This window comes from Styela clava, chromosome 6 (assembly GCF_964204865.1).
Source record: "Styela clava chromosome 6, kaStyClav1.hap1.2, whole genome shotgun sequence".
Lineage (NCBI taxonomy): Eukaryota > Metazoa > Chordata > Ascidiacea > Stolidobranchia > Styelidae > Styela > Styela clava.
This window is the reverse complement of record NC_135255.1, coordinates 6,953,005-7,234,675: the sequence shown is the minus strand read 5'-3', so window position 1 is coordinate 7,234,675 and position 281,671 is coordinate 6,953,005. Positions and strand designations below refer to the sequence as shown.

The window sequence follows — 281,671 nt, the reverse complement described above, 5'->3', positions numbered from 1 at the left end:
CTCCCTCTACTTTCCTACAGTGAAGTTACCGCCCTATCTCACTCAACCTTTCTATCCTCGACCCACCGCCCTATCTCCCTCAACCGTCCTATCCTCGACACACTATCCTATTTCTCCCACACTTCCTATCCCCTTCAACCCCTTTATCCTCGTCCCATTGCCATATCTCCATCAACTTTTTTTTCCTCTATCCACTGCACTATCTGCCCCAAATGTCCCACCCTCGACCCACTTTCCGACCTCCATCAACTTACTTATCTTCGACCTACGACGTTATACCACTCAACCCCTAACCTGACGGCGCTACACTCACGACTAGATCGTCTAAATGAACTCCACCATATCGCAACCAACTTCCATGTGTTATACTGGTCGAGTATGCCAATGAGATGATTCAATCGTACGTCGACAAAGCATGATTGACAGCATTCGTGAATGTAGGCTGGAATCTCAATTGATAATCAATAACCATAATGAGTGGCTTAAAAATGTGCTACTAATTAAGCTACTGATGGCGTCAGATTTGAGGTGACTGTTTTTAAAATTTTGAAATGCCATTCGATATCGACATACCTGAGTTCATTTTCCGAAACTCATTCAATGTCGCTTGTATTCCCGTTCAAGGCAAAACGATGAGGAAATAATAAAGTATTTGCACGCTTAGTCATTTTCAACAAATGTTCTGCCATATTCTGTTGTCTATACAAATTTCTTTTATGTGACTGAGAATGCTGAAAAGTCAAAAACGGTCAAAAATATAAGTCGCTCAGTGAGTGTAATCCCTTCCAAACTATTTTAGAGCCATGAAATGTTTTGTCGTAGCTAGCGTTGCCAACTGCCCTTTAATTCAGCGTATAGTCCCAAAATTGAGCTTATCTTATCTGCAACTTAATAAAGTTGAAAAGGACGGAGTTAGTACGTAATCTTTGGCATCGCTTTTACTATAAAATGTTGAAGATAAATACTTTATACGGACCAGAACACTATTGCTTGTTTCGGATCAGCATCATATTTGTTACGAGACTCACGACATGGCCAATTATTGAGGCATAAAATGGCCTGTCAGAATATAGAAAACTGTTATTCCCAACAAAAAAACCATCAGTAGCCCAATTAGTAAAACATTTTTAAACTGCTAATTGAGGTTATTGTTTAATATTTGAGATTCCAGCCTACATATACGAATGCTGCCAATCATGTTTTGTCAACGTACAATTGAATCATCTCATTGGCATACACGACCAGTATAACCCATGGAAGTTGGTGGCAAGATAGTAAAGTTCAGTGTGGCGATCGGGTCGTGAATAAAGCGCCGTTAGGTCAGGTAACGAATAGTATGGCACCGTAGGTCAGAGATAGGTAAGTTGTGGCAGATAGGGCAGTGGGTCCGAGGATAGGTAGGTTGAGGGAGATAGGACAGTAGGTAGAAAAGAGAGAGGTTGAGGGAGATAAAGCGGTGGTTCGAGGATGTGAAAGTTGGGGAGATAGAGCAGTGGGCCGAGGATAGGGGAGGTCGGGCAGTGGGTCATGAAGATAGGGCAGTGGGTCGAGGACAGTTTTAAGTGTCTTTAACGGAGTACTTTTGGCACGCAAACGACAAAAGTTTGCCGACCTCTCGTTTAGACTTCAGAGCCAGTGAAGTTACCGCCCTATCTCACTCAACCTTTCTATCCTCGACCCACCGCCCTATCTCCCTCAACCGTCCTATCCTCGACACACTATCCTATTTCCCCCACACTTCCTATCCCCTTCAACCCCTTTATCCTCGTCCCATTGCCATATCTCCATCAATTTTTCTTTCCTCTATCCACTGCACTATCTGCCCCAAATGTCCCATCCTCGACCCACTTTCCGACCTCCATCAACTTACTTATCTTCGACCTACGACGCTATACCACTCGACCCCTAACCTGACGGCGCTACACTCACGACTAGATCGTCTAAATGAACTCCACCATATCGCAACCAACTTCCATGTGTTATACTGGTCGAGTATGCCAATGAGATGATTCAATCGTACGTCGACAAAACATGATTGACAGCATTCGTAAATGTAGGCTGGAATCTCAATTGGTAATCAATAACCATAATGAGTGGCTTAAAAATGTGCTACTAATTAAGCTACTGATAGCGTCAGGTTTGAGGTGACTGTTTTTAAAATTTTGAAATTCCATTCGATATCAACATACCTGAGTTCATTTTCCAAAACTCATTCAATGTCGCTTGTATTTCCGTTCAAGGCAAAACGATGAAGGAATAATAAAATATTTGCACGCTTAGTCATTTTCAACGAATGATCTGCCATATTCTGTTGTCTATACAAATTTCTTTTATGTGACTGAGAAGGCTGAAAAGTCAAAAACAGTCAAAAATATAAGTCGCTCAGTGAGTGTAATCCCTTCCAAACTATTTTAGAGCCATGAAATGTTTTGTCATAGCTAGCGTTGCCAACTGCCCTTTAATTCAGCGTATAGTCCCAAAATTGAGCTTATCTTATCTGCAACTTAATGAAGTTGAAAAGGACGGAGTTAGTACGTAATCTTTGGCATCGCTTTTACTATAAAATGTTGAAGATAAATACTTTATACGGACCAGAACACTATTGCTTATTTCGGATCAGCATCATATTTGTTACGAGACTCACGACATGGCCAAATATTGAGGGCATAAAATGTTCTGTTAGAATTTAGAAAACTGGTATTCCCAACAAAAACCATCAGTAGCCCAATTAGTAAAACATTTTTAAACTGCCAATTAAGGTTATTGTTTAATATTTGAGATTCCAGCCTACATATACGAATGCTGCTAATCATGTTTTGTCAACGTACAATTGAATCATCTCATTGGCATACACGACCAGTATAACCCATGGAAGTTGGTGGCAAGATAGTAAAGTTCAGTGTGGCGATCGGGTCGTGAATAAAGCGCCGTTAGGTCAGGTAACGAATAGTATGGCACCGTAGGTCAGAGATAGGTAAGTTGTGGCAGATAGGGCAGTGGGTCCGAGGATAGGTAGGTTGAGGGAGATAGGACAGTAGGTAGAAAAGAGAGAGGTTGAGGGAGATAAAGCGGTGGTTCGAGGATGTGAAGTTGGGGAGATAGAGCAGTGGGTCGAGAATAGGAACGTTGAGGAAGATCGGGAAGTGGGTCCGAGGATGGGTAGGTTGAGGGAGATAGTACAAGACAGTAGGTCGAAAAGAGAGAGTTGATGGAGATAGAGCGGTGGTTCGAGGATGTGAAAGTTGAGGGAGATCGGGCAGTGGGTCATGGAGATAGGGCAGTAATAGTTTGCCGGCCTCTGGTTTAGACTTCCCTCCACTTTCCTATTCTCGATCCTCTGCCCTGTCTCCCTCGACCAACTGCTGCATCTCCCTCAATCGTCCTATCCTCGACCCACTGTCCTATTTCCTATCCCCTTCGAGCTTTTTATCCTCGTCTCATTGCCATATCTTCATCAACTTTTTTTTCCCTCTATCCACTGCACTATCTGCCTCAAATGTCCCACCCTCGACCCACTTTCCGACCTCCATCAACTTACTTATCTTCGACCTACGACGCTATACCACTCAGCCCCTAACCTAACGGCGCTACACTCACGACTAGATCGTCTAAAAGAACCCCACAATCTCGCAACCAACTTCCATGTGTTATACTGGTCGAGTATGCCAATGAGATGATTCAATCGTACGTCGACAAAACATGATTGACGGCATTCGTAAATGTAGGCTGGAATCTCAATTGGTAATCAATAACCATAATGAGTGGCTTAAAAATGTGCTACTAATTAAGCTACTGATGGCGTCGGGTTTGAGGTGACTGTTTTTAAAATTTTGAAAGGCCATTCGATATCGACATACCTGAGTTCATTTTCCGAAACTCATTCAATGTCTCTTGTATTTCCGTTCAAGGCAAAACGATGAGCAAATAATAAAATATTTGCACGCTTACTCATTTTCAACGAATGCTCTGCCATATTCTGTTGTATATACAAATTTCTTTTACGTGACTGAGAATGCTGAAAAGTCAAAAACAGTCAAAAATAAAAGTCGCTCAGTGAGTGTAATCCCTTCCAAACTATTTTAGAGCCATGAAATGTTTTGTCGTAGCTAGCGTTGCCAACTGCCCTTTAATTCAGCGTATAGTCCCAAAATTGAGCTTATCTTATCTGCAACTTAAAGAAGTTGAAAAGGACGGAGTTAGTACGTAATCTTTGGCATCGCTTTTACTATAAAATGTTGAAGATAAATACTTTATACGGACCAGAACACTATTGCTTATTTCGGATCAGCATCATATTTGTTACGAGACTCACGACATGGCCAATTATTGAGGGCATAAAATGGCCTGTTAAAATTTAGAAAACTGTTATTCCAAACTAAAAACCATCAGTAGCCCAATTATTAAAACATTTTTAAACTGCCAATTGAGGTTATAGTTTAATATTTGAGATTCCAGCCTACATATACGAATGCTGTCAATCATGTTTTGTCGGCGTACGATTGAATCATCTCATTGGCATACACGACCAGTATAACCCATGGAAGTTGGTGGCAAGATAGTAAAGTTCAGTGTGGCGATCGGGTCGTGAATAAAGCGCCGTTAGGTCAGGTAACGAATAGTATGGCACCGTAGGCCAAAGATAGGTAAGTTGTGGCAGATAGGGCAGTGGGTCCGAGGATAGGTAGGTTGAGGGAGATAGGACAGTTGGTCGAAAAGAGAGAGGTTGAGGGAGATAAAGCCGTGGTTCGAGGATGTGAAAGTTGGGGGGATAGAGCAGTGGGTCGAGGATAGGAAGGTTGAAGGAGCTAGGGCAGTGGGTCAAGAATAGGAACGTTGAGGAAGGTGGGGCAGTGGGTCCGAGGATAGGTAGGTTGAGGGAGATAAGACAGTAGGTCGAAAAGAGAGAGGTTGATGGAGATAGAGCGGTGGTTCGAGGATGTGAAAGTCGAGGGAGGTCGGGCAGTGGGTCATGGAGATAGGGCAGTAATCGGCTTCTGGTTTAGACTCCCCTCCACTTTCTTATTCTCGATCCTCTGCCCTGTCTCCCTCGACCAACTGCTGCACCTCCCTCAACCGTCCTATCCTCGACCCACTGTCCTATTTCCTATCCCTTTCGACCTTTTTATCCTCGTCTCATTGCCATATCTCCCTCAACTTTTCTTTCCTCTATCCACTGCACTATCTGCGTCAAATTTCCCACCCTCGACCCACTTTCCGACCCCCATCAACCCACTTATCTTCGACCTACGACACTATACAACTCAGCCCCTAACCTAACGGCGCTACAATGACGGCTAGATCGTCAAAAAGAACTCCGTCATTTTGCAACCAACTTCCATGTGTTATACTGGTCGAGTATGCCAATGAGATGATTCAATCATACGTCGACAAAACATGATTGACGGCATTCGTAAATGTAGGCTGGAATCTCAATTGGTAATCAATAACCATAATGAGTGGCTTAAAAATGTGCTACTAATTCAGCTACTGATGGCGTCGGGTTTGAGGTGACTGTTTGTAAAATTTTGAAAGGCCATTCGATATCGACATACCTGAGTTCATTTTCCAAAACTCATTAAATGTCTCTTGTATTTCAATTCAAGGCGAAACGATGAGGAAATAATAAAATATTTGCACGCTTAGTCATTTTCAACGAATGCTCTGCCATATTCTCTTGTATATACAAATTTCTCTTACGTGACTGAGAAGGCTGAAAAGTCAAAAACAGTCAAAAATATAAGTCGCTCAGGAGTGTAATCCCTTTAAACTATTTTAGAGCCATGGAATGTTTTGTCATAGCTAGCGTTGCCAACTGCCCTTTAATTCAGCGTATAGTCCAAAAATTGAGCTTATCTTATCTGCAACTTAATTAAGTTGAAAAGGACGGAGTTAGTACGTAATCTTTGGCATCGCTTTTACTATAAAATGTTGAAGATAAATACTTTATACGGACCAGAACACTATTGCTTATTTCGGATCAGCATCATATTTGTTACGAGACTCACGACATGGCCAATTATTGAGGGCATAAAATGGACTGTTAGAATTTAGAAAACTGTTATTCCCAACAAAAAATCATCAGTAGCCCAATTAGTAAAACATTTTTAACCTGCCAATTAAAGTTATTGTTTAATATTTGAGATTCCAGCCTACTTATACGAATGCTGTCAATCATGTTTGGTCGACGTACGATTGAATCATCTCATTGGCATTCACGACCAGTATAACCCATGGAAGTTGGTCGCAAGATAGTAAAGTTCAGTGTGGCGATCGGGTAGTGAATAAAGCGCCGTTAGGTCAGGTAACGAATAGTATAGCACCGTAGGTCAGAGATAGGTAAGTTGTGGCAGATAGGGCAGTGGGTCCAAGGATAGGTAGGTTGAGGGAGATAGGACAGTAGGTCGAAAAGAGAGAGGTTGAGGGAGATAGAGCAGTGGGTCGAGGATAGGAAGGTTGAGGGAGGTCGGGCAGTTGGTCATGAAGATAGGGCAGTGGGTCGAGGACAGTTTTAAGTGTCTTTAACGGAGTACTTTTGGCACGCAAACGACAAAAGTTCGCCGACCTCAAGTTTAGACTTCAGAGCCAGTGAAGTTACCGCCCCATCTCACTCAACCTTCCTCTCCCTCAACCGTCCTATCCTCGACACACTGTCCTATTTCCCCCAAACTTCCTATTCCCTTCAACCCCTTTATCCTCGTCCCATTGCCATATCTCCATCAACTTTTCTTTCCTCTATCCACTGCACTATATGCCTCAAATGTCCCACCCTCGACCCACTTTACGACCTCCATCAACTTACTTATCTTCGACCTACGACGCTATACCACTCAGCCCCTAACCTAACGGCGCTACACTCACGACTAGATCGTCTGAAAGAACTCCACCATCTCGCAACCAACTTCCACGTGTTATACTGGTCGAGTATGCCAATGAGATGATTCAATCGTACGTCGACAAAACATGATTGACAGCATTCGTGAATGTAGGCTGGAATCTCAATTGGTAATCAATGACCATAATGAGTGGCTTAAAAATGTGCTACTAATTGAGCTACTGATGGCGTCAGGTTTGAGGTGACTGTTTTTAAAATTTTGAAATGCCATTCGATATCGACATACCTGAGTTCATTTTCCGAAACTCATTCAATGTCGCTTGTATTTCCGTTCAAGGCAAAACGATGAGGAAATAATAAAATATTTGCACGCTTAGTCATTTTCACCGAATGTTCTGCCATATTCTGTTGTATATACAAATTTCTTTTATGTGACTGAGAAGGCTGAAAAGTCAAAAACAGTCAAAAATATAAGTCGCTCAGTGAGTGTAATCCCTTCCAAACTATTTTAGAGCTATGAAATGTTTTGTCGTAGCTAGCGTTGCCAACTGCCCTTTAATTCAGCGCATAGTCCCAAAATTAAGCTTACCTTATCTGTAACTTAATGAAGTTGCAAAGGACGCAGTTAGTACGTAATCTTTGGCATCGCTTTTACTATAAAATGTTGAAGAAAATTACTTTATACGGATCAGCATCATATTGTCACAAGACTCACGACATGGCCAATTATTAAGGGCATAAAACGGCCTGTTAGAATTTAAAAAACTGTTATTCCCAACAAAAAATCATCAGTAGCCCAATTAGAAAAACATTTTTAAACTGCCAATTAAAGTTATTGTTTAATATTTAAGATTCCAGCCTACATATACGAATGCTGTAAATCATGTTTTGTCGGCGTACGATTGAATCATCTCATTGGCATACACGACCAGTATAACCCATGGAAGTTGGTGGCAAGATAGTAAAGTTCAATGTGGCGATCGGGTAGTGAATAAAGCGCCGTTAGGTCAGGTAACGAATAGTATAGCACCGTAGGTCAGAGATAGGTAAGTTGTGGCAGATAGGGCAGTGGGTCCAAGGATAGGTAGGTTGAGGGAGATAGTACAGTAGGTCGAAAAGAGAGAGGTTTAGGGAGATAGAGCAGTGGGTCGAGGATAGGAAGGTTGAGGGAGCTGGGGCAGTGGGTCGAGGATAGGAAAGTTGAGGGAGGTCGGGCAGTTGGTCATGAAAATAGGGCAGTGGGTTGAGGACAGTTTTAAGTGTCTTTAACGGAGTACTTTTGGCACGCAAACGACAAAAGTTTGCCGACCTCTCGTTTAGACTTCAGAGCCAGTGAAGTTACCGCCCCATCTCACTCAACCTTCCTATCCTCGACCCACCGCCCTATCTCCCTCAACCGTCCTATCCTCGACACACTGTCCTATTTCCCCCAAACTTCCTATTCCCTTCAACCCCTTTATCCTCGTCCCATTGACATATCTCCATCAACTTTTCTTTCCTCTATCCACTGAACTATCACTTTCCGACCTCCATCAACTTACTTATCTTCGACCTACGACGCTATACCACTCAGCCCCTAACCGAACGGCGCTACACTCACGACTAGATCGTCTAAAAGAACTCCACCATCTCGCAACCAACTTTCATGTGTTATACTTGTCGAGTATGCCAATGAGATGATTCAATCGTACGTCGACAAAACATGATTGACAGCATTCGTGAATGTAGGCTGGAATCTCAATTGGTAATCAATGACCATAATGAGTGGCTTAAAAATGTGCTACTAATTAAGCTACTGATGGCGTCAGGTTTGAGGTGACTGTTTTTAAAATTTTGAAATGCCATTCGATATCGACATACCTGAGTTCATTTTCCGAAACTCATTCAATGTCGCTTGTATTTCCGTTCAAGGCAAAACGATGAGGAAATAATAAAATATTTGCACGCTTAGTCATTTTGACCGAATGTTCTGCCATATTCTGTTGTATATACAAATTTCTTTTATGTGACTGAGAAGGCTGAAAAGTCAAAATCAGTCAAAAATATAAGTCGCTCAGTGAGTGTAATCCCTTCCAAACTATTTTAGAGCCATGAAATGTTTTGTCGTAGCTAGCGTTGCCAACTGCCCTTCAATTCAGCGTATAATCCCAAAATTGAGCTTATCTTATCTGCAACTTAATGAAGTTGAAAAGGACGGAGTTAGTACGTAATCTTTGGCATCGCTTTTACTATAAAATGTTGAAGATAAATACTTTATACGGACCAGAACACCATTGCTTATTTCGGATCAGCATCATATTTGTTACGAGACTCACGACATGGCCAATTATTGAGGGCATAAAATGGCCTGTTAAAATTTAGAAAACTGTTATTCCCAACTAAAAACCATCAGTAGCCCAATTAGTGAAACATTTTTAAACTGCCAATTAAGGTTATAGTTTAATATTTGAGATTCCAGCCTACATATACGAATGCTGTCAATCATGTTTTGTCGGCGTACGATTGAATCATCTCATTGGCATACACGACCCGTATAACCCATGGAAGTTGGTCGCAAGATAGTAAAGTTCAGTGTGGCGATCGGGTCGTGAATGCAGCGCCGTTAGGTCAGGTAACGAATAGTATAGCACCGTAGGTCAAAGATAGGTGATTTGTGGCAGATAGCGCGGTGGGTTCGAGGTTAGATAGGTTGAGAGAGATAGGACAGTAGGTTGAAATGGAGAGGTTGAGGGAGATAAGGCGGTGGTTCGAGGATGCAAAAGTTGGGGGGTGGGGGGAGGTATAGCAGTGGGTCGAGGGTAGAGAGATAGCGTAGTGGGTCGAGGATAGGAATGTTGAGGGAGCTAGGGCAGTGGGTCGAGGATAGAAAAGTTGAGGGAGGTTTGGGCAGTGGGTCGAGTATAGCTAAGTAGATGGAGATAGAGCGGTGGTTCAAGGAAGTGAAAGTTGAGGGATGTCGGGCAGTGGGTGGTCAATGAGATAGGGCAGTAATTTTGGCCCGCAAACGACGCGAGTTTGCCGGCCTCCGGTTTAGACTCCAGAGCCAGTGAAGAAGTTACTGCCCTTTTCCCCTCCACTTTCCTATTCTCGATCTTCTGCCCTGTCTCCCTCGTCCATCTGCTCCACCTTCCTATCCTCGACCCACCGCTCTATCTCCCTCAACCGTCCTATCCTCGACCCACTGTCTTATTTCCCATCCCCTTCGACCTTTTTATTGTCGTCTCATTGCCATATCTCCATCAACTTTTCTTTCCTCTATCCACTGCACTATCTGCCTCAAATTTCCCACCCTCGACCCACTTTCCGACCTCCATCAACTTACTTATCTTCGACCTACGACACTATACAACTCAGCCCCTAACCTAACGGCGCTACAATCACGACTAGATCGTCAAAAAGAACTCCATCTTGCAACCAACTTCCTTGTGTTATACTGGTTGAGTATGCCAATGGGATGATTCAATCGTACGTCGACAAAACATGATTGACGGCATTCGTAAATGTAGGCTGGAATCTCAATTGGTAATCAATAATCATAATGAGTGGCTTAAAAATGTGCTACTAATTAAGCTACTGATGGCGTCGGGTTTGAGATGACTGTTTTAAAAAATTTTGAAAGGCCATTCGATATCGACATACCTGAGTTCATTTTCCGAAACTCATTCAATGTCGCTTGTATTTCCGTTCAAGGCAAAACGATGAGGAAATAATAAAATATTTGCACGCTTAGTCATTTTCAACGAATGCTCTGCCATTTTCTGTTGTATATACAAATTTCTTTTACGTGACTGAGAAGTCTGAAAAGTCAAAAACAGTCAAAAATATAAGTCGCTCAGTGAGTGTAATCCCTTCCAAACTATTTTGGAGCCATGAAATGTTTTGTCGTAGCTAGCGTTGCCAACTGCCCTTTAATTCAGCGCATAGTCCCAAATTTAAGCTTACCTTATCTGTAACCTAATGAAGTTGCAAAGGACGCAGTTAGTACGTAATCTTTGGCATCGCTTTTACTATAAAATGTTGAAGAAAATTACTTTATACGGATCAGCATCATATTGTCACAAGACTCACGACATGGCCAATTATTAAGGGCATAAAACGGCCTGTTAGAATTTAGAAAACTGTTATTCCCAACAAAAAATCATCAGTAGCCCAATTAGTAAAACATTTTTAAACTGCCAATTAAAGTTATTGTTTAATATTTGAGATTCCAGCCTACATATACGAATGCTGTCAATCATGTTTTGTCGACGTACGATTGAATCATCTCATTGGTATACACGACCAGTATAACCCATGGAAGTTGGTCGCAAGATAGTAAAGTTCAGTGTGGCGATCGGGTCGTGAATAAAGCGCCGTTAGGTCAGGTACCGAATAGTATAGCCCCGTAGGTCAAAGTTAGGTAAGTTGTGGCAGATAGGGCAGTGGGTTCGAGGATAGGTAGGTTGGGGGAGATAGGACAGTAGGTTGAAATGAGAGAGGTTGAGGGTGATAAAGCGGTGGTTCGAGGATGCGAAAGCAGTGGGTCGAGAGTAGAGAGATAGCGTAGTGGGTCGAGGATAGAAAAGTTGAGGGAGGTCGGGCAGTGGGTCGAGTATAGGTAAGTAGATGGAGATAGGGCAGTGGGTCGAGGACAGTTTTAAGTGTCTTTAACGGAGTCCTGAGGCTCCGTACGGAGCACTTTGAGAACCCAAAGTCTACGTGGTAGGATTTAACAATGCAAACAACTAAGTAACAAATGTTTATCCGACTTTTGATCTCTTCAATTCTTCCTCTTTACACTCTACCATTGCAAAATTCTTGGTACTTATTTCAAGAATGGTTTTGCGAGTTTAGGACTTATATTTACCAAAACACAACTAAAATCTAACAAATAGCCACTTTCTATTGCGCTCTTCGAACTACATTTGCGTTGCCACGCGCATTTCGTTTTCCTAGTTTATGCTTAGGGACTTGGGTAATATTTTATTAGTTGAATTGGATTGGAATATTTGAAATCGTCTTCCACCCCGAACAAGGCCATGTAAAACCATCCACTGGTATCTAAAGATGTGTAACGTGTTTTCTTTTGGAAGAACCGCAACCTTTCAGTGCTGCATTGACTTTGATAAAATTAATATATCCTTGTGGAGATAGAATGTATGCGTATGCAAAACCGAGATGTGCACCTGTTATGCCAACATAGTTGAGTCAAACGTTTCGAATACTAGCACATCACACACATTTTCCTGCGTAAATCTTTAAGTAAATCTTTAATACGAAAAGATCAATAACATCTGCAATAAAAACAGCAGTACTCACTCAAATGACAGCTTGGGGATAGATACTCTTAGTATCTGCTCCATCGCGTGCCTCTTACAGTTTTACCGGTTTACATGAGTGCCAATTGGTATCTAACCTCAGCCAGAGACAAAAAGTTTCGGACTGCAGTTGGCGTGACGAAATGTTTTTAAATATATATTCTACAATAAGATTGTTTGATTGCATACTACTGAAAGTTCCGCCTTATATGTCTTTTCCCATTGCACTATTCCTTTACTGATATTCGATAATATGACCCTCATCTCACATAGTTCTTAAAATGTGTAGATGGGTATAATCTTTTCCACGCTTTTCAGATGGGATGCGCGAATATATATAAGAATTGCTAATATTGATTTGCAATGTGATGAAATCCCATCTTGGCATTTCTGCCTCTCGCAATTGCTGCGTATACTTATCGGGGAAGTTCTGTGGCGTGGTTATCAAATGAAAAAAAAAACATGGGAGTATTTTTCTACTACTCTACTACTATCAAGCCTTGGCATTTTGTGAAAACTTTTTTCCATGCAACCTTTTTTTAAAACATCCCCAACAACCACAATTAATTCTGTTATTAAACTTCCGAAACAAACACCTAAAATCTATCGTAAATACAGCATATTTGACAATGTTGTAGTGTGAGTTTTTTGGTCTCACATTTTTGATATTTGTAGTTAGAGCTCTTGGGGCTCTGTCAAACAAAATTACATACAAAATATTGATTGTAAATTGCAAAACATGATCATGTTGTTGGAATAACTTGGCATTTTACCACCCGTATATCATTCATTGTTGAGAATATTAATAAAATCATAAAATTTAAAAATCCGTTTTTGTCAAATTTTTGTTGTAGCTGAATTCCAGGGACAGCATGACAACAGGCAAGAGAAGCACGGTCGCCTCTTTTAGTTTATGGCAGGGTTTCTTAAAAGGGAACCCCGTCGTCCTTGGAGGCCACTGATCGGTTATCTGGGAGCACGAACAAACAGGTGGAAATGCGAATATATAATAACAATGTATTTTTATAGAAGAGAAGAAGCAAAAGTGTTGAGAGTCTTTGGTAGTTTGAAAAGCATTGGCATGGAACATAAGAATGAACTACATTTTTTTCCAGGGATATACTATATAATGTAGAAATTTTCTCATTCTTATTCTCGTGATATCATTATCTTTCACTGCGTCGTCGTGATCATCCCGCTGCATAACAATTCTCGCTAACAAATAATTGACTGTTCTTCACCGGGTGTATATCCACTTGAACCACTGGCGACTGCATTAGCAGGCTTGTATTGTTAATTGCAACAAAAACGGGTATTTTGAAATAGTACTCTTTATTTTACGCGTATATTTCGACAGTATTTCCATATACTGTATATAGGTCGCGACCCAGAGCTGGGCTCAACAAATACCTAAACGTTATTGATTTTATTTTCTAGAAAAATTTGGTGCTTGCGTAGTTTGTGCAACAAGATTGCGCACAACCTGAATATAGTATTGTAACAGGTTATGGTTCAGGTTGTGCATCATTATGATGCACATGTTTGTGCGATGGATCGGACTCTGCTTCCAGCGTCATCTAAGGTCAGCTCGGTTCATTGAAGTGGCTGTAATTGATTTCTGCTGATTCAAACCTTGCAAATAATGTCATGAAAACTAAGCCGATTTTATGTAAATGTTAATTTTTGTTTACCTTTTAAATAGACAAAAATACAGATAGAGAGAGCTGATAGAAATTAAAGAAAGTATATTATGCACGGTGTAATAACATCTAAAAACGATTGGTGACTCAAAGGTAAATGGGCTCAATAGAGTCCCTGGTGTATCATAGCTAGTAAAAGCAGGAAAAACGGTTTTAACGGATTTATTTGCCACAGGTCTCGTGTCTTAGCGTTCAGCTTTTGTTTGATAGAATTCCACTCATCTCTAGTTCCACAGAGAAACAAATTGGTCAGATTGAACAAGAGTGAAAAACACCGTTTTTCTCTGAAATATGCATTTTTATTCTAAAAAAGTATTTTTTATTTATTCCATTCTAAGTGAGCAATGTCCAAAGATGGGTACGAAGGTACAATGACTAACAATGACACAGTACCGGTAGCCTACGGTGTCTACAAATGCCGTTTCTAATTTGTGCCATTTTAGGGCATTTGTCTCACATATACCAAATGTCCCAATATTCTAACTGTTACCATATAGATTATAGAATATATATATATATCTTGGAGCAAATGATTACGGTATTCACATGAGGTGACAATCACACAATTGGGACACGAATTATTTTGACGCGTAACTCACCACAAAGTCCGTTATCTAATCATTCAACATTTTCAATTCCAAATAGCAAATCAAGTCTCAACGCCGAAGCAATCTACATCGGTGGTATTGATAAGAATATGTAATGAAGTTGCCTTGACTGAGGCTGCTGATATTGACCACCCAAATTTTTGACCAATGACCCTCAATGATTTCACTCTCGATGTCTTTGTTACAGTATATTATAATAGGTTAACGAAGTCACACTTTATTAATTAGAAAGATGATGCACTACGAATAAATTTTTGGACCAATAATATTCATAACCACGGCGTTCATTTATTTGTTCAAAGCGGATTTCTTATATATATTTCCTCTCGTTATTCGGGTACAAGAGGGAGAAAAGGGTCCGGTACTACTTTGACAATGATTTGAACCACACTTTGTGATATCTCTCACCAATTCATGCTACGAATTGTTTTTTTGCAATACATATAAAACTTTTGATATGTCAAGAGTATGTATTTCACACAAATATTTACTTAACTCAATTCAGGATATATATATGAACTTTGAAAGCTTTTATGCCTTTATCACAAATTTTAATAAACTCGTGATGAATTAGCTTTAGTTGAACAAATGAGCAAACATAAATATGCTTGAAGTAAAATTAGCATCAGAAATGCAACAGAATTTTCCACGGTGTAACTATAGGTTTTATATCCGTGCCAATCGCATACCGCCATAATAATGAAAAGATGCCGAATATCGTTTTACTGCATGGTTTCGTTTAATTTTATAAACATTTCTCTTTTCTGGTTATTTATTTCAAAGCATAACAAAACAGTCAAATAATATTCTTTCAGTAATGATTTTGAAACGTAGTATCATATAACAGGATGGAATGAAGAATGTCGTGATCGATATTCCTTACGGTAACTTTTCTGAAAATTTTGATTTCGGAAGGCGTTAATTTCAGAGTGATTTTTATTTTCTGAATTATATTCTGCCGTTTTCTTTTGCGAAAACCTAAAGCTTTACAACTGTGAGGTTCACCTAGAAAATGTGCAGATATATCACAGTACATGGAAGAGAATTGTAAACAAAGCTGTAGAAATCATGTAGTATCTCTGAAAACGTCATTTCCTATCACGTCTGATATCTATATGGAATGACTTACATCTGACGATATAATTCTGAAAATCTTGCTGGAAGAAGGTTGTATAAACTGCATTATGTTGACATGCAGCCTATTTCTAACAGCGTGCATTACTGTGGTTATAGATGTCCATAGCCATCCAACCTCGTTCATTTATGACAAATGTGGTTTGACACCAAGACACCAAAAGAGAATGTAGATTGGTCCCAGGCAAGTATTTATGAACGTATTTGATGTATGAAGTATACATGCTAAACTAATGGAATACTTCAATAAGTAATTATGAGAACACTTGCCCTTCGTAATGGGGTGCGGCAATTTTGGGAAACTCTTTAATACCCAATTGCAAATATGATCAAATTATATTTAACTTTTCTTGATGGATACCTTCTTCAGTCTGGTATCTGTCATCTAAATCTCCAGATGGAATGTTTTCGAGAGTAGTCAATTGGCAAGCTATAAAAAAATATCACAAATGACTTCCAAGTCATTTCGACCCGGCGTATTGGTATCTGAGATTGCACCACAATTTTCAGATTTGTTCAACGTTTCTTTACTACAAAAACTCTTTGCAATTCCGAGGATTTTTTTCGTTAAATATGTCATCCAAGAAAAGAACTTGGTCTGATGACTATTTGCAGTATGGCTTTACCTGCTCAACTGAACGTGACTCCAATGCGAGAATGGCGTGAGAATTGCCCCTTTTGAATTGAAGCCACGTATCTTTCAATTGGTTACCGAAAAACAGCAGCAGAAGTATCACTAATAAATCTAATGAATAATTGAAGTTTACTGTTTGTTGCAATTTATTCTGCTACAACCAATGGAGAAGCCAGTTTTTTTTTCGGTGGTTGATACTCTCTTGACAAAGCATTTCCTTCAAATTTAACTCGCAAAAACAACCTATAAGGCAACGAATTCATATTTTATCAATTGAAGACGGTCAAGTTGTCTATAAATTTGTACAAAATCGACTTACTTTCAATAAGTTTAGGTTGCGCTTTTGAGTTCAAATATTTGGGGTTCGACAGAAGCTTGCAGAATAGCGTAGGGGTTCGGCAGGCTCACAAAGTTAAAGAACCACTGACTTAAGCGGTCCTCGAAAATTCCTTCATCGTGGAAACTTTGTGGAAACGTTAGGCACTACGTTCTAAACAATTATATAGAATCAATTTCCCCAAATACATTTTTCGGAATACCCCGCCTTTGAAATAGAGTGAAAGAGAGATTGATAGAGAGATCCGATAGTAAATAAAGCAAGTATTCCAAACATTGTCTATCAAACAAACAGTGAAATAGGTGAATATTTTTTTTGTTATGTGTCTGAATATTTATTTGCTATATCGTTCTATAATATGATGAGTGGATATAATATGAGTCAAACAATCCAATTTTCGGCCGTGGCATTGAGAAAAATTTAGAGGCGATGTCACATTCAAATCAATCAAAGTATTTTCGACGCCAAGAAGATCTTCCGCTGTTGGATATGGTGTTGGTGTAAACACTCCGATTCATCCAATCCCTGAAAAATTTGAGACTATGTTGTAATTAACGTTGTAATATGAAAATAATTACTATAGTGAATATTGGTAAGAACTGATCAAAACTAAGTACACCAAGGTATCCGTTTTGGTATCAAATTTTACACAATTTGGATTTTATTTCATTTGATTAGATTATGACATCTGTTATTTTGTGCGTGTCTGATTGCTCTGGAAACACAATGCTACTATGTTTTTTTTGTCTCATTTAACGCATTTGATGTTTCTCGAAACGGGGACTTGAAATATAAGATTTCTACTCTATTTTAATTAAACGCAAAGTAAAACTAATTTGTTCCCTGTAATTGTTACACTTCAAAAATTACCTTCAAATTTATTACAATCAACAGCAAGAATATATGTTAAATAATCTGATGCAAATAAGATCTTTTTGTTGCTATTCGCATGAGATTCAACTGTAAGAATAAACACATAAGGTATACAAATATTTGTGTTACAAGTGGTCACAATAGAAAGTAATGTACAAGTATTGAATAAATCAGATCATAACATAGGATTTCCATTAGATTTCTCCTGTTTACTAATGGGTTACTTGGTATATTTTATACAACAGTATTGCATATCGCAATTTTGTTATGGCGATAGTTTGCAACAGTGCTTAGTTTGTTTTATTAAAAAGGCATAAGTTTCGGCATTTAGTCAAATATATGACTTTCTATTTTTTTAAAACTTTTCCTTAAAGATGCTAAGCTGGGGTATATTAGCGTTTGATATATAGTGAGAAACGAATCAAGAACACGCGAATATGCAAAAAAAATCGACGCAAATAATTAATTTCTGTAAAATCCCTTAAGAAATGCATTGCGCGCATCGGAAAATTTGGAAGCATATCGTCAAAACAAGAGAGGCTTCAAACGATCCCGCGAAAACGAGAGAGAAGCACACTCTATATTTATATATCTCTGTGAGAATAGCTCACAATGTACAGGAGGTTATCAAAATTCATTTGATTATGGATAGTTTGAAATAAGTTACGCCAGTTAATGTAATTAGTATCATGTATTTCCAACAATGCGAAAAATCATAGTGACGTCATATGGTTTTCTTAGTGAAATTAATTTTGGGGTCATAACAAAGATGTTCATGTAATATGATGTCATAAATTAATATAAAAATTTCCGTTGTACGGAAGATCTGTATGTTAATCACGCAAGTATACTAAATAATAAGTTGAATATAGAATACTAATAAACCGCATTACCTGTAAACTTGAAGTCAGAGTAGCTATTTCTATTTGTGCCAAGGGAGCAGGAACTTGACCCAAATTCTACCCTTTTTGTTTTTTTTGTATGAAATCGCTCATCTGGGACTTCAAAGAGAGGGGTGTAGGAGTATTATTAAAACCTATCTGGGCATTATTTAATATGTACAATAGAGATGATATGGCAATATTGTTATCAGCGCAATGCAGATCGTGGCTTTTTATGGAAGTATGTTTGAGCAGCATAAATCGCCCAGCTTTACAAAACTGCCAAAATTATCAAAACCAACTGGTAACGTGACAGTAATTACAAGTAGAAAAGCTCTTGTACAAGAAGACCAATCCATTTTTACAACTGTTGGTACGTCGCCCATCAAGACCGTCTGTCAAAATCGGTGACAGCAAAATTACTTTCGCTGACCATGAAGTTTAGAGTGACTGTTCTGTACCATTGTCAGACAAACAATTCCATTGTGAGAAGATATTACAAGTCATCGTTGTATTAAAATCTCGATTTGGGCACAGATAGCAAACGTCAGCTTCAATAACAGATGCGTCGTATGCCATGAAAATTACAAGATTGCAAAAAAATCTTAGCCCGCTGCTTCAAGCAAATACTTGCTTCACCTATGTTTGAATATTGTGACAAAGGCCCATGTCTAGGCAAAAAACAAACATGGGTGGAAATATGTTAGAAGTCATTCACGTTCATTATTATTCTGGTAATTGTAAATAAAACTGCAAGCTGGTTCCTATTCTGCACATTGCCATAAGTTCATAGGATAAATATTCCCGTAGTATGTGAACTGGGTTAGCGTTAATAAGCAATAACTTTATTCAGATTTTTCTTATTTTTGTTATATTTTGAAATCGAACTGCCTGTGTTGGCCAAGTAAATATACCCCTTACCGTAGGTTTCAGTCCTTGATGTAAAGTGGGCAACAAAATTAGTTACCTCCATATTTGTACACACACTTCTGGAGCGCCGTTTATGGGGCTTCAGCTGACATTTTAAAATCTTGTGCAAGCTTTGAATGACTGACATCGGGTTAAATAACTATCTTCAGCAGAGACCTAAATTAATTAATTAACATATCGACGTAACATGTTACAGACAAAGTTTCTTTGTTTTATTTTGTATATATTAGACCGTGTTTATTTTAAGAGATATCGGTCATTGAGCTTTGTTTTATGGTCGACCGCTCATAAATTACTCCCTTTTTAGAACAATTTCACCATCTGTCCGTGGGCAGGAATAGCCATGTCGGCGTAAACAAAACCCTTTATCAATCTTTTCTTTTTTTCATATTCTTGTTTATTTATTATTTCGAATCATTGCCAGTCGGCCGTTTACTATTTATTTATTGTTAGGAGTTTGCCGTTGAGTAGTGCTAATTTACTTGCCGCGATGAGCGAATATGTTTGCTTGATTTTAAGTTAAATGATGAGGTTTGATTTGTTTTGCATAATTTAATGTTGCTATTGTTTGCATATTTTAGGATAAAGTATGTTAATAACCTGCCTGTTGGGTTTGCCGTAAACTTTAGCAACCCTCAACATTACTATATATTTATTTGAACCTCTACATTACAAGAATTATTTACAGGTCTATATCTACGATACTGAAATCATTTGTTTTTATCACCACACAATTTCGTCGTTTTAATTCATCACATTTACATATTCAAAGTGGTTAGGTTGTTAATTATCGTGAAACCTGGCAGGGATACATCAAAGGAAGTTAATAGCCCGAAGTGTCACCGCCCAACACGATATAGGCTTCTTGTAGAGCCTCATCATTAATACTAAGTCGCTTATATTCTACATAACATATTGACACTCTCTGTTGTATTAGCTTAACATATATGTACAAAACTGCGTGACAAAACTAAGGATTGGCTGGTATAAATTGTCATGTTTTTGGTTAAAATAGCAAGATCTTGACCAAAGTGACCCTAGAAAGAAAATTCTTTATGCATGACGTTACAAAGTAAAACTGACTATGCTCACTCATGCATGAATGACATTCTAAAGTAAAACTGGCTACGCTCACTCATGCATGATGTTACAAAGTAAAACTGACTACGCTCACCCATGCATGACGTTACAACGTAAAACTAACTATGCTCACTCATGCATGAAGTTACAAAGTGAAACTGACTATGTGCTCACTTATGCATGAAGTTACAAAGTAAAACTGACTACGCTCACCCATGCATGACGTTAGAAAGTAACACGGACTATGCTCACTCATGCATGAATGACGTTCCAAACTAAAACTGACTACGCTCACTCATGCATGACGTTACAAAGTAAAGCTGACTTTGCTCACCCACGCAAGAAGCTACACAGTAAAACCGACTACGCTCACCCATGCATGTAGTTACAAAGTACAACTGACTACGCTCACCCATGCATGACGTTACAAAGTAAAACTGACTATGCTCACTCATGCATGAATGACGTTACAAAGTAAAACTGACTACGCTCACCCACGCATGAAGCTACAAAGTAAAACTGACTACGCTCACCCATGCATGGAGTTAAAAAGTACGACTGATTACGCTCACCCATGCATGGAGTTACAAAGTACAACTGACTACGCTCACACATGCTTGACTTTACAAAGTAAAACTAACTATGCTCATTCATGCATGAAGTTACAAAGTAAAACTGACTATGTGCTCACTCATGCATAAAGTTACAAAGTAAAACTGACTATGCTCACTCATGCATGAATGACGTTACAACGTAAAACTGACTACGCTCAATCTTGCATGATGTTAAAAAGTAAAACTGATTACGCTCACCAACGCATAAGGTTAAAAAAATCTGATTGTGCTCACTCATGAATGATGTTACAAGGTAAAGCTGACTACGCTCACCCACGCATGAAGCTACAAAGTAAAACTGACTACGCTCACCCACGCATGAAGTTCCAAAGTAAAACTAACTACTACGCTCACTCACGCATGAAGTTCCAAAGTAAAACTAACTACGCTCAATCACGCATGATGTTACAAGGTAAAGCTGACTACGCTCATCCACGCATGAAGCTACAAAGTAAAACCGACTACGCTCACCCATGCAGGAATTTACAAAGTACAACTGACTGCGCTCACGCATGCAAGAAGTTCCAATATAAAACTGACTACGCTTACTCACGCATGAAGTTCCAAAGTAAAACTAACTACGCTCACTCACGCATAAAGTTACAAAGTAAAACTGACTACGGTCACGCATGCATGACGTTACAAAGTAAAACTGACTATGCTCACTCTTGCATGAATGACGTTACAAAGTAAAACTGACTACGCTCAATCTTGCATGATGTTAAAAAGTAAAACTGATTACGCTCACCCACGCGTAAGGTTAAAAAAAACTGATTGTGCTCACTCATGCATGAATTTACAAAATACAACTGACTGCGCTCACCCATGCAAGAAGTTCCAAAGTAAAACTGACTACGCTCACTCACGCATGAAGTTTCAAAGTATAACTAACTACGCTCACTCACACATGAAGTTACAAAGTAAAACTGACTACGGTCACCCATGCATGAAATTCAAAGTAAAACTGACAGTGCTCACTCATGCAAGAAGTTCCAAAGTAAAACTGACTACTCTCACTCACGCATAAAGTTCCAAAGTAAAACTAACTACGATCAATTACGCATGAAGTTACAAAGTAAAACTGGCTACGGTCACCCATGCATGAAGTTCAAAGTACAATTGACTGTGCTCACTCATGCAAGAAGTTCCAAAGTAAAACTGACTAAATCACTCACGCATGAAGTTCCAAAGTAAAACTAACTACGCTCACTCACGCATGAAGTTACAAAGTAAAACTGACAACGGTCACCCATGCAAGAAGTTACAAAGTTCAACTGACTGTGCTCACTCATGCAAAAAGTTCCAAAGTAAAACTGACTACGCTCACTCACACATGAAGTTCCAAAGTAAAACTGACTACGCTCACCCATGCATTAATTTACAAAGTAAAACTGACTCGTTGACCCATGCATAAAATTACAAACAAAATGAAACCGACTATGCTCACTCATGCATGAAGTTACAAACTAAAACTGACTATGCTCACTCTTGCATGAAATTACAAATTAAAACCGACTATGCTCACCCATGCATGAAGTTGCAAAGTAAAATTGACTATGCGCACCCATTCATGAAGTTGCAAAACTGCCATTCGAAGTTGCAAAGTAAACTGACTATGCTCATCCATGCATGAAGTTGCGTAGTAAAACTGATCATGCTCACCACCCATGCATGAAGTTTCTTGGTGGCCTCTCACTGCATTTCTTTTGTTGATAGTCTTTAAGATATTTGTCTAGTATCTAATATCACTTATCACTTTAATTGTGGACTAGCTCTGCCATTTCGAAACGGTATAGAACGAGACATTCAAAATTTATCAAAGCAAATAAATTTTTTTATTATACAGATATATTTTCTTCATTTATTACATATATGCAAAATACTAGTAAAACATATTGCAAAGTAAGTGGAGTAGTCACATATTTACTTAAATAATCTAAATAGATTTGTCAGTAATATATATTCAATTGCATATAGTAACATTGCATTTTTTAATAAATAAAATAAAAAAGGATTTTCTAAAATGTCAAAATATAATACCGAGCTTCCATGTGGACCCAAGGGGTGTCGGTTTTCCCACTCGTTAGGACTTGTTGATGGGGTCCTATCGCGCTCCAGAAAAATCTGAAACGCCCTATGCCCATATTTAAATGCCAAACGGATACATGACTATACCAATAAAACCACAGTGAACAATCAAAACGTTGACTCCCACAAATAGTGGCTTGTCAAAATCATAAAAACCCACCCAGTCATTAATGCATTATATAATACCTCATAGTGATTGTCTTCACAGATCTTGTTCGGCTTCTTCTATTTCTCGGTGAGTAAACTTCTGAAAACAAAAACCATTTAATAAAAATATTCAATAGAATCGAAATTATTATTAAAATTCACGAACTTCTCACCATTAAAAATATCTAACCCTAATAAAATTCGTAAAAATATTTACATGTAATGTGTAGATTTTCCTTGTATCTGTCTTTTTTAATTTCTTCAATGCCTTCAAAGTTCTGTGCCTGAGAAGCTAGAATAACATTAAAAAAATCTAAGCCTAATAAAAACCCTATTATTCCTAATGGCGGGAATGGGCCTAAATCTATCTATACCGAATAAAATAATAAAAACAAAGAAGCCATGGCAAGATCTGTTAATACTTTTCTTCTTTTGTCGGTGTCACGATATCTTGGTTCCTGTTGAAAATACCTCAAAAAAAGAAGAAAAAATAAAGATTAAGACAAATAAGATAGGGAAATATGGATAGAGCATATTACTAAAAAAGCTTTAACATTAAATATTCAATATCAGCAATGAACATAATAATTCTTGCATTACTGTATCAGTATTATTATATTCAAAAAAGTATTATATCGAACTAAAATCAAAATGAACACTAGATAGGAGTAAGCCTGATTAATGAAACACTTGTAACATACTTACCGGAATTTCAGATTTGTCTCTGATTCCGTCTTTTTTCAATTTCTCCAGTGCCTTCAAAATTTTGAGCCTGAGAAGCTAAGATATTAATAACAATATCTAAGCCTAATAAAATTTGTAAAAATATTTACATGTAATTTGTAGATTTTCCTCGCATCCGTCTTTTTTTAATTTTCCCAGTCCCTTCATAATTCTGTGCCTGAGAAGCTAGAATAACATTAAAAGTATCTAAGCCTAATAAAAACCCTATTATTCCTAATGGCGGGAATGGGTCTAAATCTATCTATACCAAATAGAATATTAAAAACAAAAAGCCATGGCAACCCTGTTAATATTTTTCTTCTTTTGTCGGTGTCACGATATCCTGGTTCCTGTTGAAAATATCTTAAAAATAGAAGATAAATTAATGATTATGACAAACACAGATAGGAAAATATGGATACAGCATATTACGAAAAAAGCTTTATTAAATATTATTAAATATTCCATATCAGCAATAAACATAGTACTTCTTGCATTACTGTATCAGTATTAATATAATTGAAAAAGTATTATATCGAACTAAAATCAAAATGAACACTAGATAGAAGGAGTAAGCCTGACAAATGAAACACTTGCAACATACTTACCGGAATTTCAGATTTGTCTCTGATTCATTCTTTTTTCAATTTCTCCAGTGCCTTCAAAATTTTAAGCCTGAGAAGCTAAGATAATATTAAAAATATCTAAGCCTAATAAAATTTGTAAAAATATTTACATGTAATATGTAGATTTTCTTTGCATCCGTCTTTTTCTAATTTTCCCAGTCCCTTCATAGTTCTGTGCCTGAGAAGCTAGAATAAGATTAAAAGTATCTAAGCCTAATAAAAACCCTATTAGTCCTAATGGCGGGAATGGGTATAAATCTATCTATACCAAATAAAATATTAAAAACAAAAAAGCCATGGCAACCCTGTTAATACTTTTCTTCTTTTGTCGGTGTCTCGATATCCTGGTTCCTGTTGATAATATATTAAAAATAGAAGAGAAATTAATGATTAAGACAAATAAGATAGGCAAATATGGATAGAGCATATTACTAAAAAAGCTTTATTATTAAATATTCAATGTCAGCAATGAACATAATACTTCGTGCATTACTGTATCAGTATTAATATAACCAAAAAAATATTATATCGAACTAAAATTGAAATCAACGAGTAAGCCTGACTAATGAAACACTTGTAATATACTTACTGGTATTTCAGATTTGTCCTGATTTCGTCTTCTTTTAATTTCTTCAGTGTCTTCAAAATATTGTGCCTGTGGAGCTTAGATAACATTAACAATATCTAAGCCTAATAAAATTTGTAAATATATTTACATTCAATTTGTAGATTTTTCTTGTATCAGTTTTTTCCTATTTTCTTCATTGTTTCCTTGTATCAGTCTTTTCCTAATTTCCTTATTGCCTTCATAATTCTTTGCCTGAGAATCTAGAATACCATTAAAAATATCTAAGCCTAATAAAAACCCTATTATTCCTAATGGTGGGAATGGGTATAAATCTATCTATACCAAATAAAATATTAAAAACAAAAAAGCCATGGCAACCCTGTTAATACTTTTCTTCCTTTGTCGGTGTCTCGATATCCTGGTTCCTGTTGAAAATATCTTAAAAATAGAAGAGAAATTAATGATTAAGACAAATAAGATAGGGAAATATGGATAGGGCATATTATTAAAAAAGCTTTATTATTAAATATTCAATATCAGCAATGAACATAATACTTCGTGCATTACTATATCAGTATTAATATAACCAAAAAAATATTATATCGAACTAAAATTGAAATCAACGAGTAAGCCTGACTAATGAAACACTTGTAATATACTTACTGGAATTTCAGATTTGTCTCTGATTTCGTCTTCTTTTAATTTCTTCAGTGTCTTCAAAATATCGTGCCTGTGAAGCTTAGATAACATTAACAATATCTAAGCCTAATAAAATTTGTAAGTATATTTACATTCAATTTGTAGATTTTTCTTGTATCAGTTTTTTCCTATTTTCTTCATTGTTTCCTTGTATCAGTCTTTTCCTAATTTCCATATTGCCTTCATAATTCTTTGCCTGAGAATCTAGAATACCATTAAAAATATCTAAGCCTAATAAAAACCCTATTATTCCTAATGGCGGGAATGGGTATAAATCTATCTATACCAAATAAAATATTAAAAACAAAAAAGCCATGGCAACCCTGTTAATACTTTTCTTCTTTTGTCGGTGTCTCGATATCCTGGTTCCTGTTGAAAATATCTTAAAAATAGAAGAGAAATTAATGATTAAGACAAATAAGATAGGCAAATATGGATAGAGCATATTACTAAAAAAGCTTTATTATTAAATATTCAATGTCAGCAATGAACATAATACTTCGTGCATTACTGTATCAGTATTAATATAAACAAAAAAATTTTATATCGAACTAAAATTGAAATCAACGAGTAAGCCTGACTAATGAAACACTTGTAATATACTTACTGGAATTTCAGATTTGTCCTGATTTCGTCTTCTTTTAATTTCTTCAGTGTCTTCAAAATATTGTGCCTGTGGAGCTTAGACAACATTAACAATATCTAAGCCTAATAAAATTTGTAAATATATTTACATTCAATTTGTAGATTTTTCTTGTATCAGTTTTTTCCTATTTTCTTCATTGTTTCCTTGTATCAGTCTTTTCCTAATTTCCATATTGCCTTCATAATTCTTTGCCTGAGAATCTAGAATACCATTAAAAATATCTAAGCCTAATAAAAACCCTATTATTCCTCATGGTGGGAATGGGTATAAATCTATCTATACCAAATGAAATATTAAAAACAAAAAAGCCATGGAAACCCTGTTAATACTTTTCTTCTTTTGTCGGTGTCTCGATATCCTGGTTCCTGTTGAAAATATCTTAAAAATAGAAGAGAAATTAATGATTAAGACAAATAAGATAGGGAAATATGGATAGGGCATATTATTAAAAAAGCTTTATTATTAAATATTCAATATCAGCAATGAACATAATACTTCGTGCATTACTATATCAGTATTAATATAACCAAAAAAATATTATATCGAACTAAAATTGAAATCAACGAGTAAGCCTGACTAATGAAACACTTGTAATATACTTACTGGAATTTCAGATTTGTCTCTGATTTCGTCTTCTTTTAATTTCTTCAGTGTCTTCAAAATATTGTGCCTGTGAAGCTTAGATAACATTAACAATATCTAAGCCTAATAAAATTTGTAAGTATATTTACATTCAATTTGTAGATTTTTCTTGTATCAGTTTTTTCCTATTTTCTTCATTGTTTCCTTGTATCAGTCTTTTCCTAATTTCCATATTGCCTTCATAATTCTTTGCCTGAGAATCTAGAATACCATTAAAAATATCTAAGCCTAATAAAAACCCTATTATTCCTAATGGCGGGATTGGGTATAAATCCATCTATACCAAATAAAATATTAAAAACAAAAAAGCCATGGCAACCCTGTTAATACTTTTCTTCTTTTGTCGGTGTCTCGATATCCTGGTTCCTGTTGAAAATATCTTAAAAATAGAAGAGAAATTAATGATTAAGACAAATAAGATAGGCAAATATGGATAGAGCATATTACTAAAAAAGCTTTATTATTAAATATTCAATGTCAGCAATGAACATAATACTTCGTGCATTACTGTATCAGTATTAATATAACCAAAAAAATATTATATCGAACTAAAATTGAAATCAACGAGTAAGCCTGACTAATGAAACACTTGTAATATACTTACTGGAATTTCAGATTTGTCCTGATTTCGTCTTCTTTTAATTTCTTCAGTGTCTTCAAAATATTGTGCCTGTGGAGCTTAGACAACATTAACAATATCTAAGCCTAATAAAATTTGTAAATTTATTTACATTCAATTTGTAGATTTTTCTTGTATCAGTTTTTTCCTATTTTCTTCATTGTTTCCTTGTATCAGTCTTTTCCTAATTTCCATATTGCCTTCATAATTCTTTGCCTGAGAATCTAGAATACCATTAAAAATATCTAAGCCTAATAAAAACCCTATTATTCCTAATGGTGGGAATGGGTATAAATCTATCTATACCAAATAAAATATTAAAAACAAAAAAGCCATGGCAACCCTGTTAATACTTTTCTTCTTTTGTCGGTGTCTCGATATCCTGGTTCCTGTTGAAAATATCTTAAAAATAGAAGAGAAATTAATGATTAAGACAAATAAGATAGGGAAATATGGATAGGGCATATTATTAAAAAAGCTTTATTATTAAATATTCAATATCAGCAATGAACATAATACTTCGTGCATTACTATATCAGTATTAATATAACCAAAAAAATATTATATCGAACTAAAATTGAAATCAACGAGTAAGCCTGACTAATGAAACACTTGTAATATACTTACTGGAAGTTCAGATTTGTCTCTGATTTCGTCTTCTTTTAATTTCTTCAGTGTCTTCAAAATATTGTGCCTGTGAAGCTTAGATAACATTAACAATATCTAAGCCTAATAAAATTTGTAAGTATATTTACATTCAATTTGTAGATTTTTCTTGTATCAGTTTTTTCCTATTTTCTTCATTGTTTCCTTGTATCAGTCTTTTCCTAATTTCCATATTGCCTTCATAATTCTTTGCCTGAGAATCTAGAATACCATTAAAAATATCTAAGCCTAATAAAAACCCTATTATTCCTAATGGCGGGAATGGGTATAAATCTATCTATACCAAATAAAATATTAAAAACAAAAAAGCCATGGCAACCCTGTTAATACTTTTCTTCTTTTGTCGGTGTCTCGATATCCTGGTTCCTGTTGAAAATATCTTAAAAATAGAAGAGAAATTAATGATTAAGACAAATAAGATAGGGAAATATGGATAGGGCATATTACCAAAAAAGCTTTATTATTAAATATTCAATATCAGCAATGAACATAATACTTCGTGCATTACTATATCAGTATTAATATAACCAAAAAAATATTATATCGAACTAAAATTGAAATCAACGAGTAAGCCTGACTAATGAAACACTTGTAATATACTTACTGGAATTTCAGATTTGTCTCTGATTTCGTCTTCTTTCAATTTCTTCAGTGTCTTCAAAATATTGTGCCTGTGAAGCTTAGATAACATTAACAATATCTAAGCCTAATAAAATTTGTAAGTATATTTACATTCAATTTGTAGATTTTTCTTGTATCAGTTTTTTCCTATTTTCTTCATTGTTTCCTTGTATCAGTCTTTTCCTAATTTCCATATTGCCTTCATAATTCTTTGCCTGAGAATCTAGAATACCATTAAAAATATCTAAGCCTAATAAAAACCCTATTATTCCTAATGGCGGGAATGGGTATAAATCTATCTATACCAAATAAAATATTAAAAACAAAAAAGCCATGGCAACCCTGTTAATACTTTTCTTCTTTTGTCGGTGTCTCGATATCCTGGTTCCTGTTGAAAATATCTTAAAAATAGAAGAGAAATTAATGATTAAGACAAATAAGATAGGGAAATATGGATAGGGCATATTACTAAAAAAGCTTTATTATTAAATATTCAATATCAGCAATGAACATAATACTTCGTGCATTACTGTGTCAGTATTAATATAACCAAAAAAATATTATATCGAACTAAAATTGAAATCAACGAGTAAGCCTGACTAATGAAACACTTGTAATATACTTACTGGAATTTCAGATTTGTCTCTGATTTCGTCTTCTTTCAATTTCTTCAGTGTCTTCAAAATATTGTGCCTGTGAAGCTTAGATAACATTAACAATATCTAAGCCTAATAAAATTTGTAAGTATATTTACATTCAATTTGTAGATTTTTCTTGTATCAGTCTTTTCCTATTTTCTTCATTGTTTCCGTGTATCAGTCTTTTCCTAATTTCCCTATTGCCTTCATAATTCTTTGCCTGAGAATCTAGAATACCATTAAAAAAATCTAAGCCTAATAAAAACCCTATTATTCCTCATGGTGGGAATGGGTCTAAATCTATCTATACCAAATAAAATATTAAAAACAAAAAAGCCATGGCAACTCTGTTAATACTTTTCTTCTTTTGTCGGTGTCACGATATCCTGGTTCCTGTTGAAAATATCTTAAAAATAGAAGAGAAATTAATGATTATGACAAACACAGATAGGAAAATATGGATACAGCATATTACGAAAAAAGCTTTATTAAATAATATTAAATATTCAATATCAGCAATAAACATAGTACTTCGTGCTTTACTGTATCAGTATTAATATAATTTAAAAAAAGTATTATATCGAACTAAAATCAAAATGAACACTAGATGGAAGTAAGCCTGACTAATGAAACACTTGTAACATACTTACCGGAATTCCAGATTTGTCTCTGATTCCGTCTTTTTTCAATTTCTCCAGTGCCTTCAAAATTTTGAGCCTGAGAAGCTAAGATAATAATAACTGTATCTAAGCCTAACAAAATTTGTAAAAATATTTACATGTAATATGTAGATTTTCCTTGCATCCGTCTTTTTCTAATTTTCCCAGTCCCTTCATAGTTCTGTGCCTGAGAAGCTAGAATAAGATTAAAAGTATCTAAGCCTAATAAAAACCCTATTATTCCTAATGGCGGGAATGGGTATAAATCTATCTATACCAAATAAAATATTAAAAACAAAAAAGCCATGGCAACCCTGTTAATACTTTTCTTCTTTTGTCGGTGTCTCGATATCCTGGTTCCTGTTGAAAATATCTTAAAAATAGAAGAGAAATTAATGATTAAGACAAATAAGATAGGCAAATATGGATAGAGCATATTACTAAAAAAGCTTTATTATTAAATATTCAATGTCAGCAATGAACATAATACTTCGTGCATTACTGTATCAGTATTAATATAACCAAAAAAATATTATATCGAACTAAAATTGAAATCAACGAGTAAGCCTGACTAATGAAACACTTGTAATATACTTACTGGAATTTCAGATTTGTCCTGATTTCGTCTTCTTTTAATTTCTTCAGTGTCTTCAAAATATTGTGCCTGTGAAGCTTAGACAACATTAACAATATCTAAGCCTAATAAAATTTGTAAATATATTTACATTCAATTTGTAAATTTTTCTTGTATCAGTTTTTTCCTATTTTCTTCATTATTTCCTTATATCAGTCTTTTCCTAATTTCCATATTGCCTTCATAATTCTTTGCCTGAGAATCTAGAATACCATTAAAAATATCTAAGCCTAATAAAAACCCTATTATTCCTCATGGTGGGAATGGGTATAAATCTATCTATACCAAATGAAATATTAAAAACAAAAAAGCCATGGAAACCCTGTTAATACTTTTCTTCTTTTGTCGGTGTCTCGATATCCTGGTTCCTGTTGAAAATATCTTAAAAATAGAAGAGAAATTAATGATTAAGACAAATAAGATAGGGAAATATGGATAGGGCATATTATTAAAAAAGCTTTATTATTAAATATTCAATATCAGCAATGAACATAATACTTCGTGCATTACTATATCAGTATTAATATAACCAAAAAAATATTATATCGAACTAAAATTGAAATCAACGAGTAAGCCTGACTAATGAAACACTTGTAATATACTTACTGGAATTTCAGATTTGTCTCTGATTTCGTCTTCTTTTAATTTCTTCAGTGTCTTCAAAATATTGTGCCTGTGAAGCTTAGATAACATTAACAATATCTAAGCCTAATAAAATTTGTAAGTATATTTACATTCAATTTGTAGATTTTTCTTGTATCAGTTTTTTCCTATTTTCTTCATTGTTTCCTTGTATCAGTCTTTTCCTAATTTCCATATTGCCTTCATAATTCTTTGCCTGAGAATCTAGAATACCATTAAAAATATCTAAGCCTAATAAAAACCCTATTATTCCTAATGGCGGGATTGGGTATAAATCCATCTATACCAAATAAAATATTAAAAACAAAAAAGCCATGGCAACCCTGTTAATACTTTTCTTCTTTTGTCGGTGTCTCGATATCCTGGTTCCTGTTGAAAATATCTTAAAAATAGAAGAGAAATTAATGATTAAGACAAATAAGATAGGCAAATATGGATAGAGCATATTACTAAAAAAGCTTTATTATTAAATATTCAATGTCAGCAATGAACATAATACTTCGTGCATTACTGTATCAGTATTAATATAACCAAAAAAATATTATATCGAACTAAAATTGAAATCAACGAGTAAGCCTGACTAATGAAACACTTGTAATATACTTACTGGAATTTCAGATTTGTCCTGATTTCGTCTTCTTTTAATTTCTTCAGTGTCTTCAAAATATTGTGCCTGTGGAGCTTAGACAACATTAACAATATCTAAGCCTAATAAAATTTGTAAATTTATTTACATTCAATTTGTAGATTTTTCTTGTATCAGTTTTTTCCTATTTTCTTCATTGTTTCCTTGTATCAGTCTTTTCCTAATTTCCATATTGCTTTCATAATTCTTTGCCTGAGAATCTAGAATACCATTAAAAATATCTAAGCCTAATAAAAACCCTATTATTCCTAATGGTGGGAATGGGTATAAATCTATCTATACCAAATAAAATATTAAAAACAAAAAAGCCATGGCAACCCTGTTAATACTTTTCTTCTTTTGTCGGTGTCTCGATATCCTGGTTCCTGTTGAAAATATCTTAAAAATAGAAGAGAAATTAATGATTAAGACAAATAAGATAGGGAAATATGGATAGGGCATATTATTAAAAAAGCTTTATTATTAAATATTCAATATCAGCAATGAACATAATACTTCGTGCATTACTATATCAGTATTAATATAACCAAAAAAATATTATATCGAACTAAAATTGAAATCAACGAGTAAGCCTGACTAATGAAACACTTGTAATATACTTACTGGAATTTCAGATTTGTCTCTGATTTCGTCTTCTTTCAATTTCTTCAGTGTCTTCAAAATATTGTGCCTGTGAAGCTTAGATAACATTAACAATATCTAAGCCTAATAAAAGTTGTAAGTATATTTACATTCAATTTGTAGATTTTTCTTGTATCAGTTTTTTCCTATTTTCTTCATTGTTTCCTTGTATCAGTCTTTTCCTAATTTCCATATTGCCTTCATAATTCTTTGCCTGAGAATCTAGAATACCATTAAAAATATCTAAGCCTAATAAAAACCCTATTATTCCTAATGGCGGGAATGGGTATAAATCTATCTATACCAAATAAAATATTAAAAACAAAAAAGCCATGGCAACCCTGTTAATACTTTTCTTCTTTTGTCGGTGTCTCGATATCCTGGTTCCTGTTGAAAATATCTTAAAAATAGAAGAGAAATTAATGATTAAGACAAATAAGATAGGGAAATATGGATAGGGCATATTACTAAAAAAGCTTTATTATTAAATATTCAATATCAGCAATGAACATAATACTTCGTGCATTACTGTATCAGTATTAATATAACCAAAAAAATATTATATCGAACTAAAATTGAAATCAACGAGTAAGCCTGACTAATGAAACACTTGTAATATACTTACTGGAATTTCAGATTTGTCTCTGATTTCGTCTTCTTTCAATTTCTTCAGTGTCTTCAAAATATTGTGCCTGTGAAGCTTAGATAACATTAACAATATCTAAGCCTAATAAAATTTGTAAGTATATTTACATTCAATTTGTAGATTTTTCTTGTATCAGTCTTTTCCTATTTTCTTCATTGTTTCCGTGTATCAGTCTTTTCCTAATTTCCCTATTGCCTTCATAATTCTTTGCCTGAGAATCTAGAATACCATTAAAAAAATCTAAGCCTAATAAAAACCCTATTATTTCTAATGGCGGGAATGGGTCTAAATCTATCTATACCAAATAAAATATTAAAAACAAAAAAGCCATGGCAACTCTGTTAATACTTTTCTTCTTTTGTCGGTGTCACGATATCCTGGTTCCTGTTGAAAATATCTTAAAAATAGAAGAGAAATTAATGATTATGACAAACACAGATAGGAAAATATGGATACAGCATATTACGAAAAAAGCTTTATTAAATAATATTAAATATTCAATATCAGCAATAAACATAGTACTTCGTGCTTTACTGTATCAGTATTAATATAATTTAAAAAAAGTATTATATCGAACTAAAATCAAAATGAACACTAGATGGAAGTAAGCCTGACTAATGAAACACTTGTAACATACTTACCGGAATTCCAGATTTGTCTCTGATTCCGTCTTTTTTCAATTTCTCCAGTGCCTTCAAAATTTTGAGCCTGAGAAGCTAAGATAATAATAACTGTATCTAAGCCTAATAAAATTTGTAAAAATATTTACATGTAATATGTAGATTTTCCTTGCATCCGTCTTTTTCTAATTTTCCCAGTCCCTTCATAGTTCTGTGCCTGAGAAGCTAGAATAAGATTAAAAGTATCTAAGCCTAATAAAAACCCTATTATTCCTAATGGCGGGAATGGGTATAAATCTATCTATACCAAATAAAATATTAAAAACAAAAAAGCCATGGCAACCCTGTTAATACTTTTCTTCTTTTGTCGGTGTCTCGATATCCTGGTTCTTGTTGAAAATATCTTAAAAATAGAAGAGAAATTAATGATTAAGACAAATAAGATAGGCAAATATGGATAGAGAATATTACTAAAAAAAAGCTTTATTATTAAATATTCAATGTCAGCAATGAACATAATACTTCGTGCATTACTGTATCAGTATTAATATAACCAAAAAAATATTATATCGAACTAAAATTGAAATCAACGAGTAAGCCTGACTAATGAAACACTTGTAATATACTTACTGGAATTTCAGATTTGTCCTGATTTCGTCTTCTTTTAATTTCTTCAGTGTCTTCAAAATATTGTGCCTGTGAAGCTTAGACAACATTAACAATATCTAAGCCTAATAAAATTTGTAAATATATTTACATTCAATTTGTAGATTTTTCTTGTATCAGTTTTTTCCTATTTTCTTCATTGTTTCCTTGTATCAGTCTTTTCCTAATTTCCATATTGCCTTCATAATTCTTTGCCTGAGAATCTAGAATACCATTAAAAATATCTAAGCCTAATAAAAACCCTATTATTCCTAATGGCGGGAATGGGTATAAATCTATCTATACCAAATAAAATATTAAAAACAAAAAAGCCATGGCAACCCTGTTAATACTTTTCTTCTTTTGTCGGTGTCTCGATATCCTGGTTCCTGTTGAAAATATCTTAAAACTAGAAGAGAAATTAATGATTAAGACAAATAAGATAGGCAAATATGGATAGAGCATATTACTAAAAAAGCTTTATTATTAAATATTCAATGTCAGCAATGAACATAATACTTCGTGCATTACTGTATCAGTATTAATATAAACAAAAAAATATTATATCGAACTAAAATTGAAATCAACGAGTAAGCCTGACTAATGAAACACTTGTAATATACTTACTGGAATTTCAGATTTGTCCTGATTTCGTCTTCTTTTAATTTCTTCAGTGTCTTCAAAATATTGTGCCTGTGGAGCTTAGACAACATTAACAATATCTAAGCCTAATAAAATTTGTAAATATATTTACATTCAATTTGTAGATTTTTCTTGTATCAGTTTTTTCCTATTTTCTTCATTGTTTCCTTGTATCAGTCTTTTCCTAATTTCCATATTGCCTTCATAATTCTTTGCCTGAGAATCTAGAATACCATTAAAAATATCTAAGCCTAATATAAACCCTATTATTCCTAATGGTGGGAATGGGTATAAATCTATCTATACCAAATAAAATATTAAAAACAAAAAAGCCATGGCAACCCTGTTAATACTTTTCTTCTTTTGTCGGTGTCTCGATATCCTGGTTCCTGTTGAAAATATCTTAAAAATAGAAGAGAAATTAATGATTAAGACAAATAAGATAGGGAAATATGGATAGGGCATATTATTAAAAAAGCTTTATTATTAAATATTCAATATCAGCAATGAACATAATACTTCGTGCATTACTATATCAGTATTAATATAACCAAAAAAATATTATATCGAACTAAAATTGAAATCAACGAGTAAGCCTGACTAATGAAACACTTGTAATATACTTACTGGAATTTCAGATTTGTCTCTGATTTCGTCTTCTTTTAATTTCTTCAGTGTCTTCAAAATATTGTGCCTGTGAAGCTTAGATAACATTAACAATATCTAAGCCTAATAAAATTTGTAAGTATATTTACATTCAATTTGTAGATTTTTCTTGTATCAGTTTTTTCCTATTTTCTTCATTGTTTCCTTGTATCAGTCTTTTCCTAATTTCCATATTGCCTTCATAATTCTTTGCCTGAGAATCTAGAATACCATTAAAAATATCTAAGCCTAATAAAAACCCTATTATTCCTAATGGCGGGAATGGGTATAAATCTATCTATACCAAATAAAATATTAAAAACAAAAAAGCCATGGCAACCCTGTTAATACTTTTCTTCTTTTGTCGGTGTCTCGATATCCTGGTTCCTGTTAAAAATATCTTAAAAATAGAAGAGAAATTAATGATTAAGACAAATAAGATAGGGAAATATGGATAGGGCATATTACCAAAAAAGCTTTATTATTAAATATTCAATATCAGCAATGAACATAATACTTCGTGCATTACTATATCAGTAATAATATAACCAAAAAAATATTATATCGAACTAAAATTGAAATCAACGAGTAAGCCTGACTAATGAAACACTTGTAATATACTTACTGGAATTTCAGATTTGTCTCTGATTTCGTCTTCTTTCAATTTCTTCAGTGTCTTCAAAATATTGTGCCTGTGAAGCTTAGATAACATTAACAATATCTAAGCCTAATAAAATTTGTAAGTATATTTACATTCAATTTGTAGATTTTTCTTGTATCAGTTTTTTCCTATTTTCTTCATTGTTTCCTTGTATCAGTCTTTTCCTAATTTTCATATTGCCTTCATAATTCTTTGCCTGAGAATCTAGAATACCATTAAAAATATCTAAGCCTAATAAAAACCCTATTATTCCTAATGGCGGGAATGGGTATAAATCTATCTATACCAAATAAAATATTAAAAACAAAAAAGCCATGGCAACCCTGTTAATACTTTTCTTCTTTTGTCGGTGTCTCGATATCCTGGTTCCTGTTGAAAATATCTTAAAAATAGAAGAGAAATTAATGATTAAGACAAATAAGATAGGGAAATATGGATAGGGCATATTACTAAAAAAGCTTTATTATTAAATATTCAATATCAGCAATGAACATAATACTTCGTGCATTACTGTATCAGTATTAATATAACCAAAAAAATATTATATCGAACTAAAATTGAAATCAACGAGTAAGCCTGACTAATGAAACACTTGTAATATACTTACTGGAATTTCAGATTTGTCTCTGATTTCGTCTTCTTTCAATTTCTTCAGTGTCTTCAAAATATTGTGCCTGTGAAGCTTAGATAACATTAACAATATCTAAGCATAATAAAATTTGTAAGTATATTTACATTCAATTTGTAGATTTTTCTTGTATCAGTCTTTTCCTATTTTCTTCATTGTTTCCGTGTATCAGTCTTTTCCTAATTTCCCTATTGCCTTCATAATTCTTTGCCTGAGAATCTAGAATACCATTAAAAAAATCTAAGCCTAATAAAAACCCTATTATTTCTAATGGCGGGAATGGGTCTAAATCTATCTACACCAAATAAAATATTAAAAACAAAAAAGCCATGGCAACTCTGTTAATACTTTTCTTCTTTTGTCGGTGTCACGATATCCTGGTTCCTGTTGAAAATATCTTAAAAATAGAAGAGAAATTAATGATTATGACAAACACAGATAGGAAAATATGGATACAGCATATTACGAAAAAAGCTTTATTAAATAATATTAAATATTCAATATCAGCAAAAAACATAGTACTTTGTGCTTTACTGTATCAGTATTAATATAATTTAAAAAAAGTATTATATCGAACTAAAATCAAAATGAACACTAGATGGAAGTAAGCCTGACTAATGAAACACTTGTAACATACTTACCGGAATTTCAGATTTGTCTCTGATTCCGTCTTTTTTCAATTTCTCCAGTGCCTTCAAAATTTTGAGCCTGAGAAGCTAAGATAATAATAACTGTATCTAAGCCTAATAAAATTTGTAAAAATATTTACATGTAATATGTAGATTTTCCTTGCATCCGTCTTTTTCTAATTATCCCAGTCCCTTCATAGTTCTGTGCCTGAGAAGCTAGAATAAGATTAAAAGTATCTAAGCCTAATAAAAACCCTATTATTCCTAATGGCGGGAATGGGTATAAATCTATCTATACCAAATAAAATATTAAAAACAAAAAAGCCATGGCAACCCTGTTAATACTTTTCTTCTTTTGTCGGTGTCTCGATATCCTGGTTCCTGTTGAAAATATCTTAAAAATAGAAGAGAAATTAATGATTAAGACAAATAAGATAGGCAAATATGGATAGAGCATATTACTAAAAAAGCTTTATTATTAAATATTCAATGTCAGCAATGAACATAATACTTCGTGCATTACTGTATCAGTATTAATATAACCAAAAAAATATTATATCGAACTAAAATTGAAATCAACGAGTAAGCCTGACTAATGAAACACTTGTAATATACTTACTGGAATTTCAGATTTGTCCTGATTTCGTCTTCTTTTAATTTCTTCAGTGTCTTCAAAATATTGTGGCTGTGAAGCTTAGACAACATTAACAATATCTAAGCCTAATAAAATTTGTAAATATATTTACATTCAATTTGTAGATTTTTCTTGTATCAGTTTTTTCCTATTTTCTTCATTGTTTCCTTGTATCAGTCTTTTCCTAATTTCCATATTGCCTTCATAATTCTTTGCCTGAGAATCTAGAATACCATTAAAAATATCTAAGCCTAATAAAAACCCTATTATTCCTAATGGCGGGAATGGGTATAAATCTATCTATACCAAATAAAATATTGAAAACAAAAAAGCCATGGCAACCCTGTTAATACTTTTCTTCTTTTGTCGGTGTCTCGATATCCTGGTTCCTGTTGAAAATATCTTAAAAATAGAAGAGAAATTAATGATTAAGACAAATAAGATAGGGAAATATGGATAGGGCATATTACTAAAAAAGCTTTATTATTAAATATTCAATATCAGCAATGAACATTATACTTCGTGCATTACTATATCAGTATTAATAGAACCAAAAAAATAATATATCGAACTAAAATTGAAATCAACGAGTAAGCCTGACTAATGAAACACTTGTAATATACTTACTGGAATTTCAGATTTGTCTCTGATTTCGTCTTCTTTTAATTTCTTCAGTGTCTTCAAAATATTGTGCCTGTGAAGCTTAGATAACATTAACAATATTTAAGCCTAATAAAATTTGTAAGTATATTTACATTCAATTTGTAGATTTTTCTTGTATCAGTTTTTTCCTATTTTCTTCATTGTTTCCTTGTATCAGTCTTTTCCTAATTTCCATATTGCCTTCATAATTCTTTGCCTGAGAATCTAGAATACCATTAAAAATATCTAAGCCTAATAAAAACCCTATTATTCCTAATGGCGGGAATGGGTATAAATCTATCTATACCAAATAAAATATTAAAAACAAAAAAGCCATGGCAACCCTGTTAATACTTTTCTTCTTTTGTCGGTGTCTCGATATCCTGGTTCCTGTTGAAAATATCTTAAAAATAGAAGAGAAATTAATGATTAAGACAAATAAGATAGGGAAATATGGATAGGGCATATTACTAAAAAAGCTTTATTATTAAATATTCAATATCAGCAATGAACATAATACTTCGTGCATTACTGTATCAGTATTAATATAATCAAAAAAGCATTATATCGAATTGAAATCAAAATGAACACTAGATAGGAGTAAGCCTGACTAATGAAACACTTGTAACATACTTACCGGACTTTCAGATTTGTCTCTGATTCCGTCTTTTTTCAATTTCTCCAGTGCCTTCAAAATTCTGTACCTTAGATTCTTCTATCTAAGCCTAATAAAATTCGTAAAAATATTTACATGTAATTTGTAGATTTTCCTTGTATCCGTCTTTTCCTAATTTTCCAAGTCCCTTCATAGTTCTGTGCCTGAGAAGCTAGAATAACATTAAAAATATCTAAGCCTAATAAAAACCCTATTATTCCTAATGGCGGGAATGTGTCTAAATCTATCTATACCAAATAAAATATTAAAAACAAAAAAGCCATGGCAAGATATTTTAATACTTTTCTTCTTTTGTCGGTGTCACGATATCCTGGTTCCTGTTGAAAATATTCTAAAAATAGAAGAGAAATTAATGATTATGACAAACACAGATAGGAAAATATGGATACAGCCTATTACTAAAAAAGCTTTATTAATAAATATTCAATATCAGCAATAAACATCATACTGCGTGCAATATTGTATCAGTAATATTATCTTTAGAAAATTATTATACCGACTCAAATCAAAATGAACACTATAGATGGCAAGCCCTGTTAATACTTTTTTTCCTTTGTCGTTGTCACGATATCTTGTTTACCTGTTGAAAATATCTCCAAAAATACAATATAAAATAATAAATATGACAAATAAGATAGCTAAATATGGAAACAGCATATTACAAAAAAGCTTATTTAAAAATATACAATATCAGTAATAAACGACAATATAATTAATAAACCAGTAATATACAATAACAGTACTAAAAATATAAAAATAACGTAAAACGAAAGAATCATTTTAAACTTATCATAACAGGACATCAAACACAGGATTGCATTGCAGGGTGTTAGAATACAAATAACAATTGTATTTAGTTTTCTGAGCTATGATTCAATCCAATAATAAATATACAATCAAAAATCCGTTTGCAATTATTCAAATTACATAAATAGTTAGTTCCTCGCGGGTCGACCCATGTTAGACTTCCGCATATAATTCTTTGACAGTGTGTATGACTCTTTGGTATAGTTTTAAACAACAGTCTCATTTGATATAAAAGACATGTGTATGTGCTGCCCAATGCATTTGTTTGCGATCACATATTAGTAATCAGTGCACATACATACGAGCTTAAAGTACGTATTGCAATGAAATACAGTCTCAAACATCAGTCTATTTTTCTATATCAAAGTCTTGTGTGGACTCGATGCATTTGTTGGCTAGCACATCTCAGTTATGTTTAATAAAACTCTTCTTCTTATTCAAATAATTGAGTTGTATTTTCTTTTGAAAAACAGAAAGATTCGTCAAGTTCCATAATTGAAAAATCCTGTAAAAATATATATACATTTATTTCTTATGCACTTTTATAGTAGAGAAAGTAAATTATGAGCAACTTATTACGTATGATGAGGCTCTACAAGACGCCTATAACGTGGTTGGCGGTGACGCTGCGCGACATCAACTCCCTTAACACTTATAACCTTCCAGTTTTCTCGATATTAACAACTACACATCTTTGAATATGATTGAATTCTGTTACTGGCAATGAAATATCCAGTCTACATGAACCAAAGTACGAGAAACGAATAATATGTGATGAAAAACGTCAAATAGTGTGCTGATAAAAATGATTATTGTAGAGGTCGAAACGCATAATGTAGAAGCCAAAACAATTAACCCTACTTTTCACATAAGCCAATATATTGGGACATCTGTCATACACGGTCATAATGTATTGGGTTGCTAAAGTTTACGACCAACCTAAGTATGTCTACAACATACTTAATTCCAAAAGATGCAAACAATAGCAACATTAATTTATGCAATTTAAATAAACCCTATCATTTAACCAAAATATAAAACAAGCAAACAATCCGATTATTACAGCAATTAAATTAACACTACTTGAACGACAAACTTCCAATGCGAATTATCTTTTAAATAGCCGACCTGCAATGATCCGAAATAACTATAAACAAACAAGAATATGAGGAGACAAAACCGATACAAGATTTTGTTGAAGTCAACATGCCTCTTTTCTCCCCACGAACAGAAGATGAATTGCCTTGAAGAGAGAAGTCTATGAGCGGTCATTCACTGAAAGTACAACGCCCGATAACTTTTGAAATAACCCCGGGTCAAATATATATACGGAAGAAAACAATTAAACTTTGTCTGTTGCTGAGGAAATAAATCTTAGTAGTAGTATGTGTAACATACTATTACATGCTTGAGATGACTTAAAAAAGATGGTATTTGATATCATACGAGGTTTGCAGTGAAAGAGTATATTGTTTTACAACATAATATTTGATACAATAACGCATGAAGTGTATATCTATTTTAAACAATACATTAACGTCCATTACATTATACCAGAGATTCCAACTAAGAGATGTACCTATACCTTTTGTCGCCGATACCAATCCGACAACAACGATAAAACGACGATATTAATATTTTAAAGCAGAAATTGCCGACATTTACATGCTATGTAATTATTATCTCAGGTGTTCAGTCCAAACAAGTTAAAGTAACAGTTTGCAAGCATTATTCATGCCACACAATTTTTCAAATTTGAAAAAGCCATATTTCAGATAAAAAGAAATTAATGTTTTGGATCCTGCTACGTTTTTTAATTTAAATACATTGTACACTGATGTTAATTATATCGGTGTTCGGTTAGAAAACTCATCGGGTTTGGCTACTGTAGGTGGTAAAAAAAATAAATGTTCACTCAATCTATCCAACTGATAAATCGAGTTGTGTGCGCAGAATTTTATGCCATGCCAACGTCGTATTTTGTATTTTGCACATCGAAAAATTCACATTTGATATACTTCTTCATAATTTCCATGTAATGTTAAAATTGTCAATATAAAAATAGGTTGCAAAGATAGCCAAATTAGTTGAGCTAGTTGGGCTGATAAATGGCTAAAATCAGTTCATAATCATATACCCGTTTCTATTCGCGTGGTTGGGAAACAGCATTGCTCCTATCTAACGAAGCTAATACCGCGAACACGATCACTCCAAGCAAAAAATAATTTTTATATCAGTATTTCAACCTACTTTTTAAATTCACACTATAATAGTATGTTCTTTTTTAAACCAAGAGCAAAAAACTGTAAAATCAAAAACTATCATAAAGTCTTGACAACAAAAAAAAAATGAAAAAGTATGAAACGCAAAGAACTACAGAAACAAATGTTCGTAGAAGTATGTAATGGACAGACATTTTTTTTCTTTGCAGGTATCCCATATTTTCCTCTTTATATTGTTAACGGCGTTTTATATTTTGTACTAAACTAAAAGAGGGTTTATTTGATTTGGGAGATTTGTTTTCTTTAATATTTATAGTCACGTTAACATATTTTAGAATTTGATTTTAAAACAATCGCACTACAAATAGGAGTTTCAGGATGTACCTACATGAAAGCCAGTAGAATCCGCATTTTTATTTTTTTAAAAGCTCAGACTGATATGATTTTGTCACAATTACATCCAACACGCGCCTTCAGTTAACAGTTGATTGGACGTGTTTTATCCTAAAATATTCTAACACTCTCCAACATTAAAATTAGAAGAAAGTTAAAGTAGTAAAATGAGTTTATAAATGCCCACTTATTAGCAGAGGATCAGCTAAAATAGAAGAACAAACGATTAAGCAAAGGCTTAAATAATATGGCTCGGCATGTGTGCAATGTAAATGGGATATTTTCTGCCTTTCCAGCCTGTTTGGGACTGTTTTCTATGCGCTGGAAAATATGAATATTCTATGTAAGCGTCAAGTATACAACAGTGCAGCATACTACAGATTTAGCAACCAATCACAAAAAATCATTTTTTTTTACTACATTGGATACCCGACAGCCAGAGTGCACCTTCTGAAAAGAAGTCGGAACAACAACCGTTGGAATATCAAGCGCACAAACCGATTATAAACAGATCGAGCAATAATCAAACACATCAATTTAATCACAATCAAAAACTATATGAAATATTTTGTACAGAGACAAAACAAAATGTATAAGAAAAAACTAGCCTTGACAAAATGAAAAATTTGAAATGTTAGGAACTCCGGAAAAACGGCCCGCGAATGAACCAGAACGACTTTCGCTATTATTGCTGCATATTATTGTATTTCATTACTTCCAGTTTCGTGTACAAAATGACCACCTATTAGCAGAGGATGAGCTAAAAAGAAAAACATACAATTAAGCGAGGAGGAATTAATAAATATGACCTGGCATGCGTGCAGTGTAACTAAGATTTTTATAGCTTGTCAGCTTGCTTAAAACAACTTAACGTGTTAACTTTTCGTTCAAAAATAAACCATTTCAATACACATATTAGAAACTATGAATATTTAGTGTCGGCGTCGGATAAATAACAATTCAGCTAATAAAACAGAACTAGACAGCAAACAACAGTAAATATCATTTTACTTCCTACAAGCATATTAAAAAGTTAATATTTAGGGTTGAAAATACGATTAAATTCCACGAGAAACTCAATGTTGGCTCGTGAGATACTAAGTAATTACTTTTCACCCAGTTATTTCTTGCTGGTCTTCCTGTATTATAATTTGTACAACCCTGCTGTTTGATTTACATTTTTTACCACCAAAACTAAGTCGTGTCTAATGAAGAATATAAGGGAGACAAAATCCGAAAAGTAACTTGCGTTTTTTTATGAATCTGTTGCTGTGCAGCTTCCAAACATCTGATCAAGCGTTTTTGTTGTGGCGGAGATATAGTGTGAGGAATTTTGTGTAAAAAAGGGTTTTAGAAACAAGAATTTTGCAGTTCATTTACCTCTCTTCATTACATAGATTAAGATTTTTGCAAAATATCATTATATAATACAGCATTGCTCTGCAAAAGTACTCGCAATCCCTGATGAAGAACAAACTGATCAAGGTCGTTGCGACAAAATCAGAAAATTCTAAAAATTTACCTCCTAAAAGTCCTCATGTTGCGTGCTTTCAAATCTACCAATTTATTACGCTTCTTCAGAGAATTAGAAGTAACCATTTCATTTCTTTCTTAAATTTGTGGAAACGTCCAACTCTTTTTTGTTGCTCCCTTTTTTTTCATTTCCCCACTATTTAGCTTAACATTCTTACTTTGCATCTTTATTGTTTTACTCTTACAATAAACATCATTTAGCATTCACAAATGTATTTTTGTACGGCTAAGACATTAACGCGACAATGACTTAGAAATAAATTATTATTATTTATTAGAATTTTTTGTATTTAAATAAAAATTTACCAAAGACAACTCTGGGTCGGGCATTCAAGTTAACAACAGAATTCAATTCAATTCAACGAAAGCATTAATTTTAAAAAACACCACCGAATGCAGATTTCAATTTTTTTTAATTATTCCTAACCCGAATCCTAACCCAAGCTGGACAACCACTAATTTGTTATTTTAAAGATTTAAGTTTTAAGTTCAATTCAATGGGGGCATTTTTTTTCAAATCAAATCTCTCATTTTTCAAAGAAACAATTACAACTGTGGTAATATACCTAAATAATTAGTATATTGCACCATACGTTTTTTCAAAAATATTGAATTATTTCGAACTTTTCCGACCCAGCGGGGAAAAATTTGAATATTCCATCAAATCGAGGATTGAATAAATAACTTAATTCAACAAAAAGTTGTGGTGGGAAAATGTGGTATTCGAAGATGGTAAATTTTACAAAAATTGATTGATTTCAGTAAAATATTTTATTATTTCGATCTAATTTCGGCTTGGGGGTTAAAATTTGAATGTACCAATAATTTTTCGAACTATGACATTATGTAAACTATATGAACTATGTCAAGTTTTGGGTTTATGAATGACAGAATATGTAATTTGATATATTAGATATGAATTGGATACATATTTCAACAAATCTATTTGTACCTGTCTGCTCTAGCGAAAAGGCAACATCAAATAAAACAACACTCCGTAGATTTTCCAAATTCTAAACCCTAACCATTCCAAGCTTGTCGAACTCTTGCGCTATCCTGAAAGCACCCGCCAAGCCCCATTGTACCGAATGGTTGTAATTAGGAGCCCAATTCCAGACTTTATAAAGGGGAAGCATAATTTCGTGCAGGGTTATAGAAAATTAAAAGATTCAGGTTGAAAATCCTTGGCTTGCCATAACAACCCAAGATGTTTCAAAGTCATAATCAGAAAGCATCTAAGGGCACTATCATATAAGCAGAAACACCAAAGCTCGCGACATCCGTGGAGATGACAGGTTCACTAAAACTTACAACTGCGCAACGCTATACAAACAGCAACGCTAATTTATTAGTTGTTGAAAGTGTAACTTTGAATATCTGAGATGAACTGTAGTTAAATTTGATAATTAATAGACAATGTGATAAAAAAGTCCCATAATATAAAACTGTTTTAATTTAAAGGAACCTCGTCGAATCCCTAGAACAACACCAACAAACACCAAAAGTTCGATTTAACCCTGGTTAATTAAAAACTACTGTTCTAGACTATTGAAAAACTGACAAAACGCTATGGCAACGAAATAAACCCATAAAGTACGAATACAATAAATGCTATGAAATGAGGCCCGACCAATTGTATTAATGCAGCTGCAAATGCCCTCATTGCCTGTATTATAACCCCATTGTTGGCGACTGGCGCATACGGCGATACTTGTCAAACGATGGAATACGCCCAAAAGGGAACATAACCCGCGTCTTTCCGGGAATTATGTGTGCGAAATTAACCAATTAGCAAAATTTATCGCATACCAGCTAAAAACTGCACACTCGCCCGTGAACTAGAGGGTGGAAACCATTGCATTACATGACTCTACGAATTTATAAAAAAAAATGGGCGAAATATTTTGGACATCTTGTGAGAATAATTCACATATTTGCAGCTCTTCATGACTAGCGGGATTTAACATTATATATTAGTTTATACCGGACAAAATATGAATTGAAAGATTTATAAGATTACATACTTGCCCTTTACTCTCTAGACTAAATAGGCTTCCATCTAACTCTGTGATGCACCATACTATTAACATTGTCGATTCCGTTTGATGCAATGACTTTTTCAAGCAGTGTTTTAGAAAACTGAAAATAAATATATGGTTTCATTATCAAGTTTTGAAGTAATAAATCCCAAAAAAATGCTGTTTGACAGAGGTAAAGCAAAGGTTATTTTCCATCCAACTCTGTGATGCACCATACTATTAATTTTGTCGATTCCGTTTGATGCAATGACTTTTTCAAGCAGTGTTTTAGAAAACTGAAAATAAATATATGGTTTCATTATCAAGTTTTGTAGTAATAAATCCCCAAAAAATGCTGTTTGACAGAGGTAAAGCAAAGGTTATCTTATAATAAAAATACATAAAAATATCAATTTAATGCCATATTATGTGCATACCGAGTCCATCTTACTTTAGGTGGAACTAAATTTCGTTGACCTAAGACATTATCAAGCTATTTAATTAACAAGACAGAAATACAGAGAAGAGATATTGTTGTTCGAACTATGTCTTTGGCTATTCGGGTTTGGCTACTGTGGGTGGTAAAATAAATAAATGTTCACTCATTCTATCTAACTGATACATACTGAGTTGCGTGCATAGAGTTTTATGACATTATAACGTCGTATTTTGTATTTTGCACATCGAAAAATTCCCATTCGATATATTTCCTCATAATTCCCGTGCAATGTTAAAAATGTCAATATAAAAAATTGGCTGCAAAAAAAGCCAAATTAGTTGAGGTGATAAATGGCTAAAATCATGTCATAATCATATTCCCGTTTCTATTCGCGCGGTTGGGAAACAACATTGTTCCTACCTAACGTGGTTAATACCGCGAACACGATCACTCCAAGCAAAAAATAATTTTCATGTCAGTATTTCAACCTACTTTTTAAAACATTCTGGAATAGAATAAAAGTTAATTATCTTGAAAATATCAGTCTACATTTAGCCGATATCGATACGAATGCCGATACCAAAAAAATTGCCGATATTACCGATACCCGATACCTTTCACCGAAAGCTTTTCAAATTAGTTTTGACAAGCACTGACTGTATAACGACACTTTGTTTTAAGCAGAAGGTAAAACACTCATTTTAATCATTCCAAACCGAAATTGAAATAAATGAAAAGTCAATCTACCGCAATTAATGATAAATAAAACAAGTAAATAATACACGATAGTTATATGAACATTTGTTAAAAAAATTACTATTCAAGGCAAAAATAATATTGCAAAATGAACATATCATATTGGGTTAGTTTAGCTGTCCTCAGTTAATATTTGGACGTGATTCGACTTAAAATCCTTCGAATTCGAGCGATAAAATTAGAACCAAGTTACAGTAAAAAAACGCGAAAATCAGAACATAACCCGTAAGTTCAAATGACATTATATTTTCATGGCATCGTGATACCAAAACAAGTTTATAGATGACCTATTATTAGGGGGGAAAAGGAGAACAAACGATAAGCGAGAGACTCAAGTAGAAAATGCATGTGAAAATTCACACTATAATATTATGGTCTTTTTTAAACCAAGAGCAAAAAACTGTAAAAAAAATCATAAAGTCTTGACAACAAAAAGAAATGAAAAAGTATGAAACGCAAAGAACTGCAGAAAATGTTTGCAGAAATATAAAATGGACGGACATTTTTCTTCTTTACAGGTATCCCATATTTTCCTCTTTATAATGGTAACGGCGTTCTATATTTTGTACTAAACCCAAAGAGGGTTTATTAAAAGGAATTAAAGCAATCGCACTAAAAATAAGAGTTTTAATATGTACCTACATGAAAGCCATCAGTAGAATTCGCATTTTTATTTTTTTTAAAAGCTCAAACTGGTATAATTTTGTCACAATTACATCCAACAAGCGCCTTCAGTTAACAGTTGATTGGACGTGTTTTATCCTAAAATATTCTAACACTCTCCATCTTTAAAATTAGAAGCAAGTTAAGAGGGAAAACGAGTTTATAAATGTCCTAAAATAGAAGAACAAACGATTAAGCGAAGGCTTAAATAATATGACTCGGCATGTGTGCAATGTAAATTGGATATTTTCTGCCTTGCCAGTCTGTTTGGGACTGTTTTCTATGCGCTGTAAAATATGAATATCCAGTGTAAGCGTAAAATATACAACAGTGCAGCCTAGAACAGATTTAGCAACCAATCACAGGGAATCTTTTTTTTTTACTACATTGAATACCCGACAACCAGACTGCACCTTCTGAAAAGGAGTCAGAACAACAACCGTTGGAATATCGAGCGCACAAACCGAGGATAAACAGATCGAGCAATATTCAAACACAGCAATTTGATAACAATTATAAACTGTATGAAATATTTTGTACAGAGACAAAACAAAATGGGAAATAAAAAACTAGCCTTGACAAAATGAAAAATTTGAAATGTTAGAAACTCTGGAAAAACGGCTCAAGAATGAACCTGAACGACTTTCGCGATTATTGCTGCATTGTATTGTATTAGCACTTATTAGCAGAGGATCAGCTAAAAAAGAAAAACATACGATTGAACGAGGAATTAATAAATATGACCTGGAATGCGTGCAGTGTAACTAAGATTTTTCTTGCTTGTCAGCTTGCTTAAAACATTTTAATTTTTCGTTCAAAAATAAACCATTTCAAGACACATATTAGAAACTATGGATATTCAGTGTCAGCGTCGGATAAATAACAAGTCAGCTAATAAAACAGAACTATTCTAAAGTATTCGCAATCCCTAATGAAGAACAAACTGATCAGTGTCGTTGCGACAAAATCAGAAAATCTAAGGCACTATCAAGTTTAAATATCTGAGATGAATTGTAGTTAAATTTGCATAATTAGTAGACGCTGGAATAGAAATTCCCATAATAGAAAACTTGCTTTAATTTGAAGGAAGCTCATCGAACCTCTGTTACTCCAACAGAAAACAAAAAGTCGATTGAACCCTGGTTAAAAACTACTATTCTAGACTATTGAAAAACTAACAAAACGCTATGGCAACGAAATAAACCCATAAAGTAGGAATACAATAAATACTATAAAATGAGGCCCGACTAATTGTATTAATGCAGCCGCAATTGCCCCATTACCAGTAATATAACCCGATTGCTGGCGGACTGCCGCATACTTTGATACTTGTCAAACGATGGGAGAACGCCGAAAAGAAACATAACCCGCGGCTCTTTCGGGAATTGTGCATACGAAACTAAAAAAGCAGGAACATTTATTGCATACCAGCTAAAAACTGCACACCTCCCATGAACTAGCGAGTGGAAACCATTGCATTATATGACTTTACAAAATTATATAAATAAAATTGGGCGGAATATTATGGACATCTTGTGAGGATAATTCAAATATTTGCAGTTCTTCCTGACTAGCGGGATTTAACATGATATATCGGTTTGAATTGAAAGATTTATAAGATTTCATACTTGCTATTTACTCTTTACACTATATAGTCTTCCATCTCACTCCGTGAGGCACCAGACTAATAACAATGTTCGTTTGATGCAATGACTCTTTCAAGCAGTGACTTAGAAAACTGAAAATAAATATATAGTTTCATTATCAAGTTTTGGAGTTACAAATCACAAAAAATGCTTATTAACAGAGGTAAAGCAAAGGTAAGCTTATATTAAAAATACATAAACAATATTATTTTAACCACGTGGAAATGCCATTATTGCCGATTTATTCATGGGTTAGTATCAATTAAAAAAGTGTTTTAACAAAGTTGAGTTACGTGAACATTCAACAGTGAGTATTGTAGTGATTACCAATTTACGAAGTTCTTTAATTATTATTTAACACAAAAGTAACACCGACACGATCTAAAATTAAACGCATAGAAATGTCCAACTATCCGCTTCAAAAATATCGCACCCCGGGGTCAATAATGATGGTATTGTTCGCCTAAAATATGGACCGTAATTTACAAACTGTGATAGAAATCCTACACAGAAGATAGAAATCATAATAAAATTAATTTGTGTTGTGAATGCACTTGTTGTACGTGATTGTGAACTCACAATCATGTCCGAAATATAAAAACTACGATATCCGCCGTGATAATTGATATTTACTAGTGGATAAAAAAGTGCTTTAAATATAGTCTAACAATATTAATTGGATTGTCGGCCGCCAAAACGATCGCGGTGACAAATAATTCACTGAAGCCTTCGAATACGACAAAATTATGAAATAAAAAAAGCCACACTGTTAAAGTAAAATCCGAAAAAAAAAGTATTGTCACGGCGATGGTTTCGGCGGCCGACATCCCAATTGATGTCGTTCAAAATGACAATACTGATTATTCGGTGTCCGTTAAAAATATTCGATTAACTCGATTAAAAAATACGATTTTGCCCGCCAGTGATCACGGCGCAAGTAAATAATCATTGAATGGAAATAAAACTTCAACTTCATAACAATAAATTCCAAGTAATAGTTACATATTTCATGCATTTGATCGGCGCTACATGCGAGCGTATTTTTGTACACATAAACCATTATAACACTACTGACATCTGCGAGTTTTAGTTCTCTCTCAAATTAATTTTCCCGAATTTTTGATGTTTTATTTCCAAATGCGGGTACCCGCTGACTACGGATTAATAGTCGACGTTTAAAATACGACTTGTAAAATATTCATCAACACCATCAAACAAAGAGAGACGGGCTACAACGTAACCTCCATTGGAAAATCCTGGCTGCACCCCTTGATGCGGCAATATTTAAAATGCGGTATTTATTGGCTTAATTGTGTTCAATGAAACCTGCAGTTTCGACGACTTACGTCTTACGACAATATAAAATCATTACAACTCAAAATTACCGAGTCAATCAGCGGACTTGAAATGAAGAACAATGAAACCAAGTGTAACAACACTGAATCCGCCCCGCCGCAGGCCTGTCACTGTGATTCTTTTTAAGGTTTCACCGTTTGAAATATCCGGAGATATAGACAAAATACGAACGATTGTAATTTAAATTTTTGCGAAAAAAAATCAATCGATATATTTTGCATTATTTAATTTAATATATCGTCACATACCGAGAAAACGTCGTATGCGGCTCCATAGGTAGTTAGTTTCAAAATAGACTACTAAAGGTACATCGCGTGAACAATTTACTGTGTTTCGATTTCAGTTACTATTATGGCATATATTTTAAAGAAATCCTAACATAACACCAAATTTTGTGATTTACAATGTCTAAAAAGCGTTTTCAATCTGCTGCGAGACTGCGAAAACAAAATTTATGGTGATAACTTCCGTTTTATATTTTAATTTTAATATTTTATAATGCGCAATCAAGAAATTGGGTTGCGGATTCACCTCTTTATCATTTATTTTTTCACCGATTTTTATAATATAGTATTCTAACTTGTTTGTGATTAATGTAAATTAGAAAGATTCAGACGATTTTAAAAACATACTTGCTCTTTAGACTCGATGCATCCACCTCTCTCAGTGATGCATAATCGCACAAATAACTCCGCATGTCTTTTGATGTATAATGATATGTATAATATAGTATTCTAACTTGTTTGTGATTAATGTAAATTAGAAAGATTCAGACGATTTTAAAAACATACCTGCTCTTTAGACTCGACGCATCCACCTCTCTCAGTGATGCATAATCGCACAAATAACTCCGCATGTCTTTTGATGTATAATGATAAACTGTCTTTTCCGCTTTCAAGTTTCAGAAAGCTGAACTTTATGCGAGATAATGAACTGCAAGTAAATTTTGTATAATATTGATTTGAATAAATATAGTTGTTCGAACTAAGTCAATATTAATTTTTAGATTTATAAGTTACGGAAAATGTAATTTGACAGGAGCACAGAGAAGCTATGCTTATACTTTGGATACATAAAATAAAAATATTAATTTTCAGTTCATAGACAAATTATTCAGATTTCCCACCTATTTACTAACATTACTTTGGAATGATCTGTCAGTTTATAATATTGCAACACATAATATAAATTATATTTATATTCATTCAAAAGCACGTTGAAAATACGGCTATTAAGAAATGTAAATATAAAAAATAAGACGGAAAAGATAAAATTTAACAAATATTTCTGTTTCTAATTACCTTTACGCCCCTCAAAAAAATTGTCCACGCTCTTGTGATAAGCTATGCTTATCCTAAAGATACAAGGACGACAACTTGTACTGATATTCATTTACATTCATTCTATATTATTTGCAGATTTTTAATATTATAAATATTACTTATTCGGAATGATCTGTCAGTGTGCTATGTTGTATCTCATTATCTGAATCTTAACTAGTAAATTATTTATTAGTGTGTTATATTTTACCTTCAAGTTCTTTATGGTCTTTCCTTCCCATCCCAGAAACCTGAAAATATACATCAATAAATAACTTCAGCCACAGAGATTGTAGACATTATATATATATATATATAAATATAGAACATGACATATGATTACTACGAAATAAACGATAGGGAAATAAGGAATATATTTCCACATTCGAAAACTACTTCTAATTCGAATCGAGCAATAAATTTAGAACCAAGTTACAGTAAAAAAACGCGAATATCAGAACATAACCCGTAAGTTCAAATGACATTATATTTTCATGGCATCGTGATACCAAAACAAGTTCATAGATGACCTATTATTAGGGGGGAAAAGGAGAACAAACGATAAGCGAGAGACTCAAGTAAAAAATGCGTGTAAAAATTCACACTATAATATTATGGTCTTTATTAAACCAAGAGCAAAAAACTGTAAAAAAAAATCACAAGTAAGAGTCTTGACAACAAAAAGAAATGAAAAAGTATGAAACGCAAAGAACTGCAGAAAATGTTCGTAGAAATATAAAATGGACGGACATTTTTCTCCTTTACAGTTATCCCATATTTTCCTCTTTATAATGTTAACGGCGTTCTATATTTTGTACTAAACCCAAAGAGGGTTTATTTGATTCTGGAGATTCGTTTTCTATAATATTTATAGTCACGTTAACATATTTTAAAATATGATTTTAATAAAAGCAATCGCACTAAAAATAGGAGTTTTAATATGTACCTACATGAAAGCCATCAGTAGAATTCGCATTTTTATTTTTTTTAAAAGCTTGTATAATTTTGTCACAATTACATCCAACAAGCGCCTTCAGTTAACAGTTGATTGGACGTGTTTTATCCTAAAATATTCTAACACTCTCCATTTTCAAAATTAGAAGCAAGTTGAGAGGGAAAAACGAGTTTATAAATGTCCTAAAATAGAAGAACAAACGATTAAGCGAAGGCTTAAATAATATGACTCGGCATGTGTGCAATGTAAATTGGATATTTTCTGCCTTGCCAGCCTGTTTGAGACTGTTTTCTATGCGCTGAAAAATATGAATATCCAGTGTAAGCGTTAAATATACAACAGTGCAGCCTAGAACAGATTTAGCAACCAATCACAGGAAATCTTTTTTTTTACTACATTGAATACCCGACAACCAGACTGCACCTTCTGAAAAGGAGTCAGAACAACACCCGTTGGAATATCGAGCGCACAAACCGAGGATAAACAGATCGAGCAATATTCAAACACAGCAATTTGATAACAATTATAAACGATATGAAATATTTTGTACAGAGACAAAACAAAATGTGAAATAAAAAACTAGCCTTGACAAAATGAAAAATTTGAAATGTTAGAAACTCTGGAAAAACGGCTCAAGAATGAACCTGAACGACTTTCGCGATTATCGCTGCATTGTATTGTATTAGCACTTATTAGCAGAGGATAAGCTAAAAAAGAAAAACATACGATTGAGCGAGGAATTAATAAATATGACCTGGCATGCGTGCAGTGTAACTAAGATTTTTCTAGCTTGTCAGCTTGCTTAAAACATTTTAATTTTTCGTTCAAAAATAAACCATTTCAACACACATATTAGAAACTATGAATATTCAGTGTCAGCGTTGGTTAAATAACAATTCAGCTAATAAAACAGAACTATTCTAAAGTATTCGCAATCCCTAATGAAGAACAAACTGATCAGTGTCGTTACGACAAAATCAGAAAATTCTGAAAATTTAATAAAAAGTCCACATGTTGCGTGTTTTCGAATCTACCAATTTATTACGCTTCATCGGGAATTAGAAGTGACCATTTCATTTATTTCTTGAATTCGTGGAAACATCCAGCGCTTTTTTGTTAATACATTTTCTTTCATTACCCCACTATTTAGCTTAACATTCTTACTTTGCATTTTTACTGTTTAACTCAAAGTAAAATACAATTCACATCATTTAGCATTCACAAATGTATTTTTGTACGACTAAGACATTCACGCGACAATGGCTTAGAAATAAATTATTATTTATCAGAATTTTTTGTATTTAAATAAAAACTTACCAAATACAAATCTGAGTTGGGCATTCAAGTTAACAACAGATTTAAATTCAATTCAACGAAAGCATTTATTTCAAAAAACACCCCTGAATGCAGATTTCAAATTTTTCAATTTCTCCTAACCCGAAACCTAACCCAAGCCGGACAACCACTAATTTGTTAACGACGGATTTATATTCAATTCAATGAAAGCATTAATTTCAAATCAAATCTCTCATTTTTCAAAGAAACTTTTCCGATCTAGCGGGGAAATATTTGAATATTCCATTAAATCGAGGACTAATATAAACAAGAGAGCTGTGCTCAAATATTTGGACACGTCACAAGGTGTCGCTATTTTTTATTCCGACACATAAAAAACGCGAATCTTTGAGGTCCACAGAAATTATTGAAATAAGTAAAAGTAATAGCCTTCTGGCAAAAAAATCAATCTTTAACCACTGAAAATTTCAGAGCAATTGTTTAGTATTCGTAAAGAAAAGCGATTTCATCATGACGAAAGAGAAGAATACTAAAAAGAACAACAACATAATATTGAAACGATCGTTATGTACACTGACGTGTCCAAAAACTTAATTAAACAAAAACTTGCGGTGGCACAATGTGGTATTCGAAGATGGTAAATTTTACTAAAATTGATTGATTTCAGAAAAATATTTAATTATTTCGATCTAATTTCGGCTTGGGGGTTAAAATTTGAATGTACCAATAATTTTTCGAACTATGACATTATGTGAACTATATGAACTATGTCAAGTTTTGGGTTTATGAATGACCGAAAAATGGCGAAAATGTAATTTGATAAATTAGATATGAATTGGATATATATTCAAACAAATCTATTCGTACCTGTCTGCTCTAGCGATATGGCAACATCAAATAAAATAATACACCGTAGATTTCTCAAATTCTAAGCCCTAACCATTTCAAGCCTGTTGAACTCCTGCGCTATCCTAAAAGCTCCCGTCAAACCCCATTGTACCAGATGGTTAAAATTAGGTGCCCAATTAAGACTTTATAAAGGGGAAGCATAATTTCGTGCAAGGTTATAGAAAATGAAAGGATTCAGGTTGAAAATTCTTAGTTTGCCATAGCAATCGAAGATGTTTCAAAGTCATAAGCAGAAAGCATCAAAGGGCACTATCATATAAGCACAAACACCAAAGCTCGCGACATCCGTGGAGATGACGGGTTCACTAAAACTTACAACTTCGCAACGCTATACAAACAGCAACGCTAATTTATAAGTTGTTGAAAGTGTAAGTTTAAATATCTGAGATGAATTGTAGTTAAATTTGCATAATTAGTAGACGCTGGAATAGAAATTCCCATAATAGAAAACTTGCTTTAATTTGAAGGAAGCTCATCGAACCCCTGTTACTCCAACGAAAAACAAAAAGTCGATTGAACCCTGGTTAAAAACTACTATTCTAGACTATTGAAAAACTAACAAAACGCTATGGCAACGAAATAAACCCATAAAGTACGAATACAATAAATACTATAAAATGAGGCCCGACTAATTGTATTAATGCAGCCGCAATTGCCCCATTACCAGTAATATAACCCGATTGCTGGCGGACTGCCGCATACTTTGATACTTGTCAAACGATGGGAGAACGCCGAAAAGAAACATAACCCGCGGCTTTTCCGGGAATTGTGCATACGAAACTAACAAAGCAGGAACATTTATTGCATACCAGCTAAAAACTGCACACCTCCCGTAAACTAGCGAGTGGAAACCATTGCATTATATGACTTTACGAAATTATATAAATAAAATTGGGCGGAATATTATGGACATCTTGTGAGGATAATTCAAATATTTGCAGTTCTTCCTTACTAGCGGGATTTAACATGATATATCAGTTTATACCTGACAAAATATGAATTGAAAGATTTATAAGATTTCATACTTGCTCTTTACTCTTTACACTATATAGGCTTCCATCTCACTCCGTGAGGCACCAGACTAATAACAATGTCCGTTTGATGCAATGACTCTTTCAAGCAGTGACTTAGAAAACTGAAAATAAATATATAGTTTCATTATCAAGTTTTGGAGTTACAAATCACAAAAAATGCTTATTAACAGAGGTAAAGCAAAGGTAAGCTTATATTAAAAATACATAAACAATATTATTTTAACCACGTGGAAATGCCATTATTGCCGATTTATTCAGGGGTTAGTATCAATTAAAAAAGGGTTTTAACAAAGTTGAGTTACGTGAACATTCAACAGTGAGTATTGTAGTGATTACCACTTTACGAAGTTCTTTAATTATTTTTTAACACAAAAGTAACACCGACACGATCTAAAATTAAACGCATAGAAATGTCCAACTATCCGCTTCAAAAATATCGCACCCCGGGGTCAATAATGATGGTATTGTTCGCCTAAAATATGGACCGTAATTTACAAACTGTGATAGAAATCCTACACAGAAGATAGAAATCATAATAAAATTAATTTGTGTTGTGAATGCACTTGTTGTACGTGATTGTGAACTCACAATCATGTCCGAAATATAAAAACTACGATATCCGCCGTGATAATTAATATTTACTAGTGGATAAAAAAGTGCTTTAAATATAGTCTAACAAAAAAATTGGATTGTCGGCCGCCAAAACGATCGCGGTGACAAATAATTCACTGAGGCCTTCGATTACGACAAAATTATGAAATAAAAAAAGCCACACTGTTCAAGTAAAATCCGAAAAAAAAGTATTGTCACGGCGATGGTTTCGGCGGCCGACATCCCAATTGATGTCGTTCAAAATGACAATACTGATTATTCGGTGTCCGTTAAAAATATCCGATTAACTCGATTAAAAAATACGATTTTGCCCGCCAGTGATCACGGCGCAAGTAAATAATCATTGAATGGAAATAAAACTTCAACTTCATAACAATAAATTCCAAGTAATAGTTTCATATTTCATGCATTTGATCGGCGCTACATGCGAGCGTATTTTTGTACACATAAACCATTATGACACTACTGACATCAGCGAGTTTTAGTTCTCTATCAAATTAATTTTCCCGAATTTTTGATGTTTTATTTCCAAATGCGGGTACCCGCTGACTACGGATTAATAGTCGACGTTTAAAATACGACTTGTAAAATATTCACCAACACCATCAGGCAAAGAGAGACGGGCTACAACGTAACCTCCATTGGAAAATCTTGGCTGCACCCATTGATGCGGCAATATTTAAAATGCGGTATTTATTGGCTTAATTGTGTTCAATGAAACCTGCAGTTGCGACGACTTACGTCTTACGACAATATAAAATCATTACAACTCAAAATTACCGAGTCAATCAGCGGACTTGAAATGAAGAACAATGAAACCAAGTGTAACAACACTGAATCCGCCCCGCCGCAGGCCTGTCACTCTGATTCATTTTAAGGTTTCACCGTTTGAAATATCCCAAGATATAGACAAAATACGAACGATTGTAATTTAAATTATTGCGAAAAAAAATCAATCGATATATTTTGCATTATTTAATTTAATATATCGTCACATACCGAGAAAACGTAGTATGCGGCTCCATAGGTAGTTAGTTTCAAAATGGACTAAAGGTACATCGCGTGAACAATTTACTGTGTTTCGATTTCAGTTACTATTATGGCATATATTTTAAAGAAATCCTAACTTAACACCAAATTTTGTGATTTATAATGCCTAAAAAGCGTTTTCAATCTGCTGCGAGACTGCTAAAACAAAACTTATGGTGATATCTTCCGTTTTATATTTTAATTTTAATATTTTATAATGCCGCAATCAAGAAATTGGGTTGCGGATTCACCTCTTTATCATTTATTTCTTCACCGATTTTTATAATATAGTATTCTAACTTGTTTGTGATTAATGTAAATTAGAAAGATTCAGACGATTTTAAAAACATACCTGCTCTTTAGACTCGATGCATCCACCTCTCTCAGTGATGCATAATCGCACAAATAACTCCGCATGTCTTTTGATGTATAATGATAAACTGTCTTTTCCGCTTTCAAGTTTCAGAAAGCTGAACTTTATGCGAGATAATGAACTGCAAGTAAATTTTGTATAATATTGATTTGAATAAATATAGTTGTTCGAACTAAGTCATTATTAATTATTAGATTTATAAGTTACGGAAAATGTAATTTGACAGGAGCACAGAGAAGCTATGCTTATACTTTGGATACATAAAATAAAAATATTAATTTTCAGTTCATTGACAAATTATTCAGATTTCCCACTTATTTACTAACATTACTTTGGAATGATCTGTCAGTTTATAATATTGCAACACATAATATAAATTATATTTATATTCATTCGAAAGCACGTTGAAAATACGGCTATTAAGAAATGTAAATATAAAAAATAAGACGGAAAAGATAAAATTTAACAAATATTTCTGTTTCTAATTACCTTTACGCCCCTCAAAAAAAGTGTCCACGCTCTTGTGATAAGCTATGCTTATCCTAAAGATACAAGGACGACAACTTGTACTGATATTCATTTACGTTCATTCTATATTATTTGCAGATTTTCAATATTATAAATATTACTTATTCGGAATGATCTGTCAGTGTGCTATGTTGTATCTCATTATCTGAATCTTAACTAGTAAATTATTTATTAGTGTGTTATATTTTACCTTAAAGTTCTTTATAGTCTTTCCTTCCCATCCCAGAGACCTGAAAATATACATCAATAAATAACTCCAGCCACAGAGATTGTAGACATTATATATATATATATATATATATATAAATATAGAACATGACAGATGATTACTACGAAATAAACGATAGGGAAATAAGGAATATATTTCCAGATTCGAAAACTTATGAACATGGGACCGGTATGATTGCTGAGACTACTAGCAACGGGAATATAGGCTGACTATAGTTGATTTACAATTCGATGGGATCTCATGTATATATATAGTAACCTTTTTGGAATCAGACTGGTTATCGAGCAGCGACACCCAAGTTTCTAATATCTAATTGAAAAGGTGAGAATTCTAGAGTTTTGAAACTACTATATCTTATATTGACAGTGAGTGCCGTATGAAGATCGGATCAACTGATCAATCGGATCAACTGGGAAAATATGACATATTTCCATGTCTCTAAATCTAAATCATGTCTCTAATTTATACAGTATCGTTTTTGGAAATTTCTTCAAGATGTAAGATTAACGGCTATCTTAATACGGTTAGTATGACGCACTCTGATAATTTCATTATTGGAAATTTGGGGCGATTCCAGTTTGAACTAGTTGGGAACATCAATGACATGGTTATCAACTTTTTACTACCAGAGCGTGCAGGTCACGATGAGCCACAGTTACATTTAGGAAATTAGCCTGATTACTTTATATAGTAGGCTATGATAGTTAGTGTGAACTACCATTTGTTGCAAAAACGCTCATCAGATTAATAAAAAAGGCCAGGACTACGATTTCAACAAATTAGGCATATCAGTGTATATATAGGCACCCTATGATAAACAACAAGTTAAACAATAAGTTTTAATATTCGCATGGTTTTTAGGTTGGGTTGTGATTTACCCGAATTGCACTTAATGAGGCATAGTTCAAATCCTTTCAGTATTTCTACAGATATACACTGCTGGATTAACTTATAGTATCACTATGAAAAAATTTCACTGTTTGTCGTAATTACAACGTGACGCTCTATTGCGATGAAACGCCTTTTATTTTTGCTGGCCTAATGACCTTTAAATAAACTGACATTGCAAGATAGTAATTGACCTTTCGGTTTGGACGATTAAACGAAACGACAGCAGATGGGACAACACAGCAGTTAGCCCCTGAACGTGCAGCGCTGTACTGACTACGCCATTATTCGCTGGATATTGCTACAGTTAATTTTCGGTACAAAACAGTTAATTCCGCGATTATACGAAATGAACATGGTATGGTTTTAACAGATTTTGCCTTATACAATTATGAGCGCGCATTGGTGCCTAAACTGACAAAAAGAAATCAATGTAATGCATTCTTGTGTCTCGACTATTGGGCGGGAACGAAAAAAGCCTAATTTTTATTTAAATTTTTTTAAAGCCTAAATTTTGAGGTTGTAATTAAAAGATAATTTCATTTGACAGACGATACAAAACTAAGCTTATACTCAATATATTATAAGTAATTGTTAGTGGATTTCCCGAAAAAAATACAATATATCATTTATATATAGACATGTAAATTAAAAGATTTCAAATGATTTGGTTACATACTTGCTGTTCAGACTTGATAGGCCTCCATCTCACTCAGTGATGAAAACCTGGCTCTTGACAAATTTCTTTTGGTGCACTTATAAATTGTCCTGCCGACTTTCAAGCAGTGTTTCAAAACGCTGAAAATCAATATATAGGTCGTGATTTTGTGTAAGCCAATTCTAAATTTGAATTAAACTAAATTTCGTTGAGCCAACTATGCCATTTTCAGGTAGTTAATTCACTCAAATGTTATTTGACAGAGACAGTACAAAGCTATGCTTATGCTAAAGATACAAAAAACCAATTATGTAATTCAATTTAGGTCATTTTCAACTATGTCGCTGATTTCACCAAAATCACATCCTTTAGTTAAAATGATATGTTAGTTTATCATATTGTATTTCATTTTGTATTCCTAGAGTAAGACTTTTTTCTGAATATTTTCTTGTAAAAATATACGTAAGTTTTAATAAAATACGTAACGGGTAAATTTCGACATTTAATTTCATAAAATCCAAAACTTGGAAAATTTAGACGAATAAAATTTATTCGGCGATCGCCATTAAATTTCAAATATATACTTTATATATATACATATCAGGTGTAGTTTTAAAAATACACAAATTGCAAATATTACAATAACAATAAAATACCCAATAAAGTTTTATAACTGTTTCATGGAGTATATGACTAATTATCTCTGATCAGTAACTTGTAGCATTATCACATTGTTCACAGTAGGGATCGCAAACTGGGGATCGCTATCCAGCAGGGAAGCGCGCAACGAATTTTAGGGGTCGCAAAGATCACACCAATTTGATACAAGGTACTATATTTATAGTATTTCTTTGGACTTCTGCTTCGAAACACAATTATTGAAACTCGTGCAAAATCCAAATTTTACAATTTCGATAGAATGCACGGAATCAAATAAGCGGATTAACAACGTTGGCTCGCATCGAACTATTCAATATTTTAAACGTGAACGTGGGTCTTACTTTTTTGGACTTTTGAATTGAAAGACAATTATTAAAACTTGTGAAAATATAAATCTTACAGTTTCGAAAGAAAACACACGATCAAATAAGTGGCATAACAATGCTGATTCTGATCGCAAAAACTGAGGCGCGGTGCGCTCGCATCGAATTGTTTAGTATTTTAAACGAAAACAGTGGTATACAGGAATCAATAGGCGCCGAAAGTAAAATAAAATGTTCAAATAATATTTACTTGTAATATTCCTCGTTCGTTACTTTGTGTCTTTGAATCTTTAACTTTTAATATTTCTGAATCTGGAAAAAAGTTAAAATATTGATAAATAAACTGTCGCAGAACTGTAGTTAGCATATTCAATGGACAGTGGAACTGAATTTATCGGATCTTTTGCACAAAGCTCCCGCCACGTTTTGAAATGACATATTAGTAATTATCCATTTGGGGATAGGCATGATTTAAAAATTTGAATTCCCAGCGCAATCTGCATTCCTAACTTAAACTGGATAATTACTAATTCTCTTATGCTGAACGTTGGTAGGGTCTTTGTACAAAGATCCAATCTATAGACAATAATATATAAAAGTAAGTAAAAGGCCTACGGCGAATCTCTATCAAACCATGGATTTCGCGCTACATTTGCGAAAGTTATGAATGTTATGCATTACATTCATGTAAAGCGTACCATGTTGAATGCAGCTTACGTAGTTGCGTAGATCAGTGTATTACGTTTAAGTTTCTTATTATGATAAGTTTATGTATTGCCATATAGCTTTTAAGTTTGGCCTATTAGTGACGAAACGATGGAACCCGCTGTTAGTGAGTTTGATACAAAAAAGAATCATCCATCAATCTGTACTTCTGTATTAGGGTAATAATACTAATTCGTATAGGCCCGAAAACCTCTAGTTTACCACTTATACAATAGTGAAATGAAACAATATAATAGCAATGAAAGTAATAGGTATAAAGAACATTTAGCTCACCTGAATATTGTTTCAAACTCACTGTCATAACCCAATAGTCAGCATATCCATACATCCTACAGAAAATCAAACCTCATCGTACCACGAACATTTGTGACTGACTAAAAGCGATGTCGCTTGTGGCTTCCCGCGCAAAAATATTTGACGAAAAAAGCTAACTGATTGTTTATAATCAAATGTTTTTAACTGATTACCTTAATTACTCCAGGTTGTCTTTACGAGTCGATCATGCTTCTGACGCGTGATCGCAAAGTTGCAGAGTGCAAATGACGGTTGCGATTTGCTTCATACATCGTATAATACCTAGTTCACAGTAATATTCTCAGGATCTTTTGTACCAAGTCCCGCCCCAAAACAACACCCCGCCAGCGCTCGAATTAAATAGAAATAGTAATTATTCAGTTAAGGCGAGAGATGCAGATTAAGCCGGTAATTCAAATCGTTCCTAACCCAAACTGCATATTTACCTATTTTTCATTTTGAAACGTGATAGGGGTGTTTATCTCAGATCACACATTTTTGCATCAGTGACGGGAGCCTAGTACAAAGAATCCAGCAATTCCCATTATATTTGTCTGTTTATATTTGTCGAGTAAACGCGTACGTGAATACCATCAAAAATGTAACCTTCCTACAACTCAATGAAAGAGTAACGGCGTGTACAAGTTTAGCGTTATATCAATGCATTCTCTGCATTGGCGTACAAAATTAGCTCATTGACTTGCGCAGCCAAGAATAATTTTTAAGTTTTATTAAGTTTTTATTCAATAACGTACCGGCGATGTCGTTGAAAGAGAGGTCATAACGTGACGTTGTTTCGATGCCTACTGTATAGTAATTTCTTCGCCCGAATCAAACGGCAGAGACATAACATCAGCAACAGCAATAATCACGGTTCTGTGTGAAGTAAATAATTGACTGCTCAAGACAAGAGCATACCGACCACAACAACTGATAAAATATATAGATCAACTATCGAGACCATTCAAATATTTGGTGTTATGGAGCTCGTGATGAGATGTTATTGACGTAGACCCACAATAAGAACGTAACAAAATCAAATTGTTACTTATCGATCAATATTAATGAGTGAGTTGAAACTACTCTATTTAATAACTCGGATGTATTTGCTGCTTCTTAAATTTTATTAATGCCATTTTGAGTAAACGAATAGATCGCGGAGACTCTAGGTCCATATGAAGCACTTTAAGTCTGTCTCTAGATTAGACCTCTTGGTGAAGAACGATCATGATACAGGTATGTACGGCCGTAAAGGACAATCCTGAGATTTCATCACCCAGGATAGGGATATACACTTATTTTAATGTATTTAGTACAGTGCTCTTCAACCTTTTTGGTATTGCGGAACCCCTGATATCATTTTTCGTTTTTTTATGGAACCCCAAATAACAAAAATAAAACACGAATTACTCCTAACACGAAATATTTGTAATTCAAATATTTCTACTTCAACAACGAAACAGAAAGAAGGTAACAAGCGTCAAATTCAATGACTAGGTTGTTCTTGCATTTCCTTTGCAATCTACTTGAATCGTGGCTCCACGGCGTTCAAAGCAATTCTCATACTCATGTCTACGCTCTTTAAATACTTCTTTTTTGTTTTTATTAGTTGTTAAAGCAGAAAATACTGATTTACACAAATAGGTATTGGGAAATTGACATAGAAGTTTCAATGCTTTTTTTGCAATGGCTGTACTCTCGTTGTGAAGAGAAATCCAAAAATATTCCTTCCCATGTTTTTTGAAGGTTTCCTCCGAATTAATATCATTACGGATATCTAAGAGTCCTTTTTGCTGTTGCGCACTTAGAAATTTATCCAAAAACGGGAAAGAAGAATAATAATTTTTTGCAACTTTACTGGCCCAGCAGTCAATTTTTCCTTTACGCGGAACCCCTATGGAACCCTATAAACTCAGGGAACCCCACTGCATGTGTTGCGGAACCCTAGGGTTCCGCGGAACCCCTGTTGAAAAGCACTGATTTAGTATCTATGTCAGCCAGTGCACTGCAGCTGTCTACGTTCGCGTTGAGTGGCGCATCGTGCTAAGCCTAAAGGATAATGGCAAAAGTTTGGGAAATGCTGGCTTGGTGTATGGGTGGTGGGAGGAAGCCGCAATCCTCTGGTACTAAATATCCGATACGGGATTTGAACCTGCAAAGCCAAGCGGGGTAATCTTAGGATAGAAATCAAGCGTATTCTTAAGGCTTAGCACGATGCGCCACTCAACGCGAACGTAGACAGCTGCAGTGCACTGGCTGACATAGATACTAAATCAGTGCTTTTCAACAGGGGTTCCGCGGAACCCTAGGGTTCCGCAACACATGCAGTGGGGTTCCCTGAGTTTATAGGGTTCCATAGGGGTTCCGCGTAAAGGAAAAATTGACTGCTGGGCCAGTAAAGTTGCTTAAGCCTTAGGCCTACATGTTTGCCTACACCTACAGTAAAACCAAAAGCTGTAAACTTGATATTGAACCTGACAATCACAAAGCTAGACCGACGGTTAACGAAATTCTCACAACCCGCAAAAAATTAGCCAGCTTTACGCCGACGGTGACGCGATATTCAACGGTCGTTAGTTGGGCGACAACTTTACGATGGCGTGATTGACATGGTGACCAAGTTAGCCCTAAGCGAACGTCATATGAAAAAGATGTTTTTCCTGTAAGCTTTCCCACTGCCGGCGGAAAAAATCTCATGGTATATAATTTTTGCAGCCATGGATTAAACATTTACATAAAGTCATCAGCCTCACAAAACTAGGTTTCAACGTCTCAACTTCATAACTTTGGCCGCGAGTAGAGCTAGCCTAGATTTTACTGGCTGGAAAAATTGGCCCGACTTGGCTCAGTTGGATGATTTGTGTCAACCATAACATCGACTGTCGGATTTTGTTAAATCATGCACAATTTCATTGATCATTTGAAGGCTCTCTCCAAACTTTCCAAGCTAAGGAAGAGAATCGATTCCGGCCCATTCCAACTTGGAGCAGTAAGAAAATCTTACTTGTGCCTTTATGGGTTTAGCTTAGAGTAGGATCTTCATATAAGCGCGACTGAGTCATGTAGTCAGAAACAATGTACAGTGAGTGGGAAGGACAGAGTGGCCATGACACGGGAAGGAAGTTAGTTGTGAACTAGGCAGTGTGGAAAGGACCGGGTCAGCGGCAGAAAGCAAAGTAGCTAAAACACAATAAGGAAATCGAGAAGCCAGTTACTGTTGGTAGGACGGGGTCAGTGGCACAAATCAGACCGCCGGCAACACACATGAAGAAAGTCGGATACCAGGTAATTATAACAGCAGTCGGGGTCAGTGGCAGAAACAAGACAGAGAGTCAGCACCAGCATATAAAAATAAGTGAAATGAGAGGAAGGCTGGTTTGCCCTGTGGCTGTGCCCGTCAGATTAATAAATTCTTCATCGATTGGATTGCAAACAATTTCTCCGCCTAGAATACAATATACATTTCGCATTTATATGTCGAATATAAATACTGATCTATTTCTATACCGTCGTAGTTCAAAAGAGCTCTCACTTTACAAAGCTATCAAAATATTCATGATCCTGCTTTCAAATCTTATGGGAACTCTCATTGAATCTTTTGTACAAAGCCTCCGCCACTAATACACAAAATGTAAGATTTGATAGAAACAATCCTGCCATGTTTCAAATCACAAATTTATAATTATCCAGTTGGTTCGAAATGAATACAAATTGTAATGTTCGGCGCAATATGCATTTCTAACTGAATACTTACTAACTTTCTCATTTTAGGCGTTGGCGGAAGCTTTGTACAAAACATCCCATTTATAGCCTGTCTGTTCTTTATGCTTAGTTTCTACAAAAAATGAATGTGTGAACTTATTCCATTTTTAAATCCCCAAATTTGAAATCCCAATCTTATACTTCCAAGTATCGAAAAGAATTGATGTTTTCCGTAATAATCGACTTCTTTATTTACATCGGTAAGAGCGTAGCCAGCGCAAAATTTGGCAATCAAAATTTTTTTTGATATGGCGTATTACGGATGCTTATTCGCCCAATTTCGCTACGAACAAGGCAAGATATAAGCAGCCACTGATATCTAACGTTACGTTAAAATCTCTTTTATAGACTTACTTCACCGCGGAGTTCTTCAAGCTATACAATTGCGCATTTTTGCCAAATCGGATAATTATTTTGGAGGATGAATTGATAGTAAGCCCCAAAACGGCCAATTATCAGTGAATAGCTCTAGAGTCTAGAATATAGCAAAATAGTGTTGAAAGAGACGTCCATACCACTTTGTGTCTTACTTTAAATGCCATGAAATCGTTCGTTTCAAAATTTCGGATCTTAGGGCAAAAAATAATCACCCGCACTACCACTCAAAATTAAGAAAGAAGATTGCGCTAGAAATTGCAATTTTGAAATTTTTCCTAACACTAACTAGATAAATACTAATTTTAAAACGATGCGGACCGTTCGCGTGTAAAGCGAACGTGATGACCACTACACTACAGAAACGTATACGCCGGTGGGTCATTTTATAATGAACAATACTCTTGGTTGGCTTAACAGTAATTGTTCGCGTGTTAGGCGAACGTACTGACTTCTACATAGGAAAACGCATGCATCCGTGGTTCGTCGAATCGGCTTAAAACCGACCCTGGTGTCTTTCCATAGTGTAGTGATCATCGCGTTTGCAAACGGTCCCCGCAAGGTGGTTTTGGCCCAGGCAGAAACATGTGTTTCTGTTAACATTTCGATCTAGCCTAAATCTTTGACGAATCTCGTTCATCGCCGTAAGAAATGGTGCATATTATGGACTTAGGTATCCTCTCTAAAGTATGAATTAACCCTTCGTGGTAGATTTTTACTTCCTCCTAATATCTTAGAATACTTTTAAGATGAAATGAATTTTTGCCTAAACAAATGATAATAACCGAATGTATTTTTATCATAATTATCACACATTTAGGAAAAATGGGTTAAAATGTTGAAATGAATTAGTTGTTAAACACATCTCAAAAACAATGAGTAATTAAAGTGTAACTATAGTGGGAAGTATTGTCTGCCGTAAACTTATAAATCAAAATGATTGTCCAGTCACCGATTTTTCTTTTAATTCTAGATAAGTAATTTCATCCGTTGGCAAAACGTGGAGATAATAAAGATAGACATCTCGAATGTCAACTTGCTCAATTCAAAGCGTAAAAGTGCGGAATCGAGTGATATATGAACCGATTAAAATGAACAGGAGACAGATTAAAATATGCAGTGGATCTTGAGAAAACTTCTAAGTTTTTTAGAAACCCAAATAACACGCATATGTAGTTACCACACATCCTGCCTCTATACACGGCTGTTGTGAATTAGATATTTTAGGTTCGAAATTTGCTTGGTCTAGCAGTATATTTCTACCAAAGCCGCAAGTTACAGGTTTTTACCTGAGAGTTACAGTTTCCGTAAAGTCTCGTTCAGAGTGGAAATACGAAACACCGTGAGAAAATGACCGCGGAGACTTATCATAACTACATTTTCAATCTTCAAATATACAAATCGATCCAACGTGAATCTAGACCGCTAGGGCTTGATATCAAACTTTTAAGAGTTTACTTTTCATGTCATTTATTTTGCCGTCGTATCCAATGTGCAAGGCTGGCTGCAATCTGCAATATTGGACGCGTTAGTGGACATAACGATCGTTTTGTTATTATGTTGTTGTTGTTCTTGGTAACAGAAAAAAAACGCCTTTCTCTATAATTACTGAACTGATCGCTTTGAAATTTTCAGTGCTAAAATACTAAACTACTTTTATTTATTTCAAATATCCCGGTGTGCTGTATGGGATTCGTTTCTTCGTGTGATATGACGTCATCACAATTTTGCCCTATGTTGCGCTATGTACCCATAATTTGAGCATAACTCTCTTGTTTATCTCCATTTGATTGTTCACAGCGTACTCGATTAGTAATTTTTACCCACTGTCTGACGAACACAATTGCTACAACACCGTCACTCCCACCACTTCAAGGCGAACCATATGCTTATTTTGTCTCATATTCTTTTGAACGATATATAGGACTGAAACAAGTGCAGAAACGAAACATTTCGTGAACTTGCAAATAGCTGTGAAGATTATATCTCATATTCGGTAAACAAAGCTTTAGGATTCGACGTTTTGTAAATATTTTCATATTCACCAAACGATTAATTCGAATTTTACAATCGTGATAAATTTTGTATTCGACAAACAAATATTTCAAAATCTAAGTTTTGTTATGAAGTTTTTATTTCGTGTTGCAGTCCTAACCAATAGCAATTCCTATTTTTCCGCCGTGATTATCTTGCTAAAACGTGCAAAAACAATGAAAAACCGTCAAAAAGCACAAGAAACCTTGCCAAAAGGTGCAAAAACAGAGAAGTATCAGTAGTTCTCTCAACTTCATTTGTGTCCTGTAACTTTGCTCAGAGATTATTTTCTATAATTTTGAGTGATGCGCGTAACCTTGCTTTCAGTAAATTTGCTTATACAAACACACACTCTTTGCTCTGACTGCATATTATAGAAGGAATGCACAAACTTCATGTGCGGCGAGCACCCTATTCCTTTTTCACGAGTAGCAGACTCGTAGCAGTAGCATAAACTTTTCGCTATATTATCTCGGAAACTGAATGCCAAGCCCTGTATTACCCTCAAGATTACCAACTGAACAAAAAAATATATTTATGTACTGATTCATATTCTTCAAGTAAAGTTGTAAATTGATGATGTTTTGATCTTTCTTGTTATAATTCGTACACTTTACCACTATTTTCACATTCTATGAATTTCGAATACAATATATTAGAACGGCCATGATCACAAATGTACTGATTGACTTGACATGGTTTGCAATACGTTAATCATTGTTATTAGATTACCTCTTTCCAGAGGTAAATAGTATGTTATGCTACTATGATATAACCAGTCGAACTTTACATATATTATTGCGATCCTGCGAGAATCCATAACATGCACTGCAATTAAAACTTCTGCCTTCTCTTCTTATCGAAATAGTTTGAAATGAGCACGCCAATACCGACTGACAAAAATAGCACGTGGTGACTCAGTATTCTAAATTACCAAAATTATGTTAAAGCCAATGCAACCATTGAATATATTTATAACGTTCGATTGTAAAATAGCAAATATGCAATTTATATATATGTATTCCTATTTTATCGATTTGGTCGACCACACAGGGTTATTTTCGCTGTATTTGGGCGACGGAAATATTTGGGCCACATTTTGCTGTCGCACAAATAGTTTGGGCTTTATTTTCTTTAGGAATCCCTTGAGCAGAGGGTCTGAAACTCTGTGTGATTCTTGTTCTTGTCGACAGTTTCTAGGCCCAGCTATCTATCCTGCAGTTATTTTTGCTAAGTTTGGGCTACAAATATAATATATCATGATTTCTCTTTTTAAACCCGGTTATCTTTTGACAAGAATTTGAGGATTAACAGGAAAGATTTTTGCTATCGTATTGTATTCCAATAATTCGCCGGAATCATATCTGGAACTTGGGATACTGTTATGGTAAATTTCACCCTAAGGGTGCAAACTTGCAGACTGGACCTATTACGTCATATATAGTATGTACCTGCTTAGTCAGGCAAGAGCGATGGGAAGTCGGTTTCAGTTATCGATTCAAATAAAGGATGAATTCAGTTTGTGCAAAAGGCTCTTGCTCGCCTTACCGTACTTGGCAAGGATTTCCCATAATTATTCGAATTGATGGGGATATCACTTCACGTGTGCAAAGTATCTCACTATCTAATTATGACAGCCATGAGAATATATGGAGCACACATGATAATCCTCTCCAGAGCGACAGAATAGAGTCTTTTCGTGATATTATTAGAAATTTAGAGTTTCTTTTCAGGTTTGCTGTTATAACAGTATCAGCATGACAGGGTTTGGACTACTCTGGTCTACCTTATCAAAAAACTCCCGACTTCGCTGACCACCAGATCGTTGAAATGCGATCATTGAACTGCCACATAGTGTAAATAGTATATTGGTCCAATTGTTGAAGAAAAAAGAATTTTTTTTTAAACAAATATGCAGCAACAAGGAGAATACTAGAAAAGAAAAACAACAACAATTTAAGAAAACGACTCATAGGCCCATTTCGTGTCCAATAATATGATATGTTATATTATATAATATAATATATTAATATGATAGCCTACTTGAAGACGAGAAATAAGCGAACATTTTGTTTGAGCGAACATGTTTGAGTCGTGTGGTGAACTCGTAATATTTTAATAAACACCGATAAATTATATAAAATTCTGCTCTAAAATTTCTGTGGTGCCCCTCTTTGCTTGGTGCCCTAAGCACGTGCTTATATTGTTTAATGGTTAATCCGGCCCTGGTATGATTCAAGCGGACAAAGAATTGACGACTTTTGTCCAGAGTACAATACATACTTTAAATATATAAACTCAAGTTCAAAGTTGATCCTCTTGATTAAGTGGATTATGCGAGCGATTTTCGATAATATTAGACATAGGCATTTGTGTATAGACTTTGCACAATTTCACAATGTTGGTATTCGAATGAAAAATCTAGTATAATATAAGCAAGAACAAGTAGTTAAACAGAAATATACACTTATTCCCACGATCACTATCACTCACACCAAAAACATTGGCAAACGATACATGGAATGGCTGCTTACATGCGCGTTAAAATAATCTTGCATTACAGTATGGAGATTTTATACTTTACAAGGGGACCGAACCTTTTGGGACTCTCCGCTGGCACTATCTCACTGTGTAATTTGTTTACAGCCTAGTATGATGTATTGAATAATACGCAAGTTGCCTGTCTTTATAGTATCATGCAAGAATGTCAATTAAAATGCAGCTTAGAATAATATATACAATATTATCAGGTTAGTTAATCTCCTTGTTCATTAACACGCCAGAATGCCGAAATTGGCTGCAAACAAGTATATATTACTGTTAAGATACCGTACAGAAGGATGAAACGCTTACGAGTAATCTATATGGGAGTTAATGGAAATATAGCTTGGAATAATGTATACAATATTATTCGTCTAATATTTAGATAATTTCCTTGCACCTTGGTATCATGCCAGAATGTCGGAATCGATTGAAAACATATATTGATTCCCAGTTAAAATATTGTACAGAATGGTGACAGGCTTTTGAGTAATCTATACGAGCGTGCCAACAGTTATATCGTCCATTGGCTGACCAAATGCATTGCGGTCATATCTTAAGCAGATCAGAAGTTTTGTGCATTGGGCTGAATTACATGGTGCTCTGAATAAGCCAAATTACCTTGTTGATATTACTAAAGTGAGGTAGATTGTCTGCTAAGACCAGTCTTCTACACCACTTTTTCACGTACACATCACGAGCACAGTCAAACAACAGAGATATACTTGAACAAGGTCGTGGTTACCAAACTTTTTGTTCTTTCGGCGGAAAAATTTCGATGAAAAAATTCACGGCGCACTTACACGAAAAATAAAAATTTCTGCGTTTAAAATAAAACTGAATTTTGTGGTCGTTAATGTGTATACTGCGCTTTTTTGAGTTGGTAAACATGTAGGCCTAAAGCAACGGTGCACAACCTGCGGCCGTCGTGTAAAAATAATGCGGCCGTCCACATACAAAATCCTATAGAAAGTATAACTTTTAATCCTATAAAAGTTCAAAATATAGGATTTGGCTATGCTGGCGTATATTGAAGCAAAACAGAAGCACTGCAAAAAAGTCAGACGACACGATGTGTCACAATCTTGATGGTGTATTTACTGTTGGGGATTTCACTTCACGGTTCAGATTGATCACGCGTTTCGGCAACCCACATGCAAGACCAAGGGAGTAATTAAATTGCTATAATGCTTTGCAAACTTTTATAGAATAAATTCATCAAAATATTTGGCGTTTAATTATACTTTTGGGGACAAAAAATGGGGGCAACCGCCCCTCCCCCTCCCCGGCTTTCGATTTTTTTTTCAAAATTGTGCAACCATTATGCTTGCTGCAATACAAATAAATGCAATGTGGCCGCCAATAGCAAAAAATTGTGCACCCCTGGCCTAAAGGATAAAGGCAATGTCAAGAAAACAAAATATCGTCATAATTACGGGATCCGGCCCGCGGGCCGTAGATTGCCGACCCCTGCTCTAGAGCAGTGCCCTGCAACCGGTGTGCCGCGGCGCACCGGTGTGCCGCGAGACGATGCCAGGTGTGCCGCACGGGAATTGCAACTTTTCTCTTCTTTTTACAAATTATTTTTATCTTTCGTTAATTTTGCGTTAGTCTATCACTCTACTTTACTAACGTAAAGTTGACCTTCTTTTACGATAGCTTGAGCGACACTAATTCAAATTCCTGACGATTCCGTGTAGTAATCGAATATAAATAAAGTGTGAGTTTGCAGAATCAGTGCCAAGTGGTCTTTGATTAAAAAAGTCAAGGAACGATAAAGTTTAGCAAAATGGATAAATTTTTAAAAAGAACAGCTGATACTGAGCAACATATTGTACCTAGCACATGCAACTTTGGGAAAAAAAAACTTGTTAAAAGGAAATACAGGGAAGATTACGTCAAATATGGATTTTCCTGCTGTGGTAACGGAGATGCTCCAAAACCAGTCTAGGTTATTTGGGGGGGAGCAACTTTCAAATGAAGCAATGTTTCCGAGTAAAATTATGCGCCACCTAAATAGGAAACATGCCGTTCATGCACGCAAGAATATATATTATTTCCAGCGGTTGTTATGTCAAAAAAGGAAGTAAGAGTGCTATGTGAAGTCGTCTTTTACAGTCTCCGAAAAAGCATTGTTATATGAACATAAAACAAAGTTACACCTTGTGCTTTTCGTTTGTTGTGGTGTGCCGTTAAATTTGGCAAATTTTATAAGTGTGCCGCAAGTTAAAAAAGGTTGCGGAGCACTGCTCTAGAGGATCACCCGTTACCCAGACCGCGGAATTAATGAAAAAATAGTATTATCAATGTAATCTTATGTCAAATATTTGAAAATGACGTCAATGAATTCAAGAATTATATTGAAAATAATTTTAAATTTGTTTACCTTCAAGGACCAGGGGGTCACCTTTTACCCACCCCGTAATTTGAAAACCACGTCCAAATAGAGAGAAAACCGAAAAAAACGTGTAATTCAGCCATTGATAAGTAAAAATACAAAAAGAGTTTAAGAGGGTTCTTGAGGGTTTTATTTATTGGCCACTGATCCACCCTATCTTTCTTGGGAATCGATATTTGAATATTGTCGAAAAAGATTTGGCAGAGAATCACCACTCAAAGAATTGTCTTCGCTTGACATGCACGTTCCCTGATTTACGATTGAAGCAGTAGAAAATTTATCTAAACACCACTAACGTTTGAATACGATTTTTCACACACTCGGGATCTTTCCAGTCGATTTGTGAACACCGTGCGAGAAGTCGAAAGGGGGCCCTCTAGCATCATCTAGCGTCGAAATAATTCTCGGATATGATAACCAACTATAAGATTCATGTCAATGAGTGAATATCTGGCAATCTACAAACATTTACTTTTGAGGGTCATCTGTAACCCACTAGGCTCTAAAGGACTTACAAACCAACACAAAAATCCAAAATTTAATGTATCATTAATGTCTGACATAATGTGACTGCCGCCTAAATTAGCTTGGTACCATTTTGCTTTTAACATAGGCTTAATATTAGAACTGTTCAATCATTCTAAATAACGGATATTACCCGTTGAACTGAAATAGATAGATTTGGAATTGGATATGAATTGGGGGATCAGTTGTCGCCATGCACATTGGTAGCCATTACAGAGTATGCATTGATATTTTGTCAACGACTCGCTGTCAATATTTCCTCTAAAAGAAAAAAAATCAGGAATACGATATGTTTGACAAATTTCTGAAGCTTAGATATTTATTTATTAACTAAAAATATCATTCAATTCATAGTATTTTATTTGAAACAATTAAAAATGGATATATCCCATAGTTTTGCATAATTATGAAAGACGTCGTGAATGCAAACAAATATTTTCCCTCTTCCAATAATAACAGCATGAAGTTTAAAATTATATAATATTCAAATATACTTTTAGTTTTTTATGTTCCTTTTTGTACAACTGCGTATAAATGCATATTGGAAGAAGTTTTTGAATTTTCTTCATTTGCGCATTCTTTCAACTTCTTTTCTTCTTCATTACCTGGTTTCAAGATTTTATTAACAGTCGCATATTCCGGTTGTACACCACTTGTATTTTCAGAAGTCTTTTTATATTCTGACTTTACCACCTGCTCCGAAGTCATGTAGAGAATATTGTCCACGGTTTCGGGATGGTCACTGGCAATATCGTTGGTGGAAGTGGCGTAAATGATATTATCAATCATCCCTGATGCTCGGTTGTTTGAATTGGTTTGATCAATATTACAATCAACGACTGCCGTATCTGAGCCTCCAAACATAGTTTTAGTGGAATTTTTTCTGCTTCAAAATAGAAAGAAGTAAAGGTAACAAATCGATAGGAGACAATGAAGGTATAACAATTTACTAAAGTTGCTAAAACTAGATTAGAGAAACTCTATGAAAACTGAACTAAAACTTTTTGAATATGCGATTAACTTGGTTTGTGAACTGCAACTACGTCCTGCTTTGTTTTAAAAATTCTCAGCAGAGAGTTATCAGTTATCACTGGTATTTTATTTGAGATATACCTGCAATAAAAGAGTAGTACTGTTGCTGAGACAATCAAAACCAGTGACAATATGATTGCAATTGGTATCAATATTTCAAGATTTATTTTCGAATCATTTCTGGTAGGATCTTTATCACTTGTCGCTGGCATTATATTTCTTGATGTTTGACGAACGTTCCAATAAGTTGCTGAATAACAAACAAAAAAACATAAGTTAACGTATTGCTTGGATAGACAACAAGTATTGTACCAAACTAATAAATAGCTTTGATACACATATATGTCCATCGCGCGTATGTGAAATCCAATTTTCTGATATTAAAAACACTCACTCTGTGGCATAATCATCGTTGTTGAAGTTATATTTTCTCCATCAATAGGTGGCGTGAGAGATGACATGTCACGGATAATGTATGTTGGTGACACAGATGAATTATCACCTACGCAATAATACATATTTGTTAATGTAGTTTTGATACGAATACGGATAAATCGCTATAGATCAAGGTATATCTGGTCAGTTGTAACATGCAGATGACAAATTCATGAAACGTTGGAAAACATATATAATAATATAATACTAAATGATCTTTACGTCTACAACGCCAATCTTATTGTGTGAAGTAATTAGAGAAAATATGAAGTATATGTTACAAACGAAATGGTGACGCTACCTGATGTTCTATTTGTTGTTGTTGTCGCAATTGCCGCGTCATCCGTGGTTTCAGGTGATGATGTCGGATAAACGACGGAAGTTTTGTTTACGATTGTATTTGTAGTTGTGTCTGAATATAAAATAAGTAGCGAAATGTATGTGATAACATACATTATATCAAATAGGGTTTCTCACAATGTATTTATTGGAGGAACAGTATCAGTATCAGTATCAGTTAGTGACACTGTTTCTCTGGGTTGGAGAAAGTGGCATTATCCATGCATAGAACGATGTCCAAACGATGCCAACCATTCTTTTCAATATCTAGACATAAATATGAAGTTTTGTCATCTACGAATCTTTCTCTATTACGAACAACGTGAGTCAATCATTTTCAAGAATTTTACGAAAATCAATTGCAAATTACCAACTGCAAATAAAGAAAGCAACAATTGCACAATGTAATTTTCTTTAATTGTTTGCAGGGTATAATTTCGCCATATTTAACCTAGTCATCAAAGAAATTGTCAGTTTTTATGAAATTCAATGTATAATGGTCTAAAAATAAGCCTGAAATATAGAGTCCTAATCTTCCCTATGGTACTACAACGACCCATTTTATTTTTGAATTGAGAAATTTATTTTCCGTGTTTTGTGCACATACTCCAAACTTTGACACATATCTAAGCAGATTTTATCTTTTCAAGTCATTGTTTGGTGTGTAAGTTTAGGTGAATATTTAAGAAATTGTAACTAATGCTTTCAACAAATACCTTGCACGCATGGAAGAAATTGATAACTCATTTTCAGCAATCCAGCTCCGTCAAGCTTAACTAAAATGTTAGAAGTCTCACGTCTATGATGGCAAGTCGAAAACGCTGTTGATGAAATCCTACATGACGAACTCGACGTATATAAAACACAGAAGTTGTCGTCATTCTTGCAATTGTTTAGTTCTTCTAAAAAATAACCCTTTAAACTGTAAACACTTTATTCTTATTCTTAAAGTTATAAAATATTTTAGCAATGAGATAATGTATGATTTTTTCAAGATATAATCATAAGATGGTTATATATTATATGGTTCAGAAATTTGTGTAGACATTTTTAGTCTCATTTGGTATAGTTCTGGGATTTTCACACTGCATGGTGTCCCTCATTTTTTTAAAGCAAAAATAATGAATTCATTTCGTACAATATGAAAACTATTGACACTAATATTTTCTAAATGCAAACTCTTATACCTTTATTAAAATAAAGCTTCGCGCTGCAATATTTTACAAAAATATAGGAATTTAATCTGATTTCAGTGACTTGTAGATAAAGTGCGGTAGCGCCGGGGAGATTAAAGTTCCACGAACATTTGTTCCAGAAATAATTAGTGTCAGCAGATATCATATTTTTTCCGTTTGCGATATTGCTCGGGCTGGAACAATCACTTTGCACTTGGCGAAGAAAAACTGAAAGAAAAAGGATGTTTTTATTATCAATATATTTGCTCTATTTATTATTTATGAAGATTGATCACAAAGTTTAACATTAAATTAAAAGACAAATGTTTCACATCATATATCGATATTTTCGAGTACTCACAGAAAAATATCCAAAAATTCATTAATTGCATGGTTTCCGTTGAAGAATTACCCTTGATACCTGAAAAAGATTTTGGATTCCGATATTTCACGAACTCTGCAATAATACCTCCTTAAATATGTAACCTCTTGAATATCCAGATAGAGGTTGTATAAGTATATTTTTTTTTATATCTGATTTACTTTTTATAAAACATATATTATTCAACGCCAATTTCAAATTGAATATAATTTTGCTCGACCGTCTTTTTTGAACTTATTACGACAATGGTGCAAATAGCCAAACAACGTATGGCATTCCTAATTTAAATTTTACTGCGTTATGCCAAATACTGCTGCCCTTTCGCCCATTTTAAGTCATACGTGGTACATATATTCCCTAATCACGAAAGCAATGTAATCAGGGGGTGATACGCTTATAATAATATTCACGCCATCACAACATAACTATCAATGAATCACAGAAGAATAGAAATATCAGAATCGCTTGCCGAACTGTTCTGATGGTGGCCCAATACATAACTGGTCTCAGGTTTAAGTATCGACTAGTCAGCAAACTATTGGACATCACATCAACCGCGAACGATATTGGTTTATTATTCTTGACAACAAGTGTTTGTTGGCATTACATTTATGATAAAACCTTTATTTTGTGCTCTGGAAACACTTTCCGATGGTTTGAACCAAATACCTTACTTGTATCACAGCAGCTCGCAAGTTGAATATCGTTAAACTTATCTCCTCCTTCCGCCCACTGATGATCTACAATAACGGTTTTGCATAACACTGTCTGTGTGTACTGGAACTTATGTAGGCATTTCGAATGACCTATAGATTTGAGTTCGAGTCAAAAGCATGACGTTTTTACGTTTTTATTAACAATTTAGACTAACGCAATTCAGCCTCTCATTGACAGACGTATTTTCTTCATACTGCTAATTTTGGTATTTCAATTTGCTGTGGGTGAAGTGCATGATTTTAGGGATTCATTTCGTCATAATTTGACATAACAGATTTTCTAATCAGGTTGAACGAAACCCTGTCCACCTGTATATATAATATACCTGAGTAATATAGCATATGCTCTATACCTATATAAAATGATTCTCTTCATTACAATTTTGAAGAGGATGCATAATATTCAAATTGATATTGGTGATGCATAATATTCAAACGATTTTGACTTCCTCCTTCAATAAATTACGTGAGATGCTTAATGTGTTGCCACCGTGTATTAAATATTCAATAGTTGAATATTTATTACACGGATAATAGAAATTCGGAAGGCACATCCACTCGCCAACGTTATGAATATATTACAGTGGACTAAGGCCGAAAAATATCAGACGATGGCTTGTCATGTTGGAAAGGCTGAAGTAAAAAAAAGAAAAAACTGGAATAGTGAAATTTTAGTTTCAGCCTCCCAAAACCAATTTCACCTCATAGCTTGCATCGCTCGACCCGTCTGTTGCCGTTTGCGGTGGGCGGATTAAAACATCGAGCCGCGGACCGGATTGCGGATACAGTATTAGTGTGAGAGCTGATTTTCCACTGTACCCCATGTCCCAACGTGCCCCACCTTCCCCTACTATTAAATTACATCGAATATTCTAGTTTGTATACAGTTTCGTCGCCTCGTGTCGCGCCAACGTGACATTTTCTGGTACCATGACGTTTTAATACAGCTTAGACTTTATTACCTTGTTTTTGAATTCAAGTTACTGACGACTATACTTCCTTATAACTGCAATCTTGTAGTTTATGTAGATTTTTATTTATGACGCAGTACTACAATTTACATTAAATAAAAACACTGGTTATGACATAGTCATCACGAATTAGCTGCAATCTAATATGACATCACAGTTGATTTCCTCTGTTTCTTAAAATACAAATCTAATTCTTGCGTATACTGAGCTAAAGGGCTAATATTATTTAACAGGTTCACAGAATTCACTAAAATAAATACATCGTAGCTATGGCAACGGTAAGGTATTTAATAATATGATTCTGCATAGATGCTTAAAATTCTCTTGTGAACGGTTTACATAACCTTATCCGACATTTTGAAATTTTCTACTTCGAAGATATACTTTTGTGGTTCAGTGTTAACCACGATGAAGTAGTCGCACTCGCTCAATATTGTTTTTAATGTATTCAAAATGTACTATCAAATATGGTATCTCAAGCCAAGCGACAATTTTCTTCATTACGTGAGTCGTCTATAGACTCTATATAAACAAATCTAATGGACTTTCGATCGATATTTACCGTGAATATAAGTAAAAATAGCCTACAATGAACGTTTATATAAGCAAAACGCAGTTAGAATTTTGATGAATTGTATGTCCAAAGCGAGTTATGTCGTTTCTTTGGTAAGGGATATATATTCGCTGTGAAAGCGTGCATTTCATATTTCATATTCTTACATAGTCTTGGTACAGCGCACTATACAGTCTGCTTAATCATTAGGTAGATACCGTATGTTATCCACATATGTTATTTGTCAAAGGTCATGTGAATGATGAGATGCTATGCTATGATGCAAAAAATAACTAAAGTTGATATATTATTTTAAATACACGGTAAATGTTATTATTATTTAATTCATATGAACCATGCATGATAGATCTCTGGTGTTAATCAGTGGGTTGACAACATTCTTTAATCGAATAAGACGATGATACTTTCATCAGCACTTTAAGATTATAGTTTGTGTAATTTCAATTATATGTGAGTGCTTGAATTCTTGTTTCTGGAATTATACCAAAAGGTAAACATGCTTAGCAATGATAACTCAGTCTACCCAAAGATACGGATTGTAATAGTAACGAGATAGCGATCGGAGACCGCCGACTTGTCGATCTAGCGGCGTGTATCCTTTGCTCTTGCCCAATAGCGACACCACGTGTCGCATCATTAATTAATTAATGAATAATTAATTCATAAATAATTACTAAATAATTAATTCATCCATAATCAATAGGCTTCTGGTCCGAGATATGATGAATGCACAAAATTTGGAGCAGATTCAACCTCGCTATCGTGAGATATCACGTGTATCTAACAGACAGACAAACCAACAGACAAATACCTATCAACATACTTACCGATCAACATCGGTATTAATCGTAATTAATTAATAACTCGCTACATATACGACATAATTCATCCAAAATCAATAGGCTTCTGGTCCGAGATATGATGAATGCACAAAATTTGGAGCAGATTCAACCTCGCTTTCGTGAGATGTCGCGTGTATCTAACAGACAAACAAACAGACAAATACCTATCAACATACTTACCGATCAACATCGGTAAGTAAAGACATATCTTTAATCGTTAAAAGCATATCTTGAAGAGTCTGTCTTACGGGTCATATGACATGATGTTCTTGATACTCTGATTTGGTCACAATATCCACAGTTTCATACATATTCTAGGTATCCGTGGATATTTCATATCGAAAGTAACTTGACATCCCGTGTTTATCAATGTATCCAATTTTGGAAAAAAAATGATTGTTTGGTCAAATTTCAAAATGAGCTTCCAACAATGTTTAGAGTTCATCACAGAAAATTAAAACATACTTTGGAGAATTTTTCAACAGTTGGAAAAACAATAACGTTTTGTTTATCGAAATGAAATTACGCAGCTACTATGGGTAAAATATCTAAAATTAAGTTTCATTTATTGGTATGAAGTATCAATTATTTAGGCATGGACAAGATCACTCATGAAACCCACAGTATTCATTTCTAGAGCTTCTTGTATCTTTGGTCTGATTACATGAACGGATTCAATAAATATGTGGAAGCTTTTCATTTGTTGTTGCTCTGTATTAGTGATTGCATCTCATAAATCATTTTAACTACATTCCTGTCAGAATCAGATTGTTATTGTATTTTTAAAACATCACTAGTGGGAAGCATTGTGCAACATTCCTCGTACTCAATTGTAATAAAAGTATATATTAGTGCAAAACTTCAAACATACTTTATTCGAACTCAACAACAACCTCTTTAACACTGTCAAATACTATTCGCCAAATTATATTGACCGTTTGTATATAAAGTTTCATTTCACCGGGGCTTTTTTAGTTTAAAAAATGGTTCCAAAAAACTTTTATTTTTCATATATTAATTAACATTCCAACATATTTAATGATACAGTTGAAATTTCACAACGTCTTTCACATTATTAATTTGTTTTCATTTGAATTTTACGTTTTGAATTTTTAACGAATACGTACTGATGGAATTTAATGCATATACGTAATATAGAAATAATTCCCAATTCCCAACAAACTAACTGTAGTATGTAATATCAAGACCAAAGTAATGTGAAATATACTTATGGGGTTTGGAAAATAAAACGCGCAGACTTCGATATTTTTATGAAGTTCGAGATGCTTATTTTAAAAATAGGTTGGGCTGGTGTGATATAATTTTGGTACATGTTTGCATGTAAGTTCGTGTATAAACTCTTATATATATGTATAACTTTACTTATATGTGGTGTCCCGTCTCTATCTGCAAGTTCCTGAACTTGCTAATCTTTCCCCAAAGCAACACATGAAGAGGCTTTTACTGCTACAATCCAGTATGCACGAAAGTAAGTAATACAACTTGAACAAACAGCGTATAACCCAGTGGCGGCGCGTGAATAGGGCCAACCGGGGCATTTTTTCGGTATAATAAAAAATATTCGAAAAATACCTCAATATCGGTTGCACAGACTGTCTACACTAGTCATATTCTCCCGACATGGTTCATTTTTCGCTCGCAAAGCCTTCGCCGAACGTCGACGGGGCGACGCCGATTTTGCCCCGGTTGCTTATTGTAATATCGTATTCTCTCTTTTATCTTCCACTCGCCGCGTTTGTCTCGTTTGTTTTCTGTTTCTTTTACTAAATCATCGGGGCCGATCGGGGGCTAGCCCCGAAATTATGACGACACAATGCCGACGTTTCTTACAACAACGTGTTGACATTCACGCATTCCTTCTCGTTCGTTGGTTGCTTGAAGAGTTGATAGTTTCCTCGCCTTCGTTTTTATCGCTTGTTTCGCTATTTGAATCAGTTAGAGACCTTTAGCCCATTTGCTTTCGATTTTCCACATTCCTTTTGAGCTCCTCACTTCTTTCCGGCTTCGCATTTCTTAGCCTTAGACCTCATAATGAATAAGGTTGATGCACTACTTCGCACTCCGTTTTTGCAGCTGCCGCTGGAACAAAAATTAGAGGAACAACGTCTTGGGCCTTATCAACCAAAAAATTGTTCACTGGAACAATCCCATGACGGAGGAAAGCGTCGGCGTACATTCTGCGCAGAAACCTGGTATAAAAAACACGAATGGTTGTGTTACAGCGAGGACAAAAATGCACTTTTTTGTTTTTATTGCCTACTTTTTGCTACCGCCCGTGACTCGCGTTGGTGTAAATTTGGTTTTAGAGATCTTAAACATCTTTCCGAGCGTGCCAGGGATCAGCAATCTTCTATGGAGCATCTGGACAATGCAGTAAAATACCGAACATTCGGAAATGTTAATATTGCAGCACAGTTGGATGAAGGACGCGCGGTTTCTATTCGTCGGCACAACCAAAACGTCGAGAAAAACCGCCATGTTCTCGGTCGATTGATAGATGTTTTGAAGTTCATTGGTTGTCACGAGCTGTCCCTACGTGGGCAATGAACGGGCTGGCTCTTCTAATAGAGGGGTATTTTTGGATATGGTGGATACACCGCATCCCTAGATACAGTATTGAGAGATCATCTTGATGCCGCAACTGTTTCGAACGGGACATCTAAAGATATCCAAAATGATTTGCTCGACTCAATGTATAAAATTTATTTACAACATTTGGCTCTGGAAATTGAGAATCGCCAGTTCCTTTCGATTCAGTCTGACGAGACAACTGACATCACGTGCGTTTCCCAACTGGCTGTGATTTTTCGGTTTGTGAAAGATGGTAAACCTACCGAGAGATTTCACAGCTTTGTACCAATCGTTGATCGCACGGCTTGCGGGATATCGGCTGTACTGAAAGAAGTGTTACAGCCTTACAACGCGAAGTCAAAATTGATAGCTCAAACTTATGACGCGGCGCGGCAGTCATAAGTGGGTCGAAACATGGTGTTCAAGTTTATATAAAAGAAGATTTTCCTCATGCGCATTTTTTACATTGTTATGCACACCAATTTAACGGTGACCGTACATTTGAACCCATGTACATTTGAACCCATGCGTATATCCACGGGTTCAATCTATATGCGGGTGCTAAAGCCCATGGGTTAGGGTTAGTATGGGTTTAACTATCCGTGAAACAAAAAAAATTCCATAGGTGCAATAGCATATAGGTGCAATTGTCATGGGTTCAAATGTACGTGGGTTCAAATGTAATGGAACCCAATTTAACATCGTTATTGAAAATATGTGTCTTGATACCCCTCTCGTGAGGAATAGCTAGAACAGCCATAACTCTTCCATAAAGTCTTGGTACTCCAGGTCACTAGTATGCTGCTTCATCAGTTAGATATTCCCAATGATGGTCAATGCCGACGAAGAGATGCTATGATGGAAGAAAAAAATTAAAATCATTCATCGCTAATTAATACGGACCAGGCAAATTTAGGTCTATGCTGTTAATCAGTGACTCCTATCTCATAGTACTCGTATAAGAAATTTATTCATAGTAAAACAACATACACAAAACTTACGGTTATCAAATTATTTCAAAAAAGATTATGGAAGGAAATACAGAGAGAAGTGCAGAAAACGAACTATTGCGTGATTGGGATGCCATTACCAAAAATTTTCCATCTCTTAAAAACTTTGCAACTGAATTACTCTCCATGTTTTCATCTACATATGCTTGTGAATCTCTGTTCTTAGTTATGAACTTTATTAAATCTTGTAATAAGAGTAGTCTGAAAGATGAAACCAGTAGTTCGTTTATTTCTTCGAAAGTTAAAGAATATAAACCCAATGTAAATCTCTATCAGAGGTAATGCAGCAGCAGAAGCCTCACTAATATTTATATAATAAGAAAAGGAATCAAATTTATTTGTCGGACTGATATTTTCCCCAATAGTGAATCTGTCTGCACATGTTTAAAAGGTTTATTATTGTGTATCTTTGCTTTGAAAGTAGCAAAGAATTGTTTTTAATTTTGGTCGGCACACGGAAGAACTTGTCGTTAAATTCAGCCGATTTTGGCACGCAAGCCGAAAAAGGTTGTCCACCCCTAAACTAGACGATGTAACTGGTACGCAATAGTGACGCACGATCCACTCGAATTAAAAAACAAGTTTTGCATGAATTAATATTACTGAATTACGCACTATTTCCACTGTATTAATTTGTTTTAATTAAATATTTACGCTTTGAATTTTTCATAAATGCGTTCTAAAGAGTACATTCAATAAAGAAGTAGTTTTCAGAACACACAATTCCCAATGCAGTATGTAATATTAGAACAAAACTATTGTGAAATGCAGTGCAGGACATTTGAAACTCGCAAAAATTAAATTAAAACTTTATTATGTATGAAGGGTTAAAAATGAAACTCGACTCGATCTTACTGTCAGAATAGAAATCTTTTAATGGGGTTGCTATGAAAATATGAAGTCGGAATAAAGATAGTTTAGTTTAGAGACTATGAATTGCAAACCAACTATTATCTTTGAGCATTATGAAAAGATCCGCCATGTTGTTCTGCCTATAGAAATATTTTCCCCAAAAAATATCACGTAATGGTGTATCGCGGTAGCGCTTATTCGCCGTTCAGTTATATAACAATATTTACAATCGTATGAATTTTTGTTGACTCTTTTCGAATTATGTTAACGGTTGAAGTACTGATAATTTTATGAGATTTGATCTTAAAAATAATGGTCTTTTATATCATATTGTTCTCGTAGTAAATTCTACATTTCACATATATATCGTTGTTTGGAACAGTCGAGCAGTTTTATTACGAAATGCTTCCCTTTATTTTGCTATAGATTCATGATGATCAACGTTAAATATTGGTAGGCTAAGGGCAATTCGATTAAATCATGATCTATTTGCACCTCGATATATGGACTGTCGGTACTAATTGAACATGTGGAAGTAGTGGAACTAAGTTAATTGTGTATACATGGATAGTCGCAATACAATTAACTGGGCTTCACGCCTCTTTCCTGCAGCAACGAGGCTCAAATAATCTTGGCGAAGTGGCACAAGTTCTCGACTGGTGATAACTCAATAACGCATGCAGTCAATTATTACCGACTATGTAGCTCTGTAACGAACGTCTACCTCGCAGACGTTAAAAGCGAGTCTTTATCTTGCTTACGAATGTCTATGTAACAGTGGATATACATTATGATTATATAATATATATATATTTCAGACTCTTAATACCGCTACGGACCCCCTGATTAGTCGTCGCGGACCCCAGTTTGGGAAACCCTGATCTAGAATATATGAAATAATCTTAATCAGACTACAAACAGGTCTGTCGTTTTTTTAAACTATCATCTCCACAAAATTGGACTTCGCGACAATGACCTTTGCAATACTTGCCTGGAAAACGAAACCGTCGAACAATTAATGTTACATTGTCCCCACATTGTTCCCCATTGTGAACACATGGAATTGATGTATGTGATCCAGATGCATTGTGCATGGACGCTGGAAACTCATAGCAGTTTGCTACTATAGGTGGTAAAACAAATAAATGTACTCATACTCATCATATCATTGAGTTGCGTGTGCTGCATTTTGTGCTGATATGATGTCATCTGTTGTATTTTACACATTGGAATATTCATAAAAAATCAATCAAAACTTTTCTTCATAATTGCCATGTAATTTTCAAAAAGTTAATATAAAGTTTGGACAAATATCCAAATTAATTGAAATAGTTCGGTTGATAAATAGATTAAAACAGAATTTTGTTATCGTTATCCCGAGCGGTGGGGACGTGCATGGCTCAGAGTTAATGAGGCAGGTACCGCAAACATGAAACTGCCATGGCAAAGAATAATTTCGACATTCGAATACCAACTTATCTTTTAAAACATCCTAGAATCCTAGATCATATCAAAAGATAAAATATATCGATATACATTTAGCCGATACCAAATACAAATACTGATACCAAAAAGATATTACCAATACCCGATACCAATACATCGGTTCTATACGTGATACTGCAGCGCACTATACAGCTTGCTAATTCCTTAGCTAGTTACCGTACGTTATCCTCATATGGGATTTTTTTTTCATAGGACATGGCGGTTGATGAGATGCTATGATGTATAAAAGAAATACATTTGTTATATCATTTGAAATGAACGGTAAATATTATTAATCGCGAATCCAATTAGACCATGCGAAGTAGGTCTCTGCTGGTAATCAGTGACTTATATCTTCAATCCTGCGATCACGTGTCGGTTGAAAACAACCCCAATTTTATAGGACAATAGCACTTTTATCAGCACCGTGATATTATAGTTTTTGTGATGTCAATGGTGTGTAGGCAATTTCATTTTCGTTTTCGAGATTATAAAAAATAAATAAAAATCTTCAGTCATGGTAACACAGTCTACATTGGGAAACGAAACCGATGTAACAATAACAAATGTTATAATATTCGTTGAAAGCCGAGAGTCACTCTACGTGCTATATGACGTGATGTTGGCGCTAATTTGATTTGGCCACATCATCACGCAGAACTTCAAAGTGAAAATAGAATCACATAAACATGAGCCCACAAGAATTTTTTAAATAAATAAAAAAAAAATAGCCTTCTGGCGACAACTACAATCTTCAACCACTGAAAATTTCAATGCAATTGGTACAATAAAAAGCTGCTTTTTCAGAACAACAAGAAGAACCCTGCTAACAACAACAACATAATAACAAAACATTCCATACGTCTCACACATGTCCAATAAGATCATGCCATCAAAAAATGTTTTAAATAGTCACATGAATCGTTGCCGAACAATTCACAGGCAAATTTGTCAGCATTAGTTTTATTTTATTATTTCAATATAACGTTATACATACTTCCCAATTTTGTAAATTATCTTAAAATTCGAAATTGAGAAAAATATGCCATCGATTTGTAGAGAAAATACAAATTTTAAGTAAACCTGAAAACAATAATACGCGTTCTAGCATTATTTTATATTATATATTAAATGGCAGACGTTGCTGTTGGCGAAAATATATAACATAATGTGTTATGTGTATTGTTTTATTGTAATAATCGGGCATATATTGCACGGTGTTACTAAAGATTAAATTTATTTTTCGTTCGCTGTGTCGCTATGAGGTATAAATTGTTAAATTCACTTATGTAGACATGACCAAGACCTCTCGAGAATCGAATCCCACAATATACATTTCCGAGTTCCGTGTCTCTATGGTTTGTTTACATATGAATGTCAATAAATAATGTAGTAGCTTTTCATTTGTTGTTGTTCTGTATTAGTGATCACGTTCTATAAACCCCTTTAACTACATTCCTGTTTGAATCAGGTTGTTCCCATAATCTGAAAACAATTCCAGTGGAATAAAAGTGTGTAGAATTTCACGTACTCAATTGTAATAAAGTAATTTTTTTGTGAAAACATGTTTTTATCTGAACTCTGCAACCTTTTTAAGGCTGCCAGAAATTATCATTTGCTCAGTGAAAGTTATAGATGTACCTTTCCCGTTTGTAGATAAATAAGTAAGATTCCACCGGGGTCATACGAGTTTAAAAAAGGTTGGTGAGGAAATGTTACCTCACATTATTGATATATGACTAAACGTCCCATCTATTTTTTAATATTATTAGAAATTGTTTTCCATTTGCGTACAACTGAATGAGTTCCATTGGACTCGGTGGCAATCAATATATGAATCAATCTCCCCAAATTGTGAAAGTAAATTTTGTTTATCACAAAGCACACACATTTGTTTGAACCTAGATTTTCTGTTTACGCTGAGGGAAGTTGTTTTGAAAGTGGACTAGGGCGATTGTTTAATTTTCTTTGGCAGAACGCTAAATAAAATGCCGTACGTATGGACTTTCTATAATAATAAATATCTGGCGACCGTTCAATGTTTTGTTACAATACTCTGTACATGACGTAAGTCGCTACCTGTTTAGGAAGATTGCATGACTTCTGTTCTGGCCCACTTAGCAATGATACCTGCCTTATTGACAAATTTGGATACTTAACAGCGTAGACTAAAACCACCCAATTACGCTACTACGTGATTGTGACGTGGAGTGGCGTAATTCTTGGAAGACGAAGTCGGGTGGTGGTCAGGAGTGCAAAAGTTGTCACGTCATGCCCACTAAAATTATTTATATTTTCGAAAAAAGAAGCTAAAGAATATTCAATAAGGCAAGGAAGGCTTTTTAATTATTGTATAAAAAAATTGTTTTGTTTGAATCTGAATAATAGAAAATAGTATTATCCTCCGTCATTATAATTAATATTTTCAGTTACTTTGCTGGATCCGATCTTTACTCTAAAGCGAATATTATGTATAACAAAAATTACTAATAAAATACAGCGACGTCCATTGAACCATCTGAGGTTTTAAAGCTACCAAAAATATATTTCAATAGATGAGACCCGGATAACGAAGGGATCACCTGTTGAACTGCGTATTAGTGCTATAATTATCTGAGCTACTGGGAAATCTGTTGTGTTCAATAGAAACGAATACAGTCATAGTCATTGCGAATATTACGTTATATAAATGTTCCGCGGAATTCATTAGGCCTACATATATAGATTATTCGCCTACGGAATTTTCGTCTTTCTTGTATCAGACCAGGCAATGTAGCTGATGCGCATTAGTGACGCACGAACCCCTCGAATTCAAAAACATGTTTTGTACGAATTAATATTCCTACGTTAGGCACCACTTCCGCATTATTAATTTGTTTTCATTGGATGTTTACGTTTTGAATTTTTCATGAGTACGTACTAATGGGGTACATGGCGTTCTATTTAGTCAAAACAGAGATAATTCTTAGAACACCATATTCCCGATTTACTAGTTGGAGTATGTAATATCTGGACAAAAGTAATGTGAAATAAATTGTTATGTTAAAACTCTCAATTTTAAAACATTTGTTCTGTTGTGATTTATTTTGGTACAATATAATAAATATTATATTAGCTGTAATTGCAAAAAGTAAATACATTTGAAACTGTTGTAATATAGGAAAGGTCAAGACATCACTATAAATATCTGTATTAACTGCATATGTAAATATTAGTGTTCTATTTTTAGAATTTTGTATTCGACCACACAGGTTGTGAGATGCGGCACCCGCTGTTTGATTTGGGCCCTACAAATTTCATGGTTTATTTGCACGAGCAAGTAATTACAAATACATGAAAAGGCTTATTCGGCATGATTTTCTGTTTGTTTTCTTTACTACCTTTTTTATGGGAGTCGACTCGACCTTACAGTCACAATATAGAATCGCTTACTAATAGGACTGTTGTAAAAAAAACGTTCAAGTGTTTTGAACTTGGGCAAAAAGTTGATTACGATTGTCAATAGGATACCAACTATCATCTTTCGGCCCTATAAAAAGATCACCTATGTTGTTCTGCCAATAGAATAATTTTCTCAATTATCACTTGAAATTGAACCTCGCAGTAGCGCTCGTCAGGTTGTCGTTTCATGTTACACAACGAAATTTACAATCGTATGCCGTTCTGTTACCTCTTTGCAATCGATGACATAAGTTAAACGTTAAAGTACAGACAGTTTTATAGTATTTGATAGTGAAAATAATCATGTCGTTGATATGACATTGTCCTTATGGCCAAATCTAGATTTATTGCACGTATCGGTGTGAGGAAACTTGAGCACTTTCATTCCGAACTTTTCGAAATACTTCTCTAATTTAAGAGAAATTAAAAGAAGGTTTTGTTCTCCGAATGTGGCGATTGTGAACCTGCTTTTAAAAATGGCTGGTTTTTTAGCATGAAATATTATCTTCAAATTTTGTTCAATAAAACGGGTGAGCCGTTTTGTCAAACTATCGGAGGTCTCGGGTTAATTCTATTCATTTTCATCTGAGATCAAAAACATTCCATTACAAAAATATTGCTAATATCTGTGTGACAATGCAATTTTTGTTTGTACTCAAACCGTGATTCACCAAAAAAACAAACCAATCTACAGTTAATTAAAAAAAAATCTGTATTAAATATTTCATAATCAAATTCTAGGCAAATACTATCTACAAATGGAAGGAAGGAAGTCCTCATTAATGCATAATTTCATGATGGGAACGGGGATGCGCACATGGTACATTGTTATTAATGAATACGCGTTACTGAGTTATATTCCATGGCATGAGTTGGCTAAATTTAGAAACATATCACGTGTTTCTATAGATTTTTGTTATATTTTCATAACGACAGAATGGTCTACTGATTCCTAACTACAAATTTTTTAATAAGATTCAAGATTCGTAAGAATTTCTTTGTTCGATGATAAAAGATGTGAACATACACGATTTGAATCAATGCGATCAGGTTAAACATATTTTATTACTGATATATTTAGGAAATATTAAAATGTTATCAACATAGGGTTGGGAAATTGGTCCTAGTCACAGAAACTTCAATTCACATCTTAGTATATCATGATATCACAGATGAATAGGAAAGCCTACAAATCGTTACACTGCAATAATGATCAGTTGCCCATGTAATCCACTCAATTGATGAGCCGTTCGATCAAGTGAACATTTTTTGGATATGTGTTTAAAAGATGAACACAAAATTAAGATTCGTAATTGTCAAATCTTAATCTGCAAAACAATCATACGTACTGGTTTGTATAGTGATATACTTTGAATAAAAAAAATCATTACGTCATTGACAATTCACGTGTTCACAGGTCGAACCATACCATCATTTTGCTTACCCATGCGGTTATCCATACCGTCCAAAGTACGTCGTTAATATATCAAATGGGCCAATAGAAAGAAGAATCTGCAGGATTGCAGAACGCCGGGATTCAAATATTGTCATACTGGGCGGTGGACATGTGATTGTTACATAACGTAAAAATCGATGTCAAAACGAAGTAACCTTCGGTGTATGCTGTGTCACGTCCGATAAAGCCATACTACCACTTCTCCGCAACGCGATTATTCATAGATCATAGATAACGTCTTTATTTTTACCACTATTCTCTCTCGAGAGTGAAACAATGAAAACATGTTTTTTTTCTCGTGATGGCATGCGTGGTGTGCGCAAACACATCAGATAGACGTATCCCAGCAGCAGAAATATACACATACTATAAACTATACCACGAGTGTGTCTGAACATGTAACAGACAAGCTTTGTCATAAAAGCAGACAAACAGTATGATGTGTCTCTACGTTTACTCAGTACGAAATAAGACAAAATAAACTCGTTCTGAAACGGATATAAATAGTGAAACTGATGATTCCCAGCACAGTTGAGAAAGAATTCTTTGAGAATCGGACAGGACTGCATTGTAAATTTGGACCAATGCTTTTTGGTAACCTGGGATAGAAACACTGATAGTAGTTAGGCCAATCGGAAATATGGTTAACAACAACATAGCCTGTTTGAATGTTCAGTCAATAACTAAACTTGGGAACTTGAAACCTAATTTTAGTAACATGAAGCATGAAGTTACCGAAACTATCAAATATATATAATGCTATGAAAGTGTTGGCAGAGGAGGATTTGCATATTGCTTCTGGTCAGGCTTTATTTATCGAAAGTGGGGTATCGTTTAATCAGGATGTTTAAGCAAAATCACTAGAATGGGGTCATGGTATAGCAAATCCAATGAGAAATCAGAATTATAATAATATTTAAATGTATGGATCTCCGTTGTATCAAACATGAGTTTATCAATATTTGCGGGACAGCTATCAAATTTGACAACGGGAATCGTCAACTCACGCCGGGTTATGTATGAAAATCTTAATCCAATCCAAAATAAATAAACAGTCCTAATGCTACTTTTCTGAAACTCAGTTGAACTACATATTAGAGTTTGTATTGATATGCGGAGAGGAAGTTATTTAATTTTACATTTATAAACATCGCACAGTGGTATCGTGTTTGGAAATAAACCAAACAAATATGTGCGAATTTTTACTTTTCCTTTATTTTTAAAATTATGAGATGAACATATTCCACGGTTACAAATTCCACGAAGTTCAATCTCAGCTCTGAAGTTTTTATCGGAAACTCGCAACTTCAAATGTTTCCGATTCGACGAAGGTGATCGTTATCTCTATTGTTTGCTCACAAGCGGTCGAATGGAAGCAATTGTTTGTCATAGAACGGACACACACGCGCGTCCGACGTCGCGTCCGACGTCGGCTATTGAAAGTCACTTTCAATCTCGTTATCTCAACGGGAAAGATAAGGAAAAAGTTCAATGAAACCGTTCATTGGAAGTCGTGACTGATTCATATAAAGCGTTTGTTACAGCAGATGTCTTCATAATTGCATTCCCATCGACAGCGTGAGAAAGTATTCAGACATGCGCTTGGAGAGATTTAATCAAGTAATTGAATTTTGAGAATTATTATCGACAATATTAGAGATATACTGTTGTTGTTCAAGATCTTGTTGGTGTTTATTGTTCATATATACCGTAAAATAGATAGATGGAAAGGATAGTATATAAGTATAGAAATTATAGTAATGATTTGCTTTTAAACCTTTGCTAAATATATCAATTTCCTTTGGATATTGCAGAAATATTACTTACTTTATATCTATCATAAAATCAAGATGTCGGATTCAAACAGCAAAGTGTTTATTGACCACAACAATTGCCGCGTGTTACCAGCAAAAGGTGGATGCCAATACAGAGCAACTCAAATTTGGAATGAAGTTGTTCGTTCCTTCCGTACACATATCTGCTGCAAAAAGCATCGTCGACTGATGAGAACTTACAATGATTGCTTCACTGCTACGGCAGCAATTGACGTTCTTTTCGCAATTTTGAAGGCAAACAAACAATTTTTTGGGGAAGTCACAAGAATTCAGGTGGGAATTGTTAAAAAATCCTTAATGCTAAAATTATAATAACAATTTATTCTTCGATTTATTTCATTATTTTGATTTCCTTCTTTTCAGGCTCTCAAACTTATGCGAAAGTTTCTAAAGAAGCACATCATTGAGGATGTTAACGGAAAATGGGGGACTGAAGATTTCTCGGATGGCGGTCGATTATACAGGTTTTTATTTATTTACTTACACACAATTTCCGCATGAGGGCAATCATCAGATCTACAATTTGCTAACAACTTGTTTACCATTATAACAGATTTCCAAGCGATGACCGAACCAAAGAACATTCCTTGCCGTCTTCAAAAAGAAGATTTACTCTCACTACCAGTGATATAGCTCGAATTAATTTACAGAAGAAACACATAATGCCAGAAAGAAAATCTAGTTCAAGGTAACATTTATTCAAAGAGTTATACAAATAGACGAATTCATAGTTCAGTACATAGTTTGAAATCACTGAAAGAATATAAAAAACTTATAATCATTTGCATTTCCAGACTGCCTGAACTATCAAATGAACAACCAGACCGAAAAAGAAGAATGACAATATCTGCAACAGAGAAGCCAAAATGTGCCGCAACTACAAAGTCTTCAAATTCTTGCCAAGATAAGAGATTACCAATCATCAGAGATGTTACATCAAGGTGTGTAGATATTTCTAGAAAATGTTTAAAACTTTATGAGTTTATTTTATCTTTCCCACATAAACCTAATAACTATGAATTTTTAATTTGCAGAATACCACAATCTATCCCCTCAGAACAATCAGAACCAAGAAGAAGAATGACAATTTCTTCCGTAGAATCTTCAAGGCTTCAAGCTCTTGCCAGATCTTCAACTTCAAATATCCGCCTCCTAGCTTCAAATACGGATCGTAAGGTAAGATTTCAAAGATGTCGATAATATTATTATCGTACTGGCATATCAGTTAATGAGATATGATTTGTATCTGATCTTGCTGAGATATTTACAAGACTATTTAAAAATAAATTCTGCCGAGCAACCAGTAGGATACACACGGAATTGGAACTAATAACACAGGCATCGGGTCACAAACATTTAATTATGGTACGGTATGTAATTGAATTCTTTGTATTCCAGACAGCAAGGCGTCATTATCCCATCCGAACACCACCGAAAGCAAAAAGGTACTCAGTTCAACAAGTAGCTGAAATTATACCTAAGAAAAAAATTTGTACTGATGGAATTTATATTACCCTCGTTTGAAAAAAAAAACGATGACAGAGAAAATGCGAACAACGATGTCCCGCAATTGCACATGTGACTTTGGAGATATCAAGCGAGGAGATATCAAGCGAGTGAAAAGAGTTTGATGATATGGAATCCGAAAATATATAACAATGCGAAAGCGGTCATTATTGAACGCCGGGTAAATTTGAATGCAAGATTTCAAAGAAAATGATCCATCAATCATATTTTTGAATAAACAACACTACTTTTATAAAACAAACTCGAGTTGAAATCATAATGGGATGTAGAAAAATTGGCCAATTATTGTTATCAATATTATCAACTATTATTAGTTTTTGCAATTCCAAACGACATAATACTTTGTATTACATTACAACAACCTTTTCCATGCAATGAAGAACTTTTGGCGGCCAAATAAAGCATTGCCCAACATCGCACAAGCCATTCAATACGAAGCCATTTTAATATATTGCGTGTTCTGTACTTTTTTTTTACAATATATTTTAATTGATTCATTTAAATTTTTTCAATATTTTATCTAATAAACAAAAACATATACACAATAGCTATACAATTATGTGTCTTCAACTTATGCGGGTTAAGATATTGTTGAATCATAATTTCCGCTATTTCAGGGACAACAGTTCTTACCCATCTAAACTAGGTCAGATGATTTGCGTTAACCAAATATTCTACTTATCTCCTCGGTATATATATATATCAGGTATGGTCGGTTTGAAAAAAACTCAAACTAGAATGTAATTAGTTTTGGAATATCGATCCTTGTTTGAGATATAGGTAAAACTGTTGGACTCTGTTGGGACAGCGGGGTTATTGGTTTGCTCAGCATTCGATTGGGTTTCGCGCTTACATCGCCAGAATTTTCATTTTCAGTCTATAAAGCATGGATTTGTCCCGCATTTCCGCGGCATTCTTGATACGACGACTATTTATAGTGTCGATCCAAAATACATTTTGGACGTCGTTACCTAATGTTCGACTAACCAGGGAAACTGAAATTATCTAAAAGCGCCATATAACGTTCGGATAAATACCTCCCCTCGATCTGAACTTTTTATAATATATTAAAGGACTAACATTGTTCATCTGCACTCCTCTGGCTCATTCCCATGTTGTTATTATTTTACATTTCTTAGAGATTTCACTGTTTAAATTTTTGTCGCGTGTTTTTTAATCTAGTGTGATAGCAAAACGATTCCCTTACAAGGCTTACAGACTCTTATATTGAGTCAATCTCTAACTCTAAAAATTAAAACCATTATCACATTTTTGGAACAAAATCGATCACTTTTAATATTTGTTGATTCGGTATTGTAATCCTTTTCATTTGAAAACATCTAAACCATGACTGACATGAAACTGCAATAGCCTGAAAAGCGCTATGTCGGCAACACAAACAGGAGTCATGCTTCAGAAACTGTGTTGCGTAACATGAAGGCGTCACCTTGCAGATATTCATACTGTTCCAATTCATATCTTGCTACAACTAACCCTTCTCCCTTGTTTTAAGGCCACATATTCAGTCGTCTATAAATAATATATTCAGATGATTTCATTTAGAATGCTCATCCTGGAAAATCCTAGTTGGGCATAAAATGTACATATGGATCGTTTTGTTATTATATTGTTGGTGTAAAAATACTTTTCTTGTAGTCGGTATGGAAATTCTCATTCACGACTGGAGCAATTGTTTGAAATCAGCATTGGCTAAAGATTGTATTTTTCGCTAGAAGGCTATTACTTTTGTGCATTTCAAATTTTCTCTGGGCTTTATGTGTTTCGTTATTGTATGCGATGACGTATTCAAAATTGAAAATTGCGCATCTTGTGACGGTTACTCGTTCGCGTTATTTCGGATAGTGGTTCGAAGTCCTGAAGAATGCGGTACCTGTAATGTACTGTGACAGATTGCATACCCGTACTACGTCGTTTTGGGTTTCGTATTTGAGCATCGCTCTCTTCTTTTCCTATTATTTTCTCGTAAGGTCGGAAATCACTCACCTTGCAATATATTTGAATTACCAATTCCTGACGAACGGTTTTCGCGTGGAATTAAAAAGACTTGAATTTTGAAATAAAAAAGATTCAACAATATTCGATTCCTGTGTGAAACGCCGTATGTATATTCCCAGTTTAACATGCGTTATCTAGCACTGTTTTTCTAGTAAATGGGTACTCAAAATACGTACTGCAATAATATTTATTAATTCTTTTAATATTTCCTGACAAAAGCATAAATCGTTCAAAATTGCTGAATTTAAATATAACTTTTATGATAAATTAGAAAATTTCCTGCAATTTACTATTTACTTCCAAATTTCACTGAAATACATTAGGTCTTAAACATAATACAACGTTTTGTTCATTCTCTAATAAAGTCTTCTGATTAGTACATTGCTCCCAGAAATTTTAATTTATGAGGAATTTTACCCAATTGTCCACTTCAAGTGGTATAAATGCATATACATTCGCTCAGAATTGGTGGTTTTACCTTTTTCATTTGAAAATACACAAAAAAGAATGAAAAAAGAAATTAATATAGAAATTAATAAATAATTGTAACGGAAATTGCATGATTTGATTATTTTAATCATTATGAGGTGATTCTTTCGTTTTCTGTCGCCCAAGAGTTGTGAACGTTGCACCAAGAGTTCTGTTACTGATCCGAGATCTTAGTCGTCTTGCTAACGGTGGCGATAGAATACGAATCCCTTGGCACGGACTAAGAGACTGGTTGAAAAATAGAAAGAAATATAATTTATACCCAATGCCTACTAAGGCAATGCAAGTGTTGTCGAAATGTTCTCCGTCAATGAAACCACGCCACTGTACAATCGACAAAGCTATTTCATCTTTGTTAATATGGTATTGATCACGAAATCAACTATGCGATTTATATTGAAATTTGTAAGTTACACTTTTAGCGGAAGGATTAAAGTATTATAAACCCAGATAAAAACTTTGCAAATAAGGCCGTGACTATGATAATTATCTCCCTTGGTTCAAGTCGGCGGTGGAACAAAAGCCAAATAGATAACATACTTACCCAGTCAGTAAGAAAATTATAATCTTATCATAGCGATAATCACAGTGAAAAAAAAGTGATTAATTAACTATCAGAGCGAATTTTTAATAAGACATGAGAATGTGTATTAGTTAATTGATGATTATATTTTGAAAGTTGTATAATGAAGTTGTGTTGGCGAAGACACGAAATATTTTTTTCATCCATTTCAAATATGTTTTCCACTACAGTTTGCATTCTTACCCGATTTCCAGCAATCATCATAAAAATGGCACTTGATCTTTTTAATGTTTCAGATGACATTTGAGTTTCATTGGGAGTGCGAAGTTCACGCGGAAATCTGTTAATTACAATATAGTTTCATTTTGCGGTTTTGAACACAGCAAATTAACGACTTAATTGATTGTCAAAATCACTCAATTCTAGTCGTTCTCCAACGAAAGTAAATGTTTCGAAAATTGCAACTAAATTGGATTTTGCTGAAATTAAATGAAAAACGAGGTATACCTATGCAGTTCTCAATACAGTTCTAACCGCTTTATCGCAATTTGATATTACCCCGCACTTTTTCGTAGCTATGAAACTCTTCCATATTGACATATATCAAGTTCGCAGATTACTTATAAGCCAATGCTATGGCACACTTATGATACTCTTTATTTGCATTTGTGTTGATCAATAATAGCATCCCGTGTTGATAGGAATTATCGGAATGGAATATAAACATTATAGATAAACAGTTAATGTTTAATTTAAATTCGTATAAATAAATATCTGAATACGGCATAAATAAAACTATTTGTTTATTTCAGAAAATCTGTTCAATGGATGAATAATCGAACAGATTAGGTGAAGCAACAGCCAAATTCGGAAAATTCGCTTCAAGTATACCTGCGTAATTCCCGTAATTCGTCTTAAATATGATAGGAAACTTTGAATTACGTTCAATAGTTTATCAATGTAAACTAAAATGATCATCTCATGTTCAGTGAAGATTGCATTCAATAAACGACTTGTATTCAAATTTCCAACTACCAAATTAATAAAGATGAATGAATGGCTACAAAAAGAAATAGAAGAATTTATAAATTACTTACCTAAATAGCCTTTTGTTGTTTGCGAATTTTTCTAATTCCCATCTCCCGTTGATATCTTCTATAATATGCTTATCAAGAAATTTTTGGAGCAGTTTTGCCGCCTGAATCGAAAGCAATTTTACCATGGATATTAGCCTCATCAACACGACCTATATATTTATAGTATCAACAAAGCGCAGCTAAACGAAAGAGGTAGAAATACGTATAATGTGTCAACCAAAATTTACAAACTTAATCATTCGTCCAATAAGTTTTGAAGCACTATATCCTATACTCTCTAATTCAAACAACGAAAATAGCCCCCGTGGTAGAGTTGTAAATTGATCAACAGCGAAGCAGACCCTTTTTTCATGAGGAATTAAGTGGCAAACTCCACCACAAAACTAAATGCATGCATTTCAAAAATAAACATATGTATTTGAAGTTTCTTTACCTGCTTCCTTGTAACTCTCACAGTGAATGTTTTATTTTCTTTCAAAACTGCGAACATCACATTTACAGCGGCAGTCCCGGTAAAACAATTATGATGAGTTCTGAGATTTCTTCTATGTGTTTTACATTTGATGTGATTACGAAATTCCTGTATTAATTCATTCCATAACATTGTTGCTTTATATTGGCAACATGGGCTTCTTCGTATGACTCCACTGCTTCTCGGCGGTGATTTAACCGTCAATGGCGAAGTATCCATCTTATTAATATTAGTATAAATTTAAATTGTTTGTAGAAAATTTAAACTAAGTAATGGATAGATTGTATAATTAGAGAACCTGATAGTTTAGTACCACTTGTTTTGACACGAATAAGTTATTTTTCAATCTGTAACCACCACACCCTACCCTCCATTACACACAAAAAACATAACATTACCTGCAGTGAAATTCATCGCGAATAATACAAACGGAGATTATTATTTGATTCAGCAATACTTTTGTTCTGCCTGGCACCCCATATCCCATATCTCAATTGTTGAAATTGTCCCTTCCCAAATATTTTTGATATTTCATCTCGCATTATCTTTCCAATACAGTGAGATGGTTTCCGTCAATCTAATGCACGTAATTTTATTCTTCTTCTTTTTTTTTCTAATGTGACTGCCTAAATTGAACAAAACAAATAACCTGTCCTCAAATCTGAATTTCTGGTTCTCTTATAAATTTCTCGAATAAGTTTTAGACCTGATTGGAATTTAAAATAAATTTGAAATTTTGGCCAATTACAATATAAATAGCGAGCCACTTGCCTTCAGATTGTTGCAAACATCAGTGACATACATATCGTTCTCAACTATACTAGTCAACCATTTTAATTGTAGGATTTATCGACAAATGCCATAACAATTACAGAAATAGTTCACCCACAGTCGGATCTCAGCTTGAGGAAGCCATAAACTCTTTTAGTAGACGGGAGCGCAGTGCGACTGTCAATACCCCATGAGCAACGACTTATACGGTATTTAAATCATATCCTTTTGTATCACAATTTTATTCAGAGAAACCGACTGCAGAAAGATAAGAATTACTTAGTGTAACACCCTTTGTTCCGTCATATTTATAATACCAATTCCATTTGGCAAAAAAATATCCGACGAAATTAATCTGTCCACGCGCGTACGATTATGACAAATATTAGCCTATAAGAGGCTTACATTCGGGACAAATCAAAAGAGAGCGAGACAACTAAACAAATGCAAGCATGCAAACAAATGGACGTTCGGAAAATCAAACTTCGAAAAATTCGACGAAGTCCACATTTCTAAAAATGATCTGGCGCGTTCATAAATTTAATATCTTGAGTTATTGTGCCGTTAGCTGATTTTCGCCCTAAGTCAAAACGCATCGTAGTCGGAAAAATATTGGAAAAATCAATTAGGCGTTTATCACACATTCACTGCGAAAGGGGAGTTATGTAGAAGCATTCTAAGAAGCTAGAAAATACCGGGATTTTGCTTGCTTGGCGTCGCCTACTCAATTTATTGCATCTTGGGTGTGATGGAGGGAATGGAGTTTGAATCCGATATCTTTATTAACCAGGGACTCTAACATAGTTGGGTTCAACGCTCTAACCACGAAGAATATGCGTTTTGAATGCTTCTCTCAAATTGTCGTAGATCAATCAAGAGACAATCTTATGTAACGCTATACTGTACGAGTGTACGTGATCATGTTTGTTTTTCGTAGTCTAAAACATATTGCTGGCCATATGTGAAAGGTGAATCAATTTGTTTAACGTTGCAGCATTTCAATTGGAAACGCTTTGCATTGACAGATAAGATAGTTACATAGAAGTACATTACAGACTTATACTTGGATAAGATTTGACTACACTTGAGAACAAAACACTCACCAGATGTCTACTTGAGTGCCATCAATATGTCGTATAAAGTTGGTATTCTCTAATTGTTTATTGGGTCGTATTTCATGAATAGTACAAGATAATGTTTGTAACTTATATGGTGCTTTCGCAGATATCGTGACAGGAGATACACTATATATAATTGTATTTTTGAATAATCCGGACTATATCTGCCCTGGTGATAACTGCCGAACAGTTAGGTGTCCCCATTTATTTTCGTAAACCAAAAATAATACCATCGGTATTATCGTAGACGTAAAACCCCGACGAGTTTCGCATAACCCGAATCTTATGTGACGCTTAAAATGCTATTGTAATTGATAATCGAATAATTACAAAATAGCTTCCAGCCCCCAGCCGCGCCCACATTATTTCCCGTAATAATTATTTATAGAGCTCTGCGGAAATGAAATCCATTCCTAAAATGCTTCATTGTCATTGGACCAAGTTCAAATTCAAGACTGGGCAGAATTTGTCCCCCTTAATCTTGGCAAAGTAAATATTTAAACATGTCTCAATTTCAATTCCAAATCGAAATTCCTTGGACGCCAGCTTCCTGTGCTACGTATTAACATTGATCATGATATTCAAATAAATACAGGCTTCATCGTCTACTAAATTTTACTGATACTGACGTTTGACTTGATGCTAGTAACTTAATCCTTGAATTCAGGTATGCCAAGCTTCCGGTTGTGTACTTAATTTAGTCTTGAGAAAAACAGACCTACGGAAAATTAGAAGGCGATCGCTTGTTGGTGAGTGGTGACTCTCATTAATACGAACCCTTTCCTCGTTTTGGATAATTTTGTTCTGTGTGTAAGATAAACTTAACTTCAGTATATATAAGCAAAATAGAATCCAACAATATTCGATCACCTAAAAATCGCGAGGGAATATGACAAGTTAGACATAAGAATTGATACATGATCGCAATCGACATTGGATTAATGTCTCTCTATGGCTATGATATAAGTCAGGTTGGTCCAAGGTTGCGAGGTTGGCGGGCCGAAAAAACTTTTGAGGATGTCTCGCGGGCCGCAGTCGAAGAAAATCATAGAGCGATCGAAAACATCGCGAGTATACTCACTTTACATATATTTAAGAATGAGAGTTTACCGTTTTAATTAGTTTTTAAAAGGAACATATGAAGCTTTTAGTTATTTTGAAATTGTTTCCCGAGAAATACCGTGCTATTTTCGGTTTCTTTCCTCTTGTTTGGTTTTGTAATGGCGCTTCAAATTATATTCTTTCGTGACAGATATTATACTTGAAAACACACCAGACACTGTGTTTTAACGTTGTAGTGTAGGGGTTCTCAACCTGGGGTTCGCGAACCCCCAGGGGTTCACGAGAAGATTTCCAGGGGTACTTGGATGACAGTAGAGTTTTCGTGTGTTGCTTTTTTTAATATCCTTTAACAAAGAAAGTAACTATATAAGAGGAAAATAAGTGCCAATTGAAACGGCTTGAAATGCACGGCTTGGCAGTCGTTACAGCAAATTGTTAGTCACTATATATATCACAATTTAGTTTGGTGTCTGATTACTGGGGATTCGCGTTGATTGTTTCGTGACTCGGAGGGTACTTAACAGAGAAAAGGTTGAGAACCCCTGTGTAGTGCATGAGTCAGGAAATACGTTTCCTCACAGTTTAGCTCGGGCATCTTTTTTACACTCATTGTATGATGAATGATCATATTTAACTAATTTTATTACTTGTAGCGTGAGCAGGTCTGGTGATATCGTCAAAGGACAACCAAGTCCGACTAAGTTTGGACTCCGGACCCAGCTGAAAAAAAACCTGGATCGCGCGGCGCTAAGTCAGCTCTGCGGTTCGTCACAGCTATCTACATGGCCAATGCTTGAAAATAAAGAAGTAGTTTTACTAAAAAAAGGATGTCGTTCACAAATTGGCACCGTCTTGAGGTATCCATTATTATAGATACAACATGGAAATTCCAATTGAAATAGTTCAAAAAAAAATCAAAAATGTTCTGACAATAATTACAAATATCTGCCAATGGTTTATTACACGCTAAAATTGTTCCGCGTGCCGCAAGGAATGTGTCGGCGGTTTGGACCATCCTGATATAAGTAGTGGCTTCATTTTACATTCATTTTGACATTTGGTCAGTATATTTTGCAAATATTATTAGGGATCCAGGGGCGTAGCCATAAATTTTCAAATGGGGGGGGGGGGGGGTGAAATTTTTATTTGCCAAGTTAGATTGAAACATCTACGGTAGTGGGTCACATCGAACGCTTGAATACGCGTGTTTTTATTGTTCTTGAGGGTGTGAAAAGCATTTCAAGCTACGGAAAATTGCTGGGTATGATACAGAAAAATGATTTTATTTTTTTTACATTTGAAAAGGGGGGGTTTCGACCGCAAACCACCCCCCTGGCTACGCCCCTGTTGGGATCTACTTATTTTCTTGTGTCCTTGCTCGGAATCCGTTTATTGAATATTAAAACCTTTTCGTTTAGCCTCTGGGAAATTTGATAAAACTTCGAAATTTAGAAAATCTCCGGCCATTGTCATTCAGTTCAACCAGTCGTAGACACGAATATAAAATGAAATTGGATATCATTCACGTGTGTTTGAAGCAGAAATTTATTTCAAAACTTAATGGCACTGCTTCGTACAATATAACACAAAATGCGAATAACAGAAAAACATCCTCAAAGTTCGGTACCTTTTTTTAAAGCCGTCGCTATAGATTTGCAATAGAATATTAACTGCAATCTGTATTTTATGAAAATGTCAAAATATCCACACACGACATTATTATATGAGGTCACATTTGGATCATTGACAGTTCCTAATCTCAACAAGACCGTATGTGTGCTGTTCATATGTGTTATGAGGAAAACATTTGTAAAATTCCATTTCATTTTATGAATTTTTCAAAATATTTGAGAGACTAACACATGCTATTCAATTATACTTCCTCATCCGGTATCTAATTTCCATTTTCAAACATCGAATATGCATGAACAGTACATGACTTACTAATATAGGTGATGCGAGATTGGTTGAATTATCACCGTCTATTCTGTCTGCAGTTGAAGAGGATAATCACAGAATTTTTGAAGTTGAATAAATAACTTATCATTTGTAAAATGATTACTCACAAATAACTAGCTATACGTATACAGACTAAATACAACATGACATTCGGGAGTATGTCATTCATTGGACACTGATAAACTTTGTCTCGCCATCGTTTTATGACTGGCCGCCCGCGAACACGCTAAAATTGCAATTGGTCATGATCGCTCGATTCTTCCGCGTGCTATATATGGTATACGTACACTCGATGAATAAAGTTGATGAGGGTCGTGTAGGACTAACTTCCCCGTATCGTTGATTCAACATATTGTTAAAAATACTAATGTTTAGCGTTTCAACGAAAAATGCGCTGACTAACTGATTGGGAAAATACTAGTCATTCCTATGTTTGTGATATTTTACCGCCACCATGCCACTTTTTGCAACTATTTGGCGATAAATGGATCAAAATAATGCTCGAACTGCGGTAGTGCTATTTACAGGTAAGGGAGATTTGATGTTTTCATTATTCTTTAATTATATGTATAGGGAGGCATAACATGTTTCTGATATCCGTAAGAAAATATTCGGCAAATGTTTATTTCATTTCAAATCCCAATCCACAGTTAGTATAATTTGTCCAAAGTAGGAAAGAGTGACCTACATAACGTGTGCTCAAGGTTATTGGGAATTTATCCAGGAAAAAAGCATTGTAACTTTGCTAATGTCGTCTTAGAACTGCGTTATTATCATCATTATGTAGTGCAAATTCAAAATTCCCAAAATATGGTTGAATATCGAGCGCTGTATTTCAATCAAGTAAATATCAAAAAACATCGAAGTTTTTTGGCAATAAAAGCAAAGTCATTTTGAACTGCACAAATTCAGATCAGAGGCTGTTAATGACGTCATGTTTTTGCCAAGTGATCTTCATCATCAATCGTCGTGTAGCTTTATATTATGTTTTTGATTGCCCGTTTCAAAACATATTAGGACACTTTTCCAATTCGAACATTTTCGGTTTTACAGTACTCATAAACGTGAAAGAATGCCAAGCATTGGGCGAATGCGGCTGCGCTGCGACCATAGTGTTGGGAATTTTGCTTACTATTGTCTCCACAGTTCTCGCCATGGTGTTATGCCGGTAAGACAATCGTTTATTTTTATTATCCTATTAACATCATCCAAGAAGTGTGCATGCTTTTAATAACGTTGTCACTAGTTACACCACGCAGCCTTTTGCCAAAATTTCAGCGGACAACACCGTTGCGCGTACAATTCTCTTTACACGATCGCAATTTACCTTTTAAGTATACTCCTTCTGGTAATTTTTATTTCATGTCCCAATCAAAACTTTAAAGTGATTTCAAATCAACAAAATTTGATGGGGTTCTCGAAAGGTCGATTTTGAGTATGTTTGGAAAACGAAAGCGCCACTGGCGTTGCAGATAGGCTCCCCGTGCCAACCCACCTGAAGTAGCCTACGTCTCCCCGTATATTTGAAGAGACTTGGCTCAAAGCAAGAACACGCGCACTGACTCTGTGAAAGATACTCATCTCTGAGCAAAGCCGTTGAAATATCAGGAGCTAACGTGGTATATTGCACGCCAGTAAATACCGATTGGCGCGCCACACCGACGCCTTCATGAGAACAATTATGGAGCAGATAATTCCGCATGACTGAGCTTCTTGTCGGCAAACTATGCAAAAAGCACTGAACTCTTTTTGTATGTTGCCTAATTCTAATTGTAGGTGATTCACTTTGTGGTACCATTTCCTGTTGGGGTAACGGTAATGGCAAAGGGGTTGATGGTCATCTCCCAATGACATAATTCATCAATAGTTCACTTCTTTTAATTTTCATTGTATTCGAAACACAAAATCCTGCTGCTAGTGATTCACGCTTTCTCTGGAATTTGTTGTCTGGTCATTTCAATAACAACGATAAACTTTTTATTCCCAATATTATTCCACCCATTCACATAGTTCAGTTATTATTGAAATAATAAATTACATACCATTCATTTACTAATTTCGACATTAAAGTAAATATTTCCAAACCTCAGCCAAACTTTAATATATTTTCAGAATATATGGAAGGAATTTCAACATCTTTGGAACGTGTTGCAAAGAACCCGAATCAAGACAAGAAGTCAGTAGAGAAGAAGGGTCGCCGTATTTCACAACTCGCGGGATGAATCGAGGACCTGAAAGCAATGAGCATCGCCGACAGGAGGCGCCACGAGGTACACAACAAGGTCCTCGAGGTGGGAATGTTAACGTATGTTTAGATGTACAAGGGGATCTGGCTTCGCGATCAGAGAGTAATTTTCTCCGGGAAGCTGTTTATGGCAATGAAGAGTTTGCTCGAAGAAATATGTCTGGATCAAAATCCTTGAGCAGTGATTTCAGCCAAGCATATGCCTATCCACACCAACAAAGCGGACCAGAATTGCGTCCCCCAAATCCTATGTCAAATTCTCGTAATAGACATCATGGAGAAAAGGTCACCCAACCATCCACATCCGGAATACCTAGAAAACCGCCTCGACAACGTTCAGATATATCACCAAAATATACTGATATAAAAGAAAATGCATCTTCACATGGAGAAAATAGTCGCAATTACCAGGCTGATTACGTTTCTCCGGTGGAAGTTACACAAGAGTTACCGCCAAGGCATCCGCACTATGTCGAGCAGGAACAACAAAATGAATCAGAAGATGTGTATACAATGGCTGGAGAATATCCTGGGGGTCTGTCAAGTATCTATAGTCAAGTTCAAAGGAAGTAGCGTGATCAGGAATCTGGGTCTCAAGCCTATACGAAATCAAAGCTTTCGTTAAGATTCTAACACCATTTTCAAGTTGAAATTTATTTTTATTGTGGACATTTTTATGAACTTTTCAAACGTTGTTTGTCATGGTCAAAGAGGAAAATTACGAGACAAATTCTCCGATAACTGGCGCGCTGTACTATTGTCTCCCCAACTTTACATCGCGTCACGTCACGTATTTTTTAAATTTTAACGTATTGCAATAAAGGAAGTTCATTGGCGTATGTAGTAAAGTAGTTATACAGGGATCACCTCAAAAAGCGCACCGAAAGCAGTTGACGGTTCACAAAATAATGGAATACGCTTGACAAATTGTGGAGATTTAAAACTTTTTTAAATATGCCACATCGAATCAGTACTGCTTTCAAACATAGGAATTGTGAAATTATAATTGCACCTGCATTCGAGCACCAATAAACACAGAGTTAACGCGCTGTGATTTCGAGGGAAATATACAATCGATTCTCGAAATTTCGATTTTGACTCCATCTCTGAACTCCCGAGAATATCGAAGTTTGATAATAAAAACTTTTGCATATATATGCAAAGATATTGTGTAAGAATAAACCTGTTATTTAAGGAGTCGAATCGGAACATTATCCGATTTAAGAAAGATATTTTGATTCAAATTGCAATGTGATCTTTTTGTATTTTCTATTATGCTTTCACTGAATTTTTAAATGACGTCTGATTATATTTAAAATTGGCACCATGTATAACCCAGGCACGAAAAGCAAATTTATAGAAAATGTTTGATAAAAGGAACCTTGGTCTGATTAAGTTGCCTAAAAAAAGAAATGACAGCAAGCCCAGAAATACAGTATATATATATGATGAGCTTGTTCATGTCAAAATCGTGTTTTTTTTTTTCAGAGGAAATATAAATCTGCTCAACAGATTTGTGTTGGAACGATATCTTTTTTTTGGACCTCCTGAAGTATGCGCACCAAGATGGCGCACAACCTGAACTCAGGTTGTGTACCGGATTGGGGTTCAGGTTATGCGACATCTTGGTGCGCATACTTCGGGAGCACCATTAATTGTATACTGCCGTGTGGAAGATTTTTAAATAAAATGTAAACATCTATTAGAAAGGCTCCAACCTTCATCATCCCACGGCACTGTGCGCATTTTATTTTTTATTTTGATGACAGCTTCGCGCACAAAAAAATGAATACCATAGAACAGCGTTTCCAAACTTTTTCGGCCACGGAACACTTACACTTTTTATCTCGCCTCGCGGAACACCAAAAAATGGTAAAATTGATAAAGGAAAACGGTGTAATGTAGCGGTTCTGAATGGGTTCGGAAATTAACAGAATTGTGTTAAACATACCTAAAATATGTTTGAATATTTTACATATATATATATTTCATTTATTATGAATATTTTATTGTTTCCTAATTTGAATGCTGTGTATATGAATCAACAAATTCATTTTGCCTTTCTATATCGTTTACTTTCCATTACGTAGTGTTTGCCTCTAATGTTACGTCTAATGAAGATAGAAGTACTTGCTGCAACTTCGCGAGCTGCAGTTTATTTATCTGCTGAATCGAGTTTAGCGAACATGAGTAATTTTTTCAGCATTTTAAAGTAAAACCAGGCAGAGATGGCAAAAGGAGAGTTGACCATTTGCCTTCATTCTTTAGACGTACTTGTTTGCCTATAGCAAAACTAAAAGGATTGCTGCAAACTTGATAATGAACTTAACTGTCAACAAGCTAGGCCGACGGTTAACGAAAATGCCACTACCCTACTTTAGTTGGTCCACTTTAGGCCGACGGTGACGCGATATTGAACGGTCAGTTGGTGCGAATCGCCATGGCGACCATTTTGACGTATTTTTGATTTATTTTCCACGGAACACTCGGAAGACGCTCGCGGAACACAGTTTGGGAAACGTTGTCATAGAATTTAGAATCTGGAAATTTTTTTGAAATAAATAAAACAAATTTAACGAAAAATACGATCTTTAACCACTGAAAATTTCAAAGCAATTGGTCCAATAGTTGATGAAAAAAAAAAAAAAATTTTTATAATGATGAAAAGAAGTATACCAACATATATTAGTTTGGACATTCTCGAGCCTACATTGTCATCAAAATCGAACTACCGTGTTTCCCCGAAAATAAAACCTAGCATGAATTTCTTAAATGATATTAACCTTAAAACCCCCCTTAAAATAAGACCTAGTCGATAGAGCAATTCTCTTTTATCTGGTCGATAGCAAGAAATCTTTCTACTCGTTTTAAAGGATTGATAATCTATGTTCAGCTGTTATTTTAAATAAAAACTTGTTATTTATAAGTATATGGATATCGTTTTTGATATTTTGTATATTTGAAATCTCGTAATTCTCCAAATAAAAAATAAAAGACATCCGCTAAAAATAAGCCCTAGTGTTATTTTTCGAAAGAAAATCGAAATAAGACACTGTCTTATTAATCAATTATGGAATCAATTATGGCGTCATAACTTTAACAATGATATGTTGATACATTGTTATAGGGCATAAGCATAAGCCATGAACAAAATTTTAAATTATGAAATTATTGAACAAGCCTTTAAAATTTGTAAACCATTTAAAATTAATTTTCACTCAAGGAGATTTGCACCAATGCATTTCCATTCACAGATTTTAGCACCCGCTTATAGATTGCACCCGCGGAGATTTGCACCCATGTACATTTGGACTGATTGACGTTTGCAACTTTGCACCCATGTACATTTGCACCCACGGACATTTGCACTCATGAACATTTGCACCCAATGACATTTGTACCTACGTACATTTGCTCCTTCGTAAATTTGCAATCACGGACATTTGAATGCTGAATCATTGCACCAACGTACATTTGCAGTTTGCATCTATGGACATTTGGATCATAGACATTTGCACCGTCTTTCAATTATGTCTGATGCTTCTGCCAAGTGAAACCATAGTGGCGGCGCGTCAATAGGGCCAACCGGGGAAATGCCCCGGTTGTTTTTTCGGTATAATAAAAAATATTCGAAAAATACCTCAATATCGGTTGCACAGACTGTCTACACTAGCCATATTCTCCCGACATGGTTCATTTTTCGCTCGCAAAGCCTTCGCCGAACGTCGACGGGGCGACGCCGATTTTGCCCCGGTTGCTCATTGTATATCGTATTCTCTCTTTTATCTTCCACTCGCCACGTTTGTCTCGTTTGTTTTCTGTTTCTTTTACTAAATCATCGGGGCCGATCGGGGCTAGCCCCGAAATTATGACGACACAATGCCGACGTTTCTTACAACAACGTGTTGACATATTCACGCATTCCTTCTCGTTCGTTGGTTGCTTGAGGAGTTGATAGTTTCCTCGCCTTCGTTTTTGTCGCTTGTTTCGCTATTTGAATCAGTTAGAGACCTTTAGTCCATTTGCTTTCGATTTTCCACATTCCTTTTGAGCTCCTCACTTCTTTCCGGCTTCGCATTTCTTAGCCTTAGACCTCATAATGAATAAGGTTGATGCACTACTTCACACTCCGTTTTCGCAGCTGCCGCTGGAACAAAAATTAGAGGTACAACGTCTTGGGCCTTATCAACCAAAAACTGGAATAATCCCATGACGGAGGAAAGCGTCGGCGTACATTCTGCGCAGAAACTTGGTATAAAAAACACGAATGGTTGTGTTACAGCGAGGACAAAAATGCACTTTTTTGTTTTTATAGCCTACTTTTTGCTACCGCCCGTGACTCACGTTGGTGTAAATTTGGTTTTAGAGATTTTAAACATCTTTCCGAGCGTGCCAGGGATCATCTATCTTCTATGGAGCAACTGGACAATGCAGTAAAATACCGAACATTCGGAAATGTTAATATTGCAGCACAGTTGGATGAAGGACGCGCGGTTTCTATTCGTCGGCACAACCAAAACGTCGAGAAAAACCGCCATGTTCTCGGCCGATTGATAGATGTTTTGAAGTTCATTGGTTGTCACGAGCTGTCCCTCCGTGGGCACGATGAACGGGCTGGCTCTTCTAATAGAGGGGTATTTTTGGATATGGTGGAATACACCGCATCCCTAGATACAGTATTGAGAGATCATCTTGATGCCGCAACTGTTTCGAAAGGGACATCTAAGGATATCCAAAATGATTTGCTCGACTCAATGTATAAAATTTATTTACAACATTTGGCTCTGGAAATTGAGAATTGCCAGTTCCTTTCGATTCAGTCTGACGAGACAACTGACATCACGTGCGTTTCCCAACTGGCTGTGATTTTTCGGTTTGTGAAAGATGGTAAACCTACCGAGAGATTCCACAGCTTTGTACCAATCGTTGATCGCACGACTTGCGGGATATCGGCTGTACTGAAAGAAGTGTTACAACCTTACAACGCGAAGTCAAAATTGATAGCTCAAACTTATGACGGCGCGGCAGTCATGAGTGGGTCGAAACATGGTGTTCAAGTTTATATAAAAGAAGATTTTCCTCATGCGCATTTTTTACATTGTTATGCACACCAATTCAACCTCGTTATTAAAAATATGTGTCTTAATACCCCTCTCGCCCGTATATTTTTTGCAAATGTTTCAGGGTTTTCTTCATTTTTTTCCGTTTCGCCGAAGCGCTCTGACCTCCTTTTCCAGATATGTAGCCGCCGTCTCTCAGCTTGTGCACCAACACGTTGGAACTTCCAATCACGCGTGGTGCGGGGCGTGTCCGAAATTAGGTCTGAGCTCATTGAGTGTTTCAATGGCATTCAGAGCTCTCCGGTTTGGGACGAACGCTCTGTGAGGGAGGCGGTAGGTCTAAAGCGTCTGCTAGAAGATGGTGAGTTTTCATTTTTTCTCCACAATATTCTATCACGTGGATGTATTATACGGCGCATTGCAGTCAAGGCTGATGGATGGAGCGTCTGTGCAGTCGTGTATTTCAGACTTCTGCGATGCTGTATCTCGTATCCGGGAAACAATAAAATACGACGACACATGGAGTGCTTCTTTACGCCGCGGGCAAAGAACGCAGCGTTTGATTTTGTCTGCAAAGGAATGCTGTGACATTCTGGTGAATCAAATAGGCGATCGTCTGCGCACTGAACACCTTGCCGCGTTCTCTTTGATGAACCCCAAAAATTTTTCAAAATTTGCACGTCAATTTCCCATCCATTTGTTGGCTACTGTCTCCAAATTTTACCCCATGATAAACGTGGGTAAATTGGAAAATGAATTGCGATGTATATACACCAATCAAACTTTTTTGAACATCACATCAACTTGCGCGCTCTATGGGTTCCTCATAGATAACACTCTAGTAACTACCTTTGCGGCGTCTGCAAAATTTCTGGACATCATTTTGACGACGCCTATTTCTTCCGCCGACGCAGAGCGAACATTCAGCACGCTGAGGCGTATTAAAACGTATCTCAGAAACACAATGAAGCAAGATAGATTAAATTCCTTGGCTGTTTTATCCATTCACAGAGACGTTATTTCTGGGATGCATGACTTTCATCAGCGCGTTATTGAGCATTTTGCTTCCAAGAAACCGCGGCGTGTTGCATATATGTTCAAGCAGTAGAAGTCTAGCAGCATATATACATATGAGTGAGCGACGCATGTCCTTATCTTTGCATTACCTTTCCTTTCTTCATAGTAACGTTTTAAACCTTATTTTAGGTTTTGTCTGCTTTCCCGAAGTTTCTGTTAATATGTCATTGTATTTATCTGGGTAAATATTGCCTTTCCTTTTGAAAGAGGTTTCAAAATAAACTATGTCTATATTTATTAATCCCTTGACTTGGACCGGTTTTAAAGACACTTTCTTATCGTTAAAAATTGTCGCTTTTGCCGATTGGTTGTTACCGATGGAATGGTTTTTATACTCATAAAATGATGGGAGAACTTACAGCGCTCATCCTGTCCCCGTAGATGGGGGTGACTTAGTCCCGCAGTAGCTTGCCCCGGTTGTCAAAATGACCACGCGCCGCCACTGGAAAAACACATCACGACAATCATACTAAAAACAAGAGAGCTATGCTCAAATATATGGACACATAATTTTGATGACGTCATAGCGAGAGAAAAAAAGTAATAGCCTTCTGGAGAAAATTTTTATCTTTAACCACTGAAAATTTCAAAGCAATTTGTCCAGTATTCGAAGAGAAAAGTCATTTCTTCAAAACGTGTTGATGGAGACAAATAATAACAATAACAACAAAATTTTGAAACGATCGTTATGTCCACTACGTGTCCAATAATAAATTGAGCAAAAGCATACATGAACATGAAAAAAAAAAAATTTACGGGCAAACTTATTCGTGAAGTCATAAATAATTTTGACGAGTGAAAGTGGTGAAAAATACAAAACAATAAAAGTTATGTGACGGTGCCTGTGCCAAAATGCATTGTATTGAACTTGAGCATCGGACCTGTACTCGTGTACCAATATGAAGATCTATTATCACTCTATGATGACATTAGTTTTACCTATATCAGGGGTGTGCAAAGTGCGGCCCGCGGGCCAAATGCGGCCCGCAAGGAAAAATTGTGCGGCCCGCGGAGGCAACTGGAGAGCAGTTTAAAAAAAATAATATTAAAAGATACAAAAGCTAACTGAGTTTTGGTTACAGCCTATCGGTTGATTTTGTCTAAATCTAACCTAGAATAAGATTTGACAGCAACTAATAGAAAGCCTGTGTTAAATGTAGGTGCGGCCCGCGGTTTCACCCGGTTATTGATATTTGGCCCGCGTGCGAAAAAGGTTGCACACCTCTGACCTATATCATTGGGCTGCCATTACATCTTACGCCAAACTTGAGCAGACAGCAAAAATAGTACGAATTCCAAAAAAGAATCGATATAGCTGCAGGGTCGATTTGAGCCACAGAATTTCATATCCTGTAAACACACGGGATATGAATGCAAGAAAGCTGCCAAAACTTCAAATGATGTTTATAGGTTTATTTCGACTCTAAACTGATTATGAAATCATGTTTAAAACATGAGACATAAGCGTACTGAATAGGCAATCTTAACTTGTAACATAGAATATGAGTGTAAATACACGATCAGGTACTGTACTCTCCCGTCGGGTAGGGAGATTCATATGTCTGAACGAAACAAATTTATTGGACACGAAATATACACTCTACTAGAAAGTAGGAATATATATGTTAGTTTTCAACGATTTTATTCGGCAAACGTTGCATTGTTGTAACATCGCCGCTACGCCACCGCTCATTGATTTACAGTCGCCTGCTCTGCGGTATGTTAGCTGTCGGTGGCGTTCTACACGTTTGCTACCATTGTTAGGATAGGATAGGATTTACATATTTATCCCGTTGAAGTGCTGAAGTTTGTATAACAGAGCAATAAAATGTCTACGTTGGCTGCCAGTTTATTCCGTAAGTTATCTTTTAATACAATTTTGTGCAGAGGGACATGGAATCCCCGAAGGCATGTAAATAAGCTTGTCCCCAATTGTCGAAAATTTTCAACTGCCAGGGTCTTTCATGCAGAGTTTTTTGACAATGCCGCAGACGCGATTAGTGACATTGATGATGGGTCTAAGCTTTTGGTCGGTGGTTTTGGACTGTGTGGTATCCCAGAGAATCTTATTAATGGATTACTGGAAACAAAAGCTAAAAATTTGACAGTTGTCAGCAATAATGCAGGAGTGGATGATTTTGGATTGGGTTTACTTCTTCAGAATAGACAAATAAAACGGATGATTTCATCATATGTCGGAGAAAATGCCGAATTTGAAAGACAGTATTTATCTGGAGAGTTAGAAGTTGAATTGACACCACAAGGTACATTGGCAGAACGAATCAGAGCCGGAGGAGCTGGTGTTCCTGCATTTTTTACCCCTACTGGTTTTGGAACTTTAATTCATATTGGCGGAGCTCCTATAAAATACTGTGCTGATGGATCGATTGCTGTAGCGAGCCAACCAAGAGAGAGCCGAGAGTTTAATGGAAAAGATTATGTCATGGAAGAGGCAATAACTGGTGATTTTGCTTTAGTAAAAGCATGGAAAGCAGATAAAGCAGGAAACCTGATCTTCAGAAAGACTGCTAGAAACTTCAATCCCCCGATGTGCAAAGCAGCTCGTACAACCATTGTAGAAGTAGAAGAAATCGTAGATATTGGCTCAATACCACCTGAAGATGTACATGTTCCAGGATTATTTGTACACAGAGTAATCAAAGGTGAAAAATATGAAAAGCGAATTGAACGTCTCACAACTCAAGTTGAAAAAGGAAAAGGTCAAGGAAAAGCTCCCAGTGCTTCTGCACAAATAAGGGAAAGAATAATTCGTAGAGCAGCATTGGAATTTAAAGATGGAATGTATGCTAACTTGGGCATCGGTATGCCAATGCTTGCTAGTAATTATGTCCCTGATGGTGTCAGTATTAAACTTCAAAGTGAAAATGGGGTTCTGGGCTTGGGACCTTTTCCTAAAATGGGTGAACAGGACCCAGATTTGATCAATGCAGGAAAAGAGACTGTTACCGTTTTACCTGGCGCCTCTTATTTTTCTAGCGATGAAAGTTTTGCCATGATTCGAGGTGGTCATATTGACCTCACGGTCCTTGGTGCCATGCAAGTTTCACAGTATGGCGATCTTGCAAATTGGATGATTCCTGGAAAAATGGTCAAAGGAATGGGGGGTGCTATGGACCTTGTTGGTAGCACGAGAACAAAAGTAGTTGTTACAATGGAACACAATGCTAAGAATGGATCTGCAAAAATATTGCCTGAATGTGCATTACCATTGACAGGAGTCAAATGTGTTGATGCAATCATCACAGAGAAATGTGTATTCGATGTTGATAAAACTAAAGGCCTTACACTAATTGAAATTGCAAATGGTCTCACTGTGAAAGATATTGAAGAATGTACTGGGTGTCCTTTCGAAGTCAGTAAAAATTTGAAGCCAATGGGACAAGTGTAACCTACACTAACTCTTTGAAATTGCGGTATGAAGCTTGGTAATAATGTTTATTGGAATTTTGTATCAGCTTGATAATTAGTTTTCAACATATTGCCTATTATGAGCATAGTCGTTTAAACAAATAATGTTTCACACTGAATCATGTTCATATCAGCGTGTACATCTATTTTCAATTGCTAAATATATTTACAAATATACATTATCACATGGGTACCCTACATACAGTAAAGTCAGTTAATTGGTTACCTTTTGAAACTCTCATACTAGTTTAGATTTCAATATTTTACTCATATTGTATTTACAGAAGTACTTATAGTTATAGTTTTCAAAATATGTTTCAATATTGCAATAGTTTAGAATTGAAATTATAATTTGGTCATTTTTGTTTTGATATTCATAAATTATTTTATCATGTCGAAATCTGTGATGAATATGACATTTTCAAAAGTATGACACCAATGACTCTTATTTGGTAAAGGCAAAAAGTAATCTATTACATTTTCATTCGAGATAGTATTCTTGATGGTAATATTTTTTTCAGTCACATAGTTTCTTGTTTTGAACAAACTTTTTGATTAAATTTAGCACAATATAATTTTTTTATTTGCTCAGTAATAGGCTAAATCTATCATCGCATGTTATGTTAAAAAAAAGCAAAGATGTGTCTGACTGATCTCAATTAAATTTGATGTTACTTCTGTGTTAATTTGCACTTCATAATATCCAATGACCTGTGATTTATTCAAACACAGCAGTAAGGTTTCTGTACTTTCCAAAATGTTTCAGTTAATGCAATTTGTTGAAATTTTTTAAAATTGATCGAGATGCATCCTCATTTTGTTCAATGATTTTAATTTACGTTGTTATTGATTGAGAACCAACAAAATCACATGGTATGTTTTAATGATCAATAGTGAATTAAATATCCAATTGATTATTATAATATCTGTCAAAAATTGTGGTTTGGAGATTAAGATTCATTGATCAACAGCACGTATGTATTTCTCTACACTTGGCTTATGATCTAATTGAAGTAAATTGGCAAATGTATTTTGATATTGAGATAAAGTTATAGCTCATTACATAGGATTGCAATTACCAGTACTGTGTGCTTCTTGTTGATGTAGTGCCTTAAATTTTGTGTTTTCTTGGTGTGAAGAATCGTTATTGATTTATATTGCATGACAAGACCCGATTTTCGCCTTGGAAAGTAGTGTCTGGCAAATGATTTGTATTAGCAATATTTGAAAGGGTGGATGAGCATGCTATATAGAAAGTTTAAAATGTTTTTCTGTTTTCTGAATATCATCTTTTTTAGTTTATTTCTTCCAGGAATGCCTTTTTTGCAATTTTGTTTGAAAAGAATCACGAACGAACGTTCTTGACAGCCTTTCCTAATTCAAATTCAGCTTTTTGTAAATCATGGCATTGTACTATATTTTCACTCAGTTTATGACAGTTGTTCCCATTTAAATTTTGATCATAATATCATGATAACATAGTAAATTTTTTTTTTGAATTTTTTTTAATCTCACGAACATGTCAGAGGATTCATTATTTCAATTCAATTTATTCAATTTTTCCCTTCTTTTAGCTAATACCTTATAAGACTTAGTTCAAACTTGAATATAAAATGCCTTCATTAACCATAACCACCAATGTTCCTAAAGATGAATTCCCTAAAGACTTTCTGGCGGGAATGACAGAAATTTTGGCTAAAAGTTTGGGAAAACCAGAAAAATACATTTGTGTTGTAGTTCATCCAGGAACATGGATGTCATTTGCTGGAACAGAGGAAGCTTGTGCAAATTGCAAACTTGAAAGTATCGGGAAATTATCTCAACCTGAAAATATTGAACATACTAAGGCAATCATGAGTTATCTGAGTGAAAAGTTGAGAATTACAAAAGATCGAATGTACATAGCATTCAGGGATTCTTCCAAGGCAGATATGGGATACAATGGAACAACATTTGCAGCCTAATGCAGTCCTGATTACCTTAAAAAAAGTTGTAGAAACAATGTAGTACAATGGAAATTTATTTGAACCTGGGAATGCATTTAGATTGCAAAGGATTATATATTACTTTGTGTAGTTTTAGCTGATATTGTAGTTTTGTTTATTAACACTGATCAATGTTACCATATTTAAAACTATATACCGGTACTCTTGATTGTTTTATAAAAACTTCCTTTTGAATATAGTGCATTAAATTTTGTCTGAATTAACATCTTCGTATGATAGAAGCGATATACCGATAAAATCTATTGTAAACAATAACATCAACTTATAATTCGAGCCCTATGCAGTGTTTACAGTACATAAACATCATTCATTTTCAACTTCATAATAAGCCAATTGTTTTTGTTTATTATTATTATTGTGTGAGTCCTCATTGCAGTAAATTAACCAATCATCCCATGATAGCATATTCAAAAGTTCAATAAAGAGTAAGTCTAATTTTATTTGCACTGTGTTGCATGTTGCTTGATGAAATTATTGTTACCGTAGGTATGTTTGAATACTTTCACATTCCAGATTTTTTTTCACAATTTATTTAAAATATAATTGTTATCAAAAATTGTTTGAATTCAAACTAGTTGGGAGCAAATATATGTGTTCGTGTGCTGTTTACATTATCATTGTTGCTTAAAACAAACTTTGAACCTCACTTTTTACTTTGAAATACATTTTTTATTTTCCTCAATATTATTCAAAATAAGTTGATGTATCAAGTTTGCCTCCTACCTATTCTTATTTTTTTTTAGCTATTTTAGATAAATTCATAATGACTGCGGATAGTTATGGACTTTTGTTTTGTTTGCTTTGAAATGAGTTACTGTTTCAAATTGTTTTGCTTATGAATATTCTTTCCCGTGCCAAATTATTTTGCAAAAAACTAATAATTTTGTTATAAATGATGTGTGGTCGTCATCATATTAGATTTACCTAGTAATTTATCTTATCCTAGACTTACAGAAATTGCTGACAGTTCAAGTACATTTCCCATATCAGCTTCGCCTATCTATCATTAATGTGTTCATTTCAGCATTAAATGTGCCAATGATATAATCTTAATTGTAGAATTTAGTGTATTGTAGTTAATATACAATTCAGCTGTTTTATTGTATACCATATACATTGCAAATCATGCTTACTTGGAATTGTTTTGTGTATCTGGATTTAGTTAACCTTATCCATATATATCACATACTTTATTAACAATAACTTATAATGATTCGAAAATCAATCTTGTGAACACAAAGGAGTGTGAGGGTAACAATTAAAAGACAGAATGAACTGCAATTCATATCAAATTATGTATTCTATCAGAATATTAATATTATGGATTATATTTCAAATTACAGCAGCAAGTGATGGTAAGTAAGTTCGTATACACAGCAGGGTGAGTTAACAGTGACCAATAATATTAATAAATGCATGAATGTCATTTTGACAAACAGATTATGTTCAAATAATCTGCATAAAATTTGAAAATAATCTGCATAAAATTTGAAAATAATGATAAAAAGTAATATGTAAATACTTACAAAGCACTTCTTTTTTGCAATCTAATTATTGCGTCATATTTCAAACTGTAAATCTTATATGACTATTCTGTTGAAGACGGGCCACTAAGATTATGGTATTCTTCTAGTGGGCTAAATTTTTGTGATACAGAATTAATCATCACGGAATCTATCTTTTTGCAAAGTTGTCAAGAAAAGAAGTTTCTTGATTCCCTTCTCACTATTATATTGTCAAAGTTAATTGAGCATTGTATGAAATAACTGATATGCAGACATCAGCAATTGTTTTGAATGGTCTTCTTCAGTTGATTTGTTTTGAATAGCAGTTAGAATAAGAATAAATGTACAGTAACGTATGAAAGAAGATTGTTGTAAGAATTTGATTCATTGTCAAATCTTTAGCCTTGCAGGGTTATTGATTCATGTATTGTTTACATAAACCTAAGTAGCAGAAGCATTTCATTGAACTGCATTTTGTGTTCAATTAGCATCTAAAGATCTTGTGATTTATTTAGTCATTTTTATTTCCTTTTCAGGTATTTGCAACTATGAACTTTTGCGCGACACTACAATAAAACCAGATAATATTTCACAAGATGCGACTAAAAGTCTTTTCAAAATAGATGATGCTGATGCATGTGGTCAAAAATGCTGTGATATCGATGGTTGCATGGCTGGAATGTTTCGAATTGAAGTATGTATTAGGTTTATCATAAATATGATAAGTATTAGTATTAAAAGATTTGGAGAAAAATCAAATTTCGTTTTTTTAAATTACCTTTACACTTGATTTTCCAAAAATTAAATGTCCCAAATAGGAATTGAAGCATTAAAAATGTTTACAATTCTCTAATTGTTTTTAAATGTGTATTTGGGAATAAAACCTATTTATAAGCTATAAACCCTTTGCTACTGTATCAATAAATCTTTAAAAAATTGCAGGTCATTTATGCAAATTTTGAAGAATGTCAGGCTTGTAGCTATTGATAGATAATCTTGAATTTGGATTGATTTCGTTTTCCCTTGATCATGTAAAAATTATTTCGCCAATATTATTGTATTTTAAGTTATGTTAAAGCCCTCTGGCTATTTGGCCAATTCATGTTTATTTAATAAGGTTTCCTGGAGAGATCACAATCACCTTGTGGGAGTAGCACTAGATTGAACCAAGGTCCTTTATTTAAATAAGTTCTCTGGTTCAAAATAGGAAAATAGGTTTAAAATTGGATTTGAAAATTTGCAGTAAAATCAGTATAAATTGATAATTCTTCAAGTTAGCTATACACAGTACACAGCATTTTCCCTATTTGATATGATTTTTGTAATGTATTTTGCACATTTGTTGTGCATTTGACACCAAGTGTTTGTGCCCCACAAAAATGCCTAATTTTTCTGTACAATTAAATTTAATATTTCTTGGTCGGAAAATCTCATTGGAATCGGTCATTTATTAATTGTTGAAATCTTCTTAGTTTCCTTGTGATAGGATGGGATCGGTTTGTTCAATGAATGAGTAAACTCTTTTTGTTAAATTCACCATATTTTTCTCATAAAAATTCATTATTTAATTTTATTTCAAAAAATATGCTGTAGAAAATGAATTCAATTAGAATAGGAGCAAATTTATAATTGATTGCAAATCAGTGGTTCACTGTCAAACACTAACTTTTTTGTGAGCATTCAAATTTTTTGTGGCGAAATTTTGAATCTCAACCATATTATCTTCTTCTCTAGGATCAAATTTGTCTTCTTATGAACTGTGATGAAGTTCCTGGAGGATGCGTATTTCAAGATGATAATTTGCCAATCGTCACAATACGAGTCAAGAGAGAAAGTAAAAAAGGTAGGCCTAGTTGTTTCATTCATTTTACTCATTCTATTATTATAATGAGGCTTGGACAATGAAATGCTAGCTTGTTCTTATGTGGTCAAAAATAATATTTTTGATTTGCTAATTTCACAAATACAACAAAATAATTCATAAATTTGAAATAATTGTAAATTGTAATTCCAAATTTCACTAGTGTCTCTGGCTTTACAATTTTATTTTTATCAGTGGAAGAGATTTAACAGTAGTAGAATATGCATATTATGAAGTAAAATTTGACTTACCTATTTCATAATTTCTTTAGCACTCTCTACTTTCAATTACAGTATTAGTGTATTGAACTTTTTTTTTTTTTTGAACTTATTTCACTTTGTGCATTTCACATTCATAAGTTAATAACATTCATAAAAACATGTTGTTATTAGTTGTGCAATGTTCTTACCTGTTGCAAGGTATTAATTGATTGACTATTGATCTGTTGCATCCCACAGTAATTTATCCTCTGGGAGGTAGCAATTACTAACTTATCAGGAAGTCAATTTCCTGCTGAAGTTTTTTAAGCCATTTACATAAGAACCAGAAAGTAAATCTATTTATCAAGCAGCTATAATGTGAAAAAATGAATGAATGTGAATGTTTTTCTGAATTAACTCTACAAGCATAAGGCATTATTAATTAAGAGAATTCAACTAAATGCAGATATCTGTATTAATATCAAATAAAATTCAAGGCTACATTATGACTCGTACCGGTATATGTAAAATATGAGAGTTACATCGATTGTTTTATGTCCTGAAATATTGTAAATTAAATACCTATGCTGGTTTCATCATCATTTATTAAAATTATAATTGGTGAAATTAGGCATGAATTGTACTTTTGCTTGATAATCTCCAAACATGAATTAAAAAAGATCGATGTATACAAATGTTAAGAGATTATTAAATTTCTGCCAAGAAATATCGTAATCTTCTTTTTATAGAATAGCAAGTATATTTGTAAGCTTTCATTAGATCTTGGTCTAACTCCTTCAAACAAAACAAGATATAACTGTGAAGTGTGAGTTTTTATTATTTCATCTCCTGTTATTGCTGCTGGATAAAGTAAAAAAAGGATTGGATAAAATTTGAAACTTTAGAGGATTTTTTTTTTTAAAAGACAATGAGTAGCCTACGAAACAAAAATACTGTCGAGTGTTGAATGCCTGCCTTGTTGACCAATTCAACAATCAATTTATTGATTCTTTTCTCCCTGCTCTTCCGAAATACCAACAAATCTATTTCATTGTCATTTTCCTGATTCGCAGGAGATGACGCCATCAAAGTTGAAGAATCAAATAATAGTTTGGATGCAAGTTCAAATGAAGAAAATATAGTATCAGTTGGTACAGACAATAAAAATAATAATGACGTTATACAAACGAGCGCAATACCCACTGTACATGTTAGTAATTTAAAAAACAATATATCGGATACTGGTTCTGGTATGGACTCGCCAATTTCTCCCACTGTTGGAATTGGAAATTCACCACATGAAGAGACATCGAAATCATTAAACACTATGGCACCTCCAGTTGAAGGTGAGTTGATTTTTTACTTAAATTTTAAACTGTTTTTGGGAGTCCTCACTTCTCAGCTTATAGGACTAGCCCAGAGCCTTCAAAGGACTTTCAGAGTAATACTCTGAAATGCACTTAAAAAATTTTGGTTATTTGCTCTTTCAAACATTTTTGAATGGTTTTACATATATTGGTAAAAAACGATTTATACCATGTAACATTTTAGTTCCATATATTATACAGAATTTAGTTTTTGAACTTCAATGACTTTATTACTTCAGTTTTATATTACCTATGAATACCGTCATCTGGAGTATTGAAACAACATTACAATGATAGTTGTCTAATTCAGTTACAACTATACTTTAATCTTCAATTGAACCAACTATGGTCATTTGACAAGAAAATTGGAAATACAGCAAAGCCATGAAGCATTAGCATTGCAATAGAACGACCCAACACCAAAAGGGAGGCACTGAAAAAGAACTATTCTTAAAGCATGATATGACTTGATAAATATATCTGAAAGTCACACACTGGCACTTCCTGTCTTATTGTTCATGCATTCCATGTTTCGATAACATCTTACAAGTATAAAGCTAGAACAATAAATTTCATATTCTCACATTATCTTTCATTGTGGTAAAGCAACATGTAATAGAAAGGTAGCAAAACGTACAAAATTTTGTGAATTTATTATCAAATCAACAAATTTTTTAAATTTTAATATTGTAATTAAATATCGGCATTTCTGTAAACTGCTTGGTTCATAGTCTTGATTTCAAAAACATTATATTCTATTTCAAGTGACAACTTCGAAACCGCCATCTTCAAGCACTGTCTCTACATCAACTGTCCCTAATACTTCACCTGCACCGTCCGCTACCACAATTACATCTACATTGACTAGTTCAACTTTAGCTACAACAACAAAATCAACTACAGTAGAAAGAATCAAATTAACAGTGTCTACAGGCGGTAATCAAGAAATAAGATTGCCAGTCGACTCTGTTGCAATTCATGCTGATGTCTCTCCATTATCAGGTTTGTGGAAACATTATTATTATTTCAAAATATTCATTACTGCTTGCTTGAATTGCATACCTAATACAATTAAATAAAACTGGTAAAATTGTAACTGGTACAATTGTGACTGGTACATACTTTGTTATTGAATGCAAACTAATATTTTTGATAATGCATTTGTATATGTTTTATTAAATTTGCTTTATGCATGGTATTAGCCACAGATAAGATTCTATTACTGAGATTTAAAAATAATTTGCAAAGTTGGCTTTAACATTGAACTATATTTTGGAATTTTAATAATATACTTTAATAACTATTTGTTTTGTGTGCAATTATATGTGAATAAATCATTGTTTAATAAAATTTAAACTGTTCTTTAAGCTCCTGTTCAGACAAAGCTAATAACCATATAAACCTGAAGATTTATTCACTGATTCGCTGTTGACTAGCTTTATTTTTCTGCTTGGTTGCTTCTTGAAAGTACTTTCGTTTTAAAACCCATCGTCTCTGAATCAGTTGAAAAGTGTTTGAATGATTTGAAGTCCCAAGACTTTTTCGACATCCTTAATTCTTATTCATGAATCATGAATGACATTGTGTTTCATTCATGTATTTCGACTGGGTTTTACAATACAGCAGTTTATGTCTTTGTTACGCGATCTTTGATTTAATATCACTGGCATACCTGTTTACATCATACTTAGTTTTTTAATTGGCAAATCAGGAATTTTATATTAACTTATTATCTGCAAAAAACATATTATATTCCCCTGTTTCTGACACTTTTTACTTTTGATTTTGGAGTTGAAAGAATAAGTTTTTCGCTTTTGCTAACTACCTATATATTTTGCTATGTCATCAATTGTTTGCTTGTACTAACAGATCATCCATATGACTATCTATGGAAGTTGATAAAACATCCTGAAGATTTCCAAGGAACACAGTCTGGTATTGAGACAGAAACATTGAAACTGGCAACGCTTACACAAGGAGAATATGAATTCAAGGTTTGTTTTCATTGGTTATATTTCGTTTGAAAATAAAATGGGGAAAATGATTAAGCAAGTCATTTAGTAAGATGATTTTTCTGTTTAATTGAAATTGAAAGAGAGTTGCCAAATCAAATAACTTGTTTTGACAAATACATTCTGGAACTATTTTTTTATTGTCTAACAGCAGATTCTAAAGTAAGTGCTAATAAGTATGTTTTATTAACAAATAAATTATCACAAATCAGGTTGATTTATATGAATTAAGTTTGGTAGCTTTTTCTCAGAAAGTTAGGAAAAACCTCACTCTAAACATTTTTCTATTTTTACATTATCAGTAGCTAACTAAGTGAAGTCTAATTTGTTTTGATTGAACTTCAGGTATTAATAAATGCTCAAAATACCAAACCTACAAATGAAACTATTCTAAAGTATCCCTAAAATCAAGAATTCAGAATATAGCTTACATATCAAAAATATTCAATTTTTAAAAATTTGGTCATTTGATTCGTTTCGGATTTCTCTAGTTTCTATATTCAGTAATTTGTGTTTTATTAATAAAATAGCATATTTTGTATTTATCTGTTCTTAATCAACTTTTTTAATTGAGTTTCTGTTTTGACGGACCTGCATATTTATACTCTGTTTAGTGTTTACATGTTTTTATTTGTTATATTCATAATTACCAATGTTTATTATTGAATCTTGGGTGTTGTTCTCACACCAATGTTTTATTGCTTCTTCATATCCGTTATTGTCAAATTTTACGACACACAGATTGGTATTGCCTGCTATTTACAGTTTTTTATAAGTCAAAGAGATGCCAGTCTGAAAAATATTTAAAACTGCCAAGCCTAATAAATGGGAATATTAATAAAATGTACTTTAGGAAACATATTAGGTGGCATGACTTTGTGACATGCAATCAATGGCATATGATATATTTTAGACAGTGCTCCACAACCAAGTATTTTTCTTGCGGTTGTGAGAGTATTACCAACAATAAAAAATATTTGAAATCTTAAAAGGGTAAAAACATTGGTTCCAGGTTAACTGAAAAAAAAAGATGTTTGAATTCAATTAGCCTTGAAATTAGATTAATATTCTATTAAATTCTATTAAAAGAGGAACTGCTTCCTCTTTTTCTCAAGTTTTAAAATCAATTTTAGAGAGGTATATTTTAATAATGCAGTTTTGCGACCAAAATTGTAGATGCACATAAATTATAGCTTATTTTAGATTTTTGATATTGGCATGTTATCTCTTATTAAGTAATATTGCACATTTTTTCAGGTTGAAGTAAGTGGGGAAAATTCATATGGAGAAGCGTCAGTAAACATTACCGTTCTACCAAAACTCCGAGTCAATAAACCACCTGTTGCTGTTATATCACCAACTTTCCAAGAACTCACTTTACCGACTGATTCTACTCTTTTAGATGGATCACGTAAGTTTATTATGACTCTATGTTCTGTTTATTTCAATTGGGAAGCTCATCAGGCTGATGGCTTCACTTTATATACATATTTCAATCACTTGAAATTTCCGGAACAACTATTATATAATGAAATCTTTAGTAACTTGTAGGCGAGTATATTTGTATATTATTATACACATTTAGAATCTTGTTTAAAAAATTTTCCCTCCACCTCTTCACCAGTGTCAAATTAAGAATTAATTTATGTGTAAATCTTCAAAGATGTGGATGGTATGAATAATACCTATCTAGCAGAACATATCTCTTGTGAAATTTTTCCTTTTTACACCTTATTCAAGTTTATGATAAGTGTTTGATCATATAAGGCGCAAAGAATTCAACAAGATAGAGAGTTTGTGAAATAATGTATGACTTTGATAAATTTTTACAGAATCTCATTTCTTTTTTATATATAAGGTATAATAAACACTAGTATTTCTTCAAAACTTTTGTTAATTTTGTTTTCTCGACAGAGAGCCATGATGATGACGGTATTGAGACGTATGAATGGGAAGAAGTAGAAGGACCTTTACAAGCCAATATTAATAAAGATAAGAACGGGAATCTTCCAAATGAAAAAGTATGTTCTGTGTTGGTTTCTATGTATCCTTGAATATAATTTTTTGACTATCTCAATTACACAATACCATACTTTTAATCTTAATTTTTTCATCTGATTATATATATATACACTTACTTTATAAATTAAAATAAAGTTTGCTAGTTGCTATATACATTGCAACATTTCACTGATGCATTCATTACCCATATGCGTTCTTATAACTAATGAATGAAGAAAAGTGCTCTCTTGAATCTTGAATTTCATCTAAAATTGCTAATTAATCACTATGAAAAAATTCTCACATGTAGTCACATCATGTTAAATTTGGTTGAAATAGAAAATTCCATCACCTGATAATTATAAGCTCAAATGTATAATCACAAATTAAACAAAAAAGGCTTAATTTTGCACTGTCTCCGTAGATACTATATAATATATTTGTGATATGAAGCATGTTCTTTCACATGGTTCATTTTATAGTACAATTGAAGCTTTCAATTGGAAGTTTATATCTACTGTAAATTAGAATTAACGAAAAATAGTTCTGAGTAGCTGCTTACCAATATTTTTGATGAAAGAGTTATAGCCTATCTACCATAACTTTTCTGTTCAATTAGGTAATTCCTAGTGTTTCATATTTAAATAAAATATCACAAACCATCCGAATTTTCAAATCCTTCTTTTTTTGTAATATTCTCCTATGTCAATTCAAATTAGGAATGTCAAAATGATAAGGTCAAGTTCAAAGACAAGAACTCTTGTAAATGAGCCAATGTATATTCTTGTCATAACATTGACACGTGGAGTAGCATATTTTTGTTTGTTTTGAGAACATTTTTGTGGATTGTCTATCCTATTTGTAGGTTGCGAATGTCTAAATTTATATAAAATTAAACATGAAAGAGGGTTATATCGTATCTTTTATGCAATATTCATGCTTGTTTAACTATAGTACTATTGCAATGGTGCAATTCTGTCTAGTATCGATTTTTTCTGCATTCTATAACATAACACCATAATTGACAAGCTTGAGTACAATGCTATGTGTTTCAAGTGTATTTAAACATGTCATTTATTGTCATATTCTAAGTGATATTGAGAGCTGAGTGGACTATTGTAAACATTTTTTGCTCATGATTATCGATCTGTTTGGATGTTTGATTGTTTGAGGGGGATTATGTTGAGACTTGTCTGTTTTTGAATAAGTGGTCGTTGGACTAGAGTTACGGTATTTATTGAAGCCTTCTGGTATTTTTAATTAACTAGCTTTTACATATAATGACTTGCTGCGAGTTACAACGATTTGAAATGTTTGGATTGATCATTGGAATTACTGTAATTGTATTCTATACTTTGAATTCTTGATTTTGGAATAGTTTTAAAAAAAATAGTCTAGTCTAATGGTATAACCGAGAACGCTCAATAATAACACGTTCATTCCATTTCTGAAAACTGTAGAAAATGTAGAACCAATCAAATCACCTCACTTTCTTGCATTTTTAAATGCTCATCAAATATATATCAACTTTTGTTCTTTGTTTTAAACATGGCCAAAATTTAAAATAAATTTCATGTTCGAAAATATTATTTTAAATTGTATTCATAATGTAAAATTTTTAGTTCAGCTATTTCAATCACATACCCTGCATCTAATGGATGCCTGATTCATCAGCAAAAGTATATTATTTGGTTAAAACTTGTTGCCATAAAATATATTGTAAAAATTTAAAACAGATTCCAAAATGCAAACTATTATAACCCTATTATAAATTTCTTGTTAACAATTTTTAAATGATTATATCAGTTAGAAATATGAATAATTTTCATTCCTTCTTGATTTCATAAATAGCCACAATATGCTATAAATCATTTCAAACCCCAAATTCAGTTTGTTTACAATTTGAAAATGTCATTAATGATAATAAAAAGTTTATGACTTAAAATGTTATGAACTGTAATTTTAAATAGGCATTTTTTTGAACTACTTACTGGACAACTATTCGTTAGTGAACTAAACATTACTATTTGAACTGCGTCCAATAGCTGGTTATTCACACTTGCGCAATAATTGTCTCTTGTAATATGATATTATGATATGATTGAGATCAGCGACAAAACCTTTTGTTACTTCATAAAGATTGATTACATTGCCACATTCTGGAATTCTACTCTATTGTCACATGGCTTGTCACATGTGTATGAAGCCCAAAGCACATCATTGATCAAAATAAGGTTAAACTAAGGGTTGAATCCATTTGTGTATTGAATTAAGCCAGGAATGGTTGGTTGGTAGATTAACCACTTTGGATACGAATTGATTGTACTGATGTTCATTGACTTGTACCATTTTTTTTTCAAATCAATGCTTTGTTTATTTGATGTCGGAAAAAATTCAGAAAATCTATGTCAATGGCATGTAATTTAAGGAAAACTGAACTAACTGGTCAATTCATCAAAAAAAAATTTAAAGAAACTCAATTATGCTTCTGTATGGTATTGACTTAGAGATATAAATTTACTTTTAATGCTGATTCTCCTAGTTAAATACAAAAAAGGAAATTTAGCATTATGGCAAGGGTTGTCCCAAACGAATCAAGTAGTCAAAAACCTTCAAACTTTGATATTTTCGGAATGTTAAATTTTTTAGTTTGGAATTGATATAAAATGTTTTATTAATATTAAAATTTATCGTTTTAATATATTGAAAACTAATGAACTTATCAAAAAAGGCTTCATTTACCTCCTGATGGAGATAATAAATATAAGAACCAATTAAACAATGTTTATTTTTAATCATATTTACTTCACCATACTATAAAATTTTAATCCCAGGAATATATAATAATTTATGTATAAATTTTCATCGGAATATATTCGAAATAGCACATACTTTAGTTTTTGCCATCATTGATTATGTATCATGCCTTGTTTCATATAATGAGCCTAATGATATGAAAAAATCTGAAAATACAAAATATTATTTTGTGAATATAACATTAATAATTCTATAGCATCATTCATATTCATTAATTCATGTTATAATTCACAAGATCCTGTACTAGATTAGTCATATCGTAATACCCGTCTACATGTGTTTATTCAAACAACCCTTAGGGTATAAATATTGGACTTTGGCATGAGTTGTCTCTATGTAAATAAATCATTATTGGTAATATTTGAATGTATATATATAATCACTAAACACAATATGGAATAAGTGCTTAATTAAAATGATGTTTTTGGTGGATTACCAATTGTGGGATTCAATTCAATAGCCTATTGCAATGCTTTTTTGATTTTAATTTGTGTACATTTCGAAATCACATGTATGTAAGAAATTCCATAAGCTGTTAGGATTTACACTGCTCTGAATTCTTATTATCTTACAAATATTTTCCACAAACTTTTCAATAAGTTCATAAAGTTTTTGATTTTTTTAAATTGCAAAGGTAATTTATCAATACCATATTATATTTTGTATATCTCTACAGGAGTATCGAATGATGTAAAAACTTCAATAAACATTGATTATAATTTAAAGAAAACCTGGTTAAGATATATTGAGAACTGACACACAACAAAATTGAAATTGTAACCAGACTTCATGTATATTTTTACAGACCGGTGTGAATTTTTTTTCTGATGTCTGGTAGATAGTATAAAAATTAGGAATGTTTATGGATAGTATCCCTAGTGTTTATTTTAAATCTAAATATTTGCTAATCAGGTATATCAATTTGTCACAAATTTTATAATAGAGAAAGGACAGTATTTCCAACCATCTAAATTCATTTCATGGATCAATTTTAATTGGCCATTATTTTTTATATTTTCAAACTGAATTTTCAAGACACTTATTCTACATGAGCTATTTTACCAGAACTGTACTTAAGTTAATGCTTCATATATTCTAAAAAAAGTGAGGACCAACTTTCATAGACTGTCATGAATTATTTGTGAATGTACCAATTTAAACCCTTTGTATATATTTACATATCCATTTGTATTTTCAGGTGCTGAAAATTACTGGTCTCATTGTCGGAAACTACACATTCAAATTAACAGTTACAGATACTGATAAAGTAACAGATTACACAGAGGCAATAATCATTGTTAAAAACAGTAAGTGATTGATTGAGATACTGTTGCGTCACATTTCAAATTATAATGGATATAATTTAGCTAGTGTCAAATGTGTTTTCTACTTATATTTTAATAGGAAAATGTTGTTTTCCCATTTTAAAAAGATTCATTTCGAACACTCAGGAATTTTATAACTATCCATTCTTATTTTAGTAACACTTATAGTAGTATTGTAAGAGTCATATTCTACACATATTTCAGTGCAATGTTACAAGTGCTGCATTACTCAAAATGTGCAAAATACTACAATATGTTAATAACCCATGACCAATTCTAAAATATTTTGTCACAAAACTTCATTTATTTATCTCCATCTCTAACCCGTGACAGGGTTAAAACATCTGGATTCCAGATTGTTTACACATTACTATTGCTAATCTGTTTGCCGAAAAGATAATACTTGTTTCAACTTTTCAATGGGGATGATGTATAGAATATAGGCTACTTGTTTTATAGTATTTTAATTCCTTTCTTTTATCACCCTGTTATTACTACAGTAATTTTACACACGCCCATTTGATGGGGGCGCGTTCAGGTTATCATTATAGTATATCATGCTGGGAGTAGATAACCTAATCCACTTTCTACATATAACTAGGGATGACCAAAACCAACTGGTCTAGTCTACTATTTTTTGTCTTGTTTAGTTGAGAACACATCGAATTCAATGAGTTTGAATTTTGTGATGCAGAAAAGTTAACAAAAAATAATGATTTCATTGGTTTTCTATTTTTACAGATTTCAAACACTAATGAATGATATTGTGTATACTGTTAGACTTCAATTTCTCATAATAATAATTTTTCAAATAAAACTTTTCCAAAATCTTGAATATAATGATTCAAGTTGCATATTCGATTCATTTTGGGCATCCTTCCCCCTCTTTCGTTCATCTGTACTCTACCTCTATCTGTACTCTGCTTTTCCTTCAGAAATCGACAATCCACCAATCGCCAATGCTGGATCAAATCAGGTGATTCACTTACCACAAACATCAGCTGTATTATGTGGGAATGACAGCACAGATGATTGGGGAATTGTCAATTACAAATGGTCACTCAGTCCTGACAGCAAGAAGGATGTGGTTGATATGCAGGTATAGTAAATTACAAACACATTTCACTTTGGTTAGCAATTTTGAAAGCGCAACAGTTGGTGCTTTGTTCCAAGCAGAATGCGTTTGCCATAGCATGTCTGATTATCCCACAGTAATTCAAGTTTAAATTCTGTGGGGGATAACCTCATGCGCTGGTAACCAGACGAGCAGTCGTGGTATGCAATATTACTAATTCATTGTATCGGCTTTCCTCTCTCTGGGATAAATACAAAAATTCTATCCCAACAGTTTAAAAATGTGTTATCCAGCAGAATCACAATGATAGATCTCTTCACACTTTATGGGATTTTGATTTTTTTTCGTCCGAATTCCCAGAAGGTCATCGCATCATGTTTATTCTAATAATGTTTATTCTATTTATTATGTTCAATGTTTAGTGTTCAATTAATAAATTAGCAATGATATTTTCGGCATCACAGCCTCACAGAAATAGCCCGTGAATATATATATATTTCATCAACTACATTCTGTGTGATGCTTGGTGTTTGAATATTTAAAATGGATCTACATTTCCCAATCCTGAAGTTTTATTTACGGTCATATTATTTAAGAAGACTAGTATAATTGGCGTCAAAATTGTCTCCAACATTTGTTTGCTAATGTCACGAAAATCAAACAAGATATTGCTTTTTTGTAAATATTATAAACTATATGATTATATAGTTTGTTTGAGTAAATTATTAAGTACCGTAAATTACAGGCTTCGAGTGCTTTGACAGGTTTTTTCAAATCTTTTAAGTTATAAGTATGGTTGGTATGCTTTGTTTTAATTTTACACATTGCTTCAAATGGTGTAATATTTTAAAGTGGTATTTATACGCCGGCATGGGATTTGAACCCAAGATTTCAAACTGAGATGTCACCATAACAATTAGGTCTAGGCTTTAAATACTAGGTTAGTGGTTCCCAACCTTTTTTGAACTCTTTTATTCCTCCCTCATAATGCATAAAAACTCTGTTTTTGTTATTTGTTCAATATGTCTTGCGTTACGTGCAGGTCGCACTCTAGCTTTTGTGCGATTCAAATAGTTTATTATGTGCCCGTAAATATGTATAAAATAATGTTAATTAACTAAGCAATATTAGTGAAATTAGCTAAATAAAAAATTATAATTATTTCCCCACAGAAACTAGAAAATTTTTCCATCATGAAAAGATGACATATGTCAGCGGTTCATTCACGCACATTATCTTTATGTTCACAAAAATCTCATTGATTTTATGAACATATATTGAAACTTTTCCTTAAGCCAAATTTTCTTTCCATTGTAATATGATTTGCATTACAGAAAGTAATTGCGACATGATTTATAAAAGCTTGGAAATCTCTGACATATGTAAATTCCACAAAGATTTCACCCTGTTGTCTTTTTTTTGTAAAACTTCTATACCAATGTAATCTCATTCAAATTTTGTTTAGCTCAGATCTTTCTTTGAATTTTATGATCTATGAATGCTGTAAATGTAATACAGTATTTCACTTTTATTTTGCTGGGCTTTTAATTTCCATCGATTATTTCCTTCCTGCTAACCAGAGGGACATTGCTTTTATTGATAGCTTAAATATAGTTGGAAATTACCTAAAGAGTGAATATTCTCTCAATACATTGTTTCTACATAATTCAAATAAGCGTTCTGATTCTAATAATATTTATAACGCTTGTCACCTCCCAAATGTAAAGCAGTTTTCGTATTTTGCATGTTTTTCAAAAAATTATTCTGAAATAATTTATCATAAACCTAGAATTCTGTAGTGTTGTTCAGCAATCAACAGGTTGGATATTTTAAAAGTATATTTTCTCCAAAACTTGTTTTTTTCGGAGAATATTAATAAATTGACTTAAAGTGCAGTAAAATCACAGTGAATAACTTCAAATACAAACATTGTTCCAGTGGTTGCCAACCTTTCTCGTTTAAGCCTCCCCTCGCCTTTGTTTTCTCGTCACTATGCATGAAAGGTATTTTATGTATTAAATCGTTAATGGATCCACAGCTTGTAGACGTTGTAGTTTTGTGTTTTGTAGGCGTTGCATTGCCACTTTTCTACAGTTTGAGCAGTCTATAATGTGTGTGTAAATAAATATTACAATAGTGGAAGAGAATTAAAAGATATTAGTACTATTACAGCAAATGAAAGCAAAATTCCTTTTGATGGGAATTCTTCCATGGCTGAAAAACGTGGTATTTTTCAGACAACCAATAACACTATGCAAATGAAAATAATACTAATAGTGGAATTAAAACAATGATAATTTAATTCAAAAGAATATGCTATTCTTATTCTGATATGCCTAAATAACATTTTGTCATCAAATTTTTTTCCACATCTTTTATTTTTGAGTATCACAACTCTTCAATGTTAATTTTTTATGATATAATAAAAAAGATTTATAAAAATATAAAACTGTAATAGTTTATATTTAAATAGCCCAAATGTTATTACCGAATGTCTGTTATTAAACTAACGGTCTTATGTTATCAGGAAATACATATATCTGTTTACAACCGACAACCTGATAATTTCAACGTGTGAATAATGGCTTCCTTCCCACAGTCGCAACTGACGTTACTTGCAAAAATAATATTCAATCATATTTTTTGCAAAATTTAGCTCATTCTTGTTTCAATTATAATATATTTATGTTACATTTATTACAATTTATTATGTATGGTTACCCACATATGGTGTATCCACTCCGAGCAAGACCCTAAGTAAGCAGTCAGTCACAATTTGGGGCCTAAACATGTTTTTTTTTGGAGACAGGCTTCTGGGATAAGATTATTATCTTTTTTATTTTAGTTTAATTTCAATTACAGTATATATTTTAGACCATAGTGCTCCTTATAGGATCCGTTTTTATCCGTACATTTGCTTCACTGAGCTATAAGACCGAACCTGTACTGGTACTGGTTTTGAGTGTATGCAATAAAGCGTAAAGCATTACCTGATCCATACATTCGATGCACCGGCTTATAAGGAGCACAATCGATTTTTGAGGGAAAAAGAATTAAAAATTCCGCGTTATGGTCCATAAAATACGACAATTTCAGTAATAAGTGGTTTTCTTATGTTATGTTTTTTCTTGTGGAGTTCATGGCATTATCATGCATTTTTCTATACAGAAAGTTGATTAGGTTATTATGTAACATCTATCAGTACTGTATCTGTTACACACAGAAACAATTCACAATATGCGATATCGAAAATATATGTCTAATTTAGATTATTTCGTTATAAATATACCAAACTCAACTTCCTCATTTATGTTTTCATCGCAGGGAGCAAGAAAGAAATGCATTGAATTATCAAACTTGGAAGTTGGCGATTATACTTTTCAACTAACAGTAACTGATGAAGCAGGACAAGAAGATACAGCTAAAGTTACAATCATAGTACAACCTGTAAGTTATGTCGTTGACTAGCCATTGCAGAACCACTGCACTAGCCTTTATTAACTGAACTTGGTGAATTATAGTCTGTATATCAGTGTTTTTCACCACTACTTACTCGGCACGGCCAAATATTTTCATTCCAGTGGTTTTGTGGGTCGAAATGTTAAAAAAAAAATAAAATCATTTTTCAGTATCATAGATAGGAATTTTCCATAGCTTGAAATGCATTTTGAACCCCTACTGAGACTACTAAAAACACGCATATTCCAGTGTTCGATCGGACCCGCTAGCTGCTTTGATCTAACTTTTTTCAGAACCCCGCTCTTTGAAAATTTCTGGCTACACCCCTGCTCTGGAACTAAAATAAGAATAAGCTAGAATTTTATATAACAGAATAATAAAACTGACAATACATTGAATGAGACAGATGTGTATATTTTTGCACAAAAGATCAAATCTTGGCGCTATTTCGGCGATGGTGGTTTTCAATACTGGTTCCAATTTGATCTATATTGATTGATTTGTTTTAACATGACCCACAGTTTGCAGAGGCCTGTCTATAATATATATTAATATTTCAATGCAATCCCCTTAGGCTCATTTCTAGCCAAGTTGTGTCTGCTTATAATGTTTTGTGTTGGAAATACAATCCACATGTTATCATATTTCTGAACCTGTGGCTAGTTTTCATTGCTTATTATTGGTCTATATCTGAGTACAGCAGTTTATTGTTTCTGTCTTAATCATTTTTATTGTTATTAGTAAATGGTAATAAAGCCAAATTATTTTGAAAATCGAAAAGTGCAATTTTTTAATGGTCAAAAATATTCGTTGACTCAATTCCACTCAAACAAAAAAAATCCAATTTCCACTAAAACAAGTTTCTCCCAGTGATCACGCTATAATATAATTGCAAAAGGTTGTTAGTCTTTTTTCTTCCATTTTAGGAATCCAATCATCCACCATTAGCAAATGCTGGAACGGATCAACAACTTCTATTACCTTTAGAGAATGGTGTCGTTACTGTTAATTTAGATGGTTCTGCAAGTAAAGATGATAAGTCAATAACTACTAGACTATGGAAAATGACCAGGTACAGTTAATGTATCAACATTCTTTAACTTGAATCAAGTCTATTATTAAGCGATGTAATTATGGGATTCGGATATTAGCAATGTTTTAGAATTGTCTTGATTGAGTTAAGTTTTTTAAAAGTTTCGCTCACAATTTTAATTTTGGTAAAATTTGACATCAAAGCAAATAGGAAGGTTCAATAAAATTATATGATTTACCAATCAAATGAAATTTGAAAGGTAATGTAATAGGAATTCTTTATACCAGTGGTCAGATTGTAATAATTTGAAGTATGCAGAGAACCAACGATTCACTTTCTATTTCATAACTTAAGAATTATCATTGATACATTCATTCATAGTATGTCCATTATGTGCACAAAAACAAGCTCATGTGTAGCATTGTTTCAATTTGCATATGTGGTAATATAAAACCTTTCTGCTCTGTCAGAATTAATAATATAGTAATATTCAAAAAAGAATTTCAGGATTTCAGGCAAACAAAATTCCTTCTTTTCTGTAAAATTTCTATTTCTGTAATTTTTATAAATCTTTTTCTGATAAAAATATTTTTTAATAAAAAAGATATGCTCAAATATTTTCCGGTTTTCTTTTTGATAGATCACAATCTTATACTACGCAAGGAATCCCTTGTAGTGTGAAGTTTATAGTGATAAAGTTGATGCAAGATTTTAATTACCACTTTTATTCAGTGGCCCGCAACCAGTCACCATTGTCAAGCCTGATGAATTAGTAACATCAGTTACAGGGATTACGAAACCAGGAAAATATGTGATGACATTAACTGTTACTGATGCTGATGGGGCTTCTAGTTCTGATGATGTTGTCATTACAGTGAAAGAAGGTAACATATCGTTTTTAAAGTTTCATTCATTGTCAATGATTTGATGTTGATTGGATTGAAAATGCTGACATATTTTAATGAAATCTGCTCAAATCAAGCTCACATGCACTCACTTAGACACAAAGGAGGCTTGTCTCTGAGCAAAGTTACAAATGACAATCATAATTTAGAAGCGCTTGTATCTCGACTTGACGGGTCAAGTGTGGAATTGTACATTGGTAGATACTGATTCATGAGAGACTTAAAGCAGTTCATGTCTATAGAACAGGAAAGCAGCTATGAGGTAGTGAATTCCTCATAACGGAAGTTCGAAAAAAAAATTTTGTTGGACAGCTAGGGGCCAAATTGCAAACTATTTTCTATCAAATGTTGCTTTTTCATGTCTGTCATGGTATTGACTAGGAACTACTTTTAGTTTTGAGTCCTTTCAAGTTTACTGGTGTGGTGCGTTGTGAATAACCCCATATAATATCGGTGGCTGTTGCATTTCAGTGGTCCGCCAGTAACTCTGTTCAGTGATGAGTCTCCTTTACTTCTGAGTGAGTGAATGTGACCATCGAGCATATTTTAGATATCTTCGTTTGTATCTTATTGCCTGAATTTACATTCTGTTTTTCATTTTTATAGAGCAACCGCCCATAGCATTAGCAGGTTCGGACATCATTTTAACTCTCCCTGACAACGTAGCAATGTTAGATGGAAGTAAATCAACTGATGATTATGGAATCACAGAATACGAATGGATAAGATCAGACAAAAGTCCTGCTGCTGGTGTAAGTTGTTTTTCTTTAGCCCTCATCCATAGGCGTTTACACTCGTTGCCACCTGTTTATCAATACCAGTGTTATTTATAGTATATTATTGGGAGATCCCAAATCCTATTATGTTCAAACAATTCATGCTCAAAAAGTGAATTCCCCCCTCCCCCCTCCGTGAAATAGCCTTGTCAAGCAATGGAACTAGGAAGAATGGGGAGTTTTCTTGGGAAAGGAAAAGTAAAATCAGTTTTTCTGTAGCATTGTGGCCCCTCTTCAACCGCTCTGTGTCCCCTGGTTGGGAACTGCTGACGAAGGAAAATCAATTGTGCCTTCTTTTGTAGTAGTTTTTTCTCACTGTAGATTCATTTATAAGCTAATCGAGGATTGCCATCATTTTTGAACAGAAGAGCAATGCTAGTGACATATCAGTTTCAATATGTCATGAGAAAGTGAGTTTGGTGAAATTGATTGGCCAATCAATTCGATAATAAAGCGATTTTTTTCATAAATTCAGGAACAACAATTTAGTAAAACAATTCATATATACACTTACTGACCAAAAACTCACTGTTGTTTATTATCAATTCACACGTGATTCTGTTTTTCTCTAGGCTTTACTATCATATTAATGATAATTCCATATTTCTGCAATGATTTCAGTATTTTCTGAACGAGTCAAATCACCAAGCTGTTCTTCATGTTGCTGGTTTGGTACAAGGATCATTTACTTTTATATTAAAAGTTACAAATGTTCGTGGAAAATCATCACAAGATGAAGCAAGAGTTACTGTGGTTTCTGATCCTCTCACCGATAATTTGGTAGGTTTTAAAGATTTTTTCTATTTTTATGCTGCAGGCTAGAGGTTAGAGCATCGGAGGCAAATTGAATTTGTGAGTCGTGGTGAATTTGAATTATGGCAGTATCGTGAAAGTCACTTGTAACAATCTGTGAAGAAACCTATACATTAACAATGATAGGCAAGATCAATGATCAGTGGATTCCAACCGTTTATGGCTTTGTGATTTCCAATCGGGGGTACACATCACCCTAGAGCTCCGCAAGCACAATGCAGTCCAAGGGTCAATATTAATATATGTGTATTGTGTAAATATAATCAAATACCTATCGAGTTTGCCAATATTGTTGAACTACTACACCTTTTAGGCAATTTGTTCTGCCAGTATTACGTTTGCTTTCATACATAATTTTATAGTTCGTATTATTCCGGCAATAAAATAAATTGAATTAATTCGACTATTTCACAATGAATTCTTGAGCCTTTGGAATGTTTTATTTGGGTGCGCACCATCAAGAAGGTGGTTGAGAACCACCGACTTCAATTGAAGGGGGATACTTTTTTTCATGCATTCAAAAAGTTCCAATGTCAATCTAAATGATGTCATTTTTATTTCCTGATAAAGAGGAAATAAATTTTTTATTTCCCGCACCTATATCCTGTTATGACTTCACTTAATAAGGCTTCCTGTACCTACATACATATAAAATACGCAAACGCAACACTTTTCTTTGAGGTTGCAAAATGTAATAGGAAAGTAATATTCAGCAAGATACTAAATAGATTCCATAACTTTTCCAATTACCTATAAAAAATTTTGATGATTGATACCCTAACATAATATATTCACTATGAAATGTTCATGAATTTGCTGGATTTTTTAATCCATTCAGATTTTTATTTGTTTGCCTATTCTTTAATGATCTTTTTCAAATGATTTATTGCCCACATCGAATTTGCTCAAGGATGAAGATATATATTCTTATGGGATATTTTCCACGAATTATAATATTGTTAATACAATGTTTCAACTTCTTAGTAATGATTATCTTGTGCAGTTATTACTTTAAGATCGTCATCATTTTTCAATATCTTATTGTGCCATGAATTTTCCATGCCATCAAATGAATTTTCTGATATTTTCATGTAGGTTGAACTTCATCTTGATGCAAACATACTAAGATTTGATGAAGCTCAGAAACAAACAGTTATTAAACAATTAGAAGTTCTTCTTTCTTTACAACCTGATGATAAAATCATTGTTACAGATGTATTTGCTGAACATGGAACTGGACAGTAAGTAATGCCTATCGTAAATATTACAGTTTGTAACTCTATAATTTTTGCTGCAAATGGGGACAATAACAGTTCTATTTAACATCTGATCCAATCAGAAAACTGTCTTAAATTGAAAAATATTTCAATCCTAATTCTGTATTTGTGACTTGTTAATTAGGTTGTAATGTTATGATAAAATAAAATAACTGCATATGTCATGTGTAGATCTTTTTTCAAAATGTATTCGATGTTCTCTATTTTTTTAGTATGATTGTCTTATTCTACGTCAAATCAAAAGATGGTCAAATACTTCCTGCAATGACAGTAACAGACTCTTTGAATTCAAAATTAAAATATGATGTTGATTTTCTGGAGTTCAAGTTTTTGAGAGCGGATACATATGGTAAGTTGTGCAACTAATAGGGCTTATGTAAGTGTTTGTGTATTATAATAGGCATTTTGCTGTTAGTCATTCATTTCTGAATATTGTTGTGCACTTTAGAAGTGTTAAAAGTATTCAGATATTGAACTCCAACTGGAAATTGGAATACATTCAAAAGTTGTCCCTTTAGGCATTTGATAATAAAATAAACAAAAGAGCAAAGCTCAAATCTATGGACACGAAAGCCAAAACAAAATATTTTACGTTCAATCGGTAACTACCAGTAATTTAGTGATCATATCATTTGACTCATTGTTTTCAGTTTCTCAAAATTAAACATTCTGGTTTTCAGTTTGCGAAAACACTTGTTCTGGTCATGGCAGATGTCACTCCGGAACTCATGATTGTGAATGTGATTTATTTTGGATGGAAAACTTTTTCAGAGTTTATATGGGCGATGGAAAGAGAAATTGTGGTATGCTAATTTTAATTTTAGTAGTAGTATATTTCCGAAGGATTTTTTTCCCTTCTTGTTTGTATAGCAAAAAAAGCTATGGTGAAACCTTACACTTGTCTAACTTTTTCATTGATTTTTTATATTCCATAATGTACCTCAAAATTATGGTATGAATTGTATTTTCAGGATTTATTTGATTCCTGTTTCTTCTTCCAGCAAATTTCCTCATCAGAATTGAGCATGTCTTTGAATTTTTCAAATATATTAAAAGCAAAGTATTATCTTTTTTTCTTGTTTTATTTTGTCTTTTAAATTAACGCAAATTGATATTGACTAAAAGCAGATTGATATTAAGTACCCATGCCATATGAATATGTAATATTTTATAGAAATACCCATTATCATATACACTGACAAAAACTTGATATTTTATCAATTTTTTAGATTGGAGTGTCCTGTATGTTGGCATCGTTACTTTCATCATCATCACATTATTCAGCTGTGCAATGTGGTTCTTTGCCTGTTTTTGTTTGAAGTAAGAACTCTTTTATCCATCTTTTATTTGTATTCTTAATTGATGTACACACATTTTGTCCAATAAATGGAGTTTCATTATGCCAACAAAATAAGTTACAAAAGTTAAAAGCAAGTCTTTTAAACTTGCCACTCGTTTAGCTATTTGTATTTTTGCTATTACATTGTGCGGGTCAGACTTCACACCCCTCCATATGAGTTGATGTCAATTATCAAGCATCAGATTAGGCCAAGTTATACAATAATTGTATCCTATATACCAGAGGTTTTCAACCTTTTTTCACCCAAATAATAAAAAAAAATTGAAAAATCTTGGACCCAAGGATATACTCTCATGCTAAACCGTATGTAGTACTTTTATGACCACAGAATTAAACGATTAATACAAAACAGTCATTTTTACATAATATTTATTTCAACAAAAAATAATCAAAAGTTCGCACTTATGAGGAAGCTGCGCTTTTTTCCATCGGCGAGTTTTTTAAAATTGGGACGTGGGCAATGGGCATATTTAGGCAAAATAGCTACATCCAAGATTTTTCACTGATTTTCCCCCCCTATATAAAATTTCTATTGGGCAACACTACAATACTGAAGGCTGGGAAACGCTGCTATATACTACTAAGCCTCATGTGATGTTAGCTGACCATAAAAAAATGTTGTCCTTGCTTCAGTACTCGAACACTATACCTAGTTCGCTAAATGACTCTTTTCTATTTTGTAGAAAACGAAATAAAAGATCACCAAACAGAAGACGTAAAAATTACACAACTCATGACAAAGCAAGATATGAAAAGTTACCAATGAAACCACACAGAAATGGACATGTTCGAAAAAGTAAGTGTATTCCCCTGTTGTTTTCCTTTGAATAAACGTTTCACATCGCAGCAACAACATGCTGCTATTGAATTTTATAAAACACTTTAGGGAGATTGTTTTGAGGGAATGCTTCATTCTATCTGTTTGTATGCTTTTTGCAAAACATGTTTTCTGGATAAATGTATTTTCATTCAGACTTCACCCAGCATTAGCCAATTGTAAAATCTTATGTTTGAATAGGAATCATATATGGCGAACATTTAATGTAAACATATACTACATACTCATATGTTACATTCATATGCATGATTATTTTATTCTAGTTTTTACTATTCTACTGTTGTATTCGGGCATTCGTTCAACTTTTGTCTAATTTAGATGGATATGTACGACCGGGAGTAACAGCCTACAAATCAAGTAGTATAATGAGGAGCATTTCATCCTCAACTTCAAGTTTATCTGACTCAGACGCAGCAAAAGAACATACTTTATTCGAGAGAAAAAGACTCTTGCTTTCTTCAAATGGCGGAGGAAGACCAAATGGTGCTTTTGATCCAATCGAAGCCGATTTTGCTAAAGTAAAAGTCCGTAAATCTTCATCTTCTTCATTTAGTAAAAACTCTAATAATTCAGCGCAAAGAGGAGAAAATTATAATCCGTCATTCGGACATCAAAGTACTTTATTGAGGGTCAGAAACAGTGACGAAGAAGATATTTTATAAATAGTATTTTGTGTTTTCTTTCATCTATCTTCAAAGTGCAATTGACTGATATAAACTTTTATTAATATATGATTTTTTTGTTGCTCATGATATCCTCGGATCAACATGCCTATTGGGTAGTTTTGCTGGAATAATTGGGACCATATAGCCATCACCAATCCTAACTTGAATTACATTATCTGAAAGTGTATAAAGAATCAATGTTGCCCAATAGCTATTCACAGAGTATGTCATTAATCAACGATTTAGATTATATGTCCATCTTTATTTCTTATTTAGATTTAGGAAATTGAGGGTGAATCCCCATATGGTCATTTGAAGAAAACACGATTGGATAATTTTATATATTGAGGTGTAGAAAAAATTCCTGGGATGATAAATTATAGGCAATTATGACAAAAGCAATAACTGACAAAAAGGTTTTTGCTTACTTCTCATGTCTATGAGTGGCCAACAAAAAGATTAAGTTATCTCATAAAAGAAGTTGAATATTTCAAAGTAATTATTGAAATTGAAAGATTGTATCTAAAAATATTAGGATTGGCATAATTTAATATCTTTTACAATCATTCAACTGGTTGTCGTTAATTATGGCTCAACAGGGAAAATTTTATAATACAATTATACATATTTGTAATTATAATTATACCTTGCATTGGGACATTGTCTATTTCTTCCAGATAAAATTAGTATATATGTATATAACACCATACTTGGAAATTTGTCACATGCTTAGCTGCCTGTACTAGCTTCAGATACATAATCTTTTTTTGTTGGAGTGGTTATAACAATATTGATTGTATTAGTTTGAAACTAATATGTACGGCTGCACTTTTATTTTATTACTAAAAGACTTGTTGAAAAAAGGACCCTTTTTATGCAAAATTCTTAGTTATCTTAAATTTATAGCTACTTATAAATGCTTGTGCCTTGTGTTTTTGCTTTTAATATTGGTGCTATGTTGCTTTTTGTGTGTTTTTTCATGGACGCTAGTAACTCTTCAAATAGATTTAATACAACAATTAGATGTTTTATGAAATGATAAAATACTCCTATCAACGCCCAATTCCAAGCAGATAAGACATCTGATAATTAGATCACTATTTGTCATAATTTTTTTTTAGTAAGTGGTAGATAAGTTTTGATAATATTATGTTAGCTAAATGAATTGATTTTGATTAGAATCTGTGACAAGAGAGCTGTTCTTTTTTTTTTTGAAAATTTATTAGAAGAACTTAATTTGTCTAGTGATTGGTATGTTTTTAATTTATTGGTTCGTAAACTATTTGTCATTATCTCAAGTGAATCACAAAATATCAATTCCATTTTACCAAAGATTTACTTAATATCTTTCCGAGTTTAGAACTTGAAAATAAAATGTTTGAATTCGTTTAGAGAGAAATTCAGCTAGTTATATCAGATTTTTAACTAGCCTTTTCAGTTGTCTTAATTTTATGTTAGTAAAGTCACACTTTGGGATTTGTATACAGTAGGTAAATAAATCTATTGTGAGTCATAAAATTTAGAATCCACTGATTCAAAACAATGATACTATCCAAATTCTTCTCTCTTGATAATTTACTTTAGCAGATAATTGGAAGTTGAAATAAAGATTCTAATTAGCAATTACACCCTTTTATAAAACTTGCTTTCTCTTGCCGAATAATATATACGTTGATTCTTGTTTTTAATTTTTTCTGTGAATCTTTTATTCTATAATAAGCTTTGATTTTTATTACCTACATGCTCGCACAAATACATTGAAGATAATTTTTATGTTTGAAATTTGTGCAATTCTGTTCAAATTTTAAGTCCCATTTTACTTAAATAACCTATTTTATTTTTTTCCCCGAGTAATATTGAAACTATATCTAAATACACTTGTTGTCGTTATTTTCACCAAGTATGAAATATGATCAGTTGTCTCATATGTTATTCATAAAGATCTGCTAAGCCTGTGAAGCCATGTTGATTAGTAAAATATGATATATTGCTACTATGTGGGAGTAAAACCAACACAATTTTCCTAAATCAAGATTGGGGGCTGGGTATAAATAACAATGGCCCCAGCACCGGATCTTTTTTTGAAATTTATCAAAGTTTTAGATACACAAATTCAACTCTGAACTTATAAATCGATAATACAAATTGAATTTATATGAAAAAGTATAAGCTGAGAAGGTTATTTATATAGCGTATTACAAAATTGTGAATGAGGAAAAATAAGATGGTTAGGAACTGGAGCCACTAAAAGTTTTTGTAGCTCCGATTTTAGCTCTTATGGTAAGCTTGGCTCTAGCTCAAATTGTCACAAATCCGGTTTTCCAGCCCTGTTGTCAATACAGGTGAAATAGAAATTTAACAGGCATAAAGTAGGAAAATTGCTTTTTCATATCACAAGCGTACATAAATATAATAGTCCATTCCAAAATATGGGACAAATAAACTGTGATATGGGCATAAGGCAATAATGTATATTGTATTGGCAGATTTCAAATTGTCTTTATTTCTCTAATGTATCGAGTGCATATATATATATTGCTATTTTATCCTATATGACCTGTGCTATGTACAGAATACTATTGGCTTTTTATTCGCTGTATAGAATGCCGTAAATGCTGAGTTTAGCTCTATATAATTGTGTTAATATTTTACTAATGTTCCGTGTTATCAAATTGTTTTAGTCAGTGTGGTTATTTGTTTTTAGACTTATGAATCTGTCATAGTAACTTGCGTAGACTAGACCAAGAAAGAGGTTGCATATTTTTAAACCGTCTCTTACTCTTTTATTCAAGCTTTGGTAGTAAAGTTAGTTTGTCCTGATCAAGTTGATGTCTTTATAGATTACATGTCACAGTTAAAAATAACTTGCCATTACCATGTCTTGACTTTCTAAGGTATGGTCCACATGATTTATAATGTTTGATTGGCAATGATGTAAAGTCCATTTACCAAAAATTATAATATCGCATTGTTGAAAAGTCACAACAGACTCAGAATCTAGTCTGAGTTGTACAAAAAAAAAAAAAAATTCCGTCTTGCATCTTGGATTATTGTTATGGGACAATTAGAAGATGGAGGTTTACCTAAATTTTATTTTAATGTGTCTATGTAAGGTTTTGCTAATTTTGAATGATTCATGATTGTGTGGTCACTACCCCTCTCCTGGTCAATCATAGGTAACTTGACTCCTATAGCTGCTTCAATGAATTGGAGACTATTCGAGAAAACGCCCTTCTGACCCCACCACTGAGTGATTTGATATTAAGTGTTGTTAACATTTACCAGATACAGTTCCAGTTAAAAGTGTTAATTTTTAATGAACAATAGAGATTCATTTATGCCTCTATAAATCAAAATTTCACTGCCGAATTATCCTGTAGCAACAGTAGGAATTGGTTTTATTTATATCCAGTTTCACGATTGTTGTCATGGGTATTCATAATTAAGCCATAAAAATTTCTTTTTTACTCATGAAAATGGTTACATGTGAAAATTTATTAAAAATTGTTTTGCATCAATAGGACAAAATCAAAAATGTGTTTACTGTTGGTTTGCGTTTTTTTTTGCATTATAGATTTCTTTATAATTTGTTTTCCCTTAATAGTCATCAGTTGTATGAACCTAACTTGAAGATTATCATTGTTCACAAAAAACAAAGCATTCCGATTCCATGTAACCAGAATTGAAGCAATATTTCATTCTTTAAACGTAGACAATCGTCAGTCAGCCTTTTCTACCATGCATGGCTAAAGGAAAGTTCATGCTATGATCCCAGGTCTCTTTACGTACACTGTATGGTACAGGTATACATTTGTTAAATTAGTTTCATGTCAGTTCATTTCTGCACATGTTTTAAAATTATAATTCTTTATCCTGCTAAATCTTGCTTAACTGTGCTCAGTTGAAGATCTGATATTTTATTAATAAAATATGTTTATCTATACCTTATTTACTTAGTTTTGTCTCCTACTATTATTACTTTTGTTGTTTTACCAAATAATAAATTATGCTTGTTTGAAGTTTGTTGAAAATATATTGGTGTTTGGGGTATAGAAAAGTGGTGGTGCTGAGTGCTGTATATCACGACGTTACTTAATGTGGCGCTTGGATGCATTGGGATTTACCGTAAGCAACGAATATTTTTGGAAATGATAACCGATTTATTATTTCAATGACTGCCTTTTGTACTTTCAATAATCCTGTGTGCACTAAAGTCAACAAACGCATATCAATTTTCATGGGACAAAAAATTTGAAATGAACTTGACTATGAGGATGTATGTGACATTGGACTACAGTAGTGTGAAAGATGGCTTTCCATGAAACGATGTTGTTTTGATTATGACAAAGGCGCCTAGCTTAATAATATGCAATCTTCCAGAAGTATGCATGGATATACGGTTTCAAGTGCGAAGTACTTATAGGAATTATTAGTCTATTCGAGGCTGTATGAAACTGAGAAAATAGCCCTAAAATTAAATGAGTTGTCGTCGTTTTGTTGGAGAATATCTTTATTTGATTGAATATTAATTTCTACAATGCTGCACTTCATGTATTTCAATAAATATACGTGTGACCCCCAGAAACAGGACCCAGATCATTGGAACATGATTTTTGTGCAAAGCGTCCAAGGTTATTATAGAAACATTTGGATACAATCACGCACAAACAGGTTGAGAAATTTATAGATAGATAGATAGATAGTTTATTTCGAAAACTCCATAACAAACCTAAATTTAAAATGGAGAATTCTGGAGGGCAAGCAAAACCTACAAAAAAGTTTAAAACATGAAGTATCTCATGTGCCTGCCCACCAGCACGCACACAAAAACACAAGCCCAATTAAATGAGGCTTGGGCCAAACTTAAAAAAACAAAATACACGATAGTAATAAACTTTCGGGCTGTTATACTCTCTTTCAACAATTACGTTGATAATGACCAATACCTACAACCTCATGCAAAGATAATGTGGGTAGTGGAATGTAATAAATTTGCGACGATAGTCATACTCATGAAGCCATGAAAGCTTTAAGAAAAACCAAGCCATGAAAAACTACACTGATTGCTAGATTGGGCATTGCGGAAAAGGTGATAAGTGGTTTAATATACAAACAAACGCAAAACCATGGCGGCAAATTCGGTGTGCGGACACTCATAAAAGCAATTATTAGGAAAAACACTAATCACACGTGAGCAGTGTTTTTGGCACCCTGCATATTATATATATGCAAGCATTTTTTTCTAGCTCAAAGTAGAAATATACTGCCTGATATCTGATATCTCACTTGAATATTGCAGCACATGTGGACGTTTTTTAGGTTAAATTTTAAAAATTTAAGCCTTAGTTTTCGAACATCTGTTCGCACCCATGCATATCTTGCTTGTGCGGTTAGGGGAATTCCCACTTTCTGAAAGAAATAGGATACGAGAAATTCACAACATATTTCACGGACGTCGTTTCGTTGTATTTTTCATTATTTAAATGTACGTTGTCCGTGTAGAAAAGTAAACAAACCGGATGATATGCTCCAATAACTTTAATTTGCGACGGGTTTATTGTGAAGGCTACCGGTACCGGTACTTCATTATTTCCATATTTTGCTACAGATTTTATATTTTGGGGTTATCTTCCTAGACTAGAGGTTTCGTAAATTGTTATTTAATATAGACAAAATCATGGAGGGCAACGAAGAAACCCAGCAACTAAAACTTATGGTTGAACAGCTCAAAGGATTGATTCGTAGCAAAGATGAAGAAGTTCAAGAAAAAAACAACTCAATCAAGGTCTGTACACAATTTTTAAACAATTTCCTATAGCCTATGTTTTTCCTAATCCTGTAATCCAATCATTGTAAAATTAAATTCATGTAGATCTGTAGATACTAATTTTATGTTGATTTTTATTCTTTTCTTGTTGATTTTATTCCTGTCTGTTTTTTTCTGTAGCCATTTTGTCATTATGGATTACTGGATTATGGTATTAGAAAATTTCAATTTTTTATGCATCTATGTCTGAGAACAAGAGGTCGGGAATATGTTTTTATATTTAGTTCACATTTCAAGATTTTTAGAAATTCCCATTTTAGTGATCTTCGGATCTGTGCAGTCAAACTCAAAATTAAACATAGGGCACAGACTTACTAAAATAGACACTGCTTTAAAATCCAGACCCCGGTCCATTATGACAGAAAATAAAATAAAAAGTCTATTTTTTGTTAATTGAACATAAGCTAGTTTGGTTTTTCTGCAACATAAAATAATCAGGTCAAAACTCTTCTTTTGAACAATGACTGAATGATGCAGAAATAGCAGCATCATATAATTTACCCATAATACTCCAACGATTCCCTGTATGGCTTTATATAGAATTTGAAGAGGATGCAACTAGTATTTTCTGGCCCCAAGATAAATATGAATTCTTCTTCAGTTTGAAGATCTTGGTTAGCTATGGAAAAGTTGAAAAAGACACCATTGCTGTATTAACTCCGTTCAATGCAAAAGCACATTGTCTTCTAACAATTTAACTTGTTTAATATCTATTGCTTGAATTGTGAAGTTTGGTTCAAGAAGAGTTTTTTTTTTCTCATTTTGTTATACGATAGAACATATTCGCAATTATCATTTTTTATTAATTTGTGAATCCTTGCTTATTTTCAGGATACAGAGACAAAGCTTTCAAAATTCAAGATCCAAATGAAGGCAAAAGAAGCAAAAATTTCATCATTAAATAAACAGCTGAAAGAAATTCAACGGAAAAATGAATCTTCTGCATCAGGAGATGTAATTTTAGTTTTCTCATTATATAATATAATCCATTTGAACAGATTACATTTTTTTAAGAAATTCGATATTTGTCATAGCCAGATCTATTAATTTTTCCATTGCACATGAAAATAATATGGATTGTTTTTATTCACTGATTTTTTATTCTTACTTCTGCTAAGGCTCTGAAAATGTTATCATATATATTATGCCTCCTTCAGAACCTAGTAAACATTGACAATATCAATCTTATTTCATTTGAAATTAAAAATAATTTTAGGGTGCTGGAGAAGCAGAGTCATTGCAGAAAATTATAGAGCAAAAAGAAAATACAATCAGGCAACAGTTGAAAACTATGAAAGAACATGTAAGATTGAATGAAATTTAAGCTTATTTTTTCAAGACGATTCTAGTGTTTAAAGTAGGGGTGTGCAACATTTTTTGTCAGTAGGCCATATAATCAACTTCAGACATCTAGCTGGCCCACACAAAAAATTTAGTTTTTTCATGTACACAATGAATTAAAAATTTCTCCTAATGCAAAATGTTAATATTAGTCATTTAATATTTTGTTAATATCAGCTTTGACAGAAGTTGTAGCAACAATTGTATTGTTGTACAAAATAAAATTATAAGATTAATATATTTGCATCATTTTAGAGTGCAGAGTTTTTGAAGTTTCAATTTTGGCAAACCATTTTGTTTAAACAAATTAATCAAAGTTACATATGCAAGAATCTTTTGGCATTCCTTGGGAATGAATCCGTGACTGTTGACTTCCATTACAATATTGTAGATTTGAACTGAGTTATTTATCTAACATCTAGTTCTGCTGCTATATATAGTGATGACTATTATTTTCAGGAGCAAAGGTTTGCAAAATTGAAGAAGGAATATGAAGAGAAATGCTCAGCAGATGAAAAAAATGTAAAAAGAGTTTTTAGTTTCTAAATTTCTTCAGATTTGGTTAACTTTGATTGAGTTGCAAATTGCAATTCAAATTCATATCTGCATTCGGAAAATAAGAACTTTGGTGTTTCATGCTTATTGCTTACACGTCACCCCCTTATAAGCAGGGAGTAAGTATTTATACGAGATGCTATATGACAACGAAAAAGTATAAACGACACGTTTTGGCCATTATATCATTCTTTCTAGCCTACTCATTTAAAGCACGACTTAAAAACATTTGTAATGGCAGATTAGATTTACAGCATGTAAAAAAATATGGGAGGTAAATATAGTAAGGTGTGTATTGCATATAGAATTGTTTATTAAAGAATACACAAGATATAAATAAATCTTGGTATATTATCCTTGATAGTAGATTTATAAAGTACATATCGGGTATGTGATTTTGTTTTGAAACACTCTATGACTCATTCAATTGTAAAGGATCAAAGAAGAATAGAGGAACTAATACAAGCAATTGAAAACAAAGATGAGCTGATAAATTCATTCTCTGCACAAATTGAAGAATTTGAAAAGTCAACAGGAGAGAAAGATAAAGAATTGAATGTAACCCAATTTTTTCCTGCATTCTTCATATGATTACTATTCTTATGGAAGATAATGATTTCAATTCTGTAATGGACTTGTTGTGTTATTTGTGCTATGATAACAATCAGATCTGTACAATAAAAATTAAAGGAAAGCTGTGCAATATTTTGACTTCCAGCCAAGTCGAATGAATGTACACATTTTACCTTATAACTAGTTTTATTTTTATAGAATACTGATTCTTTTAAGCAATCTTTTCACTCAATGTTTTTTAATTTAATTTTCAATTTTAGGTGTTAATATTGTTATTTTTGAATCTTGCTCTATGGCAGCTAGAATTATACTTTTTTAATGGATCTGTCTAATGTTATTACCGTAGATATTGAAGACCAAACTATTTGAGAACGAGACTTTGTCACAGCAACAAAAACTTCTTCTTGACAAGCTGAGCACTCAAGTTGGTGAACAAGAAGAGAAGGTTGCCATGGTTACTGAAGAAAGAAGTACTGGTATCAGTCATATGCAAGAGGATATGGTGAAATTAACAGAGGAGGTATACAATAAAAGCATAAAAATTGCATTTTATTTCTGGAAAAAATTTGAATTTTCTGTCTAGATTGCTACTGTCTGTATGTATCTGTCTAAAATTGGTATGTTATACCAGCAATTACAGAATACTTGATACACGGTTTAGTTTGGAAGCAGAAATGAATGAAACGTACATGCTTGAATTTTTCTTTTACATTCATAATTTGACAGATTAGGAATGGCAAAAATTAAATAATTCACTATTCCAACTATATTTTGAAATAATATTTTTTAATATGAAATATCGAATATTTTTTAAATTATATCATGCTCCAAGAGAAATTTGCTTGAGAATATCATATTTGACTGTCAGATGTCAACTGGACAAAATGACTGTTTCCTCAATTAAAAATTTTAAAATACCATTAAAATTAATTTCAAAAAGAAATTTTGATACTCGATTCATTTCAGATAATCCCTGGACTAGATACAATGAATTGATTAAACTTATGCCAACCATATTAAATATTTACATATTGTTTATCATGTATACCATGTTAATATTTATTTCCAAGGTTGCATCTCTTTCGTCTAAACTTCATGATAAAGAAGGAACAATAGGAATACTTGAAGATCATATTCTACAATTGAAACGAGAACATGAAGCTCAAACTGCTGACCTGACTGAATCTAGTCAAGAACAAGATGAGGTTTGAGTTTTATTCATGACAATTGTAACCTCAATTTATTCGGAATGTGAGAATTTATGCGCTTCAGAGAAAAATTATGGGGTTTTTTTCAAAAAAATTTGTATGTAAAATAATAAGTGGATCAATTTTAATGAAAGAATTTTAATACCAGTTATTTTTGTCAGAATTGAATTATTCATATAACCTTTTTTTGTGGCAATCTCTGATAATATTTTGTTATCATTTTTCTGTTATGATCAGCCCAGTCGTATTCCACTTTTATCAACTCAAGACATAACAAGCTTACTTCATGTATAAATACTTTGAAACACCGTTTCAGTTTGTATTGTGGTAAACCATCAACCATCTAATATATAACTTTGGTTGCGGTATATTGAGTATATTTTATCTGTATACTCAACAAATGTTGCTTTTACCAACCTTAACAATGGCAGATAATTCGTCCAAAGTGGCACTCGAACCCACTACCGTCAGGTTGAAATAACACAGAATTATGACAATATGGTTAAATTAAAGCGCCAGTTCATTTTAGTATTAGTCCTTGTGAATTTGTGCAAGGTTTAATGCTGATGATATTGTTCCGTAACATAATATGGAGGTTATTGTTCAAATTATGGTATACAGCGAAATATAACACTAAATCGCAATGCAATTTTTTTCTTGTTCATGTGACTAATTGCATTCCCACAGCTATGGCTATAAATATTAGTCAGTAGTAATTTTCTATTGTTGAGGTAACTGTAAAATTTTATTTATTTTATTAATCATTTTTGTAAGTTTTCAATCAAGGAACTCATTCTTTGTAACAAAACTGATTTCTTTGATACTCTGCTGTTATGTATCATTGAATTTTTTTTTCTTCACTTGGGTGTTTCAGCTTCTTCGTACACTGAAAAGAAGAATGCATGAACAAGAGGAAGTTTTATCTGGAAAAGAAAAAGTTCTTCAATTACTGCAAGATGAGGCAACTGACAGAGCACAAGAACATCAGGTCGAATATATATTACTTTTTATGTTATGTTCTATAATGCTTGAGTCTGGTTCAGTTTTTTACAGGAGTTGTATGGTGATTATTAGCATGCTGCATCGCATATTATTATTGTATGATCTCAAAAAACAAAACCCAGGTTATATGAAACATATTCTAGAGAGAACATACCTCTTGTGCAAAGTGTCCTAGATCACTGCTTTTAGGTACAATCATATACAAACAGGAGTTCAAGTGTTAAAATATATTCTTAGTTTTCGCAAAAGTACTTTGAAGTTGAACGTAAATTTTTTTAATTCTAGGTTTTGTAAATGCCTCCCACAACATTTTATTTTTTTATTGCACTCAGTTTAAAAAGAAAGTTCTTTGTCGGGTATAAACCTCATGAAGACTGGGTATAAAAGCAATAAATTATTTCTCAAAATAATCAATACTAATATACTCAAAGGTATAATCTGTCCATACCTTATATTAATACCTTTTCAATCTTTTCACCTCATGTAATCCTCTGCATGCTCAAATCAATATCTTTTATATTTATCCACACAGGAACTACAGAAAACCATTAGCATATTACAACAAAATCTCAGAGAAACTGTAGAGAGTAAGGAGTTGCTGCAGGAAGAATTAAAAACTAGGGAAAGAGCTACAAGTCCAGTACAAAAACAGGAGGTTTGTGATTTTTATTTTATTTGAATATTAATTTCTTGCATGATTCTGCCATGTGTTTAAATATTAAAGTCAATCGTATGCTGAGTCTTTTCCATGACTCATCTTCGACTAAGTATAACCAAAATATTAGAATATTTTAATCGATTAGAAATTAGTTTTATTTGAAGTTATATATTCTGGATTTTAATAAGTAATTTAATATCCATTAAACTCCACTCAATTTGAAATAAATTATAATTTTAGAATTTTATCGGGATAGGTAGGTATTAGGTTTTAAACAACCCTTCCTTAGAGTAAACCAAAAAACTGTGGTTGGGTTTTTAATTTTTTTTTATATTTTCAGTTATTTGAATTATACACTAAAAAAAATTAAACAAAAATACCTCACTGCTTTTGTTTACTATTAGTTGATGAGGTTCACTTTTCCTCTTTTTTTTTTTTTTTTTTTCAAGTTAAAGCCAATTTCTTCATCAGAGGAGATAGACAAACTTTTGATTGAAAAAGACAGCATAATTACGCAATTGTCATCAGCATTACAACAATATGAAACTGTTCATAAACAAGCTACTGATCAGAATAATTTTTTGAGACAAGAAAGCTTGACTTTGAAGGTTAGTAAATATGGGAAGAGTTGATTCTTATTTATGGTTCTTAGTACTTTCTCAACTCATAGAAGCAGACATAGTAACAAATGGTAAGTATTGTAGATAAAGAACTTAATTATAAACTTTCTTTCGATTTTTGATCTGATTTCTATAAATATGATGAGGTTTTTGAGTAAAAATATTTTTTACTTTGGTATTTTGACTTCCAACAATCAAATTTTATCCATTATGCAACAAGAAAGAGATATGTGCCAACTTTCAATTAAAAAAATGAATGAATGATTGTATTGAATTTTATTTATACCCTATCGTTGAAATTTGAATTACAGTACTTTAGAATTACAATTATCCTAGTCATGCTTAGTCATTACGTTGAATGTTCAACTAGTTTTGTCTTACTCCACGAGAAGGTCTCAAGGGATTGACTTATACTACTGATCGGTCATAAGTATTGCATTGGGAATTCCTGGTAATTATTGTGATTTCATGACAGTTTTATAAAAGCTAAGTAGTAACCAAGTAGAATTAAACAGTTAAATAATGAGATGAATTAGCATGTAAACAAAACAATTTCTCTGGATTTCCAGCTAAAAGTTTGGATATTGCCTTCAAATTCAATTCCAAAATATCTTTCAGTGATGTTTAAGGCTACTGTACATTATTTCATATATTTATGTTTGCTCTTGGATCTGATATTTATTTTTAAAAAATGGTTTCTATTGCAAAATGTTTGAAACAGGATTTTAGGATTTTTGTGGGATTTTATAAAAAACAGTTAGTATTCTAGACTCTCTTTGAAACATCATCATAGAATCATACATAAAAATGTGTTTAGTATAATAACCTAGAAGGAATGACTTCATGTGTAAAAAGTTATCTAGAACATACCAAATTACAATTTACAAATTTAGATACTCTTTTAGTTATAGAAAACATTCATGGCAGATTTTCTTTTTAAATTCATAGCATCTCTGTGTTATGAATATAGTGCTGTACATGAATATAGAGAAAATTTGAAACTATTTTTCACTAAATACTGCAGTTTAATATTTCGTTACATCTTTTAATTGTTTCAGGAAAACATTCAGAGTTTACAAGAAAGTGTAGAGAAGTGGCAACTTTTGGCTGAAGATTCTTCTAAAGTTCTTGAAATAAGAGAACAGGAGTATAACATCACTGTGAATAATATGGAAGGTTTGGCAATTTTATGGAGATATATTTTGAAATCCTTTAATTTATCATAAACAGAAATAAACATATGAAATAGTTTTCATTATTTAATCCTTTTTCTGAATTTGAACTGAAACCTTTTGTGCTTTGGGGTCTAATATTGATTGTTTACATATAGGAAATTGAAGAACTGAATACGAATGCTACAACAAACTTATCCAAAATTGTTGAAATGCTCTAAACTTATCAAGCATAGGCCTCAGCCCTTTCATGTATATCTTAATAAAATTTCCCTACTTATCATTGGCGGCTGGCGCAAATAGTTCAAAAAATGGGTCAGCCGTGACTCAACACTATATTGCCTCTTCGATTATATACTATTTTGTTATACTTTCAAGGGTTTTATATAGATGACCAAAGATGGGAATGAACAATAGAGATGAATTTTAGGAAACCATTTCATATATATTTATCACTAGTTTCTGTACACTCGGAGGTTTTATATAATATAAACCGGTATATATATATCATGTATAGAAACTATGAAAAATCTCAGTCATGAATTAAATGAAGCTAAGAAAATAAATGAAGAGCAAACAGAAGATGCAGAAAAGAGAATGAAAACTGTTCTTATTGAACTTGATTCACAAACTAAGGTAATTGGTAATTACAGTAATTAAAGAAAACTTCCTTTTAACTTTTCTAGCAATATTTTTAGCAATATACTTTATTAATAGTACTTCTAGCCTCGCTTCAATTCCATTTCTTATCATGGCTTGTTGTTGTATCATTTAGTAATTTGTGTCCCTGCTTGATGACCAGGTTGATTTTTCCATGTCTATCTCCACCTTAATGTACTATTCTTGACCTAATATATTCATTATTGGTACATGAAAAATTCCGCTCATGACAATTCGATCCATGAAAATTCTAACCAAAATTCATCTGGAAGTTACACCCAGATGGAATGCTCTAACCTTCATTGGGGTTTTCTTCATTGATATTTTTGAAATTGTATCAGAATTTTCTGGGTGTCATTTTCAAGACATCGTTTATTGTGTAATTTCAGTTTGCTGATATAGTGAAGTACCAGTCAGTTCGCTTCACCAGGATTATGTGTTTTTTATGATGATCTTTTTATTTTAAAATGATTAGGTTCTCGAGGACCAAACCAGAGAACTCAGTTATGCTAAGGAGGAAAACTTGAAATTGGTACAAAATTTGGAAGATTTGTCGACAGATGTACAAAATTCAGAAGATTCCTCTGGCAAAAATGAAGAAATAGTTAATGAACTGAAAAAGAGATTGAAGGAAAGAGAAGAGCAGATTGAAAGCTTAACTTCAAAGCTGATCGATGTGTCATCTGAAGCAGAAGAATTGCTTCTGAAGCTTGATAATAAAGATGCTGCTTATAAAATTATTGAAGATGAAAAGGAAGCTGTTTTCCAGGTTTGACGTTTATTACAAAGTGTAAAAACTGCTTAATGCATGTTTCAATGTTGTAACAGTTTTTGTCATTTGTTAGTACATTTTCTCTGTATCTGTTATATATATTTCATCAGTAGTGTTCTGCCTTCACACTTCATGCTTTATTTTTTGTGTTGTGATACTTTTTTGAAAATGAATTTCCGGTACTTTAATTTTTTTAACTTCATGTGACAACTAGTGTAAGTAAACTAAAATTATCATTTCATTTAAACTTGTTGGTGTCGACTTTTTAGATCATTGTTTTTTTACCAGGAGAAAGAATCTTTGTTATCTGCGAAGACTGAATTACAAAAGGAATTGAATTCTTCAACGATTGAAAACGGGAAGTTGCAAGTTAAGATAGAGGAACTAGAAGAACAGAATGAAAGTGTTTTGAGTAGTATGAATGAAGAACAGAAAAAGAATAAAGAATTCCAGAATATGCAACAAGAATTTGAACAGAAATCTTCATCCTGGAAACACGAAAGAGATAATCTCTTACTAGAATTACAACGAGTCGAGTCTCGGTGTAAGAGTGAGTATACTGGTAGAATAATGGAACTTGAGTCGATAATCAGAGAACAAGACGCCAACCTGGAAAAATCTACTCAAAACAAAAGTAGCTCGGAAGAAAAAATTCAATCATTGACAGAAGAGAATACTGAATTTTCATCTAAAATTGATGAATTACAGAAAATAAATGAAGAAAACAAGAAATTGTTGGATGAAAACAAAATATTGTTTGATAAATATGCTGGAAAGTCTGAACTTTATGAATCACAGATTAATGATGGTAAACAACAGAATCAAAACTTACAAAATAAAGTTGAGGAATTAGAAGTAATTTCACAAAAATATGAAGCTGAAATGATTGTTTTACATAAAGAAATAGAAGAAAAACAAAATAAAAATATCCTGATGGATAAAGAAATAGTTGAGATGAAAAATGCTTTTGAAGTTCAGAAACAAGTAGATGAAAATCAAGTTTCATTATTGAACGAAAAATGCAAAAATTTAGAGTCAAAATCTGAAGAGGTTTTGAAATTACGCCAACAAGAAATCACATCTTTGCAACATTCTTTTGATTCATTGAAGCAAGAAAAACAAACTGCTGAAAATGAGTACTCCACTGTAAAATCTCAATTAGAAGATAAAATCAATATGCTAAGCACTGTAAATCACGAGCAAAAGGAAAAATTTGATGATTTGGAAAGGAATTTTATCACTCTTAAAAATGAACTAGATAAATCAGAGACAGAGAATAAAAAACTTGCTTCCAAATTACATGGAACGCAAAGCGAAGTAGAGCAACTTAATGAAACCCTGGTAAAGGCTGCTGTAGAAAAAGGAAACACTGAAAAAGAATTAGATGATATTAGTTCTGAACATGAAGAATTATTGCAAATATGCAAAAGCTCACAGCAAGAAAAATCAGATTTAGAATCTCAACTGAGAGCTGCAACATCATCAAATGAAGACGCACAAAAGAGAATCGAAGAATTATCCATTCTTCAAGATATGTTGAGAGACGTTACATCAAAAGCAGCAAATCTGGAGAAAGAACTGGAAAATTCTAAATCGGATCTTATGCAGTTGGAGGAGGTAAAAAATGGTGCTTTATCTAATCTAGAGACCAAGGAAGGCTTATTGCAGGAATCTTCGTTAGCTCGTCAAAGTCTAGAAGAGCACTTGGAAAATATAAAACAGAATTTGAGTGATAAAATTGAAGAAAATGCCAGACTAGTATCTGATCTTGTTGAAGTTAAAACACTCAACCAAAATTTGGATGAGGAAAATGGATCTCTCAAGTTGAGGATGGAAAAAGACTCTCATTCCCATGAAGAGGAGATTTCTTTGCTCAAATCATCTCTTGGCGTTCTTGAAAATGATAATAAATTACTTACTGAAGAAAATCTCACTGTAAAATCTCTTCTCAAAGATAAAGAAGAACTCGAAATTACTGTGAAAAAACAACATGAATCTACTGTGAATGATTTAACTGAGACAGTTGAAAAACTAAAGAATGACTTACAACATGTAGAAAATAATAGAGACGATTTACAAAAGAATTTAGAAGACAAGGAAGCAGATGTTATGAAAAAGACTGAACTTCTTGAACAGGTGTGTTAAAACTAATACATAGTTTTCTATTCAACATCAATAACTTGATTTTCATATGTTTGCAATGCTAGTTTTATATCTATTATTCAGATGTCTACGCAGTACACAAGCCTTCAATCTGAACTTGAAGCTATCCACACTGAATACAAGCGATTGATGACTGAGGTTGGGAAACCTGAAATATCTGAACAGACAGATGCTTCTGAAGTACAACAAGAACAGGTTAGGCATTACTTTTCTTAGCATGATGTAGTGGGTTTGGTACTACAACCAACAATATTGGTTAAAAGGTTCAGTCTTCTTCTATTTTTTAATAAAAAAAACTAATTTTTATTAATATAGTATCAATTTTTTTTTGGAAAACTAATTTGTTTTGTTCGTTATGAATAATGTTATCGTAGTCCACTTCCTCTCTTTTCTAATAAGTATTTTTTGAACTGTTCAATTAAGTCCTCTTATCAATAAGTTAATTTAAATAGCGATGTTCTATACTAAAATTTTGTCTCTAGCTTTTACAAAATATCTTCCATCAAATGTCAACCCAGGATGCTTATGTAGGCCATGAAGAAAATTTACATGAAACAATTTCCAGTTTTATGGAGGTAGATCTGTTGTGGTGTCGCACTGCATGTTTCCTAGTATCATGATTACACACCTGATACTTCTATGCTGAATGTTCATTGTAAATGTTAACACTCTTTTATTCGAATATGTTGTCTTTTTACTAATCAGTGATTGTAAAATCATCTATCTATTGCAGATGCTTCTAACTTAATCAGTTTGTTTGCAAAGTGTTTGATTCATGTATTGTGGACCTTTTTCTTTGTCAGAAAGTATACAAACAATGGCATTTTAGGAGCTTGTCATTTCATGATTCATACATATCAATCGAAATGTCTGTGGGCTGTGGTCTCTTATTCTCTTCTTTTTAAATAAATCGCTGTTCCAATTTTTTTCTGATTATATATGGTCTGAAATGCCCCTGCCTAAATTAGGACTGGAATTAGGTTTTTTAACTTCTTTTCGAATCATTTTGATTTTAACATTCTGAGTTAATTTCATTTTGCTGCATTGTAAATTATGCAATCACACTCTTGAAACCACTTGTTGGTATTTCGAATTTCCAAAGCATACTAACATCAGATTTAGTAATTAGGAACTAATTAACTCAAATTCCTTAATATTTTATACTTGATTTTCAACATCATATTCGGTTGTCTAATATTATAGACAACATATTGTTATTATATTTAGGTTTATCCAATTCTTGATTAACAGCCAGACCGTACAAGACGTTTTTTATTATTACTGATAAGAAAATCAGTGAACTTAAAAGAGCATCATGAGCTTCCATAAAATACATGAATATACTTTTTCATAATGCTTTCCTGAAAACATATCAAACATGAAACTCCTCGTGTTTTAGCGCCATGAAGCTATGGAGGAAAAATTACAGAAAGTTGAAAATGAAAGAGATGATGCTGTGAATGAGGCTACTCTATTAAAGAGACTCAAAAGAGGTAATAGATCGTTTTTAGACAAACTAAGGTGGGGGGAATATGTTAGAGTTGTGAGAACAATTTGATAATGAGAAGACCTGTATGTTTTTTAATCCAATTTTTATTCTCTTTCATTTTTAAGAACATTCTAAAGACTTTGAAAACGGAGATTCATTTCAGTTTGTGGAAGAACCTTCTGGTGATGCTCACAAAGGAGTAAGATTTTTATTTTTTCATTCCCATTGAATTTAATCTAGTAAATGTTTAAGAACGTTATCAAGGACCTATTATATGAGGTGTAGTATACCGTCATATGCATTAATGTAGGTGTATTACAAAATCACAAGTCAAAAGTTTCATTTTTTTCTCAAACGTAAGAAGTTTAAAGATTGAACACTATTAGATTGATAAACCCTGTAATTGGATTCAACATGTTTATTTTTCTTCATCATTAACGTACCGTATATCTTTCAACACTTTCTTTAAGGGTCTTGAATATCTTCAATTACAATTGGAAGAATTAGCAAATGAACAAGAACAACAAACAGCAGAACACCAGAAAATAACCACTTCACTGAATGAAAAAATTGAAAGGTACAATTATTTACAATATATATATATATATATATATCACTGAATTAGAGCAACATTTTTATGGTATTTTTTTACGAGCAATATAATTTTTTTCTGGTTGATTCTTATTGTTGGAGAATGGATGTTTTTATATAATACCCAATACTATTCTACCTATCCTATCTATTCTACGAATTAGAGCAACATTTTTCTGATAGTTTTTTATGAGCAATATCATTTTTTTTTTGGTAGATTTTTAGTGTTTGAGAATGGATGGTTTTATATAATAACCAATACTATTCTACCTCGGTAATGTAACAAGCAGACAGTAGATCGAGTAGTCTGCGATCAATAAGATAGGCAAGTAGAAATTAGTTATGGAATAGTTAAGAACTGAAACTCTTGATCATAGTAAAACATAAACTAAGTAACAAACAATGCAAGATTTGTCAAATAATAAACATATCTGGATATAGATGAATTATGATCTTAGTTAACTTTATTGATATGATGAAATATATCTGAAATGACATTCAGATTGTCTTGCCAAATGTCTAGGAATGATATAATGAATGAGCCACCTTATAGATTTTACTCTCCCCCTAAATAGGTATTCATCTCCTAACCTATCCGCCTACATCAAACCAGGGACGTAGCCAGGGAAATGAAGGTCGGAACTGCCCCGCTCCCTGGTGGAATTTTTTGGGAGACTGAACGAGTCGCTAATAACGCGCCCGATTGCATTTTCTTAAAATCGCCTATTGTTTTAATCGACGCCACGTGCTATCTATTCTCCCTAAACCACAAATTTCTTGTTCCTAGAGGACGATAATAACTTTTTGTTTCTAAGCGAGGAATTGTAGTTTTGTTGTAAAAAACGAGGCATTATATTATATTCATTGGCCATGAAATGCTAAAGATAAAGAAGGAGGAAATCCACAACCTGAATTTTTTGATGACGTCAGAAATTACGATTAATGTAAAGCCGCAATTAATACCCAATCGCATCCACTTTTAGAAAGTCGCCACAATATCGGTCTTGCACTTCGCGAACGAAAGTGAAATAGAAAAATATTGTAAACTTTTTATTGGAGCATGTTAGACATCTTATTGAAACTAATACTATACTTATTGAAAACGATTGGTCAAATTAAGGGGGAGTAATATCGAACACGGTGGCGGTTCAAGCGTCTGGCATAGTTTCGGTCATATATTAAATTTGTGTTCATGCACTTTGTTACAATAAATTGTCCTAAGTCCTAAGTCGGAAAAAAACAAGTTGATTTTAAGGAAGGTTAGGAGGAACTAATTTATACCTTTTACCGGCTTTTAATTTTGATGATAATAGTTGAAAGAATCGACTTAATCTTTCTGTTACGCAAATGGTACATAGCGAGCACAGTCGACTGTTTCAACTTCAATGCCTTTCAAATATATTTCAAAATTTTTCAACATAGCATAATGTGTACTGTATTGTATACACACGACATTTTGGCGGTTTACGATGTCTAAAATATCTTTTTATTTATGGCGGTGCTAAAAAAAATTTATAGTGTTTTTTGTTAAACGATTTTACAGCATTGGATCCTGCTTGCAATTGAAACAAATTCATTCAGGTTCTTAAGCTACTGCAAATCATTCTCTTTTCATACTCCTAATAATAGTTTCGAGGTTTTATGTGAAGTATCTAATTGGAAAGGAATGAATTTTGAAAAAAAGCCTGTTGATTTTAAAAGTCAGGTTATATATAACGGTTCCATTACATTTGAACCCACGTACATTTGAACCCATGACAATTGCACCTGTATGCTATTGCACCTATGGAATTTTTTTTGTTTCACAGATAGTTAAACCCATACTAACCCTAACCCATGGGTTTTAGCACCCGCATATAGATTGAACCCATGGATATACGCATGGGTTCAAATGTACATGGGTTCAAATGTACGGTCACCATATATAACAGTTATTCGGTTATTTATTGTGTGCAAATTCCTTCATAGACTAGGAAAAGCTTCTATCACTTGATTTTACTTTAGAATATACTTCATATTTTCCATATTCGAAAATAATAATTTAAAATGTATTAAAAAAAGTGTAAGTCATTCGATATTGGCCGTCCCTGGATCAGGCATTTTACCATACATTTTATGTCCGCAGAACTAGTATGCTTGGTTATGAATCAAGTAAATTTATGCAGTGCAAACCTAGTTAATATCACTCCTATCCTACACAGGTAGTCAGACAAAAGTAGTTTATTTAACACTGGGTCAGAAAATATCTAGAATTTGTCATGTTTATTCAGGGGGAGGTAAGTCGGCAAATATACGGCTGATCACGGCCATGATCAATCAATACCATCTATTATCATACACTATGGATTTAGACTTACAAACAGTTTGGGATTAAACCATATCTAGGCTTAAATTGACTGCTGGGGGCACCCGTACCTTTTCGAAAATCTAAATATTGATGCTCTATCATCTATATGTATTGATTGCTTTTATTCTATAATGTAAACATTTATCTGTTTATTAAATTTCAATGATTATATTATCATTGAATTTTTCACTTTGTTCGCCACTTATGTTATTCATAGTTTACCTGAATTTTTGCTTTTAATTTGACACCGGAAAAACGTGTTTTTTGACCATTTTTCTCCTCGGTCAATCTGCACTTAATTTACGTGTTTCATACTGTGTTTCATTATCAATGTGGTACCCCTTTACCTCGGACTAGAATGCATGGTAATTCTATCGCTAACACTTACGGAAGCTTCCAACAACTAAAATTTTGACGAAATGATCGTTTTATTGCATATATTGTGTGTTGTTATTATAACTAACGCTATTGTCATACAATTATCTAATTCACACCATTATTTATTTTAGGAATGATAAATTTAACACTAACATTCAGTAAATGATAGTTTCACATTTTCAAGTTTATCCTGTCGATAATATCCGATGCCCAATACAGCTTGCGTTAACACTCATACAATATTTTCAATAGCCATTAAACTATTTATAAAGATTGGTGCCATTGGATTGGGGTACTCCTTTACGTCGTAGGTTGGTTCACGTAACCGCCGGTGGGTTACGGCGTCCCCACCTGAAACCTGAAACAACTGACTTTAAACTATTCCTGTACGCGTCATAAACTGGCAACTAGGTGGAGAATGGCCGTGGTTTTCCATATGATTATGTTGTCGTATTGACTTTCCACTCCCCGGGTAAAATATGAAATTCGTATATAATCCTAAAGGTATTCTTGAAAGCCACAAACTTGCGTAAAAAATAAAAAAGCGATATTCTGGGAGCGGATGTACTGGTATGTTTTGAACGTCATATCGGTGTTGTTATGTGGCTGTAATTTCGCGGAATGGTACAGTGACATACGGATTGTGTATATTCTATTACCATATCGATAAGATTGTTCGATTGTTTCTTTAACACTGACCGGCATTATCGGTTTTAATATGTAACCAGTGTGTTTAAATATTGTTTTAGACGTAGTATTTTGCGGATATGCAAATTTGCTCAAAGTGCCGCTTGAAAGAATGCAACGTGTATTGCCACAGGGGCAGAAAAGTTATTGCATTGACAAATTAGACTATAAATTTCAGTTAGGCGCGGTGAGAATTTTTTAGCGGAGTTTCGGACTGGGATGGTGAAAAGCGCTTTAAAATTATTGCAATTAAAAATGTACTTGACTGGCAGCACACACCTTGCGTAGACTCCCCAAAAATTGGAGCCGCCGTCTATATGCATCACAATATCCTTCGAGGATAGATATGGTAGATTGATAAATTTTATTTCAATTCGTCCCAAAATTAAAACAATACGCAGAAAAGAAAAAACGAAGAATCTGGGAAGTGAGCAAAACCTAAAAATAAGTTTGAAAAGTTTTAAACTACCTAGTTCGAATTGCGATTGCGGCCGTACCGTAAATATATACAACTACGGTCATACAGCCACCCCCACTCCAAGATGTATTGCTGCGATGACGGCGAAGTTTATTGTATTTTTAATCAAAGTTGCGCTCAAAGTTTTTGGCGTTTTGGTCGAGAACTGTGATAATTTTATTATATTAAACACACGTACCTATAAATACGCTTGGCCTTGCTTGATCGTGGGTATGTATTCTGTTCAGCAGTGTTTCCTTGGGTCATGCCTGGTAAATAGAAAGCGAGTGCAACTCTGATGACATGAATAAACTGTTCTGAATAACATCTTAATAAACGATAACAAACATGATATAGGCGTCATCGCCCGAGGGTTATATTGTGGAATATTCCATATTCCGTCAAGTTTCAATACCGCTGCAGCAATTCTCTCACATGTGTAGACGTAGACACGTCATTCGCTTCGTTTTATCCGGCTTTGCGGTCCAGTGGAAAAGTAGTTGGGCTTGTTTTTCTTAGTTAATATCGATCTTTTAAAGTGAATTTATAGATCAGCTGTGTGCAAATAGACATGACAAATTTACGCATGGGTGAAGAGTGTTTGTATTCTACTGAAGGAAGGAAACCCAACTTAGCGAGCGTTATGGTAAAAACTATTTGAATAACATTGCTTTAGAAAAGGAAAAGAATATCGAATTAGGTTTTTAGCTACAGTTAGGCATCTGTTTAGGCTCATTTTACTGTTTTAATATCAAAGTTGTCGGTATAATCAATATTGGGCTGTTACCGGTATGTGATCATAAAATATCGTAAGACTAGAATGAATATAGTTTTGTAACTTTGTAAGCATTGTTTATTAATGAAGCCCTATATAATATTGCATTTAGATAGATTTAGATTTTTTTTCTCAGTTTTTAAAGTACAGAGAGTGGATAGCTTAAGGAATTAGATAAGATAGGCCTACTGAAGATATATATGGTAGTTCAGTAATTAGGTAAAAATTTATAGTAAAACAGATAAAAATATTTGAAGTGCAAAATTTTTTGATAGAAACTTGGTACTTTTTGTATGTTGATGAATATACACTGTTTAACAAAGTTTTCACCTTTTTGTCACTTTCCAAGTACACTATATTATATTGTGTATTTAAATTATATTGTGTATCCAAGTGCTACACATTTGTAACTTCATTTATAGTGAGCATAGCTTATAAATAGGATAGGTTTTACATATTTAGTGCAGGGGAGGAAAAAGCTGATAAGACAGCTTAGTCATTCATTATGCTGAATCATGGCCTCTCATTCGGTTACCATTTAATGTTGGATATGGGATTAGTTATTAGCTATGAGATGCATGGGCTTGATGGAGGTGGGAGCCCTAACATACCACCAGTTACGTGAACCACTCTTCGGTATCGAGGAGTCCAGCAATTAACTTGCAATGAATTTTTTCCTACAAGATTCAAGCCTGTGAATTCAAGCAGGTTGATCAGAGGTGCTGTGGCAAGTGTATTCCTGACGCTTAGCACGATGTGCCACACCACCGAGCCTGTTTGCAATGTTCTATTCATTCAATACTGTAACAGTGACCCAAACAAACAACTGTCAATTGATTTGCATATCATATTTATTACAGTCACGTTTGTATTATTTTTTATATAAATTTCCCCAATATTCACATGAACTTCTTATTTATGTCATTAAAAATTCATGGTGTCAAATGTGCCTTTTTAGCTTGACCACTTTTAAGCTGCCTGCGAATGAGTCAAAGCCAATTATTTTACCAATCATTCTCTCCTTATTGCCATGAACAGGAGAATATTTGGGGTTGCCTTAATTGTTTTTCTTATTCCCAAATTAGCTTTATTTAAATGGTGATTGAATATATTAAGTCAGAAAATTTAGTTCTACTTTTAAAGATGTAATTTATTTCAACTCCATAACTAATTTGAGTAACTCCAACTCTGAATGTATTTAATTTATCAAAGGTTTTTCTTTGTTTTATAATCTTGTAGAATTACATCAGAAAAACACCAGTTATTAGAGGCTTATGAAAAGCAGTCTGTTGAATTGGAAGAAGTCTTAAAAAGGTAAGATCATTCAAGAATCAAAATATTTGTTATTTTCAAATTATTTAGCATTTTCTGCCTTTTCAAACACAATTATATTGTGCACAATTTTTCATATTAATTTAAGAACTTTTTGTATTTGTTGCCCATAATATAATTTTAATTTATTTACTCAATTTTATTAGGGTTAATGCAGCTTTAATATAGAACCATGCTCGATTTTTTTGCAAACATCCTTCAATATATGAGAAGTTACTACTTATTTAGAATGAACAATTTGGCATTACATATTCAATTTAGTTAAACACTAGATGAGTATGTAGGCATGTGGTTTGAATCTAGTATTTTCAACCTGTGGCGCCAAAGCAAAATTCAAATATATTTGTCATTTCCACAGTTTTGATGATAAATCAATTGATTGTCAACAACTTGACACTGTTATCACTGAACAACAAAAAGAAATAACAAAAATTCGAGAAGATTTGAGTAAGATTAGCAAAACTTCTGAACATCAACTCAAGTCATTACACGACGTGGAAAACAAGTTTCTTCAACTTCAAGATAAACACAAGGTAAGACAATCAACTGACCCTAAAAATATTATTGAAAATAATGATGGTTGCGAACGAAAACAAATTTAGCTATTTATTCGTATAGTTAGTGAGTGTTTTAATTATTATTGGAGAATTTTACTATTACATTTATTTTATTATTACTTAATTATTTAATATTATTTTATTATTACTTTTTTCCACCTTGCCTTTGTATGGTAATATTTTTTAATTTCATATATCTAATATTTAGTGTTAAGGTGAATGTTTATTAATATTTTGTCATAAAAATACAATCTTCATTGATTTAGTTCAGCCTGGTATTTCAGCATGATTTTTTTACTTCACATATAGGTTTGTGTTGTTTTACATTCAAAACCTGTAATTCTAATTCAAAAATGAAAATTTTTAATTGCCTATTTATTTGAAGTTTAAACAATTGAGTTTTAAATATCATATAAACCAAACTATTTAAAATTGAATTTTTATTATCGATTATTATCTATCTGTGTGTTTGAATATCCAGGCTGCCACAGAACAACTTGAAGAAGCAGAACATAACAACCAATCATTGCAGTTTGAAATCAATGAAGTGAAAACAACATTGAAATTAACACAAGAACAGAATTTGAACTTGAATGAGCAGGTATAAAAGTTTTGGGTGTGGTTCTTATATTATAACTGATGACGCGTTTTAGTATTCTGCAATGTAGTTCACTCGGTACTCCTGAAGTATTCGTACCAAGTTGGCGGACACCTGAACATAGTATGTGTACCAGGTTAGGGTTAACAATGAATGTTGGTGCTGTTTTTGCTGCTGAGTGGTAATTCTAATTTTAATTATTAAAGCAGAAATGCTTATTTTTACAAAAAAAACTTTGTTTTTTGTAGTTTTTTTCTTGCATGAAAAAGTTGATAAGCCACAGGATTTTTTGTGCCCCGAAAGTGGGTCACGAAAGAAAAATGTTGACAACCACTGGTCTAAAAGGAACTATAACTATATTGCATTTTACTGCTATTATTCGTCTTCCAATATCTGTTTTATGTGTCTATGGGAGATGACAGCGAGTTAGCATTTGACTTTCCATCGTTTGTCTATTGTGTGAGATATCCATGGAAGGGCTGGCATTCCATCAATCGTTTTGTAAATGCATGCGCCAATGAAAAAAGTAAACCACTGTTAGTGTGGTGTGAAATATTAATAAAAAGAATATAAGGAGGTACATTATTGCATCAAGTATTTAGACCATTTTAAAAAAGCATTTAAAGCTGAAGCACTCAATTTTTACCATGTTTGTTGCATTTCTATTTCACACTAGGTTGAGAAACATTCCTTTACAATTGGTAATCTTCAACAAGATCTAGATCAAGCCATGGAACAAGTCGACGTTCTAAGTTCTCAATATAATGAAGATACAACTAAATTGAAATCATTACTCCGAGAGAAAGACAAGGTTTGCTCATAAAGTGGAATTTCTAGTTCTTTTTATCGATGTGTTATTAATGCCATATACTCAACAACAGATAATATATTTTTTACCATACTTTTCCACATTCTCACCTTGAACATGGCTCTGCATTATAAGCCACGGTCTATGTAAAAAAGCTATTTTTTAAATGGTCAAAATTTTAAGGGTTCCTACCTGATTTTTGACACCCTGATTGAGGTGGTAGGCATAGGGTTTGAACCTGAAATTTTTACCCTTCAATGCCAATTGCCAACATAAGATTTTGTTTAAGATGGTTGATGATATAGGGTTGAATCTTAATTTCACCTTCCCCCCTTTCAAGATGCTACCTACATATTATCACAGTTTTCATCTTAGACACCATAAAATTCTCGAAATGAAAAATTAATAGAGACAAGAGGACTTTTGAGCTTATTGAAATTAATATTTGTCTTTTTGAAATGAGTGCCCCATTAATATGCATTTATCAACATAATCATCACTTGCGTTTAGGAAATTTCCTCATTACATGATGAATTAGCTGAAAAAAATCAGGAAGTAACAACGCTGACTCAATCTTTGAAAGAAAGAAATACAGAATGTGTGAACCTGAATGATCTTCTAACTCAACAAAGTGAAAAGGTAGCCTATGTACATTGTACATGATATTTTATTGTATAAACTTGTATTGATGTTAACTTTGACTTTTTCTATGGTCGCAATATTCTATAGATTTTTATTTTTAGGCATGTACAGATGTTATATTGCCGGAAATAAGAATCAGTCATAAATTTGGAGAGTGTTGTCATTTGTTGAGCACGAAGTAGACCAATGGATTGTTTTGCTAAGTTGTGGAAAAATCGCTTTCTCTGCAACTTTTTTTTAGATTCCCCCCCCCCCCCCTAGTCTGGGACTTTCACCAAAAATTTTACTGTTTTATTGTGATTCATAAAACACTTCTTATGACATATGGGAACACTTTATTCTGTCATGCTTGTCCGTTAATTTCCAGCAAACTCAGTTCTGAGCTAAGGTTGCCGTACCAGTAGCAATGCACCTCATTCGTGTCCAGCACTGCACTCTTTTTTAATTATGTTTCTGTCTAATTCAACTGCCTCTATCATGCTGGTCTGCCGTTCAACAAACTCTGCGCTCAACTAAGGCCATGGTGATACTGTCTAAATCACACTTAATTTTTTTCAAATTGGCGTTTTTGCATTATCTTTATTCTGCTTCATACTTCAGGTGTCACAGCTTGAAACATTGATTCGTCAACATGAAGCAGAACTTGCTCTCATATCTGAACTGCAAGGAGAGAAAGAAAAGGCTGCAGAGAAAGCTCGGGAAATGACAGAATATATTTCAAAGCTGGAACAGGAGAATACTGATTCCGATAATAATATGCAAGATTTAATGAAAAAGGTATAAAAATATATTGATTCTAAGGTACAGGACTATTTAATTCACATATCTTTAGAATTCAGCTTAAATAATATTTTAAATTAATTGTATTTTATTGGAAATGAGATTAAAGGAGGGATCTATAAATAACTAAGAATAAATAACTAAGAAACTCTTTTTTTTAACTTATATTAAATCATTTTCAAGGAGAAGGTCATGCGTCATGCAGAGAAATATTTGATATGCTCTGATTGCGCTAAAAACTTCCATACGATAAACATCTGAGCGATTTTTATGTCTCTAATTTGTGGATTAGATTGCATTTATATTTGAAGTTTGCTCTGATTAAAAGATAATTTAGGTATCAGAATTGACTGAAATTTTGATTAAAATATTTGATAATTTTTAAGTCTGAACATTTGTACTTGAAGTTTGTCATTTTCTTCTCCAGATTGACTCCCTCCAATCTCAACTAATGGAGCGTGAGGGAGCTTTAGAAAGATTATCCAGAGAATCATCCAGGATTCAAGAGAGTCATCAGAAAAAAGAGGATGAGAAAGAAAGTAGATTGACTGATACTGAAAATCAGATTGTCACTTTGCAACAGAAAATTACTCAGGCTGAGAAAATTATTTCTTCTCTTTCGAGTGAAGTCGAAAAGAAAGATGAGAAGGTATGAAGAGGAATTATTTTAGGATTTTTTTTTATCTCCTATGACTTTACAGTAAACAGATCTATTATATAATGAGGGCTTTCAAGGAAAACGTTTCAAGGAGATGCGAACTCCTTAATTTCTTACGAAATACTTTGTTGAATATCGCTAACAATCATCTATATCTTTATGATTTTTTCAAATAAAATTTTCTCAAATTTCAATGTCAGTCTTTTTGTCTATAAAACCTTGATAAGATATCTGAAATTGGGTTCCATTACATTTGAACCCACGTACATTTGAACCCATGGCAATTGCACCTGCCTACTATTGCACCTATGGAATTTTTTTTTGTTTTACGGATATTTGAACCCATACTAACCCTAACCCATGGGTTTAACACCCGCATATAGATTGAACCCGCGGATATACACATGGGTTTAAATGTACAGTCACCCTGAAATTGAAATCAATCGTGGTGCAATATTGATAGTAAGTATAGACATGGTGAAACTTGAATATCGTAGAAAATCTCCATATGCAAATTTGTCTAATTAGCCATGATATTTGACTTATTAAAAAAGTATAGGTTCTGCAGAAAAGTCGTAAAAAATCATTTAGAATATCTTTAAGCATTCATATATTATTATATTTAGTAACTCAAATTGCAACCTATACATGAACAGGAATAAATTTACAGTAATAATCCAAATCCAAAGTATTTTTATGCTAATTTACTCAATTCTACACAGATAAGCCTGCTTCATGAAACCTGCACTCAATGGGAAGCAAGTTTAACGGCAACTCAAGAAGAACTGGCAACCTTGCAACAACTTGTAATACACAAAGAAGAAGGTTTCAGACAACAAATGCAAATTGAAGCAGAGAATTTTGATAAGATCAAGGTATCCATTTACATTTCGACTTTCGGATAAAAAATTAATGTATTCCTAAATTAATTTGAAAGCTTTTATTTCGTATTTCAATTGATTTCCATTTCAGCATGCTTTTTTCATATTATATCGAAATTCTTCAACTATCTAAATGATGTTTTATCATTTATCCAGTATTTTCTATACCTTTAATGACCTTACCTTTATGATCGTCTTTTTCGTAACTATTACCTGATTTTTTTATCTCTATAAAATAACCTTAACCTTGCTTTGCATGCTTTCAAAATATAATGCCAATGTTTGACAAATAGGTCTTTATCGCTGGCGATACATCAATTTTGTAAATTAATTTTGTTTATGCTTCAAGATGTCTCAACAAAACTTCATCTTATCTGAATCTTCCTATCTGTTTAAACTGAAGTAGAAGGTGGTGGCTTGCAATTATCTGATTTAAATACAATAATAACGTAGGTCCACAGGGATGACCATCACTGAATAATTCACTATTCCTAATACTATTCAAATACAGCCAATAATATTCTATTCATTCTGATGATCTCTGGCAGTTCAAGATCCCTTCCCAAAGAATTGCACACCATTTATGGTGATTGGCTGCGGTTTTATGTTGTAAGCTTGTGTCAGAGCATCAGCAGTCCATTGTTTATTCCAAGCCTGCCTTCTCACACAGTTTTTAATAGTGGGCGGGCTGTGCAAAAACCTAAGACACTTGTTTGGAATCTAGTAGCTACTAACATTTAGGTAATCAAAAATTTGTATGTATTCATTCGTAGGCTGTATTCTTGCTATCTTATTATTTCTATTTGATATGGATTACCCAATATCAGCATAACATTTTTTTCTTGATTATTTTTGCATGACTTTCACTTTCTCCTTTCGATACCATTTATCACAGAATGATTTCATCTTGAATGAAGAAAATTTAAAACAAGAATTATTACAAATAACAAGCACGTATAATCAGATGAAGCAAAGCTATGATACCCAGGTGCAATAATCTGTGATTGTTCTCAGTGCTCGATTTATGGTGTTGTACTTCTGTTTGAACTATTAACTACTAAAAAGTTTGCTTTTAAACTTTGCTACTTTCTGGTGTGCAGATAAGAGGAATTGAAGTGGGCCTACCTCACCCATAAGTTGGGTAGGCAATGGCAAACCGTAAATATTTCATTTTTTTTTTCTAAAATAGGTCCTTTCATACCAATGGCTACATGTACAGAGCATTGTTCAGAACGAAAGGCATATAAATATGTCATATAAAGATGTTTCTGCTGAAAAGTGCTGTTCTACCAATGTAGTCTTATTGATAACGGTGAAATGAATCATCTAACTTGCAACATATTTCATCAATAAAGACTATTGAAAATGTTGTCTAATTTCAGTCATATAAGTGCTCTTTGTGAGTGTCTTATTTCAAATCATAATCTAATTTCTTTTATATTTCAGAATGAAGATGTCCGCAACCTGACATCTCATCTTGAAAAACAAATTGCAGAAAGTCAGTCTCATCATCTTGAAGAAATTTCCAAATTTCAAAATGAAATTACAAAACTTAAGCAAGATAAGGAATCAGCAACATCTGAATTGTTTTGTAGTCGTGAAGAAAATGAAAATTTGAAAGAAAAGGTAATTTTAAAATCATTGTTAGGTAATTGTATTTGCGTGATATCCAACACTGTACCCAGACCAATTTATGGAGTCATTGACAAACTCACTTCCCTCAGGATATGAGAAGATTCTTTTTTTTGTAAGATTGTTTTCTCCTGGTAATAGCCTAAATCAGCAGCTTTTGAAATCACTCAGCCACAAATCAATATTGAGTATCATTTGAGGATTTTGGAATTCAAACCCTGCGATGGCTAATTATGTGGGAGAGATTTGCAAGACTCTTCGCATCTTTAAGTTTGCAGTTTGGTCTGTGCATGCATTTGAAAGAATTATCTGCTTGATTAGTCAAGTGTCTGATCTTGACTGGTAACTAGTTTCGAAATTTCCCGGTTTATGACTAAACTGTTTTCCCTGCTACCAAGAGGTAAGTCTGAAGAAATTTTTTTTCCTGTATAATAAACTTAATATATTTATGGAGCCATTGTGAAGGATTTTACGACTAGTCTGCATATGTATCAGTATTAATATGTAATTAATTTCATTTCATTATCAATTCAGGTGGAAAAATTAGAGAAGTGGGAAACAGAAGCTCAGGAAAAAATGAAGCTTTGTCAAGAACTAGAAAGCACTTGCAGGTAAACTATTCACATTCTCTATTTTATTTGTGAAACGGTTTTTATTCACTCTCACTGTCAAATCTTCAAACATTTGAATGAACAATATCTTTCTAAAATATGGAAAGAGTATTAATCGATACATACCGGCCTCTTCAATGAATGTAATTGTTTCCTGTCATTGACACTTATAATAATATTAAGTTTTGTACACTGTAAACCAGTGCATATGATTCAATAAACTGAAAAACTTGCTATTAGCGGTAGAATGTCTCATATCATGTTTGGTCAAGATGTTCCACTCGTAACAACTGTAATTGTTGTTTGTGGATTTCGATCAGGCTGTATAATAAATATCTTTCTTTTGTGAGAGAAAATGACATTTCAATATTTGTCTTTCTTCCTTTTAGCCTGTTGGATGAAAGACTGAAAGAATCAGCTGCCAAGTTGCGAGAATATGAACAACAGAACACGATACTTCAACAAAATTTGTCCGAAACATCTGAGAAAGCATCAGAAAAAGAAAAATTAGTCGTTCAACTTGACGAAGCTCTTACACAAAGTTCTGCTGAAATAAGAAAATTGAAAGATGCTTTGAGTGCAGAGAGTGAGAGACAGGTTTGTAATAGAAACAAACATAAAGATTTAAATTAAGCCTATGAGATTTTAGCTTACCGGTATATTAAAAACATAAATAATTATTTATACAGACATATTATTGATTAATCCTGTAATCAAAAATGTTTGGTGTGTATTTTATGCTGTTCAGTGTACCAATCCATAGAAACAATTTGATGAATTTTTGTCTCCCCCCCCCTGTTGATGGTACATGGGAATTTTCTAATCTTAAATAATTTTCATATCCTAAGTGATCAGCACATTCTAAGATAGGCTTTTCACTTTAAATACAATGGAAGAGTTATAACACTAAACATATTAAAAAAATGTAATAGGTAGCATAGATGAAATAACGAGGGTGTTTGCTATATCTAAATATTCATCCTAAATGATTCAAGAGTCTCTTGCTGCACACTAACACAAACATATTTTTGTAATGTTTTGTCTGGTCAAGTCAGACTTCCTCATACAATCATTTATCAAACTGTCAGATGAAAGTCATGAAACGTTACAAAAATATATTTGTGTTAGTGTGCAGCAAGACTCTTAAATCACTTTGGATTGTTATCTCTACTCTTGCTACAGCATCCTTGCAATATATGCGTACGGATCCACCGGCACAAAAGCATAGAAGGAGGATAAGTAGTTAGTTTCGTAGAAACCCAATCGATAGTATATATATTAGTCGCGAAGGTCATCATAAAGATGAACATCATAATATCACCTTATTCAGATATGACATTTTTTTATACCTAACTTGTGTATAATTTGTTCTAAATTAAGATCAAAGAAATAGACTCAATGGTGACATCAAATGTAGAAGAAAGAGATGAACATATCAAACGATTAGAAGCAGAATATAAAACAATTCAGGAATCTTTCAACTCAGTTCAAGAATCACTTGTTTCGGTGCAACAAAATTTGAGTGTCATTGAAAAAGAAAGGGATGAACTAAAACAGACTTGCGCTGAACTTGAAATTGAATTTGAATCAGCAAGGAAAGAACATGAACTAAAATTAGACGGTTTGTTTTTGATATTTTTTATATTTTCCTTATAATTCTACATGGTTTCAGTGAGGAATGGCCAAAACTGAATATTTCACTATTTCTAATACATTCTGAGAAAATGTTTTGATTATCTAATTTTAAATACATTGTAAATTGGGGGCAATATGTCTTCATGTCGATCACATCTAAAACGACACAAACTTGAAGGTCATTGGTTTCTCTGTGTTCTTTGTTACCAGTTGAGATATTGTATATTTTGATCTGCTTGTCTGATGGCTCAAAGTTCATGATTTTAAAATAAAAATGTTTTAAATTATTTCTAAATTCAAAAATTCACTATATCGGTGATAAGAATTTGCTCAGATGAAGGACATGCACACAATTTTGATGACAATTTCTATCTTGCCTTATAGTGTTTTCGTGGCACCGAACTAAAATTCTTTTTATTTCATATTTAAACATTGCAGGAGAAGCCACAAAACACGCAGAAGATTTGAATGTTTTAAACTCACTCTTAGAAGAAAACAGATTAAGGCTACAAGAAATAACGGAAGCTAGACAACAGGAGAATGAGAAAGAGGAAGCTTGGCTTAAAACATGCACTGATCTTGAAACTCAGGTAAGGTGTTTTATACGTATTTCTGGTGGCTTAAAAGGTTATTTATTTTGGTCTCAACTATGGATTGTCTATTAGGCAGTAAAAGCGACCTGAAATTCTATTTCGATTTATATTCACATGGGTAGATTTTTCGAAGTATTTATCTAATGTGGCATTAAAATTCTAAAATTCAAGGATACCAACCAGATTATTTCAATATAATCGTCCTAAATGAGTAAAGAAATAAAAGCATTGGACATTTTTTTATTTTCTGCAGCTTTGTCAAACTCGAGATGAACTTGAATCATCAAGACTTGATTTATCGAGTACAATGGAAAAAGAGCAAGAACTCACAGCTGAAATAAGTAAATTAACTGATCAGCTGAATGAGTCGAAAGGAAAAGAAGAAGAATTTAAAGAATCTGTAAGTAGACTTTGGTGATAGATACAGAACGATATAATAAAAGTGTTTTTTAACTATAAAATAATTTTTAAAATCCATCCAGAAATATGTATTTCCAATTCTTGATTGTAAGGGGACCAGCAAAATGCTGCTTATCTTCAACAATTTTAATACAATAGAAATCAAAATTTGTGCCATATCAAAACGTAGTTGACGAAGATTCAGATTATTTAAATTTACCACACTGTTCCTTATACATTCGTGATCATTGGGTTTATGAAAAGTTAACAAAATTCATGTGTATTTCAGTAACCGAATACTGACTACATTACCAGGGGTTCAGAGGTCAGAATTTCCTTCAGAAGGCTATTACTTTTATTTATTTCAAAAATTTCTGTGGGCTCTGTGAAATTCGGTTTTTGTATGCAATGACGTCATTAAATTTAAAAATTGCCTACCGTGTGGCGGTTTCGTGTTCGCGTCAGTTTGGGAGAGTCAGGCGAAGTTATGAAGACTGTGGTTTACTGTGACAGATTTCATACCCATACTACTTCCTTCTGGCCTTCGTGTCCATATAATTGAACATTGCCTCTTGTTGTATTATATATCGTAAAATGAGTTTTAAACTCTGAATACTCTGAATTTATAGAATGCTAAACACGAGGCTCAAATGGAAAAAGTGAAGAAGATAATTCGTGGACTACAAATTCAACTAAAACAAGGAAAAGAGAAGATTGCGCAACTCGAAAAAGAAAAAAGTGAATCTTTGAATGATTCTCAACAACAAAGTGAACAAAAGCTACATGAGAATGATGAAAAATTAAATGAACTAACACAGAAAATTCAAGAATTAGAAAAGGTACACAGAAAGTGTTAGTATGTTGTGAAAATTATATATTACATAGATCTCCATTACCTATATGATGGTAACAATCCATGTACAGAATGATGGAATATGATTTGCTTACAAGTTAACCTATGGGATTCCACATTCAAATAGTAATACTCTAGCACTAGCCATATCTGCCATGCGCACAAATTATACTATATGCCCATTTTTACTTCAACTCCCCAAAATTTAATAAATACTCTTTCACTTTGAAAGCATTTATTATTATCCCAAACGTTTTTCATGAATATCCCTGATTTAACATAGCATGGATTGACTATGAAATTTAAAGTAATTTTTGTCTATTTTTGACAGGAAATTTCACAGCACAAGTCAAATGCTGAAGAGTCCTCTCTTCTCACAACATCTCTGAAAGAACAATTACTTGCGTCTGTTCAAAGTTTTGACTCATTTAAACAAGAATCATCAGCAAATGAAACTCAATTGAAACAAAACGTTGAACAATTACAGGAACAAATGAAATATGATTCTGAATCACTGAAAACTTTCAAAGAAAAGAATGAAAACCTAGAAAATGAGATTGAAACGAAGTGGAAACTTGAATTGCAGGAAATTTTTGCACAATCTGAAACTCTAAAATTAGAAGTGGAAAATTTGCAAATGAAATCATCTGAAGACGAAAGAAAAAACGTTGAACTCATGAATCAAATTTCTGAAAATGAAGAAGAATTGGATAATTTGAGACACCAAGTGGAGTCACTCAAAGTATCTAGTTCAATTTTAGTCTCGCAGAAATCACAAGTAGAAGCCGTTCTGTCAGAAAAAGACGATATGCTTCATAATTTATCAACAGCTTCTGAAGATGCTTCGAATTTAACCCAGGAGGTTGTATCACTAAAAGATTTGGTTCAATCAAAAACGGATGAATTGCAGACTGCAGTATCAGATGTTGAAAAGTATAAAACCCTTCATCACAATGTTTCAAGGGAACTTGAAGGATTAAAAGAACAATCTGAAATGTTACAGAATTCTTTAAAAGAAAACATTCAAGAGATGATGTCAACTATAACACTGAAGGAAGATGAATGTGAAAAATTATCAGCTGAAAATAAGGAATTGAAGACATCTGTTTTATCAAATGAAAGCAGAATCAGTGAGCTAGAAAAAATGAACGAATCTTTGGAAGGTGATATTACAGAGGAAAACAAGAAAAAGGAAGAAGTTGAAATGCTGACTAACAAAGTTATAAAAATAGAAGAGGAATTGAGAATGAAAAACACTGAAATAGAGGATATTCAAAATCAAACGTTGACACTAGAATCTGAATTGAAAGAGAAACGTGAAGAATTAGCAAATTTATTAGGTTCTAATGAAAATTTGAAGGAAGAGCTCTCAAATCAAGAAGAAAAATTGATTTCAATACTGAATAATCATGATAAGATTCAAAAAGAATATGCAGATTTATGCGATGGTATGAATAAAAAGGACGAAGAGTTGCAGCAAGTTAAAAGAAGACTTGAAGAAATTAGAACAGAAACTGAAAGTGGTTCAGAAGAAATGACATCACAACAGAATTCATTACAAGATCATATCAATAACTTAACTCATCAGAATGAAAAGTTGTCTGAACAGATTCAACATTACATTGAAGAAAACGGAAAACTGCAAGACGGGATTTCTTCTGTACAAGACAGAATTGAAGCCTCAGAAAATGAATTGGTGAATAAGAATTCACTGAATGAAAATTTGAAACAACAGTTACTAGAGGCAGACGCCAAACTTCAAGGTCAAAATGAAATTGCAGAATTGAAGCAAACACAGTTAGAAGAAAATTTAAAACAAATGGAAGAAATACAATTATCGTTAAATGAAAAAACTGAAATCTGTACCAAATTGGAAAATGAATTACGAGAATCTTCTAGCAATTTTGAAGCTTTAAATCTGAAAATTCAACAAGAAAATGATGCAAAAATAAAGGAATTGAGTAAAATGAATACTTCGTTGCAATCAACGTTACAAGCAAAAGATGAAGAGATTTCCGAAAGGAGTGATGAAATAGCTCGGTTGCAAAATCAATATAAAATACTTCATGAAGAAAAGACATCTTTGGAGGAAAAACAAATTGACATGAGCAAAGTTGTTGAGAGCTATCAAACTTCCAGTGTTTTTAAAGAATCTAGTATGGAAGAACAAGATTCTGGGAAGGAAACTGTAGAAATAAATGAACTGAAAACCAACATATCATCATTAGAATCACAGGTTGAGGAGAAATCAAAAACTTTGTTTGAAACCCAAAGAAAATTAAAGGCTTCTCTGGTATCGAGGAAAAGTTTGATGGAAAAATTGAAAACTGCTGAAAATAAGCTGAAAGGATATGAAAATGGTGAAAATTCTAATATATCAATGAATGACGGAAATGAATCTTTGAATCAATCTTTCGATTCTGTTTCAAGTTCATCTCCAAGAAGTACCATTGAGGATGATCATTCGGAACATATTTCTGCATTGAAAACAAAGAACACTGAATTAACTGATAAAATCCAACAACTGGAAGCTGGAGTCGCACAAGAAAGACAAAGGTTTGCGGATAAAGAATTGGAATTACAGAACAAGTTTTCAAAAATTAGTAAATTACGAGAAAGTGCTGTTGAAGATTGTGCACAAAAGAATATGGAAGTTGATAATTTAAAGAGAAAAATTGATGAATTTGAAAAGCAGTTGAATATTACAAAATCCATTGAAACCGATACTGAAAATCTAAAATCTATCCATACAGCTGAATTGGCGAAGAAGCAAGAGGAGTTACAATCTGCTGTCGATGCTAAAGAAAATATGACAGAACGAGTCAATTTCCTTCAAAATCAAATTGACACCTTTTCATCGACAGAATCATCATTAGTAGAAGAAATAAAACAGAAAAGTAATGATTATGAAAAATTGAAAGATGAATTCCTTATGATTACACAAGAAAGGGAAGATTCTGAAAAACATGTTACTGAATTTCAAGAAAAACTGGCAACAGCGAATGAGGAACGAAATTCACTGCAACTTCAATATGACGAAAAGAATGATATGGTGTTAACTCTTCAGTCAAAAATTATCGAGTTGGAAAACACAAGAATTAATGCTGAAAGTTCTGGCCAGCCTGAATCAGAGGAAATGGAGATATCATTGCAAGATAAGGAGAATGAAATTCATCTTCTTCAGTCAAAATTCACTGAATTCGAAAATCAGTTGTTGGAATCTCAAAATGACGCGAAAATATCTAAAAACGAATCCCAACATTTTCAAGAATTGTTAGAAGCAGAAAAAGCTGTGGTAGCTAAAATTCTTGAAGAATTGAATTCATTAAAAGAAGAAATATTGAATAGGAATGCTGGATTGGAAGATGCTGAAAATAAACTGAATGATGCAAAAAAAAGAATTGAGGAATTCGAAACCGAAAAGACATTGGCAACAAATTTACATCTTGGACAGATTCAAAAATTAGAAGAAGACTTAAAATCAACAAAAACAGAAAAGGATCAATTGTTGGAAATGATAACAACTTTAAAATCTGAGAAAGAACATAATTCTGCTTTAGTCGAAGTTGAGAAAATCCAACTTCTGCAAAAATCAAAGGATGATGCAATGAAAGAAAAAGAACAAATGCAGAGAAAATTAAAGGCTGCTCTCGTTTCTAGAAAAGAGTTGATTTTGGAGGAAAAACAGCTGAAAGAAGAAGTAGAAACTTTGAGGACTGAATCTAAAAACTTGAAAACAGAATTGGCGTCTTTAAAAGATTATCATCTTAAATTTGAATCTTGCGAAAAAGAATTGAATGAAATTAAACAGAAAATTGAAGAACAAAATGCAGAAGTGACTGAAATGAGAACAAGACGCGAAAAAGACATTCGAATTCTAAAAGAATCGCAAAGAAAAGTCAAAGAACTGGAAAAACAAAATAGAGAACTGACAGAAAATACTGAATTTGAAATCACAGAAATGAAAAAGAGTGTGGAAAAAATAGAAGAAGCTTTGAAATTAAAAGAAACTGAAGTTGCCACATTGGAATCTTGTAATAATGATCTTAATGACATGGTTACAGCTCTTGAAACTAAGAAAAAGAGTTTGGAGAGGAAGCTAGAAGAAGATGTTGAAGAGATGAGGAATCTCCGTAGGCAAATAAAAATGGTCCAGGAAGATTCAAATGGAATGTCTAATGAGGAAGTCGAAGAGACGAAAGATCGTTTGGAAGCTGCAGAGTGGGATAAAGAAACTCTACAAGAGCAAGTTAAGCATCTTGAAGAGGAGAAAAGAGAAAAATCTTCTATGTTGGATAAAGTCTTGGAAGATTTTGAACGCGAATCGATCGCGAAACAAGAACTTGCAGCAAAATGCGAAACACTGCAAGATGAGATTGATAAAATCAACGCTGATATGGAAGATTTTTCACAGAAACATGTCGGAATGGATGATTCCGTAGTGAAAGCTCTAAAAGATGAAAACAAGAGCCTGAAGTCTTCTTTTCTTGACATCAAAGTTGAACTTGAAAAGATTAAATCGGAGCGAGATTTGACTTCAGGTAACTCTAACCAACAAACTGGTGGAGAAACCGCACTTGATGATGAAAATAAAAATTTGAAATCGAAAATAAAAGCTTTGAATGCGGAGTTGCAAGTTTTCAAAAATCAAAAATTTAGTAGTTTTCAGTCTGATGCAGAAATGCAGGAAAATGAAAGAACAGCATTATCTTCGCTTCAAGAAGAAAATGAATCGTTAAAACTATCTGTAAAATCTCTCGAGTCACGGTTAAATTTATTAAAAAATGAAAACTTGTTGATTTCCAGAGAATCTAATATTGTAGAACAGGAAGAATCACTGTCTCGAATGGATGATCTGTCTGAAAATCCCAATACATTAGAAAACGAGATACTCCTTGCTAGAAAAACTATTCTGGAAGAAACTCTGGGCCAATTAAAAGTCACACAACCTGAAAATTGGGAACAAGAACCAGGGATTAAAAAACTAATCGACAAACTAGATTATCTTGCGAATAAAGCTGCAGAGGCAAGACGAGAAACAAAAATATGTAACGAAAAATGGCAAAAAGCAGAGGCTGACTTTTCTAGAATCAAAAACCAGTTTGATTCTGCTCAACAAGCTGTGGAAATGCAGGACAAAACGATCGAACAACACATTGAAGAAATTACTGCATTGAAGAACAGAATTCTTGACTTGCAGCAGGAACAACAACTATCTCCAGAATCCGAATCTATTAACATAGAGCTTCTCCAACTCAGAACAGAGTATGATCGTTTGAAATCCGTCTCGCAGGTTGAAAGACAAAGTTATGAACAAATTCAACTGAAAAATGAGAGGGAAATTTCTGACCTCACAAATAAAATCCAAGAATTGAAAAATGATAAAAATGACTTGAAATCAGCAATGGATGTAAAAATGAGTGAACTGAAAATTGTTGATGAACAATGTAAAAGTTTGGAAATTGAAGCTGAAAAACTTCATGCTGAATCATCAGAAATGAAAAATGAACTCCAATGTATGAAAAATTCAGTTTCAGAGCTAGAAAAGGAGAGGATTGGATTGTTGTCTCAAATAGAATCATATCAAAGAGAAAGCAATGATCCATCTACGCCTCTATCAAATTCGGCAAATGAAGACATTGGTTTGGCTCATAAGAAAACAGCAGAAGTTCGAAGTTCTTCTGGACATAGTTTTTCATCGGTTGCTGAAAGCTATTCAAGGCTTGTTGAAGATTTGAGCTCAGGGAATCTTGATCTAGCTGAAATGAAAAAACAACATCGAGCTTTAGTTGAAGAACTAATAAGCAAAGACGAAGAACTTTCAAATGTTAAAAACGAATTTGCAAATCTTTCATCAGCTTTTGATGAAATGCTCCAAAAGGCAGAGCTACCCCCATCTCAAGTAATAGACTCTATACATAGTCAACCTCAAATTTCAGATTCTGATAGTACTCCATCTGTTGAATATGAAAATCTGTTAAAATCCGAAGTTGATAATACAAAGCAAAAGGTTGATGAAATGAATAAAGAACTTGCAAGCCGTGAAGCTCTTGTTTCAGAACTTGTTTCTGATTGTATGAGATTAAAAACTGATTTAGATCGAGAGAAAAAAGAAAATGATGCTTTGAAAGCAGAAGCAACAGAATTGCGCACCCAAGCACAATCTCTCGCCTGTTTAAGAACACAATATGAAGCAAACGAAAATCATTTAAAATCAGAGCTTTCAGTAAAGGATCGTATTATGCTTAGGCAAAAAGAAGAACTTGATTACCTCAAAACAGAGCAATCGCGACTTCGACAAGAATTTGGAGCTGGTAGCCCACAAGAAGTTCAAGTTGTATTGGCAGCATATCTTGAAGATATTCACAAGTTAAAAGCAAGTTTGAATACAAAGTCAACTGAACTTGACCAAAATGTCTTGACTATCAAACATTTAGAAAGTGAAATAGAAAGTAAAAATAAAGAAATTGAGAAAATTTCTTCAGAGTTTGAATCATTGAATACACAATTAGAATCTAACCAACAGCAAATTTGTGATCTCCAAGATGAAATTGAGTCTCTAACGACTGAAAAATCTGAATTGAGCAGTAATTTGGAATCATTGAAAGAAATAAGTGAGACGGTAAAGGAAAAAGATGAGCAATTGAATGCTTTAACGAAGGAAAAACAAAATTCTCTGGAGGAATGCAGTAGCAAGGATAATCTTATTCTGCAGCTTCAAGAAGAAAATAAAAATCATAAATCTGAAACAGAATCTTTAAATAATTTGCTCGAAGAGAAAAACCAACTTGTTGAAACTTTGACCGAACAAAACGACAGAATATCTTTAGATTTAGAAGAAAAAATATCTTTTTCAGGAGTAATTGAGAAAGAAAATGATGACATCAGAATAAAATTTGATGCATTTGCTGAAGAAATTCGATCTAAAGATGCTGCATTGAAAGCGCTATTAGAAGAAAAGGATAAATTGTCGAAGGTTAATGAAAAAACATCTAGTGAATATTCAGAAATGCAAAGTAATTTTACTGCGGTAAAATCTCAAAAGGATATGCTTGAGAAAGATTTGAATGACACTGCAAAGAATTTTGCTGCTTATGTGGAAACAACTAAAGAGAAACAGAAACGTTTAGAAGGAAATGAAAAAAGCTTAAGGTCGATAACTGGGGACCTTGCAGCATTAGAAGATAAGTATTCAACACAAGGATCTATTTTAAATGAAATTCAAAATCAAATTCCCGAACCTCAAGTTGCAACGGAGATTTTAGTGCAGTCTGAAGCCTCCACTCCCTCAAACGGAGTTAAAACAGTATCAACAAAATCACTCAAGGACAAAAATCCACTTGTACGGTTACAAAGAAAATTAGACTCATATGAAAACGCTTTGACGTGGTTGAATTCATCGAAAAAACAGGTGCAGGACCAAAACGTTGAAATAAACAATCTTTACGATAAGTTAAAAAATGACTATAACAACAATATATCGAAACTAGAAGAAGTTCAAATATCACTTCTGGAAATGGAAAGAAAATTTCAAGATTCTGATATTGCAAATAAAAAACTAAAAGATCAAGCTGAAAATTATCGTTCTGCAATTGACAAAGAAATGCAACAAAAGTCTTCTGACTTGGAAAACTTGAAAAAAGATCTCGAATCTGTAAGCAGAAATTATGAAAATGAACAACTGAAAGTGAATAATTTGGATAAAGAGATTGGTGTACTCCACGTAAGTGATGTATTTTCGTGTTGCGATGCATAATTATTTTTATGGGAATTATAGCTGACTGATGCCATATTCAAGATTTTATTTAAAAGTAAGTTCGCTTTAGAATCTTTCAATTAATTCTGCTTTACCATGAAATTAGGTATAGACATATATATCACAGCAATGTTTCACAGGACAAATTTTTGTATTTTTAGGAACGTAACAAATCACTACAAGAAGAAATCAGTAAATTGTCATCTGTATCTGGAAATCATGTACATTACATACAAACTGCTGAACAGAAAATACAAGCACAAAATTCTCAGGTATCATAGTAGATGAACTTGTAGATTAGCCTTTGCGACTCAAAAAATTTGAGAAAATCATTTGTATATCAATTGGCTTTTAAGAATCCTTTGGTGTCAGCCCAATTTATGTATATTGGGGTTCATTTTTTTTTTTTGTAAATGATCTTTCATAGAAAGAAAGCTATGAAATGTTTTCAAATGGTTGTTATGTGCTCTTTATTTACATCCCCACCATTATTTGCGACATTTTTACTCTTTATATTAAAACTATTTATCTGTTAGGCAACTACGGACTGAATTTGTTCCGAAAATAGTTAGTGCTTACTGTTCGAGTCCATTTTAGTGTAGTGACAATAATTTATTTTGTTGTATGTTGTTTATTTAGTTTCTCACAATCATGGAAACTGATAGGTGGCCATTTAGTAATCATATCAATGGCTTTAGAAAAACAGATGTTGATGTATGTATAGTAATAACCGAAAGGTCTTACTCTTATCTATTTTTATAGCCCATTTTATTTTATAAAACCTGATTACAATGATGGATATCAGCTGAACAACAGACAAAACAGTTCAAAACTCCGGAATCTTCTATTTGTAATCTCAAAGTGATTAGTAATTAGGCCCCAATACTCGATAGCGATTATGATACTATACTCGACTCATATTATTATTATAGCTTGAACATCTATTGGCTGAAAGAGGTCAACTCGGTGGACAAATCACTGCAATGCATGCTAACCTACAAGAGTATCAAACAAGATATGCAAGCCTACATTCCGAATATGTAAAGGTTGTACAAGAACACAAAAAGTGTCATGCAGAAGAAGTGACCGATTCTCCTCAACAACTGGTTTGTTTCTGACATCTAGCTTACATTGTTCTATTTTTATACTATACATTTGTATGAATAGTTTGCCTTTATCAGGAGGTGTGGTATTGAATTTTGTTGTGTTATTGGACGCAAGGTACACATATGGATCGTTTTGGTGTTGTTGTTCTTGTTAGTATCTTGTTGTTATGAAAAAAGTGCCTTTCTCATTAACTACCGGACCAATTGCTTTGAAATTCAGTGGTTAAAGATCAGAATTTGCTTTATCTTGTACAGAAGTATAGCTCATTAAAGTCAATGTTTTAAACTTACAGAAGTTATATTTTATGAATGACTCCTTATTCTAATCATAACTTAATCAAAATATTTCAGGTTGCCAAAATTCCAGACACTGGAGCACCAGGTGGACCTCCAGTACAACGATTGCCAGACTCACCAGAACATATTAAATGGCAACAGAGGTACGCAATCCTGCATCAACATTCAGTATATTTCGATTTTATTTTATATATCAAACATTATTAATATTTTATTTTCTTCCAATAGTCTTCATGATGCCAATGTCGAAAAGAGAAATTTGTCCGCAAGATTGACACAAATGGAAGAGCAATTGAGGGAGGAAATCGACAGGAGGAGTGAGGTAAATAATGATACGATTTTGTTTTTGACTCGAATTTATTCTTAAAATTTAGTCCATGATTTTGAATCATATCATACCAAATTGTTTCTGATACAGGTTGAAGACCTGCTTCAAAACTTGCGTAAAAATACTTCAAGTAATGGAGAATTGGGAGAAGTTTCTTTACAAATAGTATCAGATGAAGAAGAGCCTATATTACAAAAGCCTGCTTCTATAACAAGAAAGGTAGTGTTATTGTTTACTTTAGATGATTATAATTGGATGTGGAATGTAATTATGGATTGTTTTAGTGCTATGTTAGGTGAGACTGGATAATGAAATTGATAGATGTTTGCTGAACAGTAATACAAATTTAAAAATCAACTGCAACCTGTTCTTCATTTCAACTTGTTGTCAGCCATATCTTGTATGTGTGAAGAGGTTATCATCTACTCTTTGTGAAAATAAAATAGGATTTGTGTAACATAAATTTATGATCGCTAATGCTGGGATGTAGTAGCTGTAGTTTTTACATATACTGAAAATATTTATGGATATAGCCATTCAAATCGATGCTGAAAAGTCACTAGTGAAAATATGATGAAGTTTAATTTTAAATTCTGATTCAGATCCATCAATCAACATCCAGCAGTTTTTCTCGATGGTTAAGAGGAAGATCATTGAGGTGGGCAAACCCATCAAAATCACGACTATGTCCACACTTCAGACCACTGTCCGTTCAGAGTCTAGCATTTTTATACTTTGTAACTTTACACATACTATTGATAAAGTGCTTCTTCAGTATCTAACACTGGAATCTGCCATTGCAGCAATCTTCTGGTGGCATTTGTAATTACGTAGATTGCAAGCGGCTATTGTTGACATTCAGCAAGAAGTAAATCTGGCTTCTAGATTTGTGTTCTCATGGACCATGAGACGCAATGTTATTATGTTGAATCAGCAATTACATGTCTGGCATTTCAGTTATTTTGATTCAAATTTGCAGCATTAATGCAGATAGGAGACGGTGCCACAAAAATGTACATACATAAATATGTTACTGCATGAAGCAGATTTACTGTGCAATCTATATATATATTGAGCTAAGCTAGCTCCCATTTGTACATTACTGAATTTTTTCTTCCTTGGTGCTATTTATAATGCATATATCATGGCTTCTGTTAGCTGTGCAATTAATTAATGCTTGTAAAAAAAGACATCGAATAGAAAAGTCTTGAATCTGTTTATTTCATTCATGATATGAAAACAAGGATATAATAGGATATCAATCTGAGGGATTGCAATCACTTCGATAATTGATTGCAGAGTCAATAAACCGGCTTTGAAAGAGTAAAGTCGCTCGAGAATAAAAACACAATCACTGAAAACGATATTGGGATCTGAATGACAAAAATTAGGTGAATTGTGGCATCATGGGCACTTTTGCACTGCAGGGGGCTCTCGTGTCCAGTAAACATTGTTAATTAATAATGCCTTTCCAACATCAATAATCTTCATCTGAACTGTCATCGTCATTCTTGGTATGATTTGTTGAACACCGAATTGATGACATCATCATATCATGAACTTTAGGTTTTGGGTCTTCTTCCAAGGTAGTTTCCACAACCCCAGCTTTGTGAAGTTTCCATTCAAGTTCTGCAAATAATATTCACTTTCAATATAGTTTCTAATACATAGAGAAATTGGCAAAATTTTTTATCGTACTCCGTAAGCTCAGCTAAAATGTGTTCCACATCCAAGTGTCTATAATAGGGTTGGAAATGAAAGCCAGTAAAATGACTCAATTATGTGATCTATCACTAGTTATCTATGAATAAGCCAGATAAGTGCTGGACTAACCACCCTATAACCCCAAACTAATTTCCGTGTCAACTGAGCATATCACTAGCGAAGGATTGAAAAAGGTATATTGCATTTTCCAATATATATTATATCTCACAATACGACCCCATGTTGTTACTTACCATCAACTTTCAAATTCATTCCACCAAAATTTCCTGGCCCAATCCAGCTTTCTTTTAAATCATTGTTTCGATAAATAAATATTGTTGGTAAGTTTTTATCTGGATAATTCGGTATACAAGTTGTAGAGACACTATTCAGGAACTTTACATGTGGAAATTTAGCAGCGAGTTGTCTGAGATACTGGTTGATCAGTGAACAAAGAGGTATTCTGAATATTGTAAATATAACTGTTGAAAATTGATAGGGATGTGAAAATAATTAAAAATGATAATGTGGTTTCTTCAGTGAATTCATAATTTGGAACACAAAACTATACAGCTCACAGATTATTTGATGATAAATTTATCGGGGACGGAATTGTTATTGGCATTTGCTTTCCTAACAAAACTCGTAATGTAAGGATTGAATCATAAACAGTCGTCCTTATTAACTATAGCTACCAGTATGATTACATATTAATTGATAAAGCAGACAGGAAGGATGAGGATTCATCTAATAGGTCACTGTTTATTATTGAACATAGCTAACCTATCAATAATGTAACTTTTGAAAAATTGTTTTTAAATAACTCAAATGAATCTTGTAAATTATTTTTCCCATCTATCCTTATTTCCCAAAATTTATTTCAAGCCACATACTGAGGAAGCATTCACTCAAAATTTCATAACAAAAAGTGAATTCCTATTTTGGCATACCAATTTTAAAAAGAACCAACCCTTGCTTATATAAATGTAGAACGACCCATATTCCTTCACCAGCTTTATTGACCTCTTGTACATAATCAATTGCACTTATTTCTCTGACATCTCCAAATTTATTTTTACTGTGTAAAGCTTTGATTTCTGCTATCCTTTTCTGTCTGTAAAGAAATATGATTCAAATTATAGACAATTAGATAGTTGTTCAAATCTAGGTAAAATCAAGTACAAAATCTTGATTTAGTAATTCTTACCTGTACATTTCCATAACTCTTTCGTCTTCCTCATCTTCAAATTCATCGAGTTCATCAAGGGTCATATCCTCGTATTTTTTACCTTAATATAAATCGCTTCGATTAGCTTTGAACCTATCCTCGGAATCAAAAGCAATAATTAAAACATTCCTATTTCTCGGCTTGGCGGTGTGGAGCATGATGCTAAGTATTAGCATGTTTCCCCCAGGATAAATATGTAAATCTTATTTTATTCGACAATTAATATAAAACTATACCATCATCTTCAGGTATTTCTTCTTCTTCAACAACAGGTTTTTCCTTCTTTGGTAAAATTCCCTTTCTTCGAAGAATGTCATTCCATTCAGTATCTGCATTAGGGTCCTAAAGTACATTGTCAAATATTGATCCCGAAAGGAACTTTACATCTAGGTACATCATATTTCAAATGTGAGATTTAATATGCAATTTTTACACATAAAATTTAACAAGCCTAGACCCAAAGATATATCAATTAGGATAACCTACCTGCATACTTTGTTGTTAAGTCTGACGTTTACTAGTTACTGACAGTAATGTTGAAAGATATTTTTTCAAGTATAGCGTAAGTATATCTGGAAAAACATAAGGTAAGAACGTTAATTTCAAAGGCATTTACTACTCTATGCACTTGTAAACCCAAGCATTATAAAAACGCACAATTAATTAAAAATTTATGCAGAAAAACTACAACTATAAACATTTCAGGGAAGGTATGTTAGAAATGACATGAATAACTGCAGTAAAACCTGAAAACAGTATTTTTATGACACATAGCATATAATACCAGATGAATTCCCTCCCACCAACTGACCAATCAGTTATTCAAAATTTTACAATTTTGGGAATGCACATTTTTCAATTTTATTTGTAAGATGTTCATTTTAAAAATAAGGCATTGACTAGATTTTCTAAATTCAGACATGTGTTTTAATTTTTTTTCAGAATATTTTCAAACTGGTGAAATACTTGTTTTGGATATAGCCTACTCCATTTGACCAAATTGTAGTAACGGCACTATCACTGTATCAAGCGCACTGACAGAATGAAGTAAAGATTTTACTATCAGGGTAGTGTTGTACTGGTAATCCAGTAATCAATCTACGCTTTGAACTGGCTCGTCAATTCCACATCTTACTGAACTACACGCGATTTCAACATAAAAATCTTCTTCAGCAGTTCAGTGATAACTTTCGGCACCACTCTGTCAGTCTCTCGATCTGTAAGTCTACTTTCCATCATCTTCGCTAGAAGTTTCACGATGTGTGCGGCCAAGCGTAAGACTTTTGTCCATATAAGGTGCGAGGAGAAACAGCTGTTCGGTAACAACGGATACAATGATCTCACCCTTAGTGCAAACATGTGCGTTTCTGCCGACAACTGATCTAAGATAGTATGTTCATGCTTATCCCAGGAGTGAGTAAAGCCGATAGGACGACCTAATCATGTGGTAAGCCACGTCTTCCGACGGTAAACCAGTTTATGTCGGGCGTTGAATTATTTGACCAGTTATTTGTTTCAGATTCATGGACTTGAGTTTGAAGTGAGTCCTAAGAGACCCAAGTTACGTGAACATTTTGATCACTGTAACTTCGTCAAATTGCCATATTTGCCATTTCTGCAAATTTTGCATTTCCCATGTGCACCTTGTACGCAAATGCTCAATGTCTAACCATAAATAAATATTAACCACATGTTTATAACGTCCTTTATTCATTAGAGAGCACATTTTGCATCATCATAGAGGTATTCTTAGTTTCATAGATCAATAAATTTTGGCGTTAATCTAAGTTTTAAAAACGTGGTGTGCATTCCGTGTAAATTGAAATTCACGCGATAAAAATTCTATAATGCGGTCACTGTTCCTGAGTGGAATACATGTACCAATAGGATACAAAAATTGGGGTAATATGAATTTATAAACTACCAGTGGTGGGATTCAATTTTTTTGTCAGCCGGTTCCATCACAAAAGTCATATATTTTCCACCCGGTTCTATTACAAAAAGTCATTGCGAGTAACCAGTAATGCTAACCGGTTCGCTGATATTATGAAATTCCGTGAGACGGTTCTATGGAACCGATGCGAACCGGCTGAATCCCACCATTGTAAACTACTATTTGCAGCACATGCATATGGAATTTACTGAGTAGTTTTCTATAACTGTCCTAGACTCCTAGAGCGTTTCTGTGACTTAACAATACAATATTTCAATTTGTGGTGATTACCAGAATCAGGTTGGAACCGATTCCCATGACAGTTGGCTGTTGGGCTTACCATTTAGTCCATGTGGATGGAATTCATCATTTCTCTGACGACGACATCATCAGTTTTAGCGTGACCTTTCACTGATAGAATATTACTTTTTTTAATTACTTTTACTAGTTTAGGGAGACACTTTCTCGGTTCAATCGTTTAATATCACCGAAAATTGAGGACTTCAATTCTGCAATATTCATAAAAGGATGGAATTTCGGGATCAGAATTTCCTCGAATTCTTAGACAAGGATCTCTGAATTTTTTGGAATTCATCGAATTTAGTTTTTAGATGTGAAATAGTACGAGTGTATGATACGTACGTAATACGTAGTTGTTACCTCTAAGACTTCTTGCGTGTTGAGACTGCACTTTATTAACAGTCCGCTTTCAGGTCTTTAATTAAAACGAGTAGAAAGTTTGATTGTGTATGTGTTCTTCAATTAAAAACGACAACAGTAAAATCGATATATAAAAGGGATTGATAAAAGAGTAGATTGAAGCCAAAAGCTTGAGTGTGGCTGTGGAGGTGTGTGCGATGCAAAAGACCCAAATCGAGTGACTGCATTTCGAATACTCTAAAAACCAAAATGGGGCCAGAGCTTCACGCACCAATCAACGACCAGGACCTAGGTGCGCTATATGAGAATTCTCGGTATCTATCTGGGGTGGATAAAAATAGGAAAATTGGCGCCACCGTGACCCATGACGTGAATACGGGAATTAATCATTAGATTATCGGTCTCATTTTAAAGAAAATATACGGATCGAAAGAGTAGGTGGTATATGATGTACAACGCCATTTCCCGACATAACGTGAACCAATCAAGAATCATATTGAAACTTTAAAAAATTGAATTAGAACCTTATGCCGTATAGCAGGGAAGAAAATGCCCAATAAAAGCGAAAATGAGTGGAACTGGAACATATACAAATTGGCTAAAAAGTATACCCATAATCACTCGCTATGTAGCGTTTGGCATAAGTACGCATCGTACCTAATGTCTAATGATCTAGTCCAGGTCTACTCAACTGGCGGTCCGAATCCGGAACATTCAATGTATGTATGTTTATTCGTCTCGTAAAAGCAATATAAAAGAGTAAGTAATTATAAATACTGAAGACGGGATGTATGCACAAGACCATATTGGCCTAAAACACAAATATGCGGCATACACCCCTTTTGATATATATAAATTATAATAGGGTAAATCAAATATGTACAATATGGTCCTCTATACAGGCAGTTGTGCAAGGAGGGTGGCTGGATGCGGTAACAGGGATAAGGGTGGAGTGTACAAAACTGTTTGTACAAAGGAGTTTGTTAGACAAAACAACATCTATTGTTACAGACAAAGTTTCTTTGTTTTATTTCATATATATTTGACCTGGGGTTATCTCGAGATAGATCGGTCATTGCACTTTGTCGAATGACCGTTCAGGAAATTACTCCCTTCAAGGCGATTTCACCATCTGTTCGTTGGCAGGAATGAGCATGTCAGCGTAAACAAAGTCTGTTATCGGCCTTTTCTTTTTCTCTCGTTTTTGTTTGTTTATTATTTAGGATCATTGCCAGTCGGCTGTTTACAATTTACTTCGTGTTAGGAGTTTGCCGTTATAGTAGTGTTAATTTATATGTCACGTTAAAGTGGGCTGTTTTCTTGTCTTTACGTGATAGGGTTTGATTCGTTTTGCATAATTTAATGTTGCTATTGTTTGCATATTCTAGAATTAAGTATGTAGTTAACCTGCCTGTTGGGTTGGTCGTAAACTTTAGCAACCCTCAACACCTCAACAATTGATCATTCGTATTCTACAATGATCATTTCGACCTCAACAGCAGAACAGTGATCGTTGCGTCTCAACAATGATCATTTGACCTCAATATTGTTGTGATCAATTGATTATTGGACCTCAACATTGCTATATCAATTTATTCGGACTTCTACATTCTACAATACTGGAATCGTTTGTTTTTTATCACCACACAATTTCGTATTTCACGTGACTGCAATAGATTTCAATCATATTCAAGTTGTGGAGTTGTTAACATCGAGATACCAGGCAGGTTATACATAAAAGAAAGTTAATAGCGCGAAGTGTCACCGCCCAACACGTTATAGGCTTCTTGTAGAGCCTCATCATAAGTACTAAGTCGCTTATAATCTACATCTATAAATAGAGACCCTACACAACATGAAACACACTGCATATGAATATAGTAATAATAAAAAAATTGAGTGATGATACCACATACTATAAAACGCGGGAATGGTCAAGTTTAAAGGGTGTGTACATATATGGTATGCACCACTCAAGGGCGACAGTGTTATAAGTGGTCTATGGCTGTTCTGGCCAAAATGTGACCCTACAGGTTTTGGTGAAATATGATAAAGGTATGTATCAAATGACTCACTATTGTAAGGTGTTTTTTTTTTGGAATTCTGGATTCAGCCAAAAACGATGAGGTTTCAAAGAAAAAATAAAAAAAAATAATAAAAAGCATTTCCACAAAACCTATTATGGTTGCATTTCAGCCAGAAGATTATAAAGGTGCAGTGGGATAGGGAATGATAAGGTATAAAGAGGAGCCATTTTACCATGTCATGGATTTTCCAATGTAAATTAAAATAATAATATTATATGGTATCCTGGGATGAGCAGAAGAAAAAGTGTGATTCGGTGATAGGTAGCTGTAGCGAATGTGCATTGTGTAACTATGAATTATAATGTATTTAACCCTTTCATTTTAATAGTGTGTTCCATTTCCCACAATCGGTCATTTTATTGTAGCAACACTGATTACTGATTACATGTACTGCCTTTCTCGTATCGACCAATTTGATGACGTATCGTCCCGGCTTGCCGAGATGGCTGCATAATATTGTGTTTAGATCCACTTCTGTTTTTACTGCGTTAAGTGTGATGTGTTTTGATTCACTCCTGATTTACTGTGTTAAGAGTTAGGTGTGTCTCAGTTTTATCTGTTTTCGGAATTTGGATTGTGCATCTTCCTATAATATACAACAACGATTAGCATCAACACTGTGTGCTTATTATCGTCTGAAGGAGTCCAGATTGGAGTCACATTCCATAACGCGTGTCAAAACAATAACGCGGGAATCGAACTTAAACATATAGGGTGGAAGTCTATATCCCATCAACATCTCATCTATCTTTATCTCCCTATATTTTGATGACCTCCGACGTGTAAAGACACGCAACCGCTTGGAAATTCAATTCAACAAGTTGGAAAAATCAATTCAACAACTGGAAAATCAACTTCATGATGGCAATTCAGGAATTCAACAATGAAGACAGCAGCCTTTCCAAGTAAATACCTTTTCATATTTATTCTCGAGACGTTTTCACGGACAAAGGATTCAAACGAACATTATATATTGTTTTTTACTGTAAATGTGTAATTTTTATATAGGAATGCCAGATACACACTTTATGCGTTCGTTGCGTTCCGTCGCCGCTAGATTTTAGTATTACGCATGTCAAGTACCAGACAGTCGCAACGCCTTAAACAAAAGCAAGATTCAGAAAGCAGACGCTCTGATTCAACCTCACTTAAAACTCAACCACAAAGGATAAGTGTAGCAATACAAACTACTAAAATTCGTTCACGCAAAACCACACAGTGCACAATGACATCTTCGCCTACAACTACAGAACTTATCTCTTCTGAGAACACTACACCTGGATCATCAAGCTCTTCTACATCTTCAATAACTACAGAGAATGTCAGTTCTGAGAACCCTACACCGCGCTCATCCAGTTCTTCCACCTCTTCGAATACGGAGACGGTTATGTTGCCTGATAACTATATAAAATTTTTGACCTCGAACAAACGCGAGCCTATTTGGGAGCACGCTATCAGGCAATGGATTGATAATATTACTGCTTCATTCACATATTTCGGAATCATCGATCCTGATTTTAAACTCAAATATGTAATTCAGAGTTTCACGCCAGACCAGTATGCTAGAATGGAGGAGTTTATGCCAGATCGAGACACTAAAATAACGAAGGATGATTATGATAACTTTATTGACGCTATCAAACAAATTTTCGAGTTGAATTTCATCGACCAAATCGAGGCGTTAGGCCCTAAATGCAAGAATATGACACCTACCCAAATATACAGCTTAATTTGTCGTACACTAGATTTTCACGCTTCAAAAAACCCAATTCCGGAGCAAATATTACGGTTTTATTTTGTTCAACTTGTACCAGAACCAGTGGCGATTTTCGTAAGGCGACTTTTTGCAAAAAGTGGAACAAAACGCTCCATGAGTCAACTTGTAGACATGGCAGAAACATTCTGGGATACAAATTCCGCATCGGGCGTTGCTACTAATTCTAAAACAACACCACAATCTGACACAAGAGCTTATTCAGAGTTGTTGGCAGAGGTGAAACAGCTTAAAACTCAGTTAGACAAGGTTACACAGGAAAAACGGCAAACCTACCGCTCAAATTACAACCGTCAGCAGAGAGGCAATGATTACCAGGACAGACCACCTCAGAGATACAACAATTTGAGAGGACCGCCTAGACGCGATCGCCAATATCGTGGTCCACCCCCGGAACTTCACGGTCCGCTTTTTCGACACAATAATGGACCGCCAATGAACATTTCTCAACAAAACACGGACCCCAATCTCTGTTACTATCACGCGACTTTTGGCGACAAAGCTTACAAATGCAAAGGTTTAGGATGTGCCATGGCTCCTCAAAATTTTCACTAAGATCGGGTCAAAGTTGTCGAAAACCCGAAAGAATCTGTGCAACATCAAACTCAGCATGGCAACAACCAACTTCTCTTATGTACATAGTTGATGAATCGAGTCGACGTCGATTTCTTGTCGATTCTGGGTCATTTCTTTCAATTATTCCAGCTGATTTTATACCTATAAAGAAACCACTTAGTCATTCCCTTTATGCCATCAATGGTACGAAGATACCATGGTATGGGACTCGTTTGTTAACTCTTGATCTTGGAGATGGTCTTACCTACAACTTTGAATTTCAAATCGCGAAAGTGCGAACCCCTATCATTGGCATTGATTTCCTGACCAAATACAACTTATTACTCGATGTGGGTTCAGCTACATTGAAAAATCCACGCTCTCAACACTACATTAAAGGCAGGAGAACCTTTATGCCGACAATTGCTGCTTCATTCATTTCACCTAGCCACGATAGTCGAGTTACAATCTTACTACGGAAATATGAAGATATTACTATTCCTAAACATACATCTGTTCGCTTTAAACACAATACAGTACATCGAATACAAACAAATGGACAAATTATTTCAGCCAAACCAAGAAGAGTACCCTTTCACTTACAGGCTTCTGTGGAACAAGAAATTAAAACTTTATTAGCCTTAGGAGATATAATTCCATGTAATTCCGTTTATAATTCTCCAGTTACCATCGTTCCAAAGCGGGGTTCTAATGCTATCAGGCTGTGCCTCGATTTTCGACTTTTGAATTCAATCACGATCAAGGAAAAACACCCCGTGCCACACTTGTACGATTTTGTCAATAAATTGCATGGCTGTCGACATTTCACTACACTTGATCTCACAAAAGCTTATAATCATATTCCTATCTTGGAATCGGATCAACCCAAAACAGCCTTTTCCTGCAACAATAAGATGTACATGTTTAAAACTCTTTGTTTCGGGCTAGCATCTGCCCCAGCGACGTTCAATTATTTCATGACCGAAGTTTTAGCGAACATCGACAATATATTTGTATTCTTCGACGATATTCTCATTGCAACCAAAAGAGAGGAAGAACATTTCAGAACACTAGATCAAGTTCTAGAACGCTTACACATTTATGGACTTACTATAAATCCAGATAAATGCCATTTCAACAAATCAGAAATTAAATTCTTAGGCCATCATGTTACGCCCGAAGGAATACAACCCTTAGCCGACAAGGTGGAAGTATTGCAAAAATATCCTCAACCGAACACATTGAGAGAATTAAGATCTTTTATTGGTCTTTGTACATATTATAATCGTTTTGTAAAGAACTTTGCTACCATTATACGACCTTTAATGAGATGACAGTTGGGAAGCCTAGTAAACGTTCTCGAATCAAATGGAATGATGAATCTTTGAAAGCTTTTGATGACATTAAACATGCTTTAGCCAATGCTACGCTGTTGGTTCATCCACATCATCAAGCACCCATTTCTTTAATTACTGATGCATCTGACATTGGAATATCAGGTGTTTTGCAAATGTTTGAAAATAATCAATGGAGACCTCTGGGCATGTTTTCGAGAGCTCTTCGTGGCCCCCAGAAAACTTATTCTACTTTTGGCAAGGAACTTTTGGCTATTTTTGAATCTATCAAATATTTTCGGCATGAATTGACAGGAAGAAAATTTCAATCAATCTCAGACTCGAAAAGCCTGGTACAGGCTATTCAAAGTCCGAAAGAGCGATTAATCCAACGGGAGGCCCGTCAGCTTGAATACATATCAACTTTCGATTTCACAGTAAAACACATTGCCGGTGCATTGAATATCGCAGCGGACACATTGAGCCGAATTGAAATTCACCCCGCAGAGCATGGTGGATTAAATGCCATTGTACCTCAACAGGAAATTATCCCGTTAACTGACATCTATAACGCACAACAAAACGACCACGAGCTAAAGCAACTTTTAACGAACGCAAGCAAGCATTCTCTACAGTTAGTACAATTTCCAGTCCCAGGATTGGCGGGAAACATTATTTGTGACGTCAGCCTCGCTGGCAAACCTCGAACATATATTCCAACTTCATTACGATATAACTCATAATTTGTGTTATCCAGGAATATCAGGAACTCAACAACTTATAAAAGACAGTTATGTCTGGCCGAATATGAGTAAAGACATCCGTAAGTTTGTTCGTGAGTGCATACGATGCCAGAAAGCAAAAGTTCAACGACACATACGCACAGAATTGAAAAACATCAAAGTTCCAGATGAACGTTTTAGCACTATCAACGTAGATTTACTTGGACCACTCCCCCAATCTCATGGTTATGTTTATTTGCTTATGATAATTGACAGATATACAAGATATCCAATTTGTATTCCATTAAAGGACAGTTTGACTAATACAATCGTACACGCTTTCACTAATAATTATATAAGCCATTTTGGTGTTCCTAGTACCGTTATTACAGATAATGGACCGCAATTTACATCAACAACTTGGAAAGATTTCATGACATTCCTTGGTTCAAAACATATATTGACAGCGCCATATCGTCCTCAAGAAAATTCTTTAGTTGAGCGTCTCAATCGAACTGTTAAAGCTTCTCTTAGAGCTTGTGAACATCCATCTGACTGGTTTCCGAATTTGGGTTTTGTATTACTTGGTATTCGATCAGTTGTTAAAGAAGATTTGGGTTTCAGTCCTGCTGAGTTAGTTTACGGATCAACATTACGCCTTCCAGGACAGTTTGTGGAACCGCAACCAGACGCGACAAATACTGACCCTCATACATATGTAAATAAACTTAAGAGATTTTTCAGAAATCTCTGTTCAAATCCAACACGCAAACAGCCTTCAAGGAAAACTTATATACCAAAAGACTTGAGAAGTTGTAGCCATGTATTTATCAAAATCAGTCGATCAAGAAAAGGACTGGAAAACTTCTATGAAGGACCCTTCCAGGTCTTAAAACGTGGAAGTAAGCATTTTATCGTCGAGCGGAACTCAAAGCCGTATGAATGTTCAATTGACAACTTGAAAGTTGCACACCTACCGACTTCTGACCTATGGCATGCAGATATTGAGGATAGGAATCTTGGCGCCAAATCAAATGTACGACCGGCGAGCGATGTCACTGTTTCGCGCCCACGGACTTTCAATTTCAATATTTCAAATAATAATGATACGATATCCGATACAAGCACGAAACGATCAAATTGCGATGCAGAAATTCATTTTACAGATTCAGCACATCGACTGGGGCCGTCTCCGGAAATGTCAAATCAGCAACAATCAAATCGGCCGCGAAGGCTGAGAAAACTCCCACGCCATTTAAGCAAAGACTTTATTCTATCAGGCGAATTTCAGATGGATATCTGATGACCATATTTTACTACACAATATTTTGCTTTGTCATGCTTTGTATGAGTACGCAAGCCGTTGAGGGACCACTGAACCATTTCATGGCTGTTCTTCGTCAAGCGCAACCAAAAACACGTTCAAATACCTCAGCCAATGCGCACCCAATTCTGGTTTTTGCCGGAAAGGTGTGTTTACATTTGTTTGGAATGTTGAAGATACGAAAGAAGTCTATTGTGCATACAATGGCTTAGTTTTAAACGTAAATGACAACTGCGAAGACATTGTCAGATTACGTCATAGAGGCGTGGCCGCTATTTGGCCTCATTTACGCTTTATTTCGTTGTACCCCTGCTTTACATAGGTTATTTCATCTATCGAAGCTTGCCAAACTGCCGAATGTCCGTTCGCCGTACATTAACAAATGGATTGCTGCAACCAATACAACGACTTCTCAGCATACCACGACAAACCGTAGTACAATTCAACGAACAACAAGAAATACACCAGTTATCCGATGTCGAAATTGACGATGAATCGATGGAAAATGCTAACAACTTCTCAGGTGCGAGCACCCAAGCTCAAATTGAGTCGAAAGTTTGACTGTAACAACCTTTTAATTTATCCCCACCCTATTAAGTCAACTCGATTCCGGCGGTCGTTGCGAATTGTATATGGAGTGTATCTCGCAATGTGTCGCCTCGTTATTAATCATCTTGTATTTTATCACTTTAATCGTTTTGTATTTCATTACTTTTCTCTTATTATTATTCATTATAAAACATCAAAACACCTTAGTATAAGAATTTAAATATAACAACAAAAAAAAACATACAAATAAATTAATTGTGCAGTGTCAGTTTTCTTTTCTGTGTAATTACTTGTTATTAATCAATGCCTTGTTTTTTAGATATCATGAGTTCTTTTACTTCATACAGAATTTGATTCAGGTTCAATTTCAGGGATTCAATGGTTCAATAATCTGTCAAATTACTCATTATTCAATTTTACAGGATTTTTTCTTATTATTTTGTTTCAAATAACCTCTTAACGCCAATTTTACAATCTTGAACACCAAACCAATTTCGGTTTAATTATCAAGTACTAAATCCGACATTTGTTTCTTCTCAGGCCCTTTCTTTAAACATCAAAGTGTTTTACATTTTTTTAGGTCCTTTCTTTCAAGTATTGTCGCCATTTTGTTTACTATTTCGTTACAATTCCATTTTAAAATGTTAAGCATTTCTAAGCAACATAGAGAGAGACCCTTTGAATTTTTTTTCTCGTATTTTGTTTTCTCTCGTAAACGGCGTATATTCTCTTGTATACCTTAACCATTACTCATTATATCGTACTAATATCTTTTATTAATTCGTGTTATTTTGTTTTCTTTCACTTCATCTCTCGGCGGCCGGACTCCAAAATTTAAAAAATTATCAAGTTAATTTTTTTTACTGTCGAGGGGGAATTGTGTAGCGAATGTGCATTGTGTAACTATGAATTATAATGTATTTAACCCTTTCATTTTAATAGTGTGTTCCATTTCCCACAATAGGTCATTTTATTGTAGCAACACCGATTACTGATTACATGTACTGCCTTTCTCGTATCGACCAATTTGATGACGTATCGTCCCGGCTTGCCGAGATGGCTGCATAATATTGTGTTTAGATCCACTTCTGTTTTTACTGCGTTAAGTGTGATGTGTTTTGATTCACTCCTGATTTACTGTGTTAAGAGTTAAGTGTGTCTCAGTTTTATCTGTTTTCGGAATTTGGATTGTGCATCTTCCTATAATATACAACAACGATTAGCATCAACACTGTGTGCTTATTATCGTCTGAAGGAGTCCAGATTGGAGTCACATTCCATAACGCGTGTCAAAACAATAACGCGGGAATCGAACTTAAACATATAGGGTGGAAGTCTATATCCCATCAACATCTCATCTATTTCTCCCTATAGTAGCAACAATGGAAATAAATTGAACAAACAAAAAACATTGTCCCTACTCCCTACTATTTGAGCATTGAAGTTCTATTGAATTGTACTATCTATAACCTAAATTGCTGTGCTTTTGTTGTTGTCTAATTACGCATGATAATGAAATTAGAATGGTGTGCTAGTTATTAATTCAGTCCATTGTTCTATATTGAATCCGGGTGAAGTATCCTGTGGAGTTATTGAAATTGTCAGCTGGTCTATGGTGACTAAAGAAGAGGACAGTTTCCTGATAGTTCATTCAATCCAAATAATCATCAGCTCTCCCTTTCAGTGTTGAATTGACCTTAAAGAAATAATCTTCAAACAGTAACATGTTCAAAGCAGAGAAAATTGCTAATATGATGATAATATATATTGTTTAAGTTTGGAACAAAATTCTGAGTTCGATTTTGAATTTTTGATGTCATCGGGTAGGGAATTCCAAGCTTTTGGTCCACATACTGCGATTGATTCTTGTGAAATACTTTTACTGACAAATGGAATAAAAAAATTATCTTTATTTCTGCTGTTTGAATTTGGGTTTGCTTGGAACAGACGGAAGCTCTTCAATGTGACAAGAGAACATCATAGTACATAGTTCGAATTTAGCTAAATCCACAACTCGTAGTAGCCTATGCTTTTTAAATAAGTCAATATGGACCGCGTCTGAAGCATAAGCATCGTTTTATAGTTTTTGATGCTATTAACATACACGGCTATATTATTTGCCGTACTGATACTGATGTGCAACATTTGTGTCCATATTTGTGAGCCATTCATTGCTCTTGTATTTAATTCAATAATGCATTTGTTTATTTCATAAACTAAATTTACTGAAATGTGCGGACCCCAGCAATTTTGAAGTTTTGTGAATGGACCTTCAGTGAAAATAGTTGAGTAGCCCTGATCTAGTCCCATTGCGATATCCCAGTGTGGTAAAATCTTTATCGACATTCGATTCCATCACAGTGGTTAATTATGTTGGGTATATAATGTTATGTAATTTGTCATTTTTTAAAAGATCGCATTTTGAGTATGAAAATCTAGTTGAAATTGGGATCATTTTCAAGTCCTTTAGCCAAGGAAATTGATAAATTTTCTCGAAATAATGAGCGTATCATAAGTTCATGTTTATTTATACGTCGTCATAGAATTTAAACAAATCACATGGTTGAGCTGGAAGACGGGAGTTTTTTGCAACCTGTTGTTCACCTTTTCTTTTTGTTCTGAGAGATATATACAGTCAAAGACGCCTTTCATGTCATGATTTAATTTTTTTTCCGCACATCCGCCTGTCCACCCCTATTTTATACTCTTTGTGGTTTCGTACCCCGCTCACTATTCCACATCTACGCCATTCTGTGGCTGGTTCTATGCGATGCGTTTGCCCTGTTGCTTTTATTTGAACGTTTAGTTCACGCTGTTGTTGACGATACCAGGATGCGATTGTATTTATTATTCAATTTTTGAATAGACTGGCCCAGCTACGTGATTTGTTACATAGGTAAAACTAGGTATAAATAGTTAGTTCTCATGTTTCTAGTTTCCAAAAATTGGCGATTCACATAACGCATGATATGATATGAAAACTTCAATTTTTGGATGATTCCTGATAAATAGTAGGTGCAACTTGAAACAAATATGATTAAGGTGTCATACGGTCGAGTCGTCTCATCGTCTTTTTCCCCGACACAAATATTAAAAGTCTTATATTAAAATGATTAATTTAACTAAAATTACATTTTTAGTTGGACATTTATTGGCTAGTTTTTGCAAACTAAATGTTTTTGCTAGTGCGGACTCTTTTCACTACTGGGAATCACCTATTCCGTCCTACTTTATGTGCTGCAAGTCACGTATTTGGCGACCAGTGTGGTGTACGTGATTGCCGGCTCGTTCCAGCTGCTCAGAAATCCGCCAGCTTTCCATTTACACAACATTCGCTTCGGGGGTCATGGGGTACAGTAACTGAGTAATGGAGAAAATATTATTGGGACCTAGTCTAGAATTATAAGCCGTTGAATAGGTACGGTAATGCCGTTTACGAAACCAACTAATTGATTTTTATAAAAAATATAAAATTTTCAGATAAAAAAAACACAGAAATAATAGCTGAATAATAGAGTTAATGCTACACTTAGTATTGCAGTACCTGTCTGCTTGTAGTTTTCTGGAATTAACTTAGCCACGGTACCAGTACTACTGAGTAACAACAGAACAAGTGCAATTTATTGCATTTCAATCAACATCCGAACATGGCTGCTGGTGTACCCGATATTATCAAATCTCAGCTTTTTACTGAGATTTGTCCTGACAATGCAAAGTCTGGACCAACTAAAATAACTATTGTTGGAGTTGGAATGGTGGGAATGGCTTGTGGAATGACAGTTTTGATGAAGGTATATTTTAGTTGTCTTTTATTCCAGAAATCAGTGATTGTAAATATTCAAGTTTGTGATCGAATAGTGTGATTTAGTGAAATATTTTTAGTTGCCAAAACATTCCCACATGTACTTGAATATTTATACTTAAATTTTAGAATCTCGTTAAAAATAATTAAGAATCAATCTGCGTGTATAAATATATAATCAACGCTGTTTGATTGAATAATTGTTCGGGGCTCCCGAAGTATGCGAACCAAGATGGCGGACATCGGAATGTAATATGTGTACTAGGTTAGGGTTAGGCCATAATGTTAAGTATAAATACTACGGAAGGCTCTTGGCTAGTCTTCGAACTGATAATAGGACTAAAATAAGGAAAATTGGAAAAAAATTATCGCCTAACCCTAACCTGTTACCCGTGTTACGTTCCGATGTCCGCCATCTTGGTTCGCATACTTCGGGAGCACCAATTGTTCAATGGCAAAACACTCATTGGTATAACTTGAATTTATTAAATCAGTATCATGGGTGTGTAGTGAAAAATATACTGTAATTGTGATCTTCCAATTGCTTGGAAGTCTATAGAAAATCGGTTTTCAAGCAAGAGTATCATATTCCAGTATTCATTCGAAAATGCATTCTTTTTTACTAAAGTTTTCAGTAAATCGCCTTGTATGTTATGAATCTATTACAGTAGGTTCATCGAAGTTGTTTGATTATGTTTAGTAGATTAAGAATAGCTGAATTAGTAAATATTTTTTTTTAGTTTTTATAGTTTTAGTTGAAATACAATGAAATAAATCAACACTGCAACAACTTAACCTTTTTCATTCCCTGAAAATTACTGTAGTTAAAATTACTGTACCAAATGTCCAAATTCTTCATCATTTTCAGAAATACAACATCAATTCACTTATCTTTATTTTATAATCCGCTGAATTCGACATCTCCATGATTTTAGTTTTAACTCAACCCTAACCGAGGAACTGAATTCTATGAGAATTATTTTATGACTTTAAGTATACCAAAGTGGCACCACAATTACTGCCACTTTAGTATGCGATTGAGATCATGTTAAGCAAATTAGATCACATACAAAGTGGTAGTTTTTTGAGATCTAATACCAAAGACGCATCGAATAAAATTTACTAATTTACCTTTTGAAAAATGCAGATTTACTGTGAATTAGTCATATACAGTGAAAAAAATTCATACAATTTTAAGATTGGCATTTATTATAAATAAAGAATGAAAAATTTATTGTTTTGTTATATTCCTTAGTTGACAACTAGTGGAGTTTACTGAATAGCAATTTTATGAATAGAGATTGTCTTAAATACTCAAATATTGAATTTGCTATCAACATCCGTGTTTCTTGTCTATATAAAAGGACTGAATTAATTTATATATATATATATATCAATATTGAATAGGTTCTTATATAGTGCTTTTTATTACCTTAATATAATCATGGCTTTTGCTGGAGAGTTCGATATCAAATCCCAGCTATTTACTCAAATTACTCCTGATGAATCGAAGGGTGGTCCTTCGATCGAATTCGACATCTCCATGATTTTAGTTTTAACTCAACCCTAACCGAGGAACTGAATTCTATGAGAATTATTTTATGACTTTAAGTATACCAAAGTGGCACCACAATTACTGCCACTTTAGTATGCGATTGAGATCATGTTAAGCAAATTAGATCACATACAAAGTGGTAGTTTTTTGAGATCTAATACCAAAGACGCATCGAATAAAATTTACTAATTTACCTTTTGAAAAATGCAGATTTACTGTGAATTAGTCATATACAGTGAAAAAAATTCATACAATTTTAAGATTGGCATTTATTATAAATAAAGAATGAAAAATTTATTGTTTTGTTATATTCCTTAGTTGACAACTAGTGGAGTTTACTGAATAGCAATTTTATGAATAGAGATTGTCTCAAATACTCAAATATTGAATTTGCTATCAACATCCGTGTTTCTTGTCTATATAAAAGGACTGAATTAATTTATATATATATATATATCAATATTGAATAGGTTCTTATATAGTGCTATTTATTACCTTAATATAATCATGGCTTTTGCTGGTGAGTTCGATATCAAATCCCAGCTATTTACTCAAATTACTCCTGATGAATCGAAGGGTGGTCCTTCAAAAGTTACAGTAGTTGGTGTTGGGATGGTAGGAATGGCTTGTGGGATGAGTGTCTTAATGAAGGTATAAAGTTTTTGTTAATTTGAAGCATGGCGGCTGGTTTTGTTCTCATTATCAAGGCATGCATAGGGAATGTGATTGTCATTATTTTGTATTATCTGTGTTTGTACATGATCTATATAATTAGAAATTCACAAGGAATTTAAGGCTAATAGCATCAATGTATTATTCATCAGTAATAGTAATTGGTGATATAACGTTTTTCGTCTTGTCAGAGCATAAGCTATTCATATTCTGCTGATTCCACGTTTTAATATGGAGGATTTGAACCATGAAAATATTTTGGTTTGCTTTACAGATGCTCCTTGCATGCGTCAATGTCGTTGTACCATTTATATTGCTTTGTTTTTAACTTGTTTGGTGTCATGGCATAGCTTTATTTTGTATATTTTTTGTTTTTTCTACTGTGACTTGAAATTAATTTCAAGAGCTTTATCTATCAATTTGCCTTTTTATCTCATAAGATATCAATGCGTCCGATAACATCAACATACTTATTGACTGCGGTCATTTTCTACACTATTATTCTGTCTACAGAAATTTGCTTCTTTCTTTTTATGTCAAATAAAAATAATTTGAGTTGTTATTCCGAACGTTTGTTCAAAATTGTCAGGAATTTCTCCTGTTGTTATGGCAATATGACAGCATGACTGGCATCTGTGTCCATGTTGAGTAAAATTTACACACATTCTGCCAAGCCCAGCTTAATTACCTGTATACCTTTTTAATAATTTAGAATATATATCCCTTGCTGCTAAACTCATATTATAACTTAAATCTGCATTATGATTTGTAAAATGATAGGTATATCTTTATGAACACTTAACTCATTTTTACTTGAGCTATTCTTTTGAAGAAATTTTCAACTCATTGCATTCACTGTGACCTGTCAATGTTGCCTTTTGTCATATATCTATGTTAATACAATTTTTTTTTACTTTTCTTTGGTGAGATTTATTGTGATAGAAGCCATAAATGTATTCTCTACAAAGCTGATTTTACAAATTTATCCTGAAAAGTTCGTTATGATTTTCCTAATTTCTTGTTTTCAGGGACTCTGTACAGACCTTGTTCTTGTTGATGTTGTTCAGGACAAACTTCAAGGTGAAATAATGGATTTACAACACGGAAGTTTGTTTTTGGAGAATATCAAAATTTATGGAGATAAAGGTCAGTAGATTTATTTACGATCTTACTTTAGAAGAAAATTAGATTTCTCATTAAATGTTGAGATTTTGTATGCATTTTAAATATTCAATGCAATAAAAAAAATTACCTACTCACATTTTCAAGTACTACATGATTACAGTGTCACAAAAGTAGTGATGTGTAGTCGATTAAATTTATATCTTGACTCTGGGTTGACAAAAATGTTGACTCTAGCTTCCATGCTAGGTTCAGGGAAATTTTATATCGGAAATCGGCTCCAAAGTCCAAGAAAATTATATTTTACAAATAAGCTTTGGCGTATACCACTTCTTGAATAGTCTGTTGAGAATGTTCAGTCAGTTTGTTGCTTTTCGAGTTCTTGTTGAAAATTCTGACTTCCGCTAATGCTAACAAGTATGGAATGACAACTCAGACTATAATATTAATAGAAACATACAAAAATCTGAATCAGCTGCCCTGGACAAAATTGTAGCAAGTTTTGATGCAACAGATTAAATTTTTTGTCAAAGAATCTACTAAAAAATTTTTAGAATAATAAATTATTCAAATATGGCTGGGTTAGCCTACGATGTCGATTTTCTCTTTTCTAAAGTTTTTCAAACACTTGCCAATCATGAAATTGGGATTTAAATTTACAGAGATCTATTTGGTTTGGCTCTTGAATTTGCTTTGAGAAAGCTTGCATAAAAATAATAATAAACAAACCAGTTTTCTTTTTCAGATTACTCAGTTTCAGCAGATAGTCAAATTGTAATAATAACTGCCGGTGCTCGTCAACAACCTGGTGAATCGAGACTTAGCCTTGTTCAAAGAAATGTCAATATTTTCAAACACATCATACCACAAGTTGCAAAATATAGTCCAAATGCAATTTTGGTTGTTGTCTCAAATCCAGGTACATTATGAACACTAAGTTATTATTTGAAGCATTTTGACATACTGTTGAAAGCGTTTATATGAAATTCTCATTTATAGTTTTGATTCTCATTTTATGCCTTTGCAGTTGGTACATTGTGCTAGTCAATTTTTATTAGTTATGGGATAGAAAATGTTAATGGTTATTCCTGGGGTGGTCAAATAATCTAGAATTTGTGCTGACCATGAAGTTTATTGAAAAACTACCTATTTAAGAAAGTATTCAGTGTTGTGAAATAACTAAATTAGCATTGTTTAAATAAATTTGACTTGATTTATATCAGATTTTTCTGTGTTTTGTCCGATACTTTCAATTTAATATGTCAATTGTTCCAAACAATTTAACTTTAAAGTCAACAATGGCAATAAATTTTTGGTGCAAAGTATCTACTTAACCATATACCTTGTTTCAAAGAAATGGTATTACTTATTACTTTAACAATTACTGTAATACTTTCTTGTTTTACAGTTGACCTAATGACATATGTTGCCTGGAAGTTATCAGATTTTCCTCGCAATCGTGTGATTGGTTCTGGTACTAATCTCGATTCTGCAAGATTTCGTCATCTTATCGCGGAGAAATTGAACTTGTCTCCTGTCAGTGTTCATGGTTGGATTATTGGTGAACATGGAGATTCAAGCGGTAAATGATTTTAAATAAAAAATTAATTAAGATTAATTTGATTAAAATAAAATGAATTTAAATTTTTTTATATTATGTAATTCCATGCCTCTTGCTCTGAACAAGGCTTTACACTGGGGGTGGGCAAGGTTTTTGGACCGACGGCCATTACATTCGTGAACCATATTTACAGTGTTACAAAAGCAAAAGTGGAAAACAATAAGCCGCATGCCAAAACTAAATTTAATTGTAATCTCAAAAAATTCCTCGAGCTCTTTTTCAGATAAAACATCAAAATTTGGTTTTAGTTTGGTTGTGGCAGCATCATGCGGGCCAGATTGGATTATCCAACGTGTCGGATTTGGCCCGTGGGTCGTAGTTTGCCCATGTCAGCTCTACACAATCAGTCACCCTTAGGTAAAAAGTTCATTATAGTTCGGAATGAAGGCCTTTGATTCGCATTGATTACCCAATTTATTACACGCCGAGTAAGGTGGTGGGAAATGGAATTTGTCCTCAAATCTTAAGTAATGAGATACTTACTCACAAAAATGTGTATTTCAGGTTTTCTTTTTCGTCTTTAAATAACATTCTTTATTAAGATGTATAATACCATATTATGTTAATGAGAAGTGTTTTGGTATTTACAAACTATTCTTATATTACATTTTATAATCTTTCTTAATTATTGTAACATATGCTGAATAATAAACAAATTGGCCATAACCTTTCATAGAAGAAGCATTACAGGTGTATTATTGCACTTCCTGGTATAGTATTACTTGAATGGTTGAGTCATGGCTTCCTTCCTGATTTGAAAATTGAATACACTTGGTGTATACTGTATTGTATTTCATTCTCTTTCATATCGGGGGATGTCAAAAAAATATAAATAATTTTTTGCTAAAATAGTTAAAAAATTAACAAACTATTCGACTTCATTTTAATGCAACAACTTAAATTGAAAATTGAAATATTATCAAAATTATTTGAAAGCTCGATTCAGTTCTAGACAATAGATTACACTGCATTAATATTCAGTATGTAAACCTCTCGTCAATTATATAAACTAACTCAAATGAAATGTCATACTGAATAACAGTGTCCTGCAACCTCTGTAGCTAAAACTATGATTGAAATGCTGGTCATTATTTCACGAAATTGTAGTGTATGTGAAATATTACATTTAATATATACCGGGTCAGTTATACAGAGCATTATCGTTTGCATTAATTGTTAGAATGAAACTTATAAAGGAATACATCACTTACTCATTATGTTTTTGTTCAGTTCCGATGTGGAGCGGAGTGAATGTCAGTGGAAAATGTCTTAGCACAATTCACCCTAGAATTGGATATCATGATGGACCAGAGGGTTGGGATACATTACACAAACAAGTTGTTGATGGGTAAGAATTTGAACAATAATATACATGTTGTTAATTTATTAAAATAAGGTTGTTGACTTCAAGATGAATTTTTTTATGTTTATAATTATGGCAGAAATGATGTTAAATAATATTTTGAAATGTCGTTCTGGATAGAATGTAATGTAAGTAATTGCAGTGTTTTTGAATAATTGTTTCCTAACCACCTTTCCTCTACGTATACATTATGATTTTTGAAATATTCATGATAATATTGTGTCCTGTAGGATAATTTATGATTGATTTTAGTCAGCATTACCTTATTACAAGAAGCAACTTATTCCATACTTGAAATGCCAAAACCAGTTGCCACATCTGCTCAAATTTTGTGGTCATATTTACACTCAGTGTACAGTTTATTTATAAATATGACCGCTTCATGAAGCTTGTTCTAGTTAGTCTATATGGTGTACTTATACTGATCCAATATACAAATAAATGTTCGTGTTATGCTGTTTGTAACTATTAATTTGTTTGATTTCAGTGCATATGATGTTATTCGATTAAAAGGGTACACAAACTGGGCCATTGGTTTAAGTTGTGCTGAACTGCTGGCTTCCATTCTACATCACAGACACAGAATTCATCCAGTTACCTGCTTTGTAAAGGTATAGCATATAATGTCAATGATAGTGTGTCATACTATATAACTTTGGCAAACAATTCAATATTAATTAACCATATCTGAATATCACACCTGCAATTTAATTAAAATCTCACTTAGGTTAAATTGAGTAAAATTCCGTAATGATTTGCTTATGATTCTAGAATTAATAAACCTCTATCTGAAAATCATGTACATTTGAATATCTTGTGAATCAAACATCATTAAATCGTTCTTCATTTGTCACAATTATCAACATCTCACATTTCGGAATGCTTATTCTAGAATGGCCCAAAACCAAGTATTGTACTATTTCAAATCCATTCTAAAATAATTTTTAATGTAGAGTATATTCTAACTAGTATGTAAATAACTTATTTCGTATAGACTGGGGGAGTACTACACCCGTAATATGGTCATCAAAGTCAGCTCCCCCAGATAAACAGCAATTTTATTAGTTTTAGAATTTCACTAATCCTCAAAATTAAATAACGGTCGTTTGGGCCATACTTTCTGATTCCAATGATAATTTTCTAAGTGAATCTATTCCAAATGATTCCTCAAATCAAGAATTTTTAATATCTAATATGGATTTTCTTCACCTGTTTTTCTCTTGCGTTCCCAGTTTAATTAATAATTCATATTCAGGGTCATTATGGTATCACAGACGATGTTTGCTTATCGCTGCCATGTGTGTTGAATCGAAGCGGTGTCGGTTCCATTGTGAATGTCGATTTGACAGATGAAGAACAGGCCATGGTAAAGAAAAGTGCCATGACTATTGCAGATGTACAAAAAGGACTTAAATGGTAAAATTCACCAGTTTTTTTATGTACGTAGTGCATTGTGTTTTGCAGTTTTTATATTATTTTATTAGTGCATTCGTCAACAATAATTTTTATTAGGGATGTCTTAAAATTAGTTCCCACAGAGTTGGTATTTAATAAACAAAAATTGTTTTATATATACCATATTTGAATTTCAATTAATTAAATATATATTGGGATGCCACGACAATTTAATGAATGTAATACTAAAGCATTCGAAAATGTCAAATCATTCTGATATAGACATCCCTAATGTCACCTTTTACTGTAACGAGTTGTTTTGTTGCTCTGTCACCCAATTCTTTGCTTTTTGCCATAAATCTCAAATAATTGCTATTTTTAAAATGTTAATATATCACTGTTCTGCAGAAGCGAGGTTTTTAGCCACTTGACTGTTCCATTGATAGACACCCCTAAAATATTTTTAAGATTTATTGTATTTGGAACATTTTTATTTTTGAAAGGATTAAATAAAATGTCTTAATAATGGGAGAAGAACCACTGTAGTCAAATAGAATTCATAGATTTTTTCCAAATACTTCCTAAAAAAAATTTCATTTGTCTTTTACACAACAATTGGCTGATTGATTGACCTCTGAGATAGGGTACACTAATATATTATTTGAAAAAAACTCACACAGTAGCTTTGCAAGTATTGCTATAGTCTACTTGCACATGGATTGACTTTTTTATGTCTATTCAATCTATTGAGGTATGGTTTCCTGAAATAAACCTGCCTGTGTATGTGTGTGTAGGGCGTAAGCTGACAAATCTTCCGCGATGGAGGTTATCTTATATTAGGAAAGAAATCCTTGTGCAAAATATTGGATATTGATAGTTGCAGCCAGAAAAGTTTTCTTTGTGCTGTACCCTCAAAACACAGTATCTGACTTTGGACAACATATTAGTGCTACCGCTCAAATCTTTGCTATTATATTTATGTTTTGTGTCGAATATTTTCACGTAATATATGTTTTTGCTGTATATATATATATTGTTTTGCACTTTTTTCCTGTAATTTTTGAGAGTATGAGTTCTAATTAAATTTCGCGTCTAAATGCAATTGTGTATTCGACTTATATATTGGAGGGCAGTTGTGAAAAATAAGTAACATAGCCTGAAATTATCTTGAGAATTTCTGTTAAATGATAAATCGCCTGTATCATCAAACCCAAAATTTACCCAAATTGCGTTTCACTAATCAAAATTTTTGCCTCTTTCTCCAGGGGTGATCGAAAACTGGAGATAATTGGCGCACGAATTGTGGCTGATCTACCATCACCTGTCGTGAAATTCATTCAATATTCTACCCATATCTTGTCCGCTGTATGCTTAATTCATGTCGCTGCACAGGTAACATTCTGCATTGTATCCCGTAAATCTATTATATAAGAAGCGTGCTATGTTGTGGTTTATTTATGCTGTGAAGGAAATGTTTGAAAATCACAAGTTTTAAATGTTGTTTGCGCTCTTATGCTTTTCTTATGTATACCTCTGTATATAAGACGCCATGCACAACCATACCGGCACACCCATACCCGGTTAAAGTGTCCTTGTCAATCAAGTTCAATATTAATCTATCGGTTTTATATTCAATATTAGTCTTGGAAAAAATTATTTTCCTTCCTAAATTATTATTTCTCAAATGTTTTCAAGAAAATTGAATTTAATAGTGCAGAAATTTGCTTTTTCATCTGTTGGCATGTACGATATTTTTTCTTTTGCTTCAAATGATCTGTAAATAAATTAGTATTAAAATATAAAATCAGATTTTTTGATAAATTTTCATTGGTGCAGTTTTTTCTATGCACAACTGTAACCTGTGTCCTTTCTCTGGCTACTTGACATAAAATGTTAGGATGATATGCTCGATACTCGTCAACATGTCAAATAGTTACACAAATACATATAATATGAATACAGTAAAACATTAATTTGATAATTGATCTTTATCAGTGGCTTTCAAAACTTATCAGTCTGTGACTGAAAAAATACTGGGAAACTGTTAATACGACACAACTTTTTACAAATTTTATTGCAACCTGGCCCAAACCTAATCCTAAACAATTGGCCCAAATTTTCCTATGCTAGTTTAGAGGAGGCAGTGCTTGAAAACATTGGCACTAGTGCCCACAGAACGCAGTTCGGAAACCACTGATCTCTCTCTATTCATAGTATGTAGATGTCCTAAATAGAATACACAGAATTTTAAGTTTATTATTCGTCAACCAATCAGAAGTCCATTCTGTAATTTTTCTCATAATTACGTTTTCTCTGTAGCTTAACTACATATCTTTACTTGAATTTTATCCCAAGGATGCTGTTGCATGTATTCTGAAAATAAAACTGGGGAAGAATCAATGAAATATGTATTTTTGTTTTGCTTAAGCTTGCCAATCATGCTGTAATATGTCTTTTAATTTCAAAAATTAAACTTGTGATGTGATTAAATGATACACAAGATATTTTTATGCACCTTCTGATCGTTTGGCGATAGCGAGATGATAAAGAGATTGGAATATACTTGGAAGAGATTTAGGTGACATTTTATATTACAGCATACGAGATTATTATCAATTACATTTTCAATGAGATAAATAGTCAGTAGAGTATGACTTTGTCAAGTTGTTCAATAATCAAGATTCATGTTGCACCTCGTGTTCCTTGGAAAACGCGTTTCTATGTGTCAAATCATTGATATTGACCAGATGTTTAATATCAATACTTATGCTCTGTTCCACGGTCTTGAAAAAGCGAAGGAGGGTAGAATTTACATATTTGTTCCGGAGGAAAGGAAAGACGTCTCAATCGCATGGCGTTTCACGGCCTTTCGTCTCGTCGGTTATGAGTTTAGTCAGGAAATCTGTTGTTTTGTTTTCAGGTAAATGGGGTTCAGACAGTGTCAAACGGGCGTTTTTACCACAATTGAGTTGACCTTTTTGTATAAAGGAGACCGGTGCCGGATTTTGACATACGGTAAATAGCAGAAGTCGCTGCCATATGGCGGTACCCGTAGTAACTGCCGGTCGGTTACGGTCGGGATTCCAAGCAGGGGTGTGTCAAACTTTCCTGCTGGCCGGGACGAGTTTCCGATAATAGGATATAGATTTACATATTTATCCCGGGGAGAAGAAGGCCGATAAGACGAATCAATCATAGGGCGAACCACGGCCTTTCGTCCGCTTACCAGGTCCGGGTATGGAATTATTTGGCCAGTTATTTGTTTTCGGAAGCATGGACCTGATGGTGAAGGAAGCCGTAACAGACCAGCGGTTACGTGAACCACCCCACGGCGGCGGGGAGTCCAGCAATCTTCTTGCACATAATCATCCCCTCGTGAGATTCGAACCTGCGGACCCACGCAAGGTAATCAGAGATGCGGTGGCGAGCGTATTCCTAACGCTTAGCACGATGAAAGATGCGCCACGCCGCCGATAAGGATGCCCCTTATACCAGCGTTTCCCAACGTATGGTAATTTTCAAAAACTCTAATCTTGTACGCATGTATGCACCTCTGTGTACCGTTATTCAGCTATTGGACCTGACATAATTTATGACATAACAATGCAAAGGATCTGTTCATTTCTCGCAACGCCTGTCTTTTTTGGAAGTGCATCTGCAGACTATTTTAGGGGTTATACGAGAACTAGATGCTACTTTCCTTTTTATTAGTTTCTGGCTTACAATGCCGTTGTGAAAACAAAATCTTTCAGACTTGAAATAAAAATCTAGAAATCTGATATAACAATGGGGCAGTGTAAAAGTGGCTTAATGTGGTTGGAAGCTGATCGAAAATTTTAACACTATCGAAGCAGAATTACCTCCAAACACTAGAACCGTAAAATAATTTATCGCATCATCCTAAACATTTTTGGTAATTCATATGCGTTTTTTTCGTACTCTAACCGAGTGCCATAAAAAGTCCGTGATAGAAGTGCTGCATAAGTAAAGCCCAAAACTACACCAACACCAGCTTATAAGATTTGTTTCAGAAGTTTCTTATAGATACAATCGTGAATTGAATATCTGTGACCCACTCTCTTCTGTTCCGCGATAAAATTGTAGTTTTTGACCCATTCATTGAAAAAGGTTCGCCATCTCTGGCCTATGCTGTCGCACAATATTCAGTCCATGACAACGACGAGAATTTAAAATGTATTTCTATTTTAATTTAATTGCGTTCATGGTAACTAGCGGCTGCGTCGACTTACGGAAGATTAAAGCGTTACTTCTTTAAAATATCACGACAATCTGCGAACATAACAATGTGAGAATATATCGCCCGATTATAATTAGTTTTGATATATATATACATATTGTTTGCGATCTTGCGAATTTGTTATTGCCTCAAGAAAAATCCTACTATCTGCTATAAATTTTCAGAAAGTACAGCTTGATTTAGTACTTATTAAAAATATATTTAAAATATATTAGTAAATTAAAAATACATTCATCGCCTTGCTTTATTATTAATTTAATTGTGATCATTTTAATCTGCGGTTGTGTTGACGAAATAAAAGCAATACTACTCAGAAAATATCATGACAATCCGTGGACACAAAAATGCGATTACGTTTTGTTTTGATTCGTATTTTTGTGAATTCGACAAATCTGAGTTAATCGTACATCACTTACGGCGCTCCAGCGCTGTAGCCTACGTACCAATGTGAAGGCGGTAATGCAAAGAATTCTGAGGGAAAATGCACCGGTACGTATACTTCGGGGGCACCCGAAATTTTGCGATTTGCAATGTCTAAAAAAAGCGTTTTTAATTGGTCACGGACAATCATAAAATAAAACTTATGCTATTCTCCGTTTTATTTTCCTTATTTTGTATTGCCGCTTTTCAAGATAGAAAATTTGGGTTGACACCTACAAGGAAAAAAATTTATTCCTCGTTGTTTGAACTCGCGGGAAACACCAAGTGAGATGTGAAATCCAATCGTTTGATTAAGCGACGCGCAAGTGACCTGTCGCGCCACTTGTTACCAATATTTGAATAGAAATTGCTATTCGAATAGTAAAATTTTTGAATATATATATGCCCAGCACTACTCAGTAACCGATAATTATTGACTCAATTAATGTTATGTGAATAAACTTGCTTTTTATGTTTTGTGTAAATTCTAACGTGAATCGTCACTTGGCTGATAATTAAGTTTCGCAAAAACGTTTGCGGCCCGCAGTGAATTTCTGGCTCGTTGCGGACTCATTCGAGTCTGAGACCGCGGACTCGGGTTGGGAAACACTGCCTTATACTATACCTGTACTAACTTCGAGAATAATTCTGGGGAAAAAAAATATCGATCTTGTGAATTAAATACGTAAGAGTGGAATGTTTGTATTATTATGAATTAAATCATCAAACTAACAAAGAACGTGCTGTCCGGGGCGGCCCCTCCCCCATATGCACGCCCCTGATTACAAGACAACGGTTTTAAATCGGATCTGATCGGATGTACCGGTAGCTAAAGATGGGGAAATTAACAAAACGGAAGTTTTTTGGAAGCAGCACCCCTGACGCCGGGGTGAAATGTCTTTCCAAGTTCCCATCTTTACTCCAGGATAACACATTCTGACGGCGAGAGCGAGTCTGCATGTTCCATTACGACCAGTAGATTGGAGTTTTAATTTGATAGACTGTTTGCTTAATATATAACTTGATTTCTATCGAGTCCTCTTCTATGTCTCCAATTTATGCGTGAATATCAAACAGTAGGCTCACCTAGTTCTTGTTCCAATTAAGTGTCACACATCAATTCCATGCATCTGAAACAAATAACTGGCTAACTAGTTCGATACTCGACATATATTGGTGATCAGACGAGCGGCCGTGGTTCGCCGTCTTATCGGCTTACCTTTCCGCCGGATAAATATGGAAATCCTACCCAATCCTTGCATCTTGTTTATGGATGTTCAATAGGTATTATTTTTGGACACCGCCTGCTTTTCTAAATCAAGAACATTGATCTAAATGTATTTTATGTCTTTCTATGTTCCCCATCATTTACTATAGTATATAACATCACTCTTTTCAAATCATACTATATTTAAATAAAATAATGATAAAAAAGTTTAATAAAAGAAATCCTCAGGAAATAAGAAGTATTCAACTATCACTGAAATTCTCCTACGTTAAAATTGAAATTTGGCAAAACAAAGCATTAGGTACAATAAAGTATGATTTGGGAGTTTCAACATGTATATGTATTACAAGGTTGATTAGTCAAGAATATATTGTGAAATACTATCACTAATCAAGAGAGTCACCATGCTACGATTCAATGCTCTTATTGGAAATAAAATTAAACCTGGAATTTGGCAAATATAAGTATACATCAAAGAAACTTGATTAAGTGTGATTTTTAGTGAGGTGAAAAATATGTATAACAGGTCGATTCGAAATATGCAATAATCTGTTTGTTAGTTTGTTATCAACTAAAATCGTGGAAGCATGAGTTTGCAAATAAAAACACAGTGAATATCATACATTCAAAATTATTGATGGAGTCAGGAAGTTTATTCAGACCTCGTGTTTACTAGCGTCTTCCATATTCGACCAACGCCATTACCATCGCAATATTGATTCATCCGGATTCTGTATTTTTGGGCTTTTTTCAAAAAGCGCGAGTTCCACAATGAATACAAAAAAATGTAGAAATCAGAGATGGAACGAATAATTTATCAGACATTGAAGCAGTTTCCAAACTAGGCTCACATTTTATTGCGATGTGTTACTTCCCCTTCTATCCGGAGCCGCAATTGTGTTTGGAACAGATATGGGTATCTCAAAGGGAGGGGTATTACTAAGAGTGAATCTTGCTGATAATCGACATCTGGCTGCGGCCTGGTCTTTCCAGTACTGTGACGTTTTTTCTTCCTCTCTTTTCCTCGTTTTTCTATAAACTGCTATTGCAACAGCAATAATTGAAATAAAGCAAATTGCTGATAATCCACCAACAACAGCAAACACTGCAATTCCTAAAAAAAATTGTCACAATAAGTTGGTTATATATAGATTTCATTTTATTCAATGTCTCAAGTGCTTATTAAGAAATAAAAACGTATTAGTCGCGAAAATCGAGTTACCCAACTAATATGATTTCACATTTAATTTACTTGACTTACTCGATAGCCCCAAAATCTTCGATTCGCTGACATCGTTTGGCGATTCCGATGTTACTTCTACTTCAGCAAGACTTGATGGGATTTCAGGAACATCCCTCCCTATATTAATTGGACCCAAGGATAATAGTCCACTTCCCGGAGATTCCACTTCTCTGCGTTCTCGCTGATTGTTCGAATCGGGGCATGTCTGGTAAGAAAAGGATTGCAATAAATATATATATATATTATTTGATATAATGACAAATATAAATCGAGCAATAGACTTTGAATTGAACGGATACACATAATAAAGCGCAACATCTGGCTCTAAATCACAAAAAATGAAGGATATTTCACGCTAATATATATGTATATATGACATCACTTTGAATTGAGAAATCGCCTTTTGCAACAATTGCTAACAATTTACCGGTCAGGATTGGATTATACATATTTATTCCGGGGAAAGAAAAGTCGAGAACATGGCCTAATCATATGGCATACCACGGCGTCTGGTCCGGTTACCAATCCACTTCGTGCATGGTATTAGTAAGTCGATTATTTGTTTCTGACGCATGAACATACTATGGTGGAGGAAGCTGAAACCGACCAGGGATTACGTTAACCACCTTACGACGGTTAGAAGTCTAGCAACCATCTCGCAAATAATCATTTCCCACGATATTTGAACCGGCGAAACCGGTAATCAGGGGTGCGATGACAAGCGAATTCCTAACGCTTTGCACAATGCTAAAAATTTGAAAAAATTCGCGAAAATGTCTTTGGTAACAATGTACTTTTATTTAATCCCGTTTCAAGCCAACGTTTAATGATACATATGATTTTAAATCAACTGTTTGGTACCTTTTCACAATCCTCTTCAGCGAAGCATACTTTAACATGACAGTGAATGAAAACTTCAGGACCAACTAAGAAACGAAAAACATTAGATTCCCATAACACATGCTGCTGATCGCCGTTATTTTGTAATTTAACTTCAGCTCGAACCCCTTCTTCTGACGGACAACTGAAAAGAAAGTGAAGGAATAAAGCTATTGCATAATTGATTGACTTGCTGAGAAATAAAAACAAATCATTTCACATACCCAACCTTTTGTCAGTGAATGTTGGCACATGTAAATGGGCAATTAACACTTCATCGCGCCCAAAATTATTTAGTATAGCTACACTCACAAAAATAGAGGAGCAAGATGCTATGTTAAAAGTAATGTCACTTCAATATTTTAGAGGGGTTCCCAACCTTTTTTGTGTTAAGTACCACCGAGTCATGGAACAATCAACCCAAACCGAAGTAATCAGACACCAAACAAAGTTGTGATATATTGGCTAACAATTTTTAATTGTATTTATTTCATGTATACTTTAATGTTGTATACTTTGGTTTGAATTAGCATATCACTTACTGCAATGCTTGCAGCACATTGTCTTTTAAGATTTTACAGTTTAGCTGCGAAGCCGTGGATTTCACATTGTTGCGTCACAACAATGCAAGATCGGGTAAAATCTACGCTAAGTTTCAATTGCCACGCATTTTCTGCTGGTACTAAAGAATATTGAAAATAGCAGCACATGAAAACTCAACTGCCATCCAAGTACCCCTGGAAATTTTCAAGAAAACCCTTAAATTTTAACCGCATGCGAATCTCAATTCGAACCTAGAGAACTAGGCCTAAGTCAAATACCCCTTGAGCGAACAGAGAGAATTAATGAATTTACGTGCCCAACACAGATCTACGTGATGGAGGCTATTTGGTATAACAATACTCACAATTCGTCAATAAGAGTAAATGTCAAATCTTCATCTCTCGGAAATTCAACCGCCGTTCCCCAGCATTTATATATTTGCATTCGACTGTTGGTAGGACCTCGCAGTAGTTGAACTTTGACCCGTAGTCTATAAATACAGCACAAGAAATAATGATGGTGTTTCATCTCATTTTCTGTTTGATATATATGCGCGATTTTAAATATTCTTCTGTAACTAAGGTATAAATCGAACAACTAATGTTTCATTTCGTTGTTTGCAACTGTTTTGTTGTTTGTTATTATTTTCAGGTGTCAGTTTAATAACTTGGAATATATGTAAACTTTACCAAACCCAGTTCGTTAAACCGCGGGCAGAACAACAAATAAGAGCTTAAATATTTGAACACTAATGTCAAATAACCACCGCAGTGTGGGCAATTTCAGTCAAGTGTTCAAGAATTGTAGCAAACGCCATATGAAGGTATGTGCCGAACTATAAGAAAACATGGGAATTTGTGGTGAATTAACGGGCTTCGTTACCATCAAAAAAGCGACTTTTCCCATCTTCAAGTAGGCTTACTGATATTAAAATCCATTGGTTTATTAGATGATGTTAAAACAATATTTTAGAGAAGGCTACAAAGAACAGTTCGGTAAACATACTTGTCTGTTATATGAAGTTTTGGCGTTGTATCGTATAGTTTCTTGTAATCTTGATCTCGATATAAGAACATAGCTGCTTCGAATACGCCATATCCCGTTTTGTTGCCAAGAAACACAGTAACTGGACTGAAATAAAGAGAAATAAATCACTTAATAAAAGTTGTTTCGTGGATTTTGAAATTTGAAAACGTTATTTCTTGTTGCTGGTATTAATGATTATATCATTATATATCATTTTTATCGATTGTCAGAATGAGTGTAAGCTCCCAAATGAACAATATTTCCGAAATTGGCAATACTTGTGCAAAATCAACAAAACCCTTTGGTAATATAATCTATTTGTAAATAGATTTGAAGAACTGAATTAATCATATTTGAGGTATAGCGTTAATTTCTTACATATTTTTCAAACATAAGAAATCTTTTTTAAATCGAGGATAATTAATAGATACCCACCAAAAGGAACATTTTACCAATGTATATACCAAATGCGTAGGAGTTAATATTTCAGGTTATACGAAAAAGATATGACATTATTGGCCAAAGTACAGAGTATGCCACATCGACTGGGGAGCTATTTTATTGAATATACCCCCGACGAAATGTGCATTCTTTCTAGCACACGCCATGTACACGAGATAGAAAATTGACTAATGTTTCGGAAGTCTTTATAAAAGTGTAAAATGAGATTTTAAGTATAATGATACGAAACCCGAGTTCTCAAATAGCAATACATAATTCAAGCTGTGTATTAGTGTTTATCGCCAAGGTAAGTTTCAACAGCTAATCGCATTTGTCAGTATTATATATACGTATATTGTGTCAGCTTCTGTCGTATTGAACGCAAAATTTAGATATCGTGACATGTGATTTTAATAAACTATAAAAACCAACACAAGTTTTAAATTTTACTAAATACAACTTATAACATCTCAAGCAAATTGAAATATTATTTAATAAATTCAACTCTGTTCTGTTTGGAGATAGTTCATGTCCTGCTAAACGAAAGTTATCCTTCTTATATTGAGGATTTATCACCCTAATTCAGGAAATGGTATGTTGTTATTATCGGTCTGTTATTGAGTTCTATGAACACGAAAGTTGACGTTAAATTACGTGGCTTAATTGAACATCGATTTAATGGAACGTTTTCTAATCCTTTTAGAAGGCGCCATAAGATGGTATTGACGTTGTTAGTGCTTGTCAATGAAATCCTATTGAACATGAAAGTATAAAGATATCGCCGACAAGGTTTAGTTCATTTACGACACATACTCAGCAACAAATTCTTGAATGATGCAGTTAAACATGGTTACGTGGAGGCAATAAAAAGATTACACTGTGATTAATCCCAGGCTAAGTCTTTGACTTCTCGCATATGCACGGAAGTGGATCTAATATGAACCAACCGTGCCTTTATTGTACGTTTTAAGCACGCAAAAACTTGACTGAAGCGTTGGAATGGTTGTACTGAAACGAAATATTTGAGCGAGCTCACGACAAATGCACATAAAACATAATTTAGCGTTGTATGGAGCCAAAATATTAGTTGATATTATGATTTTTTTGTTATTCAAGTTAACTGGTCTGATTGAGAAATTCCGCCTACTTGTGTGGTCAAATCTACTTGTGTTTTTTTTTTACTTGTGGTTACACTTTACGAGACGTATGTTTCACCACGTTGAAAACATGTCTCATCGTCTAATTTAAGTTCAATTTAACGACACTCCAGCAAGAGTAATCCATTTTAGCTTAACGAGGTATATTCACAATTATCTCTTAAACTTCATGTCCAAGTTGGTTTTGACAGTTTACTAGCAATAAAAATTTCAATGAGAAAATGCATGTAACTTGATCCTAGATAGATGCTAATAAAATAATCCATAGATGAAGGCCGTATTCAATATGATGGTGAAATGCTAAGCATGGGACAAAATATTTTCATCAAGATTTCGCGAGACCAGGATTGAAGAAAATAAATTAAATTTGATGATATTCCCGAATCACTAAACTAAGAGACACGAACACCATATCCATATTTCAGGCGCTTGTAAGTTTGCAATCACGTCCATTAGCCATGACATATAAAATTGTGAAAATAACTTCATTTTGATTCAATCATAAAACCTGTTCGTTGATATCAACGTGTACTGAGCAGTGGCATGCTTTCACAGTGATTCTTTTTTAAATTGTTATTACTTTCCCTCGTCTTACTCACAGTTGTTATTACTTTCCCTCTTCGCAGATTTTTGAAAAAGTTTAGGCGATGTTTTACATGACTTTGCTTGGAAAATATTTGAAGATTTTGAGATCTACATATTTCATATACTAATGCCCCGGGGCTTTCGCTTAAAGCTTTTCAAGTGATCTTTTGACTCCCGTTTAGCGGCAATATTGAAAGGTTATCTAATGAGACCTATAATATTACGGATGATGATAGACGGCTTCGAATCCCGTTCTCTAACCATGTGTGGACAATGAAAAGCTTGTCATTTTTTCTATTTAAAAGACTCGAATAGCTCATTATTTTTCACATAGCTTTGATTCAATAAAACGCATTATTGCTCAGTTTAAAATATATGTCATAGGTCAAATTAGACTCTCAAAGCCACCGACACTCTATTTATATTATTGATTTGACCGTTACGGAAATGTAGCTCAGAAATATGATTCAGAATTCCTACATAACTAAAAAAAAACTAAGGACTAAATAATTCGACGAATCGGTTACCTTATAAGGTAAACAAGTAGTCAACTAAAATTTATCAAGAAAAATAGTATGTGATATCGAGTCTTAAGTAGGGCTGGGAATGGTTAACCGGTTAACCGATTTCAGATGGTTTACGGTTACGATTTATTTTATCCGTTAACTGACATCTCAGGTACAAATCATCTTCATACCGTACAATTTCTACAAATATGGTTACGTCATCGCAAATTTATCTCTTGTGGCATTTAACTCAAAAGAATATTTCTAACTGTGTGGGTAAGGACTCAATAAATGTGAAAAATAATGGAAGTACCAAGATTGCTGATTATGGAAATTTGACAATGATGAATTCAGAATCAGTTTTCGGTCGATTTCGAAATATGCCGTTTTTCTGTAGCCTATATATATGATATATATCTAAGTAAAATTTGCACATCGAACACTGATAATTTGTCACATAAATGACGTTTAACAACGGAATCAGGTTTTCTAAAATACTTCCACACGCCCGAACCACGCTGCTTATCTCTTGCAGCAGAGCAATCATGAAACTATCTCGATTCGTGAATAATTTTAATAAGAGATACCGGGATAAGAACACGTGAGATTGCTTTATAAGCATTGTGACGTAACAAGCTGAAATTATAAATTATTACTTCAAACGTCACGCGGCGGTTAATTGGTTAACCGGTTAATTTTACCCGGTTAACGGTTAAAGTGTTTTCCCCGAAATTCCCAGCCCTAGTCTTAAGTATCAAACATAATCAAAATGGAAGATCTTTTTCCTAATTCCTATTTCCATTGTTTTGTTCAATATACAGCGAAACACGCTATGACAAACTTCACCAAAAAAAATAACAGACACCATGATTTTGATTTATATGTATGTGTTATTTTTGGTAAAAATGATGATAAATTTCTGTTTCAATTTTAAATTTGAATCTACTCATATAATTTTTCAAGATAGCAAAACAATTTAGGGAATTTCTATTTTTAAAGCGTCATAATTTGATTCAATTGGTTATTGCGGCCAGACAGGTAATTAAGCCGCAAAAGATGTGTCATGCTCGCGTTTGTTTATTATTATACACCATGTCTCTATTGAGTATTACTTTATGATCTATACATGCCACTCGTGCCTCGATTCAACAGTGTAAAATATGCTTAAAAAACTCCCTGCGGTGTTTATGAATGTAGTTATAATGGTATTTTATCCAAAATATCACGATGGGAAAGATGAAGTAAAAACCTCGTTTGTTATTGAAAAGATGGCAACTTGAATTTTCTGGATTATTCATTTATATTTGAGATCCCTGATTTCTACTTGCGAAATTTGAGGAGATAAAAAGCAAATCGCTAAACATTGTAGTTGTTGAGTGAAACAATTAAATAACAGTGTGCCACATATACTCCTAAAAAGCACAAGAAAGTTAGAGTCAGAATCTCTCTGGGTTCAATTTTTATGAGGTATTGCCTCTTGAGGAGTGACTCTGTTTGGAAAACACGTCTCAAAAACATCACCTTCAAAATTGCTTCGTGTTTATTCGCATGTCAGCAAATGCTTTGGAGCAATTTGTCACATAATTGTAGAAATATCCTAATAAAACTAGATAGCAGTTTCCAAGCTGATTTGGGATTTTATAAGATAATACATTGAGAAGCCTATTATGTTTATTGTGAGTTTATGACTCTAATCACTTATAATAGTCGCGTCTACAGGTATTGATTCACCAGGTGCAATGCAGAATAATTTACATGCTATTCATCGATGTATATTCTGTAAATGCAATCAGAAACTACTTAAAAATACAATTAGGAGACATAAAACATTTATGTAATGCGATTCTCCGTTGATGTATTTTCATGCTAATTCATGCCTACCTTATTTGTGGAACAAAATTCACTCCAACTAACAGTTTCATTGGATAGGTACAAGTCCATGGTATAGTTGCTCTAACAATTGGCACTAAACCGTCGGTTGGTGATGGAGGGCGCAATATATGAACGTTGTTGGAAAAAGTAGCATGTGTATCATTCTGTAAAAGAAAAGAAAGATTAATTGACAAAACAACCGATCATGTCTTGAATTTTGAAATGTATAATTATGGCCGATCATTTTTTATATTTATAAACAAAAATTCTGTGGGATTTTATATAATTTGTCTCATTTTATCTTGAAAGCACTATAAAATATATCAAGTGCCCTTTGACTTCATAAAATTGGAGTTCAAAGGTTAGAATCAATCGCTATCAATAATTTCTTCTTCGTGAAATTGATTTTGTAGTCAGTTTGTGAACTAATAAATGTTTCAGCAGTTTAGTTTTTCTGCTTGAATGTGTTGTCGGATTGCCAGATACTTGTAAAATATATACATATTTAAAGTAGGATTTGGTTTAAATCAAAATCCGATTTTCCATTACTGCAATACTCGGTAATTTTATAAACTAAAAATATATATTGTACCTGTGTGAATTTAGTCCCACACGAAGTTAATCTTCCCTTCTGAGTACATAAAATAATATGAGTTTTATTCTCTTCCACTGACCCATCACATCTTTGTAGAAGAGTGAGTTGTTCTTTCCCTTTCACTCCCCAGTTTTTATTCAACCAAGATTTTGCAAGTGCGACGCACATGCTGCTTGTATAACATTGAAGTTCAACTGCAAAAAATATTCAGATACTAAGCAAAATGAAATGTTTTATTTTTGCATTGAACCTTTTTTCTATTGTAGCAATATAAATATATATATATTTCTGTAATTAAACAACTATATAATCTCGGTATTATTTTAGCATTTTAAGCGCACGGGCTGTTGGTTATTTTGCTTTCGACTTAAATTTGTATCACATCCATTCTATTTATACAAAATCGTTTGTTGAGAAAACTCCCAAAAAAATTAAAGATATATTCTGAATTATATATAAAATATCTGTTTTATACAAGATCCCAGTTTATTTAAAATTCCGATACTATAGCCTATTAGTGCTACGTAGACACCATGAATAAATAGAGAGACTGTCCATTTGCTGCAATCCAGACAAGGCAACAGATTCCAATAATTCCTATGTTAGTTTGAACCATCGTTATTTGTAATAAGTTGAATTTTGCAATTCATAGTCTAATTTGCAATTTATATCTTTAATATTTAATTAACATTATTCTGATTCAGTCTTAATAGATGATAATTTGCCCACGAAAGATATTTTATTTCGCGAACCATGCACGACAACCGATTCAGTTTGACCAAAAGTATTCGATTATTACAATTTTAATCACCGCTTTCAATTTAAGAAGGTATAATCCAGCACGTAAATGCCGGCTGTTGAACAAATAAACATAAACAGTATAATTAAGTGCTCTCAACATCTTCAATTGGTGTATTTAATTTGCAACTACGTCATTCTCACGATATAATTTGAACACCGTGACAATTTCCCAAATTTCAATTTTTTTTTCAATAATTCCTTAATTTTAACATATTTATTTGTAAATTATGTCATATGAACGTGGACAAAATGCGTCAGACTTTAGAACAGTGTAAGAGTAATATTTGTAAAATGCGATCATTTACTTTTGATGACAATTTGAATGTTGTCATTTTCAAATTTTGTGGCATAATTGTGGAATCTTGTTTTTAAATGATCCAAACAAACATGAATTATGAATAATTGTTCAATAAATTGCGGAAGTATTTTTAAAATTGATATCATTTTCACCATACATAGCATTTACAGTTTGTTGTGTTTTTTTTTCTTTCTGAGAAATGATTTTTCGTGTAGAATCAAACAAACACCCCACCGTAGGACAATTCTAGTACACTTTGGAAGGTACCAAATGTATCAGTTAAATATATCTATGAAACGAGTTTCTGTTTGTGTTTTGTCTACATCATTAAAATATAAAGCCGAATAAATCGTTCGTTGAAAATATAATAACATGATAACTAGAAAACTTGAAGGCATTTTCGCAAAAAAGTGTTTAAAATTCTGGTGTTGTTTGTATATGGTAATCTATATACTGGAATTCCACTAAACCATGTGGCAACTACATTTATAGTTCAGTACATTTTGATCTGCAGAGTGAAAATTCAAAAAATCAGATAGCGTACCATGTTGTGTCGATGGAGAAAAATCTTTCAATCTTTCATCAATTTCTTCTTCTTCCTCTTCTTCTAAATCCAATCCTCGAAGAAATTCATGTTCATCTGCTCGTGCCAGGAAGACGACAAAAAACGAAACTAACACAAGACGGAGTGACGTAATTCCAAGGGTACCACGACGTAATTCAACAACAGCCATAGCCTAGTTTAATTACTAGTTATTGAGGCCTAACGTACGTCGATCCCAACTGTAATTACACAAATAGAAGCAATTTTCAAGTAACAAACAACATAATCCTTTTGCATGTCACGACGTAAAAATGCGACGTCAGGCACTGTAGTGCTCAAGAACGGTTAATTGCCTATGCTCTCTTTTTATTTGTTTCTTTGATTCGTTTTCTATGTTTATCAAAGGGTGTTCTAGATTCGATGACCGAGCAATCCGTTATTCACGACACCAGTCATTTTGATATAAGAACTTTAATGTTGGATGTTTTTTTACTGAAGTGACAAATAAAATAACTCTAACTTTGAAATTCAAACGTAATAACTTACACAATAATTCAACACATTCATTGTGTTAGCTTTGTAACTTTCCTAAATTGACACGATTGTAAGGACAAATGATCGTCCACACTATCCTAGGAACTCTATGAAAACTGTTAAACGAACCAGCCATAGTTGATTTTATTTTAGTAATACGCACATTTTCTACCGTTAAATGTAAGTGCTGTAAGTGTAAGTTCTTTTTGACTTACACACCCAGTTGCTATGATGGTATACTTAGATACATATTATCTGCTAAAAACTGAAATACAGTGACCTAACGTAGTTTACATTACTAAACTAGCTTTCAATGTACAAAAAATGCTCTCTCTATCATGAACTCTATGCTTCGTTTTTTTTTTCATAAAAACTGCCTTTTCATTCCCATTTTAACATTAAGTAAATAATAAAAGAATTTTATATTATTCATACAACTGAAATACAATTCGCAAGGCTCCAGGCTATAAAATTAAAATAAAAAGTCAAAGATGAAATTTGAACTTCCCACGTCCAACCACAAACATATCCGCACAAATAAAATCGAAGCTTACGGTTGAAGGTAATAGTATTATCTACAAGCAAAGGTGCGGTTATTTTATGTTTGTTATGGTGTCAAAATAACACTATATACTGAGAATATTTTCTCTTGTTCAATTTAAAGTGCATTTTTGTCAAGGTTGCATGCCAAAAATGAGTTTATGAGCTTAGTCCGTGGGTCTACGTTTAAGTTCAAGTTTGATTTTGAAATGAGCAACCGAATTTTTTTTGTTTGTATCGCTATCGCCAAATTCGTATATTGCGATAACACATGACAGCAAAATGATTTCAACTCAAACTTCATTTTAGCTTCTATGTGAGTCCACTTACAAATCATATTTTTGGCTATTTTTGGAAAATAACATCGGCATTATTTTGTCGATGTTTAATTCTGCTTTGTTGATCCACTAAATAGGAATGCAATAAATACGTATAAAGTGGACCATATGATTAAAATGTAGCATTTAACATCTCTTTCTTAAAGTTTTTTAGAAAGTTTCTAGCGCGACATCCTTCTTTTTATTCGTTATCTGATGAATTAATTTGCCGTGAGAAGAAACTGATGAGAGATTTTTAAAATTTTGGCTTTGTGCCACCGTGCGGAGATAAAAAGATATGGAAGTTAGAACACGATTTTTTGTTTATCTAAACTATTTTCATAGACTTCTCGTTTTATCGAGGGATTAAATTTGATTGATAGTATCTGTGATATTATTCTAGTTTCCTTCATAATAAATTTTTTTTATTTTTGATTAAAAATAAATATTCCCTACATTTTTAGTTATGAAAGCATTGCCCGTTTCTTCGAATTGTCACTTGTGTATGCTCAAGGATATATTTGGTCACATATTGTTATTCGAAAAATATCATTTTAGCATGTTTTCTGTCATTTGAAAACTGATAAAAATTGTATAAAGAATCTTCCCATTACGCGACTTTTCAAATTTAACTATTTTTCTAACAACGAAGGTCATAACGGAAAATTCTTTCAATATCAAAAACCTATCATCGTATCGGGATATCTGCGGCAATGCGGTGACCAGTTCTCGGGAAAAATGCCCTCGGGGCCCGGTGAGATGAGCACAGATATACGATTCTTACAACACCCTCATTGATTTTATACACAGAGAAAAATGGAAAAAACGGAAATTTTATTTTTAATAATACCATCAAATACCTATTTCATTTAGTACACCTTATTACAAACGTCGATTTAGGGAAGTGGTCCGTACCAATCAGTCACAGCGATAAAGGCTAAAAAGTAAAAACTCACAAAGCCGCTTATAGGATTGGCAGTACAACGCTACAACTATATATACAGAACAAATGCAGCAATATTACGAATCACACTTATTTTATATACCGATTGAACTTGTCTTATTTTATTTCTTATAATTTACAAACAAGCAATGTATTCATACCATTCATTTTAAACAAAAAAATTATAATCTCACATTCTTTTTTTTATAAAAATTGGATATAAACATTTATTATTTACATCTTAAAAATTAGTACTCAAAATATTTCATAATGGTTTCAGCAATTCCATTTGCACATTTTATTACTCATCTGCTATCCTTATGTTTATGCTACTCTTTAAACACGGTAAAAACCATGGATATTCATATACTGACGAATTATAAAGCTTACAATTAAAATTTATCATTCGAAGTAATTCCAAAACCTCAATATGTTTTTTTTTATCTTACCTACCTAATCTATACTTCAGTAACATTTCTCCACATTGCAGTACATCAATAGTATTCTTTTCTAAGAATAGTTCGACAGCAAAACAAATACGTATATCCCAACTGCTACCACGAATGAAAATATTCACGTAAACATTTCGCTGAATGGAGGCTTTCTAATTTTTATTAAATAAAATAATTATTCTTGCTATTATATGAGCAAACCAGTTTTTAGTATCCCTTCGATTTCAGAAATTCAACATATAAATACTTTGTTTGATGAAGATCTAAGACCTATAAATAAGACATTTTTTGATTGAATAACATAAACTTCCCCGAAGTTTTATGATGAATTTAAAAATAATATTATTCTAAAAGTTGTCGAAATTTTTTGCTCCGTGTTAATTTCAAGTAATATACTGTGACATAATGGAATGCGGTAATCGGATACACATTCAACTGAAAACATTTCGGAACATATTCATGTCTTTAATAATTCAAATTGCACATATTATTCGTTCGGTAATATTCTCATTTCAGATTATATAAATCGTCTATCATCCTTATAATGTTAGACTAAAAATTCATACTCAATGACAATCACAACTGTTGTCAAACCGTTCTTGATAGCGTGGATATACCCCCTGCCGTTTTTCTCTTCTGCCGCTCGCGGGAAATTTCCTCTACACGAAAATCAATTTTACGGCTTGACAATGAAATTGCTTGCTATTAAGTGATTTATTGCCATTCAAACTGTTGCAATTAAAATACCAGAGGAGCGATGCGTCAATGAAAAACGTTTGATTATACATCGGATGATCCAAACTAGAGACAGCTCTAATTTCAATGAAACATCTTCAACCCGCAGATAGACCTTAGCTTTTTTTTCATGTTGTCCTCAAACTTTGGGGGCTGAAAACTTAAAAACCTGTAAATGTATTTTATTTGGTTTCCGTCATCATATTTTCGAACAGGATTTTCAAACTTAGCCCAAAGAAGAAGAAAAAACGCTAAGGCGTCATATTGGGCAGTTCATAAGTTTCATATCACACTTTAACGTTTCTTCTGGCCAAAATCAGACTTCCTCGGGCAAACGGTTTACAACAATAAAAATAAAGGACAAAATCACAGCTTTTCGTACGGGTTGCGTATGTGAGTAACTCAGACAGTTGATCGTTTTCAGAAGATTGTAAATTATGCTTAGATTTATATCTAAAACGTAGTAATATCACTGTTCATATCAATATGAAATACTAAAAATCAACCTGGGTTTATAGGATTTGGCCTTTGGTGTGGAGAATAGATCACAGTAATTTCATAATTTCTTACGTTACACCCGAATGCGTTTATATTTGACAATTAGTTACCTCAGTATTCTACGAGTAGTTCAATTGCCCGGCGTGCATTTCTCTCCAAAACATCTAACCACCGACTGACTGTCTGACTGACTTTAACCACAACTATTTACATGTGCAAGGCGATTAAGATTGCAAAAATGGCAGATGCCAGATTGCCAAAATTTTTGATGATCGCTAATATCCTGCTGTAATATGAACGCGCTAAAGACATCCAATCATTATGATTGCCTGGGGTGATTTTCTTCACTACGCACATGGTGATGTAAAGATTTATGACAGCATTTAATATTTCCATATAACGACGGGATAAAAAGTATTTGTATTGATGACCTAGGTCCTAGGATGATATACTAATGAATTGTTACTTTTATCTTCGATTTTTTAATCCCCGATGATTGTCCGGTGATAATATTACAAACTTACTCTTTATTACTGTTGACCATTCTAACTGGGCGCGTGTCACATAAAGCATTATAATTTGTGTTATTAATCTCACTAATTATTTATAATGCATTGTTATATTTTACCCTTGTGACGTCATTATCAAAAGATGTATCGAGGGAGACATCTTCGTTTATTGCTACAGGGCGTTCCCACAAACAGATAGTTGTTTGTTGTTGTTTACTCCAGGAAATTCAAGGGATAATCACATAACTGCATGATATTTATACGGCGATTTCAAGAAATGAAAACGCAACGCAGTGTCTCACGTACTTTCCAATTTTGGACACGACGTGTACAAATGATTCGTTTTGTTATTGAACATGAAATGTACATATTGATCGTTTTGTTATAATGCTGTCGTTGTTTTTTGAAAATCTTCGGGGTTAAAGATTAATTAAAAAATTGCGCACTTTGTGGGGGCTCCTCATTCACGTTAGTGGTCAGGTGAAGGAGCAAAGACTGCGGTACCGGTAGATGGCGGTAGTCTACTGCAACAGATTGCATACCCGTACTACCTCGTTTTGGTTTTCGTGTCCATATATTTGAGCATCGCTCTGTTGGTATTATTAAAACTGATAAACAGATTAATAAAACTATTAGTTTATTTTTAAGCAAGGCCGTGCTGTGGAGTTCGGTGCTCGTTTAGTTACTTATTTTTATTATTATCACTCATTACTATCTACTAATTACCTACTTAGCAAAAATATTGTTAAAATTTTTTATCTTGTAATCTTATTTTATCATATTGGCATCTAGTTCTCACCAACACACTATAGAGGCTCGTTATTGTTAAATATATATATACGGTATACTATATCTGTAGGTATTTTCAAGATTTTCTTACAGTAAAATGAATTTCAACCCAGATGTTTCCCGGACAATGCTTTATTTACTGCCAGGTCTCGTGATAGCGTTATGCCAACCGGTACTAGCGTGTCTCTTCATTCGTCAATACCGATATGTTTGCAAGAAAAATGCTGTTTGTAAATTTAATTTCGTCAAACTGACAGTAGATTACTCTCTAGCGCTTTTTTTCAAAATATCATCATGTTGCAGAGTGTAATTATTATTTTCATCTAAGCGTGCATGACAGAGAACTAGAAACACATCAGACCACAAAACATTTCCTCTGAATACTATTTAGAATGTTTTTGCATTTTGCCATCAATGTGTAAACGGGTGAAGAAGGTGAAGAAGATATTTCCATGAACACGATCGCAAAGTAACGCTATTCAAAAAGTAATCTATAAGAGTACGAGGATAACTTACGCCCGTGAATGTATATAAATTAGATGTACGAAAAGAATAAATGTTGAAAATTAAGGCTAGAAATAGTTAAACGATTGATCGGTAAAGCCGTATTAGATGGGTATAACGTTTACAATTAATTTTGACCGTAAACTATCTTCCATGATTGAAATCCTTGTTTCAATATTTGCATGGCAGTAATTTTAAGAACGACTACTGAATTACATTCATAACAAGCGAATTTTGTCAAAAGAATATAAAAAAAATAAATATTTGTGCCGAACGCTTTGAATTTCACATTTCATATATATACAAATTTAAAAATTTGTCACGTATCCTAAATTTAAGTTCCGAATTGGTATTAAATGCTTCCAAATGTACAAAATTTTCTGCAGCTGTTTTGCAAAAAATGACCAAGCAGTGCGACTAGTTACTAGAAGGACATCTTCAATCAGTGCAAAATCAGTGCAAGCAACGCCAAGGAAACTAAAGTACTTTAGAATCGTTACTTAGTAAGACGTATTTTTACATTATTATTATTTTCGCTGATTATTTGGTTTCTGCGAGACTAACTACTTATCCTTCTTCTATGCTTTTGTGCCGGTGGATCCGTAGGCATATATTGCAAGGATGCTGTAGCGAGAGTAGAGATAACAATCCTAAGTGATTCAAGAGTCTTGCTGCACACTAACACAAATATATTTCTGTAACGTTTCGTCTGACCAAGGTCAGACTCTTGAATCACTTAGGATTATTATTTTCCACGTCAAATGATACAAGGTTGCTTCATGCTGCGCTTTTGACGCCAACGTCGGTTAGCCGGTTAATTTTGGCTGATAAACGGTTAATGCGTTTTTACTATAGTTGTCAGCCTCACTTATCATATATATATATATATGCCGCGAGCCCGCGACGTTCCCATTTCGGATGTAACTGCCTATGTATTCACCGGGACGCTCAGTAGACAAAACCCCATGGTGACAGCACGAGGTGATGTGCAAGATATTCACAATGTTATACGTTTCTAGCCAGAAAGTAGAAATTCCCCAGTACTGATAGCTGAACCACGACTCAAAGACAGTCGAAATAAATCTGAGTCAGAAAAGAGTAACTAATTGGCTATACTGAGTGTCATGTATTCACAATCTGCTCCCACAACAGTGTTTAGCATAAAAACACAATTGCTTTTCTGCTGCTAACACATTTATTTTTTGTAAATATTTATTCAATACTGGAGCTGAAGCTGAAAATTAGGAAAATGTATATATATTAGAAAATCGATCTAAGCAAAACAATTTCACAGATGTATCTCGTTATTTAGTGCTATTTAAGCGCAACGAAATGAAAATAGGCAAGATTGTGTACGAAAACCATTTTTTCTCTATTTCACAGTGTTAGTAATAATGTTCATTTTAACCGTTACTGTAGAAATTTGAGTTCAAAGGGAAGTGAAATTTATACCATCAACTACCAAGGCAGATCACTTCCACCTTAGCTTGACATCGCTATGTAGCATATTGTTGGATTGAATTGAAACATATTAAAAGTTAATCACCAATTAAAATAGAGTCCTCATAAATTGAGAAAAAAAACTTTGTAATATAGTTGTAAAATGAATAAATATTTGCACAGAGTTTTCTTAATATGTGATACGACACTATCTTTGTACTATAACATATTCAGCACCAAAAGTCATTTCCGTGCAATTTCTGAGTAATATTATGGTTCTTTCTACATCTATAACAAATAAAATTTTGAAAAAATGAAAACAGACGTCCCATGTCTCGCCAAATTTTTTTTAGGGCGGACATGCGATATTAAAGAGGTATCAACCACCAACCAACCTTCTGGGTGCGCCAGTGGTTATATCAAACAAATATTCATAATTATTCAAACAGGCCACGTACTTGCTCGACATAGTTCACAAAAAACTCTTGAGAATTGCATAAAGTTTTTGGGACAAACTTGGAACCTTAGATACCGATACATCGTGTTGTGCTACAATAGCGTCCGCGATAGGGGACTTGATGTCAAAAACATAAGTGTGGGTTGAAAAGAGGAAACAAAAAATCGCAACTGCACAACTACAAAAGATAAAATGATGTATTGAAAACATTGATAGTCCAAGCCATTCACACCCCAGATTTCAAATAACAATCTGGTGCAGATAAAGGATTGTTTTAAAGAAAGAGAGATACGGTAAGACTCAAGACCATTAAGGTCTTCCAGGTCGGGTGATGATAATTTTGAGCAAAGTTCTGACACAAGATATTCTTTGCTGCGATTTCTATCATTCATTGGACTCCAAATACGTCCAGATTCCATATTCATTCGAGAATTCATATTCATAAGAAAAAATTTCAAAGTTTCGCCATATCTTGAAAACCACACAGAATGGAATATTGAAACTAATGGAATGTCTCGAATTGAAATAGAGTCCTCATCACCTAAAAAACACTGTAATACATAGTTGTGAAATGAATGCATATTTGCACAAAATTTTCGTGATACGTGATACTCATTTGAATTATTTTGATCGGAACATGCATTTTTTACTCATTGTATACGACACGACCTTTGTACAACACATTTTTTCGTAAATATAGACTCTGTCAGCTCCAAAAGTCGTTTCCGTGCAATTTCTGAGTACTGTTGTGGGTCTGTCTACATCCATAACAAATAAAAATTCAAAAAAATGAAAACAGACGACACGTTCAATTTTTTTTTTCCCTAGCATGGCAACAGTATACCATGAATGTTAGTCTTAGTCATTTTGAATTCATCACTCGCCGAAGAATATTACGTGGCATATACGCAAACAGCAACGAAAAAACTCTTATTATATATATGATTCTATTTTATAAACATTCTTGCCTTCAGCTTTACTTATTTAAATTAACTTTGTTTTTGTCTCGTTGTTGCAGTACATAATCTATTTTATTTCCGTTACTAGTTGCTCAAAAAATCGCAAAATGGCACACCCTTTAATAACTCATTCTTAAATGACTGAATAACAATAAATTGACAGCTCACTTCCAACAACTACACCGACTGTCGCATGTATACGCAACAGCACCCAAAATAAAAATACCAGGCGCAGTTATTCAAAAGATAAATGCAACCCTTTTGTAAGTTATGATATTTCACTAAGCAATTGCCAAAATTTTTTCAATATGTTTGTTACCATTAATCTCCATTGTTCACTTGTATCATATTTTAAATATTGGGTTGACAATGTTTATAGTGGTTCAAAGCACGAATAAGAAGCAGATCAAACTTTTACCATATCTTGAAAACTACACAAAATGGAAGTGGGAATTTTGATTTTTTTCTCACGATCTTGATGGCGTCTTCCAGTCCCTGCAGTGGGGGTGGAATAAAAGTCTTATTAGGGCCAATACAGTATTGATACAATTGAGTATCCAAATAGTGTCAGCGAAAAAAGGTAAGTTAGTTGAATTACGGCCAGCTAAATGCGGTCAATCATTGTCCTATTACGTTCAGCGAAATATACGGTCAGTGCCTCACCGATTAGGGTCACCAAAAATTTGTCAGTGCGTGTCCGATTTGGGCCAGCGAAATACGCCAATCAATGTCCAAGTAGGAAACAAGCTTTCAGAAAGTGTTCGAATTTTCTAGGTGGTATTATCGCGTACCGGGGGATTGCTCAAGTTGTAAGCCGTATTCTTGGTTTTCCTTCCTTTTATTACTGATATTTATCGTTAATCTGTCAGGCATAATATAAATTTAATTTTTTTTTTCAACTTGTCACCATGTATAAATTTGTATAGTTATTGATTGATCAAGCGATATCGTTGTTTTATTATATTATGGAAATCTTGTGATATTAAAATAAATATTAGATCGTTCGTAGAAAACCGCCACCACTAATCCAAAATGTGAGATTTGAGGAAAATATCTCCTCCACGTCAGATTTAGGGCTAGATTTTGAGTGGTGTCCGGAGTGTACTTTGGTGGCGGCTTCCGTTTCGACTTTATAATGTTTCCAACCACACTGCAATACAAAATTGAAAACTTGTCCATTAAGTCAAATTTAAATTCCGAATTGATATTTGAAAGCTTCCAGCTATTTAAAATATTCTGCATTTTCTTTGCCAAAGGGTGAACAAGCAGTGCGACTGGTTACTAGAATTGTGTTCTTTGTATGTACATGCTAAGGAACTAAACTGCTTCAGAATCGCAACTTAGTAAGACGTACTTTTCATATTATTATTAATCACGTCACATGATAGGACGTTATACGCTTTTGACGCCAAACAGCGGTTAACCGAATATTTTTTCCCGATTAACGGTTACGGTGTTTTTAGTCCTACAAATACTAGGATGAAAGTTAGCGTAGATTTACGGGCACGCTAAAAAAAAAGAAATCCCGTAGTGACAGCAAGATGAGGTGGTGCTCAAAATATTTGCAATGGAACATGTGGTAAGAAATATCTGTACTTAGGAAAGAGAACACTCTCAGAGCTGTAAGCTGAACAACAGTTCAAAGGTCATTCTAAAGAAATAGAAGGGGAACAAAATGGCAATCGAGTATTTCACGTATTTTTATGGACTGTAAAATTCTTTTTAATACTAATTATCTGCCTCACAACAATGCTAATCATAAGAACACAATTGCTTTTTTGATGGTTACACACATTTATTTTCTGTAACGATTTATTCAATCCTGGCCACCTTAGGATCTGAGGTCTTGACATGAGCCTTCGTAGTAACTGAAGCTGAAAATTATGAAATTATATATTAATATATATAAATGCGATATTAGCAAAACAATTTCACAAATGTATCTTTAACAAAATTAATATTATAGTCAGTCAGAAAATGCACATGCCTAAGCGTTTTTACATCACAAAACCCAGGGGTATGAGTTGAAGAAAACTTACACATGGGTCTTAGGACATTGCAGGCATTTTTTGTTTCGCTCTGTCTGTACAATCGGATCAAGCTCATTCCGCCCGAAATCTATAACACAGACAGGCCCTCCCATTCTGTCGCAGATTCCAAGTTTTTCCCTTTCGCTGCATTCCTGCAGAAATCAAAAGCATAGCAGTCAGATGTACACAAAGCACGATTAATAAGTATCTTATTTTACTGAAATGTGTTCCCACGTTTTGTTTTTGTGTAATATCAAAGGATCCTTAAAAGGTAACAAAAATTAAAAGTTGCTGTAAAGTGTTGAATTAATTCTACTTTTTACATTAAAAAGATAAACAACTGCCTTTAACCAATGCCTTCGGTTTGTTAAGATTGATTTCCTGCATATATTCAAATTGCCTTGTTAGTGCTGTAGGCTTACAAGACCACGGTGGCTACATACACATATACAGTTTATAGGACATGGAAGCACCATCGAAACGCGTTGGTTATATACAGTTGATATCAATGACTTACGTGATATTTGAGATCCAGATTTGGGAAATGGTAATTACAGTCTGTAAAAAAATACATACTTAGTTAATTTACTCATTTTATGAGTTTCGTTGGGTTTTAAACTTCAGTGTTTTTGCAATTTAATACTATTGCGTCCAGCAATGTGCCACAATACCAGCTCAAGCACTTTCAACTGCATACGAAAATATATCTAATAGTGTTAAAGGTGAAATTTAATACAAAAGTTGAAATATTTTACTTGCTAATGCCAGAAACATCGCCAATACAACGAGTTGAATCAACTTGTTCATGATTCCTGTACAAAAATTCTTTCAGAAAATTTGGACAAAAGTTGAACGAAAAAGTAGCTTTTTTGTCGTGTTTAGAGCTATTTAAGCGCTGCAGAAGAAAAGGGGGAAAGACTGTGTATGAAAAACATTCTCCATTTTTTTGCAGTTGTTGTATTCGTGATCATATTTAACTATTTTAGTGCATAAAATCGAGTTTAAAATAGTGACATTTTTATACCATGAACTGCCAGGTCAAAACACTTCTACCATATCCTGGCAGTACTCCGCGGTACACAAATAGATAACATATACAATATGTCTATACTCGAACAAGGTTGATTTCGATTAAAATGGAGACCGCACTACTTGAATGAAACGTTAGAACGAAATGAACACATAATTGCACAAAATTTTCCTGGTACGTGTGCATTCTCATTTCCACGTTACGTTGAATACATTCTGAACTCATTGTGCTACACGACCTTTGAATGATACATCGTCTTTATTGACATTGAGCTGCAGGGTCTTATGGGGAAATTGAGAATTATGAGGTGCTATTCTTTGAAATTATCTCTTTTCTTTATGGCACTATACGTTTGATGTTCTTTGTTTTTAGAAATGCCCGGCTATATAGCGTTAATGTAGTAAGGTTGAACCAACGACTAACATACCGGGTTAAACCAAATTCTTTTGCAAATATAGGCTCTGCCAGCATCAAAAAGTCGTTTTCATACATTTCCCCAGTACTATTGTGAGCGTGTTTATAAAAAAAATACAAAAATTAAAACTTGAAACAGACGAAAGGTACAGTTCAAGTCCAAAAACATATTCATAGCACGGAAATAGATTGTGGAAATGCACTTACACTATTTTTTCACTTAGAAGGGACCTTAGAAGCGCACCAAGATGGCGCACAACCTGAACATCGTATGTGTGTACCGGTTAGGATTCAGGTTGTGCGACATCTTGGTGCGCATACTTCTGTAGCACCCTCAGAAGTATATATAATTATAGAATATTTTACTGAGCGATTGTCTGACTTTGTTTTTGAATTTCTGTCAATAAATATGTTATCATATATTCCCTTTGTTCACTTGACCGAGAGGGGGGATTTCAAAATTTTAGCAACGGGTTCTATTTTGTGTTCAATTCGCTAACAACAGTTCCCCTCAGTTGATGGAACCATGCCAAAAGAAATACAAGAACGGATTCGCTAATTCGCCCTGAATTCCAACACTGCCTGTATCATAATATAAATATTTAGGTGGCCGTGTTGATGGTTTTTCAAATCATAAAAAGGATGCAGATGCTTTATGACAATAGCTAAAATTATATGATCATGTACACCAGTGTTCTTCAAATTTTATTCATCATGACCCACTTGGCTGGGCTTTCTCGCGACCCCCGGGAACTAAACTAAAAACAGAGTAGGCTAAAAACTAGCAAAATTTTTGAAAAACTTTTGATGAGACCGCACAAAATATCAAATCCTGGCTCTATGTTGTTGATTGTGGGTAACTTTACCGGGACCCTCATTGAGCCTGAGCCCTTTCGAGGCCCACCGGGGGTCGTTACGCCTTGTTTGAAGAGGCCTTCTGTGCGCAATATATATATGGTTTTACATTGCATCGAACGCCATTTAAAGCAATCTCCAGTACCACAGTACCGGTACTCCCATAATATAGGCCTGAAGTAGTTTCTCGAGAGCATCACATTATTTGCGAATCGAATACTTTTTTGTACGTTTTGTATCATAGTGGTGTTTTCCATTAATCTATTCGCAAGATTTTTATCGACAATCTGTACAACAGTTCAGACAAAAAGTAATTTTTTGTTGTTCTTGGTGCTATTTAAGCGCCGCAGGATAGTGTACGAAAAACATCTATAATTTCTAATTTAAACCGTGTATATCGAAACTTCAGTTCAAAAGAAGTGAAATGTATGTATATATCACAAACTGTCAGGTCATAAGTTATAACCTTTTCAGCACAACCTGGTATTATTTTACAATACACAAATAAATAAATACCACATGTAATATGTCAATACTAAACTAAATTAGGTTTTGTTATAAAATCGTGGTCTAATTACTCGAAAAAATTGTATTGTGGAATGAACGTGCACAAAATATTCGCAGTGCGGGCTCAAGCTCATTTATTTCCAATTATTTGAACGGCACAACTATTCATTAACTAACTCATTGCTCAATATTAAACTATCATCAACTCTTCATTTGCAGCCTATTTCTCATGCGGGCGCTGTTATTCTTCGAATTTTTTTTCTTCTATGCGCACCATGCATTTTATTTAGAAGTGAACATTCTGACATTGGTAATTGCAAGAATTAACATTTTCAACTTTTGACCGAGTTCTAATGAGAGTTACTTATAAACAGGGTTGCCATGGATATAAACCAAAAAAATAAAAACGCCGGGGAAACATGATAATGAGATAACAAAAAGCGAAACGTAATAAACAAGATGTATTCAAGCCTGTGCGACGCATGTATAATCATTTACTCTCGAAAAAGATATTTATAGATTGGTTTGAATTAATTTTTTAAGCAGAGTCCTTGTGCTTCTGAGTTGCATTGTGAGCAGAAAATGCTGCTTTACCTATAAATTCCATATTTTTGTCACATTCACAAAAGCTGCAGTGCGCAAAACACTCGCCCTTCGTTTCGTTTGACGCCGTTGAATTATTTCTCATAATCATCACGGCAAATGTTTTTACGTTTACTCATTTTATCTCTTATGAAGTTCCAGATCTAGACTAGAGGTTTCATTTACCGGTATATTCATGTTTTGTCTAAATCACTGATTCTTGACTAACTGCAAAGTCGAAATTAACACGTGCTGAAATGCTTGGGAAGAAGACAGTCGCTTAGAACGCCAGAAAACTAAATCAGTAGGCTACTGCTACACTTATCAAATCTATCAGATCTTGAATGGTTCCGCTCGTCAACTGCAAAGCTCTCATTCACTAGTGTATTTTGATTCATGTTACACAAAAAGATCTTTGCATGTAGACTATTATTTTGTCACTGTGGTAATTAATTTGATTTTATTACGTCACCAATGCGTGTAGCAATAGCAATCAATGGGATTATTACAAAAAATACTTCGGTATCCAATCTTTGTTAAATGCTCGACACTCTCTGTCGAGCTCTACAATGCAGTAGTTGTGATCCACTGGAGTTGTGATCCACCGAGTTGTGGTTCAAGCGGCGTCGACCAGAAGGCGTCTCATATATGTCTTCAGGTTTGAAATGTTTGCCACAAACTCTTGTGCTTGGTGTAATCCGTTTTAATAAGTCAAAATAAATTAGTTGATATGAAGAATCAATGTATTGGTACAGTAAAATTATACATTGCATGAGATAATGCCCATCACTTACATTGCCTAGTAACAATATGGATTATTCATAATCAGTAAATCAGAAAGATATTAACAAAATAAAAAGAGCCTTAAGTAAGGTTTGATACATGCAGAATCTAAATTAATTATTCCAAAAAAAATCGTAGACGTAGGCTATGCTCACCTTAAATACAAGATCAATTTGCATATACCGGCAGATATACAACAGCAAAGGCATAGCCTAATAACTAAATTTAATACGAGAAAATGAATGTCAGTGTCAAAATTAGAACCAGAAAAAAAAATTTGCCACAAAATACTGACTTACTTGAAAATGTTTACCAGGATCGCGACGAATACTGTGAATCCACGCTCTCTTCATTTTGGGGAAAGAGTGGAACGATAAGTCTGGTGAGTAACGGCTATCACCATTACACAGCGGTACGCAGCAATGCAATTTGGAACCACCAGACGCCCTAGCCGCCATTGCCATCGAAAAGCCCAACGTAGTCCACACGTCGCAGGGAAGCAGAAGACAGTACTTTCCCGCGCATGCCCAGTGCCCACATAAAAACAAAATGGCGACGCTCAGCGGCAAAATGAATACCCTCCATTGTTTGTTCATCAAAGCAATTGTTTATTTCACCAGCTCGCACTGATAGTGCAGTGAGAGTAGAGCGATCGGCAACTTTCAGGAATGATACGTCGGACCAAATTACAGAGTGTGGTTGAATACAGTCAGCGGGCCGGTCAAAATCTCGTCGCGGGACGGACGCGGCCCGCGGGCCGTATGTTGCCCACCCCTGCCCCAAAATAAGAACAAAAATTAGGACACATGTCAAAATAAGGAGGTTTCTTAGAAACAGGGACGTTATGGAAACTCTGGTTATAAATATGATTGACTAAAAATAGGCTTGCAAAATTATTGTATGGCTTACCTTAGTTTATTGTATAAATACTATAAAGTACCGTTCATGTCTGGACTTGCCTACCTCGTTTCCGATTGTCATTGATTGTTTCCCAAAATTATTCAACCGCAGGTCATTAAAAACATATATAGCTTGTAAACAAAAATTTTATAATAAAAATTTTCTAACCCAAGAACTGGAAATTCCTTTTAACAACCCTAACATTATTGACCAGCCATTATAATTCATTTAGCTCGCTCTAACTCAGTGGTTCCCAACCTTTTTATATCGCGGCACATTATCGGGATCTTAATTTGTTCGCGGCACATCTATCACAAAACATGGACAATTTCTATTCATAAAGCCATTTTGCTATAAAATATTGATAAACGAAGGAGATCTTAAAGATTCGTCCATATTTAAACACATGTTGTTTCCGCCTTACAAAATTATCATTTCCGAAATGTGCGATAGTCGAGCGCGAACAAATGGTTAATATTTACCGATATATATTATAGTAACTGTTTTCTTACAATATTGTACACGAGAGCACAAACTGTATTACATTACAACAATTGATTCTTCCTCATGTACCAGGTCTGTTACAGACATCGGCGATCATAGCCTTCTATTCCAATCTGTTGTTAGTTTTCCTGGTGAGTTCATTGTTGGAGGATTCTTTCTTCGTAATGTAATTATTCAGACTGTCGGTGTGTTTTGTGCGTTGCCTCCCTCTACTTTTGGTACCACAAATCTTTCCACACAGTATTTGCTTTTCTATCCCATTTGCTCTGTTAATGTGCCCAAAAAATTGTACTTGTCTTTTCCTGATGGTTTTAATTAGGGATCTTTTGTACCCGGCCCCTTTTCCATTACTTCTTCGTTTGACTTTTTTTTCCATCCATGATATTCTCATAATTCGTCTGATATACCACATTTCTGCTGCTTCAAGTCTTCTTTCGAGATCTTTTGTCAGCGTCCAGCATTCACATTCAACTATTGATTATTATCGCTAAAAACACTAGATAGGTTCAAAGTTGTTACGTTTAAAGACGTATCTTTTATCGTTATGAATTTCGTGCAATGCTCGAGCATAATTTGATGGCAAAGATCATAGCTTTTACTGTCGAAACTCTTATTCGTTTTTTTAGACCGCACAAACTATCCGAAAAAGATAACGTCTAGAATCTAAAGTTTGGTTTCAAATTCCTAGGAGAATTTGCGTTCCATAGGCAACCTCTGTTACAAACAGTTATCAAGTATAGTGAATTCGGGATTTTATTCCAATTTTCATCTTTCGCGCCGGCTTTGATCTTTCTCATCACCGTTTGTAAATCAACTGTCCCAATTTTAAGCTAACGATATTATCAATTCTGACGCCGGAATGAGGATATTTATGAATACGATAGTTGAGCTTCTTATGAATTTACTTTCTATTGTGCCTGTTTTATTTTCGTATTGAAGAGTGAATGAAAACCCTGCAAACTCATAGCGTGAATCCTGGATAATTAAATAAATTGGCAACAATGGAAATTCTACTGGCCATATAAAAAATACGCGAATTAATTTTTACCTTGTCTGACATTCCTAATTTTACGAAACGGTATTGGTGCACTTTATGCAACCCTATGAATTGAAACAATACCCAAATAGGCCTACGGCTCCGCAAATATTTCGTTTCTGTTTGTTAGCAGGAGCAGTGGGGTAATTCTCGCAGAATTCATAGGGTCAGTTTAGTGACGTGGAAGTTCCGTGCCTAAGCAAAGCGGCATATGTCTATGAGTAGCAAAATGACATGCTAATACTCAAAAGAATGAGGCTCCCGTAGTATGTGATTGTGAACCAAAATGGCGGACACCGGAATGTATTATGTGTACCAGGTCAGGCCATAATTTTAGGTACAAATACTACTAGTCACTTGGCTAGTCCCCGAACTCGTAATAGAACTGAAATAAGGAAAATTGGAACAAAATTATGGCCTAACCCTAACCTGGTGCACATACTACGTTCCGGTGTCCGCCATCTTGGTTCACATACTACGAAAGTACCAAAGAATGACATCGAAAAATTATTGTTACGTAACGATACACAGCGCGTTATTTTTTTGTTGCATAGCGATCCAAGTTTGCCTCCTTTCCCCCAAATTATGAAAAGTGTCCGCCTCTGGGCTAGGTGTCGATTCTTTTGCGCGCGCACCCACATTCCCCAAGTGCTGCACACACATCTACTATACTGCCTCATGCTAAAATATAATAACGATTGCTACTTCCATTGAGCAAGCTTGGGAACTTAGTATTAGCGAAATAATTAATTTAAGCCAGAGAATGCGAATAAACAGTTGCAGACAAGGTTCACGGCGTCACCCTCACCCGATGAGGAAATGCGTTTTCAGTGCTTGGATAATAGATGACCAAATACGTGATCAACTTAGTTTACTCTCATCTTCTTTCCATGCTTAAAATTAAAAGGCGCTAAACCAAACATCTTCATTTATAAGAAAAGCAATGCATAAATATCACTGAGCTTATATTTTTATCGTCCAACTAAATGTCAGTATCCTAGATACCCACCAAAATTACAGTATTATGTTTAACAGGCTTTCTTCCCGGTCGATGGACGTGGATGTAGAAAATTAGTATGCACAATGCACGAGGAGTGTATATATATTGCAATTAAGTCTGTTATTTATCACCCACACATAAAATCAAAAACGCGGTAATGGTTGTGTTGTATTCAATCTTTATCTATCTATGCTTACACACATACATGTCAAGAAACTAGAATGCTTTGATTCACATTTTAATATTCGCTATATCTTTTTCTATCAATGCGTCTAAAATTGATCTTCGGTAAGGAAATATACCTAATGAATTCACCATAAAATATAAATGTACATGCTTTTGTACCTTATGCGAAATAATAATTTTATTGATTTCAGTAAATAGTAAGTCTTATTTCACATTTCAATCTGGAGATCTCAGTAAGAAATTTTCAACAAATTACCCAAAACTTTTATGATGATTTCAAGTTGTTTATAGCAATAAAGCCTTGATTGACAGATACTAGGCAAACTCGATTATTTTGAAATGATAATTATTTCTGATTCAATGTTTATATACAGATGATAAATCTAAGCACAATTACTATATTGACATGAAATAACTCAATTGTGTCAAAAAAGGAATTAATTTTGATCATGAAATCAGAAAATGACAATGAGAAATGAAAAATATTCAGCGTTTTCATCACGCATGGTCATTTTATATCTCCAACGTTGATATTTGGCATTTTCCTTCGTAGTAGATGTAACTAAAATAGAAAGTTTGCAATATTGTTCTAAATTAATGCAATAAGTTAAATTTTAAAAAATGAAATCAATTTTGCTTAAAAACTGCGGATCGTGAATTTTGTGTGTAAATTGTTGTTCAACGTCTCTTTTACTCCAAATTTGTGTATTTCTTCAATAACAAATATAGCAAACTAAAAACGATTATACTCACGAGCCTTTCCGCCGACAGGGCATGCATCTATTGGCCATCGTCATTTGCAAGTTATAGGTTATAGGTCCCCCATGATGTATTACACAGACTGGTGCGAGTTCACGAGTGCAAACACCCTCTTTCTCTCGTTCCATGCAATTCTGAATATGAAACAATAAAGTTAACTTCAATGGAAGTGAATTGTGGTGATAAATTTGTTGTCGATTAGGCAATATAACTGTACTCAAGAGGTACGGGAACGCCCGACAAATACTCATATGTCATTCTTAAAATGTTGCCACATAGCGCTCATAATACAACTCAATGTATGTACTACAGTTGTATGTATTTTAATGATGAAATCTGCGTGTTACTTACGGAAAATTTGCGTTTGTATTGAGACTTATTGAATTTCAAAAAATTGAATTGAAGTTCCTAAAACATTGGACGTACCAGGAACGTATTAGAAATTATTTTTCAATTCTTAGGTCAAATGTGTATAGCATCACATTATCCGACGATAAGTGCCCAACTGATTGAAAACTACTGTTCTAATGATTAGCGCCACGTCACAGCATGTAACTTCACACATTGTTGTGTGGTATTTCATGTTATCATACAAAAAATGAACACTGTATTGCAATCTCATTTAGTTTGATTAACATGCCGTTTCAATACACGAGTCGTTTAATTTGATATAAATATCCTTACTATACTTACGTAGATTCTGAGTAACGGTATATCGGATATGTCAGAGCAGGAACCTATAAATATATATTATTAGTATTAATATATGTAATTAATCCCAAGTGAATTAAAAATCAAAAAAATTTACTTACTTGCAATTGCTAAGCACATCATCAATACGACAAATCGCAACATTTTGTTCGGCGTTAAGACGAGAGTTATTGACGTGAGGAACTTTGGAAACTTTAGTTTGCAATGAATACGTTTCCTGGTTTATAAATACTTAAGGCAAATGAATTGCGAAGAAGTTAAGTAACATGATCTTTTATATTTCCAATTGTTTTTTTGTTTGCCGTATGTTAAAGCATGTCTAAAGAAATTTGTTACGCGGGAAACATATTATGTTTATGCACTATACAAATGCCATACATTTGTATAAGTCAAATATTTCACAAACACCTCAATTTTAGTTTGGGGTTTTGGATTCTTGCGCCACAAAATCATGGTTATGATCAATGATACATAACGCACAAGCATTGTATCCAAGCATTGTAACTCGTAAAAAAAGATTCATCGATGTCTATAGGCCTCATAGAGGCATTTGTGTTTACTTCGAGGCACAGACTCGGATGATAACCTAAAATGCTAGCATAAATATATTTCAATTTTGAAAACTATTTCTTTAAGCAAGATTTTATTCAGGAACAGAATTTTTTGCTAACTTTGTTTTGAATATCCCTATTTGTATAAAAAAAAAAGAGTTACGACATGGTGACGAAATGTAACGACTTTCTCAAGAATCTGCTTGATAATACACGATTGGATTTTTTTGCAACGTCTGTTCCAAGTGCGATATGGTTCTAGTACTATGCTATAAATGGCGTAGCCTGTTTGCACACCTGAAAAGCAAACTGGCAGAATATTCCCATGCTAATCAAATGCCTATAAATATTGTAGTGCTTTAGATCGGCGGTGCACAACTCAATTGGGAATACAAGCGAAAGTTTTTGAAATATTCTCGTTGTGTGCCACGACTGTATACTGAAATTGGGCACGCGTGCCCTGTGTTGTGCGCCCCGCTTTAGGTTAAAACATAATGCTTCATGCTGGAAGTGATGTTTAGCATAACATCATTAAACTTGTAGAATATATTACCCACTGACCAATGTTTGCTCCAGCGACTTTATTGCAGTAGAAAAATAAAGTAAAAGTGGTTATATTTTTTGGTTTTGATTGATGGGTATATGCCAGCCCTATAATACAAAGCGTTAATATCGTAGTAATTATATCGTGCAATTATTTTACTTTCAAATGGATTTCTTGTATAGCAGTGGGTTCAAATAATACAATTGGTTCAATCATTTCATTATGGTCAACAAGAAATTATTTATGTCGCGTATTTGCAAGGAAAAGCTTATTCAAAATGATTCATTCTTGTAGAATTCGATTTTAAATGTTAATAATTAGGAGAAAATTTCGTTGAATCCCATTCATGCATTGTCTTGCATTAGTAGAATTAAAGGGTGATTACCTTATAGATTTATTCAAATATGACAGAAACGACTGTCCCCAATAATGTAAACGTGTTTAAACACTGTAAGTCTTTTTCCGAGAATACCGGCTTTCCGACGTTTAGTGATCATTTTCATTAGAATACCAATGTAATTCGATTCCAATGTACTCACTCAATGTACGGACAGTAGGAAAATTCATTTATTAAGAGAATTCTCCAAGCCAAAATAAACTTTCCAATTATATTGCAGCAAAATAATTGTAAAAAGACAGAATACACAAAAGAAAAAAATTTATATGTCTGATATGAAATGCTTGACCAATGAGACGACAATGTTCCTACTGCATCATACTTAACCTTGTTTGTTGCGAACAGTGCATAGGACACGAAGTGGCTAATAGATCTTGTTCGATTCTTGTTCTTGTTGTTATAATAAAAAAATCGTCTTTCTCTTTAATTACTTGACCCCTTTGAAATGTTGAGTAGTTGAAGATTACTGTTGTCGCTAGAGGGTTACCCCCCTATATTTATTTCAAAAATTGTATGGGTTCTATGGGATTCGTTTATTTGTGCGATTACGACATCGAAATCAAAAATTGCGCACCTTGTGGCGGTTCCGCGTTCGTGATTGTTGCAATCTGGTGGTCAGTCGAAGTCGAAGGTTACTTGTACTACGCGGACCCCCACAATTTTCAAACCAAAAACAAAATATAAGAACATAGCAGAGCGTCACGGTAATAACCGAATTGCGTAAGTCATTTTTGGCGATTTTGAGTTTTTCATAAAATAGGTATTTATGTAATACTGCGCACCTATCTGTTAACTCAGATTTTTTTTTAAGAATTCCGAAACCCATAAAAATGGAGATTTAGTATGACATGCACATTTGTGCTATTGTTTCTTCATAATGAATTATCATTGTTACCGCAGGACTATCGTGACGTCACAGAGGCAAAATAATCTCGGCGAAGTATTTTCGAGTTTTTGCATCTCGGAATCTAGCGCGTATTAATTTGAATTTGTACTACAGTATAGGAAGGCGTGCACTTGCGATATTCACTGTCCGAGTCCAATTCATCTTGGTTGGCTCTTATATTGGGTGCATTGCTGTTTTTTTCTTTATATTTAATCTTAGTCTTATTTCGGTGGGTGTGCAGAGCGTGTTATATTGATGATATATATATTCTTATACATAAAAAATAAAGTAACTGAAACTGATTAGCTATTTTGGGGATTAGACATTGTAGATACTGAGAATTACATTCGTTTCTGGAATGTTTAGTTTCCAGGACTGGTGCATATAGTAAAGTTGCAATATTGCGTATGTCCCCAAGTCATAGACACATTTCTGCCTAAGTCACAGTGCGCCATTATGACGTCACTTAACTGCATCATACAAATTTACTTAAATCCGGCTACGATCAAAAAATTGAACCATGGCAAATTATTGACTCTCAATGGCATAGCAATATCATTAGGAAGTTTTTTACGTTTTTCTCAAAACTGCTAAAAATGACTTACGCAATTCGGTTATTAGCGTGACGATAGAGCTATTCGGACAACAATTAGCTGCCATTCCTCACGTACGCAATACAAGAAGCTCGTGTGTTCATCAAGTTTGTTACATGCTTTCGTCTTGATTTTAACAAGTGTAGGAAACCCAATGTTCACATATGTAAGTGGAGAGGAAAGGGATTGTGATTTTAAATGCACTGGCGTTATGCTAACAACAAAATGATATCAAAACTAAATTTTTGTTTTGCACAAAAACTATTGGAAAAAGTGGTGACGTAATGGACAAAATTTCAACATTGTCGAACAACCAGTTTGAGAACTACTGCTCTAGACCAGGGGTCCGCAACTACTTTTCAGCGGGACCCAAAAAAAAATTCTCGCCACCCAAGCATTTGGTAAACATGTAATTAGTTATCGATTTTAAGACTATTGTCGACACTAGCATTTTTATTGCACAAAATTTTATGAAACTTAGCACATAAAATTGTAAATAGTAGAGTTTATTATGACTAATGCAAATTATAAGCTTTGTGTATAATACACAATATATTAAATCGAGGTTTAATTTAGGAGACGGCAACTCGAATATATTTTTCTACCTCTAGCCTTGATCTGTAATTGTATGTTATGTATGAAAACGCTAATAGGCGCGAAAAAATGTATTGGTTTTTTAATGAATTTTGGATGCTTTGCTGTAAGATGGCGTTTCAATATCGCTGCTTTCAAGCTTTTGTTGGTAAGAACATGAGGAACGTTTGTTCGTTGAAACAAACAACACATTGAGGACGTGAATAATCATTTATAAGAATACACGAGAAACCAATCTTTGCACATTATTCGCTGTTATTCCGCTTATATGTATGATTTGAGTGATGTATTTCTACGATGAAGATGAGTCTTTTGTCAGGCATTGATCCCCACTGCTATTCCCAAAATTCCCGAGCAACACTCATCGCGATTAGACCACTTCTGAAAAAGCGACTTTTTCATCGGATAACGAAATTTCTGTTGCGTAAAATATTCAATCCATGGCCGACCCGAGAATTTAAAATGTCTTCTCATATCAATTCAATTGTGTTCATCGTTGCTCGCCTTTGAGTTGACTAATTTACTACAGCAACCACGAAATACTTGTTAAACCGTCTACTAGCAATGAATGGATTGAAATCGTATTTTTGAGTTGCTCTTTCAGCACTTAGGATTATCGCAATGTTTCGTTGTTAAGGGAGAGTTTGCAGTTATGAAGCCAATTATATTTGATACCTTCATATCGAAATCGGTCTATGCATGAATGTATCAGTGATTTCTAGATGCAGTGATAGGACAAATATCGGCCGACATAGTATAATGATCAAACTTTCATTGAAGGGTTTAGATCAGGGGTCGGCAAACTACGGCCACCGGGCCGGATCCGGCCCACGACGCTTCACTGAATTATATTACCAAAACAGCTTTATTGACGATTATATTCTTTACGTGACAGAATTTGTTTTGAGAAACTAAATTATACTATAACCTAACAAGCATATAATTGATTATATTTAGAGAAACAGAACGTAAAAAAGTTGATGCTGAGCGCAAATGGGTTTAACGACTCTGAAAATATTCAAATGATCAGTCTTCGCGCACTGCTTGAAATTTAACTGAAATCTGGGTGAAAAAATGTGATTCATGGGCCATTCCTTTGGTTTTTAACTTTCTAAAAACACGTGCGGCCCGCCAATGACTTGCAACCTTTAAATTTGGCCCGCGAACGACAAAAGTTTGCCGACCTCTGGTTTAGACTTTAGAGCCAGTGAAGTTATACAGTCATCCCAACACAAATCCTCGACCCACTGCCCTATATCCCTCCACTTTCCTATTCTCGATCCGCTGCCCCGCTGTCTCTCTCACCTCGGCCAACTGTTCGACCTCCCTCAACCTTCCTATCCTCGACCAACCGCCCTATCTCCCTCAACCTTCCTATCCTCGACCCACTGTCCAATTTCCCCCAGCCTTCCTATTCCCTTCAACCTTTTTATCCTCGACTCTTTGCCCTATTTCCTTCAACTTTTCTATCCTCGATCCGCTGCACTATCTGCCCCAAACTTCCCACGCTCGACCCACTGTCCTACCTCCCTCAACTTACTTATCTTCGACCCACGGCGCTATACCACTCAGTACCTAACCTAACAGCGCTATAATCACGGTTCGATCGTCAATTTGAACTTTATCATCTTGCGACCAACTTCCATGTGTTATACTGGTCGAGTATGCCAATGAGATGAGTCAATCGTACGTCAACAAAACGTGATTGACGGCATTCGTAAATGTAGGCTGGAATGTCAAATGGATAACCATAATTAGTGGCTTAAAAATGTGCTTCTAATTAGGCTACTGATGGCATCGGGTTTGGAGACGCTGTTTTCAAAATTTTAACAGGCCGTTAAATATCGACATATAGGAGTTCCTTTTCAGAAACTCATTCATTGTCGTCTGTATTTCCGTGCAAGGCAAAACGATGAGGAAATAATCAAATATTTGCACGCTTGGTCTTTTTCGATGGATGTTCCGCCATGTCCTGCATTTTTTAATCCAACTCAGATAGATGTATATATAATTTTTTTTACGTGACTGAGAAGGCTGAAAAGTCAAAAACAGTCGAAAATATAAGTCGCTCAGTGAGTGTAATTCCTTTCAAACTATTTTTAAGCCATGAAATGTTTCGTCGTAGCTAGCGTTGCCAACTGCCCTTTAATTCAGCGTATAGTCCCAAAATTGAGCTTATCTTATCTGCAACTTGATGAAGTTGCAAAAGACGCAGTTCGTACGTAATCTTTGGCATCGCTTTTACTATAAAATGTTGGAGAAAAATACTTTTTACGGACCAGAGCACTATTGCTTTTTTCGGATCAGCATCATATTGTCACAAGACTCACGACATGGCCAATTATTAAGTGCATAAAAGGGCTTGTTAAAACTCAGAAAACTGTCGTTCTCAACAAGAAACCGTCAGTAGCCCAATTAGTCACTCATTTTTAAACTGCCAATTATGGTTATTGTTTACCATTTGGGATACCAGCCTACATAAACGAATGCCGTCAATCATGATTTGTCGACGTACGATTGAATCATCTCATTGGCATACACCACCAGTATAAACCAAGGAAGTTGGTCGCAAGATAGTAAGGTTCAGTGTGGCGAACGGGTCGTGAACAAAGCGCCGTTAGGTCAGGTACTGAATAGTATAGCATCGTAGGTCAAAGATAGGTAAGTTGTGGCAGATAGGGCAGTGTGGCGAGAATAAATAGATTGGGGGAGATAGGGCAGTGGGTCGGGAAGACAAAGGTTGAGGCAGATGGAGCGGTGGTTCGAGGATGGGAAAGTTGGGGAGATAGGGCAGTGGGTCGAGAATAGGGAGATAGCGTAGTGGGTCGAGGATAGGAAGGTTGAGTGAGATAGGGCAGTGGGTCGAGGATAGTAAAGTTGAAGGAGGTCGGACAGTGGGTCGAGGACAGGTAAGTACAGGGTTGCCAGACCCCAGCGATAAAAAAAGCCAAATCAAGACATAAAAAAAGCCAGAAAAAGCCAACAATTTTACTAAGTACAAAAGCCCCATGATTTGTCAGATTTTAAGCCCTTGGCAACGTACTGATGATGATGTAGAGCGATCAGTTCATTCAATGAGGCACACATATAGGAAGTAAAGTTCCTATAGAATTGTAGAAAGTAAAATAAATATCAATCGAACAGCATTATTTTACCATTCAATATATACAATACAGGGTGCCGCTTCAGTCTGTCAGTATGTAATATACTTACATGTTTCTACTCAAACTTGTGATATACCATAAAAAATTCTCCCTATATCGTACTTTTATATTGAATATTTTTTTACTTTTGAAATTTATAAACCATTTATAAACCATCAATTTTATTAAAAAATTATCTACCCCCTGCCGCTCACAGGTGGACCACTGATATCTAATTCAGTAATTTTAGCGTAGGTAATCACTTCGTTACTGCAATTGCAGAATTAAACTAAAGCTCACCTAAACCATATCAGGCATAGCCTAATGAAAATTAAGTTATACAACTATTTTTTGGAAACAGAACGTAAAACTGACAAATAACACGCAAAACTATAAAAACGAGGCAATGTTTACAACCCTGCCTGAACATCTGTCTGAGCAGCTGCAGAAACTGCAATTATTTCTTATTGGGTATGGTTAAGAGTTAATGTAACAAACAAGGAAATCGATGCTCCAGGAAATCCTAATGTTAAGTAGCTAATAAGTACAGGTAATAGGCTATTGTTCAGTTGTTACACACTAAATATTGCATTTCATATGATTTTAAGAATAGACACTAGAATAGACTTGAAAAAAGCCAAAAAAACGCCAAAAAGCCAAACGGAAATTCTGACGCCAAACGCGTTTGAAAAAATGGCAAATTTGGCGTTAAAAAAGCCAATATGGCAACCCTGAGCAGAAGACAGTACTTTCCCGCGCATGCCCAGTGCCCACATAAAAACAAAATGGCGACGCTCAGCGGCAAAATGAATACCCTCCATTGTTTGTTTATCAAAGCAATTGTTTATTTCACCAGCTCGTACTGACAGTGCGGTGAGAATAGAGCGATCGGCAACTTTCAGGAATGATACGTCGGACCAAATTACAGAGTGTGGTTGAATCCAGTCAGCGGGCCGGTCAAAATCTCGTCGCGGGCCGGACGCGGCCCGCGGGCCGTATGTTGCCACCCCTGCTCCGAAATAAGAACAAAAATTAGGACACATGTCAAAATAAGGACGTTTCTTAGAAACAAGGACGTTATGGAAACTCCGGTTATAAATATGATTGACTAAAAATAGGCTTGCAAAATTATTGTATGGCTTACCTTAGTTTATTGTATAAATACTATAAAGTACCGTTCATGTCTGAACTTGCCTACCTCGTTTCCGATTGTCATTGATTGTTTCCCAAAATTATTCAACCGCAGGTCATTAAAAACATATATAGCTTGTAAACAAAAATTTTATAATAAAAATTTTCTAACCCAAGAATTGGAAATTCATTTAACAACCCTAACATTATTTACCAGCCATTATAATTCATTTAGCTCGGTCTAACTCAGTGGTTCCCAACCTTTTTTATATCGCGGCACATTATCGGGATCTTAATTTGTTCGCGGCACATCTATCATAAAACATGGACAATTTCTATTCATAAAGCCATTTTGCTATAAAATATTGATAAACGAAGGAGATCTTCAAAGATTCGTCCATATTTAAACACATGTTGTTTCCGCCTTACAAAATTATCATTTCCGAAATGTGCGATAGTCGAGCGCGAACAAATGGTTAATATTTACCGATATTATAGTAACTGTTTTCTTACAATATTGTACACGAGAGCACAAACTGTATTACATTACAACAATTGATTCTTCTTCATGTACCAGGTCTGTTACAGACATCGGCGATCATAGCCTTCTATTCCAATCTGTTGTTAGTTTTCCTGGTGAGTTCATTGTTTCTTCTTTATGTAAGGATTCTTTCTTCGTAATGTAATTATTCAGACTGTCGGTGTGTTTTGTGGGTTGCCTCCCTCTACTTTTGGTATCACAAATCTTTCCACACAGTATTTGCTTTTCTATCCCATTTGCTCTGTTAATGTGCCCAAAAAATTGTACTTGTCTTTTCCTGATGGTTTTAATTAGGGATCTTTTGTACCCGGCCCCTTTTCCATTACTTCTTCGTTTGACTTTTTTTTTCCATCCATGATATTCTCATAATTCGTCTGATATATCACATTTCTGGTGCTTCAAGTCTTCTTTCGAGGTCTTTTGTCAGCGTCCAGCATTCACATTCAACTATTGATTATTATCGCTAAAAACACTGGATAGGTTCAAAGTTGTTACGTTTAAAGACGTATCTTTTATCGTTATGAATTTCGTGCAATGCTCGAGCATAATTTGATGGCAAAGATCATAACTTTTACTGTCGAAACTCTTATTCGGTTTTTTAGACCGCACAAACTATCCGAAAAAGATAACGTCTAGAATCTAAATTTTGGTTTCAAATTCCTAGGAGAATTTGCGTTCCATAGGCAACCTCTGTTACAAACAGTTATCAAGTATAGTGAATTCGGGATTTTATTCCAATTTTCATCTTTCGCGCCGGCTTTGATCTTTCTCATCACCGTTTGTAAATCAACTGTCCCAATTTTAAGCTAACGATATTATCAATTCTGACGCCGGAATGAGGATATTTATGAATACGATAGTTGAGCTTCTTATGATTTTACTTTCTATTGTGCCTGTTTTATTTTCGTATTGAAGAGTGAATGAAAACCCTGCAAACTCATAGCGTGAATCCTGGATAATTAAATAAATTGGCAACAATGGAAATTCTACTGGCCATATAAAAAATACGCGAATTAATTTGTTACCTTGTCTGACATTCCTAATTTTACGAAACGGTATTGGTGCACTTTATGCAACACTATGAATTGAAACAATACCTAAAGAGGCCTACGGCTCGGCAAATTTTTGTTTGTTTCTGTGTGTTAGCAGGAGCAGTGGGGTAATTCTCGCAGAATTCAAAGGATCAATTTAGTGACGTGCGAGTTCCGTGTCTAAGCAAAGCGGCATAGGTACTGGATATATGAGTAGCAAAATGACATGTTAGTACTTAAGAGAATGGGCGCTCCCGTAGTAAGTGAACCAAAATGGCGGACACCGGAATGTAGTATGTGTACAGGGTAGGCCATAATTTCAGGTACAAATACTACTAATCTTGGGGTTTTGGATTCTTGCGCCACAAAATCATGGGTATGATCAATGATACATAACGCACAAGCATTGTATCCAAGCATTGTAACTCGTAAAAAAAGATTCAGCAATGTCTATAGACCTGCTAGAGGCATTTGTGTTTACTTCGAGGCACAGACTCGGATAATAACCCAAAATGCTAGCATATATGTATTTCAATTTTGAATACTATTTCTTTAAGCAAGATTTTATTCAGGAACAGAATTTTTTGCTAACTTTGTTTTGAATATCCCTATTTGTATAAAAAAAATAGTTACGACATGGTGACGCAATGTAACGACTTTCTCAAGAATCTGCTTGATAATACACGATTGGATTTTTTTGCATCGTCTGTTTCAAGTGTGATATGGTTCTAGTACTATGCTATAAATGGCGACTTTATTGCAGTAGAAAAATAAAGTAAAAGTGGTCATATTTTTTGGTTTTGATTGATGGGTATATGCCAGCCCTAATACAAAGCGTTAATATCGTGCAATTATTTTACTTTAATATGGATTTCTTGTATAGCAGTGAGTTCAAATAACACAATTGTTTTATCATTTCATTGTGGTCAACAAGAAATTATTAATGTCGCGTATTTGCAAGGAAAAGCTTATTCAAAATGATTCATTCTTGTAGAAATTCGATTTTAAATGTTAATAATGAGGAGAACATTTCGTTGAATCCCATTCATGCATTGTCTTGCATTAGTAGAATTGAAGGGTGATTACCTTATAGACTTATTCAAATATGACACAAACGACTGTCCCCAATAATGTAAACGTGTTTGAACACTGTAAGTCTTTTTCCGAGAATACCGGCTTTCCGTCGTTTAGTGATCATTTTTATTAGAATACCAATGTAATTCGATTCCAATGTACTCACTCAATGTACGGACAGTAGGAAAATCCATCTATTAAGAGAATTTTCCAAGCCAAAATAAATTTTCCAATTATATTGCAGCAAAATAATTGTAAAAAGACAGAATATACAAAATAAAAAAAAAATTTATATGTCTGATATGAAATGCTTGACAAATGAGACGACAATGTTCCTACTGCATCATATTTAACTTTGTTTGTTGCGAACAGTGCATAGGACACGAAGTGGCTGGCTAATAGATCATGTTCGATTCTTGTTCTTGTTGTTATGAAAAAAATCGTCTTTCTCTTTAATTACTTGACCCCTTTGAAATGTTGAGTAGTTAAAGATTATTGTTGTCGCTAGGGGGGTTACCCCCTATATTTATTTCAAAAATTTGTATGGGTTCTATGGGATTCGTTTATTTGTGCGATTACGACATCAAAATCAAAAATTGCGCACCTTGTGGCGGTTCTGCGTTCGTGATTGTTGCAATCTGGTGGTCGGTCGAAGTCGTGAGGACTGTCCACTGTAGAAGGTTACATGTACTACGCGGATCCCCACAATTTTCAAACAAAATACGAGAATATCGGCAGAGACCGAAGACTTATCGATCGAAAGTTAGGGGATCCCCCAAAACAGCGCTCTTACTCCATAGTGATACCTTGTGTGTTGTGTCCCACTAATTAATTAATAACTCGCTAATTATACGACAAAATTCGCCCAAAATCAATAGGCTTCTGCCTGTTGTCCGAGATAAGATGAATGCACATGCAAAATCTGGAGCAGATTCAATCTCGCTTTCGTGAGATATCGCGTGCATCTAACAGACAAACAGACATACAGACAGATACCTATCAACATACTTACTGATTAAAATCGATAAGTAATAAAAACATAGCATAGAGCTATTTGGACAACAATTAGCTGCCATTCCTCATGTACGCAATACAGGAAGCTCGTGTGTTCATCAAGTTTGTTCCATGCTTTCGTCTTGATTTTAACAAGTGTAGGAAACCCATGTTCACATATGTAAGTGGAGAGGAAAGGGATTGTGATTTTAAATGCAATGGCGTTATGCTAACAACTACATATTTTGTGCGATATATTCATGAAAATGATATCAAAACTAAATTTTTGTTTTGCACAAAAACTACTGCAAAAAGTGGTGATGTAATGGACAAAATTTCAACATTGGCAAACAACCAGTTTGAGAACTACTGCTCTAGACCACACAAAAACGATTTTAGAGCGCGGTTTTGTTTTAAAATTCACACAAGCTTCAATAAGTACAATATACAATACGATAGTTAATTCTTCTTCTTATGATTCTTCTTATGATTATACTTTCTATTGTGTCTGTTTTATTTTTGTATCAAATAGTGAAGAAAACCCTGCAAACTCATAGCGTGAATCCTGGATAATTAAATAAATTGGCAACAATGGAAATTCTACTGGCCATATAAAAAATACGCGAATTAATTTGTTACCTTGTCTGACATTCCTAATTTTACGAAACGGTATTGGTGCACTTTATGCAACCCTATGAATTGAAACAATACCCAAATAGGCCTACGGCTCCGCAAATATTTCGTTTCTGTTTGTTAGCAGGAGCAGTGGGGTAATTCTCGCAGAATTCATAGGGTCAGTTTAGTGACGTGAGAGTTCCGTGCCTAAGCAAAGCGGCATATGTCTATGAGTAGCAAAATGACATGCTAATACTCAAAAGAATGAGCGCTCCCGTAGTATGTGATTGTGAACCAAAATGGCGGACACCGGAATGTATTATGTGTACCAGGTCAGGCCATAATTTTAGGTACAAATACTACTAGTCACTTGGCTAGTCCCCGAACTCGTAATAGAACTAAAATAAGGAAAATTGGAACAAAATTATGGCCTAACCCTAACCTGGTACACATACTACGTTCCGGTGTCCGCCATCTTGGTTCACATACTACGGGAGTACCAAAGAATGACATCGAAAGGTTATTGTTACGTAACGATACACGGCGCGTTATTTTGTTGTTGCATAGCGATCCAAGTGTGCCCCTTTCCCCCCAAATTATGGAAAGTATCTGCCTCTGAGCTAGGTGTCGATTCTTTTGCGCGACTACCCACATTCCCCAAGAGTTGCACATACATCTACTACTGCCCAAATTTAAAATCTTATAACGATTGATACTTTCATTGAGCGAGCTTGGGAACTTAGTATCAGCGACATAACTAATTTCAGCCAGAGAATGCGAATAAACAGTTGCAGACAAAGTTTACGGCGTCACCCTCACCCGATGTGGAAATGCGTTTTCAGTGCTTGGATAATAGTATAATCAAATACGTGATCAACTTAGTTTACTCTCATCTTTTTTCCATGCTTTAAATTGAAATGCGCTAAATCAAACATCTTCATTTATGAGAAAAGCAATGCATAAATATCACTGAGCTTGTATTTTATCGTCCAACTAAATGTCAGTATCCTAGATACCCACCAAAATTACAGTATTATGTTTAACAGGCTTTCTTCCCGGTCGATGGACGTGGATGTAGAAAATTAGTATGCACAATGCACGAAGAGTGTATATATATTGCAATTAATTAAGTCTGTTACTTATCACCCATACATAAAATCAAAAACGCGGTAAGGGTTGTGTTGTATTCAATTTTTATTTATCTATGCCTACACACATACATGTCAAGAAACTAGAATGCTTTGATTCACATTTTAATATTAGCTATATCTTTTTCTATCAATGCGTATAAAATTAATCTTCGGTAAGGAAATATACATAATGAATTCACCATAAAATATAAATGTACATGTTTTTGTACCCATATGCGAAATAATAATCGCATTTAATTTTATTGATTTCAGTAAAAAGTAAGTCCTATTTGACATTTCAATCTGGAGATCTCAGTAAGAAATTTTCAACAAATTACCCAAAACTTTTATGATGATTTCAAGTTGTTTATAGCAATAAAGCCTTGAATGACAGATACTAGGCAAACTCGATTATTTTGGAATGATAATTATTTCTGATTCAATGTTTATATACAGATGATAAATCTAAGCACAATCACTATATTGACATGAAATAACTCAATTGTGTCAAAAAGGGAATCAATTTTGATCATGAAATCAGAAAATGACAATAAGAAATGAAAAATATTCAGCGTTTTCATCACGCATGGTCATTTTATATCTCCAACGTTGATATTTGGCATTTTCCTTCGTAGTAGATGTAACTAAAATAGAAAGTTTGCAATATTGTTCTAAATTAATGCAATAAGTTAAATTTTAAACAATGAAATCAATTTTGCTTAAAAACTGCGGATCGTGATTTTTGTGTGTAAATTGTTGTTCAACGTCTAGTTTACTCCAAATTTGTGTATTTCTTCAATAACAAATATAGCAAACTAAAAACGATTATACTCACGAGCCTTTTCGCCGACAGTACATGCATCTATTGGGCATCGTCATTTGCAAGTTATAGGTTATACGTCCCCCATGATGTATTACACAGACTGGTGCGAGTTCACGAGTGCAATCACCCTCTTTCTCTAGTTCCATGCAATTCTGAATATGAAACAATAAAGTTAACTTCAATGGAAGTGAATTGTGATGATAAATTTGTTGTCGATTAGGCAATATAACTGTACTCAAGAGGTACGGGAACGCCCGACAAATACTCATATGTCATTCTTAAAATGTTGCCACATAGCGCTCATAATACAACTCAATGTATGTACTACAGTTGTATGTATTTTAATGATGAAATCTGCGTGTTACTTACGGAAAATTTGCGTTTGTATTGAGACTTATTGAATTTCAAAAAATTGAATTGAAGTTCCTAAAACATTGGACGTACCAGGAACGTATTAGAAATTATTTTTCAATTCTTATGAGGTCAAATGTGTATAGCATCACATTATCCGACGATAAGTGCCCAACTGATTGAAAACTACTGTTCTAATGATTAGCGCCACGTCACAGCATGTAACTTCCACACATTGTTGTGTGGTATTTCATGTTATCACACAAAAAATGAACACTGTATTGCAATCTCATTTAGTTTGATTAACATGCCGTTTCAATACACGAGTCGTTTAATTTGATATAAATATCATTACTATACTTACGTAGATTCTGAGTAACGGTATATCGGATATGTCAGAGCAGGAACCTATAAATATATATTATTAGTATTAATATATGTAATCAATCCCAAGTGAATTAAAAATCAAAAAAATTTACTTACTTGCAATTGCTAAGCACATCATCAATACGACAAATCGCAACATTTTGTTCGGCGTTAAGACGAGAGTTATTGACGTGAGGAACTTTGGAAACTTTAGTTTGCAATGAATACGTTTCCTGGTTTATAAATACTTAAGGCAAATAAATTGCGAAGAAGTTAAGTAACATGATCTTTTATATTTCCAATTGTTTTTTTGTTTGCCGTATGTTAAAGCATGTCTAAAGAAATTTGTTATGCGGGAAACATTATGTTTGTGCACTATACAAATGCCATACATTTGTATAAGTCAAATATTTCACAAACACCTCAATTTTAGCTTGGGGTTTTGGATTTTGGCGCCACAAAATCATGGTTATGATCAATGATACATAACGCACAAGCATTGTATCCAAGCATTGTAACTCGTAAAAAAAGATTCAGCGATGTCTATAGGCCTACTAGAGGCATTTCTGTTTACTTCGAGGCACAGACTCGGATGATAACCTAAAATGCTAGCATAAATATATTTCAATTTTGAATACTATTTCTTTAAGCAAGATTTTATTCAGGAACAGAATTTTTTGCTAACTTTGTTTTGAATATCCCTATTTGTATAAAAAAAGAGTTACGACATGGTGACAAAATGTAACGACTTTCTCAAGAATTTGCTTGATAATACACGATTGGATTTTTTTGCATCGTCTGTGCGATATGGTTCTAGTACTATGCTATAAATGGCGTAGCCTGTTTGCACACCTGAAAAGCAAACTGGCAGAATATTCCCATGCTAATCAAATGCCTATAAATATTGTAGTGCTTTAGGTCGGCGGTGCACAACTCAATTGGGAATACAAGCGAAAGTTTTTGAAATATTCTCGTTGTGTGCCACGCCTGTATACTGAAATTGGGCACGCGTTCCCTGTGTTGTGCGCCCCGATTTAGGTTAAAACATAATGCTTCATGCTGGAAGTGATGTTTAGCATAACATCATTAAACTTGTAGAATATATTACCCACTGACCAATGTTTGCTCCAGCGACTTTATTGCAGTAGAAAAATAAAGAAAAAAGTGGTCATATTTTGGGTTTTGATTGATTGGTATATGCCAGCCCTAATACAAAGCGTTAATATCGTAGTAATTATATCGTGCAATTATTTTACTTTCAAATGGATTTCTTGTATAGCACTGGGTTCAAATAATACAATTGGTTCAATCATTTCATTATGGTCAACAAGAAATTATTTATGTCGCGTATTTGCAAGGAAAAGCTTTTTCAAAATGATTCATTCTTGTAGAATTCGATTTTAAATGTTAATAATTAGGAGAAAATTTCGTTGAATCCCATTCATGCATTGTCTTGCATTAGTAGAATTAAAGGGTGATTACCTTATAGACTTATTCAAATATGACAGAAACGACTGTCCCCAATAATGTAAACGTGTTTAAACACTGTAAGTCTTTTTCCGAGAATACCGGCTTTCCGACGTTTAGTGATCATTTTCATTAGAATACCAATGTAATTCGATTCCAATGTACTCACTCAATGTACGGACAGTAGGAAAATCCATTTATTAAGAGAATTCTCCAAGCCAAAATAAACTTTCCAATTATATTGCAGCAAAATAATTGTAAAAAGACAGAATATACAAAAAAAAAAATTTATATGTCTGATATGAAATGCTTGACCAATGAGACGACAATGTTCCTACTGCATCATACTTAACCTTGTTTGTTGCGAACAGTGCATAGGACACGAAGTGGCTAATAGATCTTGTTCGATTCTTGTTCTTGTTGTTAAGAAAAAAATCGTCTTTCTCTTTAATTACTTGACCCCTTTGAAATGTTGAGTAGTTGAAGATTACTGTTGTCGCTAGAGGGTTACTCCCCTATATTTATTTCAAAAATTGTATGGGTTCTATGGGATTCGTTTATTTGTGCGATTACGACATCGAAATCAAAAATTGCGCACCTGATGGCGGTTCCGCGTTCGTGATTGTTGCAATCTGGTGGTCAGTCGAAGTCGAAGGTTACTTGTACTACGCGGACCCCCACAATTTTCAAACCAAAAACAAAATATAAGAACATAGCATAGCGTCACGGTAATAACCGAATTGCGTAAGTCATTTTTGGCGATTTTGAGTTTTTTATAAAATAGGTATTTATGTAATACTGCGCACCTATCTGTTAACTCAGATTTTATTTTAAGAATTCCGAAACCCATAAAAATGGAGATTTAGTATGACATGCACATTTGTGCAATGGTTTCGTCATAATGAATTATCATTGTTCCGCAGGAGTATTGTGACGTCACAGAGGCAAAATAATCTCGGCGAAGTATTTTCGAGTTTTTGCATCTCGGAATCTAGCGCGTATTAATTTGAATTTATACTACAGTATAGGAAGGCGTGCACTTGCGATATTCACTGTCCGAGTCCAATTCATCTTGGTTGGCTCTTATATTGGGTGCATTGCTGTTTTATTCTTTATATTTAATCTTAGTCTTATTTCGTTGGGTGTGCAGAACGTGGTATATTGATGATATTTATATTCTTATACATAAAAAATAATGTAACTGAAACTGATTAGCTATTTTGGGGATTAGACATTGTAGATACTGAGAATTACATTCGTTTTTGGAATGTTTAGTTTTCAGGACTGGTGCATATAGTAAAGTTGCAAAATTGCGTATGTCCCCAAGTCATAGACACATTTCTGCCTAAGTCACAGTGCGCCATTATGACGTCACTTAACTGCATCATACAAATTTACTTAAATCCGGCTACGTTAAAAAAATTGAACCATGGCAAATTATTGACTCTCAATGGCATAACAATATCATTAGGAAGTTTTTTACGTTTTTCTCAAAACTGCTAAAAATGACTTACGCAATTCGGTTATTAGCGTGACGATAGAGCTATTCGGACAACAATTAGCTGCCATTCCTCACGTATGCAATACAAGAAGCTCGTGTGTTCATCAAGTTTGTTCCATGCTTTCGTCTTGATTTTAACAAGTGTAGGAAACCCAATGTTCACATATGTAAGTGGAGAGGAAAGGGATTGTGATTTTAAATGCACTGTCGTTATGCTAACAACAAAATGATATCAAAACTAAATTTTTGTTTTGCACAAAAACTACTGGAAAAAGTGGTGACGTAATGAACAAAATTTCAACATTGTCAAACAACCAGTTTGAGAACTTCTGCTCTAGACCAGGGGTCCGCAACTACTTTTTAGCGGGACCCAAAAAAGAATTCTCGCGACCCAAGCATTTAGTAAACATGTAATTAGTTATCGATTTTAAGACTATTGTCGACACTAGCATTTTTATTGCACAAAATTTTATGAAACTTAGCACATAAAATTGTGAATAATAGCGTTTATTATGACTAATGCAAATTATAAGCTTTGTGTATAATACACAATATATCAAATCGAGGTTTAATTTGGGAGACGGCAACTCGATTATATTTTTCTACCTCTAGCCTTGATCTGTAATTGTATGTTATGTATGAAAACGCTAATAGGCGCGAAAAAATGTATTGGTTTTTAATGAATTTTGGATGCTTTGCTGTAAGATGGCGTTTCAATATCGCTGCTTTCAAGCTTTTGTTGGTAAGAACATGAGGAACGTTTGTTCGTTGAAACAAACAACACATTGAGGACGTGAATAATCATTTATAAGAATACACGTGAAACCAATCTTTACACATTATTCGCTGTTATTCCGCTTATATGTATGATTTGAGTGATGTATTTCTACGATGAAGATGAGTCTTTTGTCGGGCATTGATCCCCACTGCTATAAGTGCTCCGTACGGAGCCTCCGGGCTCCGCGAGCTATTGGTTCACTTAAAAAACAACTGACTTGGTTAATTTTGTATCTGTGAAGAAGCATTAACGTCACTAATAAAATTTGACGACGGTGATTCAAATATAACATGGTTTTCTAAAAGGGAGGGGGTTCAGAATAGAAAATTCCCGAGCAACACTCATCGCGATTAGACCACTTCTTAAAAAGCGACTTTTTCAGCGGTGTTGCGTAAAATATTCAATCCATGGCCGACCCGAGAATTTAAAATGTCTTTTCATATCAATTCAATTGTGTTCATCGTTGCTCGCCTTTGAGTTGACTAATTTACTACAGCAACCACGAAATACTTGTAAACCGTCTACTAGCAATGAATGGATTGAAATCGTATTTTTGCGTTGCTCTTTCAGCACTTAGGATTATCGCAATGTTTCGTTGTTAAGTGAGAGTTTGCAGTTATGAAGCCAATTATATTTGATACCTTCATATCGAAATCGGTCTATGCATGAATGTATCAGTGATTTCTATATGCAGTGATAGGACAAATATCGGCCGACACAGTATAATGATCAAACTTTCATTGAAGGGTTTAGATCAGGGGTCGGCAAACTACGGCCAGCGGGCCGGATCCGGCCCACGACGCTTCACTGAATTATATTACCAAAACAGCTTTATTGACGATTATATTCTTTACGTGACAGAATTTGTTTTGAGAAACTAAATTATACTATAACCTAACAAGCCTATAATTGATTATAATTAGAGAAACAGAACGTAAAAAAGTTGATGCTGAGCGCAAATGAGTTTAACGACTCTGAAAATATTCAAATGATCAGTCTTTGCGCACTGCTTGAAATTTAACTGAAATCTGCGTGAAAAAATGTGATTCATGGGCCATTCCTTTGGTTTTTAACTTTCTAAAAATACGTGCGGTCCGCCAATGACTTGCAACCTTTAATTTTGGCCCGCGAACGACAAAAGTTTGCCGACCTCTGGTTTAGACTTTAGAGCCAGTGAAGTTATACAGACATCCCAACACAAATCCTCGACCCACTGCCCTATATCCCTCCACTTTCCTATTCTCGATCCGCTGCCCTGCTGTCTCACTCACCTCGGCCAAATGCTCCACCTCCCTCAACCTTCCTATCCTCAATCAACCGCCCTAACTCCCTCAACCTTCCTATCCTCGACCCACTGTCCAATTTCCCCCAACCTTCCTATTCTCTTCAACCTTTTTATCCTCGACTCTTTGCCCTATTTCCCTCAACTTTTCTATCCTCGATCCGCTGCACTATCTGCCTCAAACTTCCCACGCTCGACCCACTGTCCTACCTCCCTCAACTTACCTATCTTCGACCCACGGCGCTATACCACTCAGTACCTAACCTAACAGCGCTATAATCACGGTTCGATCGTCAATTTGAACTTTATCATCTTGCGACCAACTTCCATGTGTTATACTGGTCGAGTATGCCAATGAGATGATTCAATCGTACGTCGACAAAACGTGATTGACGGCATTCGTAAATGTAGGCTGGAATGTCAAATGGATAACCATAATTAGTGGCTTAAAAATGTGCTTCTAATTAGGCTACTGATGGCATCGGGTTTGGAGACGCTGTTTTCAAAATTTTAACAGGCCGTTAAATATCGACATATAGGAGTTCCTTTTCAGAAACTCATTCATTGTCGTCTGTATTTCCGTGCAAGGCAAAACGATGAGGAAATAATCAAATATTTGCACGCTTGGTCTTTTTCGATGGATGTTCAGCCATGTCCTGCATTTTTTAATCCAACTCAGATAGATGTATATATAATTTTTTTTACGTGACTGAGAAGGCTGAAAAGTCAAAAACAGTCGAAAATATAAGTCGCTCAGTGAGTGTAATTCCTTTCAAACTATTTTTAAGCCGTGAAATGTTTCGTCGTAGCTAGCGTTGCCAACTGCCCTTTAATTCAGCGTATAGTCCCAAAATTGAGCTTATCTTATCTGCAACTCGATGAAGTTGCAAAGGACGCAGTTCGTACGTAATCTTTGGCATCGCTTTTACTATAAAATGTTGGAGAAAAATACTTTTTACGGACCAGAGCACTATTGCTTTTTTCGGATCAGCATCATATTGTCACAAGACTCACGACATGGCCAATTATTAAGTGCATAAAACGGCTTGTTAAAATTTAGAAAACTGTCGTTCTCAACAAGAAACCGTCAGTAGCCCAATTAGTCACTCATTTTTAAACTGCCAATTATGGTTATTGTTTACCATTTGAGATTCCAGCCTACATAAACGAATGCCGTCAATCATGCTTTGTCGACGTACGATTGAATCATCTCATTGGCATACACCACCAGTATAAACCAAGGAAGTTGGTCGCAAGATAGTAAGGTTCAGTGTGGCGATCGGGTCGTGAACAAAGCGCCGTTAGGTCAGGTACTGAATAGTATAGCACCGTAGGTCAAAGATAGGTAAGCTGTGGCAGATAGGGCAGTGTGGCAAGAATAGATAGATTGGGGGAGATAGGGCAGTGGGTCGGGAAGACAAAGGTTGAGGCAGATGGAGCGGTGGTTCGAGGATGGGAAAGTGGGGGAGATAGGGCAGTGGGTCGAGGATAGGGAGATAGCGTAGTGGGTCGAGGATAGGAAGGTTGAGTGAGATAGGGCAGTGGGTCGAGGATAGGAAAGTTGAAGGAGGTCGGACAGTGGGCCGAGGACAGGTAAGTAGATGGAGATAGGGCAGTGGGTCGAGAACAGTTTTCAAGTAAACGAATAGCTCGCGGAGGCCCTAAGTTCTGAGGCTCCGTACGGAGAACTTTGAGAACCTAAAGTCTACGTAGTAAGATAAAACAATGCAAACAACTAAGTAACGCAGGGGTCTTAAACTCAATTTACTTGGGGGCCGCTGGGGCAGAGTCTGGATGAGTCCGGGTCGCATCAGGTTTTCCACAATAAAAGCTTAGCAACTCGTTTAAATTGTATTCCTTGTGCACTACAACTTTAACTGTGCAGATAAAACATGTCGGGATGCTCCTATGCTCAACAAAGAAATATTGCATTTCCCAGTTTTTTGAAATTGTCTGTGCTCATCACCAACCTTTCTGTTTACTGAAACTTCACTTCCAACGTCACGTTTAGGGATGTGCGAAATTATAAAATTCCATCTTGTAATAACTGTTGCGCTGATGTTTCAATCAAGAATTTAGCCGATGGGCAGTGATGTTTCGCCACATGGGAAACATGGTTACAATGTATCAAGATAAATCTAAGCGTTAGTGATTGTGACGTCAAAATTCAAGGAACACTTGTTTTTAAATTATTTCAGGCGATCGAATATCAGGCATACAGGTATGGTACTGGTAGGTTACCGCACCGCATATTCCTTTCAGGGGATAGATAATAAAATATATATTTTTGACCTGCGTGACTATATCTTATATTACGGAGTTTCCCGTTTTCGGCCAGGGAACACTTACATTTTTTATATCACCTCGCGGAACACCAAAAAATGAAAGGGTTAAATTGATAAAGAAAAACTGTGCAATGTAGCGGTTCCCAATGGTTTCACCGTGGCGAGTTGCAAATGCGCGACAAACTTTCAGCATTTCAAAGTAAAACCAGGTAGAGATGGAGGAAAAACGGTTGACCTTTTGCCTTTATACTTAATTGTTTGTCTTTAACAAAACCAAAAGAAGTAGCCTACTGTAAATTTGATAATGAAATTAACAGTCAAAAAGCTAAACCGACGGTTAACGAAAATACCCCTATCCTAACTAAATTAGTCCACTTCAGGCCGACAGTGACGTGATTTTAAACGGTCAGTTGGGCAACAACTTCATGATTCTCAGATCGCCATGGCGACCAATTTAGATGCATTTTTTATTCCTTTTCCACGCAACACTCGGAAAATGCTCGCGGAACATTACTGTTCAGCGGAACACAGTTTGGGAAGCGCTGTTATATTGAAAGCATTAATCATGCTAACTGAGCTAAATGACTTGCGGGCCGCACTCACATTAAACTTTTATATCAAGGCGGGGGCCACAAGCTATTATCCTGCGGGCCGCAATTGGCCCGCGGGCCGCGAGTTTGAGACCCCTGATTAGTAACGAGTGTTTACCCGACTCTGATCTCTTGAATTCTTCCTCTTTACACTCTACCAATTGCAAAATTATTGGTACTTATTTCAAGAATGGTTTTGCGAGTTTAAGACTTATATTTACCAAAACAAAACTAAAAACTAACACACAACACGCGAAAACCGCCAAAACGAGATAATATTCACAACCACGAAAGACTGTCTGAATGGCAAAAGTATCTGAGCGCTTCTGAAACGTTTATTGTTACTTCAATTTTGAACTTATGCTGATTGGCCAATGTTACGACAGTAAATAAGGAAGTGTATACTCGGGGAAACATCCATAATTATAATCGGAGATCTATAAAGTTGTTATACATAAATACGCTAAACAGACGCGATGCTCATATTTATGAAAAATTTAAATTGTTTCGCGACCCAGAGCGGAGGGCTTCGCGACCCAAATTTGGGTCGCGACCCCGTAGTTGCGGACCCCTGCTCGAGACCACAAAAAAAACGAGCGCGGTTTTGTTTAAAAATTCACACAATCCTCAAAATGTACAATATACAATATGTGATTTCAAAGAAATTAATTCAGCCATATTGAATTTTGTTGTGTATTATGATCACGCGAAAGAAGAACGCGAATTTATACACTATCAGTATCTAAAACTCATACAAGTAATATATATGCAGAAATATAATGCATTACTTGTTGGCCCATGACAGCAAGAAGCTAAGCTAAATGTACTTAAAGCCTTGTTCATTGTGTCCTCGGAATGTCTCTACTGTTATTTAAAAATAGCCATCTCTTTTACATCGGCACATGAATTTTGTTGAATCACAGCACGGATAAGCTGTGGGTGACGTTGAATAATCAGCTTTAGATGTGTTGTCTGCTTTAATATCAGCAATAATATTTGATCTCAGGCTTTCGGCTGATTCTAGAATTTTCAGATAATCTGGATCGGTCTGCGCGGTAATCGGAGTGCTTTCGGCTTGATCTTTCTCCAGATTAAACACAAGCGGTGGGTTGTGAGATACTTGTGGTGCTTCTTTGCCGTTACAACTGCGAGATGTTCCACCTGTACCACCTGTCTTCCAGAATATTTTGTATGGGCCCATACGGATCGTATCGATTTCACCAATGGGATGAGTTACATCACTGTTAGGATGATAAAGCACCTGAAATAAGGTGATTGTTTGGTCACAAAATTAAAGGAAGATATGATTTCTATATTTATCCCGTGAGAGCCATTAAAACGGCTTAATAACATCGCAAGACTAGGGCTTCTTCGCTCGATCAAAAAAGTTACAAAATCAAATCGTTTTTTCATCAATTAAAATCGTATCTATATTGCTTCCTTATAGAGCAAGGCTGCCCAACCCGCGGCCCGCCCTATAAGTTTGTAAGCCGACTTTTTATGTTTTTATTATTTTATATTTCAATATATAACCTTAGGTATGCTTCGTGATTTTGATGTGATAATTCCTGCCATCTATCTACACTCAAATGCCGTTTCTTATTATTACGTATATGTGTCAAGTCTTGCACCCTGGTGAACATCGACGTCAGTTTTGTTTTTATTTTTCGCAGAACTGAGCGTTCTGTTCGACAAACTGGAAAGATATTGTGCCATCATTGCGGACGAACGCTGAGCGCAATTATAGGAATGAATTTGGAGCCTAAATTTGCAAATTAATTTCATTCTGATTGTTCTCTTACGTGTCTGCTCTGATCGTCTTTATCGCCAACGTAAAATAAAAAGTCAACAATATCTTTGGTATTGGTCTCGGGATCCGTTGTCCTTTTATGTTTTTTTTTCATCTAATGTTTGGGTTAAATAAGATTTCCGAATTGTCGTCATTGCGTATCCGTCAATAATTCTGATAAAATTGACCCAATGGCATGCTGCATATTTGCCCATAAGTCTTTGTAATGTTACTTCATTGAATACTTGTACTGGTGTTTCAAATTTTACGAAACGGCCTACTTAAACTTGATATTTTCGCGACATTGGCGTCTATTATGCTGATTTAAACATTAAGGCAGTGACAGTATCATAGCTACTGAAAATGAATGAAAAAAAACTATAACGCAAATGTACCACTCAATTTCGACGTGATGTGCGTCTTCTCGTGTGGTCGTCAAAAAACCGCAAGTGGCATGTCCACGTCACGTGTTACCAGATATTCATTTTCTAAACTGCTTTTCTAATATTCGACTTGATATTCGAATAATTTGTCAGCCCGACCCAGTAACCAGAAAGCTATTGTTAAATTGATTGATTTTATGTTAAGTAACTTGCCTTTTATGTATTATGTAAATTACCTACAACGAAATCAGGACTTAGATGGTATTAATGTTTGGTACAAACGTTTGCGACCCGCGACGAATTTTGTCACGTGAAAGTGGCCCGCGAGACGAAAAAGGTTGGGCAGGCATGTTATAGAGTATTGAATTGGTTATTCTCAACACTGTTCGGGAGTTGGAAAATCGGGACGCCGACTACGTTCGTTATTCAAAAAGTGGGCTTGTGTGTTAATAAGGCGAGATTCTTGCATATGACTATGAAAGTTGAGCAGAGATGGCTCACTGAAAATGCGGCACTTTTATAGGATATACGATCACCAAGTGTTTGTCTTTCCAATAAATATTTAACTGCTATGGAAGAATTGGACGAGTGTAAAATGCAAAGCACGTTATCTAACTAAAACGTGGATTATATCATTCATATTTATATATGTAGTAGTGTACAGTTATAGATAAGGTTCAGAAGATCATATACAGATTATTAGTAACTTACATCATGTGCTTTGGTTGATACGCCTTGAAGGACGTTCGCCACGTCAATTCCGTCATACTTTCTATACTTCGGCATTTCTATTCCCGCGGATTTCAACATAGTGGGGAAAACGTCCATAGACGATAACAGTGCGTCGCTTGTAGTGTTTGGTTTGATGTGGCCAGGCCACACAACGATTGCAGGTTCTCTGTGACCAGCCTCCCAAGTTGTACATTTTGCTGTACAGCCTCCGCCGTATGTCGTTGTCAGCCAAGTACCAAGAAATGGTCCGCTGTTTCCTCTTTAAAATCGAATTAAGATATGTTACTAAAATAGCATGCATAATGATAGCTAATCATTAAAGATAAATTTCTTCTTATGGCAAGAAAACATGGCCTGATAAATTGTTTAAAAATATAGCCTACTAGCGCTAATTGAAGAGGCCTAGTGACACCACCAAATATGTAGAGGATGTTTCAGCTCTTTAGCGCTATCTACTTGCATTACTTGAGAAATGCTTATCAAAAAATGGTGTTACGACTTATTGGATTTGTTTCATATATATATGCTATATGAGGAAACCCATTTACTGTATATATACATGTCTGTCGCAAAAAATCAACTCCGACGTTGTTGTTTTCATGGGAGTGGGAAAATACTCTTGCCGAAATCTATTCTGACTTTTATGAAATTCCCCGCTAGTAATTCAGCTATCATCTCACCCATATTCACATTTTGATTGCCATGGTCCGTTGTCACCCGTAAACCAAATCATTGTATTGTCTTCTTTTCCTCCTTCGTGTAATGTGCTGAGAATTCGTCCTATGACGTCATCCATTTCGTGCAAAGTATCAGCATAGACAGTTTTGACATCGGTTGAATTCGTGAACCTAATGAGAAAAAACGGAATTAGATACTGAAGATAGCACTTACAATACTAGTCACGGATAGCGGAAGCTGGAATGTGTCATTGGGGTTCCGCTTCACCAAATGGTTAAAAACTGGTCTACTGGTCTAACCAGTTCAACATTGGTATTAAATAAACGTTTATCAATTCAGATTGATAGCGGAATTACGCTAGGATACATTTAAACTTCAAAACAGTGGTTCTCAAACGGTGGGGCCTGCCCCACAAGAGAGGCGTGGACAAATTTTGAGGGGGCGTGAAGCTGATTAAACATACAAATATTTGTTAGATTTGATTATAGCCGCCTTATTTTGGATAATTATGTTTCTTTATTTCGAATATTCATGTTCCATTCACGTGTTTTCAATGTGTTTTTTGAATAAAACATACTTTAGGCTTACTATCTGTTATTTGTAGCCTATTGTTAGCTATCTTTGAGGTTGGGCGTGAAACTTGACAACTTCTAAAAAGGGGCGCGGCTAAAAAAGTTTGAGAACCACTGCTAGTAACCAAGGCTACATTCATAGGTTTTTGATGCAGTTGCTACTTTCTTATCATTTTATGTAAATCTTAAGTTTTCATTTTACCAATATCTTATAAAAGTTGCCATCAAAGCAATATGCCTTTTCAGAGCTAGTGAAATGATTCATAATAAAGCTATCGGAAAAGGTATGATGTAAACTTGACCTTGGAGCATGAGCGTGCGGAACATGCATATGGGCAAACGCAACATAAAGAAAGAACGGTTCATCTCCTTGAGATGCTTCAGAGAGAAATTGCTGTGCCTTTTCTGCGTAATGATCTCCTAGGTTTATTAAATCAACGGGTTGTTCGACGATATCTCGGTTTTTGTATAAAGGTACAGCTGTATTGGAGTCTTGGCAGACTGCAAAATAAAAACGATATACTTATTATACTTATAGACATTATCAATGTTAAAGAGCAATTTTAATGATGGAAAATGCAGTAAATTCAAAATCACAAAGGAATGAGAAGTGATTAATCATTGGTAAAAATATGACAGAAGTTCGTTTTGCAACGAAGTAAATTATCCCAAATTTAGCGGGCGTGATTACTAGGACAACTACTACTTGAGTTTGGTTTGAATGTACATAAATTAAAATGAATTAAATGTCGATTTCGACTCTGTACGCTTGGCATATATATACACATACAATAAAGACAGTTACAAGTTACTTCACAGTTTAGTCTGAATATTCTGAAAATTTTACACTTCGATTTGTTGCTTAGTGAAACGTGGTAAAACAACCATATATTGACTCAAATATTTGGGTTTGACATGCCATTACGGTACAAAATAAAAATGCTAAAACTGCAAACTGAGCGACGCCAGCAGAAACGCAGCGGAATGGCACAAATCGTAGCACACTCGACAGAATTTCTGAGAATTTGAATACACTCATGTTTCACAATAAAGGTCTGTTTCGATACAATTACAGTAAACCGCAAATTATGGATTGAATAATCACTCCTTAGAAGCAGGGAGATGTTTGAAGATCAAAATACTATCTTAGTAACATAACCACATAACTTGTTTTTCTGTACCACGACGTCATCTTGAAACAACTATTTCCGATTGTCTATATATTAAGATGTGTAATATTAATTTAATCATTTTGCGGGAGTTCAATCGCATTTGGGAAGCGGTGGGAATTTTGAATATATATAGAAGGAAATAAAACGAATCATTTCTGATATTTGGCAACTTACCAACGTCATTAACATCCGACGTGTTATTGCTTGGAGTTTTTGCGCATGGTTTACACATCGGACGATTGAATGTAGGCACATCTACACATCCCATATCGTTACTGTAAGGAAGTCCATAATAAAAATCAAATCCACGCGAACTTGGGTGATATTTCTCCGTAATACCAAGATGCCATTTACCTAAATGTTAAACCTGGCCTTTAGTTCTTCAAAAACAATTGATAGAAGTAAAAATATTAATATAATGTAGAACAGAGAGAGTTGGAGATCATAATGATTCCTCTATAATCTATATTCTATACCAATCATTCCAGTGCGGTATCCATTTTCTTTAAGAACCTCTGCAAGTATGGTTTCATTTCTTGGAAGTCCTCCAACAGAATTAGGAATAAAATTTGTGACAAGTCCGGTTCTAGCGCCAAGCCTTCCAGTCAACAACGCTGCCCTTGATGGGGCACAGACAGATGAACCAGTGTGAAAATCTGTCAACCTAACAAATAAAGCAAATTTAAATCAAAACTAGTATTAGTAAAACTGTTCTGCAACAACATACCATCCCACGAGCCCGTATTTGATGATGTGAGTTTTTAGAACCGATGAAAAGTTTAGTTATGCATACTATTCAAGTTTTTTTTTTTAAATTTACGAAAAAGGGTTTCTCACTTAAGGTAAACGTAACACTGAATAGGCTTCCTAAATGAACAATTTTAATTCAATTAAACAATTTTAAGCAAATATGAATATGACACAAGATTAACATGTAGTTACATTTGCTCACTTTTATTTTAAAACTTACAATAAAGGTAATAACAATAACCCACAGAACGCAAAGTTTATATGTTTTGTTCACCTGTACTTTTTCTAATATTTGTTCAGTGTTTTGAGGTGCTCAACCTTACCAATTACCTCATTCCCATTTCAGCCATCTTGTTTAAATTTGGTGTTACATGTTGATTTTCTTTCCAGTTCGCCCCGAGGTCTCCCCATCCGATGTCATCAGCAAAAAATATAATGAAGTTCGGTCGCGAATTCTGAAGAAACAACTCTGTTAAAATTTGTGATTGCAATGATTCAATATAATATTAACATAGATATGTAGCTATTAATAACTGCAATCAAGCATCTGAATAATAATTATGAATGATTTTTGCTTGACGTTAATCTATATCAGAGGTGTGCAAACTGCGGCCCGCGGGCCAAATGCGGACCACAAAGAAAAACTGCGCGGCCCGCGGAGAAGTGCCAATTTTGAATGGCGTACCCGCGAATCGGGTTTTTAGTTTAGTTAATCTGGTACGTGCGAGCAATTCCAATCCCTATATCAACACCTGAGTACCACAGTCATAGAAGCAAAACTAGCTAACAAAATAGATGATATAAAAACGAATTTCTCACTGAATTCGTTTAAAGTCGGTGTGAACATAAATTTGAATAGTAGTTTCTTTAGAAATTTATGTGTTTTAACTCACGATTTCCGCAAGGACCCTTAACAATGCCGAAAGACCAGTAACAAGAAGAAACAATTTTTTGTGTCTGCAACTACTGGAAAAGCTATCTCAATGCGTCCCGCGGCTTTACCCAGTTACTTGTATCTGGCCCTCATGTAATAAAGGTTGCACACCCCTGATCTATATCATCACTTTGCAATGTTTACTTTACACAGATCTTGAAATAATTTTATTGATGTTGCAACAGCATTTTACATTTGAATAATTTATTGTATTTTACTTACGGGTTTTTCATCCACATAACCGTATAAACTCCAGAATTGAAATAGCAGGAAACCCCCTGCCACTGTAATAATAATTGGGGTCGTTGCCTTCATTGTTAATTTTTTCTATCTCATATGAGTACTATACCAGGTACTCGTAAAAAACTAAAAATTTGCTGAAATTTATAAGTAAATCCTGTAAAGATGTATAATTTATAACGATAATACAATATATTATCGACAACTTATAGATTTTTCTCATCGGAATTACGAATCAATTTTAACACTAGACGTTGGTCACGTATCGTTTGCATATATATCAACAATATTTTATATTTGAATTTATGCCTAAGGCTGTTTTTGACGTTCGGCTTCTCTCACTGTCGTAATAGAGTTGCATTTTCCATTTTCACGGATTCAGATGTCAATGTTGAATGGGTGGTCTGTAGACTTATCGTCCTAATGGCGCTAGTCGGAGTCGGAGTCGAATCGAACAGAAGCTTGGCAACGCCAAATTCTTTCCCGTGAAATTTTCTTATTTCAAATTTGAGAGAGGAAATCGGAATCATATGAACTCGTAGACAGAGTCGTATTTTTTGTCAACCCCATCCGGGAGTCGGATGCAAATATTGCTCACTAATATGACAGCTTATTATAATGCTCAAATATACGAACACAAAACTCAAAACAAAACCAACAAAAAACACCCGTCTTCGAGTAGCCTACTTTACCTTTCACAATGATTACCGTACCTAGTCTACAGTGCGTTATCGGTATGAAATAACTTTGGGGTGACGCGACTTCACAAACGAAAACGAACGACAGTCGTCAT

The 281,671-nt window shown here is 34.1% G+C and overlaps 12 protein-coding genes and 4 long non-coding RNA genes across 25 annotated transcripts; 7 read left to right on the top strand and 9 right to left on the bottom strand.

The window, feature by feature from the left end:
- Window positions 1-52,539: 52,539 nt before the first annotated feature.
- LOC144424566 (uncharacterized) lies at window positions 52,540-63,641 on the bottom strand. The gene is made up of 7 exons (XR_013476784.1): window positions 63,519-63,641; window positions 62,770-62,831; window positions 61,558-61,676; window positions 59,213-59,354; window positions 57,211-57,320; window positions 53,237-53,276; window positions 52,540-52,639 (listed from the first exon to the last, which is right to left on the bottom strand). It is a non-coding gene; the product is annotated as an uncharacterized LOC144424566 (long non-coding RNA).
- Window positions 63,642-75,511: 11,870 nt separating this feature from the next.
- Window positions 75,512-79,553, bottom strand: LOC120330638 (uncharacterized). 4 transcript variants are annotated; one of them, XM_078113878.1, is made up of 8 exons: window positions 79,212-79,553; window positions 78,517-78,576; window positions 78,168-78,383; window positions 77,697-77,882; window positions 76,943-77,053; window positions 76,601-76,708; window positions 76,288-76,456; window positions 75,512-76,060 (listed from the first exon to the last, which is right to left on the bottom strand). In XM_078113878.1, exons 2-8 carry the CDS (start codon window positions 78,545-78,547, stop codon window positions 75,679-75,681), a joined length of 1,203 nt encoding a protein of 400 aa, XP_077970004.1. In that variant the 5' UTR covers window positions 78,548-78,576; window positions 79,212-79,553; the 3' UTR covers window positions 75,512-75,678. The 4 variants fall into 4 exon arrangements, with proteins under 4 accessions (XP_077970004.1, XP_077970003.1, XP_077970005.1 ...); XM_078113877.1 differs by having other exon boundaries at window positions 78,517-79,553; XM_078113879.1 differs by having other exon boundaries at window positions 75,512-76,057; window positions 78,517-79,553.
- Window positions 79,554-94,254: 14,701 nt separating this feature from the next.
- Window positions 94,255-96,387, top strand: LOC120330632 (uncharacterized). The gene is made up of 6 exons (XM_039397508.2): window positions 94,255-94,584; window positions 94,675-94,775; window positions 94,865-94,999; window positions 95,106-95,252; window positions 95,346-95,487; window positions 95,710-96,387. Exons 1-6 carry the CDS (start codon window positions 94,327-94,329, stop codon window positions 95,833-95,835), a joined length of 909 nt encoding a protein of 302 aa, XP_039253442.1. The 5' UTR covers window positions 94,255-94,326; the 3' UTR covers window positions 95,836-96,387.
- A 1,636-nt stretch (window positions 96,388-98,023) lies between these two features.
- LOC120330637 (DEP domain-containing protein 1A-like) lies at window positions 98,024-101,444 on the bottom strand. Of its 2 annotated transcripts, XM_039397514.2 has the most exons (5): window positions 100,834-101,444; window positions 100,397-100,654; window positions 99,964-100,064; window positions 99,110-99,206; window positions 98,024-98,571 (listed from the first exon to the last, which is right to left on the bottom strand). In XM_039397514.2, exons 2-5 carry the CDS (start codon window positions 100,652-100,654, stop codon window positions 98,428-98,430), a joined length of 600 nt encoding a protein of 199 aa, XP_039253448.1. In that variant the 5' UTR covers window positions 100,834-101,444; the 3' UTR covers window positions 98,024-98,427. The 2 variants fall into 2 exon arrangements, with proteins under 2 accessions (XP_039253448.1, XP_039253447.1); XM_039397513.2 differs by lacking the exon at window positions 100,834-101,444 and having other exon boundaries at window positions 100,397-100,780.
- A 3,658-nt stretch (window positions 101,445-105,102) lies between these two features.
- LOC120330634 (uncharacterized) lies at window positions 105,103-110,570 on the top strand. The gene is made up of 3 exons (XM_039397509.2): window positions 105,103-105,872; window positions 106,399-106,513; window positions 107,458-110,570. The coding sequence occupies exons 1-3, from the start codon at window positions 105,830-105,832 to the stop codon at window positions 108,161-108,163; spliced, it is 864 nt and encodes a 287-aa protein (XP_039253443.2). The 5' UTR covers window positions 105,103-105,829; the 3' UTR covers window positions 108,164-110,570.
- A 4,300-nt stretch (window positions 110,571-114,870) lies between these two features.
- Window positions 114,871-118,730, top strand: LOC120330629 (succinyl-CoA:3-ketoacid coenzyme A transferase 1, mitochondrial-like). Its single transcript, XM_078113579.1, has one exon. It carries the CDS (start codon window positions 115,556-115,558, stop codon window positions 117,134-117,136), a length of 1,581 nt encoding a protein of 526 aa, XP_077969705.1. The 5' UTR covers window positions 114,871-115,555; the 3' UTR covers window positions 117,137-118,730.
- Window positions 118,731-118,755: 25 nt separating this feature from the next.
- On the top strand, window positions 118,756-120,324 carry LOC120330639 (macrophage migration inhibitory factor-like). The gene has a single exon (XM_039397516.2). It carries the CDS (start codon window positions 118,770-118,772, stop codon window positions 119,118-119,120), a length of 351 nt encoding a protein of 116 aa, XP_039253450.2. The 5' UTR covers window positions 118,756-118,769; the 3' UTR covers window positions 119,121-120,324.
- A 54-nt stretch (window positions 120,325-120,378) lies between these two features.
- LOC120330627 (dyslexia-associated protein KIAA0319-like protein) lies at window positions 120,379-148,470 on the top strand. 2 transcript variants are annotated; one of them, XM_078113578.1, is made up of 21 exons: window positions 120,379-120,517; window positions 121,204-121,361; window positions 122,402-122,501; window positions 123,802-124,074; window positions 124,861-125,097; window positions 125,965-126,089; window positions 127,365-127,518; window positions 128,022-128,128; window positions 132,124-132,232; window positions 133,186-133,349; window positions 136,650-136,772; window positions 137,711-137,856; window positions 138,550-138,701; window positions 139,329-139,474; window positions 140,120-140,278; window positions 141,407-141,552; window positions 141,801-141,937; window positions 142,269-142,391; window positions 142,818-142,908; window positions 143,632-143,744; window positions 144,105-148,470. In XM_078113578.1, exons 1-21 carry the CDS (start codon window positions 120,433-120,435, stop codon window positions 144,446-144,448), a joined length of 3,192 nt encoding a protein of 1,063 aa, XP_077969704.1. In that variant the 5' UTR covers window positions 120,379-120,432; the 3' UTR covers window positions 144,449-148,470. The 2 variants fall into 2 exon arrangements, with proteins under 2 accessions (XP_077969704.1, XP_039253437.2); XM_039397503.2 differs by having other exon boundaries at window positions 122,402-122,510.
- A 1,586-nt stretch (window positions 148,471-150,056) lies between these two features.
- Window positions 150,057-190,148, top strand: LOC120330626 (uncharacterized). 4 transcript variants are annotated; one of them, XM_078113756.1, is made up of 43 exons: window positions 150,057-150,236; window positions 151,110-151,232; window positions 151,495-151,581; window positions 152,079-152,141; window positions 152,610-152,732; window positions 153,094-153,267; window positions 153,818-153,952; window positions 154,830-154,943; window positions 155,490-155,612; window positions 156,065-156,223; window positions 157,294-157,411; window positions 157,925-158,043; window positions 158,543-158,836; window positions 159,128-160,975; window positions 161,066-161,197; window positions 161,485-161,577; window positions 162,402-162,495; window positions 162,617-162,690; window positions 162,962-163,068; window positions 168,966-169,040; window positions 169,417-169,591; window positions 170,097-170,216; window positions 170,890-171,024; window positions 171,532-171,660; window positions 172,264-172,440; window positions 172,871-173,092; window positions 173,824-173,976; window positions 174,878-174,970; window positions 175,429-175,608; window positions 176,149-176,225; window positions 176,615-176,822; window positions 177,606-177,846; window positions 178,299-178,450; window positions 178,707-178,853; window positions 179,482-179,691; window positions 180,037-187,428; window positions 187,623-187,733; window positions 188,394-188,567; window positions 188,919-189,007; window positions 189,093-189,186; window positions 189,283-189,411; window positions 189,795-190,015; window positions 190,055-190,148. In XM_078113756.1, exons 1-42 carry the CDS (start codon window positions 150,129-150,131, stop codon window positions 189,972-189,974), a joined length of 14,751 nt encoding a protein of 4,916 aa, XP_077969882.1. In that variant the 5' UTR covers window positions 150,057-150,128; the 3' UTR covers window positions 189,975-190,015; window positions 190,055-190,148. The 4 variants fall into 4 exon arrangements, with proteins under 4 accessions (XP_077969882.1, XP_039253435.2, XP_077969883.1 ...); XM_039397501.2 differs by having other exon boundaries at window positions 189,795-190,148; XM_078113757.1 differs by lacking the exon at window positions 161,485-161,577 and having other exon boundaries at window positions 189,795-190,148.
- Window positions 190,149-190,389: 241 nt separating this feature from the next.
- On the bottom strand, window positions 190,390-192,762 carry LOC120330636 (phosducin-like protein 3). Its single transcript, XM_039397511.2, has 6 exons — window positions 192,611-192,762; window positions 192,361-192,466; window positions 192,104-192,185; window positions 191,867-192,010; window positions 191,151-191,359; window positions 190,390-190,821 (listed from the first exon to the last, which is right to left on the bottom strand). The coding sequence occupies exons 1-6, from the start codon at window positions 192,614-192,616 to the stop codon at window positions 190,670-190,672; spliced, it is 699 nt and encodes a 232-aa protein (XP_039253445.1). The 5' UTR covers window positions 192,617-192,762; the 3' UTR covers window positions 190,390-190,669.
- A 13,759-nt stretch (window positions 192,763-206,521) lies between these two features.
- LOC120330899 (L-lactate dehydrogenase A chain-like) lies at window positions 206,522-217,096 on the top strand. Of its 2 annotated transcripts, none has more exons than XM_039397883.2 (8): window positions 206,522-206,853; window positions 210,120-210,237; window positions 210,959-211,132; window positions 211,622-211,795; window positions 213,065-213,182; window positions 213,685-213,808; window positions 214,453-214,613; window positions 215,858-217,096. In XM_039397883.2, the coding sequence occupies exons 1-8, from the start codon at window positions 206,710-206,712 to the stop codon at window positions 216,021-216,023; spliced, it is 1,179 nt and encodes a 392-aa protein (XP_039253817.2). In that variant the 5' UTR covers window positions 206,522-206,709; the 3' UTR covers window positions 216,024-217,096. The 2 variants fall into 2 exon arrangements, with proteins under 2 accessions (XP_039253817.2, XP_039253818.2); XM_039397884.2 differs by lacking the exon at window positions 206,522-206,853 and adding an exon at window positions 208,872-209,070.
- Window positions 217,097-220,660: 3,564 nt separating this feature from the next.
- On the bottom strand, window positions 220,661-231,227 carry LOC120331444 (uromodulin-like). Its single transcript, XM_039398526.2, has 8 exons — window positions 230,989-231,227; window positions 229,343-229,539; window positions 228,760-228,914; window positions 224,169-224,294; window positions 223,528-223,653; window positions 222,603-222,765; window positions 221,760-221,946; window positions 220,661-221,612 (listed from the first exon to the last, which is right to left on the bottom strand). Exons 1-8 carry the CDS (start codon window positions 231,176-231,178, stop codon window positions 221,353-221,355), a joined length of 1,404 nt encoding a protein of 467 aa, XP_039254460.2. The 5' UTR covers window positions 231,179-231,227; the 3' UTR covers window positions 220,661-221,352.
- Window positions 231,228-241,435: 10,208 nt separating this feature from the next.
- On the bottom strand, window positions 241,436-242,602 carry LOC144424562 (uncharacterized). Its single transcript, XR_013476778.1, has 4 exons — window positions 242,451-242,602; window positions 242,213-242,253; window positions 241,705-241,847; window positions 241,436-241,539 (listed from the first exon to the last, which is right to left on the bottom strand). It is a non-coding gene; the product is annotated as an uncharacterized LOC144424562 (long non-coding RNA).
- Window positions 242,603-249,467: 6,865 nt separating this feature from the next.
- On the bottom strand, window positions 249,468-251,226 carry LOC144424564 (uncharacterized). Its single transcript, XR_013476782.1, has 4 exons — window positions 251,064-251,226; window positions 250,945-250,988; window positions 250,246-250,385; window positions 249,468-250,054 (listed from the first exon to the last, which is right to left on the bottom strand). It is a non-coding gene; the product is annotated as an uncharacterized LOC144424564 (long non-coding RNA).
- A 12,994-nt stretch (window positions 251,227-264,220) lies between these two features.
- Window positions 264,221-265,984, bottom strand: LOC144424561 (uncharacterized). Its single transcript, XR_013476770.1, has 4 exons — window positions 265,843-265,984; window positions 265,724-265,767; window positions 265,021-265,160; window positions 264,221-264,829 (listed from the first exon to the last, which is right to left on the bottom strand). It is a non-coding gene; the product is annotated as an uncharacterized LOC144424561 (long non-coding RNA).
- Window positions 265,985-274,318: 8,334 nt separating this feature from the next.
- LOC120331277 (arylsulfatase G-like) lies at window positions 274,319-281,056 on the bottom strand. Its single transcript, XM_078113683.1, has 8 exons — window positions 280,861-281,056; window positions 280,035-280,159; window positions 279,431-279,618; window positions 279,129-279,308; window positions 278,085-278,283; window positions 277,213-277,380; window positions 276,512-276,791; window positions 274,319-274,889 (listed from the first exon to the last, which is right to left on the bottom strand). Exons 1-8 carry the CDS (start codon window positions 280,951-280,953, stop codon window positions 274,500-274,502), a joined length of 1,623 nt encoding a protein of 540 aa, XP_077969809.1. The 5' UTR covers window positions 280,954-281,056; the 3' UTR covers window positions 274,319-274,499.
- Between the last annotated feature and the right edge of the window lie 615 nt (window positions 281,057-281,671).

What these genes read in the sequence shown, in the direction of transcription:
- LOC120330638 (XM_078113877.1), bottom strand. Translation starts at nt 78,547, where the DNA reads ATGCAATTAATGAATTTTTGGATATTTTTCT. An exon ending in ATTTCTTCCATGCGTGCAAG is followed by an intron (nt 77,054 to 77,696) that starts GTATTTGTTGAA and finishes TTTTATATTCAG; the next exon opens with ACACAACTACAAATACAATC. An exon ending in AACAACAAATAGAACATCAG is followed by an intron (nt 76,709 to 76,942) that starts GTAGCGTCACCA and finishes ATTATTGCGTAG; the next exon opens with GTGATAATTCATCTGTGTCA.
- LOC120330632 (XM_039397508.2), top strand. Translation starts at nt 94,327, where the DNA reads ATGTCGGATTCAAACAGCAAAGTGTTTATTGACCACAACAATTGCCGC. An exon ending in GAAAGAAAATCTAGTTCAAG is followed by an intron (nt 95,000 to 95,105) that starts GTAACATTTATT and finishes TTGCATTTCCAG; the next exon opens with ACTGCCTGAACTATCAAATG. An exon ending in ATCAGAGATGTTACATCAAG is followed by an intron (nt 95,253 to 95,345) that starts GTGTGTAGATAT and finishes TTTAATTTGCAG; the next exon opens with AATACCACAATCTATCCCCT.
- LOC120330637 (XM_039397514.2), bottom strand. Translation starts at nt 100,654, where the DNA reads ATGGATACTTCGCCATTGACGGTTAAATCACCGCCGAGAAGCAGTGGA. An exon ending in TGAGAGTTACAAGGAAGCAG is followed by an intron (nt 100,065 to 100,396) that starts GTAAAGAAACTT and finishes CTTTCGATTCAG; the next exon opens with GCGGCAAAACTGCTCCAAAA. An exon ending in AACAACAAAAGGCTATTTAG is followed by an intron (nt 99,207 to 99,963) that starts GTAAGTAATTTA and finishes TGTAATTAACAG; the next exon opens with ATTTCCGCGTGAACTTCGCA.
- LOC120330634 (XM_039397509.2), top strand. Translation starts at nt 105,830, where the DNA reads ATGGATCAAAATAATGCTCGAACTGCGGTAGTGCTATTTACAG. An exon ending in TGCGGTAGTGCTATTTACAG is followed by an intron (nt 105,873 to 106,398) that starts GTAAGGGAGATT and finishes TCGGTTTTACAG; the next exon opens with TACTCATAAACGTGAAAGAA. An exon ending in CTCGCCATGGTGTTATGCCG is followed by an intron (nt 106,514 to 107,457) that starts GTAAGACAATCG and finishes ATATATTTTCAG; the next exon opens with AATATATGGAAGGAATTTCA.
- LOC120330629 (XM_078113579.1), top strand. Translation starts at nt 115,556, where the DNA reads ATGTCTACGTTGGCTGCCAGTTTATTCCGTAAGTTATCTTTTAATACA.
- LOC120330639 (XM_039397516.2), top strand. Translation starts at nt 118,770, where the DNA reads ATGCCTTCATTAACCATAACCACCAATGTTCCTAAAGATGAATTCCCT.
- LOC120330627 (XM_039397503.2), top strand. Translation starts at nt 120,433, where the DNA reads ATGAACTGCAATTCATATCAAATTATGTATTCTATCAGAATATTAATA. An exon ending in TATGGCACCTCCAGTTGAAG is followed by an intron (nt 124,075 to 124,860) that starts GTGAGTTGATTT and finishes TTCTATTTCAAG; the next exon opens with TGACAACTTCGAAACCGCCA. An exon ending in AGGATGTGGTTGATATGCAG is followed by an intron (nt 133,350 to 136,649) that starts GTATAGTAAATT and finishes TTTTCATCGCAG; the next exon opens with GGAGCAAGAAAGAAATGCAT.
- LOC120330626 (XM_078113756.1), top strand. Translation starts at nt 150,129, where the DNA reads ATGGAGGGCAACGAAGAAACCCAGCAACTAAAACTTATGGTTGAACAG. An exon ending in AAAAGGAAGCTGTTTTCCAG is followed by an intron (nt 158,837 to 159,127) that starts GTTTGACGTTTA and finishes TTTTTTTACCAG; the next exon opens with GAGAAAGAATCTTTGTTATC. An exon ending in ATTTGAACTTGAATGAGCAG is followed by an intron (nt 170,217 to 170,889) that starts GTATAAAAGTTT and finishes ATTTCACACTAG; the next exon opens with GTTGAGAAACATTCCTTTAC.
- LOC120330636 (XM_039397511.2), bottom strand. An exon ending in AGAGTTATGGAAATGTACAG is followed by an intron (nt 192,011 to 192,103) that starts GTAAGAATTACT and finishes ATTTCTTTACAG; the next exon opens with ACAGAAAAGGATAGCAGAAA. An exon ending in AATGAATTTGAAAGTTGATG is followed by an intron (nt 190,822 to 191,150) that starts GTAAGTAACAAC and finishes TATTATTTGCAG; the next exon opens with AACTTGAATGGAAACTTCAC.
- LOC120330899 (XM_039397883.2), top strand. Translation starts at nt 206,710, where the DNA reads ATGGCTGCTGGTGTACCCGATATTATCAAATCTCAGCTTTTTACTGAG. An exon ending in GAATGACAGTTTTGATGAAG is followed by an intron (nt 206,854 to 210,119) that starts GTATATTTTAGT and finishes TCTTGTTTTCAG; the next exon opens with GGACTCTGTACAGACCTTGT. An exon ending in CAGTTACCTGCTTTGTAAAG is followed by an intron (nt 213,809 to 214,452) that starts GTATAGCATATA and finishes ATTCATATTCAG; the next exon opens with GGTCATTATGGTATCACAGA.
- LOC120331444 (XM_039398526.2), bottom strand. Translation starts at nt 231,178, where the DNA reads ATGGCTGTTGTTGAATTACGTCGTGGTACCCTTGGAATTACGTCACTC. An exon ending in AAACTTCATATAACAGACAA is followed by an intron (nt 223,654 to 224,168) that starts GTATGTTTACCG and finishes CTGTATTTATAG; the next exon opens with ACTACGGGTCAAAGTTCAAC. An exon ending in TTTACTCTTATTGACGAATT is followed by an intron (nt 222,766 to 223,527) that starts GTGAGTATTGTT and finishes CTTTCTTTTCAG; the next exon opens with TTGTCCGTCAGAAGAAGGGG.
- LOC120331277 (XM_078113683.1), bottom strand. Translation starts at nt 280,953, where the DNA reads ATGAAGGCAACGACCCCAATTATTATTACAGTGGCAGGGGGTTTCCTG. An exon ending in ATACCGCACTGGAATGATTG is followed by an intron (nt 279,309 to 279,430) that starts GTATAGAATATA and finishes TTTAACATTTAG; the next exon opens with GTAAATGGCATCTTGGTATT. An exon ending in TATCAACCAAAGCACATGAT is followed by an intron (nt 274,890 to 276,511) that starts GTAAGTTACTAA and finishes ACCTTATTTCAG; the next exon opens with GTGCTTTATCATCCTAACAG.